The 221533-nt window shown below is 44.6% G+C and overlaps 4 protein-coding genes across 21 annotated transcripts in view; 1 reads left to right on the plus strand and 3 right to left on the minus strand.

Annotated features, from left to right (window-relative positions):
- The window catches only part of myo9aa (myosin IXAa), a 189905-nt gene extending 140410 nt beyond the window's left edge, over positions 1-49495 (minus strand). For 8 of the 11 annotated variants that reach the window (XM_031812866.1, XM_031812865.1, XM_031812859.1 and 5 more), the window contains exons 1-2: positions 49190-49456; positions 8690-9669 (exon numbers count right to left, since the gene is read on the minus strand). In XM_031812866.1, the coding sequence (XP_031668726.1) occupies positions 8690-9583 (894 nt within the window). In that variant the 5' untranslated portion in view covers positions 9584-9669; positions 49190-49456. Of the gene's footprint in view, positions 1-8689; positions 9670-49189 lie in introns of all 11 variants that reach the window. The other 3 variants (XM_031812861.1, XM_031812864.1, XM_031812856.1) reach the window with 1 other exon arrangement.
- A 109-nt stretch (positions 49496-49604) lies between these two features.
- On the plus strand, positions 49605-51912 carry LOC109877988 (SUMO peptidase family member, NEDD8 specific). 2 transcript variants are annotated; one of them, XM_020470226.2, is made up of 2 exons: positions 49605-49765; positions 50275-51912. In XM_020470226.2, exon 2 carries the CDS (start codon positions 50319-50321, stop codon positions 50955-50957), a length of 639 nt encoding a protein of 212 aa, XP_020325815.2. In that variant the 5' UTR covers positions 49605-49765; positions 50275-50318; the 3' UTR covers positions 50958-51912. The 2 variants fall into 2 exon arrangements, with proteins under 2 accessions (XP_020325815.2, XP_020325814.2); XM_020470225.2 differs by having other exon boundaries at positions 49606-49770.
- A 31902-nt stretch (positions 51913-83814) lies between these two features.
- Positions 83815-121522, minus strand: LOC109877985 (GRAM domain-containing protein 2A-like). 5 transcript variants are annotated; one of them, XM_031812846.1, is made up of 12 exons: positions 121236-121522; positions 117071-117184; positions 101113-101164; positions 99651-99723; positions 98126-98229; positions 93805-93903; positions 92842-92913; positions 91462-91521; positions 87625-87802; positions 85796-85889; positions 85448-85552; positions 83815-85204 (listed from the first exon to the last, which is right to left on the minus strand). In XM_031812846.1, exons 1-12 carry the CDS (start codon positions 121352-121354, stop codon positions 85201-85203), a joined length of 1074 nt encoding a protein of 357 aa, XP_031668706.1. In that variant the 5' UTR covers positions 121355-121522; the 3' UTR covers positions 83815-85200. The 5 variants fall into 5 exon arrangements, with proteins under 5 accessions (XP_031668706.1, XP_031668702.1, XP_031668703.1 ...); XM_031812842.1 differs by having other exon boundaries at positions 83815-85093; positions 121236-121521; XM_031812843.1 differs by having other exon boundaries at positions 83815-85033; positions 121236-121520.
- An 845-nt stretch (positions 121523-122367) lies between these two features.
- Positions 122368-216901, minus strand: LOC109877990 (zinc finger protein 609-like). Of its 3 annotated transcripts, none has more exons than XM_031812365.1 (9): positions 216474-216899; positions 193530-194398; positions 155437-155659; positions 135932-136019; positions 130012-132448; positions 129421-129793; positions 128916-129284; positions 128590-128668; positions 122368-126299 (listed from the first exon to the last, which is right to left on the minus strand). In XM_031812365.1, the coding sequence occupies exons 2-8, from the start codon at positions 194274-194276 to the stop codon at positions 128595-128597; spliced, it is 4311 nt and encodes a 1436-aa protein (XP_031668225.1). In that variant the 5' UTR covers positions 194277-194398; positions 216474-216899; the 3' UTR covers positions 122368-126299; positions 128590-128594. The 3 variants fall into 3 exon arrangements, with proteins under 3 accessions (XP_031668225.1, XP_031668226.1, XP_031668227.1); XM_031812366.1 differs by having other exon boundaries at positions 129421-129790; positions 216474-216897; XM_031812367.1 differs by lacking the exon at positions 193530-194398 and having other exon boundaries at positions 216474-216901.
- Between the last annotated feature and the right edge of the window lie 4632 nt (positions 216902-221533).

A 221533-nucleotide genomic window follows, 5' to 3' on the forward strand; every position in this document is an offset into this window, starting at 1 on the left:
CCTACCCTCTAGACTCCCTACCCTCTAGACTCCCTACCCTCTATACTCCCTACCCTCTATACTCCCTACCCTCTATACTCCCTACCCTCTATACTCCCTACCCTCTATACTCCCTACCCTCTATACTCCCTACCCTCTATACTCCCTACCCTCTATACTCCCTACCCTCTATACTCCCTACCCTCTATACTCCCTACCCTCTATACTCCCTACCCTCTATACTCCCTACCCTCTATACTCCCTACCCTCTATACTCCCTACCCTCTATACTCCCTACCCTCTATACTCCCTACCCTCTAGACTCCCTACCCTCTAGACTCCCTACCCTCTAGACTCCCTACCCTCTAGACTCCCTACCCTCTAGACTCCCTACCCTCTAGACTCCCTACCCTCTAGACTCCCTACCCTCTATACTCCCTACCCTCTATACTCCCTACCCTCTATACTCCCTACCCTCTATACTCCCTACCCTCTATACTCCCTACCCTCTATACTCCCTACCCTCTATACTCCCTACCCTCTATACTCCCTACCCTCTATACTCCCTACCCTCTATACTCCCTACCCTCTATACTCCCTACCCTCTATACTCCCTACCCTCTATACTCCCTACCCTCTATACTCCCTACCCTCTATACTCCCTACCCTCTATACTCCCTACCCTCTATACTCCCTACCCTCTATACTCCCTACCCTCTATACTCCCTACCCTCTATACTCCCTACCCTCTATACTCCCTACCCTTCACTGAAGTGACATATTAGCTTTCTTGTTAATCTCAAATTGATGCCATGTTCCCACAGCAGTCTTTTATAATGATGTCTGTTTAATTGCAGGATAAAAACTCATCTTGACCGCAGGCCAATTGTCTTGGACAGGTAGAACAAGTATTCTGTTGGTGAAAATGTTGTAAAACAAAATGTAAATGATCAATGTATCATTGTTGTTGCAGCTTAGTTTATAATGACGTTTGATTAATACTAAACCTGTCTAACTAATACTAAACCTGTCTAACTAATACTAAACATGGTATTAACCGTATTCGGAAAACCACCTCTAAACCAACATCCCAACAACCATGGGTCTAACATATCTTCAACGTGGGGGGGGGGGGGGTCTTTAACAGACACTCCATCTGGATTGGAGTGGTAGTTATGCAGCCAGGAAGGTCTGTCTACAGGCTAGAGCTGAACAAGTCAATGGGCTGTCCTAACTGGCCCATCCTATCTGGCCCTTATCTCTGCAATCTGCCCACCCTTTCCCTCCCAGAGCGCAGGGCCGGGAGCATGAGCTGACCCATCAATCTGTCAAGACTGTTTGCACTCTGCTTGTACATGTCACGTTGACTATAGTGTGTGTGAGGAAAACCACTACGTTGAGCGTTTGACAAACAGGTCAGTTATCTCCAAGACAATACACTGGTTTCCTGAACTGGCCTGTCATTACTGATGAGCAGTAGTTTTGAGGAAGTGGAACAGCTTGGTTGTTCTGAGGTGGATTCCAATGTAGTTCAAGTTGCCAATGCTAAACATCTTGTCCACATAAGGTTCTGCTGTATCTAGGAAAGAAATGTAAACAATGTTCTGAAATTATGGACAGCGGCTAGGTGCCAGATGGCTAGGGGAGGACAGGAGGAGAAAGATGGAACCATTAGAGGAGGACAGGAGGGGAAAGATGGAACCATTAGAGGAGGACAGGAGGGGAAAGATGGAACCATTAGAGGAGGACAGGAGGGGAAAGATGGAACCATTAGAGGAGGACAGGAGGGGAAAGATAGAACCATTAGAGGAGGACAGGAGGGGAAAGATGGAACCATTAGAGGAGGACAGGAGGGGAAAGATGGAACCATTAGAGGAGGACAGGAGGGGAAAGATGGAACCATTAGAGGAGGACATGAGGGGAAAGATGGAACCATTAGAGGAGGACATGAGGGTAAAGATGGAACCATTAGAGGAGGACATGAGGGTAAAGATGGAACCATTAGAGGAGGACATGAGGGGAAAGATGGAACCATTAGAGGAGGACATGAGGGGAAAGATGGAACCATTAGAGGAGGACAGGAGGAGAAAGATGGAACCATTAGAGGAGGACATGAGGGGAAAGATGGCACAATCTACTAGAGGTCGACCGATTATGATTTTTCAACGCCGATACCGATTGTTGGAGGACCCCCAAAAAAAAGCGGATACCGATTAAAATCGGCCGATTTTTAGAAATATATTTGTAATATTGACAATTACAACAATACTGAATGAACACTTATTTTAACTTAATATAATACATCAATAAAATCAATTTAGCCTCAAATAAATAATGAAACCTGTTCAATTTGGTTTAAATAATGCAAAAACAAAGTGTTGGAGAAGAAAGTAAAATGTAAGAAAGCTAACGTTTAAGAACGTTGCTCAGAACATGAGAACATATGAAAGCTGGTGGTTCCTTTTAACATGAGTCTTCAATATTCCCAGGTAAGAGGTTTTAGGTTGTAGTTATTATAGGAATTATAGGACTATTTCTCTCTATACCATTTGTATTTCATTAACCTTTGACTATTGGATGTTCTTATAGGCATTTTAGTATTGCAAGTGTAACAGTATAGCTTCCATCCCTCTCCTCGCTCCTATCTGGGCTCAAACCAGGAACACATCGACGACAGCCACTCTCAAAGCAGCGTTACCCATGCAGAGCAAGGGGAACAACCACCCCAAGGCTCAGAGCGTGTGATGTTTGAAATGCTATTAGCGCACACCCTGCTAACTAGCTAGCCATTTCACATCGGTTACACCAGCCTAATCTCGGCAGTTGATAGGCTTGAAGTCATAAACAGCGCAATGCTTGAAGCATTGCGAAGAGCAGCTGGCAAAACGCACAAAATTGCTGTTTGACTGAATGCTTACGAGCCTGCTGGTGCCTACCACCGCTCAGTCAGACTGCTCTATCAAATCATAGACTTCGTTATAACATAATAACACACGGAAATACGAGCCTTAGGTCATTAATATGGTTGAATCTGGAAACTATCATCTCGAAAACAAGACGTTTATTCTTTCAGTGAAATATGGAACGTTCCAGATTTTATCTAACGGGTGGCATCCATAAGTCTAAATATTCCTGTTACATTGCACAACCTTCAATGTTGTCATAATTACGTACAATTCTGGCAAATTAGGCGGCCCAAACTGTTGCATATACACTGACTCTGCGTGCAATGAACGCAAGAGATATTACACAATTTCACCTGGTTAATATTGCCTGCTAACCTGGATTTATGTGATCTAAATATGCAGGTTTAAAAATATATACTTCTGTGTATTGACTTTAAGAAATGCATTGATGTTTATGGTTAGGTACACATTGGAGCAACGATTCACACTGCATCATTTATATGCAACGCAGGACACGCTAGATAAACTACTAATATCATCAACCATGTGTAGTTAACTAGTGAATATCATTGATTGTTTTTTGTAAGATAAGTTTAATGCTAGCTAGCAACTTACCTTGGCTTACTGCATTCGCGTAACAGGCAGTCTCCTCACGGAGTGCAATATAATCAGGTGGTTAGAGCGTTGGACTAGTTAACTGTAAGGTTGCAAGATTGAATCCCCGAGCTGACAAGGTAAAAATCTGTCATCTGCCCCTGAACGAGGCAGTTAACCCACCGTTCCTAGGCCATCATTGAAAATAAGAATGTGTTCTTAACTGACTTGCCTAGTTAAATAAAGATTAAATAAAAGGTGTCAAAAACATATATTTTTTTATTAAATGTAAAAGAAAAATTCAAATCAGCCATATCGGTGTCCAAAAATTTCCGATTTCCAATTGTTATGAAAACTTGAAATCTGCCCCAATTAATCGGCCATTCCGATTAATCGGTCAACCTCTACAATCTACATCCCACATTCATTGTCATCCTTCAGTGATCCCTACACACTACTCACAGCAGTACGCGACCTAGAAACATGACCGTACCACTCAGTAGTTGCCAGAGACATGCACCTGGCTGATGGCAGCTTGAGTCTCACTATTCATCTCAATCAATCCAAAGCTTGATTAATTTGAGCACTTGAGAGACAGGGCATGTCAGGAGTTAACAGCGAACTGTTGGTGTTGGCAGAGCTCCAAACAGAGTAAAGCCTCTCGTAAGTGATATCTTCCATCAAGCGTTAACATCCTGTCTGTGCCAGTGGCCCCAGGGTGAGCTTCTCAACTGACAGCCATTGGAAAATGAGTGTGTGCTCAGCTTTGGTTTTGCAACAGTAATATAGAAATTCCCAGAAGGAAATATGTTTATTTATTTAACCTTTATTTAACTAGGCAAGTCAGTTAAGAACAAATTCTTATTTACAATGACCTCCTACCCCAGCCAAACCCTAACGACGCTGTGCCAATTGTGCGCCACCCTATGGGACTCCCAATCACGGCCGTTAGTGATACAGCCTGGTATCCTGCTCATCCAACCTTATCCGCTGTCTTTAATAAGCAGTGCGACCACTTCAACAAAGCTCAATGATAAACTATTGAATCGCTTCAACCATTTATGGCCATTAGCAAATGCAGTGCGCTAATGAGCCATTAGCTTAAACAGCCTCCATAACGTTGCAGTTTGTGGTAGGCATTTATTTAGCGCATGAGCTATTTGCTTGAAGGGTGTGTCCCATACTATCTCAAGGCTAGAGCCAAGAGAATACTGTGCCATGATGTTAGTCCATCATAAATCACATCTGTCAGAACAATGCTAGCAGGTATGTTGCTATATTCTCATTATGGATTTCTACGTTCGCAAATGTTGACCTTGAGCCTAGAGTTAACGGAGGTAAACTAGTGGTTTGACAGGTAACACTAATCTATAGTCTCTGTTGTAGGTCCAACTGAATGGCTATGTCACTGGATATATCTACATACTGGCTGCCGGAATAGTGCTTGACAGCTGAACCAAAGGATAGACGTGTGTTAGCTAGCTAGTCAGGGGGCTCTGACATTAGCGTAAAGACCAGTAGCACATTGTTCTCTCAGGAGTGAAATGGTAGCCGACCCAGCCCCCCTCCCCATGTTTGAGTGGGAGTCAAGTCAAGGTAATGTACCATCAAAGGGAGGGAGAGAGGAATGAAAAGACAGGAAGATCTCTATTGCAGACTCCTCGCCTCCTTCTTAAAACTCATTGGATGAGAAAGCCAGAGGTCCCTCCCCTCTGACCTTCTGCTCCAATAGGTTTTGAGAAAGAGGCGAGGAGAGACGAGTATGGAATGGAGACACTCCCAGTGTCGTAATTCAACCTTAACAGCAGTCTTAAAAGCTCTGGTAAGAATATTAGAGGGAAGCAGGATTCTGTTCCACACAACTAGCGCTTAGAAATGCACCTTGGATGAATAGATTCTTGATTTAAACAGAGTTCACACTGCTACTTCCCTATACCTCTTAAAGCCATGGTCCCTTTTTTGAGTGATCCAAGGTTAGACTGTCGGGGTGAGATGTGTTCCATCTCCAAGATTAGACTGTCGGGGTGAGGTGTGTTCCATCTCCAATGTTAGACTGTCGGGGTGAGATGTGTTCCATCTCCAAGGTTAGACTGTCGGGGTGAGGTGTGTTCCATCTCCAAGGTTAGACTGTCGGGTGAGATGTGTTCCATCTCCAAGGTTAGACTGTCGGGGTGAGATGTGTTCCATCTCCAAGGTTGGGGCCAGTTCCATGGTCAGTGATCATGAGCAAAGGAGACGAGGAAAGGAAGACATCAATATTGGTACTAGTCAGCTATAGAGTGGACTGGACTAGGCCCTAGTTCCCCATAGCCCCCTCTCCTAGTTCCCTTAGTCCCCCTCTCCTAGTTCCCTTAGTCCCCCTCTCCTAGTTCCCTTAGTCCCCCTCTCCTAGTTCCCTTAGTCCCCCTCTCCTAGTTCCCTTAGTCCCCCTCTCCTAGTTCCCTTAGTCCCCCTGTCCTGGGCCCTAGCATTACTAATCAGTAAAGAGCAGATACACAATCTCACTGTGCAAACAATTAAATGCTGCACCTCCGCCCTCAAAAACCACTCAATTGTGCCAGCTTGTTAGAGATTAACCCACAGGGCTTACACATTAGCTGTCCAGAGTGGGAGACACACACATTAGCTGTCCAGAGTGGGAGACACACACATTAGCTGTCCAGAGTGGGAGACACACACATTAGCTGTCCAGAGTGGGAGACACACACATTAGCTGTCCAGAGTGGGAGACACACACATTAGCTGTCCAGAGTGGGAGACACACACATTAGCTGTCCAGAGTGGGAGACACACACATTAGCTGTCCAGAGTGGGAGACACACACATTAGCTGTCCAGAGTGGGAGACACACACATTAGCTGTCCAGAGTGGGAGACACACACATTAGCTGTCCAGAGTGGGAGACACACACATTAGCTGTCCAGAGTGGGAGACGCACACATTAGCTGTCCAGAGTGGGAGACACACACATTAGCTGTCCAGAGTGGGAGACGCACACATTAGCTGTCCAGAGTGGGAGACGCACACATTAGCTGTCCAGAGTGGGAGACGCACACATTAGCTGTCCAGAGTGGAGACACACACATTAGCTGTCCAGAGTGGAGACACACACATTAGCTGTCCAGAGTGGAGACACACACATTAGCTGTCCAGAGTGGAGACACACACATTAGCTGTCCAGAGTGGAGACACACACATTAGCTGTCCAGAGTGGAGACACACACATTAGCTGTCCAGAGTGGAGACACACACATTAGCTGTCCAGAGTGGAGACACACACATTAGCTGTCCAGAGTGGAGACACACACATTAGCTGTCCAGAGTGGAGACACACACATTAGCTGTCCAGAGTGGAGACAGGCACATTAGCTGTCCAGAGTGGAGACAGGCACATTAGCTGTCCAGAGTGGAGACACACACATTAGCTGTCCAGAGTGGAGACAGGCACATTAGCTGTCCAGAGTGGAGACAGGCACTGCAAATGGTGTTTCTGAGAGGCAGTAAAAAAAATTGAACCCCTTGATGTTGGTCACGTTCTGTCATTTCATACACTTGGCTTTCAGACACCGGTTTAACAGTACGGCTGGATGAATCTACAGGAATAGTTCTCCCTCAAACACTTGACCTGTAATAGGCCTACAGTATAGGTGTTAATGTTCTCATATAGAGCGAGGCAAGTAAGTACTGTACACCAATCAGGGTCAGGGTCAGGGTTGACCAAAACACCTGCTTGTCCAGTTCTTACAATTAGTTCAGAACACTAAAACTGGACACTTTCCAAAGCCACCGAAAACAATATACTCCTCAGTCACACAGTATGAGTGTGGTGCCACTCTGAAGTCCTCCTCAAGGAATGTCATAAGGAATGTGTACACTCCCACGTTCAATGAAACCCAAGCTACTGTAAACAGACTGTGGTCAGACGGCGAACCACCGAGACGGAAAAAAGACGATAGTTGCCAGGCTGTGTGGCTGTAGTTGCCAGGGTATTCTGGTGAAATAAGGTTCAGGTGTTGTTGTTGTGTGACATACAGATGAACGACAGAGGATGTGGGGAGGGGGGTACTTTCTAGGGCCTGTAAATCCCTCTGGAATGTTCAGAAATAGAGGGTGCCCCAAAATAACCTACAGGGCTTGTTATTCAGACAACCTACGCCTCTGACAAAGGTAGCACAACTCAGTAATAAACAACTCATTTTGAGTTAGTCCTTCTTTCCAAGCTCTGTTGCCACCCATCTTAACAGGTTCAGAATATATTTTGATTGAACTATTATGTATTGACAACCTTGGATGTTGCTTTGCGTTCCAGTCTGGTATCCAAAAACAAGGGGGAAACAGTGAAACAAGAAGGTACAACTGTAGCCATTCAGAAGCTGCTGTGGGCAGAGGAACAAGCTCCTCTGTGTACAATATAATCCCTGCACAGCTGGATGAAAACAGCCATAAAGCCTTCTATAGAGTAGTAGAACTCTGGCCACAGGGACAGCCGGGGCCAGACACTGTTGCATAAGAACACACAGCTCATCCCATCTATTAGGTACAAGCCAACAGAGTCTGCACACAGCTCATCCCGTCTATCAGGTACAAACCAGGTTGATCCTAGAGCAACGGTTTCTTCATTACTGGAAACTGTTTTTATTGCACCATCAACCACAGCTGCTGTACTACTACACTACACATAGTTCATAGACTGATAGGAGGCATTGTAGACTGGCTGACACAAACAGCACTGTAGACTGGCTGACACAAACAGCACTGTAGACTGGCTGACACAAACAGCACTGTAGACTGGCTGACACAAACAGCACTGTAGACTGGCTGACACAAACAGCACTGTAGACTGGCTGACACAAACAGCACTGTAGACTGGCTGACACAAACAGCACTGTAGACTGGCTGACATAAACAGCACTGTAGACTGGCTGACACAAACAGCACTGTAGACTGGCTGACACAAACAGCACTGTAGACTGGCTGACACAAACAGCACTGTAGACTGGCTGACACAAACAGCACTGTAGACTGGCTGACACAAACAGCACTGTAGACTGGCTGACACAAACAGCACTGTAGACTGGCTGACACAAACAGAACAAAAGCATTTTGGCTCATTTTGTATCCATGAGAGGAAAATAGCACCAGAAAACTCAGCAACAAAATAACCATCGCTGTTACAAATTCCAGGATTTTTATTGCACGGGTGTCCTTACCTCCAACACTGGCCCCGCCCCCAGAATGATCTGCTCCACCCCGCTGGCGAATCCCTTCTGGCTGAGGGCGGTCAGGTGGTGAATCAGGAAGTTGGTGCTCTGGGTCTTTCCCGAGCCACTCTCTCCAGAGATGACGATGCACTGGTTCCTCCGCCGCTGTAGCATGGCGTGGTAAGCCACATCCGCCACGGCGTAGATGTGCGGCTCCAGGTCTCCCAGAGCGTGGTTGTCGTACATCTTGACGTACTTAGGGTTATAGATGGGGAGAAACTGGAAGGGGTTAATGACAATGAGGATGCTGCCTACGTAGGTGTAAATCCTCTCCTGGCGGAAGCGCGAGCGTAGGTTGTCCAGCAGCGAGCGCTCGGTGAGCTCCGGCAGGCAGCACAAGTCGGCGTGGTCACCCCTGACCTCCTCCTGTGGCAACAGGCCACGCTCCGTCATGCGCCGGCGCTCCTCGGTCACACGCAGCCACATCTGCAGGCTGCCGCCGTAGTGGATGGAGCCATCCAGATTCTTCTGCCGCAGCAGGAAGCGGTAGTCCTCCCCGCCGCCCGAGCCCGAGCGCTGCTCCAGAGCCCCGCGGGGCCACAGCATCATCCGTTGGACGGGGCAATCGCTGGGGTTCAGGATCCATTCTTCCCCGCCAAATTCCTTGACCTCGGCTAGCACGTAGCAGCGGTCACGGTCCAGACGCAGGCGCTCCAGGCAGCGTTCGATGGCCTCGGCGGCCGTGGTGCTTTTGCGGGCGCTGACGGGGCAGTAAATGGTGCCCTCGGCCAGGGAGCCCGGATAGATGCGCAGGGTGAACTCCGAGTCCTCGTAGCGTCCTCGCCTGCCCAGCGTGCCCACGCCACCGATCCCGCCGCCGTGGCCGCCATCACGAGCACTCATGGTGTCACAGGGGTTCCCATTAGCAGTCACTTGACCTCGCACGTCCTTCACTAGGCCGGATGGGAGACTGCCTCAAGACATCACCGCTGGAGGAGACAGAGAAAGAGAGGGTTGGAGATGACAAGACAACACACAGAGAGGTCAACACCGTAAATCATTCACTGAATCCACCACAAAAAGTGCATTTCATGTTATTATGTAATCTATGAAAAATGTACAAATGAGTTTATAGCTGGCTGGCCAACATAAAGAGACTGGAACATTCAGGGATAACAGCATCTGGACCGACTAGATTACACTGCACAGCAGCAGCAGTCCATCCCCATGCCAAGACTAGCAGCTGCCAGCTTCTTCACTGAACACACAATAACACCATTCAAAACCTTAATATACACCCAAAAGTCATGATGGGGTGACTGGTGTCCACAGAGAGAAGAGAAGAGCATTATGAGAAGGACAGATGTTTTGTCTCTGACTCACTGGGCTGTCCTAAACTCAACAACACTTTGTGACAACTACTTATGTAAAAAGGCTTTATAAAATACATTTGATTGAAGGATGGAACATATAAATGGCCTACAAAATCTGTATAAATGTAGCATTAGTCTTTGTGTGTGTGTGTGTGTGTACAAACCACTAAGCCCTCTATTGTCTGGGCTCCTCTCTCCTGTATACAGCTCATTCCCCTGGAGACTATACTGAAACAGAAACCATCCACAATACCTCACACAGAGTGTACACAACTACAAAGGTAGCATAGACATTCAGGTATTCACTAGTGTTGTGTAATTTGTTTTGCATAAGCCAATGATGAGACCTGGCACAGTGGTCAGAGACCTGGCATTGTGGTGCCAGGATAACAACCTCTCCCTCAACGTGACCAAGACAAAGGAGATGATTGTGGACTACAGGAAAAGGAGGACCGAGTACGCCCCCATTCTCATCAACGGGGCTGTATTGGGGCAGGTTGAGAGCTTCTAGTTCCTTGGTGTCCACATCACCAACAAACTACCATGGTCCAATCGGAATGGGTGATTATTTAGGGCCGATTTCAAGTTTTCATGACAATCGGAAAATCGGTATTTCTTGACACCAATTTGGCTGATTAAAAATTGTATATAAAAGAGCATTGCCTAGTTAAATAAAGATTAAATAAAGGTGTCATATATATATATATATATATATATATATATATATATATATATATATATATATATATATATATATATATATATATGACACCTTTATTTAACTAGGCAATGCAGTTAAGAACACATTCTTATTGTCAATGATGGCCTAGGAACGGTGGGTTAACTGCCTCGTTCAGGGGCAGAACGACAGATTTTTACCTTGTCAGCTCGGGGATTCAATCTTGCAACGTTACAGTTAACTAGTCCAACGCTCTAACCACCTGATTATATTGCACTCCACGAGGAGCCTGCCGGTTACGCGAATGCAGTAAGCCAAGGTAAGTTGCTAGCTAGCATTAAACTTATCTTACAAAAACAATCAATGATATTCACTAGTTAACTACACATGGTTGATGATATTAGTAGTTTATCTAGCATGTCCTGCGTTGCATATAATCGATGCGGTGCGTATCGTTGCTCCAATGTGTACCTAACCATAAAACATCAATGCCTTTCTTAAAATCAATACACACAAGTATATATTTTTTAAATATTTAGCTAAAAGAAATCAAGGTTAGCAGGCAATATTAACCAGGTGAAATTGTGTCACTTCTCTTGCGTTCATTGCACGCAGAGTCAGTGTATATGCAACAGTTTGGGCCGCCTAATTTGCCAGAATGTTACATAATTATGACACAACGTTGAAGGTTGTGCAATGTAACAGGAATATTTAGACTTATGGGTGCCACCTGTTAGATAAAATACGGAACGGTTCCGTATTTCACTGAAAGAATAAACGTCTTGTTTTCGAGATGATAGTTTCCCGATTTGACCATATTATTGACCTACGGCTTGTATTTCTGTGTGTTATTATGTTATAACTAAGATATGATTTGATAGAGCAGTCTGAGCGGTGGTAGGCACCAGCAGGCTCGTAAGCATTAATTCAAACAGCACTTTCGTGCGTTTTGCCAGCAGCTCTTCCCAAGCACAGCGCGGTTTATGACTTCAAGCCTATCAACTGCCGAGAATAGGCTGGTGTAACTGATGTGAAATGGCTAGCTAGTTAGCGGGGTGCGCGCTAATAGCATTTCAAACGTCACTCGCTCTGAGACTTGGAGTGGTTGTTCGCCTTGCTCTGCATGGGTAACGCTGCTTTGAGGGTGGCTGTTGTCGATGTGTTCCTGGTTCAAGCCCAGGTAGGAGCGAGGAGAGGGATGGAAGCTATACTGTTACACTTCCAATACTAAAATGCCTATAACGACATCCAATAGTAAAAGGTTAATGAAATACAAATGGTATAGAGGGAAATAGTCCTATAATTCCTATAATAACTACAACCTAAAACATCTTACCTGGGAATATTGAAGACTCATGTTAAAAGGAACCACCAGCTTTCATATGTTCTCATGTTCTGAGCAACGTTCTTAAACGTTAGCTTTCTTACATTTTACTTTCTTCTCCAACACTTTGTTTTTGCATTATTTAAACCAAATTGAACATGATGTTTCATTATTTATTTGAGGCTAAATTGATTTTATTTATGTATTATATTAAGTTAAAATAAGTGTTCATTCAGTATTGTTGTAATTGTCATTACTACAAATAAATAAATCATTAGAATCGTCTGATTAATCGGTATCAGCTTTTTTTGGTCCTCCAATAAATCGGTATCGGCATTGAAAAATCATAATCGGTTGACCTCTAGTCCAAACACACCAAGACAGCCGTGAAGAGGGCACGACAACGCCTATTCCCCTCAGGAGACTGAAAAGATTTGGCATGGGTCCTCAGATCCTCAAAAATGTCTACAGCTGCAACATCGAGAGCATCCTGGGAGGGCAACTACTCAGCCTCTGACCGCAAGGCACTACAGAGGGTAGTGCGTACGGCCCAGTACATCACTGGGGCCAAACTTCCTGCCATCCAGGACCTCTATACCAGGCGGTGTCAGAGGAAGGCCTGAAAAAAATTGTCAAAGACTCCAGCCACCTTTTCTCTGCTGCGGCACGACAAGGAGGTACCAGTGTCAAGTCTAGGTCCAAAAGGCTTCTTAACAGCCACAAGACTCCTGAACATCTAATCAAATGGCTACCAAGACTATTTGCATTGCCCCCACCCTCATTTTTACACTGCTGCTACTCTCTGTTTATCATACATGCATATCTCTTTTACCTCTACCTACATATTACCTCGACTAACCATTGCCCCCGCACGTTGACTCTGTATGTAGCCTCGCTACTGTTATTTTTGTTGCTCCTTATTTATTTGTTATTTTTCCATTTTTCTTGTAATTTTTTTAAAAGTTTTACTTTTCTTAAAAATGCATTGTTGGTTAAGGGCTTGTAAGTAAGCATTTCACTGTAAGGTCTACACCTGTGGTATTCGGCGCATGTGACAAACATTTGATTTGATGTAATCCTCCTGTATGTCGAACCATTTGAATGTAAACTTTTTGTTGTTAATCAAAATGCATTTTTGGGCAGAAATTCAGTCTGGAACATGTGAACTTTCATGTGCCTTAATAACAAACTTGTATGCCATCTGTAAATACGAATACATGTTTTTAATTACGAGCCTAGTTGGTTTAGCTGCAGAAAAAGCCAGCAACCTTCCCGCTAGTCATGATTGGCTGAGATCATGAGTGGGCTGGACATGCAATGAGAGGAGTTCGGATTGGTCTGCCATATAGCATGCTTCTGTAACATGAACTGGTCGGTATGTGTAGGAAGTCCTTTGTAACGCCGTTTTTATAGAAGATATCATCTAGTAGACTGTATAAGTGTTGCTCTCCACTTTCTGCAGGGCCGAGTTTTGAAGTGGAATTAGAGTATGAGATTCTGGCGTTTGATTGCAAATATGCAGACGGAGTCTGTCTCCGGATTACATATTCAAACGAAGGGCAACCATGGCATCCGACACAGTGAGGGAGAAGCATCCATCCATGTATGGACGCTTTGAATGTAGCTAGCTACATTCAGATATTACACATTTCTAATTTTGTCAGAAAGTCGTTTTCATTTCAAGTGTACTTTTAGCTAGCTAGCTAACATTTGCTCGCTAGCTAATGTTACGTGTGTGATCTGTGTAGTTATATTATTCATATCTCAGAGCCATTTGCATTGCTAGTTATTGTAACGGCGTTCTTCGTTTGTAGAAAGAGAGTCGGACCGAAATGCAGCGTGGTGGTTACTCATGATCTTTAAATGAAGGAAAAGTGACGATACATGAAATAACTAAATAAATACAAAAACAACAAACGGAACGAGAAACCTAATACAGCCTATCTGGTGACACAACACAGAGACAGGAACAATCACCCACGAAATACAAAGCGAACTCAGGCTACCTAAATACGGTTCCCAATCAGAGGCAACGAGAAGCACCTGACTCCTGATTGAGAACCGCCTCAGGCAGCCAAACCTATACAACACCCCTAATCAGCCACGATCCCAAATACTACAAACCCCAATACGAAAATACAATAACATAAACCCATGTCACACCCTGGCCTGAACAAATAATTAAAGAACACACAAAATACTAAGACCAAGGCGTGACAGAACCCCCCCCCCAAGGTGCGGACTCCCGGACGCACCTCAAAACCATAGGGAGGATCCGGGTGGGCGTCTGTCCATGGTGGCGGCTCCGGCTCGGGACGTGGACCCCACTCCATAAATGTCATAGTTCCTCCCCTTCGCGTCCTGGGATAATCCACCCTCGCCGTCGACCATGGCCTAATAGTCCTCACCCAGAACCCCACAGAACTGAGGAGCAGCTCGTGACTGAGGGGCATCTCGGGACTGAGGGACAGCTCGGGACTGAGGGGCAGCCCGGGACTGAGGGGCAGCCCGGAACTGAGGGGCAGCCCGGAACTGAGGGGCAGCCCGGAACTGAGGGGAAGCCCAGTACTGAGAGGAAGCCCAGTACTGAGAGGAAGCCCAGTACTGAGATGAAGCTCAGGTAGGTAGTAGGCTCCGGTAGATCCTGGCTGGCTGGCGGATCTGGAAGATTCAGGTTGACTAGCAGATCTGGAAGATTCTGGTTGACTGGCGGATCTAGCTGCTCTATGCAGACTGACAGCTCTGACTGCTCCATGCAGGCGGACAGCTCCTTGCAGACTGACAGCTCCCTGCAGACTGACAGCTCCCTGCAGACTGACAGCTCTGACTGCTCCATGCAGGCTGACAGCTCCTTGCAGACTGGCAGCTCCTTGCAGACTTGACAGCTCTGGCTGCTTCATGCAGACTGACAGCTCTGACTGCTCCATGCAGGCTGACAGCACCCTGCAGACTGGCAGCTCCTTGCAGACTGGCAGCTCTTTGCAGACTGGCAGCTCTGGCTGCTTCATGCAGACTGACAGCTCCTTGCAGACTGGCAGCTCCCTGCAGACTGGCAGCTCCCTGCAGACTGGCAGCTCCCTGCAGACTGGAAGCTCAGGCTGCTTCAAACAGGCAGGAGGCTCCGGCAGCGCAGGAGAGGAGGAAGGCTCTGGCTGTGCTGAACAGGCGGGAGACTCCGACAGCGCAGGAGGGAAGGAAGGCTCTGGCTGTGCTGAACAGGCGGGAGACTCCGACAGCGCAGGAGGGAAGGAAGGCTCTGGCTGTGCTGAACAGGCGGGAGACTCCGACAGCGCAGGAGGGAAGGAAGGCTCTGGCTGTGCAGAACAGGCAGGAGACTCCGACAGCGCAGGAGAGGCGAGGCGCACTGTAGGCCTGATGCGTGGTGCGGGCACTGGTGATACTGGAGCGAGGACACGCACAGGAAGCCTGGTGCGGGGAGCTGCTACCGGAGGACTGGTGTGTGGAGGTGGCACAGGATGTGCAAGGCTAGGGATGTGCACAGGAGGCCTGGTGCGTGAGGCTGGCACCAACTTCACCAGCCGACTAACACGCACCTCAGGACGAGTATGGAGCGCTAACTCAGGTGCCATCAAATCCCCGACACGATCCGTCGGACGAATATGATATCTATAGCACCAAGCTAGCAACTCCCTCATTACTCTCCACTCCACTTTCCCCATTAACTCCTTCACAGTCTCATCTTCGCTCACCTCTAACACCGGCTCTGGTTCTGGTCTCCTCCTTGGCTCCTCACGATAAACAAGGAGAGTTGGCTCAGGTCCATCTCCTGACTCAGCCACTCTCCCTCTGAGCCCCCCCCAATACATTTTTTGGGGTGACTCTCGGGTTTCGCTCTGCGCCGCCGTGTCTGTTTCTCCAACTCCATTCGCCTATAGCCTTCTTCGCACTGCTTTAGCAAATCCCATGCGGGCTCCTGCACTCTCTCTGGGTCGGCCGCCCACCTGTTGATTTCTTCCCACGTCGTATACTCCATGCCATTGCTGTCCATAACGTCCTCCTTTCGCTTTTCCTGCGGTCGCTGCCTGTAACCACGCCGCTCGGTCCGTATGTGGTGGGTGATTCTGTAACGGCGTTCTTCGTTTGTAGAAAGAGAGTCGGACCGAAATGCAGCGTGGTGGTTACTCATGATCTTTAATGAAGGAAAAGTGACGATACATGAAATAACTAAATAAATACAAAAACAACAAACGGAACGAGAAACCTAATACAGCCTATCTGGTGACACAGAGACAGGAACAATCACCCACGAAATACAAAGCGAACTCAGGCTACCTAAATACGGTTCCCAATCAGAGGCAACGAGAAGCACCTGACTCCTGATTGAGAACCGCCTCAGGCAGCCAAGCCTATACAACACCCCTAATCAGCCGCGATCCCAAATACTACAAACCCCAATACGAAAATACAATAACATAAACCCATGTCACACCCTGGCCTGAACAAATAATTAAAGAAAACACAAAATACTAAGACCAAGGCGTGACAGTTATAGCCTAATGTTAGCTAGCTAACATTGAACCTGGTTGGTTAGCTACCTGTAGACTCATGCAGGGTAGTAACGTTATGAGTTGGGATTATGGTTCATTGTTTAGCTAGCTAGCTACATGTCTACATATGCAAGTAACCATTTCAATAGAATGTTCATGACGTCACTGCGACAACTGTCGATAGACCTAGCTGGAATAAATGAATACACCCGTAGTATAAACCAGCCTTTAGTCACAAAACCTTTGGTTGTTTAGTACATGGCCTCACATGTGAATCCTTAAAGAGCTGGGTGGGGCTAAGTCTTTAGAGGGTGTGAACGATGCTGAATGGGTGTAGACAAAGAATTATTGAATGTCCAATACCAGAGCCAATGAGAACCACTTGCCATATGAACATGATTGTGTTTACCACAATTCCTCTCACAATGTATCAGCTAGAAACATACACAGATGCTGCTTTGTCAGTCCAATATACGGTGTTATTTCTGTTGCTAAGGACAAAACTGTTCCTGCCCATAAAAACCTCTATGTGGGAAAAAAAAAATGAAAACAGGAAATGGAACAGGGAAGCATATAGGTGGCACGCCATCTCCAGCTGGGTCCTAATACAATGCTGCACCCTTCTCTCCAATTTCCTGCCGGCCTACATTCAACCCCCCCCCCCAAACAGGTTGTGAGCAGCCTTGCCTGCATGCGTCCAACACACACACCCCTGCTAACCAGATTGTGTAAGGCTGGGCACACACACACTGGGGGTATTAATGGTGCACTTCGCTGTGTGTGTGTGTGTGTGTGTGTGTGTGTGTGTGTGTGTGTGTGTGTGTATGTGTGTGACGGCCGGGGGGTGGAGCAGATGGCCAGTGCACTGCTTAAAGGATAGGGGTTAATAGATTTAGGGTTGTTCTCCCTCCGTGGCTGACTGGCTGGCCATGCCGAACCATGTTCACCACATCAGGTCAATCAACTAATGCTCTCCTCAAGGGAATCACCAGCCCTTAGCAATCACCGCAACTGTCTGAGTGGGGTCCAGAATCTCATCTCCAGTTTGGATTGGAGATGCACAATCCTTTTATTCACAGCTGAGGTAGAGGGGGGGGGGCTTGTGTCAACCCAAGACTGAAGCTGATTATGGGGTGGAGTGCATAATGTTAGAGGATTGTATGTTTGCAGGGTGGGTGGTATTTCTTAAAGTACTGTGTATTGATTAGTGGTAGTACCGTACATGACAACTGTATATTCAATCAAATACAACATAGTATTCAGGTTAAAAACAGTGTAGAGTAGACAATACTCACTGATGATTACAACCAGCAATCTGTTTTTAAACTGCTATTAAAATTACATAACTATAGGCCCAAGTCAACACATTCCTTCCAGCAGGAAAATTAGGCTATAGTAGTATACTCTAAAGAACAAAGTGGCCAAGACACTCGTAACCCCATAACAACACGTTACACCGTCAACACACACTGATACAGTGTCAATGTGAATCAGTGAACACACCCCGTACGGCCAGGGACAGAATATCCCATTGCTGTTGCCACATTCTGAAACTATTATCCATTTGACTGGCAAACAAAAACTGAACACTCTTGCCTTGCTGAAGCAAATGTCCTGAAACAGAGAGAAGAGAGGGGAGAGGAGAGATATACAGATAGATAGAGAGAGAATGTCTAAGCCATGATGTAATGGTGCCTGAGGACAGTGAGAGCTGCTGCTGTTTGTGGGGACTAATAGAGGTCCCGTGGTGGACCTTTTCTATTGGTGGGTTCAGTGAGACACAGCACACTGAACCCACAGGGACAACAATGTCCCGCAGTGTGTGTGTGTCCCTTTCCAAGTTCCCTCAGTAAGAAGAACTGACTCACTAACAGGGAAACAATGGGAAAGGGGTCACCCACTCGGAGGAGGGTAGAATGTATTAGTGCTGACTGATTAAATGGCTGCCGTTGTGAGAGAAGTGGAGGATGGGTCGGTTTAAGTTATTACATCATGGTTTTGAGAAGCTGTGTGTCATCAACCGCAAACACACCGACAGCTGACCATGTCAGACAACGGGCATTGTTTCCTCTCCTGTACCAGTTTATTAAGAATGTGTGTATGTATGCATTTACATGGCATAGCATATATGTTCTGGACCATGCATCACCTATAGTACTGCATTAGAACCTAAAGGAGAGCCAGACTCCTCCATAATATCTATACTGGTCATGTCCCTCTACAAGGGCTCCAGAGATGTGGGGAAAAAGCCACCAAACACTTAACAAGTCAGAGAAAGGAAATTGCACTTTGGACACAAAACACATTACAACAGTACATTCATACAGCCATAAAGACAAATGCAGAGAACATGGCTTGTGAAAAACAGGCATGAAACACAGAACAGAACAGTCGACTAAGCTCAATGTGCTAAGTGCTTTGGTTTGTCATAACTGGCAAAAACTCTGAGCAGCCAATAGCAAGCCTTAAATTAAAGCTCCTTATGTTTGGCATTATGGATTCTGATAGAATACAGTCAGAGGGGAGAGGTCTTACTTAACCAAGCGACTCAATTCATTTCCAAAATTACGGGGGGGGGGTTCTATTGCTGGCAGTCCTGGGCATTCATCCAGCGGAGGCAGAGAGGATCATGGGATATCTGGCTGAGTGAGAGGGGGTACAGTAAGCAGGGCAAGATCTGGTCACAAGAGCACAGTAATGAGTGTGGTATTTGATGGGAAAAGACAGTTGAAGAGGAGTGACATAACACAGGACTGCTGTGTGTGTGTGTGTGTGTGTGTGTGTGTGTGTGTGTGTGTGTGTGTGTGTGTGTGTGTGTGTGTGCGTGTGCGCACAAGGGGCCCCAAAACCTTTTCCCTTGTGACTCAGCGGCACCATTGTGACTCAGCGGCACTAGTTATGACCTTGTCAACAGGGATGCTACAATTCAGCATGAAGTCAATGACTTCACAGTTCTACTGTTAAGAGAGTATTAGTGAAGCAGTGTTATTGAGCCAAGCACGGAGTCAAAGACTACTGGATTTGAGCCACTTCTACAAGAGGGAGGGCCCGTCTTATAGGCCACTTCTACAAGAGGGAGGGCCCTTCTTGTCGGCCACTTCTACAGGAGGGAGGGCCAGTCTTGTAGGCCACTTCTACAGGAGGGAGGGCCCGTCTTGTAGGCCACTTCTACAGGAGGGAGGGCCCGTCTTGTAGGCCACTTCTACAGGAGGGAGGGCCCGTCTTGTAGGCCACTTCTACAGGAGGGAGGGCCCGTCTTGTAGGCCACTTCTACAGGAGGGCCCGTCTTGTAGGCCACTTCTACAGGAGGGCCCGTCTTGTAGGCCACTTCTACAGGAGGGCCCGTCTTGTAGGCCACTTCTACAGGAGGGCCCGTCTTGTAGGCCACTTCTACAGGAGGGCCCGTCTTGTAGGCCACTTCTACAGGAGGGCCCGTCTTGTAGGCCACTTCTACAGGAGGGCCCGTCTTGTAGGCCACTTCTACAGGAGGGCCCGTCTTGTAGGCCACTTCTACAGGAGGGCCCGTCTTGTAGGCCACTTCTACAGGAGGGCCCGTCTTGTCGGCCACTTCTACAGGAGGGCCCGTCTTGTCGGCCCGGGACATTGCAAAGCAAAACTTTGCCAAAATACAATAGTGACTTAATTCAACCACTCGTTTCTAACCAATTGGTTGACTGCATAGTCATCAGGGGGATGTTTTCCCTTTTGTCTTGCTTGACCTGACGGGAAAGAAAATGTGCAGCTGCTGCCAATGATTCTGTTACAAGTCAGCCGTGCAACCTCCTCTTCAGTCTCCAACTCCTACAGTCTAATCTCACCGGCAGTTACTTATTATGCAAATAATTATAAACAATACACAAGCAACAGTGTGCCAACACGTAGAATGTGGTCTCATCATTTTCCAAGACCTCGTGTTCCCTCAAAAGGTCGACATTTCAAATATCTCTTTTCATACATTGTTCATTCCAACTCCAGAACAAAACACTGAGGTGGGACATAGAACCTAAAGTTCACAGCACATATCCCAGTATCGGCTACAACATTGCGCTTGAACGCCTTCTCCCCAGAGTTTCAAGGACATACCAAACATTCAAATGCCCTCCTCTTTTGACTTGAAGAGGAAAAGCAAGCATGGACGTGTGCCCCAACTACTGAAGCAAACTGAAGTGTCTCTGAACCCAACCAATATACAGTACATACCAGACATCATCAATGTTATGAGTAGGTGGCATTAAGCCACTGAGTCCCTCAAAGTAAAAGAAGAAAAGTTTGGTTTTAAGACAGTTCTCAGTATAAGCAGTCATGTTGTTGCTAAGTGTAGCTCTTTCAGGTCTTTTAAAACAGAGAGTTGGTGTTCAACCAATCTTCCAGTATGTTGAGTGTGTCTCTGTAGTGAATAGTAGAGTAGTGCTTCAGCTGGCTAGCAGATCTCCACAAGTGCAGCAGTGCACTCACACCTCCAGACATTCCATACCGGGAAGGAGTCTGCCACAAACGTTTTGAGTCACACTGACCATATGTGTGCTGTGTGTATGTGTTGTGACTGTCTCCCCCACAGCCCTTATTCTGGCCTCATGACAAGGAAGTGTGTGTCTGTGTGTGTGAGAAAGAGAGACGGAGAGATAACAGAACCTGCCCATAGTCTGTCAGCAGCCTGTCAAAACGCACCACAGCCCTATATAGTGGGCAGTAAGCATGTGCTCTCCTTCGCCCGCTCTTCTTTGTCCTTGCCGGTCTATATCCTCTCAGCTCGTCTTCAATCCAATCCTTTACTATGTTTTATTCCCTTTGCCTTCTTCTCTTTCTTCCCCTGAAATGAGAGCTCAAATCAAATCAAAGTTTGTCACGTGCGCCGAATACAACAGACCTGACAGTGAAACGCTTACTTACAGGTCCTAACCAACAGTGCCATTTTTAAGTACAAAATAGGTATTAGGTGAACAATAGATAAGGAAATAAAAACACAACAGTAAAAAGACCATGAATAATAACAGTAGCGAGGCTATATACAGGTACCGGTTAGTCGGGATAATTGAGGTAGTATGTACAGTTGAAGTCGGAAGTTTACATACACCTTAGCCAAATACATTTAAAAACTCAGTTTTTCACAATTCCTGATATTTAATTCTAGTATAAATTCCCTGTCCTAGGTCAGTTTGTAGATTATTTACAGTCGTAGCGTATTAGTAGTAGAGTATTAGCATTTGGTAGCATTCCCTTTAAATTGTTTAACTTGGGTCAAACGTTTCAGATAGCCTTCCACAAGCTTCCCACAATAAGTTTGTGGGAATTTTGGCCCATTCCTCCTTACAGAGCTGGTGTAACCGAGTCAGGTTTGTAGGCCTCTTTGCTCAAACACACTTTTTCAGTTCTGCCCACACATTTTCTATAGGATTGAGGTCAGGGCTTTGTGATGGCCACTCCAATACCTTGACATTGTTGTCCTTTAGCCATTTTGCAACAACTTTGGAAGTTTGATTGGGGTCATTGTCCATTTGGAAGACCCATTTGCGACCAAGCTTTAACTTCCTGACTGATGTCTTGAGATGTTGCTTCAAAAAAAATCCCAATAATTTTCCTCCCTCATGATTCTATTTTACGAAGTGCACCAGTCCCTCCTCCGCACCAGTCCATTTCTCAAAAAATTACGATCTTTATCCCCATGTGCAGTTGCAAACAGTAGTCTGGCTTCTTTATAGCGGTTTCAGAGCAATGGCTTCTTCCTTGCTGAGCAGCCTATCAGGTTATGTCAATATAGGACTCATTTTACTGTGGATATAGATACTTTTGTACCTGTTTCCTCCATCATCTTCACAAGTTCCTTTGCTGTTGTTCTGGGATTGATTGCACTTTTCGCACCAAAGTACGTTCATCTCTATGAGACAGAACGTGTCTCCTTCCTGATCGGTATGACTGCTGCATGGTCCCATGGTGTTTATAATTGAGTACTATTGTTTGTACAGATGAGCGTGGTACCTTCAGGCGTTTGGAAATTGCTCCCAAGGATGAACCAGACTTGTGGAGGCCCACCATTTTTTTTCTGAGGTCTTGGCTGATTTCTTTTGATTTTCCCATGATGTCAAGCAAAGAGGCACTGAGTTTGAAGGTAGGCCTTGAAATACATCCACAGGTACACCTCCAATTAACTCAAACAATGTCAATTAGCCTATCAGAAGCTTCTAAAGCCATGACATCATTTTCTGGAATTTTCCAAGCTGTTTAAAGGCACAGTCAATTTAGCGTATGTAAACATCTGACCCACTGGAATTGTTGGAAAAATTACTATATTTTGTGAACAAGACATTTGTGAAGTTTTAATGATTCCAACCTAAGTGTATGGAAACTTCCAACTTCAACTGTACATGTAGGTATGGTTAAAGTGTCAATGCATATATGATAAACAAAGTCGTGTAAAAGAGGGGTTGGTGGGTGGTGGGAAACAATGCAGATAGTCCAGGTAGTCAATGTGCGGGGGCACCGGTTAGTCGGGCTAATTTAGGTAGTATGTACATGAATCTATATTGGACTATGTATATATGATAAACAGAGTAGCAGCAGCAGCATAAAAGAGGGGATGGGACACACACAGGGTAGCCATTTGATTTGATTACCTGTTCAGGAGTCTTATGACGTGGGGGTAAAAGCTGTTGAGAAGCATTTTGGTCCTAGACTTGGCACACCGGTACCGCTTGCCATGCGGTAGCAGAGAGAACAATCTATGACTGGGGTGGGTGGGTCTTTGACAGGGCCTTCCTCTTGACACCTCCTGGTATAGAGGTCCTGGATGGCAGGCAGGTTAGCCCCAGTGATGTACTGGGCCGTACGCACTACCCTCCGTAGTGCCTTGCGGTTGGAGGCCGAGCAATTTCCATACCAGGCAGTGATGCAACCAGTCAGGATGCTCTCAACGTTGCAGCTGTAGAACCTTTTGAGGATCTGAGGACCATTCCCAAATGTTTTTAGTTTCCTGAGGGGGAATAGGCTTTGTCGTGCTCTCTTTACGACGGTCTTGGTGTGTTTGGACCATTCTAGTTGGTTGGTGATGTGGACACCAAGGAACTTGAAGCTCTTAACCTGCTCCACTACAGCCCTGTCGATGAGAATGGGGGCGTGCTCGGTCCTCCTTTTCCTGTAGTCCACAATCATCTCCTAGGTCTTGGTTACGTTGAGGGATAGGTTTTTATTCTAGCACCACCCGGCCAGGTCTCTGACCTCCTCCCTATAGGCTGTCTCGTCGTTGTCGTGATTAGGCCTACCACTGTTGTGTCGTCTTCAAACTTAATGATGGTGTTGGAGTCGTACCTGGCCACGCAGTCATGGGTGAACAGGGAGTACCGGAGGGGACTGAGCACGCATCCCTGACGGGCTCCAGTGTTGAGGATCAGCGTGGCAGATGTGTTGTTACCTACCCTCACCACCTGGAGGCGGCCCGTCAGGAAGTCCAGGATCCAGTTGCAGAGGTAGGTGTTTAGTCCCAGGATCCTTAGCTTAGTGATGAGCTTTGAGGGTACTATGGTGTTCAACGCTGAGCTGTAGTCAATGAATAGCATTCTCACATAGGTGTTCCTTTTGGCTAGCAGATCAGGTAGATGCTCTGTTTGCAGAGCAAATAGTCCTCTGTGGTAGTGGGCACAGTGAGACCAGTAGTGGGTGCTTTTGTGGGATAATATCCCCACAACCAAGACATGAGGCTCCTGAATCTCCACACCACGTCTAATTCAAACACGGTCTCTGCCTAGCTCCATCTATTGCTCCCTAGCTAAATGTAAGACAACCCTTTATATGTGGCCGTTTTCACTCAACCTTGTGCTCCATACTTCAAATCAATGTCACACGAACACAAGTCTTTCAATGTTTGTAACAGTCTAAACGCATTGCCAGAACCATTACTGCAATTGAAGTTGAAATCGTCAAGTTTAAGCTGTGAAGTGTTTGACCTACAAGATGTACAAGATCAAAGTCAACTACGTGAACAGACAACTGCTAGTAGCTCGTTAGTGAATCCAAGCAGATTTGAGTTAAGAGAGGGTCTCAAGGGGAGAACAGACGTCCTGCTAGTAGTACACTTCTGATGTGGTGCGCTGGCAACTCTTCTAAAACACCCTTAGTAAATCCAATAGCAGGCTCTAAAAACACAGCTCTCTGAGGTGAAACTCACAGCTAACCAATTCAACACGGGAAGAGATAAACACGCATCAAGACATCAAGTCATTTTTGCTCGTACCTAAATGTTTTTTGTTCCATGACCTTGTTTTAAAGATGTTTATGTCATTGTTTGCTGCCAGATAATCCATTTTACAATGTTAAAGGTTGAAAATGTAGCATACTTGGTGGGCTAGCAGGATATTGCCTCTTCCAGCAAGGGCCTTATTCAATCAAATGTGTTAAGTGAATAAAACAGATAAGCAGTGGAAAACAAAGAAATGATCCATAATTCAGGCACACTCATGCTGGGCTGGAAAGGTGCAGGTTGTATTCAACTTCTGGGTTGAAAAGGCAGGTTCTCCAGACTTTGACGATGTAAGGAAAGTGTCGGACATCGACAGTGAATAAACATGTGGACTCCTTACAGCCACAGAGAAAACAACACAACCATGGCCTCTCAGAACTTTGTTCAGACGTCAACTGATGCTCTGATATAAACACACTATCAAAAGCTCTTGATCAAACGACAGCCAGGAATTATGTGAGAAGAGCCAAAGAGAGATGAAACAGTTATAGTAGCTCTACTTTGATGCAGTCTCTCTGATTCACTGCCAGGACCTTAACACATGGCTTGTCATAAACTATTTGTGTACAGCGTATGAACTGTGAGCTGGAAGGAGACACCTGAGTCAGCAGGCCAGGGTCAGCGAGAGGAGAGGAAACATGGCTGCCCCACGCCTTCAAAGCCAACAGAAACACTGCCACTGTGCCAAGTCACTTAAAGGGCCGCGCCGTCACCGGCTCCTCCTCTGAGTGGGAGCAGAGATCCTTCAGCCTCCCCGACTTGGCCAAGAGGTTAACTCTTTGATGAAGGGGAAACCGGATGAGATTGGTGCCTGTATGTCAAACCTTCACCTATGCCTAATTGAAGTTCCTTCCTCACTAAATATTGGTGCCCTGTTTACAACTTCATAGATAAGATATCACAAATACCTTAGTAATTCAATCACAATGTCTAAAAGAGACAGGCCTAGGCATAGATATTGAGAAATAAAGTCAAGCAGAGTTTGGGCTTACACAAAGTGCAATAACGCTAACCTGTTAACCTAGCAGGGTAGCATGCTAGCATGTGGCTAACCCAACTGACACATACCTTCCAAACTTCACCGTTCTCACTGTAATTACAGCTGACCAAAGGTTCCCTGGGCCTGTGTGCACGACACAGCACAGAGATAATAATGGGTATTCTAAATTAAATACAACTGCCATGCTAACTCCCTCCACATGCCTGCTACAATAGGAACAGGACCACCCCTTACGCTAAGCGCCGACAGGTGTGTGGTGGTGGCACAACTGTGAATTTGCACTCGTACACAAATATGAAGTCGTCTCGCTGAGGAGGCCCGGAGGATCTTGTTTGGTTGGTCAGGGTGACAGTGCCATGTGTCACTGCTAAAATAAGAGCTGAGATTGTACTAATAATAGAACCAGCATGGCCAGAGTACAGTTTGCACAGTGTGTGGTCACAGAACAAGGAGCGCTCGCTCGCTAGACAAAGGGGGAAGATGTACTAGGAATGATCGGATGCTAGACTGTGCTGATCCTGTTCAAAATTGCTCTAATGCCACATTCAAAAAAGAAAACAGAATTATGAGATTACAATAAAATATGTATAGAAATAAACGGCCTGTCGTTAAATGTAAAGGTGGAAAGAAATGTCAAGCCTAAATAGCTTTTTTATAGCCTTGTAAAACTCGCAACTCTTGAAGAGAGACATCCGGGCCTGGCCAGTGACAAGCCAGGACAAACGAAGTCTGTAGCAGGGAGAGCATGTCACTACTTAGCCAAGAATTACTACACCCGTTGTCATGTGTATAGCCATGTTCATTGATTTCTTAATGTTTACTTTATAATGAAAGGACACCATTTCATTTCAGCAGTTAAATGTCAATGTAAACTAGTAGTCCACTGGTCACAAAGACTCCAACTTTGAAAAATAAGGCAGCTTAACCTAAATCAAAGATGGCCACCATAATAGCGTTCTCTAATGAGCAAATCTTTGTAACTCTATCAACATGGCCAGCCTTCAATGGGCAATGCTGTCCCCTCTCTACATACAGTAAGGGGATGGTTCATGGGCCTTTCAGAAAATACTAGTCACTCTGGGCCAAACAATCCAATAGACTGTCATGCCAGTGAACTCAAAGGCAGGTTCCTGAAAGGAACTGCTATTAATACCACTGAAGGGGTTTGCATGGAAAAGAGCACTGGAGACAGGGAGAGTAAACAGGACCACCCCTGCGTGGTCGCAATGGCGAGGCCTACTTCCTTCATCCACTCCCAGGACAATGACCCCGGCATGGGCGAAGCAGGAAGCATGTTTCAGGGGGCTTCTCCACAACAACAACACTGTGACATTGTTACAGCTCCCTTTCCACTTTCTACTGATAGCAACGCATGAACCCCCTTATGAACTTTTAAGTGTCTTGTTTGATGCTACAATGTTCCCAGTTTGAGGAACTTTAACTCTTTGGGGGTCAAATTGATGCCGTATGTCAACGTTTAACATCTAGCTACAAAATCGTAGCCAACAGGGTCTGTTAAATTCCCTGCCCTTTAAGTCAGAAAAGAGAAGATTACACAAAATACTATGACAAAAGATGAAATAAAACATTGATGTGTGCCTCTGAACTACAACAGACAGGAACATGATCAAACAGGACATCCCAACCGGAGAAGGATTCTCACAGCAGACAGCCAACTGTAAGGAGACTGCCAGAGCTTCCTGACAACAGACACTACCTAGAAAATTGTACGGCTGGACAGACTGCCAAACAGGTCCGTGGGTCAGACAGCATGTGAGCTTTTTCTGGAGGACTCTCACCATTCCCACGCTCCTCTGACTGGCCGCAGACAGAGCATCGGCGAAGGCCGTAGATAGGGCTACAGACACCTGTCAGGAACTTGGGAGAATAACACACAGATCTGGCCTTTTCCAAACCTCTCTCGACAAAACTCCACTCTCTAACCCTAACCCAGAAGAACACAACACATAACAGAATTCTTACCCTTTCCAAACCTCTCTCGCTGGTTCTCACTGTCGTCCAGTTGCGCTCTCCCACACCATCAGTCTCCCACTCAGTCTCTCACTCCGTCCCCCTCTCTGTCCATCTCCCCCTCTCTGTCCATCTCCCCCTCTCTGTCCATCTCCCCCTCTCTGTCCATCTCCCCCTCTCTGTCCATCTCCCCCTCTCTGTCCATCTCCCCCTCTCTGTCCATCTCCCCCTCTCTGATTGTGTCTCTGTCACAGCTAAAAGGTGAGAGTTCTATAGTTAGTTATATAGTGTCCATGTGAAATCATTCAGAACTAGACACAGTAAGAGGTGATGATAGAGGGCATTCCAACAGTAAACCATTAAAAGGATGCCAATCATACCATACAACCAAATAAGTATGAGGTAGCCTGATCCAAATGGGCTGCGTTTACACAGGCAGTCCAATTCTGATATTTTGACCAATCACATCAGATCTTTTCACATCAGATATTTTTCAGAGCTGATCTGACTGGTCAAAAGACCAATTAGTGAAACAAATGCAGAATTGGGATACCTGTGTAAACGCAGCCATGGTGTCAGAGATATCAGTATCATCTGGATGAAGACTTGGCAAGAACAACATCTGTGTTTACAAATGGAACTTAATCATTAACAGCATGAATCTGCTACACTGGGATATTAACATACTTTAACATTAGTATAGGGGAGGAGTATGATGTTCCTTTCTCAGGAAAGAGAAATCTGTCAAAATTGCCATTCTCGGTCCGGTGACGCAACTTAGGAAATGGCGGCCTAGTTTTTCGTACTGCACATCGGCTGGGTATTTCCCCCCCTAAATTCAAGTATTTACTCTGAGCATTATAATAACTTACGCAAAATGGAAAAGGGGAAATAGGAAAAGGTCACGGAGCTACAGCCCGTAACAAGACAGCAGAAGATATAATCGTAGATTAACCCAAAATAGCTAATGCTAGCGCAAATAAGATAACAGCAGCAAAAAAAAAACTCATTTCGTGAGGTGATGGAGGAATTGCGCGAGGCGCTCACAGGCTTACGAGAGGAACTTCGAGAAGATGTAAGAAAATAACTAAATTAGTTCAAGAAGGACATTAACCAGAAACTGGAAGAAAACAAATGAGAACTTCACAGCATATCTACAAGAATGGGGGACTCAGAACAGCGTATTGGGGAAATGGACACATGGAACTCAGCAGTCAAGGAAATACTTGAACAGTCACTGAAAAGCCAACACGCACTACAGGCAAAAGTGACAGAACTCGAAGGTTTCTCACGTCGAAACAACATTAGACTTTATAACGTAGTAGAGGGCGCAGAAAAAGACTCTGCCCAACTTCGTGGAGGGTCTATTCAAGGGCATACTTGAAGATGACACCGACCTGGGACTCGAGAGAGCACACCGAGCTCTGGCCTCAAAACCCCCCAGCGGCACCCCACCAAGATCCATAGTAGTACGGTTCCTAAAAGTCTCAGTCAAAGAGAAAGTCTTACATGCAACCTGGAAAAAGCCTGTTAACTTCCAAGGCCAACGAGTGTGTTCTTTGATCATGACTACGAGGGAGAGATACTGAAAAGGAAAGAATACACACCCATTAATAAAGCACTTAAAGAGAAGGGTATTCGCTTCCAAACACCATAACCGGCAAAAATGCGGGTATTTCTGGAAAATGTCCCGGTTACATACGAGCATGCAAACGAGGCGGCTGAGGACCTGAAGTCAAGACTCTTCCCAGTGGAGTATACCGCCAGGAGAAAGGTGACATCACCAGTGGAAAGACTCGAGCAGGCTCTCCCATGGATCATTGTTGACAAGCAGGGTCATGGAGAAAGAGGGAAACCATCTCGGAGAGAGAACGTTCACATCTGAGAGAGACTCATTTCCAACGGGAAGATGTAAGTCTCTGAATCGGATTTAACAGAATAGTTACCGCGAGCTGTTAAGACTTTGGGTTGTTATGGTTGACATTGCAATAGGTAAAATATCTCCCCTATTTTCCCCCAATGCTGAAGAAGGGTGAGTAGCCAAAAGCATGTGTTCTTTACGAACACACTAAGTAGCGTCACGTTAATAACATATATATTAGCTAAGGATCAATGACACATTGACAACGGGGCGACAGAAGGGCGTATCAAGGGGAGGATTCATGATATGCAAGCATGACCGATATAGTTTTCACTTGTAATTAACCGATGTGTATAAGCAACGAAATAGGACTAGGAGGGTAGATTTATACTTGTTAAATGTAAACTGGATAACAAGGAAGTTACATTATTTAATGTATACTCACCCCCAGGGAGTGACACGGTCTTCTACGGGAAGGTGTTTCATTTAAATTGCTACAGAAACAACTGGCACTCTTATCTGTGGAGGAGACTTCAACACAATTCTAAACTCAAAATTGGACAGCACAAACCAAAATAGGAAAATGAGCCTAGTTGTCAAAAAGATCAATAAGATACTGCAGGATCTAGGACTGCTCGATGTATGGCGTGACACCCACAAGACCGAGAAGGAATATACTTTTTACTCAGCCCGCCACACTGAATACTCCAGGTTAGACTACTGTTTTATGTACCGTGCAGATAGACACAGGCTTGAGGATTGTAGGATCGGGCAGAGCGACTTATCAGATCATAATGGAGTTTACCTTACTCTACACCTTGATAGCAAACCAAGAAATACTATATGGAGACTTAATACAAGCATGCTGAATGATCCAGCATTCAAGGAATCAATAAAAGACAGAATTGAACATTATCTGGAGAATAATGATAACGGGGAAGTATCTCCTGCTATATTATGGGATGCAGCTATGGCTGTTATTAGAGGGAAGATCATAGCCACATCATCTCTCAAGAAAAAGATTAAAGCACAGAAACTGCTGAAATGACAGGAAACCCTAAGAAACTTAGAACGATCTCATAGTCAATACAAAGACCCTCTTATATTACAAGAGATTCAAAAAAGGTAAAACAGGAAATTGACCAGATTTATAGAGAAGAAGCAGAGAAAAAGCTTAGGTTCCTGAAACAACGATATTATGAAGCAGGCTCAAAGGCAACCAAATTACTAGCATGGAGACTCCGGAAACAACAAGCACAGAAAACCATTTTCAAAGTAAAGACCCCAAAACAAAAAAGATCATATGCAAATTACATGAAATACAGAATGCATTTGAATCATATTACACAAATCTGTACAAGCAACCAGAGAAGGCAGATGCACAGACAATAGAGTACTTTTTGAACTCACTTGATCTCCCCTCAATTGGGACAGAGCAAAATGATAGACTAACTTTAGAAATATCCACCGAAGAAATTAATAAAGCAATATCTCAACAAAAGGTCCATAAGTCTCCAGGCCCTGATGGCTTCCCTTCAGAATGATTCAAGACCTTCAGAGAACAATTAGCATCTCTACTTAAGGCCTGTTTTAACTGGACTCTGAGGGAGGGGGGTCTCCCACCGTCATGGAGAGGCCATCAATGGAGAACAGAATCCCAGAATTGATTGACGGAGATCAAACTGGTTTCATACAAAATAGGCAGACACAGGACAATATAAGGAGAACACTACATGTCATGGACCACATTACTCAGAATAAGACAAGTGCAATACTAATCAGCCTAGATGCAGAAAAAGCATTTGATTCAGTGGGATGGGATTACCTATTCCAAGTTATGGAAAGATTTGGTTTCAACAAAGAAGTGATACAGTGCATCAAAACACTGTATTCATGTCTGACCGCTAGAATAAAGATAAATGGACATTTGACACGAACGATAAAATTAGAGCGAGGGGCAAGACAAGGCTTTCTTTCACCCACGCTCTTCTCCTTGTACCTCGAACCATTAGCACAGGCAATAAGACAGGACCCAACCTTAGAGGGAATAACAATAAGAGGCAGTGAACATAAGATATGCATGTATGCTGATGCCGTTCTGTTATTCCTTACAGACCCAGGCTCAAGTGTACCCAGATTGATGGATGTTTTACAAACATTTGGAACATATTCAGGGTATGTGCTTAACGTACACAAGACCCAAGCCCTAGTATATAATTATACCCCACAGGAAGAGCTGAAGAGTAGGTATAACTTCACCTGGACCTCCTCATCCATTAAATATCTGGGAGTAAATGTACCAAAAGATACACCCAAACTTTATTGCATGAATTACGATCACATTAACAAGAAAATATTTGATGACCGAGACAGGTGGAATTCACTTCCCTTAGATCTTAGTAGTACAATTGAAACAATCAAAATGAACATCCTGCCAAGGTTACTGTATTTGTTCCAAACACTGCCCATAGAAATCCTGTCTAAACAGTTTAGGAATGGGATAAACGGATATCAAGGTTTATCTGGAACAGTAAGAGACCAAGAACTAGATATACAATATTACAGTTACCAAAAACCTGTGGGGGTATGGCCTTACCAAACCTAAAAGATTATTATGTGTCAGCCCAATTGAGACCTCTGGTGTGTTGGTGCAATTCAGAATACGAATCCAAATAGAAAGACATTGAGACTACTTTGACAGAGATACCTATACAGTCAGTACTGGGAAATAAGGACATGGTCAAATAAATATACAATAGACAAAATCAGTGGATTCATTTCTCTCTGAAGACATGGTTTAGGGTAGTTAAGCAAAATTATTTAGACAGAGAGATCAAACTGCTGAGTTGGCCTGCATACGACCCCAGCTTCAACCCTGCAACTCAGGACAGCAGGTTTAAACAATGGACGCAGAAAGGCATCACATCATTCAGTACAATTATAAGGAATGTGAACCTAGATAACTTCCAGGACCTAAGTAAAAAACATGGCCTGGATAAACAAGATTTTTACAGATACCTACAAGTTCGACACTTTTTCTTAAGGGAGATAAAAGTGACCGACCCTCGAGCACCTCCAAAATTAATCCAAGTATTCACTAACGCATACAACTTGGGGAGTAACAAAAAAACTATTTCAAATCTCTACTTGGATATTCAATCCTCAAAAGAAACATTCTAAACTGAAACTGTATTAAAAAGAAATGGGAGGAGGAACTGAACATTGAAATAACTGATGAAACATGGTTGAACATATTAGAGAGTCAACAAATCTCCACCAACTCAAGGTCATGGAGAGAATTCTGTTGGAAGAATGTTATACGTTTCATCATAACCTAAACTGAAATCAAAACAGACTGGCTCACAACACCCTTGTTGGAGAGAATGTGGTCTATTGAGGGCGGACCACTCTCATATCTTTTGGACTTGCCCCGCAATCGAAACTTACTGGGGAGAAATAAGATCTAACATTGGAAAACTAATGGGATTTGACATAGAACAAACATTCATTTCTTTGTACATGAGTGAAATACCTGATAACAATAGAGAAAGGTACCTCTTAAAGGTCCTACTGGCAGCCAGTAAAAGGCTGTCACTAGGAAATGGATACAAAAAGACCCTCCCACAGAGACACGATGGATAGACATTGTAGAATAAATACAGCGTATGACCTTTGCTTTAAGAACTCAACAGGAGAGAGGTCAAGAATACTGGGAAAAATGGGTTTCGTACTTGGAAAAGGTCTAATTCAAAGATGTCAATGTAACTAATATGATGATGAAGGTATGAAGTGCACCGTAACTGACAGATCTTTTTTTGTTCTTTTATTTGACTTTAGTTGTACTTTCTTTGTGTTCCTACAATAAAAACAAAGTATAAAAATAAAACAAATTGGCCATTCTCTAATCTCCAGACAGTTGTGGATTTCTTTGCCAACACATTTTATAACAAATAAAGACATGGGGGAACTAGCTGGCATGGAATATATAGTCATCACACAGATTTGTTTAAAAACATTTCCTGGTAAAGCCGCTCATCAATTCATACTGGAAAGAAGTTCAGTGTGTGTGTGGCAGGAAGCCCACAGCAACGGAATAAAGAACACCCTTGAGCTCATGTGTAGCTGGATTGTACACCTCTTTAGAAGTTTGCAAAGTCTAACCACTAGAAAGGTATCACCTCAAGCACAAATCTGTCTGGTGGCGAGTTACATGGCAAATGACTGTATGATGCCAAGCAGGGTCGGGGTCAATTCCATTTCAATTCAGAAAGTAAAACCTATTCCATTTCCCTTCAATGAGGAAAATGTACTCTAAAAGAGAACTTCAGTGTACTTCTTGAATTGAAATGGAATTGGCCCCAATCCTGATGCAAACAGCCTCTACTGGGAAAGTTAGGAACCACTCGACTCTAGAGGAGTGAGTGGGGTGATGTCAGAGCATCCACTCCGCCGGTGTTGAAAGCAAGCAGCTGGGGTTGGTCAGAGGGAGAAAAAGCAGCAGAGAGGGAGTGGAGAGGAGGGTGAAGAAGAAGACACAGGGAGGTTACTGTAGGAGGTATCAGTGACCTGGATTACACACACTCCATTACCCTATAAGAATGGTAGCCATTAGGCCACGGCCTGGTTCAGCTCAGCAGGTCCTGGCCTGGGGCAAGGCAGCTTCAAGGCAAGAGGAGGAGGAGCTGGGCACCAGCGGGTGGACTCCTCCAGACACAGTGGCTGGTAAATACACATGCTCACACCGAGTACATTTATATGCACAGTAATAATTTGCTATTTAACTGATTATGGCAGTAGACAGATTATGCAATAGTCATGTAAACACCTTACTCTACGATTAAAAACACATGGTTTTCTGAGAAATGAATCTTAAAAATAGTTCACATACAAACATTATATGTCCGAACTCATAAACAAATATACTTCCCAGAAATAACATGGTCGCTGTGGTAGAATGTTTATTTTGATTGGTGATTTTCTGCATTTATCAGAGTGCCATCAGGTAGCCTGATTTCAGATGGCTCCATGGAAACAGGATTATTATTAGGGAAATCGTTCTTCTTAGAAAGCATGCACAGTGCCTTGCAAAAGTATTCACCTCCCGTGGCATTTTTCCTATTTTGTTCCATTACAACCTGTAATTTAAAAATGTTTTTTTAAATTTGGATTTCATGTAATGGACATACACAAAATAATCCAAATTGGTAAAGGGGATCAAATAAAACAATTGGAAAAGTGGTGCGTGTATATATATACTCACCCCCTTTGCTATGAAGCCCCTAATTAAGATATCGTACAACCCATTACCTTCATGAGGTCACAAAATTAGTTCAATAAAGTCCACCTGTGTGCAAGTGTCACATGATCTCAGTATATATATATATATATATATATATATATATATCTGTTCTGAAAGGCCCCAGTGTCTGCAACACCACTAAGCAAGCGGCACCATGAAGACCAAGGAGCTCTCCAAACAGGTCAGGGACAAAGTTGTGGAGAAGTACAGATCAGGGTTGGGTTACAAAAAAATATCAGAAACTTTGAACATCCCACGGAGCACCATTAAATCCATTATTAAAAAAATGGAAAGAATATGGCATTACAACAAACCTGCCAAGAGAGGGCCGCCCACCAAAACTCACAGACCAGGCATGGAGGGCATTAATCAGAAGCAACAAAGAGACCAAAGATAACCCTGAAGGAGCTGCAAATCTCCACAGTAGAGATTGGAGTATCTGTCCATAGGACCACTTTAAGCTGTACACTCCACAGAGCTGGGCTTTACAGAAGAGTGTCTGTCCATAGGACCACTTTAAGCTGTACACTCCACAGAGCTGGGCTTTACAGAAGAGTGTCTGTCCATAGGACCACTTTAAGCTGTACACTCCACAGAGCTGGGCTTTACAGAAGAGTGTCTGTCCATAGGACCACTTTAAGCTGTACACGCCACAGAGCTGGGCTTTACAGAAGAGTGTCTGTCCATAGGACCACTTTAAGCTGTACACTCCACAGAGCTGGGCTTTACAGAAGAGTGTCTGTCCATAGGACCACTTTAAGCTGTACACTCCACAGAGCTGGGCTTTACAGAAGAGTGTCTGTCCATAGGACCACTTTAAGCTGTACACTCCACAGAGCTGGGCTTTACAGAAGAGTGTCTGTCCATAGGACCACTTTAAGCTGTACACTCCACAGAGCTGGGCTTTACAGAAGAGTGTCTGTCCATAGGACCACTTTAAGCTGTACACTCCACAGAGCTGGGCTTTACAGAAGAGTGTCTGTCCATAGGACCACTTTAAGCTGTACACTCCACAGAGCTGGGCTTTACAGAAGAGTGTCTGTCCATAGGACCACTTTAAGCTGTACACTCCACAGAGCTGGGCTTTACAGAAGAGTGTCTGTCCATAGGACCACTTTAAGCTGTACACTCCACAGAGCTGGGCTTTACAGAAGAGTGTCTGTCCATAGGACCACTTTAAGCTGTACACTCCACAGAGCTGGGCTTTACAGAAGAGTGTCTGTCCATAGGACCACTTTAAGCTGTACACTCCACAGAGCTGGGCTTTACAGAAGAGTGTCTGTCCATAGGACCACTTTAAGCTGTACACGCCACAGAGCTGGGCTTTACAGAAGAGTGTCTGTCCATAGGACCACTTTAAGCTGTACACGCCACAGAGCTGGGCTTTACAGAAGAGTGTCTGTCCATAGGACCACTTTAAGCTGTACACTCCACAGAGCTGGGCTTTACAGAAGAGTGTCTGTCCATAGGACCACTTTAAGCTGTACACTCCACAGAGCTGGGCTTTACAGAAGAGTGTCTGTCCATAGGACCACTTTAAGCTGTACACGCCACAGAGCTGGGCTTTACAGAAGAGTGTCTGTCCATAGGACCACTTTAAGCTGTACACTCCACAGAGCTGGGCTTTACAGAAGAGTGTCTGTCCATTGGACCACTTTAAGCTGTACACGCCACAGAGCTGGGCTTTACAGAAGAGTGTCTGTCCATAGGACCACTTTAAGCTGTACACTCCACAGAGCTGGGCTTTACAGAAGAGTATCTGTCCATAGGACCACTTTAAGCTGTACACTCCACAGAGCTGGGCTTTACAGAAGAGTATCTGTCCATAGGACCACTTTAAGCTGTACACTCCACAGAGCTGGGCTTTACAGAAGAGTGTCTGTCCATAGGACCACTTTAAGCTGTACACTCCACAGAGCTGGGCTTTACAGAAGAGTGTCTGTCCATAGGACCACTTTAAGCTGTACACGCCACAGAGCTGGGCTTTACAGAAGAGTATCTGTCCATAGGACCACTTTAAGCTGTACACTCCACAGAGCTGGGCTTTACAGAAGAGTGTCTGTCCATAGGACCACTTTAAGCTGTACACTCCACAGAGCTGGGCTTTACAGAAGAGTGTCTGTCCATAGGACCACTTTAAGCTGTACACTCCACAGAGCTGGGCTTTACAGAAGAGTGTCTGTCCATAGGACCACTTTAAGCTGTACACTCCACAGAGCTGGGCTTTACAGAAGAGTGTCTGTCCATAGGACCACTTTAAGCTGTACACGCCACAGAGCTGGGCTTTACAGAAGAGTGTCTGTCCATAGGACCACTTTAAGCTGTACACGCCACAGAGCTGGGCTTTACAGAAGAGTGGCCAGAAAAAAAGCCATTACTTAAAGAAAAAAATAAAGCAAACACATTTGGTGTTCACCCAAAGGCTTATGGGAAACTCCCCAAACATATGGAAGAAGGTACTCTGGTTAGATGAGACTAAAACTGAGCTTTTTGGCCATCAAGGAAAACACTATGTCTTGCGCAAACCCAACACCTCATAACCCTGAGAACAACATCCCCACAGTGACGCATGGTGGTGGCAGCATCATGCTGTGGGTATGTTTTTCATCGGCAGGGACTGGGAAACTGTTCAGAATTGAAGAGATGATGGATGGCGCTAAATACAGGGAAATTCTTGAGGAAAACCTGTTTCAGTCTTCCAAGAGATTTGAGACTGGGACGGAGGTTCACCTTCCAGCAGCTAAAGCAACACTTGAGTGGTTTAAGGGGAAACATTTAAATGTATTGGAATTGCCTTGTCAAAGCCCAAACCTCAATCCAATTGAGAATCTGTGGAATGACTTAAAGATTGCTGTACACCAGCAGAACCCATCCAACTTGAAGGAGCTAGAGCAGTTTTGCCTTGAAGAATGGGCAAAACTCCCAGTGCCTAGATGTGCCAAGCTTATAGAGACATACCCCAAGAGACTTGCAGCTGTAATTACTGCAAAAGGTGGCTCTACAAAGTATTGACTTTGGGGTGGTGAACAGTTATGCACGCTCAAGTTTTCATTTTTTTGGTCTTATTTCTTGCTTGTTTCACAAGAAAAAATATTTTGCATCTTCAAAGTGGTAGGCATATTGTAGGAATCAAATGATACAACAACCCCCCCCCCCAAAAATCCATTTTAATTCCAGGTTGTAAGGCAACAAAATAGGAAAATATCCAAGGGGGGTGAATACTTTAGCAAGACACTGTAAATGTTTTAATCAAACTACTATATTAAATCAGATTATCAAATAAAAAACTATTGCATCAACCGTTCTCACTAACACGCAAGCACACACATTCAAATAAAATGTTATTGATCTCATACACGTGATCAGCGGGTGTAGCGAAATGCTTGTGCTTCAAGCTCCGACAAAGCAGTAATATATAACGAATTACACAACATATACCCAATACACACAAATCTAAGTAGGAATGAATTAAGACTATATACATACGGACGAGCGATGTCAGAGCGTAACGGACTAAGATACAGTAGAATAGTATAGAATACTATATATACACATATGAGATGAGTAATGCAAGATATGAACAATGCAAGTTCGAGAGACAGACTGACTGAGCAAACACCAGAACTCATGTCCTGTTTCACAGCTGTCTGCTGAGGACTTCTGCTCCCATTACAGTGCCAGAGATACAACCTGCCTTGAATATTCAGTGCCAACAGATCTGAACTGATAAATGGTCTGTTTCCTGCTCGATGCCTCCATCAGTCGTTGGAATGATGTGGCCATGCAACCAACTGAACACAAACAGTCTTTAGACCTGCAGGGTATGAAGATCTGAATCAAACTAACCATCACAGTCAATTAACTGTGTTGATGTTGATCGAATTATCTGCGGGATGATTCCTTTGTGAGGCATTAATTACATAACCACACTGCAGTTGTCACTTGTGATGTCTTGATTCATAACTGTATCCCATACTATGGACAAATTACAAAAGGACAATTTTGCTTAACGTTTAAAAAAAGACAGTGTACCTTTACAGACAAACAAACATGCCGTAGCTGGGTGCTTTCAATGGGTATATGACTGTGGTAGAGAACTTCATTGCCTGGCTCTTGCGGTCATATAATACGACCATTATTCTGCATTGTAACTTGAGGTGGAATTGTATTATTTTTCTTATCGTAAAAAGAAAGACTACACACATCTAAAGTAAACATTTAAAAACAGCCTTTTTAAAATCAGTTTTCCATTCATTAAAAACGATAAGAAAAATCATAAAATTCGACGTAAATTTTTAAATGCAGAATAATGCTCGTATTATATGACCGCAAGAGCCAAGCAATGAAGTTCTGTACCACAGTCATATACCCCTTGAAAGCACCCAGCTACGGCATGTTTGTTTGTCTGTCTGTAAAGGTACACTAAGGCTTTTTAAAATGCGGACACAAAACCTTCTCTGGACGGGTATTTTACTTGTCTGTAAAGGAATGCAGCTTCTGGGGAGTGACTACCGTCCATCACTAGGCAACCAGAACTGTCAATCAAATAATCTCATTCTACCTGCGCGCAGCCTGCCTGTTTGTTAAATACTGTGATTTAAATCAAGACATTTAGTAGAAAGAAGACATCTTTTGCTAGGAAGCGACTCTTAAGATTTTGGAAAGGAGTAGACTGATTTAGTTTCCAATACTTCCAAGAACACTCGCATCTTTCATATAGAGCTAGCGAGGGACAAAGAGAGGAGAGGAGCACATTACAGGCAGGTCGGTTTTGTCTAGAAGGCATACACTTGGTCAAATTTTACTTTTCGTAGGATTATGGAAATTATGCAGCAAATGAGGAGAATTAACGTAGCAGGTTCGGATCATTTGATAAAGGTTAGGAGGAGTTAGCTGAAATGCAAAAAAATATATACTTTTTACACAAATTTGACAAAAGATGTATGTATCCCTTCTAGACATGACCAGGCACGTTGGCCACCAGGCAGACAGGAGTCAGAAGGCACTAGGCCTATTTATCAGCAATCAAAAACTGTATCTTGCAATGGAATGCTGTATTTCGCAATTTCTTGGCTTGCAATGTCTTGCAACTTCAGTAAAGCAGGGCCTATCATCAATTAATAGGTTAGGATATTTTACAAGCAATAGACCGAAGACTGAACACACACTCGCATCATTAGCGAAGAGCAAGCGAGCCAGCAGCAGTTTTGGTTACTAGTCCAACGCTCTAACCACTAGGCTACCTGCCACCCCACAAAGACTATACCACTTAGCTAAGAATGACGTGAATAATCATGTCAAAAAATGTTGGGTAGTTAGTTAGATAGCATATAGTTAATATACTGGCAAGTTCTATGTATTAGTAGCCAACTAACGTGATGTTAGGTAGCTAGCTAACATACCAGTATACACTGCTGTATGAGGTTCCAGACACCAAACCAATCTTTCCAGGCTTGTTATTCCCTTTCAAAGGCATTTCTATACTAGCCTAACCGATGACAAAGGACATTCACTTGGCCTGACTGGCTTTGACAAGCTAGCTTGTGTACTTTGGCGATGGAATAATGCAAAGTGTAATATATGCTAGGTAGTGGGTCCACTCTAATGACTTTATGATGGATTTTCTACGAACTGAACATGAGCAAAGCACATAATGCTTTTTATCATTCAAACTAACAATTCATTTGGTTTGTTTGCTGCACTGTTGCAACCGTCAACGACTCTAATACCAGCAACGGTTATCAGAGATTTGAAAGCACAACCTAAAAGCATGTTTTGGGATGACCATTGGTTTCCCATGTATAACAAACGGTATAGCTTATGCATTGGCAGCCATGATGGCACTAATGCAATATTCATCATATACAGTACAATGGGAAGGCTATGTCATTAACTGCAGGGCTGAATGTTAAGCACATCTGCTTAGTGCATTAGATACAACATGACCTCTAACTATAGGTTCAGTGTTCAGAAGGCTCTCACAGACTCTTCAACATGACGACGGGCCTGACTGATCGCTGTCAGTCTGCAGCCAGACGACGCTCTTTGAAATATGAGACGAATGGTGCAGTCGGAGCAGCAGTGGATGGAGGGACGCAGAAATCTGAAACAGTGGCCACATTGATCCATGCTTTGTTTGAGATGAACGTATGGAAAGAACCTTGAGAACTTTTGAGCTTCACAATTCTTGTGACAGTCCTAGGTATTACAGAGGCCACATCAAACATTACCTTTGTAATTTTACACAAATATGTTTTTTCCCCCCAAAGCAAAGTATAGATTTAGTGTAAGAATCTGTCCATAAGTCACTATTATACTGAATCGAAGCTCAGCCAGTTTCACATTGATTAATTCAACTAGCATCTTGACCAATTAGCCAGGAACTTGTTTCAGGAAGGGATCTAATACGTCTTCCAAAAGGGACTTATCATCCAAAATAGTGACAGCTCAGGTGGTTTTTTTCTCTGAACAATAGCGTGCTGCCTTGAATAAGATGGTCACAGCAGTCCAGTGATCCTATTGAGAGTCCATTTTCCCAGATTTACATTGGCCCCCCCTCCAGAAACACTGTTAGCCTCTGTTAGCGAATGTTAGCCTCCGTGCCTGTAACTTTCACAGCTCGCCTGGAGTTGTGTGACATGACCAGGGGAAGCATTTTCCGTGCTAAATGGGCGCGCAGTGAGTGAACAAAGGAATGAGAGGTGGAAAAAGACCATGGAACACCAGATAAGGTCTGACTGGAAAGTTAGCATAAAACAGGCCTAGCTTTTACTCCTACAGCCAGAATAAACTGACAATAAGACCATTTTGAGAAAGTTCTAAATAACCTTCAAATGTACATCTATTGTGATAGAATATCAAAGAGTGCTTGTTGTTTACACACCCGCCCCCAAAAGTCATCCTTATATTCAAGAAAACAAGATCCAGCTGTAGGAAATGTTCATCTTTTTTTTGTAAAATTAGCCAGTAGCCTATTGCTGGCAGATGAAGGGTAATATCTCAGGCCCCCATACTCAATAGGCAGACCATGGTTCGAATCTGGACCCAGAACTAATAAAGGGTCCCGACTAATAAAAAAAGTAGAACCAAATAAAAAAAGGTAAATGTTTTAACTCAGTCGGACCCCTTGTATAATATGAACACACATAAGACATTGCAAAATGTGTAGAATTGCAGGAAATAAGCTTTGAAAACTGCAGAATTCTCTCTTTGCCAACAAGAGGGGTGTGAACAGTTTGGGGTCACATGGGTTGCTAGGTTAGGGTTTGTTACTACGCCGATAAATGACAATATGCATTCGGGACCTTTGCCAATTATATAGTAAGGGAGGGCAGGGGGGGGGGGGGGGGTTCATCAATGCAATTGTAAACTCTATAGGTTGGTATAATGTTTTTAGGATTTGGGCTTATTTCATAAAATAGTAGGAAACAACTTTGCCATCATCAACATCATGTTGTCAAATTTACATTAGGACAGATGGCAATGACATTAATTGCAAAGTTCATCAAAAAATAGCTGGCAATGCTAACGTTAGCTCGCTATAATCTGGAGGTCTCACCTCAATCTTAGCTACCTAGTTAAAGTAATACTGCATCTAAAGTCAATCTGGTGACATCAAAATAATAAAAAAGGTTTTCCTAATAATGATTTGCCTTCTTAAGAAATATCATTGTGTTTTCAAACCACAGTAATGCACTTTAGAACAAATATTCATCAGCACCTAATAAGGATGTATTGAGCAGAACGCTCAGTTGGGCATCAGTCCTAACACAAACATTCCAAAACATATTGTCACGCAACATGCAACCAATGAATTCAATTACTAGAGGGACTATGTCATAAACCCTTATAGTTCCATAATGGAGTGAAAATGGCCAGATAAAGGTTATTTGAAAGAAAATAAAACAGGTCTGATTATATAAAGTGATCTATAACAGCAGTAGATGGAAAATATCAGATTTATTTATTTATAAAGCCCTTCTTACTTAATAAATATGATGTCACAAAGTGCTGTACAGAAACCCAGCCTAAAACCTCAAACAGCAAGCAATGCAGGTGTAGAAGCCTGGGAATGAAGTGACTCCCGACACATATGGGGATATCATGGTTTCATTTATTTGACATTCAGAGGCTGAGCTACAACCTTCTATAGCAGAGGAGACAAAAAATACACTTTGCTTGGGAAGTAATCTAATTATTTCACTACCATTTGATTAAGCTATTCACTTTCTGTACAATAGAAGATGTTTAACCTCAGACAGCTTTTAGCGAAACACTTGGGATTAGCCACGGAAGAAGAATAGCCAGAAGTTAAATGTAACATTTTTGGAGAAATATGATAAGATGAACACATATCTCTGTGTCCATTTTATTACATTTTTTATTATATTACCCCTTTTTCTCCCCAATTTTGTGATATCCAATTGGGTAGTTACAGTCTTGTCCCATCGCTGCAACTCCCGTACGGACTCGGGAGAGGCAAATTTCGAGAGCCGTGCACCCTCCGAAACACCAACCCAGCCAAGCTGCACTGCTTCTTGACACAATGCCCGCTTAACCCGTAAGCCAGCCGCACCAACGTGTCGGAGGAAACACCGTACACCTGGCGACCGTGTCAGCGTGTATTGCGCCCACCACAGGAGTCACTAGTGTGCGACGGGAAAAGAACATCCCTGCTGGCCAAACCCTCCCCTAACCCGGAGGACACTAGGCCAATTGTGCGCCCTCTCATCGGTCTCCCAGGCGTGGCCGTCTACGACAGAGCCTGGACTCGAACCAGGATCTCTAGTGCGATGCAGTGGCTTAGACCACTACACCACTCGGGAGGCCCGTCGGTGTCCATTCTTATCCTATAATTTTGGTAATTTGTGTGGTATTAAAAAAAAATATTCTGCTAATGTTTAAAATTATGTAGAGTTTAATGAAATGTTTATAAAAGGCAATATTTTCTTGGGTCTGTAAATATGATGATAGATTCATGCAATGCTTTTACTATAAAGGAGAACTTTCCACTCCTACTCTTGTCCATGGTGGTCTGTGAACCCACAACCTTCTGGCCTGCAGCCCTGTGCAGTGTGCGCTATCAAAATTCCTGCATTGCCATGAAAGGCTTACAGGACAAAGAACTGTTTCTAAAACTGCATATCCAAGGCTCTGGTATGTCCAAGAAGTGAGGTTAAACGGTAATTCCATCTTGGCCTAATCATTTAGTTGACGTAACCATTTAAGCTAAATAATATCTATCGCTTAAATTATGAAATACCTTAGACCTCATTTGCTAAGAGTGATGAAGCAGTAAGTAAAATTAACCAAGGGATTTCTTCCAGAAGCAACTTTCGCTACATGACCTTCAAGTTTCCTGTGATTGTTCTAGCATATTAACTAAATGTCAACAGGGATTTCTCAATAGAGATGAATTAAACAAAGATTTGGCCCCGTCCTCTCTCCACAAGAGACACTCCTTTTTAGAGGAGAACTACAGTAGGAGCGAACTCCGTACTTTTAAAGGGACACTAATAACCAAATAATGAGTAGGCTAGTGACCAAGGCTAGTAACAAGTAGGCTAGTGACCAAGTAGGCTAGTGACCAAGTAGGCTAGTGACCAAGTAACAAGTAGTCTAGTGACCAAGTAACAAGTAGTCTAGTGACCAAGTAGGCTAGTGACCAAGTAGGCTAGTGACCAAGTAGGCTAGTGACCAAGTAACAAGTAGTCTAGTGACCAAGTAACAAGTAGTCTAGTGACCAAGTAGGCTAGTAGCCAAATCATAGGCCTGACCTGCATTTAAACTCAATTTGGTGAAAACAGAACACACCCGGTAATGTTAGGAAAATAAAAACAATTCCTTGTTTTCTATCACTCTTGATAAGCAGAATACCTATGTGAGAATGATGTTCATTGACTACAGCTCAGCGTTCAACACCATTGTCTACTCCAAGCTCGTAACCAAGCGTATGACTTTGGGTATGAACACCTCCCTCTGCAACTGGATCCTGGACTTCCTGATAGTACGACCCCGGGTACATCACCTCAGCCACGCTGACCCTTAACACAGGGGCCCCACAGGGGTGTGTGCTTAGTCCCCTCCTGTACTCCCTGTTCACCCACAACTGTGTGGCCATGAACAACTCAAACATCATTTTCAAGTTTGCTGATGACACAGTGGTGGTAGGCCTGAACACCGGCGACGATGAGTCAGCCTACAGGGAGGTCAGTAACCTGGCAGTGTGGTGCCGGAGCAACAACCTCTCCCTCAACATCGGCAAGACCAAGGAGCTGACCGTGGATGACAGGAAACGGGGGGGCAGCAGGTAGACAGCTTCAAGTTCCTCTGTGTGCAAATCACTAAATACTTCAAATAGTCCAAACACACGCACAGTCGTGAAGAAGGTGCAACAGTGCCTCTTCTCCCTCACGAGGTTGAAAAAGTTTTGCATGGGCCCTAAAATCCTCTGGCTTCATCACTGCTTGTTATGGCAATAGCTCCACCCTCGATTGCATGGCGCTACAGAGGGTTGTGCGGACAGCCTAGTATATCCCTGGGGACGAGCTCCCTGCCATCCAGGACCTCTACAGCTGGCGGTGTGAAAGGAACGCCTGGAAAATCAAAGACTCCAACCACTCAAGCCATAGACTATTTTCTCTGGTGCCGCACGGCAAGAGGTACCAGTGCATCAAGTCTGACACCATCAGGCTCTTGAACAGCTTCTATCCCCAAGCAATACGACTGATAAATAGCTAACAAAATAGCTACACAGACTGAGTTAACCTTTAATTGACCTTTTATTTCAATCTTTGCACTGTCTCTATGCACACTCACAGGGCCCTATGTAACAGATGTGAAACGTCTACCTTAGTTAGCGGTGTTCGCGCTAAATAGCGTTTCAATCGGTGACGTCACTTGCTCTGAGACCTTGAAGTAGTGGTTCCCCTTGCTCTGCAAGGGCTGCGGCTTTTGTGGAGCGATGGGTAACGATGCTTCGTGGGTGACTGTTGTTGATGTGTGCAGAGGGTCCCTGGTTCACACCCGGGTATGGGCAAGGGGACGGTCTAAAGTTATACTGTTACACACACACACTCCATCATTAGGTCACTCACACATAATATGCGCATACATTTATACTGACTCTACACAGCCGCTCACATACAAGCTGCTGCTACTCTGTTTATCTTATATCCTGTTGCCTAGTCTCCTTACCCCTGTACATATCTACCTCCATTACTCCAATATCCCTGCATTTGTAAATATGGTATTGGAACTTACTTATTAAAAATGTCCTATATTTAGTATGCTTACTTACTTAATGTGTATTTTATATTTCTTATTCTTGTGGGGGGTTTTCTAGTAATACATTGTTATTAATCATTGCATTGTTAGGTTTAGAGTTTGCAAGAAAGGCATTTCACTGTACTTGTGCATGTGACATTAAAAGTAGAAACTCTCATTCTGACCAGTCTGAGCACCATGAGTTGTTAACGAGGGGAAATACAAAGCCATGGGGGAAGCCAAGCCTTTGAGGTTCCATAGCCTCCTTCTGTAATGACCACAGAGAATGGGGAGCTTTGTTCAGGGGCAACAGGCATGTTCCACTTTAATGACTTCACTTCATGTGCGTGCCAATCACTTACGCCATACAATCCGGCCATGCGGCCGCACAACACTTTTCATGTGCGGCTGACCAAGTGACTCAGCACGTGACCTACCACCCCACCCCACAGAAGCATGTGGCAATGAGGTCACTCATTTGAGGTCATGTTGGGTTTTAGAATCCTCAAAGGCATTGTGTAGGCCTATATGGGAAAAGCATAGCATGGTCAGAGGAGCAGTTTGTCGCCTCGGTCCACCAGTGACCAAAACAATCTGGATAGAACTGACACAGTCTACATGTTGGCTACAGTCTCTGTGGTTGGGGAGCGATAGCTTTAGGGTGATGCAATAGTTGTAGATTTCTGCAATGGTCTTTTCCATCATGGAGGCTAGCCATCAAAACATTGGAAGAGCTCTGCTACTGCTGTGAAAGCAGCACCCCACAGCTCAGACTTTGGAGCGTCTACAGAGTAGTGTACAATGACTAAATAATGTGCAGCCAAATGGCCATTCACATTGATTTCACTGGTCCACCTCAAAGATAATCGGTTTCTAAAGTATACCACAGCATACCCCACCTAAGAACATACAAGAACAATTTCCAGAGCCCCAGTGTACTGCATCTGCACTGCTTCTACTGCATCTGCACTGCTTCCACAGCATCTACTTCCACTGCATCCGCACTGCTTCCACTGCATCCGCACTGCTTCCACTGCATCCGCACGGCTTCCACTGCATCCGCACGGCTTCTACTGCACCTGCACTGCTTCTACTGCACTGCACCTGCACTGCTTCTACTGCACTGCACCTGCACTGCTTCTACTGCACCTGCACTGCTTCTACTGCACCTGCACTGCTTCTACTGCACCTGCACTGCTTCTACTGCATCAGCACTGCTTCTACTGCATCAGCACTGCTTCTACTGCATCAGCACTGCTTCTACTGCATCAGCACTGCTTCTACTGCATCAGCACTGCTTCTACTGCATCAGCACTGCTTCTACTGCATCAGCACTGCTTCTACTGCATCAGGTGTTAGATCTCTGGCTACAACAGCTGCTGTAGCTACTCTGCTGCGCTAACTATCACTCCCACTTTTGAACCTCTAGGTTAATATCAGCACAATGTGGTTTTTCTCAAGCCTTCATCTCTGATGGCTTGCTTTCCATATCATCCTGTAAGCCTTTAGTTCAACAAGATTAACCCAAACGTCACAATGTATCCAGTTGTGATCAGAAATATCCTGTAGCCTAGTCCTGACCCAGGCTATTACACGTTTCAGGTATACAAGCTCCAGCCATGGACACTCCCCAGAACATCATATCATGACTATTCATTGGATGTTAACCATAGAGTTAACTCTATGGTGCTTTCCCAGCATGCAGCTGTGTCTTCTCAGTCCCAATGCATTCCTCCAGACCCACTCTGATCACCTGTGCAGAGAATGGGCCAAAGTAACAAGCTTTATGGAGAATATAGTTGTAGTACCTGGGAGCTTTATTAGACATATGTACTGGATACACATGGTATACACAGTCCAATGAAGTGGTTACTTGCAGGCTCGACAATGCAACAACAATAAGAAATAAAAGTTAGTGACTAAACATTCGTTATATTTTAGTCATTTCAAAATGTCTTGTTGTTGCTCAGCATTGAGTAATCGCTTCCCATCATACCCATATCAGACTCCAGAGGCTAAACAATATCCAAGCTACAGAAGACATGTATAGAATACAGGCTATAGCCTCTACACTGGCATTACAAACAATAACATTCTACAAAGATCATCTAAACATTCTCAATCAACTCAGTATGAGGATAGGTGAGGTTGAGGGATAAGTAGTGGATAAGGCTATGGAACAAATGTTATGGGCTAAGGAGTGCTGCTCTGGGCAGGCCCCATGATTCAGCAGCTTATTCACCACGTTAGACCTCCTCTACAATCCACTGCTTTGCAGTCTGTACTGCATCCACTGCATTATCAGCTATTCTGGCTGACCTCCACTAAATAATACATGCAAACATTTCCCCGCCCCAGACAGAGAGAGACAACACACCTCTGCTATTGCTCTCAATTGTTGTTCGATTACTTTGTGTCAAAAGAGGGTGGTCTGAGATCACTTGAAGTTGGCGGGACATTGTAACCTTCCTATTTTGCTTGATACATTTGATGGGATACAATGCATCTGCATGGACGTTGACAGATACTGTCTTGATTTGACTTGAATTAATTTGGTTTAAAAACTATAGTGCGTTAGGTTCTAAACTTCCGGTTCCCTTGACATAAACTACAACATCAGTTATCTAACAGCTCATGACAATAACTTACTACTCGAAAGCAATAGACTTTTGTAATAATGGGTGTCCCACTACTGACAGTAGTCAAAATAACTAATTTTGTATGCAAAGATGTGGTTTCTTTAATACACGCACAAAGTGGTCAAGCTTTAATCCAGTCAATAAATTAACACAGCGTTTCAAGTAATGGTAACTACACGCAATAAACTCCCTGTGGCTCAGTGGGAAGGGTAGTTCATCGCGCGATGAATGGAATTCCAAAAATCATATCGTCAATAGCAAAACCTTGCGTATTGGTACCATACCCCAGTGATTGGTACATACATATATATTTATACACACATGAACAGCCTCGTTTTGGACAGTAACAACACTTCTTACCTTACTACATCAATGAACGTTAATCCAAATCTGTTGTGCGCGGAAGCCTTCTCGTTTGGGACAGGGGAATTAGCACACAAATGCAACTCTCAAATCTGATTTTTAATTCCCTGGGTTTCCTTAAACAACTGCGCCTTCGTTCTTCTCTCCAAATAACTTCCCCCGAAAATTATTCAAAATTCAGATCAGTCCCGAACAGTGACGAATATTTGTCCTATTTTCTTCTCTTCTTAAAATGTATTAAAAGCAGCCCTTCCTATCCCAGGTGACGTTCGATGAAACCTCTGCTGCCTTTTCCCTTTGCTAAACAGTGCGCGCTCACGCTACTTGATAGGCGGGGTGAAATAATCAGGGAGGGAGGGAGGGTTTCCCAGAGAGGTTCGAGGGGATTGGATGTACCGACTCATTCAGCGAATCACCCGCATGGACAGAGCGGGTCTCGGAAAGCCCACTTGCCCCGCAGTACTGTCGCAAAATGTTTACAGTAGTGGAGCAGTTTGTACTCGTTTACGTTTCTTACTGCAACGAGGAAGGAAGTTTGCATTTTTTGATGGACCTTTTTAGTGAATGTGTCTGGTAAGGTATGTGAAATAAAATGTTCGTTTGTTTATTAATTTCGTACATCGTAAAACCAACTGCGCATGCCAAACCCATTGGCCTGGGAGTTAACACTAGCTAGCATATTAAAACGCAATGCAGCGCCAGCAACCCTGCCAACTTTGACCAAAATAAAAATGTTTTAGCTATAACTAGCTAACTTAGTGTGTTGTTAGATAGGCTTTATAGCTATAGTACTAATTGTGAGATTGAAGATTATATCCAGTAGAAGTTTTATTTATTTATCCATAGCTAATCAGCCTGCCAACATAGCTACGGTTGGTTAGCTATCTGGAAAGTACTTTCAGCACCTAGGCTATAGCTAACTAGTAGAAAACCTCATTTTTGTGGCTCATACACTCAACTACTGAATTAGCTAACGCTCATTCCTGAAAAATCTGACAAGATGACAGTTTGTGATTGTGTAGAGTAGTGTTGCTTCATCTTTCACTTAATCTCCCCAAAACCGGTTCCTCCATGTTTTCCAGACTGACCCTGTCTACCTGTCCGCCCCCACCCTGCCTTGGAGAGAATGGATCCCGTTGTGTTGAGCTACCAGGACAGCCTCCTGCGGCGCTCTGATGTGGCCTTACTGGAGGGCCCTCACTGGCTCAACGACCAGGTCATCGGCTTTGCCTTCGAGTACTTTGCTGCTGAGCTCTTCAAGGGCCTTGGCGAAGCGGCCATCTTCATCAGCCCCGAGGTCACCCAGTTCATCAAGTGTGCTGCCTGCCCGGAGGAACTAGCCCTGTTTCTGGAGCCGCTGGGGCTAGCTTCCCGGCGCTGGGTCTTCCTGGCTGTCAACGACAACTCCATCCAGACTGCCGGCGGATCTCACTGGAGCCTGCTGCTGTTCTTGCGCGACGGCGGCCATTTTGCCCACTACGACTCGCAGAGTGGTGGCAACTCGCTTCACGCCCGGCGGATCGCCACAAAGCTGGAGCCCTTCCTGGGGTCGGGGAGGAAAGTGCCCTTTGTGGAGGAGCCCTGTCCTGTGCAGCAGAACAGCTATGACTGCGGCATGTATGTGATCTGTAACGCAGAGGCCTTGTGTGAGAGGGCCAGAGTGGAGGGCTCGCCTCGCCTCCCTGTCCAGACCATCACCCCGGCCTACATCACTCAGAAGAGGTTAGAGTGGTGCAGACTGATCCAGAGACTGGACAGAGATTGACCTGGGGAGCTATGTTCTCCTCCTCCTCAGCACTAAGCGTGTCCTCAATGTACTCAGAAGAGGAGAGCCTTCAGGAGTTTTAAGGTCAATGAAGGAATGCACTGGATCTACATTCACAATCACAAAGATATTGCCTTTGAAAGTAAAAGATTGAAGCCTTGTTCCAATATTTCAGGCTTCATACAACAATTGCTGTCATATTTACTCCTTATAAAGCCAGAACAACACATGTGAACACTGCACCTGCATGCCTATACAATATGTTTAATTTATTTTCTATGTATCATATTCAGCACAAGGAGCGGGTTACAAATCAACGTTTATTTGTCGCATGACAGAATACAACAGGCGTAAACCATCCAGCTAAATGTTTCCTCAACAGAGTTCAATATCAGAGGTAGGAAATAGAAAGTCCAGAATAGGATCTTACAAAAAGCACATAAACAACACTAGGTCAGGTATAAAAATAATAATAAACACAGGAGAAATGGACATCTTGAAAAGAACGACACGTTTTCTCTTCACTGTATTTCATTTGATCTTGTAAGAAAATGTTTAAATTGTTTACAATGATTTTTGCTCAGGTTTGCTGTAAATAAATTAGAATTGATATGAAGAATATATCTTAGAATGTTAAATATACAGTAACCTCACAAGGAAGAAATGTTTGGATGCAATTCTACCTGTTGATCATGGTCAAATGATGGTTGTGTGGTGGCACCAGTTCCACGATCCTCTCCGTTTACTAAACCTACAAATAAAACCTAGTCCTCAGTAAACCATTAACATTTACACAGTATCTCCATGATACACTTCCAATAAACCAAGCAAGGAACATGAAAGTGCCATATCTTATATATGAGATTATATGCATATAAATGAGAGAAATTAATTTAATGTTGAAATTGGTACAGTATTTTGGATGATAATAAAGGAATGAATCTGATATCAATAAGCAGCCCAATTTGGTTCCACTTTGTGTCAGTAGCATGCAACCAAATACATGATTCAAAATCAACAAGAGTATGAATAATGAATTGAAGTACTAATGTAGTAATGACATATCAATTATTTATTTATTCATTACTGGCTGAGGCAATGATGAACACCTGAAGAATAGAAAACCCATTCGATCCTGGAATGAATCACAAGGTCCCGGTAATTCCATTCCTTCATTAGTCCCGTTTAAGGCTCTATTCAGTCTGTATCGCTGAAGCGTTACAGGTCATTTCCGATCGAGACGATTTCCAGTCAGAACGCCAAATGTCAGGCAATAGAAGTGTAATTAAAAAGACTGTTTCTAGTGTAATAGTAGTGTAATTAAAATGACTGTTTTTAGTGTAGTGCAATAGTAGTTTAATTATAAAGACTTTTTGTAGTGTATTGTAGTAGTAGTGTAATTAAAAAGACTGTTTCTAGTGTAGTGTAATAGTAGTGTAATTAAAATGACTGTTTTTGGTGTAGTGTAATAGTTGTTTAATTATAAATACTTTTTGTGTATTGTAATAGTAGTGTAATTAAAATGACTCTTTTTAGTGTAGTGTAATAGTAGTGTAATTAAAATTACTGTTTCTAGTGTAGTGTAATTAAAATTACTGTAGTATAGTGTAATTGTAGTGTAATTGAAAGGACTGTTTGTAGTGTAATTATAGTGTAATTAAAGGACTGTTGCCTGACATTTGGCGTTCTGACTGGAAATAGGCCTGTCCCCTTACCCTCTTCACACTTCATGTAGGTCTGAATGAATTGGATAGATAGAAACATAAACATGCATGCTTCAACTTGCCCTCTGATCTACACAGGTGCTTAGGATGAAGTAGGGGGTTGTTTCTGGGAAGATCTAGATTTCCCTCCCAATGGGCAGCCAGTCATCACAAACAGTATTATTACACAACTCCTCAGACTATATCCATCTGGGGATACAATACATAAACTTCCCGACAGGCAGAATTAATCTACAGCGTTGAGAATGGGTGCCTATAGTGATCATTCCTGACCTCCATCTCATTCTGAAAGACTTCACTCAGTCAACACAGATTGTATTTTAAATCCCAAGGCTATGGGAAACAGTCAGGATAAGAACCGGCTTTTCTTTTCCACAAATGTATCAGTCGGCGGTAGAATCTGAACCATCCATATTTATAGGTGGTATCAGTTTTAGACTTTTAGACAGGCTTAGCTTGTCAGCGGGGACGGCCATGATGCAGATAGCCCAGAGATGATCCACTGCAGGCTTGTGGTGGAGTGCACATGGCATTCCACAGACGCCTCACACGTCATAATACGTCCTAATACTCCTATCAACCTATGAAGGCTCTAGATCACGGTCGTCACAGCTATGCCGTTATGCAGTACCATATACAGTGCTTTCAGAAAGTGTTCACACTCCTTGAGATGTGTCACTGGCCTACACACAATACCCCATAATGTCAAAGTGGAATGATGTTTTACACAATTGTTACAAATGAATACAACATGAAAAGCTGAAATGTCAATAAGTATTCAACCCCCTTTGTTATGACAAGCCTAAATCAATTCAGGAGTAAACATTTGCTTAACAAGTCACATAAGTTGCATGGACTCACTGTGTGCAATAATAGTGCTTAACATTATTTTTTTAATGACTACCTCATCTCTGGACCCCACACATACAATTATCTGTAAGGTCCCTCATTGGAGCAGTGAATTTCAAACAGATTCAACCACAAAGACAAGGGAGATTTTTCAATGACTCGCAAAGAAGTGCATCTATTGGTAAAAAAAACAGCAGTAAAAAAACCTAACAGCAAAAAAACAGCACTTTGAATATTTCTTTGAGCATGGAGAAGTTATTTATTACACTTTGTATGGTGTATCAATACAGAGAGTCAATACAAAGATATAGGCGTCCTTCCTAACTCAGTTGCTGTTGAGGAAGGAAACCGCTCAGGGATTTCACCATGAAGCCAATGGTGACCTTAAAATGGTGACCTTAAAACAGTTACTGTGATAGGAGAAAACTGAGGATGGATCAATAAGATTGTAGTTACTCCACAATACTAACCTAAATGACAGAGTGAAAAGAAGGAAGCCTGTAGAGAATAAAAAATCCCCCCAAAATATGCGTCCTGTTTGCAATAACGTGCAAAAGTAATCTGCAAAACAAATGTGGCAAAGAAATGTACTTTATGTCTTGAATACAAAGCGTTATGTTTGGGGCAAATCCTGCACAATGTCACTCTTCATATTTTAAAGCATGGTTGTGGCTGCATCATGTTATGGGTATGCTTGTCATCGCCAAGGACTAGGGATTTTTGGGGGGATAAAAATTAACGGAATAAAGCTAAGCACAGGCAAAATCCTAGAGGAAAACCTGGTTCAGTCTGCTTTCCAACAGACACTGGGAAACAAATTCACCTTTCAGCAGGACAATAACCTAAAACACACAGCCAAATATACACTGGAGTTGCTTACCAAGACGATATAGAATGTACAGTACCTGGGTGGCCTAGTTACAGTTTTGACTTAAATCAAGCAAGACTTGAAAATGGCTGTCTTTTTTATTTATTACATTTTTATTTAAGAAGGCAAGTGAGTTAAGAACTAATTTCTATTTACAATGACGGCCTACCCGGCCCAATAGTGCGCCGCCCTATGGGATTCCCAATCACGGCTGGATGAGATGCAGCCTGGATTCAAACCAGGGACTGCAGTGACACCTCTTGTACTGAGATGCAGGGCCTTAGACCGCTGCACCACTCGGGAACCAATCAGGATTGTCTAGTAATGATCAACAACCAATTTGACAGAGCTTGAAGAATAAAAAAAATAATAATGTGCAAATATTGTACAATCCAGGTGTGCAAAGCCCTTAGAGTCTTACCCAGAAAGACTGACAGTTGTAATCGCTGCCAAAGGTGATTCTAACATTTATTGACTGTTCTAACATTTCTAAAAACATGTTTTCACTGTCATTATGGGGTATTTTGTGTAGATGGGGGAGAAAAAAATCTATTTAATAATTTTTGAATTCAGGCTGTAATACAACAAAATGTGAAATAAATCAAAGGGTATGAAGTCTTTATGAAGGCATTGTATAGTTAAGCAATAAAACCCCAGGGGGTGTGGTAAAGCACGACGCAAAGCGGAGTGCCTGGATACAGCCCTTAGCCGTGGTATATTGGCCATATACCACAAAACCCAGAGGTGTCGTATTGCTATTATAAACTGGTTACCAACATAATTAAGGAAGTAAAATTGTACGTTTTGTCATACGGTCGAACCACCCAGTTTATAGGACAATCCAACACTCAGCAGCTCCAAATGGGCTTTTCAATGGTGACATCATAATGTAGAGCTCTTTTCACTCTGGTAGATTCCACTTACTGGATGTTGTTGATAATCCTTATTGGTTCTCTATAATCAATGCACGTACTGGGACCGCATACTTAATTACACCATATTCCCTATATAGTGAGCTAATTCTGACAAAAAGCTATTCCCTCTAGTGCACTATACTGTACCTGTAACCAGAGACGAATAAGGAATAGGGTGTACTGTATAGGGAATAGGGTGTACTGAATAGGGAATAGGGTGTACTGTATAGGGAATAGGGTGTACTGAATAGGGAATAGGGTGTACTGTATAGGGAATAGGGTGTACTGTTTATGGAATAGGGTGTACTGTATAGGGAATAGGGTGGACTGTTTATGGAATAGGGTGTACTGTATAGGGAACAGGGTGTACTGTATAGGGAACATGGTGTACTGTATAGGGAATAGGGTGTACTGTATAGGGAATAGGGTGTACTGTATAGGGAATAGGGTTTACTGTATAGGGAATAGGGTGTCATTTGAGAGGCAGCCGAACTGTTAAGACCACTGTCTGTTGTGCCATGCACTTGAGAATGGGCGAGAGAGACGGGTACCGTTGGCCGAGGGCCCCGTTGCTCTGAGAGTTACTCCGCTTGGCGCAGTGCCACCATGGAGACTGTCTCGTGCCTCTGGCATCATGTGACCGTTCACACCAGACGGTCATATTTCACCAGGAGTGCCTAGCTGCCTGGACAGACAATCCCATTAAGGTTTACAACTGTCCCCATAAACCACACAAGACTGGGACCACTCGCCACCTTGGCAGGCAAACTCTATTAGAGAAATATCTCCCCCTCTCCTCTCTGAGCTCTGCAGAGTAACACACAATAAAGGAGAGCAGATCTGACCTGTGAATGAATGAGGGATTTTAACCACACATTCATTCTCCTAAAACAGTGAAAGTACCCATCTGAAAGAAAACAGGACAGTTGAAAACAGGACAGAGACATGGTGCCAGCATTACATGGGCAATGCCCTCTGTCATGGCATCGAGTGCATGTTGGCTGTGGAGAATGCCAAGATAAAACACACGGGCAGATGTTTAGAGGCATGGTGCCAGCATTACATGGGCAATGCCCTCTGTCATGGCATCGAGTACATGTTGGCTGTGGAGAATGCCAAGATAAAACACACGGGCAGATGTTTAGAGACATGGTACCAGCATTACATGGTCAATGCCCTCTGTCATGGCATCGAGTGCATGTTGGCTGTGGAGAATGCCAAGATAAAACACACGGGCAGATGTTTAGAGACATGGTGCCAGCATTACATGGGCAATGCCCTCTGTCATGGCATCGAGTGCATGTTGGCTGTGGAGAATGCCAAGATAAAACACACGGGCAGATGTTTAGAGACATGGTGCCAGCATTACATGGGCAATGCCCTCTGTCATGGCATCGAGTACATGTTGGCTATGGAGAATGCCATGATAAAACACACGGGCAGATGTTTAGAGACATGGTGCCAGCATTACATGGGCAATGCCCTCTGTCATGGCATCGAGTGCATGTTGGCTGTGGAGAATGCCAAGATAAAACACACGGGCAGATGTTTTCCCATTCAAAATGATACAGTTCTGTAGACCTGGCTGTGAGTGGTGTGTTCATGAGCCAGGGTTGAATCTGCCCTGCAGGGAGCTCGTCAACACCCTCATCATGAGAACGCTCACCAGACGGTACCAAGCCTGCCTCTCTGCTACGACTAAGGCTTTGTACAGACAACAAACACTCATGTGAGATGTTAAACCTCCCCCCACACACACGCTGTTCCGTTTACAGGGTTAATGGATCTGGTCTGTTGATCAGCGCTGTCTGTTATCATGGCTGTTGGGGAGTTCTTCCTAGGAGCTGAGATTCCCTGTAGCATCTCAGGTGTTTCACATGATCTGTTTTTAGAGGTCTTTCAGGATGGACTCCAAACAGAGTTAACTGCACGCACACACACGTAGGTATGCATGCACTCACACACACACATCTGAAACCAACTACAACAACATGAAACCATTTTAGACCCATTTTCAACAAAATGTGTGACTTTAATTGAGAACAAGCGCCATCCTTTCCTGTGCATGAAAACATTCAGAAAATGAAAGTGGCCAGGTGTGTTCTGTTATTTCTGAAGTTGGTCCCACATCTACAGTTCAAGCAAGACAACGTTTTTACATTTCAAATTAGTTTATAATAATCCATTGAGATGTTTATTCTCTTTATCCTCAACGTACATATTTACGTTATGACATTTTGCAAAGAGAGATTCTGCAAGGTATACAACAACTAGACCCTTTGTCACGATCGTTTAGAGACGGATTGGACCAAGGTGCAGCGTGGTAAGCATACATAATTTTATTAGATGAACACGAAACAAAATTAACAAACTACAACCGAACGTGACACTATATGCAGTGCAGATTGCAACTACATACAAACAAGATCCCACAACTAAAGGTGGAAAAAAGGCTGCCTAAGTATGATCCCCAATCAGAGACAACGATGGACAGCTGCCTCTGATTGGGAACCATACCCGGCCAACAAAGAAATAGAAAAACTAGAATGCCCACCCAAATCACACCCAGACCTAACCAAATAGAGAAATAAAAAGGCTCTCTAAGGTCAGGGTGTGACACCCTTCATCTCTATATTTAACCTGTCGGAGGACACTGTCTCTCCGTTAGCACAGTGGTGGTGTGTCATAGTATGGGACTGTTGGTCATATCATACTGTTACAGAGAGAACATACACACACCAGCTGGCTGTTTGACACAGAGTCACAGTCTAGACATCAACAAGCTGTCTGTGTCATTCTAGACAGCTATGAAGACACATGCTGCTTTTCAACTGTAACACCAGTGTTATACTAGTGTATACACCCTTATGTTACACTAGTGTATCCACCCTTATGTTACACTAGTGTATACACCATTATGTTACACTAGTGTATTCACCATTATGTTACACTAGTGTATCCACCCTTATGTTACACTAGTGTATACACCCTTATGTTACACTAGTGTATACACCCTTATGTTACACTAGTGTATACACCCTTATGTTACACTAGTGTATTCACCATTATGTTACACTAGTGTATACACCCTTATGTTACACTAGTGCGTACACCCTTATGTTACACTAGTGCGTACACCCTTATGTTACACTAGGGAAATTGTGTTTCCATAGCTAGGGTTGACAGTGAGAACTTGTGAAGAGCAGAATCAACAACCTCTGCATCATCAAAACAGTTGCTTTGTGAGGTGTTAAAGCTGAAAGGTACCAGTTGACCGACTTTGGCCCCAAGTGAAAGAAGGTCTTCCAGAGCCACGGGTGCCAGCCTGTGTACGGTAGATGGAAACAGAAAAGTATGAGCCTTTTGGGTAAAACACTGAGGTAAAGCCTGTATGGAAATGCGCTGAGAGTGAGTATGGACTATCCAGTACCAGTCCTTCTGGGTCTGACAGCATAGTGTTGGGTAGGCCAGTCAGTCAGTCAGTGTTCTGGAGAATGAACACCCACCTTAAATGCTCTTTCCCTGTAAACACTCACTAGTATCGCCGTTAGCATCAGGGAGAACATAGAATTAGCACATTTTGGAAGATTGGATGTCCCTCCTTCTCTAGGTATTGGTCTGGATCTGCTCTCAGTAGTACAGAGGCAGGTTTAGGAAGGGACAACTGGTTGTTGTAGTCGAAGGGAAGAGGACACGACGTTCCAGGGATTTTTATCATTCTAAGTTTAATGTTTTAGAGAGGAAAGGATGCTAGGGAATTATATTGAGGTGTTTCTGTGAATTGTAAAAGTTTAATTCAAATGACAATATAAATGAGCGAGAGAGAGAGAGAGAGAGAGAGAGAGAGGGAGAGGGAGAGACAGAGAGAGAGAGAGAGAGAGAGGGCGAGAGAGAGAGACAGAGAGAGAGACAGAGAGAGAGACAGAGAGAGAGAGGGCGAGAGAGAGAGAGAGAGAGAGGACGAGAGAGAGAGAGAGAGGATGAGAGAGAGAGAGAGAGAGAGGGGACGAGAGAGAGAGAGAGAGACAGAGAGAGAGACAGAGAGAGAGAGAGAGAGGGCGAGAGAGAGAGAGAGAGAGAGAGAGAGAGAGAGAGAGAGCGAGAGAGAGAGAGAGAGAGAGAGAGAGAGGACGAGAGAGAGGACGAGAGAGAGAGAGAGAGAGAGAGAGAGTGAGAGAGAGAGAGAGAGGGTTAGTAGAGGAAACGTTAATCCAGCTGTGAAGAACGAGATAGAGCTCCCATTTCCCTTCCACATCAGGGGGTCCAGACTGCCAGAGAGAAATCTGGAGGGACTCAGACCCAAGGACAACCTCTTCATCTGTCAGCCATGGAAATCTCCCCTGGACACTCACCACCTCAAGGTCATGACATCTCACGGCTCACAATATGGCCTACTTTCAACATCACAGGGAACAGGGTGAAATACTGAAATGTTTACAGGTTACACTTCATAATGGGTGAGAGCTAGATGAATGGTTATTGGTTCTATTTGAATGCATCTGTATCAAGGATTATAATATGTTCATTTATTCATTATCAACAGAGGGGCAGGGAAGCAACCCCAATCTCTGCCGTGAAAGGCAAACACCCTATGCATCACACCAATAGGGTTTCCACTTGGTAGAAATGGTTATGTGGCTGACATAGCGAGGATCGCTACACTGCCCCCTCTGAATGGGAAGGCACATCCCCATGCTTCGACTAACCTCAGCCCCCTCACACGTCCGGGCCATGACACCGCCATCCCACTTCTGACACCAATGTCGACAATGGCGGTCCAGGGAAGCAAACCTGTGTCTCTGCGTGATAGGCAAACACCCTACGCATCGTGCCAATAGGGTTAACCCACTTGGTGGGAATTGTGACGTGGCTCACATAGCGAGGATCGCTACCGTATATATTTTAATATTATTAAACCTTTATTTAACTAGGCAAGTCAGTTAAGAACAAATTCTTATTTACAATGACGGCCTACCACATCAGGGGATCCAGTCTGTATGTCACAGGCCTAGCATGCAAAACTTACTCTCTCAATGTGACTAGCTTGGATAGCAAACAATGCTGATGTCATTGCCACCTCAACGAGAAAAAAATACACTTATTGCTTCAGCAAAATCTAAGATGAACGTCTTTATGAACCCATTTGTTTGGCCTTTGCATAGCAAACACAAACAAGAACTGGTGTCATGTCGTATCGCAATGCAGTATAAAACATAAAGCTGGACTGTTACTGTATCTTTGCAGGCAGCTTGCGCACATTGACACAACAAGAGTAAGTAAGGGTCCCCTGAGGAACATTCCAGTACAGACAGTATGGCTCCCAAGAGGAATGGTCTCGGCTGTAGTGTGTCTGGCCATCTGTTTCAGCCTGACCTCTGCCTCTCTCCAGCCCAATACAACTCACTCTCAGAATTTGGGTTCTACATTATGCAACATTGGATTTGTTTATTTTTAATCAAGTGTACTGAAATCTAGGAATGTGGATCTTGTGGATTTCGAACTGTGTCCATTCTGTCTCTTTTCTTTGTATGAAGATTACTTTGTTATGGAGACCTACATCAGTAAGGGAATGGAGGTATGCCTATTGGATCAACAAGAGATTATGCATTGAACAAAAACAACAAAATCTATTGCTAAGGTAATCTGATGTCTGTGCCCAATTTATTTAGATAGAGAAATGTGAATATTTAGAGAGTTGGGTCTATACACGAACAGAGCCACTTAGCTCCAGTGTGGTTTGTTTAGCCTGGCCTATCAACCTTAAAGCCTGTGTGTTCAGTGTCTAGCTTCCCTAGGTAATTAGCTAGGGGAATTCCTGGCATCTCTAGGAGAGAGTCAGAGTCGGGCCTCTTGAACCTCTGAACCAGGTGTCCTTCTGGTCCCGCCCACCAGGCTCTGGGAACTAACCTGTCAAGTGTCAATCACTTGAGGGTTGTCATGGTATCCAGGTGGAGTGGGCTCCTGAAGATCTATCATTTTAGAGAGCATTCTCGCTCTATGATATCAGTAAAAGATATAGTGGATGAAATGTTTGACTGAGTTTATTCTTTGAGAAATGTACTCTCTGGGAGCCCCACAGTGAAGGCGTGATAATACCCATAAAACCTAGCGGTTAAACAGGAAAATGGTTCCAATCGTTTTTCCACCATTCATTTTTTCCATGCAGGGTTTTAGAAACACCAAAGATAAGGTCTGTGTTTCGTTTAGGCTTACCCTGGCGTGGTGTTTTGATAACCATGTACAGTGCATTCAGAAAGAATTCAGACCTCTTGACTTTTTCCACATTTTGTTACGTTACAACCTTATTTTAAAGTGGATTACATTATTCCCTCATCTACACACAATACCACATAATGACAAAGCAAAAACTAGTAAAAAACTGTTTTTTAGAAATGTTTGCTAATGTTTACAAATAAAAAACTGAAATACCAGATTTACATAAGTATTCAGACCCTTTGCTATGACACTTGAAATTGAACTCTGGTATATCCTTTCCATTGATCATCCTTGAGATGTTTCTACAACTTGATTGGAATCCACCTATGGTAAATTCAATTGACTGGACATGATTTGGAAAGGTACACACCTGTCAACATAAGGTCCCACAGTTGACAGTGCATGTCAGAGCAAAAACCAAGCGATGAGGTTGAAGGCATTGTCTGTAGAGATCCGAGACAGGATTTTGTCGAGGCACAGATCTGGCGAAGGGTACAGCATTGAAGTTCCCCAAGTACACATCTTTCTTAAAAGGCCTCCATCCTTCTTAAATGGAAGAAGTTTGGAACCACCAAGACTCTTCCTAGAGCTGGCTGCCCGGCTAAACCGAGCAATCGGGGGAGAAGGGCCTTGGTCAGGAAGTTGACCAAGAACCCGATGGTCGCTCTGACAGAGCTCCAGAGTTCCACTGTGGAGATGGGAGAACCTTGCAGAAAGACAACCATCTCTGCAGCACTCCACCAATCAGGCCTTTATAGTAAAGTGGCCAGACGGAAGCCACTCCTCAGTAAAAGACACATTACAGCCCACTTGGAGTTTGCCAAAAGGCACCTAAAGGACACTCAGACCATGAGAAACAAGATTCATTGGTCTGATGAAACCAAGATGGAATTGTTTTGCCTGAATGCCAAGCGTCACGTCTGGAGGAAACCTGGCACCATCCCTACGGTGATGCATGGTGGTGGCAGCATCATGCTGTAGGGATGTTTTTCAACTGCAGAGACTGGGAGACTAGTCAAAATCGAGGGAAAGGAGAACAGAGCAAAGTACATAAAAATCCTTGATGAAAACCTGCTCCAGAGCGCTCAGGACTTCAGACTGGGGGCGAAGGTTCACCTTCCAACAGGACAATGACCCTAAGCACACAGCCAAGACAATGCAGGAGTGGCTTCGGGACAAATCTCTGAATGTCCTTGAGTGACCCTGCCAGAGCCCGGACTTTAACCCGATGGAACATCTCTGGAGAGACCTGAAAATAGCTGTGCAACGACGCTCCCCATCCAACCTGACAGAGCTTGAGGGGATCTGCAGAGAAAAATGGGAGAAACTCCCCATTTACAGGTGTGCAAAGCTTGTGGTGTCATACCCAAGAAGACTCAAGGCTGTAATCGCTGACAAAGGTGTTTCAACAAAGTGCTGAGTAAAGGGTCTGAATACTTATGGAAACGTGATCAATTATTTATTTTTTACCAGTTTTTGCTTTGTCTTTATGGGATATTATGTGTAGATTACTGAGGGGAGAAAAAAACAGGTTAATCAGTTTTAGAATAAGGATGTAACATAACAAAATGTGGAAAAAGAGGTACCGGAGCGCCAAGTCTAGAACCAAAAGGCCCTCCCAAGCCATAAGACTGCTGAACAATTAATCAAATGGCCACTGGATTGCATTGTGTTACTTTCATAATTTTTTACTTTAGTTTATTTGGTAAATCTTTTCTTAACTCTTCTTGAACTGCACTGTTGGTGAAGGGCTTGTAAGTAAGCATTTCACGGTAAGGTCTACACTTCGGCGCATGTGACAAATAAAGTTTGATTTGATTCGTCAGTCTCGATAGCCACATTAGCAGCTAATTAGCATTTCATTTTGTTTGACCTCTAGGTTTTATGGGTATTATGACATACTTTGTTTGGTACTCTATTGTGTCACAATGGAACTACAAAGTCATCACAACAATCTGACTCTGAGAGGTTAGTTTCAGTACACTCAAGAAAAAGGGTTTCAGCTGTCCCCATAGAAGAACCCTTTTTGGTTCCAGGTAAAAACCCTTTTTGGTTCCAGGTAGAATCCTTTTGAATTCCATGAAGAGTCCTCTTTGGAAAGGGTTCTACATGGAACCCAAAATGGTTATACTTGGAATCAAAAAGGTTCTCTACATGGAACCAGAAAGGGAACTTCACAGGGTTCTCCCATGGGAACAGCCAAAGGACCCTTTTAGGTTCTAGATAGCACCTTTTCTAAGAGTGTAGTTACACAGACATTCTGAACAGTTTAGCTGAAAGAAGCTGATTCAACTGACCACTGATATCCATTATTAAATGGATAAGAGATTTAATGAGAGAGCCTACTCAGTAGTAGAGAGGTTGGTTGTAATGAACATATTCAGTAGTTTCAGACTTTCTAATTGATTAAATGCCTGACATGTCAAGGTTAATAGTGGAGGTCATTAAACAGAGAATTTCCTTAAATCCTCTGTTCTAGTTTGGCAAAACCTATGGAAGATGTTTTACTGTGTAGTAAGGTAGCATATCTATCTGTATTATAACATGCTAATAAGCATTCTATGGTGCGGTAGGATCCCCTCCTACAATATTCCAAATAACCATTTAATAAAGACCTTTTATTTTACTAGAGTTCATTGCGTTGGCCAAAGACACAGATAACGATTTACAACATATAAAATATCACTATTGCGCCATACTGCCATTGCTACTATGACGTCACAGAGTTCACAAGTTTTCTCAATTTAAACTGTCTTTAATCATTATTGCATCATCATTTATCCCATAATGACATCACTCCAGCTCCCCTCCAGCCCTATAAAAGGGAGCACGGCCCGTGTAAAAGTCTTATCCATCAATCACAATGCCCAGAAGACGCAGATCCTCCAGACGACCTGTCCGCAGGCGCCGCCGCCCCAGGGTGTCCCGACGTCGTCGCAGGAGAGGAGGCCGCAGGAGGCGTTAGATAGGACGGGTAGAACCTACCTGACCTATCTGCCCCCTCCGGGTTCTCCCTCCCGACCCCTGGTAGTGTAGAGGTGTTAAAGTCTGCTTAAATAAAAGATGGGCTTTTAACTAAAACTGTTACGACTTTCTTTATATTATAAGATGGTGTTCTTTTTGGCCATACGTTTTAGGCAGTAGAGTTAATCATAGATATTTGAATAACTGTGTCTGTCCCTAACAAATGAATAAATAAATACATTCAAACAATGTTTTTATTTAAAACATATTTCAAACAAAGCTTTTATTTAAAACAGTATTGATAAATGCAGTCTTATCAACCGTCAAGTCAGATGATGCATTGCACTATTATGGTTCAAGTTGCGTTCATTTGCAGCATAAATCTACAGCTATTTAATGATCCAATGGTTAGATTCCAAGCTTTATAAACGGCAAATCATTCATCTTAAGCGTTTCCTATTGCTATCATTGCACAACATTGACAGACAGACAACTAAGGAACCGAATAAACACGAGAATATACATTATTAGATAGGCTTATTAGTTTAAACGTATTTATACCGATTATAGGATAATTTCAAGATGGAACCATTCTAAACGGTAAATGTTCTAGGCTGTATTATAATACCGTAAGCCTCTCCAACGGGGGGAGGGTCTATTCCTACAATTTTGCGCCGATTTTCTTCGTTTTAGGACCAAAAGAAGCGTCCTCTCCAGTTACATGCCACTGACCACTTTATAAACTACGATGTTCTGTATTTTTATTTGTGTATTTTTGTCCCTCCGCTGAATGTAAAAAATGCTGAATTTTGAGATCCCGATGTGGCCCGAGACAAAATTATAGCTCACCATGGGTACAGTATAACAACCCATGGGGAAAAGGAACAATTTGGAAATGACAAATGGTTGGGTTTCAGGTCTGTGCTTCCATCTTGTGATCAGAAAAATAATTGCAGCTTTTTCCAGGCAGAAAGTGGAATTGTGGATTCTACATTTTGTGCTGTTGTCGCTTTATTGCGCTGCTTTCTTTAATCACACTTTATGCGGTAAAAAAAAGAGGAAACCTCAAATCAATATATGGTTGAACCTATTTTATAAAATTGTCAAAGACTCCAGCCACCCAAACCACAGGCTATTCTCTCCACTACCGCAAGGCAAGCGGTACCAAGTCTGGAGCACACACACACACACACACTACGTACAGGCTACACACACATGCATTCTGACGCCACACACACACACACACACACACACACACACACACACACACACACACACACACTTCTTCTACTGTCTATTATCTATCCTGTTCAAAAGGTAGGTGTTTCAGCCTAGCTCAGTGCTTTCGGTGGTTGTGGGGCGAGCCAGCAAAAAAATAGGAGCATTGCGCCGTGATTGGCTCAGTGTTCTGACACGATGTCATCGCAAAGTTTATGTCCTTAGTAAAACATCCAAAATGTCAGCCCTTTGGGTCCTGCCATAGCGCTATATTAGAAGTGCCCTTCCAAGAAGGCTCTAGGTTATTGGCCACAGATAAAATGAAGTCAAATCACGTTATATCTACAGTAGCTTTGATTGGACTGATCATGTCAACGTCTAACTTTCAAACTCTTAGCTAGCAGTCATCATCATGAATTAAGTCGACAATCTACTGGCAAATCCTTTTTAATCCTTGTCATATGAAGAGAAATAATGGAGATAAATGACAGATAAAACGTATATCGGTGCTCATCGGCCATTGTACATAAAGATTACACCAAATTGGAAATCGCAAATTTAACAATGAGTCATTTGGAGGGAATCGGTGGCAAACTGCAAGCAGTGCAAAGCAACCAGTAGCCTGCTATTCAATGGAGTGGCTGTGTGGTTTTTCTGAGTTCCCACCATAAATCCAGAGAATGCCGCGCCACCTTCATGTTAAGTGAGCACATCAAAAGCCAAGGTGAGTCCAAAAATGTCTTGTATGCTGCTGCATAAATGATGTAATATGAAATATGCAAGGGAGATATGTCTACTGTAGCTAAGAAAGTAATACTAAGTGTATGTTGTGTAGTAAACTGTTAGTAAGCCCATGTGCCTCACCCTAATAATTTGGTCTATTTTCACATCTTACAGTTTTTGTTTTTTACAGTATTTCCCAATACTTAGTTAGGTCACATTTTAAAAACTCTTCACACAGTTCTCCTAACCAACTTTCAGCTTGGCACAGCTTTTAATTTCACATCCAAAATGCACTAAAACTACCAAAACTCTTCATACATGTCTCAAATAAACTCATTCTTCCATAACACTAGCAAAGGTTGTCACCTAACAAGCACACTTTGTCACTCATAAAACAATGACCTAAAAAACACTAAACAGGTAGCATTATGCAATGTATTTACAAAACAATAATGGCACCTCTACTGTTTAGAATTCACTGCAGGGTATGTTCCAGGAATGATTCAGACATGATGCAATATGCTTCAATAGGTTTTATGTCATTGTTTTGGGCATTGAGTGATTCCAAAATACAATAATTTGTATATACACCATCTACCGATACAGATACAGTATCAATGCTTGTCAACCCTGTCTTCTGCATTTGGCCACAGGTTCTCATCCACGTCACAACTGATGTCATCTTGGGCAATACACCTAGGAAATCATCTTTTGGCATGCCTGGTCCATCCCTGGCAATCTTCTGCAGATACATTACTGCGCAAAAGTTTTAGGCAGGTGTGAAAAATGCTGTAAAGTAAGAATGCTATCAAAAATAGACATGTTAATAGATTATATTTATCAATTAACTAAATGCAAAGTGAGTGAACAGAAGAAAAATCTAAATCAAATCTATATTTGGTGACCACCCTTTGGCTTCAAAACAGCATCAATTCTTCTAGGTACACTTGCACAAAGTCAGGGATGTTGTAGGTATATAGTCAGGTGTATGATTAGTAGGTATATAGTCAGGTGTATGATTAGTAGGTATATAGTCAGGTGTATGATTAGTAGGTATATAGTCAGGTGTATGATTAGTAGGTATATAGTCAGGTGTATGATGAAACAATCATACCAAACAGGTGCTAATGATCATCAATTCAATATGTAGGTTGAAGCACAATCATTAATTGAAACAGAAACAGCTGTGTAGGAAGAATAAAACTGGGTGAGAAACAGACAAACTCAGCTGACAAGGTGAGGTTACTGAAGACAGTTTACAGTCAAAAGTCATACACAATGTCAAGACTGAGCACAGCAACAAGACACAAGGTAGTTTATACTGTATCAGCAAGGTCTCTCCCAGGCAGACATGTCAAGACTGAGCACAGCAACAAGACACAGGGTAGTTATACTGTATCAGTAAGGTCTCTCCCAGGCAGACATGTCAAGACTGAGCACAGCAACAAGACACAAGGTAGTTTATACTGTATCAGCAAGGTCTCTCCCAGGCAGACATGTCAAGACTGAGCACAGCAACAAGACACACGGTAGTTTATTCTGCATCAGTAAGGTCTCTCCCAGGCAGACATGTCAAGACTGAGCACAGCAACAAGACACAAGGTAGTTATACTGTATCAGTAAGGTCTCTCCCAGGCAGACATGTCAAGACTGAGCACAGCAACAAGACACAAGGTAGTTTATACTGTATCAGCAAGGTCTCTCCCAGGCAGACATGTCAAGACTGAGCACAGCAACAAGACACAAGGCAGTTTATACTGCATCAGTAAGGTCTCTCCCAGGCAGACATGTCAAGACTGAGCACAGCAACAAGACACAAGGTAGTTATACTGTATCAGTAAGGTCTCTCCCAGGCAGACATGTCAAGACTGAGCACAGCAACAAGACACAAGGTACTGTATCAGTAAGGTCTCTCCCAGGCAGACATGTCAAGACTGAGCACAGCAACAAGACACAAGGTAGTTATACTGCATCAGTATGTGTATGTGACAAATACAATTTGATTTGATTTGATTTCTTCCAGGCAGACATGTCAAGACTGAGCACAGCAACAAGACACAGGGTAGTTATACTGTATCAGTAAGGTCTCTCCCAGGCAGAAATGTCAAGGCGTCTCTCCCAGGCAGACATGTCAAGGCAGACAGGGGTTTCCAGATGTCCAAGCTCTTTTGAAGAAGCACAAAGAAACGGGCAACGTTGAGGACCGTAGACACAGTGGTCGGCCAAGGAAACTTACTGCAGCAGATGAAAGACACATCATGCTTACTTCATGCTTACTTTCCCCGAACACCCATCGACTGTCCGGAGAAGTCTGGTCTGAAGTGGCCTTCATGTAAGACTTGCAGCTAAAAAGCCATACCTCCAACCTGGAAACAAAGCCAAGCGACTCAACTATGAACGAAACACAGGAACTGGGGCGCAGAAAAATGGCAGCAGGTGCTCTCGGCTGATGAGTCAAAATTTGAAATATTTGGCTGTAACAGAAGGCAGTTTGTTCGCCGAAGGGCTGGAGAGCGGAATACGAAGGGTTGGAGAGCGGAACACGAAGGGCTGGAGAGCGGAACACGAAGGGTTGGAGAGCGGTACACGAAGGGCTGGAGAGCGGTACACGAAGGGCTGGAGAGCGGAACACGAAGGGCTGGAGAGCGGTACATGAAGGGCTGGAGAGCGGTACACGAAGGGTTGGAGAGCGGAACACGAAGGGCTGGAGAGCGGAACACGAAGGGCTGGAGAGCGGTACACGAAGGGCTGGAGAGCGGTACACGAAGGGCTGGAGAGCAGAACACGAAGGGCTGGAGAGCGGAACACGAAGGGCTGGAGAGCGGTACACGAAGGGCTGGAGAGCGGAACACGAAGGGCTGGAGAGCGGAACACGAAGGGCTGGAGAGCGGAACACGAAGGGCTGGAGAGCGGTACACGAAGGGTTGGAGAGCGGTACACGAAGGGCTGGAGAGCGGTACACGAAGGGCTGGAGAGCGGAACACGAATGAGTGTCTGCCGGAAACAGTGAAGCATGGTGGAGGTTCCTTGCAAGTTTGGGGCTGCATTTCTGCAAATGGAGTTGGGGATTTGGTTAGAATTAATGGTCTCCTCAATGCTAAGAAAGACAGGCAGATACTTATCCATCATACAATACCATCAGGGAGGCATCTGATTGGCCCCAAATTTATTCTGCAGCATGACAATGACCCAAAACATACAGCGAAAGTCATTCAGAACTATCTTCAGTGTAAAGAAGAATAACGAGTCCTGGAAGTGATGGTACGGCCCCCACAGAGCCCTGATCTCAACATCATCGAGTCTGTCTGGGATTACATGAACAGAGATAAGCACCTGAGGCTGCCTAAATCCACAGAAGAACTGTGGTTAGTTCTCCAAAATGTTTGGGCCAACCTACCTGCTGAGTTCCTTCAAAAACTGTGTGCAAATGTACCTAGGAGAATCGATGCTGTTTTGAATTGATGCTGTTTTGAAGGGTGGTCACACCAAACATTTATTTGATGTAGATTTTTCTTTGTTTTACTCGCTTTGCATTTTGTTAATTGATAAATATAATCTATTAACATGTCTATTTTTGAAAGCATTCTTACTTTACAGCATTTTTTCACACCTGCCTAAGACTTTTGCAAAGTACTGTATGTCCAGGCATCCAGCATTCATTGTGTCCAGGATGTGGATGGAGGTCATAAACCTTCCATCTCCATGAGGAAATAATAACAAGGTGGGAGGAAACGTGACGCCGTCCTGGGATGAGCTGCAAACCACTCTGTGACTGGACTGGTGAAATGCCACGGTGTCCATTATAATGTCAAACGTTGGCTGATTTCGCCTCACTGCAACCCTTTCCTCACCTGGCACAACTCTTCCAGAGAGGTCATCCAGGAATGTAATGAGACGCTCAGTGTTGTATGGCACAACCCTTCCAGAGAGGTCATCCAGGAATGTAATCCACCCCTCTGGCCCGGGACATCCACCCCTCTGGTCCGGGACATCCACCCCTCTGGTCCGGGACATCCACCCCTCTGGTCCGGGACATCCACCCTTCTGGTCCGGGACATCCACCCCTCTGGTCCGGGACATCCCCCCCTCTGGCCCGGGACATCCACCCCTCTGGTCCGGGACATCCACCCCTCTGGTCCGGGACATCCCCCCCCTCTGGTCCGGGACATCCACCCCTCTGGTCCGGGACATCTACCCCTCTGGTCCTGGACATCCACTGTGGCTCTTTTCCCAATCACATTCCTTCCTCACCTCTGTGTTTTGGCCAAGTTGAAACCAGCCTCATCTACAAGGATGAATATGTGGGGTGTTTGCTTGGCTTCAACCTCCATGACTCTCTAAAATACATCCACAAGGCAACATAAGAGTTAGGCTATTACGGTAGTTTACATCATACCTAAACAACATGCCATTATGTGCCTCTGCCCTGTTTGGTTTTGTTCAAAACCAGTTCTGTATTTTATGATCATTTTACCTGGACATATTGGTTCCTGAGTTGTTTGACTCGTTCAGAGTTCCTCTCAAAGGGGACAGTGTACAACTGCTTCATTCTGACTTGATGTTTCAGGACTCTAGAAATAGTTGTTATGCTTACATTGTGAATATTTCCAAATGTAATGTTGTCTGCCAAATCTCTGTGAGTTTTATGCCATTGTTTCTGATGACCATATCAACGATTGCAGTTCCCTGCACAGCAGTGAAAATCCTACCTCTCCCGCCTGTGGGAGGTAACCGTTGGGTCCTAAGCAGAAAAACAACAACAATTGCACACAAGTGGGTTTGGAGGCTTTGCTCAATTGACATCTGTAATGTGCAGTTCAGTCAAATGCACATCTTACCTGTTGTTTAGCCGGACATTTCTCACAATAGATGCCACTGTTGAGCGTTGCAGATTTGGCTGCACCAGCCTCTCATTGATAGAACAGGATTTATTACATAATCAATTATAGTAGCTCTAATGTCATCTGAGACTACAGCTCTTGATTTTCCTCTGTCTTCAACCACCACACATATACGTACTCCTCTCCCTCTCCCAGCCACTCTTCTTCCTGTCAGCCACTTCTATATCTCTGGCTGGATCCATGTTTACATTACAGTTCAGCATTATTCCTAAGATGTCCCTTTTTGTATAGATGGTAATGAAATTGAAAGACGTAACACCTGGGTAGGTGTTCAGCTACAATGGGAATCAGCTGTGGTTGGTCTAATTGTTTTGATGGTATTTCTTTTTTTTTTTAGATTTGAAATATATTTCAATACGGTATTACTGTAGAAATGTAGCAAATTGCTGTCTTATTCAATGTTGTGTTATGTTTTGAACTTAAGTTTAACAGTTTTGAAAATAATACAGTTGAAGTCAGAAGTTTACATACACTTAGCTTAGAGTCATTCAAACTCGTTTTTCAACCACTCCACAAATTTCTTCTTAATTTCTTATGGCTGGGGGCACTATTGAGTAGCTTGGATGAATACGATGCCCAGAGGTTCCCAGAGTAAACTGCCTGCTACTAAGTCCCAGTTGCTAATATATGCATAGTATTAGTATATTTGGATACAAAACACTCTGGAGTTTCTAAAAACTGTTTGAATGATGTCTGTGAGTATAACAGAACTCATATGGCAGGCAGAAACATGAGAAAATATCCAACCAGGAAGTGGGAAATCTGAGGTTGGTCGATTTTCAACTCATTCCCTATTGAAGATACAGTGGGATATTGGTCATGTTGCACTTCCTAAGGCTTCCACTAGATGTCAAACTTCTCTAGAAACTTGTTTGAGGCTTCTACTGTAAATAAGGGCTCTTTGAGTCAGTGGTCTGGCAGAGTGCCACAAACTCGTGACGCTCGTTCACGTGAGAGGTAGCTCCCGTTCCATTGTATTTCTGAAGACAAAAGAATTCTCCGGTTGGAACATTATTGAAGATTTATGTTAAAAACATCCTAAAGATTGATTCTATACATTCTGTAATTGATTGATTCTGTACGGACTGTAACTGAACTTTTTGACATTTCGTCTGCTCCTAGTGAACGCGGTTTGTGACTTTGGATTTGTTTACAAAACGCGCTTACAAAAGTAGCTATTTGGACATAAATGATGGACATTATTGAACAACAAACATTTATTGTGGAACTTGGATTCCTGGGAGTGCATTATGATGAAGATCATCAAAGGTAAGGGAATATTTATAATGTTATTTCTGACTTCTGTTGACTGCACATTATGGCATTATAAGAAACTATAGTTTTGGCAAGTCGGTTGGGACATCTACTAAAGTTAAAGCTTGGTCGCAAACGGGTCTTCCAAATGGACAATGACCCCAAGCATACTTCCAAAGTTGTGGCAAAATGGCTTAAGGACAACAAAGTCAAGGTATTGGAGTGGCCATCACAAAGCCCTGACCTCAATCCTATATAAAATGTGTGGGCAGAACTGAAAAAGTGTGTGCGAGCAAGGAGGCCTACAAACCTGACTCAGTTACACCAGCTCTATCAGGAGGAATGGGCCAAAATTCACCCAACTTATTGTGGGAAGCTTGTGGAAGGCTACCCGAAACATTTGACCCAAGTTAAACAATTTAAAGGCAATGCTACCAAATACTAATTGAGTGTATGTAAACTTCTGACCCACTGGGAATGTGATGAAATAAATAAAAGCTGAAGTAAATCATTCTCTCCACTATTATTCGGACATTTCACATTCTTAAAATAACGTGGTGATCTTAACTGACCTAAGACATGGAATTTTTTACTAGGATTAAAATGTCAGGAATTGTGAAAAACTGAGTTTAAATGTATTTGGCTAAGGTGTATGTAAACTTCCGACTTCAACTGTATGTAAACATGAAAATTGGCCTGTAGGTACATTGAGTTTTAGTGGTGGTTGTGTCTGAGTGAGAAAATAATTCATGAAATTTGAAAGATGTAGTCATTGAATGCATTTTGTGCCAAAACAATGAAAAAGGAGACACAGTGTTGCCCACATAGACTGCTGTTGTGTTCATAGTGTGAAGACTTTTGAAATAGTGACCTATGTATTGAGAAATGGGTTCTAGCAATTGTAAAATCAACTGTAATTTTGCCTAATGTTATTGTTCTGACTCGGTGGTGCTGCACTTGTAGCCTGTAACCTGTTTTTGAGAAATGTCATCATCTAATATTGTAAGAGGTTTCATTGTCTGCTTATATGCCCCCTTTATTTATCCAATGGTTCTGACTTGGTGTACAGGGAAAATACTGTAAGAGCAGCCTACTGTCGCTATACATTTCAAAAGTGCTGAACACATAGTTATATTGACTACATCCGTCGTCGTTCGGTCATTAATGTCTTCATCGAAATTATGAAATTCCTCTTATGCGCTCATCATTCCCTTATGCCATAGTTTGTACATCTCAATTGTCTGTAGAAAACACATTTGTTTAAGCAAGTCAACCATATCAGCTATGTTTTGTAAAAAGGCAGTAAACAAGGCTGAATTAATTGTTTTGCTGCCAGACAAGGCTCCACTGATAGCCAGGTGTAGCGGTGGTAAGGATTCACTCCATGGTGCTGAAAAGAAAGCTCTGCTGTTGGTACAGCTTTATGTAGACCCTAACAGTTTGTGGGCAACATTTGTCACCGTTATAGTGAAATTAATATTTTGTTTAGGGTTTTGTTGTGTAGTGTCTTTGCTGGCATGCATCAAAAACAAATGTTGTTGAGTTTGCCCCACTAAGATTTAAATGCTAAAATCGCCACTGATCCTGTTGCCTAGTCACTTTACCCCTACCTATATGTACAGTACATAGCTACCTACCTCAATTACCTCGAACCCCTGCACATTGACTCGGTACTGGTACCCCCTGTATAAAGCCATGTTAGTTTCTACTCCCTATATATAGTCATGTTAGTTTCTACTTCCTAAATATAGCTGTGTTAGTTTCTACTTCCTAAATATAGCCGTGTTAGTTTCTACTTCCTATATATAGTCATGTTAGTTTCTACTTCCTAAATATAGCCATGTTAGTTTCTACTTCCTATATATAGTCATGTTAGTTTCTACTCCCTATATATAGTCATGTTAGTTTCTACTTCCTAAATATAGCCATGTTAGTTTCTACTTCCTAAATATAGCCATGTTAGTTTCTACTTCCTAAATATAGCAGTGTTAGTTTCTACTTCCTAAATATAGCCATGTTAGTTTCTACTTCCTAAATATAGCCATGTTAGTTTCTACTTCCTAAATATAGCCATGTTAGTTTCTACTTCCTAAATATAGCCATGTTAGTTTCTACTTCCTATATATAGCAGTGTTAGTTTCTACTTCCTAAATATAGCCGTGTTAGTTTCTACTTCCTAAATATAGCCATGTTAGTTTCTACTTCCTAAATATAGCCATGTTAGTTTCTACTTCCTGTATTTAGCCATGTGATTCTTACTCGTTATTTTTATTTGTTATTCCCTGTTTATTAGTAACCTTCACAGTTATGTTGTACAGTGTTAGTCTTGTAATGGGTTGTTCAGGGGTGTACAGGGTTCATCTGTTCTCAGAGTCTACAGGGACAGTTTGTTCTTTCACCATTGACTGAAGATCAGTGACCACTATTACGGTGGCTTAGTCACTGGCGTACTGGTGCTTTTCCATGCCGTCCCTAGGAGGGGTGTGTCACTTGAGTGGGTTGAGTCACTGACGTGATCTTCCTGTCTGGGTTGGCGGTCTGTTATATCTGGAGTATTTCTCCTGTCTTATCCGGTATCCTGTGTGAATTTAAGTATGCTCTCCCTAATTCTTTCTTTCTCTCAGAGGACCTGAGCCCTAGGACCATGCCTCAGGACTACATGGCCTGATGACTCCTTGCTGTCCCCAGTCCACCTGGCCGTGCTGCTGCTCCAGTTTCACCTGTTCTGCCTGCGGCTATGGAACGCTGACCTGTTCACCAGACGTGCTACCTGTCCCAGACTTGCTGTTTTCAACTCTCTAGAGACAGCAGGGGCGGTAGAGATACTCTCAATGATCGGTTATGAAAAGCCAACTGACATTTACTCCTGAGGTGCTGACTTGTTGCACCCTCGACAACTACTGTGATTATTATTATTTGACCATGCTGGTCATTTATGAACATTTGAACATCTTGGCCATGTTCTGTTATAATCTCCACCTGGTACAGCCAGAAGAGGACTGGCCACCCCTCATAGCCTGGTTCCTCTCTAGGTTTCTTCCTAGGTTTTGGCCTATCTAGGGAGTTTTTCCTAGCCACCGTGCTTCTACACCAGCATTGCTTGCTGTTTGGGGTTTTAGGCTGGGTTTCTGTACAGCACTTTGAGATATCAGCTGATATAAGAAGGGCTTAATAAATCAATTTGATTTGATAATCAGTGGGGTGTTTTTTTCCCCTAATGCCTCTGTTCAGACATTCTGAGTAAAAGAACTAGAAATCTTTTGCTAGTTTTCTTCCTGGCTGAAATGCAGATTTAACATTCACTAGTAGACAGTATGTCCCAAGAGGAATGGTCTCGGCTGTAGTGTGTCTGGTCATCTGCTTCAGCCTGACCTCTGCCTCTCTCCAGCCCAATACAGCCCCCTCTCAGAATTTGGGTTCTACATTATGCAACATTGGATTTGTTTATTTTTAATCAAGTGTACTGAAATCATGGAATGTGGATCTTGTGGATTTCAAACAGTGTCCATTCTGTCTCTTTTCTTTGTATGAAGATTACTTTGTTATGGAGACCTACATCAGTAAGGGAATGGAGGTATGCCTATAGGATCAACAAGAGGTTATGCATTGAACAAAAACAACTAAATCTATTGCTAAGGTAATCTGATGTCTGTGCCCAATTTATTTAGATAGAGAAATGTGAATATTTAGAGAGTTGGGTCTCTACACGAACAGAGCCACTTAGCTCCAGTGTGGTTTGTTTAGCCTGGCCTATCAACCTTAAAGCCTGTGTGTTCAGTGTCTAGCTTCCCTAGGTAATTAGCTAGGGGAATTCCTGGCATCGCTAGGAGAGAGTCAGAGTAGGGCCTCTTGAACCTCTGAACCAGGTGTCCCTCTGGTCCCGCCCACCAGGCTGTGGGAACTAACCTGTCAACATTCTCTGCTGCCAATGACTGGAACGAACTGCAGAAATCACTGAACCTGGAGACCCATATCTCCCTCACTAGCTTTAAGCACCAGCTGTCAGAGCAGCTCACAGATCACTGCACCTGTACATAGCCCACCTGTAAACAGCCCATCCAACTACCTCATTCCCATACTGTATTTATTTACCTTTGCACCCCAGTATCTCTACTTGCACATTAATCTTCTGCACATCTACCATTCCAGTGTCTAATTTCTATATTGTAATTACTTTACCACCATGGCATATGTATTGCCTTACCTCTCTTATCTTACCTCATTTGCACACACTGTATATAGATTTTTCTTTTTTCTACTGTATTATTGACTGTATGTCTGTTTATTCCATGTGTAACTCTGTGTTGTTGTATGTGTCGAACTGCTGTGCTTTATCTTGGCCAGGTCGCAGTTGTAAATGAGAACTTGTTCTCACCTTGCCTACCTGGTTAAATAAAGGTCAAATAAAAAAGTGTCAATCACTTGAGGGTTGTCATGGTATCCAGGTGGAGTGGGCTCCTGAAGATCCACCATTTTAGAGAGCATTCTCTCTATATGAGATGAAATAAAATATGTAGAGGATGAAATGTTTGACTGAGTTTATTCTTTGGGAAATGACTTTTATATTATATCCCATTCTGATAACAATCTACTGTGTAGATCTACTGTTCTCAACTAGCCTACCTGGTTAAATAAAGGTGTTCTCAACTAGCCTACCTGGTTAAATAAAGGTGAAATAAATAAAATTAAAAAAAGGTAGCAGCATTTGATGAGCATAATATGACTTGCTTTATGCGCAACTAGTTGTGGTGTCATTAAATCACAATGCAGTTTCAGTGACATCACAACAATCTGATTCTGAGAGGCTGGTTGCAGTAGTTACACACACATTCTGAATAGTTTAGCTGAAAGAAGCTGATTCAATTGACTCCTGAGAAATCACATGATAATAGATTTAATGAGAGCGCCTACTCGGTAGTTTAGAGATTGGTTGTAATAAACATATTCAGCAGTTTCAGAATTTCTAATGGATGACATGGCTGACATGTCAAGGGTAATAGTAGAGGTCATTAATAATTACTGCATTGGGCTGAATCAGGGTCACACAGTGTTTCTAGGTAGTCTTAAAACTACTTTGAAACAAACGTATACACCTCGCACACATGGTTATGGGCGTGATGTGTATACAGAAGACACCGTGTACCATGTCAGATATAGAGTTGACATGTATTACATTCTGAGTTTGCATCCCAATATTACGCTTTATATACATCAGAGAAGACTGAAATATAACAAAACCGTTTGACATAGAAACACCGGATTTTCGGCAGCTTTTTAAAAATAATGCTAATTATGAAATGATGAATCATATTAATGTCAATCCACCCATGAGGCTACTAGGTTATTTGACTGCAGGAAATGGATGATTAAATAGACTTAAATCCTCTGTTCTATTTTGGCATAATCAACTGAAGATGTGTTTTACTGATAGCCTATCTGTATTATAATATGCTAAGCATTCTATGCTGCAGTAGGATCTCCTCCTACAACATTCCAAATCACCATGAAATAAAGACCTGGTTGATTATTTCTACCATGGTTCATTGTGTTGGCCAAAGAAACAGATTGTTATGGGTGTAAAATGGCACAGTGCTGCCATCTGTTGGTAAATGTTCATTACTGCAACTCATGTGTTTTACCAGTGTGCTTGAGATACCCGGATGTAATTGTGATGTACTGAACAAGACTGGTTACTCGCATCAATGCTTCTCTCGTCATTTAACATTCACACACAAATCACTATTTAAAATGACAAAATAAAAATATCATTATTACATCATCCTGCCACTGCTACTATGACGTCACAGAATTCAGATGTTTTCTCAATTTAAACTGTCTTTAATACTTATTGCATCATCATTTATCCCATAATGACATCACACCAGCTCCCCTCCAGCCCTATAAAAGGGACCACCGCCTGTCTAAAATGTTTATCCATCAATCACAATGCCCAGAAGACGCAGATCCTCCAGCCGACCTGTCCGCAGGCGCCGCCGCGCCAGGGTGTCCCGACGTCGTCGCAGGAGAGGAGGTCGCAGGAGGCGTTAGATAGGACGGGTAGAACCTACCTGACCTATCTGCCCCCTCCGGGTTCTCCCTCCCGACCCCTGGTAGTGTAGAGGTGTTAAAGTCTGCTTAAATAAAAGATGGGCTTTTAACTAAAACTGTTACGACTTTATATTAGTAGATAGGTTTTTTAGGCTGTAAGAGTTTTTGGCGATAGAGTTAATAATATATTTGAGATAATACAAATAATAGCCTACATATGTTAGTAATATATATAATTAAAACGTTTTAATAATTGTATATGTCCCTAATAAATAAATACATTAAAACAATATATTTATTGAAAACAGTGACACATTCAATCATCAACCGTCAAGTCAGATAATGCTTTGTACCATTATGGTTTAGTTTGCGCTCATTTTCAGCATAAATCTACAGTCATTTCTGGATCCAAACGTTTCCTATAGATATAACAACATTGATCCAAACGTTTCCTATAGTTGTGACATTAGACACGGGAAGATAGGCTTTTAGTTTAAAAGTATAATGTTTATAGGATAATTTCAAGATCGAACCATTCTAAACTCTAAATGATCTAGGTTGCATGTATTATAATACCGTAAACCTCTCAGCTGCGGGAGGGTCTATTCATACAATTTTGCGCGTCGTCATCCACTTTTTAAACCACTGTGTTTTGTATTTTTGTTTATTTACGTTTGTAGGCCAATTTGGAATCTGTAGAATGACGACTACATGAATCATAATGCTAATTGACTGGTCATTCCAAATGACCATGGTAGTTACATTTCTATGTTGAAGGCTAGGAACATGTGAAGGGCCTAAAGGTGTAGGGGCAGTGCCCTTTCAAGTGTGCCAGGTTGCACACAGCCTTTTATGGACACACAGGTGCCAAAGGTGGATTCCAAATGAGTAATCTAACAATTATTTACATGGCCCCAGTTGCTTAGATTTTTTTTCTGTACTAAATCAATAATATGTCAACATAGTGTGACAGTGAGCGGTGACCAAAATAACCATAGATAGGAAGTTGACAATGGCTTATTATTGGCATAAATACCAAGTATTTCTATGGTTGCAGACTTCCAAGATGAAATTGCATTGAATCAAATTAGATGCAACACGGTAGTAATATTTGCTTGAAATTGCAGTTTGAACGTCTAAAACTTGATATAATGTATGTATAAATAATAATGGACATTTTCAAATAACTCTGCTGAATTTCGAAATCCCGATGTGACCCTTGAGACAAAATTATTGCTCACCATTGGTACAGTATAACCAGTGGTGATTTTAGCATGTCAATCTTGGTGGGGCAAACAAACAAAGTGGGATGCATGCCAGCAAAGCCGCTACACAACACAACACTAAACAATACATTAATTGCACTATAATGGTGACAAACGGTGCCCACAAACTGTTAGGGCCGACATAAAGCTGTCCCAACAGCAGAGTCCCAACAACACCTTACCACTGCAAAACCTGGCATTCAGCAGAGTCTTGTCTGGCAGCGAAACAGTTCATTAATGCAGCCTCATTTACTGCATTTAAAAAATAACATAGCTGATATGGCTGACTTGCTTAAACAAATGTGGTTTCTACTGACAATCGAGATGTACAAATTATGGCATAATGGGACGACAAGCTGATGAAAGGCAATCCGTAATTTCGATTAAGACATTAATGAGCCAGCGACGACAGACGTTGTCCATAGAACTATTTGTTCAGCACTTTAGAAATGTACAGCAACAGAACTCAGAACATGGGCTGTTCTTACAGTATTCTCCCTGTACAAGTCAGAAACATAGGATAACTAAAGGGGGCACATAAACAGACAATAACAGCTCTTACAATGTTCAATGATGACATTTCTCTAAAACAGGTTATAGACTATTTGTGCACCACCAAGTTAGAGTTATTTAACTTGTTAGAGTTATTTTCACCTCTTAATTTCACCTACAACAGTAGACGAAATTAAGAGGTGAAAATAGACCAAATTATTAGGGTGAGGCACATTGAATGTTTGGGTCGTTGCGTTTCAAAAAAGATACAATGTCATATAACACTATTTGACGTGTTAAATAAGCTTTTAATTTGACACGTCAAATAATGCAATTGTATTATAGAATGTTGTGTGTGCATATTCATTTTCAGAAAGTTTGCTGCTTCAGTGTCTTTAGATATTTTTGTCAGATGTTACTATGGAATACTGAAGTATAATTACAAGCATTTCATAAGTGTCAAAGGCTTTTATTGACAATTACATGAAGTTGATGCCAATATTTGCAGTGTTGACCCTTCTTTTTCAAGACCTCTGCAATCCACCCTGGCATGCTGTCAATTAACTTCTGGGTCACATCCTGACTGATGGCAGCCCATTATTGCATAATCAATGCATGGAGTTTGTCAGAATTTGTGGGTTTTTGTTTGTCCACTCGCCTCTTGAAGATTGACCACAAGTTCTCAATGGGATTAAGGTCTGGGGAGTTTCCTGGCCATGGACCCAAAAAATGTATGTTTTGTTCCCCGAGCCACTTAGTTATCACTTTTGCCTTATGGCAAGGTGCTCCATCATGCTGGAAAAGGCATTGTTCATCACCAAACTGTTCCTGGATGGTTGGGAGAAGTTGCTCTCGGAGAATGTGTTGGTACCATTCTTTATTCATGGCTGTGTTCTTAGGCAAAATTGTGAGTGAGCCCACTCCCTTGGCTGAGAAGCAACCCCACACATGAATGGTCTCAGGATGCTTTACTGTTGGCATGACACAGGACTGATGGTAGCGCTCACCTTGTCTTCTCCGGACAAGCTTTTTTCCGGATGCCCCAAACAATCGGAAAGGGGGATTCATCAGAGAAAATTACTTTACCCCAGTCCTCAGCAGTCCAATCCCTGTACCTTTTGCAGTATATCAGTATGTCCCTGATGTTTTTCCTGGAGAGAAGTGGCTTCTTTGCTGCCCTTCTGGACACCAGGCCATCCTCCAAAAGTCTTCGCCTCACTGTGCATGCAGATGCACTCACACCTGCCTGCTGCCATTCCTGAGCAAGCTTTGGACTGGTGGTGCCCCGATCCCGCAGCTGAATCAACTTTAGGAGACGGTCCTGGCGCTTGCTGAACTTTCTTGGGCGCCATGAAGCCTTCTTCACAACAATTGAACCGCTCTCCTTGAAGTTCTTGATGATCCGATAAATGGTTGATTTAGGTGCAATCTTACTGGCAGCAATATCCTTGCCTGTGAAGCCCTTTTGTGCAAAGCAATGATGACAGCACGTGTTTCCTTCCAGGTAACCATGGTTGACAGAGGAAGAACAATGATTCCAAGCACCACCCTCCTTTTGAAGCTTCCAGTCTGTTATTCGAACTCAATCAGCATGACAGAGTGATCTCCAGCCTTGTCAACACTCACACCTGTGTTAACGAGAGAATCACTGACATGATGTCAGCTGTTCCTTTTGTGGCAGGGCTGAAATGCAGTGGAACTGTTTTGGGGGGATTAAGTTCATTTGCATGGCAAAGAGGGACTTTGCAATTAATTGCAATTCATCTGATCACTCTTCATAACATTCTGGAGTATATGCAAATTGCCATCATAAAACTAACTTTGTGAAAATTAATATTTGTGTCATTCTCAAAACTTTTGGCCACGACTGTGGAGTTAAGGAAATATATACGAAATAATAAACTAATTAAAAAAAATTACACAATAAAATAACAATAATGATGCTACTACATACAAGGGGTACAGGTACTGAGTCAATGTGCGGGGGTACAGGTTAGTCGAGGTCATTTGTACATGTACACTACCTTTCAAAGGTTTGGGGTCACTTAGAATTGTTCTTGTTTTTGAAAGAAAAAAATAATAATTGTCCATTAAAATAACGTCAAAAGTTCCTCTGTCCAGTGTTTGTGTTCTTTGCTCATCTTACTCTTTTCTTTTTATTGGCCAGTCTGAGATATGGCTTCTTCTTTACAACTCTCCCTAGGAGGCCAGCATCCCGGAGTCGCCTCCTCACTGTTGATGTTGAGACTGGTGTTTTGCGGATACTATTTAATGAAGCTGCCAGTTGAGGACTTGTGAGGAGTCTGTTTCTCAAACTAGACACTCTAATTTACTTGTCCTCTTGCTCAGTTGTGCACCGGGGCCTCCCACTCCTCTTTCTATTCTGGCTAGAGCCAGTTTGCGCTGCTCTGTGAAGGGAGTAGTACACAGCGTTGTACGAGATCTTCAGTTTCTTGCCAATTTCTCACATGGAATAGCCTTCATTTCTTAGAACAAGAATAGACTGACAAGTTTCAAAAGAAAGGTCTTTGTTTCTGGACATTTTAAGCCTGTAATCGAACCCACAAATGCTGATGCTCCAGATACTCAACGAGTCTAAAGAAGTCCAGGATTTTTGCTTCTTTAATCAGAACAACAATTTTCAACTGTGCTAACATAACTGCATTAGGGTTTTCTAATGATCAAATAGCCTTTTAAATGTATAAACTTGGATTAGCTAACACAACATGCCATTGGAACACAGGAGTGATGGTTACTGATAATGGGCCTCTGTACGCCTACGTAGATATTCCATTAAAAACGAATCTGCCGTTTCCAGCTACAATAGTCATTTACAACATTCACAATGTCTACACTGTATTTCTGATCAATGTTATGTTAATGGCCCAAAAATGGGCTTTTCTTTCAAAAACAAGGACATTTCTAAGTGACCCCACACCTTTGAACGGAAGTGTAGGTAAGGGTAAAGTGACTATGCACAGATAATAGCAACGACCTGGGGAAAATGACAGGGGAGATGAATGAGCCAATTGGAAGCTGGGGATGATTAGGTGTCCATGATGGTATGAAGGTCAGATTGGGAATTTAGCCAGGACACTGGGGTTAACACCCCTATTCTTACAATATGGGCTGTGGAATCTTTAGTGACCAGAGTCAGGAAACCGGTTTAACATCCCATCCGAAAAACAGCACCCTACACAGGGCAATGTCCCCAATCACTGCCCTGAGGCATTGGGACATTTTTTTAGACCAGAGAAAAGAGAACCTGCTACTGGCCCTCCAACACCACTTCCAGCAGCATCTGTTCTCCCATCCAGGGACCAACCAGGACCAACCCTGTTTAGCTTCAGAGGCAAGCCAGCAGTGGGATGCAGGGTGGTAATGCTGCTGGCCCCTGTCGGTGAAGACAGGTGACACCATCTCAAGATCAAATGGCTGTTTATTAGTAACCTTCACAGTTATGTTGTACAGTGTTAGTCTTGTAATGGGTTGTTCAGGGGTGCTACAGTGTTCATCTGTACTCAGAGCCTACAGGGACAGTTTGTTCTTTCACCATTGACTGAAGATCAGTGACCACTATTACATAGCTGCAGATGTGTTTAGACGTAAAAACAGACCAGATAAGACATACTAATGGTAATAGTAGTAAAGTATACCCTACATACTGGAGTTCTGTTTCCTCAACAATATTACTGTAATAGTCAATGTGGGGTGTTTGTTCCTAATGCATCTGTTCAGACATTCTGAGTAAAAGGACTATAAATCTTTGGCTAGTTTTCTTCCCGACTGAAATGCAGATTTAACTTTAAAGTTTAGTGTAATAAAGAAAACATACTCTTCTTATTTTTCACTTCAGTCAATGTCTTCATTGTTTACTCATTCAGACGACTGTGTCCAGTATTTAGATAGGAGACTGATCACTCACTGTGACACATTGTGTCTGGCTAAAGGTAGCTTACAATACAAAGCTGACAACTGGCATTTATACAAATTAAAACAAAAGACAAGATGTTATACCAAACAATATTTTTCAGACATGAAAGAGTACCATCCTACCCATTTTGGTAAACATATACCTGTGGTGTCATGATAACACAAACAGAGTTAAAGGACAATATTTCAACATTTAAAAAGTGAGTCTAGGCTGGATACTTTGCATAATTGTATTGCACTGTTTACCAGGAATAACATGCCTGTTAGAATGGCAACATAGTTAGACTTCATTGATGATGATGAACATTTGAAATAGTAGACTGATCCTCATAAGTTCATTTAAAAAAAAAAAATCTGTAAAGCCAACGATATTGGCTTCTTCCACTGTCAGTGTGTTAATGCATCCAAATCCTTTCCTTGAAAGTAACACACACACACACTTTTCTCTGAAGTCCTGTAGTTCATTCCTGGTTAAGTTGACAGGAGGGAAAAAACACAGTTGACTCTAATGTTGGTGAACATGTCCAGAAATCTTCAATAAAAACCATCAGACCAATCCCTCCACCAATCAGAGTCCTTCCCAGTCCTGACTCCCAACCATTTCCACCAATCCCGGGCTTTTCAGTCCATCCACAATTGGTTTGAGTGTAGTTTTCTGGCTCTTCAATCGGCCTGCCCATTGTCTTTCACCTGCCATTGTCTTTGACCTACAACAAAATGGTGGAGTTGGGGGTTTGCCCTCTTCTAGTCTACAGTGAAGTAAAATCCTGAAAAATAAATAGTCTGTTTGCATAGTCTGGAGGTGGTCACAGAGAGGAATGTGTCCGTAAAGGGAGACGGTCAAGTGGTATTGGATCACAGTACAGAGCAGCACTTACCTAGGAGGAAGAGACCAGACAATAGAATTGTCAGTAAAATAGCTTTCCCTCCAAAAATGTGACATTTGAATAACAGTTATGAACAGGATTTTCTGAGGGTGGAATCCTAATTTAATAAACTTAACAGTTTATCATTATTATTATTACTATTATTATTAGCAGTAGTATGAAACAGAATGACAAAACAGTTAAATCAAAAGTTACACACACACTTGGCTAAAGTTAAGTCTGGCCCCATCTCACCTCTCTCGGGGGGGGCGTGTTGGGTTGTTGAGGAAGGACAGCTGGTGCTCCAGGCTGCAGACACGGAAGGCCAGGTAACAGGAAGACAGGATGAGGAGGATGATTCTGAAGTAATGGACAATAAGGTTTATTGGATGTACCAAGTGTGTGTTTACACTAGGTGGAGGTATAACTGGATTTTTTATGTGATCATATCCATTTTATAATATTAAATTAGGCCTTGTTCAGATTTGATTTCACAGATAAAAATCGGGCAAAAAAATGTTGAGCATAATGCTGCCAATGAATGTATATTTATTCAACAACACAAGGTGTTCGAAGCCAGTTGTGGGGCATGGAAATAGTTACAGTATGATGAAGAACTTGAGAAGCTGATATTCCATCGGGCCCAGCTCTGGAACAGGCTCTGTTAGTAGGATCTTCTCTGTCTCTAAGCCCCGGTCTACAACACACGCACACACACACATTAATATAGCCATCTAATAGACTACATAGTAGATAGTGTATTGTTGCTTACAGATGCCATCAATATATTGTGGTAAGTTGCAGGTGCCACATTCTGCTCCATTACACCTCATTGTAAAGTGCAAGGAAGCTAATATATATTTGACCACATCTGGCTGTGCAAAAGTATTGTATGTATGCAAGTGGGTCAAAGTGTTTATTACACTCAGGTTTTCCAACTCTTATGCAACCCCAGACAGTTACGTCATAGTAACCACATAGTAAACACATCTTAAACAGTCCACTAGAGGAGAGGTAGAGGCAGACTGTCCTATATCAGGGATCATCAACTACATTTAGCCGCGGGACCATTTCTTCTTCAGCGGATGGTCAGGGGGCTGGAACATAATGACTAATCATTTGTAGACTGCAAATTGACCCCAAGAAGACCAAACAGATATAATATTAGACTAAAATATAATCATTTCAAACCTTGCTTAAATTAGTTTATATAATAAATCTCTATAATGCGTGGGAATACATTGGAACAGATGTCCCAAATTAAAATCACTTGGAGGTGATTTATGTCATAGTAAAGCCTGCATACAGACGTCACAATTATGAGACAATAGTAGTGTTATGTAGTGTATACATAACTGGGCAGTTTATCCAAGTCTCTTTCAGATCATCTAAATGTAGCCAGCAGTAGGGTACAGTAGTAGGGTACAGTAGTAGGGTACAGTAGTAGGGTACAGCAGTAGGGTACAGCAGTAGGGTACAGTTTGTAGGGTACAGCAGTAGGGTCCAGCAGTAGGGTACAGTTTGTAGGGCACAGCAGTAGGGTACAGTTTGTAAGGTACAGTAGTAGGGTACAGCAGTAGGGCACTGTTTGTAGGGTACAGCAGTAGGGTAGTTTGTAAGGTACAGTAGTAGGGTTCAGTAGGGCACAGTGTATGGGTTCAGTAGGGCACAGTAGTAGGGTTTAGTAGGGCACAGTAGTAGGGTACAGTTTGTAGGGTACAGCAGTAGGGCACCGTTTGTAGGGTACAGTTTGTAAGGTACAGTAGTAGGGTACAATAGGGCACAGTAGTAGGGTACAGTAGTAGGGTTCAGTAGGGCACAGTAGTAGGGTTCAGTAGGGCACAGTAGTAGGGTTCAATGGGGCACAGTAGTAGGATACAGTAGTAGGGTACAGTTGTAGGTTACAGTAGCAGGACACAGTAGTTGGGCAGAACAAGTCCCCACATGCTAAAATCTCCATTTGGTGTTTAATCCTGTACTGCATCAGAGGGTTGTGCCCATCCAAACACAACTCCCTTCCCAGTTCCCCTCCTACACATAATCAGGGATTTGAACATTCCGCAAACATGTGATGGCTCAGCCCCCGCCGGCTAACATCAATGGATAACTCCGGCCAGAAGTGGACAAAGCTGAACACCTCCAATCTCTTAATGCACCAGAAAAAACGCAGCGCTCACCTCATGTGGCATAGCCTCAATAGACATGGCTATTATGATATTATGCAATTCATGAGAAATGCTGTGTTCGCCATTGTATCTGTCAGTTTGTCATCCTTTGTGAAATTAAATACACGAAAAACAGGTTGTCCCTAGCCTGGTCCCAGATCTGCTTTTGTCGTCTTACCAAACCCCTACGGTCATTCTCATGCCAAACAAGAGTTGGCTATAATACAGGGTAAACCAATGTTGGTCCAGGTTGTCCTCCCTTCTCACCTTCCAGAGGCTGGTCTGGCTGGAAGGAGGAGTCCACCGCAGTCAGACTACCGGTTGAGCTACCCAGGAGGTCAGGGAGGGACGAGGACACGGACACCACAGAGGGTTTTCTCCTCCACTTCAGCACCGGAGGATACTCATCCGCCCCCGGGAACTCATCCACCACCGGGAACTCATCCTGGAGGTATAGAAAGGAAAGGAGGATACCTAGTCAGTTGTCCAACTGAATCCACTCAACTGAAATGTGTCCTCCACATTTAATCCAACCCCTCTGAATCAGAGATGTGCGAGGCATTATTGATCTGAATGGACCAAATCTTCAGGAAAGAAAGTGTTCCACTCTCTCAATGCTATACAGTTTATCTACAGTAACAGTCAAAAGTTTGGACACACCTGGTCATTCAAGGTTTTTTATTTTATTTATTTATTTTTATTATTTTCTACATTTTAGAATAATAGTGAAGACATCAAAACTATCAAATGCACATGTAGCAACAAAATAAAATGCTTTAAAAAAATCCAAATATATTTTAGATTCGTCAAAGTAGTCACCCTTTGCCTTAATGGCAGCTTTGCATTCTCTCAACCAGCTTCATGAGGTAGTCACCTGGAATGCTTTTCCAACAGTCTTGAGGGAGTTCCCACATATGCTAAGCACTTGTTGGCTGCTTTTCCTTCAATCTGCGGTCCAACTCATCCCAAACCATCTCAATTGTGTTGAAGTCGGGTGATTGTAGAGGCGAGGTCATCTGATGCAGCACTCCATCGCTCTTTTTCTTGGTCAAATAGCTCTTGTTCAGCCTGGAGGTGTGTCAGGATATTGTCCTGTTGAAAAACAAATGACATTCCCCCTAAGCGCAAACCAGATGGGATGGCGTATCATTGCAGAATGCTGTGATAGCCATGCTGGTTAAGTGTGCTTTGAATTCTAAATAACTCACCAGTGTCACCAGCAAAGCACCATCACACCTCCGTTCACCGTTCACCTGCGTCTCACAAAGACACGGCGGTTGGAACCAAAAATCGCAAATTTGGACTCATCAGACCAAATGACAGATTTCCACCGGTCTAATGTCAATTGCTCATGTTTCTTGGCCCAAGCAAGTCTCTTCTTCTTATTGGTGTCCTTTAGTAGTGGTTTCTTTGCAGCAATTTGACCATGAAGGCCTGATTGACACAGTCACCTCTGAACAGCTGATGTTGAGATGCGTCTGCTACTTGAACTCTGTGAGGTGCAATCTGAGGTGCAGTTAATTGCTGATTTCTGAGGCTGGTAATTAATGAACTTATCCTCTGCAGCAGAGGTAACTCTGGGTCTTCCTTTCCTGTGGCGGTCCTCATGAGAGCCAGTTTCATCATAGCGCTTGATGGTTTTTGCGACTGCACTTGAAGAAACATTCAAAGTTCTTGAAATTTTCCAGATTGACTGACCTTCATGTCTTAAAGTAATGATGGACTGTCTTCCTCTCTGATTATTTGAGATGTTCTTGCCAGAATATGGACTTGATCTTCTGTATACCACCCCTACCTTCTCACAACTCAACTGATTGGCTCAAACGCATTAAGAAGGAAAGAAATTCCACAAATGAACTTTTAGCAAGGCACACCTGTTATTTGAAATACATTCCAGGTGACTACCTCATGAAGCTGGGTGAGAGAATGCCAAGAGTGTGCAAAGCTGTCATCAAGGCAAAGGGTGGCTACTTTGAAGAATCTCAAATATAAAACATATTTTTCATTTATTTAACACTTTTTTGGTTACTACATGATTCCATGTGTTATTTCATAGTTTGATGTCTTTACTATTATTCTACAATGTAGAAAATAGTAAAAATAAAGAAAAACCCTTGAATGAGTAGGCGTTCTAAAGCTTTTGACTAGTACTGAACATACCTATATCCATCCATCCATAATCAACCTATGACATATGAATTAGACATTATTAATACCCATTACACCCATTACATTCAGATGTTACGAAGGTCAACTGTCATACAAGATGGCTGCATCGTGTGGGCCCACTCAGGAGAATAGTCATTGAGACAGAGTAAGAGTCAGATGACAATGGACCAAATATTGATTACTTCCATTTTTTCCCAGGAAGTCATTGATAAGGTCATTGTTGAAGGTCACAGAGGGGCATGGCCATGGCAGACTTGGGTCAGCCTACTCTTACATATCTAGAGACAAGGTTACATATGGATATTGATTCATAACAAATACAATACATAGACTTTAGAAAAACATTCATTATTTATTATGATTATGATTCATCCTTTTTAGACTATAATAGGGTAGCAGTAGGGCACAGCAGTAGGACAGCGGGTGGAACACAGCAGTAGGACAGCGGGTGGAACACAGCAGTAGGACAGCAGGTGGAACACAGCAGTAGGACACACACACATCCTTTCTGTTTTGGTTTTGGTTATTTTCAATGTAACAGCTGCATTCGAATGACTGCAATTACAGACTCAGATTGTAGATGGTACAGGTTTATAGCTTGTAAGTAAGCTTGATATACAGACCAGACATTTCCTTGTTAACCACAACAGACTTCTTATCTTAACCACAGGCTAATAGATGTTATTTCAGTAGAGAATCAATTTGACACAAAGCACAGCACTGCTAATGGTTCTGTGTTTAGTGGAGGAGCAGCAACACAAGGAAAAACAGAATGTCTTATAGCTTATGAGACAGACGTTACCCCAAACATGTCTTATAGGTTATGACACAGACGTTACACCAAACATGTCTTATAGCTTATGAGACAGACGTTACCCCAAACATGTCTTATAGGTTATGACACAGATGTTACACCAAACATGTCTTATAGGTTATGACACAGGCGTTACCTCAAACATGTCTTATAGGTTATGACACAGACGTTACCCCAAATATGTCTTATAGGTTATGACACAGGCGTTACCTCAAACATGTCTTATAGGTTATGACACAGGCATTACCCCAAACATGTCTTATAGCTTATGACACAGGCATTACCCCAAACATGTCTTATAGGTTATGACACAGACGTTACCCCAATAATGGAGATTCTGAAAATATCGTTATCTTTTGAAATACTGTAGTTCCTGCGTTATTCATCACAAGCCATTAACTAAGACGTTAAACTAAGACGTTAACTAAGACCTTAACTAAGACATTAAATAATACATTGACTAAATCCAGAAATCAAGTAGATCAGGGATGGGCAACTTTGATGTGGGTGGGGGCCACATAAAATCTGAATTCCTCATGAAGGGACGCAGTTGCTCCCCGTTGACATAATACATAACATTGTTAGACAATTACAGCTGAAGGATAGAACTACATACAATGATATAATGCATAGCATTAATAGACAGGTACATCTACATCTAAAATAACAATACACACTTTCATATTATTATGCCTTAGCAATTCATGCAACATGTACTCATAATAACATCTATACTGCAGTCATCCATTTTGTTACAGATGCTTACTGTTACAATTGGAAATCCTGATCCTAATCTCGCAGAACCAGTTGTTCTGTAAACATTAGCGAGATTCTTACAACATTAGGAACCACCCGTGTCCTTGGTTCTCCCATTTGACGTCAGTACTATTCAAAATAATAATGTTGTACATTATGGTTGGTCAATATTCTAACCAATAAGAGACAGGGATCAGTCTGGAGTTGACCAATATTCTAACCAATAAGAGACAATGATCAGTCTGGAGTTGGTCAATGCTCTAACCAATAAGAGACATGGATCAGTCTGGAGTTGGTCAATATTCTAACCAATAAGAGACATGGATCAGTCTGGAGTGAGGGGCCAGAGTTCTAAGCTCACTTACCAGAGATAAGGTATGGGGAACCTCCATGTAGTGTTTCAAGCTCAGACTCTTCCCATTGACCTGGAGAGGGAACGATGAGATATGGGAAATATTCAGTACACTATTTTACAGTCTGTACACTTTTAAGGCTTATAGACCTGATGATGTGGGAGTGAGCTGGTTCAGTGGTAGATGTGTGTGTGTGTGTGTGTGTGTGTGTGTGTGTGTGTGTGTGTGTGTGTGTGTGTGTGTGTGTGTGTGTGAGTGTGTGTGTGTGTGTTCTCTGACCTGGATGTGTGTGTGGGTGAGTGTGTGTGTGTTCTCTGACCTGGATGTGTGTGTGTGTAGTGGTAGCCAGTGTGTGTAGTTGTGTGTGTGGGTGAGTGTGAGTGTGAGTGTGAGTGTGTGTGTGTGTGTGTGTGTGTGTGTGTGTGTGTGTGTGTGTGTGTGTGTGAGTGTGTGTGTGTGTGTGTTCTCTGACCTGGATGTGTGTGTGGGTGAGTGTGTGTGTGTGTTCTCTGACCTGGATGTGTGTGTGTGTAGTGGTAGCCAGTGTGTGTGGTTGTGTGTGTGGGTGAGTGTGTGTGTTCTCTGACCTCGATGTTTGTGTGTGTAGTGGTAGCCAGTGTGTGTGGTTGTGTGTGTGGGTGAGTGTGTGTGTGTGTGTGTGTGTGTGTGGGTGAGTGTGTGTGTGTTCTCTGACCTCGATGTTTGTGTGTGTAGTGGTAGCCAGTGTGTGTGGTTGTGTGTGTGGGTGAGTGTGTGTGTGTGTTCTCTGACCTCGATGTTTGTGTGTGTAGTGGTAGCCAGTGTGTGTGGTTGTGTGTGTGGGTGAGTGTGTGTGTGTGTTCTCTGACCTCGATGTTTGTGTGTGTAGTGGTAGCCAGTGTGTGTGGTTGTGTGTGTGGGTGAGTGTGTGTGTGTGTTCTCTGACCTCGATGTTTGTGTGTGTAGTGGTAGCCAGTGTGTGTGGTTGTGTGTGTGGGTGAGTGTGTGTGTGTGTGTTCTCTGACCTGGATGTGTGTGTGTGTAGTGGTAGCCAGTGTGTGTGGTTGTGTGTGTGGGTGAGTGAGTTTGTGTGTTCTCTGACCTGGATGTGTGTGTAGTGGTAGCCAGTGTGTGTGGATGAGTGTGTGTGTTCTCTGACCTGGATGTGTGTGTGTGGTTGTGTGTGTGTGTGGGTGAGTGTGTGCGTGTGTTCTCTGACCTGGATGTGTGTGTGTGGTTGTGTGTGTGTGGGTGAGTGTGTTCTCTGACCTGAAGGTGTGTGTGTGGGTGAGTGTGTTCTCTGACCTGAAGGTGTGTGTGTGGGTGAGTGTGTTCTCTGACCTGAAGGTGTGTGTGTGGGTGAGTGTGTTCTCTGACCTGAAGGTGTGTGTGTGGGTGAGTGTGTTCTCTGACCTGAAGGTGTGTGCAGATCCTCCGGAGCACATCATACACACTGTCCCTGGACAGCAGAGACACAAAGACATACTGCAGGACAGACGGACAGGGGGAGAGAGAGGGAGAGCGAGGGAGAGAGCAAGGGAGAGAAAGAGCATTAGCCAATTCAAATGTGAATGAAAGCATACACACTCACGTATGCTCACACTCATGCATGCACACATGTAAACACGTATTAAGCATTTCATCATGTACTCATAAAACCCGATGTCAGGAACATTTATAAGATCCATTAGGACATCAACTCATTACCAGGAATGCAATTTTCTCTAAATAGATATTGTGAACAGTAACTCAATCTACCACGGATTATATTTGACAGATGAAGGCTTAATCTAGTACACTGACAGAGGATATTTCAATAGTGATATTCCTCTTACATGGTGGCTGTACTGTACCTCTACTGAAAACACCACTCTTTCATAATTCATTTTCAATGAGAGAGTAGGAATCCTTAAATCACTTACCAGACAATAGACAGTCATAAAATATCAGAAATCAAAGATTTGTATTTATTATGGATCCCCATTTGCTGCTACTCTTCCTGGGTTCCAGCAAAATTAAGGCAGTTATACAATTATAAAACATTACAATACATATACAACAGATTCCACAACACATTAAGATTACAGAGTAATAAGAAACCTGCTCCAATGTAAAGGAGCAGGCAGGTGAACCATTCTATCTCCCACACAGTGGAGAGGAACCAAGAAGGGACACTACCAAAATAGACTGTGACCTTGACACCCTTTCAGTGTTACCGAACCATGCGCTGACTTGCACTAGCTTAGCATGTTTGCATGAGGTGTTGTTTATTTTCCATCTACCTGTGCTTGGTGGAAAGAACGTGGTGCAGCACTAATGCCAGTTAGTCATGTTTCCATTCACTGTGCCCAGAGGTGCTAAGAGGCTAACGCTCACCTTCTGACTGGTATCTGTGGTGATGGCTAGGCCGTTGGGCACCAGACCTGCTGTTTTGTGCTTCTTTACCAGCCTCACAGAGACCACGGGGATAGCAACCTATGATGGGGGAAAGAGGTGGGAAAAAAGAGGACACAATATTATACCTTGTAGAGAGGGGGTATAACTGTACCAGACACAGGGGACATACTTGATCAGACACGGGGGGACATACTGGACCAGACACAGGGGACATACTGTACCAGAGAGGGGGTCTAACTGTACCAGACACAGGGGGCATGCTGGACCAGACACGGGGGGACTTACTGTACCAGCCACAGGGGGGCATACTGTACCAGCCACAGGGGGGCATGCTGGACCAGACACGGGGGGACATACTGTACCAGACACGGGGGGACTAACTGTACCAGACACGGGGGACATACTGGACCAGACACGGGGGACTAACTGGAGCAGACACAGGGGACTAACTGGAGCAGACACAGGGGAGCATGCTGGACCAGACACGGGGGGACTTACTGTACCAGACACAGGGGGGCATGCTGGACGAGACACGTGGGGGACTTATTGTACCAGACACGGGGGGACTAACTGTACCAGACACGGGGGGACTAACTGGACCAGACACGGGGGGACTAACTGGACCAGACACGGGGGAGACTTACTGGACCAGCCACAGGGGGGCATGCTGGACCAGACACGGGGGGACTTACTGTACCAGCCACAGGGGGGCATGCTGGACCAGACACGGGGCGACATACTGTACCAGACACGGGGGACTAACTGGAGCAGACACGGGGGACTAACTGGAGCAGACACAGGGGAGCATGCTGGACCAGACACGGGGGGACTTACTGTACCAGACACAGGGGGGCATGCTGGACGAGACACGGGGGGGGCTTACTGTACCAGACACGGGGGGACTAACTGGACCAGACACAGGGGGGGACTTACTGGACCAGACACGGGGGGGCATACTGTACCAGACATGGGGGGGCATACTGTACCAGACACGGGGGACTAACTGGACCAGACACGGGGGACTAACTGGACCAGACACGGGGGACATACTGGACCAGACACGGGGGACATACTGGACCAGACACGGGGGACATACTGGACCAGACACGGGGGACATACTGGACCAGACACGGGGGGACATACTGGACCAGACACGGGGGACTTACTGGACCAGACACGGGGGACTAACTGGACCAGACACGGGGGACTAACTGGACCAGACATGGGGGACTAACTGGAGAGGCAGGTTCGGGACAAAATGGTTTTAAAGTTAAACAGAAGGAGACACGGATGGGGGAATGCCAGAGAGAAAGAGGGAGAGAGAGAGAGAGCGGGGTTGGATTACAGTTGGTTGGAGGAGAGAAGGGGCAGAATAAAGGAGGGGAAAGCCCCTGATGCTGGAGAGAAGGGGCAGAATAAAGTAGGGTAAAGCCCCTGATGCTGGAGAGAAGTGGCAGAATAAAGGAGGGGAAAGCCCCTGATGCTGGAGAGAAGGGGCAGAATAAGGAGGATATGTGTCTAGTTGCAGATAGAATGCTGGGAATGCACTCTGACTAACCAGCTTATTGCAGAGGCCAGAGGCAGGAGAGACAGGTGCCAGGTCTTAATTTGATCACTCTTTTGTTGCTGAGAATTTTCCTGCACTACAGATGAGCTTCATGATTGACATAAATTCCCTGAAAACCTGCACACACACGGAGCTGTTAGTCAGGCAGCTGACGGAGAGGCAGCCGATGGGCTTGATTTGCTCATGGAGAATCAAATCAAAGTGTGTGTGTGTGTGCGTGCGTGTGCATGCGTAAGCACACACACACACACTTTGATTTGATTCTCCATGAGCAAATCAAGCCCATCGGCTGCCTCTCCGTCAGCTGCCTGACTAACAGCTCCGTCGGCTGCCTGACTAACAGCTCCATCAGCTGCCTGACTAACAGCTCTATCAGCTGCCTGACTAACAGCTCCATCAGCTGCCTGACTAACAGCTCCATCAGCTGCCTGACTAACAGCTCTATCAGCTGCCTGACTAACAGCTCCGTCGGCTGCCTGGCTAACAGCTCCATCAGTTGCCTGACTAACAGCTCCGTCGGCTGCCTGGCTAACAGCTCCATCAGTTGCCTGACTAACAGCTCTATCAGCTGCCTGACTAACAGCTCCGTCGGCTGCCTGGCTAACAGCTCCATCAGTTGCCTGACTAACAGCTCTATCAGCTGCCTGGCTAACAGCTCCATCAGTTGCCTGACTAACAGCTCTATCAGCTGCCTGACTAACAGCTCTATCAGCTGCCTGACTAACAGCTCTATCAGCTGCCTGACTAACAGCTCTATCAGCTGCCTGACTAACAGCTCTATCAGCTGCCTGACTAACAGCTCTATCAGCTGCCTGACTAACAGCTCTATCAGCTGCCTGACTAACAGCTCTATCAGCTGCCTGACTAACAGCTCTATCAGCTGCCTGACTAACAGCTCCGTCGGCTGCCTGGCTAACAGCTCCATCAGTTGCCTGACTAACAGCTCCGTCGGCTGCCTGGCTAACAGCTCCATCAGTTGCCTGACTAACAGCTCTATCAGCTGCCTGACTAACAGCTCCGTCGGCTGCCTGGCTAACAGCTCCATCAGTTGCCTGACTAACAGCTCTATCAGCTGCCTGGCTAACAGCTCCATCAGTTGCCTGACTAACAGCTCTATCAGCTGCCTGACTAACAGCTCCGTCGGCTGCCTGGCTAACAGCTCTATCAGCTGCCTGACTAACAGCTCTATCAGCTGCCTGACTAACAGCTCCGTCGGCTGCCTGGCTAACAGCTCTATCAGCTGCCTGACTAACAGCTCTATCAGCTGCCTGGCTAACAGCTCCATCAGTTGCCTGACTAACAGCTCTATCAGCTGCCTGGCTAACAGCTCTATCAGTTGCCTGACTAACAGCTCTATCAGCTGCCTGGCTAACAGCTCCATCAGTTGCCTGACTAACAGCTCTATCAGCTGCCTGACTAACAGCTCCGTCGGCTGCCTGACTAACAGCTCCATCAGCTGCCTGACTAACAGCTCTATCAGCTGCCTGACTAACAGCTCTATCAGCTGCCTGACTAACAGCTCTATCAGCTGCCTGACTAACAGCTCCGTCGGCTGCCTGACTAACAGCTCTATCAGCTGCCTGACTAACAGCTCTATCAGCTGCCTGACTAACAGCTCTATCAGCTGCCTGACTAACAGCTCTATCAGCTGCCTGACTAACAGCTCCGTCGGCTGCCTGGCTAACAGCTCCATCAGTTGCCTGACTAACAGCTCCGTCGGCTGCCTGGCTAACAGCTCCATCAGTTGCCTGACTAACAGCTCTATCAGCTGCCTGACTAACAGCTCCGTCGGCTGCCTGGCTAACAGCTCCATCAGTTGCCTGACTAACAGCTCTATCAGCTGCCTGGCTAACAGCTCCATCAGTTGCCTGACTAACAGCTCTATCAGCTGCCTGACTAACAGCTCCGTCGGCTGCCTGGCTAACAGCTCCATCAGTTGCCTGACTAACAGCTCTATCAGCTGCCTGGCTAACAGCTCCATCAGTTGCCTGACTAACAGCTCTATCAGTTGCCTGACTAACAGCTCCATCAGTTGCCTGACTAACAGCTCTATCAGCTGCCTGACTAACAGCTCCCAGCACATTGTTCTAATTGGAAGTGGGCACGGTTGAAGGTGAGTAGTGACATAGTTGGACTTGGACTACTTCTCTCTGTCCGTCCATCTAGATATCAAGGGTCCTGCGGTCCTGTCTACTTCTCTCTGTCTGTCCATCTAGATATCACAGTCCTGTCTACTTCTCTCTGTACGTCCATCTAGATATCGAGGGTCCTGCGGTCCTGTCTACTTCTCTCTGTCTGTCCATCTAGATATCGAGGGTCCTGTGGTCCTGTCTACTTCTCGATGTCTGTCCATCTAGATATCGAGGGTCCTGTGGTCCTGTCTACTTCTCTATGTCTGTCCATCTAGATATCGAGGGTCCTGTGGTCCTGTCTACTTCTCTATGTCTGTCCATCTAGATATCGCAGTCCTGTCTACTTCTCTTCTCTCTGTCTGTCCATCTAGATATCAAGGGTCCTGCGGTCCTGTCTACTTCTCTCTGTCTGTCCATCTAGATATCGAGGGTCCTGCGGTCCTGTGTGGCTCAGCTGGTATTAGTGTGGTGCTAGCAATGTCAGGGTTGTGGGTTTGTTCCAGCTGGGGTCACACATTCTAAGATGTATGAACTCAGATAAAAGTGTTATATATTATTAATTATTGACGATCTGTCTATTATCTGCCAGGCCTTGACTTACCTTGATGTCCTTGCCAAAGAGGTTGGCATAGAAACACAGCCAGTTCCTGGAGATATAAAGACGGCCTTGCAGCAGGATGTCTCGGAGCAGAGCGCAGGAGTATACTGAGGGAGAGGAGACATAAACAGGTTCAAAATAGCTGCTAACTCAAGACAAGCACATTGCTAACACTGTTTGTTGATTCTCACTAAAAATGTATGCACACATGACTAAGTGGCTTTGCTAAACAGCATATATTATATATAATTATAGCTCATGTATCTTTGACTTGGCCTATAGATGCTTCTAAAATAGGTTCATAGGCATTGAATAAAGTAACTGGTACATCTCCGTTAAACAGATGAAGACTATGTACCATCATCACTTTACCCCTAGTCTCAAATAGAACAGGGCTGTGTCTCACTAAAGCATTTTAGCACTACGATCATCTTAATTCCATTGAATCTAAATGGACGAAAGTTGATCTTAGTGGAACGATGCTTTAAGGAAACCCAACCCTGACCTAATATGCATAACCTGACCTCAAACCATACAACTTCCTGTTCAGGGCCTGAGGACTGGTTACCCTTACCAGAAACAATTACCAGAAATCCTTACCAGAAACCATTACCAGAAATCCTTACCAGAAACCATTACCAGAAACCATTACCAGAAATCCTTCCCAGAAATCCTTCCCAGAAATCCTTCCCAGAAACCATTACCAGAAATCCTTACCAGAAATCCTTACCAGAAATCCTTACCAGAAATCCTTACCAGAAATCCTTACCAGAAATCCTTACCAGAAATCCTTACCAGAAATCCTTACCAGAAATCCTTACCAGAAATCCTTACCAGAAACCATTACCAGAAATCCTTACCAGAAACCATTACCAGAAATCCTTACCAGAAACTCAGAAAGATGGTTTCAAACACACTGATTAGCCAATAGAGTTCCAAAAACAAAAAAGACAAACTCATACACTATGTGGGGACAGAAACATAAGAAACGATATACATATTACAGACAACAACATTTGACAGTGAAAGTACTTCTACCAATAATAGAATTAGGGCTGGGACAATACCAGTAGTGCAATACTCGTAGTATCATGGTAAGGGAACAAAACACAAAGTGGGTTTAACTTCTTTAGGAAAACAGCCCTAATGTTGGAAACAAACATCATTATGTCATCCAGAGTCACATGTATTTATTTTCTATCTGTAGCTCACAATATTTGACATACAACAGGTGTTTAAAGGACCGAAGAGTTAAGTGAGTTTCTTTTTTGTTTTCATTTTTGCCATGGGAAAAAATAGATGCTACCATAGCTAGCAAGTTAGCCAACGGTACATAAACACAGCATATGGAGCTAATAGGGCGATAGCCTGAAGTCAATGCACAGCATATAGACAGTAAGCTACAGACATGCTACAGTCACTAGCATGTGACTGTAGCTAGCACTAGTCACATGTTAACCTAAATAAACATACATCATACAGAGATACTACAACATATGTTAGCATGTAGCATTGTTGTTGACAGTACCTTTCATTAGGATCTCGTCCTTCGGAACGCACTGGAAGAGTTTGTGGTACTGCGAGTTGTACTTGCTGACAGTCTGAGCAGAGGGACAGGGCAGAGTCATGAGCAGTTCCTTGGCTGGCCTCCCTCCCACCGGCACCGGCAAACCGGCGGCCGCCCTCTCTCTCAGAGGACGAGAGCTCTGCTGCACCAGACTCAGCATGCTGGAGCCGCGCACACAGCCGCACACACACACACACACATCGACGGCGTGGCGGACCCCACTGCAAGACACGGACTGTCCTCCAACTAGTCAGATGTCAACCGGTGTCCTTTGTGTAGGTTTGAGGGGGCAGTTCTCCGTTAGACAGACACACACACACACCACTCCGGTCCGACAGTGTGCACCTCAGACCATCACTGAGCCCTTTCCCTCACCTTCAACACTGGTCTGAAACCCGACCACACACACTCTCACACACTGCCCTTCTCAGCCACAGACACAGACACCCTGAGTCCTCCCTTCCTGCCTCTCTCTTGCTGCCTCTCTCGCTCTTGCTGTTTCAACACGACAGTGCACAGTGACTCCCCCCTATGCTCACCCCATGCCAGCCCAACCCATACTGCCGCCTCCTTACCCTCCTATCCTTGTCTTAATAACAGCTTGCTGCCCACAGGCACCACCCCCTCCCTCCCTCCTCTCTCACCAAGCACATGAGACAGTCAGAACTCTCACCCCTGTTAATATCTGCAGCCAGCTGGTGTGACTGTGGGGCTCAGCAGCTCTACTTAATATTCCCCTTCGGGAGACATGGAGATAATAATCTCAGCTACGGTACAGTTCCTTTAATCTGGCCTGATGGCCTGCTGATCTCGCCAAAAGAGAGTGTGTTTGAGTTAATGGATAACCTCCTCACCTATTGAATAACCGTTGAGTTCTGAGCCTGAAGAACACAATCAAATCACCGGTACTACATCTGAATGGCTGGAGATAATCAGTTGTTGGGGCTGGATTAGTGAGGTGGGATACTTCATAGAGTCTCAAGGCTACTATCAAACCTTGATCTGTCTAAGTCTATAGACAGATCTAATACATGTTTGTATTTCAGGATCACAATGCCTCGTTTAAATTGTATCTTAGCCTCGGTCACCCTCAGTCACCCTCAACACTAGGAAACTCCTCAAAGGACCACTCCTAAAGGCAAACAATGACAGGGTTCACTGCCACACAGGTCTTAAAATCACTCAGTGCAGATGAATTGTTCATGAAAAGGTCAAAGGAACTTCAATCCAGAATGTGCAGTACATATGCAGTACAAAGGTCAACCAATATAAAGTGTATCATTTAACTCTTATAGGAAATCGACAATTGACTTGGCCTGCATCCAACTCGGCTGTAATTGGCTTATCTTTGTTAGGCAAGATGCAAAATCAATAAGGTACAGACATGATCTATAATACATTAGAGAGGAAACCTGCTACTCACCGAACCCCTGTAGCATTTCTTCACATCTTCATATGATAGGTCGTCAATCAACCTGTGGAGGAAATGATGAAGGAAATAGTGTGAAAAGGAGACATCTGCTCGTGTTTTAATATATCAGGCCAGTGCCTGTTTGTTTAGAGACATAGACTCAACACTATGGTGAATCTCATGGTGATGAAGCTTTTCCACTGGTCCACAGTGATTTTATTGATCTCATTAACTCCTATTGGATCATTTGTTTGATCTTAATCTTGTTGGAGAATAGTGAGACATTTCAACTATAATCTGATCCAACTGTCATCTGTGAACTCTGACCTCAGCATCAAATCAAACAGTAGTAGTGTATATTTGTCTGCTGTCTATGACAGTAATGTCGGCATGGTTCAGGGTCGGCTACCAGACAAAACATGTGCAGGACTGTAGAGGAAGCAAACGTGACGGCAGACAAATGGTATCTCACTCAAACAGAAACAAACACTACGCGACCACACAAACACGACCACACATAAAGGGAGGTGAATGTGCTTTTATAAAACTGGGCTGACTAGTTACATTAACTCAGTGCCCCCCCTCCTCCCACACACACTCTTTCGTACATCTGACAGGCAAGCATGAGTACAAGCACAAACATGTTTGCAAGCAAACACACACACACACACACACACTGTAAATACAATCCATATTTATGTTGATTTATTTTCCCTTTGTACTTTAACTATTCACACATAATATGGCATTTGAAATGTCTTTATTGTTTAGGAACTTTTGGGAGTGTAATGTTTACTGTCCATTTTTATTGGTTATTTACTTTTGTTTATTATCTACTTCACTTGCGTTGGCAATGTTTACATTTGTTCCCCATGGCAATAAAGCCCTTAAATTGAAATTGAATTAGAGAGAGAGAGAGGCGTCAGCATGCTTCAGTTCGGCTTCCCAAAACAAACCAGTGTGCCCGCGTACTCCCTTAAAAGGCCTTCTCTTGAAAATAATTAATATGGCAAGAGTACTGCTAGTATACACTTCCTCAAAATAGTCCAAATTAATCTAAGATAACTCAAGAAATCTGTCATTAATTTTGACGTTTTGTCAAGGAGATTCTACATCTAAGATGTTTGGTGCACATTGAAGAACCCTACTATTGACCAATCACCAACGAAGGAGCGTAGACTTCGGCTTTGCATCAAGAAATAATGTTGTGCGCCTGAACAGCGAGAAAACCCTTACCCAAGTCCAAAAACGTCATCAAATGTGGTCATAATATACGCACAAACTCAAACTGTTTCTGTTGGGAAGCATGCAGACACCTTTATAATGAAAGAGAGGGGCTCCCAGAAAGGTTGATCACATTGTTCTCTTGGGGGACATTTAGCTAGTTAGCAGGCAACTAATATAGATCTTGTTCTATCAAACCTCTGAGGTAGAAACAGCCCAGAGACTGGTGTATTCATACCAATGACGTATATAAACCCTGGGTTGTTGATGCTATGCATAGACGTGTTAGCTGACAACGTCACGAAAAGGATGCGCACGCTTCAATGGGGCAGAAGTCTGTGTTGTTGTGATTCTGGGTGGCCAGATAACTAGCAACAATGACAAGAAGCTGTCATATGGGGAATCATAGGTGGCTCATTTCAGCTCATTTTATCTTGTTCTTGATACCATGTTTTATTAGGAGGTGTTTTGACTGATGTCACGTCTATGCTAATATGGCTAATATTCGCTAGCTAACCAACAACTGTAACAATATGTGAGAGACAAGTGCTCATAGTGCAAATTTATGAATGTTATCACTAAACATTGGAGACAATATATAGTTTACATGTCAACATCATTCTAGTTGATTCTGCTGGTTCATTCTAGTTGCTTCTGCTGATTCATTCTAGTTGAATCTGCTGGTTCATTCTAGTTGCTTCTGCTGGTTCATTCTAGTTGCTTCTGCTGGTTCATTCTAGTTGCTTCTGCTGGTTCATTCTAGTTGCTTCTGCTGGTTCATTCTAGTTGCTTCTGCTGGTTCATTCTAGTTGCTTCTGCTGGTTCATTCTAGTTGCTTCTGCTGGTTCATTCTAGTTGCTTCTGCTGGTTCATTCTAGTTGCTTCTGCTGGTTCATTCTAGTTGCTTCTGTTGGTTCATTCTAGTTGCTTCTGCTGGTTCATTCTAGTTGCTTCTGCTGGTTCATTCTAGTTGCTTCTGCTGGTTCATTCTGCTGGTTCATTCTAGTTGATTCTGCTGGTTCATTCTAGTTGATTCTGCTGGTTCATTCTAGTTGAGCAGCAGGGAGAGTTGAGAGGTGTTGAGACATCCTGTGGGGTTTGTGAGGAGAGAAAATAGATCCTGCTTGCAGCTGAGCACCACGGCTGTGAGAGGAAAGGGGCCTCATGTCCCCGGGGCCTAGTGAGACCATCGTCTGCTGCAAGATGAAATCAGTAGGCAGTCTGTTGCACAAGTACTGTAGAGAGTATGGATGTGCACTACCCTGGTCAACTGGGCTGCATTGTTGACCGGTTTTGTCTTTGGGATCAGTTTTTGATTTGATCCAATGGAGAGATTTTAATATTCAGTTGCTGACTAGAGACACATACAAATAGCAGATAAAGGTCTCTCTCTCTCTCTCTCTCTCTCTGGAAAGGGTGTTTGAGGAAAAGGCCATGTTTTCATTCTATAAGCATCTGCAGTAAACGGGGGATCAACCCTGTGGAGGATAGCTGGGGGTTTTCATTTCTCCTCTTGGGACAGAGCTCTGCCTCACTCATATAATCCTCTAGTCAACAGAGAATGCCTGTATTTATCTTCCATGGATAACATTTAGCAAGGCTATATCTATTATTTATTACAATGTTGTAATGATTGAATGTTTATAAAAAGGTTCTAAAATGTTTATGGGCCCCAATGAAATAATTAAGACATGACAATAAACATGGGAGTTCTGCTGAATTGATTTCCTCAACGTTTCAGTTTTGGTGGGGACAATCCGGAACGGCTTATTATCCTGTAATATTGTACAGTATAGACAAAGACAATATGTTTACTCCACTCCTCTAGATATTTATTGCCATCAACAGGTGCTAAGAGTAGTGGCAATACATTTATTCCCTTGAACAACAAAGCTGATATCTATAGTGGGTAGGCACCATATTAGAGAGGTGGGTGAGTTGTTGGCTACAGTTTGTCCCTCTGCCTGCCTGCCTGTTGGAGGCTGGCTATAAATAACAGCTGGTCTTGTTCCCAGGTGGAGGGAAGCATGGTTATTGAAAAACACAGGCACTGTGCTCTGTTTCTGTCTCTCCTGTTCTTTTCATCCATCTCCCTGCAGTAAACTACTGGAATACATCCTCTCTCCTATTCTTTTCATCCCTCTACCTGCAGTAAACTACTGGAATACATCCTCTCTCCTGTTCTTTTCATCCATCTCCCTCTCCCTGCAGTAAACTACTGGAATACATCCTCTCTCCTGTTCTTTTCATCCATCTCCATCTCCCTGCAGTAAACTACTGGAATACATCCTCTCTCCTGTTCTTTTCATCCCTCTCCCTGCAGTAAACTACTGGAATACATCCTCTCTCCTGTTCTTTTCATCCATCTCCCTCTCCCTGCAGTAAACTACTGGAATACATCCTCTCTCCTGTTCTTTTCATCCATCTCCCTGCAGTAAACTACTGGAATACATCCTCTCTCCTGTTCTTTTCATCCATCTCCCTCTCCCTGCAGTAAACTACTGGAATACATCCTCTCTCCTGTTCTTTTCATCCATCTCCCTGCAGTAAACTACTGGAATACATCCTCTCTCCTGTTCTTTTCATCCATCTCCCTCTCCCTGCAGTAAACTACTGGAATACATCCTCTCTCCTGTTCTTTTCATCCATCTCCCTCTCCCTGCAGTAAACTACTGGAATACATCCTCTCTCCTGTTCTTTTCATCCATCTCCATCTCCCTGCAGTAAACTACTGGAATACATCCTCTCTCCTGTTCTTTTCATCCCTCTCCCTGCAGTCAACTACTGGAATACATCCTCTCTCCTGTTCTTTTCATCCATCTCCCTGCAGTAAACTACTGGAATACATCCTCTCTCCTGTTCTTTTCATCCATCTCCCTCTCCCTGCAGTAAACTACTGGAATACATCCTCTCTCCTGTTCTTTTCATCCATCTCCCTCTCCCTGCAGTAAACTACTGGAATACATCCTCTCTCCTGTTCTTTTCATCCATCTCCCTGCAGTAAACTACTGGAATACACCCTCTCTCCTGTTCTTTTCATCCATCTACCTGCAGTAAACTACTGGGATACATCCTCTCTCCTGTTCTTTTCATCCATCTCCCTGCAGTCAACTACTGGAATACACCCTCTCTCCTGTTCTTTTCATCCATCTCCCTCTCCCTGCAGTCAACTACTGGAATACACCCTCTATCCTGTTCTTTTCATCCATCTCCCTGCAGTCAACTACTGGAATACATCCTCTCTCCTGTTCTTTTCATCCATCTCCCTGCAGTAAACTACTAGAATACACCCTCTCTCCTGTTCTTTTCATCCATCTCCCTGCAGTAAACTACTGGAATACATCCTCTCTCCTGTTCTTTTCATCCATCTCCCTGCAGTAAACTACCGGAATACATCCTCTCTCCTGTTCTTTTCATCCATCTCCCTGCAGTAAATTACTGGAATACATCCTCTCTCCTGTTCTTTTCATCCATCTCCCTGCAGTAAACTACTGGAATACATCCTCTCTCCTGTTCTTTTCATCCATCTCCCTGCAGTAAACTACTGGAATACACCCTCTCTCCTGTTCTTTTCATCCATCTCCCTCTCCCTGCAGTAAACTACTGGAATACATCCTCTCTCCTGTTCTTTTCATCCATCTCCCTCTCCCTGCAGTAAACTACTGGAATACATCCTCTCTCCTGTTCTTTTCATCCATCTCCATCTCCCTGCAGTAAACTACTGGAATACATCCTCTCTCCTGTTCTTTTCATCCCTCTCCCTGCAGTAAACTACTGGAATACATCCTCTCTCCTGTTCTTTTCATCCATCTCCCTGCAGTAAACTACTGGAATACATCCTCTCTCCTGTTCTTTTCATCCATCTCCCTCTCCCTGCAGTAAACTACTGGAATACATCCTCTCTCCTGTTCTTTTCATCCATCTCCCTCTCCCTGCAGTAAACTACTGGAATACATCCTCTCTCCTGTTCTTTTCATCCATCTCCCTGCAGTAAACTACTGGAATACACCCTCTCTCCTGTTCTTTTCATCCATCTACCTGCAGTAAACTACTGGAATACATCCTCTCTCCTGTTCTTTTCATCCATCTCCCTGCAGTCAACTACTGGAATACACCCTCTCTCCTGTTCTTTTCATCCATCTCCCTCTCCCTGCAGTCAACTACTGGAATACACCCTCTATCCTGTTCTTTTCATCCATCTCCCTGCAGTCAACTACTGGAATACATCCTCTCTCCTGTTCTTTTCATCCATCTCCCTGCAGTAAACTACTAGAATACACCCTCTCTCCTGTTCTTTTCATCCATCTCCCTGCAGTAAACTACTGGAATACATCCTCTCTCCTGTTCTTTTCATCCATCTCCCTGCAGTAAACTACCGGAATACATCCTCTCTCCTGTTCTTTTCATCCATCTCCCTGCAGTAAATTACTGGAATACATCCTCTCTCCTGTTCTTTTCATCCATCTCCCTGCAGTAAACTACTGGAATACATCCTCTCTCCTGTTCTTTTCATCCATCTCCCTGCAGTAAACTACTGGAATACACCCTCTCTCCTGTTCTTTTCATCCATCTCCCTCTCCCTGCAGTCAACTACTGGAATACATCCTCTCTCCTGTTCTTTTCATCCATCTCCCTGCAGTCAACTACTGGAATACATCCTCTCTTCTGTCCTTTTCATCCATCTCCCTCTCCCTGCAGTCAACTACTGGAATACATCCTCTCTCCTGTTCTTTTCATCCATCTCCCTGCAGTAAACTACCGGAATACATCCTCTCTCCTGTTCTTTTCATCCATCTCCCTCTCCCTGCAGTCAACTACTGGAATACATCCTCTCTCCTGTTCTTTTCATCCATCTCCCTGCAGTCAACTACTGGAATACATCCTCTCTTCTGTCCTTTTCATCCATCTCCCTCTCCCTGCAGTCAACTACTGGAATACACCCTCTCTCCTGTTCTTTTCATCCATCTCCATGCAGTAAACTACTGGAATACACCCTCTCTCCTGTTCTTTTCATCCCTCTCCCTGCAGTAAACTACTGGAATACACCCTCTCTCCTGTTCTTTTCATCCATCTCCCTGCAGTAAACTACTGGAATACACCCTCTCTCCTGTTCTTTTCATCCATCTCCCTGCAGTAAAATACTGGAATACATCCTCTCTCCTGTTCTTTTCATCCATCTCCCTGCAGTAAACTACTGGAATACACCCTCTCTTCTGTTCTTTTCATCCATCTCCCTCTCCCTGCAGTAAACTACTGGAATACATCCTCTCTCCTGTTCTTTTCATCCATCTCCCTCTCCCTGCAGTAAACTACTGGAATACACCCTCTCTCCTGTTCTTTTCATCCATCACCCTGCAGTAAACTACTGGAATACATCCTCTCTCCTGTTCTTTTCATCCATCTCCCTGCAGTAAACTACTGGAATACACCCTCTCTCCTGTTCTTTTCATCCCTCTCCCTGCAGTAAACTACTGGAATACACCCTCTCTCCTGTTCTTTTCATCCATCTCCCTGCAGTAAACTACTGGAATACATCCTCTCTCCTGTTCTTTTCATCCATCTCCCTGCAGTAAACTACTGGAATACATCCTCTCTCCTGTTCTTTTCATCCATCTCCCTGCAGTAAACTACTGGAATACACCCTCTCTCCTGTTCTTTTCATCCATCTCCCTGCAGTCAACTACTGGAATACATCCTCTCTCCTGTTCTTTTCATCCATCTCCCTGCAGTAAACTACTGGAATACACCCTCTCTCCTGTTCTTTTCATCCATCTCCCTCTCCCTGCAGTAAACTACTGGAATACACCCTCTCTCCTGTTCTTTTCATCCATCTCCCTCTCCCTGCAGTAAACTACTGGAATACACCCTCTCTCCTGTTCTTTTCATCCCTCTCCCTGCAGTAAACTACTGGAATACACCCTCTCTCCTGTTCTTTTCATCCATCTCCCTCTCCCTGCAGTCAACTACTGGAATACACCCTCTCTCCTGTTCTTTTCATCCATCTCCCTGCAGTAAACTACTGGAATACACCCTCTCTCCTGTTCTTTTCATCTCTCTCCCTGCAGTAAACTACTGGAATACACCCTCTCTCCTGTTCTTTTCATCCATCTCCCTGCAGTAAACTACTGGAATACACCCTCTCTCCTGTTCTTTTCATCCATCTCCCTGCAGTAAAATACTGGAATACATCCTCTCTCCTGTTCTTTTCATCCATCTCCCTGCAGTAAACTACTGGAATACACCCTCTCTTATGTTCTTTTCATCCATCTCCCTCTCCCTGCAGTAAACTACTGGAATACATCCTCTCTCCTGTTCTTTTCATCCATCTCCCTGCAGTAAACTACTGGAATACATCCTCTCTCCTGTTCTTTTCATCCATCTCCCTCTCCCTGCAGTAAACTACTGGAATACACCCTCTCTCCTGTTCTTTTCATCCATCACCCTGCAGTAAACTACTGGAATACATCCTCTCTCCTGTTCTTTTCATCCATCTCCCTGCAGTAAACTACTGGAATACACCCTCTCTCCTGTTCTTTTCATCCCTCTCCCTGCAGTAAACTACTGGAATACACCCTCTCTCCTGTTCTTTTCATCCATCTCCCTGCAGTAAACTACTGGAATACATCCTCTCTCCTGTTCTTTTCATCCATCTCCCTGCAGTAAACTACTGGAATACATCCTCTCTCCTGTTCTTTTCATCCATCTCCCTGCAGTAAACTACTGGAATACACCCTCTCTCCTGTTCTTTTCATCCATCTCCCTGCAGTCAACTACTGGAATACATCCTCTCTCCTGTTCTTTTCATCCATCTCCCTGCAGTAAACTACTGGAATACACCCTCTCTCCTGTTCTTTTCATCCATCTCCCTCTCCCTGCAGTAAACTACTGGAATACACCCTCTCTCCTGTTCTTTTCATCCATCTCCCTCTCCCTGCAGTAAACTACTGGAATACACCCTCTCTCCTGTTCTTTTCATCCATCTCCCTGCAGTAAACTACTGGAATACATCCTCTCTCCTGTTCTTTTCATCCATCTCCCTGCAGTAAACTACTGGAATACACCCTCTCTCCTGTTCTTTTCATCCATCTCCCTGCAGTCAACTACTGGAATACATCCTCTCTCCTGTTCTTTTCATCCATCTCCCTGCAGTAAACTACTGGAATACACCCTCTCTCCTGTTCTTTTCATCCATCTCCCTCTCCCTGCAGTAAACTACTGGAATACACCCTCTCTCCTGTTCTTTTCATCCATCTCCCTCTCCCTGCAGTAAACTACTGGAATACACCCTCTCTCCTGTTCTTTTCATCCCTCTCCCTGCAGTAAACTACTGGAATACACCCTCTCTCCTGTTCTTTTCATCCATCTCCCTGCAGTAAACTACTGGAATACACCCTCTCTCCTGTTCTTTTCATCCATCTCCCTGCAGTCAACTACTGGAATACATCCTCTCTCCTGTTCTTTTCATCCATCTCCCTGCAGTAAACTACTGGAATACATCCTCTCTCCTGTTCTTTTCATCCATCTCCCTCTCCCTGCAGTAAACTACTGGAATACACCCTCTCTCCTGTTCTTTTCATCCATCACCCTGCAGTAAACTACTGGAATACATCCTCTCTCCTGTTCTTTTCATCCATCTCCCTGCAGTAAACTACTGGAATACACCCTCTCTCCTGTTCTTTTCATCCCTCTCCCTGCAGTAAACTACTGGAATACACCCTCTCTCCTGTTCTTTTCATCCATCTCCCTGCAGTAAACTACTGGAATACATCCTCTCTCCTGTTCTTTTCATCCATCTCCCTGCAGTAAACTACTGGAATACATCCTCTCTCCTGTTCTTTTCATCCATCTCCCTGCAGTAAACTACTGGAATACACCCTCTCTCCTGTTCTTTTCATCCATCTCCCTGCAGTCAACTACTGGAATACATCCTCTCTCCTGTTCTTTTCATCCATCTCCCTGCAGTAAACTACTGGAATACACCCTCTCTCCTGTTCTTTTCATCCATCTCCCTCTCCCTGCAGTAAACTACTGGAATACACCCTCTCTCCTGTTCTTTTCATCCATCTCCCTCTCCCTGCAGTAAACTACTGGAATACATCCTCTCTCCTGTTCTTTTCATCCATCTCCCTGCAGTAAACTACTGGAATACATCCTCTCTCCTGTTCTTTTCATCCATCTCCCTGCAGTAAACTACTGGAATACACCCTCTCTCCTGTTATTTTCATCCATCTCCCTGCAGTCAACTACTGGAATACATCCTCTCTCCTTTTCTTTTCATCCATCTCCCTGCAGTAAACTACTGGAATACACCCTCTCTCCTGTTCTTTTCATCCATCTCCCTCTCCCTGCAGTAAACTACTGGAATACACCCTCTCTCCTGTTCTTTTCATCCATCTCCCTCTCCCTGCAGTAAACTACTGGAATACACCCTCTCTCCTGTTCTTTTCATCCCTCTCCCTGCAGTAAACTACTGGAATACACCCTCTCTCCTGTTCTTTTCATCCATCTCCCTGCAGTAAACTACTGGAATACACCCTCTCTCCTGTTCTTTTCATCCATCTCCCTGCAGTAAACTACTGGAATACATCCTCTCTCCTGTTCTTTTCATCCATCTCCCTGCAGTAAACTACTGGAATACATCCTCTCTCCTGTTCTTTTCATCCATCTCCCTCTCCCTGCAGTAAACTACTGGAATACACCCTCTCTCCTGTTCTTTTCATCCATCACCCTGCAGTAAACTACTGGAATACATCCTCTCTCCTGTTCTTTTCATCCATCTCCCTGCAGTAAACTACTGGAATACACCCTCTCTCCTGTTCTTTTCATCCCTCTCCCTGCAGTAAACTACTGGAATACACCCTCTCTCCTGTTCTTTTCATCCATCTCCCTGCAGTAAACTACTGGAATACATCCTCTCTCCTGTTCTTTTCATCCATCTCCCTGCAGTAAACTACTGGAATACATCCTCTCTCCTGTTCTTTTCATCCATCTCCCTGCAGTAAACTACTGGAATACACCCTCTCTCCTGTTCTTTTCATCCATCTCCCTGCAGTCAACTACTGGAATACATCCTCTCTCCTGTTCTTTTCATCCATCTCCCTGCAGTAAACTACTGGAATACACCCTCTCTCCTGTTCTTTTCATCCATCTCCCTCTCCCTGCAGTAAACTACTGGAATACACCCTCTCTCCTGTTCTTTTCATCCATCTCCCTCTCCCTGCAGTAAACTACTGGAATACATCCTCTCTCCTGTTCTTTTCATCCATCTCCCTGCAGTAAACTACTGGAATACATCCTCTCTCCTGTTCTTTTCATCCATCTCCCTGCAGTAAACTACTGGAATACATCCTCTCTCCTGTTCTTTTCATCCACTCCCTGCAGTAAACTACGGGAATACATCCTCTCTCCTGTTCTTTTCATCCATCTCCCTCTCCCTGCAGTAAACTACTGGAATACATCCTCTCTCCTGTTCTTTTCATCCATCTCCCTCTCCCTGCAGTAAACTACTGGAATACATCCTCTCTCCTGTTCTTTTCATCCATCTCCCTGCAGTAAACTACTGGAATACACCCTCTCTCCTGTTCTTTTCATCCATCTCCCTGCAGTAAACTACTGGAATACACCCTCTCTCCTGTTCTTTTCATCCATCTCCCTGCAGTAAACTACTGGAATACACCCTCTCTCCTGTTCTTTTCATCCATCTCCCTGCAGTCAACTACTGGAATACATCCTCTCTCCTGTTCTTTTCATCCATCTCCCTGCAGTAAACTACTGGAATACACCCTCTCTCCTGTTCTTTTCATCCATCTCCCTCTCCCTGCAGTAAACTACTGGAATACACCCTCTCTCCTGTTCTTTTCATCCATCTCCCTCTCCCTGCAGTAAACTACTGGAATACATCCTCTCTCCTGTTCTTTTCATCCATCTCCCTGCAGTAAACTACTGGAATACATCCTCTCTCCTGTTCTTTTCATCCATCTCCCTGCAGTAAACTACTGGAATACATCCTCTCTCCTGTTCTTTTCATCCACTCCCTGCAGTAAACTACGGGAATACATCCTCTCTCCTGTTCTTTTCATCCATCTCCCTCTCCCTGCAGTAAACTACTGGAATACATCCTCTCTCCTGTTCTTTTCATCCATCTCCCTCTCCCTGCAGTAAACTACTGGAATACATCCTCTCTCCTGTTCTTTTCATCCATCTCCCTGCAGTAAACTACTGGAATACACCCTCTCTCCTGTTCTTTTCATCCATCTCCCTGCAGTAAATGACTGGAATACACCCTCTCTCCTGTTCTTTTCATCCATCTCCCTGCAGTAAACTACTGGAATACACCCTCTCTCCTGTTCTTTTCATCCATCTCCCTGCAGTAAACTACTGGAATACACCCTCTCTCCTGTTCTTTTCATCCATCTCCCTGCAGTAAATTACTGGAATACAGCGTTTAGATATTTGAAGACATAAAGATACCAAGACTAATCTGAATAACAATATTCAAGTCCAGCAGAGTCCAACAGTTCAAAATCTATCAAACATATATTTCCCCTGTCTTACCTGAACCTTCGTCATCAGGTTGAAAACAAAACAGGACATTGATTTCTGCAGGAAAGTTGTTTATCTTCCTGTGAGAAGTGGAAGGTGTAACCATGGATACAGTGTGTATATGTGTGTCTCAAAGTGTCCTTGGCTGCGGCGCTGAATGGCATAGCTAATTACAAGCCTGAGGAATGATACATTAGAAAGGGAATACCTCTCTCAGGCAGACAAAGACAGATTCACTGTCAATAATTCAGCTGAAGAAAAGAGAAAATTGGACAAAGAGCACTGAGAGGTCAAAGGTGAGAGGTCAATGCCATAACCTACCTCTGTGTCGTTCTGATATTTACTTAAACAGTCACCTTTCCATTTGTAATTTGGCTGAACTATCACCTTTAGGACAGAAACCTAGCGTCTGCATTCATCTAAAACCATAGGGAAGGTGACGCAATATGGTGGACACTGGCCAGCCATTTTCTTTCCCTTCTCTGTCTTTCACATCAATTCATGAAGGAAACAAAATAAGTAAAATAAATCCACTGTAGGCCAATGAGACGCACCCATGAAAATAAATCCACTGTAGACCAATGAGACGCACCCTGAAAATAAATCCACTGTAGACCAATGAGACGCACCCATGAAAATAAATCCACTGTAGGCCAATGACACACACCCATGAAAATAAATCCACTGTAGACCAACAAGACACACCCATGAAAATAAATCCACTGTAGACCAATGAGACACACCCATGAAAATAAATCCACTGTAAACCAATGAGACACACCCATGAACAACACAGTTCAGAGTTCCCACCCACTAGTCAATGACAGAGAGAACACATCACAGTCACAGCACACTGCAGTAGCCTACCCTGCTAAATCCCATCCCAGGACAGCTTCACCAGGATTAGAATGCCCTTCCTGCCTTAGATCCTGGTTATATAAGCCCCAGCAGCTCCACAGTTAGAGCATCCTATTCCCTATATAGTGTACTCCTTTAGACCAGAGTCCCATAGCAATATAGGGAATAGGGTGTGGCATTTGGGACTATAGAGTACAACCTGTCAACGCCACATGGAGTCAGGTGGCACCACCACCGTGACGTGGAGTCAGGTGGCACCACCACCGTGACGTGGAGTCAGGTGGCACCACCACCGTGACGTGGAGTCAGGTTGCACCACCACCGTGACGTGGAGTCAGGTTGCACCACCACCGTGACGTGGAGTCAGGTGGCACCACCACCGTGACGTGGAGTCAGGTGGCACCACCACCGTGACGTGGAGTCAGGTGGCACCACCACCGTGACGTGGAGTCAGGTTGCACCACCACCGTGACGTGGAGTCAGGTTGCACCACCACCGTGACGTGGAGTCAGGTTGCACCACCACCGTGACGTGGAGTCAGGTTGCACCACCACCGTGACGTGGAGTCAGGATGCACCACCACCGTGACGTGGAGTCAGGTGGCACCACCACCGTGACGTGGAGTCAGGTGGCACCACCACCGTGACGTGGAGTCAGGTGGCACCACCACCGTGACGTGGAGTCAGGTGGCACCACCACCGTGACGTGGAGTCAGGTGGCACCACCACCGTGACGTGGAGTCAGGTGGCACCACCACCGTGACGTGGAGTCAGGTGGCACCACCACCGTGACGTGGAGTCAGGTGGCACCACCACCGTGACGTGGAGTCAGGTGGCACCACCACCGTGACGTGGAGTCAGGTGGCACCACCACCGTGACGTGGAGTCAGGTGGCACCACCACCGTGACGTGGAGTCAGGTGGCACCACCACCGTGACGTGGAGTCAGGTGGCACCACCACCGTGACGTGGAGTCAGGTGGCACCACCACCGTGACGTGGAGTCAGGTTGCACCACCACCGTGACGTGGAGTCAGGTTGCACCACCACCGTGACGTGGAGTCAGGTTGCACCACCACCGTGACGTGGAGTCAGGTTGCACCACCACCGTGACGTGGAGTCAGGTTGCACCACCACCGTGACGTGGAGTCAGGTTGCACCACCACCGTGACGTGGAGTCAGGTTGCCCCACCACCGTGACGTGGAGTCAGGTTGCCCCACCACCGTGACGTGGAGTCAGGTTGCCCCACCACCGTGACGTGGAGTCAGGTTGCACCACCACCGTGACGTGGAGTCAGGTTGCACCACCACCGTGACGTGGAGTCAGGTTGCCCCACCACCGTGACGTGGAGTCAGGTTGCCCCACCACCGTGACGTGGAGTCAGGTTGCACCACCACCGTGACGTGGAGTCAGGATGCACCACCACCGTGACGTGGAGTCAGGATGCACCACCACCGTGACGTGGAGTCAGGTTGCACCACCACCGTGACGTGGAGTCAGGTTGCACCACCACCGTGACGTGGAGTCAGGATGCACCACCACCGTGACGTGGAGTCAGGATGCACCACCACCGTGACGTGGAGTCAGGTTGCACCACCACCGTGACGTGGAGTCAGGTTGCACCACCACCGTGACGTGGAGTCAGGTTACACCACCACCGTGACGTGGAGTCAGGTTACACCACCACCGTGACGTGGAGTCAGGTTACACCACCACCGTGACGTGGAGTCAGGTTACACCACCACCGTGACGTGGAGTCAGGTTACACCACCACCGTGACGTGGAGTCAGGTTGCACCACCGCCGTGACGTGGAGTCAGGTTACACCACCACCGTGACGTGGAGTCAGGTTGCACCACCGCCGTGACGTGGAGTCAGGTTGCACCACCGTGCCCTATCCACCCCCAGACTGCAGCTTTCCTCACGTAGCTGTCTCGTAACCCACCGTAGCAGGAATGTAAGAGACAAAAGCGGATTCAGACAACATTAAGCCTGAAGGGTTGTCTGGCTGATCGTGTGAAATAGTCTATACAGAGGACCTGTCTGTCTGTGTCTAATAGTCTATACAGAGGACCTGTCTGTCTGTGTCTAATAGTCTATACAGAGGACCTGTCTGTCTGTGTCAAATAGTCTATACAGAGGACCTGTCTGTCTGTGTCTAATAGTCTATACAGAGGACCTGTCTGTCTGTGTCTAATAGTCTATACAGAGGACCTGTCTGTCTGTGTCAAATAGTCTATACAGAGGACCTGTCTGTCTGTGTCTAATAGTCTATACAGAGGACCTGTCTGTCTGTGTCTAATAGTCTATACAGAGGACCTGTCTGTCTGTGTCTAATAGTCTATACAGAGGACCTGTCTGTCTGTGTCTAATAGTCTATACAGAGGACCTGTCTGTCTGTGTCTAATAGTCTATACAGAGGACCTGTCTGTCTGTGTGTGATAGTCTATACAGAGGACCTGTCTGTCTGTGTCTAATAGTCTATACAGAGGACCTGTCTGTCTGTGTGTGATAGTCTATACAGAGGACCTGTCTGTCTGTGTCTAATAGTCTATACAGAGGACCTGTCTGTCTGTGTCTAATAGTCTATACAGAGGACCTGTCTGTCTGTGTCTAATAGTCTATACAAAGGACCTGTCTGTCTGTGTCTAATAGTCTATACAGAGGACCTGTCTGTCTGTGTCTAATAGTCTATACAGAGGACCTGTCTGTCTGTGTCTAATAGTCTATACAGAGGACCTGTCTGTCTGTGTGTGATAGTCTATACAGAGGACCTGTCTGTCTGTGTCTAATAGTCTATACAGAGGACCTGTCTGTCTGTGTCTAATAGTCTATACAGAGGACCTGTCTGTCTGTGTCTAATAGTCTATACAGAGGACCTGTCTGTCTGTGTCTAATAGTCTATACAGAGGACCTGTCTGTCTGTGTCTAATAGTCTATACAGAGGACCTGTCTGTCTGTGTCTAATAGTCTATACAGAGGACCTGTCTGTCTGTGTCTAATAGTCTATACAGAGGACCTGTCTGTCTGTGTCTAATAGTCTATACAGAGGACCTGTCTGTCTGTGTCTAATAGTCTATACAGAGGACCTGTCTGTCTGTGTCTAATAGTCTATACAGAGGACCTGTCTGTCTGTGTCTAATAGTCTATACAGAGGACCTGTCTGTCTGTGTCTAATAGTCTATACAGAGGACCTGTCTGTCTGTGTCTAATAGTCTATACAGAGGACCTGTCTGTCTGTGTCTAATAGTCTATACAGAGGACCTGTCTGTCTGTGTCTAATAGTCTATACAGAGGACCTGTCTGTATATAGATAAAGATCCTGTGTGTGTGTGTACATGTTACCTACCTGAACTGTGGATGGCCTCCTTGAGTATCCTGGTGTTTTGAGGTCTCCAGGTCCTGTGTTGAGATGAGGACTCCCTCGTCATTCTGCTCCTGGTGTTCCGTCATGGTGTTGGGCCTGAACACACAGAGTTGAGCTGTCATCAGTTATCCATAGGCTCATGTGTCGTATTCTAACACAGCTCATATTGATGCGTGGACACACCCATTCATGCAAATTCTATATCAATATACAAGCGAATAAACACAGGTTAATGAAGCTGTGCAGAGGACCTGGGTGACTTTCTCATGCTCTTTCATGCACACTGTCGAGCAACCACTTGTGCTCTTCAAAACACACATGTGCACACCATTCCACTAACTCACACACATGTGCACACCATTCCACTAACTCACACACATGTGCACACCATTCCACTAACTCACACACGTGCACACCATTCCACTAACACACACATGTACACACCATTCCACTAAATCACACACATGTGCACACCATTCCACTAACTCACACACATGTACACACCATTCCACTAACTCACACACATGTGCACACCATTCCACTAACTCACACACATGTGCACACCATTCCACTAACTCACACACATGTGCACACCATTCCACTAACTCACACACATGTGCACACCATTCCACTAACTCACACACATGTGCACACCATTCCACTAACTCACACACATGTGCACACCATTCCACTAACTCACACACACGTACACTGGATGACACCGTGACCCTTTTGGGAGAAAGGCAGTAGTTACCACATCCTCTGTATAATCACAGGTGTGACTGACTGATAATAGCTTTGTGTTTTCTAGAAAACCCCTGACTCAGTCTGGCCATTTATCACATGCTGAGTTTCCTGCTTATTATCTCTAATTGGCCTGGTTCATTCCATCTGAACCAATGACTTCTCCTAAAACCTTCACTGGCCGAGAGGGAGCAACTTCAGGGCTGGGTATCATCTTTCCCAGAAAATGTCACCAAATTCTACGACCCGTTGGCGTGGACATTGTTTAGCCATAATACCCTAATAAACCCCTCCATTCCCTGAACAGTCAGAAGACCAAGGGACATTTTATCACGTCTTTGTGTGACTCGTTGTTTTCAATTGGACAAACAGAAAGTCATCAGGACAGCAGAACTGGAGGCCCTGAGTTGTGCAGACTTGGTCTGATTTAACAGTGGGGCAGAGCGGTGGGGGGGGGGGGGGGGGGGGGGAGCCCTTTCCCTTAAGTTGCAGGGAAAGCCAAACCACGGGCAATAAATTATCCATAAGAGCATGTATTAAAAAAAGAACACAGAATGTGATCAACCATTTCTCCTCTCTCATGGTTCACCACAGCTGTGCAAACCAAAGGGCTTGTTCAAGCTGAACGCCTGCAGTCAGGTGGCCTATTAATTACAGTTGAGCTCAGTGAAGGTAAGGGAGGAAGTGGAGTTGGATTTAATAGGGCCCTGAGTACTTTAGCTACCACCTGCATCTGAGAAAGGCATGCTTTGCATAATTGGCTGCAGCTGGGTTATGTCATATTGTGGTCCTGATATGGCCTAATCACCAATACATCTGTAGCCTCCATTATTATTAGTTATGAAGGCTAGTCCATATTTGTACCTGTTGCCTACATATGGACTACAATCAGGCAAATTGTGATGCAGGTAGTTGTCTATGAAACCATAACACAAAGAAGGACTTGGTCTGTGAGATACCGTATCCACACTGCTACACTACAAGCGGAGACTGTAGACTATATAGGCATCCTGGACCGGTTCTCTGGACCTGTTCTCTCCCCACAAGATAAACAAGATGACAATATGAGTGGAGGTTGGTCAATATCCTGTTTGTGAGTTTAACAGTTACTCTACAGAATCAGAGACAGGATGCACTTGTATTGCAAGGCCAGATCCTTTGCAACAGGTTTGACACATCTGCTTGCATGTGTACTGTAGCCTACATGTTTTAATGTTCTATGTTGATGTGTCTTGAACAATTCGTCACAACACAAAGTTCCCTTACAGGAAATAAAAATAATTTGAATTTCAAAAGGAGCTACATTGAGGGCTCCTTTCAAGCAAGCGTGAGTGTGTAGAGAGGGACATCACTTGCGCCCATTCAAATGGCTCTGATTAGGTAGACTACTGTCTACAGCAAACAACCGTCGACTAGTCGTCACTGACGCTTAGATTTAAACCACGTAGTCTAAGATTTCCACAACTAATTAGATATAACCCCCTGGTTTTTGAATAATATGACTCAAATACGCAAATGGCATTAGTATGAATGTCTACCCTTATTTTAACCAAAAAACGTGTTGTAAAAAAAAAGTAGCATACTGTATCTACATTGTTCACAGTTTTGTTGATCCTTTGTCAACAAATGCGAGCTTCAAATAATTTTCAGAAACAAATATATTGTAGGAATGTCACTCATTGAAAAATATATAAAGTATAGAGGCTAAAATGTGATAAATAAAATAAATCTGACCATTTTTATAGTTATATGCCTGTAGGCTGTGATAAAGTATAAGGTACAAAATCATGAGGTTATTGGCGGGACTGCCCCAATTGATTTAGAAACTAGACTAATAACCTGCTTATACAGCCTGCCCTACTTCATACATCTGAGGTACTTACATTAGGGACTAGATTCATTATAAACAACTTATGCGTTTGTCAATAAAAAATAGACGACAAACTCTAGAGATGAGAGAGACTGTCAACTCACGCAATCTTTGCCTTTACGAATAACCTTCCGCAACGTACCGCTGCACAGGTAGGCCAGTCGTCTTATTTTATTCAGCCGAAGTAACTGTCATGTCCTCCACAAGGTTGAATTGGTACCAGCCACAGCTTCACATGGCGTAAAGTAGCTATAGCGAAATGTCCATGGGTTAAAAAGAATTAGAATTGCGAAAAATTACACAATCTGAAGCAAAGAGACATGCGGCGAGACAAGAAGCACTGGCCGCTTGTCAACTTGTTGCGCAGGGAATCCGTGAGGTTGGTTGAGAATACGCCACCGCTGTGTCATTCACGGTTTGGTAAAGCTTTGGTCAACGGACTTAAAATAACCTAATCGTGTGATTACGCTCGCTTGTACTAACCGTAATGATACAACCGAATGCAATTTAAATCTATTTTGTTATATTCCAAGGCAGAACGTAACTGCACCTTTTCACCTTACTGAGTGGTGTAAGCAAATCACATTAGGCCTACCACAGTATCCTTTTCAAGTAAGATGTTTATAATTGTTCATCCATGTCTGAGTTGAATAAATTCTACATCAATAAAATGCCATCATTTTCCTGAGTAGGCCTAAGCCCCCCCAAAATATAGCTGTATTTGGTCTGTTACAGTCCTAAAGTTATTTTCAATAACACAGCATATTGGTGTTATTTAGCTTGTGCAGGGAGGACACTGTGCAAAGATCTGTGGTGCTGAAAACCCTGCTACTAGCATTTCCATCCTCTTAAGGAACGCCATACCATCACAACCATGACTTTCTTTTACTCTCCATCCTGCTAATATTATTTCCTGCACCCGACCAGTTTCATATTGTTACTGTATTCCTTCTATTCAATGTACTCCTACCAGTACTAATAGGCTAACTGACTACCAGAACACATGAGTCTCTGATATCCTTGAACCTTTCTGTTGCCACTGAGGATGCACACACTCACACTCACCCCCTTGAGCTCTATTAATCATGGAACAACGTCAGGGGTGAATAAAGTCAACGTAGAGGACAGACACAGTTTACACTGTGAATACACAACACCTGCCTGCGTGCTGTGAGCATACTAATACACGTAGAGAAGAGGCTAGCATAGACCTTTACTAGTAGTGTAGAAGGTGGATGTTCCACAGGTCTGAGGTTCAAGGGAAAAGTCACATCAGTAAATAGAAGTATCTCAGTTCAAGGAAGTCATTACACAAACCTCCACACTAGGAGAAATCCCACCGTTGTTCCTTATGTTTGGACTGTACAGGACGGTTTCTTCAACCCAAAATATGGCTACTACTGGACTAGAGTGCTTTTTAGTCCAGGAATGATCTTAGTCTGGGTCTGAGAAACCGACCTAAGTATTGCCTCACCAAAGAAAGTGAACAGGTAACAGGGCTGACTGACAGTGCAGGTAACAGGGCTGACTGACCTGGGTGGTATCTTCTGGTTGCAGGGACCATGGGGTCGGTGGTGGTGTCGGTGGTCCCGGCCTGTGGCCTCGTCGCCTGGCAGGGCCTCAGGGCTGGCTGCGTAGATAGTGCATCCCATTAACCCCTGCGCTGTCGGCCACCGCGCCCTTGTCGTCGCAGAGCAAGAGGAGCCTCCACTGCGTACTACCGTGCCGTACCGCGTTCCCACGTCATCCCTGCCAGTGAGTCTCTACCCTGTTCCTCCTACTCCCAGGCGCCTGCTGTAAAAGCCATTGCCTCAGCACATCTCCACCCTCTCTCCTCTAGCTAACCCCGCTCACCCCCCCCCCCCCAGACCTTACACTCTCCCTCCCCCACTGAGAACACAGGGGATAATCAGATTTCACATTTACACTGAACAAAATCATCCTTGCATAATCTCTCCCCCGCTGTTGCAGCAGAATCATCACGTTGTTGCACGCAGAGCACCCCCCCCGGGGAGAAGGGACTTGGGGGTGGGGTGGGGGGGTATTTAGGAAAATATCCTAACTGTTGGCTGGGCTGGTTCAGCAGCCATTAAGACAAACTACACATTTGAAAGGTTTACCAAAAAGGTGCAATGAAGTATGGATGAAGTGGTGATCGATGATGAAAAGGTTCTCAAATGTTATGTTCTTTGTACTAAGCCTCAAATTTTACTTTTAGGTAAGTTTTAGTAAATTGCCTGTTTAGGTCAATGGAGGCTTATGTTACCGGTGTGTATTATGAAATTCTATATAGACAATTTGCATAATAGCCCACTTCTCATAATTATTTGGGAACACCACCCTCTAGTGGTTATTTTAGCTCATTGCTTTAATACATCCCTGTAAGGGACCAATCAGCAATATCCCAGGGGCCGGTGCTGGTCCTGGAACCGGAGGTTGAGAAACAGTGCCAAGTCAACACACTACTGTTGAACCACAGTATCATATCGTCATATATTTTATATTAACAGAAGTTTGTCAATTATTGACATTCAAGTTAATGAACAAGCATTGACATGCATTTGATAAACAAAATAATTTTTCAACATATGCAATAGCTATCATTTCGATTGTCCACTTCCAACTCCTTATGACTGAATAAAGCAAGCCAGTCAGACATGACAGATATGATTGTCTCATAAAAAGATTTATTTTTCGCCCAAATTTATACAGTATTGTATAAAAAAGAACCGTGGTGGTAATGCACACTTTACATAAACTCCTGAAGGGGAGGATGAAGGAGAAGAGGGAGGGAAGGGGTGAGACCACAGGAGACAGGGCTCAACCATAGAAATGAAAACCGTTGTAAACATCCTTGCAAGTACCAGTGACTGATACTTTGAGGGTTTTGAGTGACACGAGAGGGCCCGTGAGGAGGGAGACGAGGGCCCGTGAGGAAGGTGAGGAGGGAGACGAGAGGGCCAGTGAGGAAGGTGAGGAGGGAGACGAGAGGAAGGTGAGGAGGGAGACGAGAGGGCCCGTGAGGAGGGAGACGAGAGGGCCCGTGAGGAGGGAGACGAGAGGGCCCGTGAGGAGGGTGAGGAGAGGGCCCGTGAGGAAGGTGAGAAAAAAGAGTGTCGGAAAGAGTGTCTTTGTTCCCAGGGATAAAGGATGTTTTTATAAGCACCAATTGAGACAACTGAAGCAACTGCCGTTCTGGAGAACAAAAAAACTACTCAATCAAAGAGTAGCTAACAAAGAATGTCCTCCAAAAATAACAAGACAAAATCAAGAGCTTTTTCCTTTAAGTTGCTGGATGCTGGATAGTAAGTACTTTGCTTGTGTGGCTTTATCATACCCCCAAGGCAATACGATTCTTATTCAACCTACTACCAAGTCTAAATCTCTGTCCTTTGGAGCAATGCACTGGTCTCTTCCTCCAGTGGAAAGCCATTCTGCTTGGGACATGTAGAAATGACAATCCACTGAAGCGTCATACAACGTCACAGCGGTCTATATTTCTAGTAGATATTAGTGGTACAGGACATCTCAACACACTGTCACATTCAGATATACAGGTCGCAACACCATTCCATTTATGAACCATGACACTTGTGGACAAGAAACTAGCAACACAATGAGACTAATATGTTAACTGTCCTAGTCCTATAGGACAAGAAACTAGCAACACAATGAGACTAATATGTTAACTGTCCTAGTCCTATAGGACAAGAAACTAGCAACACAATGAGACTAGTATGTTAACTGTCCTAGTCCTATAGGACAAGAAACTAGCAACACAATGAGACTAGTATGTTAACTGTCCTAGTCCTATAGGACAAGAAACTAGCAACACAATGAGACTAATATGTTAACTGTCCTAGTCCTTAACAAGGGGTTACACCACCAAGCTAGCAGGTTCAAGTTAGTGAAATCCAGGTGTATTTATGTACTTCAATACTGAACTAAATGTAAAATTTTAAAAAAGCTACCTGACAATCGTGATAATGTTCTGGCCAGCAGTATGTTGACTTCTGGAACATTCCACAGTTTCTTACAGGGCAGACTGTCAACAAGCCTCGTTTGTATAGCGCAAGTACCCCTCCCTGAAAAAATAAATATACATCTTTGACTTTTAATGACTGGTTTAGCTTCACTCTCAACGACTCCAGCTCACACACCATATGAAGCCTTTTCTATACATTGTATAGCGACTACTTTGTGTGAATAGGAAAGGAGTCTACATTAGTGGAGGGGAGGACATTGTGTTGTGTTTTAAGTGCTGTATCCCACTACGGAGGCATCATTTCATGGCTACTTGCTTAAATGGGCACAAAGGTTAAATTAAGCTTCTCAACTCAAGAGTTCATCCATGCTTCAATCCAGACAACATCCCTAGATCTTCTCCAAAAAGGGTTCTTGAATAAATAAACAGGTAAAGAACAAATCTAAGATCACTGTGACTGTTTTTAAATAACCTTTGATTAACACCCCCTCATCTCCAAAACCCCTAGTGCCCCAAAGGTCTGAGAGATGACACTCCCCCCTCATCTCCAAAACCCCTAGTGCCCCACTGGTCTGAGAGACTACACTCCCCCCTCATCTCCAAAACACCTAGTGCCCCACTGGTCTGAGAGACTACACTCCCCCCTCATCTCCAAAACACCTAGTGCCCCACTGGTCTGAGAGACGACACTCCCCCCCCATCTCCAAAACACCTAGTGCCCCACTGGTCTGAGAGACGACACTCCCCCCCCCTCATCTCCAAAACCCCTAGTGCCCCACTGGTCTGAGAGACTACACTCCCCCCTCATCTCCAAAACCCCTAGTGCCCCACTGGTCTGAGAGACGACACTCCCCCCTCATCTCCAAAACCCCTAGTGCCCCACTGGTCTGAGAGACTACACTCCCCCCTCATCTCCAAAACACCTAGTGCCCCACTGGTCTGAGAGACTACACTCCCCCCTCATCTCCAAAACCCCTACTGCCCCACTGGTCTGACTACACCCCCCCTCATCTCCAAAACCCCTACAAGCCCCACTGGTCTGAGAGAGTGGGAGTTGAATGAGGTGAGTGGCAGAGAGAGGGGGTTGAATGAGGTGACTGGCAGAGAGAGGGGGTTGAATGAGGTGATGTCCCTCTACTGAGGGGAGCCCAGCTGTAATGTGACCATGTAACAGTCTCTGGCAGTTGTCACCTGAAGGGCCACCCAGTGATAGGAGTGCCAGACATTGGCCAGGCTTGGTTGAATCTACTGGGACTCCCCCATTGGCTCAGTGCTGCACTACTGTAACACAGGGGAAGGGTTGCTAAGCCAAGGATATATAGGAGTGAAGCGCTGCCCACACAAGTGGTGTTGCTGACGGGATGGGGTCGCTCTGAGCTAGCAGCTAGATGTGCGTGGTTGGTTGTGTGTTGTCTAGCCGGGCATCGCTCCTCCCTGGTTATGCCTTGACTTTACATTGTGCATCCTTCCTCATCCTCTGCAATCAGTCGTTTGATTCTTCCTCCATGGAAATTGACAGGATAACGAGCTGGTCCATTTGCTGTGCCGATTGAAGGACCAGTAAGGTACTGTAGGCTGACAGGTGAAAATGGCCGACCTCTTCAGTAGATGATCCCCAGTGTTCTGAGGTAACAAACAGCTCTACACTTCTGAACAGAAACCATGGTTACAACTGTCCATCAGTCAGTGCAATATTGATCAGAGTGAGCCACGGTATGCGTGTGATTTGGTTGATTCAGTGTATGGAAAGGGTGAAGTGAGACTGGCGTATCAAAAACACATTAAAGGATGGATTGGGAAGTGGGGAGGAATCAAGTTAACTGAAAGAAAAGTCACTCATGCCGTGAAATGAACAATGCAAATGTCAAGAAAACACAAAACATGAACTGTATTGAGGTGAATGTGTTCCCTTCACACAATAATTATGTCTATCCCTGAAGAGTGAACCAAGAGGTGTTTAGCGAGCAAATGGCTGGTTGAGGGACGAGAAAACAAACCCTTCAACGCCTATAGAAGTCTGAGGAGGTTGAGCCTCTCTCCTCAAGCGTCCTTTCACCACACACAGTAAACCTACTAATGACAATTGTCAGGATATACTGGCACACTGGGTACAACAGGTCAACAACAGCAAGTTCAAACATTTCAACATGATTCACTTGTTTAGTTTTGTCAGTCTTTATTTTAGTTTGACCCCTCCCCCATCATCCCCCCCAGCCACCCAGCCCCGTTCTGCATGGGACTAAAAAAAAACTATGCAGTCAGAACCCCTTTTCAGCTTTTCAGGCAGTCAATTGGTCTATTTTTGCATGTGTTCGTTCATCAACAGTGCAAAGACCAATAGATATCAGCGGAGGTGTGCACATGGGCAGACAGTGATGGCTTTGAACCTTGGATGAGGTCAGTCCCAGTCCACGGTGGGGCAGGAGGGAAACGAGGGAAAAAGATGCTGCTAGGAGAAGAAAAAAATGTATCTGCCGGACATTCAGGCAGAGAACTACAAATATAGAAACACCATTCAACTGATGTCTAAAATGGACTCGGAGCCCAGGGCTTCCTCATGTGAGCCAGTCACATGAATCTTTGCAGGGTGGCGAGGTGTCGGTCACGTCTCCCTGTGGAAATGACACAAGACAGAAAATGGTTGGCTAAATTCAAATTCAAAACTATGTTCAAGACACGTAGATTACCCAATCTAATGACACGTAGATTACCCAATCTAATGACACGTAGATTACCCAATCTAATGACACGTAGATTACCCAATCTAATGACTAGTATCACTACTATTGTAAATTACAATATTACCTCAAAATGTAAAAATGGCAAAAACATTTAAATGCAGCCGTTTTGACCACTGTGACATCTATGTGAGTGACATTTTACACTTGAATACCAAGCTGAGGAAGCAAATCCAACAGAAGACTCTAGATAAGGTATTCCACATCCAGAAACAAGGCAGAGGTCAGCCACTAGAGGTCAGGGCAGCCTGTGATTACGCTGTCTCTATTACAGTATCACGACTGTGATTCACGGCTCTGCTGCTGTTCTACCTGCTTAGGACGAACAACTGAACTGAATGCATAAGAGCTGTTGCTACTGCATACTGAGGCTGCTAGCTAGCACAGTCGGGCCTTTGTTGAAGTCTTTTCCCAGGGAGCTGTGTATCAGACTGTTGTACAGTACAGTAGTAGTAAGTCTTTTCCCAGGGAGCTGTGTATCAGACTGTTGTACAGTACAGCAGTATTAAGTATTTTCCCATGGAGCTGTGTATCAGACTGTTGTACAGTACAGTAGTACTAAGTCTTTTCCCAGGGAGCTGTGTATCAGACTGTTGTACAGTACAGTAGTACTAAGTCTTTTCCCAGGGAGCTGTGTATCAGACTGTTGTACAGTACAGTAGTACTAAGTCTTTTCCCAGGGAGCTGTGTATCAGACTGTTGTACAGTACAGTAGTACTAAGTCTTTTCCCAGGGAGCTGTGTATCAGACTGTTGTACAGTACAGTAGTACTAAGTCTTTTCCCAGGGAGCTGTGTATCAGACTGTTGTACAGTACAGTAGTACTAAGTCTTTTCCCAGAGAGCTGTGTATCAGACTGTTGTCCAGGCCAGTAGTACTAAGTCTTTTCCCAGAGAGCTGTGTATCAGACTGTTGTCCAGGCCAGTAGTACTAAGTCTTTTCCCAGAGAGCTGTGTATCAGACTGTTGTCCAGGCCAGTAGTACTAAGTCTTTTCCCAGAGAGCTGTGTATCAGACTGTTGTCCAGGCCAGTAGTACTAAGTCTTTTCCCAGGGAGCTGTGTATCAGACTGTTGTACAGTACAGTAGTACTAAGTCTTTTCCCAGGGAGCTGTGTATCAGACTGTTGTACAGTACAGTAGTACTAAGTCTTTTCCCAGAGAGCTGTGTATCAGACTGTTGTACAGTACAGTAGTACTAAGTCTTTTCCCAGAGAGCTGTGTATCAGACTGTTGTCCAGGCCAGTAGTACTAAGTCTTTTCCCAGAGAGCTGTGTATCAGACTGTTGTCCAGGCCAGTAGTACTAAGTCTTTTCCCAGAGAGCTGTGTATCAGACTGTTGTCCAGGCCAGTAGTACTAAGTCTTTTCCCAGAGAGCTGTGTATCAGACTGTTGTCCAGGCCAGTAGTACTAAGTCTTTTCCCAGAGAGCTGTGTATCAGACTGTTGTCCAGGCCAGTAGTACTAAGTCTTTTCCCAGAGAGCTGTGTATCAGACTGTTGTCCAGGCCAGTAGTACTAAGTCTTTTCCCAGAGAGCTGTGTATCAGACTGTTGTCCAGGCCAGTAGTACTAAGTCTTTTCCCAGAGAGCTGTGTATCAGACTGTTGTCCAGGCCAGTAGTACTAAGTCAGTGCGATTGTAAAGTAAAGCATAATTTCTCATATGTAATGAGGCATAGAAGCTACAGGTTGTCAAAGTACTGCATGTCTACATCTTTTCCCACCATGCTCTCTGTCCATACGGCCACATCTGACCCCAGTATCTATTTGTCTGGCTAATGAGACCGTGATACTCCCATTGGTGTGACCTATTTGTTATGTGTATGTACTGACGTGTATGTGTAACTGATAGAGGCACACACACACACACACACACACACACACACACACACACACACACACACACACACGTTTTAAAAGTATGTAAATTGTAAAGTATTTAGTGTGTAAAGTCATTGTGGTTGTATGTGTCAGACCCCAGTAAGACTGTCTCCATTGGCGTCGTCTATGACACAGTTTGGTTAGTGTGCACACAGTACCAAGTATTTGGTGTGATACCGTCCATTTGGTTATTGAACTGCACTTTATGTCTGCTGATGTATTTTTCTCTTTTAAGATCCATTTTATTCTGTTTGTGTGCCTGTCCGTCTGTCTGACTAGGGGCCTTACCGTTTTCATCTCCGCGCCGGGGGGTAGAGGGAGGGGGCTGCGGCTTGCTGACTGGCAACAATAGCTGATGACGAGAGACCTGTGCGAGGCGGAAAATGTATGTACATCAGTTGGGGAGGGTGCATCAGTTGGGGAGGGTGCATCAGTTGGGGAGGGTGCATCAGTTGGGGAGGGTGCATCAGTTGGGGAGGGTGCATCAGTTGGGGAGGGTGCATCAGTTGTGGTGGGTACATCCGTTGTGGTGGGTACATCAGTTGTGTATCAGTAAGAGTTTCCGAGAGCCTTGTCAGTCATAATAGTAAAAGTGGTGATTGGCTGCGACTGACCTGTTGTGTAGGACAGATCATACTGGCCCGAGAGCAGCGGGTATCCCAGGTGGTGATGGGAGGGCATGATGCGCTGGGAGGGCGAGGAGCGTGGCCGCTCCATGTCCCTCTCTCGTTCCCTCTCCCCGCCGCTCCTCTCTCCCCTGTCCCTCTCATGGGACGGCTTGTCGCCCACCGTGGGGGACTTGCTCTTGTACTGGCTGGCGTGCTGCTGCAGGATGTCCAGGGCCTTGGAGTCCACCGAAGCTGCCTTGCCGCTCACCGTGGGGCTGGCGCGCGACTTGTCACCTCCCCTCGCCTCCTCCTCACCGCCGGCCATCTTGCCGCCGTAAGGGGAGAACGGATAGCCCGCGGGCAGGTAGGGGGAACCTAACATGGGGGACAGGTCATTGTGTTAATTTCATTCATGGCTTAATATCAAAACATTTGTATAGAGATTTTTTGGGCAAATGCACTTTCACCAAGTGGTTCCTTTCTATACCAATAGTTGATCTGGTGTGGTTACCTGGGTAATTCTGCATCATGACTGTGGGCATGCCTCTGTACCCGGGGTGGCTGGGGTCATAGCCCTGCCCATAAGGGTAACCAGGCATATAGGGCATGTAGCCCTGGTGCTGCGCCAGGGCCGAGGAGAACTGCATGTGGGCATTGGCGCGAGGGTCTTTGCCCATGGCCCGTTGGTCCTCAGCAGAAGACGTTCTGGGGTCTGTGCCCTCTTTCGGACCAGTGCCATCCTCCTCTTTGGGACCGCCACTCTCCTTGGGCCTGTTGGGCCTGTCGTCCTTTCCTTTGCGGTCGCGGTCTCTCTCTCGCTCTCGGTCTCTCTCGTCTTTCCACCGCGGTGGTGGTTGTTGCTGCTCGTCCTCCATCTGGGTCTGCTTGGGGTAGACAGATGGTGTGAATGGGTTAACTCAGGGATACCTCTTTAAAACAACTCCACAGCTCTCTAGAAGGGCTACAAGTGATCCAAACATGATCTAAAATGAGCATCAATCACCACATTACACTGCAATCATTAACATAATAAAATATGTACAAATAATAGAATATAAGAACACACCTAAGTATGAAAAATAATAGGGTATTTTTTTTTTACCTGTCTGTACCACATGGCTTGCTCTATCCCCGCTCTGGAGTCTAGGCTTGGCTTGGAGTCCTCCTTCCCATGGTGCCCCCCTTCACTCAGCTTCATCTTCAGCCCTTCGGCCTGCTGTGACTTAGATACCTCTCCTTTCAGGCCTGTGGCGGAGGCCTTGGAGGGCTCCGATGGAGAGTCTCTGGTCTTACCCTGGTTCTGTTGGGTCTTGTTGGCCAGGCTGTCTGTCTTTCCAGGGGCCTTGGAGAGAGTGGGCGGCCCCAAGGCCTTCTGCTTCCACTCCTCCTTCATGGAGGCCTCGCGTTCCTTCATGGCCGCCGCGTCAGAGCTCTTCTTCTCCGCCACCGCCACCCGGTGCTGCTCAGAGATCACCTGGCGCTGGCGCTCCTCATACTGGTGCCGGTAGGCCGGGTTGGTGTTGAGCAGGTGGTTGTGGTAGGCCTGGTCCGGGTGGTAGGCGTACGGGGGAACGTAGGAGTACTGGTTGTAATAGAGAGGCTGCATGTACATGTTGGAGCGCTGTTGGATGACTGACTGCTGCTGCTGCTGCTGCTGCTGTTGTTGTTGTTGTTGTTGATGATGATGATGATGTTGTTGTTGTTGTTGACTGGAGGCGTTCATCTCGGCTTTGCGATCTTCGTGAGGCTCCACTTTGACCTTGTCTTCCACATTCTCCTGTTCGTCCTCACGCTTCACTTTCAATGCCGGACTTCCGGTGTGCGGCATGCCCGGGTTGGCGGCACCGGGGCTGGGGCAGGTGTAGTTGGGCGAGTAGTAGGCCTCATAGCCGGCATAGTACGGAGACTCCTTGTTGGGCGTCTGGCTGGGAAACAAGGCTTTCTTTGCTCCTTCTCTGATACCTTGGTCCTCCACCTTGACCTTCACCCCTTCCACAAGTCTGCCCTCGCCGTCCTCCCCTGCGTCCGAGATGTCCGAGTACGCCGGGCTGTTGGTCTTGACCGAGGAGTTGTCGGCTCCGCCACCATTCTGGGTGACCACGTGGAGGGGCGTGAGTGGCTGAGGCATTCCCGTGCCCTCTATCCGGCTGGCCACCCCTATGGACAGACTGGGGGCGTTGTCGGTGAAGCTGTAGATCTTATCCGCCTCTGCCTTGATGCTGGCAAGACGGCTCTGGTGGGGGTCCGAGGAGCCGTTAAGTAGCCCGTCACCTTTTCCTGGCTCTGAGGACTCAGAGTAGGGACTCTTGCCCTCTTCTGGTTTCCCCCCTTTCCCCAGAGGCTTAGGGCTCTCTGCCTCCTTCCTGCTGTCTCTCTTCTTCTTCTCCTTCTTCTTCTTTTCTTTTGAGGCACCGGAAGCAGGGTTCAGCGTGACAGGGTTCAGCGCGACAGGGTCTCCCATCACGGCGGGGGGTTTGATGGGCTGGGTGCCCTTCATCTGGGGGCTTTTGGGGATGCCCTGTATCATAGGGGGGATCCCTAGAGAAGCATTGGGGTTCCCCCCGGCAGGGAAAGAGGCAGCCTGTAGGGAGTAGAGCTGCTGGGAAGCTACGCTCCCTGGGGGTACAGGCCGGGACGATGACTTCATGTTCTTCTGAGATAGTTTGTCGGTCTTGGACTTTTTGTGGGACTTGGACTTTTCCATGCCGTCGTTGCTGGCCTCATCGGTGAGACAGGGCCCGTCGTCACAGCCTTCCATCGGTATGCCGCTTGCTTCAGGGTCAGCGTCGCCACCTTTCTTTTTACTCTGTTTGGAACCAAACTTGCCCGGGGAAGGAGACGGACTCTGGCAGTCAAAGCCCCTTCCTTTGGGGGTGACAGACCGTGCGGGAGACAGACAGCCTTTGTGAGAACTGGAGGCCCCGTTGCAGTTCCCCGGCTCAGGGTGAAGCGTGGAGTCCTCCCCGTATTCACTGTCCCCATCCAGGTCCAGCTTGATGTCGTCGTCGTCGTTGTGGGCGCGGGCCTGGTGGTACTTGAGGCCGTTGATGTGCTTGTACTTCTTGTTGCAGCCGGGGTGCGGGCAGTCGATGAGGACCGGCGAGGGACAGTTGCGGTCGAGTGTCGGGGGCTGGGGCTCAGTTTTAATTGAGGGGATGGGGGGAGGGACAGGGGGAAGCGCCCCTCCTCCTCCGCTGTTGGAGTTGGTCCGCATGCGCTTGTTGCCTTTGGTGTCCTCAGAGCTGGAGTTGGGCTCCATGTCTGAGGCAGGTTTGGACTTGCGCTTGCTGGCCGATGAGGGGCTGGCCTTGACATCCTCTGTGTTGCTGTTGGGTGGCGTGCGGCGCTCCGACGACGTCTGGCTGCCCCGCCGACCCTTACTGTTGTTGTTGGCAGCACGTGTCTTGCTGGTGCCGCTGCCCTTGTTGTCCGACGAGTTGCTGTTCTCGTTGACGGGTGTGTTGCTGTTGGGCCTCATCCTCTTGCCCCGGCCCCGGCCATTCCTCATCTCCAAGTCACTGGTGGGAGACTCACAGAACCTGAGGAGACAAGAGGACGTAGACGTTAGCAAATTACATTACGCATGCCAAAAACAAACGTCATTTAAAAAAGGTTGACTGATAAATGTAGGCAGAATACAAATGACACTAAATAGCTAGGTTTCCATCCAATCTGCATAACACAATATGTGCATTTTCCACCAGAGATGGGTTTCCATCAAATGAACTTGTTGTGGATAAAAGGCTGTGTGTGATGACAGTGCACATAAACATATATTTTGTCACAAAACCTGTTAGTTTTAGAGCAGGGGTGCCCACTCTGATCTTGGCACGTGCACTTTACCCAACAGCTGCCAGATACAGTGTGGGTAGGCTACATGCATAATGAGATTATTATGGAGAAGATAAATATTATTTGTATTTGTCAAATGGCAGCAAAGCATCGATCATCATGTCACCAGAATAAGACCCTGGATATTGATTGGAAAGGAGCATCAAGCTCGTTACCGTGCACTTTCACCACCCTGTGAAGTTCATCACCGTGCACTTTCACCACCCTGTGAAGTTCATCACCGTGCACTTTCACCACCCTGTGAAGTTCATCACCGTGCACTTTCACCACCCTGTGAAGTTCATCACCGTGCACTTTCACCACCCTGTGAAGTTCATCACCGTGCACTTTCACCACCCTGTGAAGCTCATCACCGTGCACTTTCACCACCCTGTGAAGTTCATCACCGTGCACTTTCACCACCCTGTGAAGCTCATCACCGTGCACTTTCACCACCCTGTGAAGTTCATCATAACTTATTTCATCTGTAGCCTAATAAACTGCATGCTTTCCTGTGTCATAGTGGGAGGACCACACAACATAAGTGTATTTCAATGATGGTTAATTACATCAATATTTGCGCATAAAAAGGCGTTTCGACCTCCATTTCTCACATAATCAATTTCCCCGACACAAAAAGATCCCAACCATGTTGAACAAACAAATAGTCTGTCACCATTTTAAAAATTGTATCGGCATATCCTGTTTCCATCAGCCCAGCTGTGACTGTTTTCATGCATCAGGTAATTCATTCACATGAAATGGTTGGAAGGAAACCTGGTTAATGATTTGCTGAAATTCTACATTTCTAGATAAGACAGCAATAAACTGGGTCTGTATATCAGCAAGCCTTACACACAACTTATGGGGTGGAATTCCTTTGTCTTTCATTTTGTCCAAATAAAGAGTGAACATTAGTTGCAGAAGGAAGAGGGTGAACATCTACACTACATACACACAAAAGGTATGTGGACACCCCTTCAAATGAGTGGATTCGGCTATTTCCGCCAAACCCGTTGCTGACAGGTGTGTAACATCGAGCACACAGCCATGCAATCTCAGGAAAGCATGCAATCTCCATAGACAAAAATTGGCAGTAGAATGGCCTTACTGAAGAGCTCAGTGACTATCAATGTGGCACCGTCATGGGATGCCACGTTTCCACCAAGTCAGTTCATCAAATTTCTGCCCTGCTAAAGCTACCCCGGTCAACTGTAAGTGCTGTTATTGTGAAGTGGAAACGTTTAGAAGGAACAACGGCTAAGCCGCGAACTGGTAGGCCACACAAGTTCACAGAACAGGACTGCCAAGTGCTGAAGTGCATAAAAAGCATCTGTCCTCTGTTGCAACACTCACTATCAAGTTCCAAACTGCCTCGATGCAACGTCAGCACAAGAACGGTTCGTCGGGAGCTTCATGAAATGGGTTTCCATGGCCGAGCAGCTGCACACAAGCCTAAGATCACCATGCGCAATGGCAACCGTCGGCTGGAGTGGTATAAAGCTTGCCGCCATTGGACTCCGGAGCAATGGAAATGCGCTCTCTGGAGTGATGAATAACGTGTCACCATCTGGCAGTCCGACGGACGAATCTGGGTTTGGCGGATGCCAGGAGAACGCTACCTGTGCCCCAATGCATAGTGCCAACTGTAAAGCAACAGCATACAATGACAGCTTGGGGAAGGCCCTTTTCTGTTTCAGCATGACAATGCTCCAGTGCACAATGCGAGGTCCATACAGAAATGGTTTGTCGATTGGTGTGGAAGAACTTGACTGGCCTACACAGAGCCCTGACCTTAACCCCATCGACCACCTTTGGGATGAATTGGAATGCTACTGCGAGCCAGGCCTAATCGCCCAACATCAGTGCCAGACTTCACTAATGCTTGTGGCTGAATGGAAGCAAGTCCCCGCAGCAATGTTCCAACATCTAGTGGAAAGCTTTAATAGCAGCAACGGGGGGGGGACCAACTCTTAATGCCCATGATTTTGGAATGATATGTTCGACGAGCAGGTGTCCACATACTTTTGGTCATGCAGTGTACCTACCTGCCTGCTAAATCATAAGTAGCATAATTCACATCCCTAAAATAGAGTTGGGCCCCCATGTCTCTATGATAATAATGTAATTATCCCAGCAGTGAAGGTTAACAGTCCGTGACAAAGACACCAGGGCCTGGGATGACTCATAACTTCCCCCTCCAATCACTCCAAACTATTTCACCAGCAGCAGGGGATGAGAGTCAATCCGTAGGCCCTCGGAGATTGAGGAATTCAGACTCATTAGTCATTACTCATCGTGGAGCTGGAGAGCCTGCGGATTTGGTTTCCTGAAAGTTTGTTGAGCTGTTACTTTGCGGAGAGCCTTCAATCAAACTGCCACAGTAAGCCCAGCTACAATGCAATTCTGAAAGCCAGTCTGTCACTGTTTTGAGAGTGACTCAAGTTGGCCGTGGATGTGCAGCGCTTGAGTGGTATGGTCTATCAAAAAATGTAAGCTAAACTCTCTGCGGTAGTTAAATGAGATGGGGACTCCAGGAATGAAGATATCTCGTGTAGGAAAAAAAAGAGCATGAGAAAATGAGCCAGTGCTGAGACAATGCTGCTGATAGGAGGTGTGGTCCCACCACGACAGTGGAGAATGTGATACAGTGTTGGGAAAAGCTATTAGCTCAATAATTGGATCCGGCAATCTGGCTTGTTGGAGGATTCTATTTCTATCACTTCCTCTTGGGACGTCAGCAGTTTGCAGAATGTATCTCCGAGCCCAAGTTAAAAGACTACAGTGGATAGACAAGCACTGCTGGCCCCCTAGAGACAGAGGTGAGGACTAATATCCAACAGCTAGCGTGATATAGATGGCGGATTGGTAGATTCATATCGGAGTTCCCTCTTTATGCAAGGAAATGTGAGAAACCAAGTGCTGGAAGGGTAAATGATTTTTTTTAAATGGAGTATCTGATGTTTGATGGTCCCTGGTAATGCTCTTATTTGACATCAAACACTAACTACATGACTTATGATACTGTGTAAAGATTACGGCCAGCGACCATTTTTCAAATACAATTCAGGAAGCCTAACGTCAATACCTTATTTCAAAATGTTCAGTTGAATCCAGTTAATGAAAGACAAAGTACCAAAATGTGAACCGTCTGGAATAACAGTGGAGATAATGTATGGAGACGCGCTTACCTGGGAGGTGCCCAATCATGTCGAGTACAGTCCAACAGGGTGCCGACGTAGCTCTTGTTCCTCCAGGTCACATTCACCACCAGCATGCCTGTGGGAAAATAACACAATTCTTAATTTGTCATTCATAAGAGTAATGAGACTACCATACATCATCTGGATTAATGATCTCACATTCACACCATAGTGCCAAAACAGAATTTAACAGTTGCTCCATCATTAAGAATGACATCAAGTTGTATTCTTCAATTAACCGGGGCCACCGCATCTAACCGGGGCCACCGCATCTAACCGGGGCCACCTCAATTAACCGGGGCCACCACATCTAACCGGGGCCACCGCAACAGCTCCCATTTAAATAGATCAGACAGGGGTTCCTGGGCATACTCTCAAAGCAGAACCCCTATTATAATGTTGTCGGTTCTACATTACTGCTGTTTATTATAATGTTGTCGGTTCTCCATTACTGCTGTCTATTATACTGTTGTCAGTTCTCCATTACTGCTGTCTATTGTAATGTTGTCAGTTCTCCATTACTGCTGTCTATTATAATGTTGTAGGTTCTATATGACCACTGTCTATTATAATGTTGTCCGTTCTCCATTACTGCTGTCTATTATAATGTTGTCAGGTCTCCATTACTGTTGTCTATTATAATGTTGTCAGTTCTCCATTACTGTTGTCTATTATAATGTTGTCAGTTCTCCATTACTGTTGTCTATTATAATGTTGTCAGTTCTCCATCACTGTTATCTATTATAATGTTGTCGGTTCTACATTACTGCTGTCTATTATAATGTTGTCCGTTCTCCATTACTGCTGTCTATTATAATGTTGTCGGTTCTACATTAGTGTTGTCTATTATGTTGTCAGTTCTCCATTACTGTTGTCTATTATAATGTTGTCGGTTCTATATGACCACTGCAAGATCCTTCGGTAGCACCAATAGTTTTCTTATTTGTATGTAGAATGATTTTCTGTCCTCCTTTTTGACTTTGCTACCAAGCATCAGACTTCCCAGTGAGAAAAAGATTGTGCTATTACAGGGAAAAACACATATGAGGCCTTTGCTTTAGTGATGGCTCTGTAGTTCATATTCAGCCTGAGGGTGTAACGATCCAGCAGAGCTTAATGATTCTGCTAGGAGCCCTTAGTGGAGTGCCAGAGCAAAGATATTGTTAAATTAATGTCTGATGTTCTGGGCATCAGCAGCCACGCTGCAGGAGAGAAGCAAGAAGCCAGTACAGGAATATCCTCAACTTATCTGGTATGTGGCTGACTGCGGCTGACCAGGGGGCTACTGTGTTGTCATTTCACTGGCGTTAAGTTGGCAGCATTCAGAACCACTAGTTTTTCTAGGCATGCATGGCCAGGCTAGGAGATATATAACCTGGCGCGTTAAATCCAACTTTAGCTTGAGGTGAGATCATCCAATGGAATGACCTGGTGTGAGATCATACAATAGCCTATATCTCTCACACACACACACACACACACACACACACGTGGAAATCACAGGTCAGTTTGGAGAATACAAGATTCATCAACACTGATAGGTTAGGAAGTCTGCTACACCTCTCTCCATAACTTTGTTACTCGTCAATGACCACACATAAAATAAAAACATAACTGTTTAATGCTGATCATAATATGATCTAAAGCTGATGAGAATTTATGACAGGTGATCATTTTTTGTTGTTGGCAAACTCAATAATAAAAACACCAACAAAAAAAGCATAGTGTTGCAGACGACAGCAAGTTGTCTCCCGGTTTAAAAACAGCCTAGATGTATTACCCCATAGCCCACCGCCCGGTGACCTCAGCATGCCATCTCAGCACTGCAGTAGAAACTAGAGTCTGCAGTGAAGTAACTTGTCTAATAGCACAAGAATGCTGGCTGGCAGCTTCCATTCCTGCACGTATTTTATTAGCTCAGGAAACCTCCCCCCTCTCCCTTTCCTGTGTCGAACCCTCTCCCCTCCATCTAACCTAGTGCAGGTCTCGTCTGTCTTTCTGCTGCAGGACTGCCTCTGGCACTGAAAGTGGTTGCCGGTTGGTGAGCGTATAAGGCATTTCTACATACGTTTACAGGAACCTGGTGACACTTGGCCACTGGCCCCGTTCCTACTCCAGTCCAGATGGTAAACACGAGTGCTCACCCCCAGCCCTTGCTCTTTCAACTGGCACCAACTGGAAAGCATTGTGATGGGCCGGCCAGGCCATTGAGTTTGGCCTTGCGTGACGTGACGTTAGAGGGCTTATCCAGCACCTTTATCACCCTGCCCCCACCCTCTCGACAGACAAGCTAATGCAAAATGAAACTGGCAGCCAATACTGGCTGAATAGGAAAAAGCAACTGAACAGCTATGTTGTCTTTGGCATTTTGTCAACATTTAACTCACTCAGTGACTGTGCTGTGCTCCAATATTGGCAGAATTTGTATGTGCATGTTAATACGTATTAAAAGCAACAAAAAATGTTGATCGAAATACTATCTGCTAAACTGTACAGCTAATCAGGTTAGGAGAGGGGTTTATTGTAGCCGTGTTGGCGTACATATGTCAACATAACTTAATAATCACCAATGTACTCCTTGCCAAAATCCCAATATCAGGACATAAATGACGGAGATAATTTCAACCGTTCAGAAGGCAGTTAAACTGACAGGCTGAAGGTGTTTGTAGCTGATTATCGGGAAGACGTGTTTGTGATCTCTCAGTGTCGTCTCTGGACTTGTTCGCAGTAAAGGGACCAGACTGGGTCAGTTAAAAAAACAAGGCCAACCCTTTCAAATGCGAGTTCAGTGGGGGAAGCAGGCAGAGACACCAGTGGTCCACCCTCCCCCTTCACCCTCCCCACCTCACTCCCCCCTTTCCATCAACCTCATTAGGGTCGCCTGAGCCAAGTGATTGAAATCAACATTAATGAGAACGATTGGCCTGTATTTCACCTCTCATTTCCACTGAGCAACAAATAGTGTCCGTGTCCCTAAACCCTCCACCACTGGACTCCTTGGTACACTACTAATGAATAAGACTCTAATGGCAGAGAATATCAGTCAGGAGGTTGCTCCTGGATGCATGGATCAGCGGCTCCCAGGTCCCCACTGACACGTTTCATTAGGTTACTGGGAGCTCCATAATCAGCTCCCCTGCAGCTGGTCAAGCCTGCTGGCCACAGGGACACGGCCGACCTTTGAACCTCTCCTACTCAACACGCCTTTAGCCGCTTCTCAGCATTCTCCGTCTCCGACTGCGATTATGAAGGTTTAAAGCTAATCGAAGTCCTTCAGGTACCTCAGATTTCTCCTGCTCCACATGGATCAAAATGGCTTTGGCCTTTACTCTGACCATTCCAATCAAAGGGGCAATCTGATATTTCAACCTCTCCCTGACCGAATCTAATAACTACACGTTTCAAGCAGACCGTCACAGTCCCTGTGACCAAGAAAGCGAAGGTAACATGCCTAAATGACTAAGCACTCACGTCGGTGGCCATGAAGTGCTTCGAAAGGCTGGTCTTGGCTCACAGTACCATCATCCCGGAAACCCTAGACCCGCTCCAATTCACATACCGTCCCAACCGCTCCACAGATGACACAATCTCAAACACACTCCACACTGCCCTTTCCCACCTGGACAAAAGGAACACCTATGTGAGAATGCTGTTCATAGACTACAGCCCAGCGTTCAACACCATAGTGCCCTCAAAGCTCATCACTAAACTAAGGACCCTGGGACTAAACACCTCCCTGGTGGATCTGGATCCTGAACTTCCTGATGGTCCGTCCCCAGTTTTGTAAGGGTAGGCAACACCACATCTGCCACGCTGATCCTCAACATGGGGTGCATGCTTAGTCCCCTCCTGTACTCCCTGCTCACCCACAACTGCGTGGCCAAACACGACTCCAACAACATCATTAAGTTTGCTGACGATAACGGTGGTAGGCCTGATCAGAGACAACGATTAGACAGCCTGTAGGCAGGAGGTCAGAGTCCTGGCAGTGTTTCCAGGACAACAACATCTCGTCTCAATGTGAGCAAGACAAAAGAGCGGATTGTGGACTACAGGAAAAGGAGAGCCAACCAGGCCCCCCATTGACATTGTGGTAGTGCAGAGGGTCGAGAGTTTCAAGTTCCTTGGTGTCCACATCACCAACAAACTATCGTAGTCCAAACACACCAAGACAGTTGTGAAGAGGGCACGACAAAGCCTTTCTCCCCCTCAGGAGACTGAAAAGATTTGGCATTAGTCCCCAGATCTTCAAGAAGTTCAACAGCTGAACCATCGAGAGCATCCTGACTGGTTGCATCCCCGCCTGGTATGGCAACTGCTCGGCATACGACGTAAGACGCTACAGAGGGTAGCCACACAGATTATTTACACTCCCCACCACCTTTATTTTTACAATGCTCCTTCTCGCTGTTTATTATCTATGCATAGTCACTTTTACTAACCTGTACCCTCACAAATTGACTTGGTACCGGTACCCCCTGTATACATTACTGCTGGGGCGGCAGGGTAGCCTAGTGGTTAGAGCATTGGACTAGTGAGCAGAAGGTTGCCAGTTCAAACCCCCGAGCCGACAAGGTACAAATCTGTCGTTCAGCCCCTGAACAGGCAGTTAACCCCACTGTTCCCAGGCCGTCATTGTAAATAATAATGTGTTCTTAACTGACTTGCCTGGTTAAATACAGGTGAAATAAAAATACAGCCTCATTATGGTTATTTTATTGTGTTACTTTTTATTCGTTGTAAATCTTACTTAAGTCTATTTCTTGAACTGCAGGTTAAGGGCTTGTAAGAAAGCATTTCACGTAAGCTCCTCACCGGATGTATTTGGGGCATGTGACAAATCAAATTGGATTTCATCTGATATGCAGTTGAAACAACAAACTGGTCACCCCGCCACTTGTTTAGCCCCTTTAAGGTTCAGAGCTAATATGAGTTTGTTACAATCTCATTAACTGCTACAAATGCAGCTAAGCCAAATTATCGATCACTGCATCATGTCACTGAAATAAGAGAAGGTTGAACACATGTCAATCATTCACCAAACGGTTTTATTTAAAGTTTAGGTTTAGAGAAAAGGTTCTGTAAATTACTTTAATAATCCTGCAAAAAGCACGGAGAAAAAGCTCAATCGTTCATATGCGCCGTACAATCAGCTGAGGTAATTATCACTATGCACACACACAGCGAGCGACTGATGTAAATATGCCTGCTAATAAGGTTTGTAAACCTCTACGTGTCCCTGTGGGGGTTAAAGTACTTTGCTCACACCAGCCATGTTGCCATGACAGCCTGGTTCATCAAGGGACCGTGGAGATAAGAGGGAACTGAGAAAAATGGTGTGGATACACATCAGTTAACTACAGGGGAATGATACAGGCTTTGTGCTAATACTGGAGCTGGCATTAATGGTGTGCAACAAAAAGCTAGCTAGAAAGATTCAATTCATGTGTCATTTGAAATGGTGAAATACTTTCAATGTGCGCAAGATGCATAGCGAACGTAGTAGCATTCAAATTAAAATATGAGTCTCAATTTAAAGAACACATCAGTGGCTTTAGTCATTGTGCTGTCAATATCCGAAAGCATACTAGTAACATTGATTTCCCATCAGCCACCATACATTCAAATCAGAGTGGAAGTTGAAATCCAAGGCTTGTTTCATCATGTATCGTCTCACATTCGGGTGATGAAGGGTTAATAGATACATCCGTTTCTATTGGACGCTGTGTGTGTGTAGCACATCCTCAAACTATGACCTCTGTTCAACATTTGATTAACTTGCCGTAATAACATTTTCACCAGAAAAGCCAAGTCTGAAAAGGTCATATTTTTCCTTGGTTTGGGTGATATCCGGGTTATTTGTATGCATTTCATATGGTTATAATGTTGTTATAGCAGAACAACGTTTTTCTCCTGAAAATGAGCTCCTGTTGGGTGTTATTGTGTGTGCCAGTCACTCTGTATGAATGTGCACTCAACATTGTGAAAGCAACATACAGGAGAGGAGAGGATAAGTTGATAACATTTCTATTGAATGTACATGATAAGTTACTTCTGGAGCGGCACTGAACAAACCAATACTGATGTATTGGTTAAATCTCAACATTTTCCATTTCCATGGTAGTTGTGGTGTGTAACATGGTATCTCTTAATGTGGTCAGGGGCCATCTGGGTCCTCTATTGCTTTTACGTCAAGACTATTGGAGTGGGTTAAGGTTGCGGTCTATTGGAGTGGGTTAAGGTTGCGGTCCATTGGAGTGGGTTAAGGTTGCGGTCCATTGGAGTGGGTTAAGGTTGCGGTCTATTGCAGTGGGTTAAGGTTGCGGTCTATTGGAGTGGGTTAAGGTTGCGGTCCATTGGAGTGGGTTAAGGTTGCGGTCCATTGGAGTGGGTTAAGGTTGCGGTCCATTGGAGTGGGTTAAGGTTGCGGTCTATTGCAGTGGGTTAAGGTTGCGGTCTATTGCAGTGGGTTAAGGTTGCGGTCTATTGCAGTGGGTTAAGGTTGCGGTCTATTGGAGTGGGTTAAGGTTGCGGTCTATTGGAGTGGGTTAAGGTTGCGGTCTATTAGAGTGGGTTAAGGTTGCGGTCTATTGGAGTGGGTTAAGGTTGCGGTCTATTGGAGTGGGTTAAGGTTGCGGTCTATTGGAGTGGGTTAAGGTTGCGGTCTATTGGAGTGGGTTAAGGTTGCGGTCTATTGGAGTGGGTTAAGGTTGCGGTCTATTGGAGTGGGTTAAGGTTGCGGTCTATTGGAGTGGGTTAAGGTTGCGGTCTATTGGAGTGGGTTAAGGTTGCGGTCTATTGGAGTGGGTTAAGGTTGCGGTCTATTGGAGTGGGTTAAGGTTGCGGTCTATTGGAGTGGGTTAAGGTTGCGGTCTATTGGAGTGGGTTAAGGTTGCGGTCTATTGGAGTGGGTTAAGGTTGCGGTCTATTGGAGTGGGTTATGGTTGCGGTCTATTGGAGTGGGTTATGGTTGCGGTCTATTGGAGTGAGTTAAGGTTGCGGTCTATTGGAGTGAGTTAAGGTTGCGGTCCGTTGCAGTGGGTTAAGGTTGCGGTCCGTTGGAGTGGGTTAAGGTTGCGGTCCATTGGAGTGGGTTAAGGTTGCGGTCCATTGGAGTGGGTTAAGGTTGCGGTCCATTGGAGTGGGTTAAGGTTGCGGTCCATTGGAGTGGGTTAAGATTGCGGTCCATTGGAGTGGGTTAAGGTTGCGGTCCATTGGAGTGGGTTAAGGTTGCGGTCCATTGGAGTGGGTTAAGGTTGCGGTCTATTGGAGTGGGTTAAGGTTGCGGTCTATTGGAGTGGGTTAAGGTTGCGGTCTATTGGAGTGGGTTAAGGTTGCGGTCTATTGGAGTGAGTTAAGGTTGCGGTCTATTGGAGTGGGTTAAGGTTGCGGTCTATTGGAGTGGGTTAAGGTTGCGGTCTATTGGAGTGGGTTAAGGTTGCGGTCTATTGCAGTGGGTTAAGGTTGCGGTCTATTGGAGTGAGTTAAGGTTACGGTCTATTGGAGTGTATGGAAGAATGCAGTTGTCAGCCAGAAAGAATGGGCCTGCTCTCTGGACAGCAAGGAATTTCAATTCCAAAAGTGTCTTGTGTGGTGAGCTGCAAGCAGCACTCGGGAAATTGGCCACTTTGACAATTGGACAAAGCCCATTGATATGAAGTGAAGACTACAGAAGGGAAGGAGAGAGGGTGGTGAAGGGAAGGAGAGAGGGTGGTGAAGGGAAGGAGAGAGAGAGAGGGTGGTGAAGGGAAGGAGAGAGAGAGAGGGTGGTGAAGGGAAGGAGAGAGAGGGAGGGTGGTGAAGGGAAGGAGAGAGAGGGAGGGTGGTGAAGGGAAGGAGAGAGAGGGAGGGTGGTGAAGGGAAGGAGAGAGAGGGAGGGTGGTGAAGGGAAGGAGAGAGAGGGAGGGTGGTGAAGGGAAGGAGAGAGAGGGAGGGTGGTGAAGGGAAGGAGAGAGAGGGAGGGTGGTGAAGGGAAGGAGAGAGAGGGAGGGTGGTGAAGGGAAGGAGAGAGAGGGAGGGTGGTGAAGGGAAGGAGAGAGAGGGAGGGTGGTGAAGGGAAGGAGAGAGAGGGAGGGTGGTGAAGGGAAGGAGAGAGAGGGAGGGTGGTGAAGGGAAGGAGAGAGAGGGAGGGTGGTGAAGGGAAGGAGAGAGAGGGAGGGTGGTGAAGGGAAGGAGAGAGAGGGAGGGTGGTGAAGGGAAGGAGAGAGAGGGAGGGTGGTGAAGGGAAGGAGAGAGAGGGAGGGTGGTGAAGGGAAGGAGAGAGAGGGAGGGTGGTGAAGGGAAGGAGAGAGAGGGAGGGTGGTGAAGGGAAGGAGAGAGAGGGAGGGTGGTGAAGGGAAGGAGAGAGGGGGAGGGTGGTGAAGGAAGGAGAGAGGGAGTGTGGTGAAGGGAAGGAGAGAGGGAGTGTGGTGAAGGGAAGGAGAGGGAGAGAGAAAGTGAAGGGAAGGAGAGAGAGAGAGAGAGAGAGAAAGTGAAGGGAAGGAGAGAGAGAGAGAGAGAAAGTGAAGGGAAGGAGAGAGAGAGAGAGAGAGAGAAAGTGAAAGGGAAGGAGAGAGAGAGAGAGAAAGTGAAGGGAAGGAGAGAGAGAGAGAAAGTGAAGGGGAGAGAGAGAGAGAGAGAAAGTGAAGGGAGAGAGAGAGGGAGGGTGGTGAAGGGAAGGAGAGAGAGGGAGGGTGGTGAAGGGAAGGAGAGAGAGGGAGGGTGGTGAAGGGAAGGAGAGAGAGGGAGGGTGGTGAAGGGAAGGAGAGAGAGGGAGGGTGGTGAAGGGAAGGAGAGAGAGGGAGGGTGGTGAAGGGAAGGAGAGAGAGGGAGGGTGGTGAAGGGAAGGAGAGAGAGGGAGGGTGGTGAAGGGAAGGAGAGAGAGGGAGGGTGGTGAAGGGAAGGAGAGAGAGGGAGGGTGAAGGGGGTGGGTGAAGGGAAGGAGAGAGAGGGAGGGTGGTGAAGGGAAGGAGAGAGAGGGAGGGTGGTGAAGGGAAGGAGAGAGAGGGAGGGTGGTGAAGGGAAGGAGAGGGGGAGGGTGGTGAAGGAAGGAGAGAGGGAGGGTGGTGAAGGGAAGGAGAGAGGGAGGGTGGTGAAGGGAAGGAGAGAGGGAGTGTGGTGAAGGGAAGGAGAGAGGGAGTGTGGTGAAGGGAAGGAGAGAGGAGTGTGGTGAAGGGAAGGAGAGAGGGAGTGTGGTGAAGGGAAGGAGAGGGAGAGAGAAAGTGAAGGGGAGAGAGAGAGAGAGAAAGTGAAGGGAAGGAGAGAGAGAGAGAGAGAAAGTGAAGGGAAGGAGAGAGAGAGAGAGAGAGAAAGTGAAGGGAAGGAGAGAGAGAGAGAGAAAGTGAAGGGAAGGAGAGAGAGAGAGAGAAAGTGAAGGGAAGGAGAGAGAGAGAGAGAAAGTGAAGGGAAGGAGAGAGAGAGAGAGAGAAAGTGAAGGGAAGGAGAGAGAGAGAGAAAGTGAAGGGGAGAGAGAGAGAGAAAGTGAAGGCTCAATTGAACATCCATTTAATTATTCCGTTCTTCCTGACATGTCCTCCTCTACTGTTAAAACAAGAGTGATTTTTCCCCTCCCTTTCTTCCTCGCTGGCCAGTGTAGACAGCTACGGGCCTCTTGTCAATGTTGGCTCCAGTACATCAAGGGCACAGCACTGAGCAGCTCAACGAGAGCAAGGTGTCGCCCCTTTAGAAAAACACTTCAATGAAGCCTTTGACAGGTGGTGGTGTTGAAAAGAGTAAGACAGCATGGCGGCAGTGAGCTCCAGAACCCAGAGGACCTTTCATACAACATGCTTCCTCCAAACACTGACAAGAGTCAGAGCTGCTTCAGACTTCTCCAAATGTTTATATGATAATATCAGTTTTGTAGCGACCTCTTTCTGCTCCGACGCCAAATAACTACGGCGGCTAAAGCTAACAGTCTTAATCCTCCAATGATGTAAATGTATAAATAATCCAGGAAACATTTTTCCCAATCAGCTTGTATTATTGATCTATTAAGGCAAGGTGCCTGTGTGACCGCTAGGGGAATAGCCTGCTGTGTGTGGAGAGAGAAAGAGGTTGACAGGGGTAACATAGCTTTGGCGTGGGCTGCAGCGCTGGCTGGGAATCAGCGGTGTTCCCTGGCCTCTCGGAGTGAGAGGCTTTCTGGGCCGTGCTTCAAGAGCAATAAACTTTCCTACGATTTTCATAGCTGACATTTTGGAAGTATCAGCGGCGTGCGAGGCCTGGGAGGGTTGGTCCAGAGGAGACCCTAGCCTGTCACCATATCCACGCTGAGGGATGTGTGTCAGAGGGTTGGTCCAGAGGAGACCCTAGCCTGTCACCATATCCACGCTGAGGGATGTGTGTCAGAGGGTTGGTCCAGAGGAGACCCTAGCCTGTCACCATATCCACGCTGAGGGATGTGTCAGAGGGTTGGTCCAGAGGAGACCCTAGCCTGTCACCATATCCACGCTGAGGGATGTGTGTCAGAGGGTTGGTCCAGAGGAGACCCTAGCCTGTCACCATATCCACGCTGAGGGATGTGTGTCAGAGGGTTGGTCCAGAGGAGACCCTAGCCTGTCACCATATCCACGCTGAGGGATGTGTGTCAGAGGGTTGGTCCAGAGGAGACCCTAGCCTGTCACCATATCCACGCTGAGGGATGTGTGTCAGAGGGTTGGTCCAGAGGAGACCCTAGCCTGTCACCATATCCACGCTGAGGGATGTGTGTCAGAGGGTTGGTCCAGAGGAGACCCTAGCCTGTCACCATATCCACGCTGAGGGATGTGTGTCAGAGGGTTGGTCCAGAGGAGACCCTAGCCTGTCACCATATCCACGCTGAGGGATGTGTGTCAGAGGGTTGGTCCAGAGGAGACCCTAGCCTGTCACCATATCCACGCTGAGGGATGTGTGTCAGAGGGTTGGTCCAGAGGAGACCCTAGCCGGTCACCATATCCACGCTGAGGGATGTGTGTCAGAGGGTTGGTCCAGAGGAGACCCTAGCCTGTCACCATATCCACGCTGAGGGATGTGTCAGAGGGTTGGTCCAGAGGAGACCCTAGCCTGTCACCATATCCACGCTGAGGGATGTGTGTCAGAGGGTTGGTCCAGAGGAGACCCTAGCCTGTCACCATATCCACGCTGAGGGATGTGTCAGAGGGTTGGTCCAGAGGAGACCCTAGCCTGTCACCATATCCACGCTGAGGGATGTGTGTCAGAGGGTTGGTCCAGAGGAGACCCTAGCCTGTCACCATATCCACGCTGAGGGATGTGTGTCAGAGGGTTGGTCCAGAGGAGACCCTAGCCTGTCACCATATCCACGCTGAGGGATGTGTGTCAGAGGGTTGGTCCAGAGGAGACCCTAGCCTGTCACCATATCCACGCTGAGGGATGTGTGTCAGAGGGTTGGTCCAGAGGAGACCCTAGCCTGTCACCATATCCACGCTGAGGGATGTGTGTCAGAGGGTTGGTCCAGAGGAGACCCTAGCCGGTCACCATATCCACGCTGAGGGATGTGTGTCAGAGGGTTGGTCCAGAGGAGACCCTAGCCTGTCACCATATCCACGCTGAGGGATGTGTGTCAGAGGGTTGGTCCAGAGGAGACCCTAGCCTGTCACCATATCCACGCTGAGGGATGTGTGTCGGAGGGTTGGCCCAGGGCACTGCAGAGGAGACCCTAGCCGGTCACCATATCCACGCTGAGGGATGTGTGTCAGAGGGTTGGTCCAGAGGAGACCCTAGCCTGTCACCATATCCACGCTGAGGGATGTGTGTCAGAGGGTTGGCCCAGCGGAGACCCTAGCCTGTCACCATATCCACGCTGAGGGATGTGTGTCAGAGGGTTGGTCCAGAGGAGACCCTAGCCTGTCACCATATCCACGCTGAGGGATGTGTGTCAGAGGGTTGGTCCAGAGGAGACCCTAGCCTGTCACCATATCCACGCTGAGGGATGTGTGTCAGAGGGTTGGTCCAGAGGAGACCCTAGCCTGTCACCATATCCACGCTGAGGGATGCGTGTCAGAGGGTTGGCCCAGCGGAGACCCTAGCCTGTCACCATATCCACGCTGAGGGATGTGTGTCAGAGGGTTGGCCCAGCGGAGACCCTAGCCTGTCACCATATCCACGCTGAGGGATGTGTGTCAGAGGGTTGGTCCAGAGGAGACCCTAGCCGGTCACCATATCCACGCTGAGGGATGTGTGTCAGAGGGTTGGTCCAGAGGAGACCCTAGCCTGTCACCATATCCACGCTGAGGGATGTGTGTCAGAGGGTTGGTCCAGAGGAGACCCTAGCCTGTCACCATATCCACGCTGAGGGATGTGTGTCAGAGGGTTGGTCCAGAGGAGACCCTAGCCTGTCACCATATCCACGCTGAGGGATGTGTGTCAGAGGGTTGGTCCAGAGGAGACCCTAGCCTGTCACCATATCCACGCTGAGGGATGTGTGTCAGAGGGTTGGTCCAGAGGAGACCCTAGCCTGTCACCATATCCACGCTGAGGGATGTGTCAGAGGGTTGGTCCAGAGGAGACCCTAGCCTGTCACCATATCCACGCTGAGGGATGTGTCAGGGGGTTGGCCCAGGGCACTGCAGAGGAGACCCTAGCCTGTCACCATATCCACGCTGAGGGATGTGTGTCAGAGGGTTGGTCCAGAGGAGACCCTAGCCGGTCACCATATCCACGCTGAGGGATGTGTGTCAGAGGGTTGGTCCAGAGGAGACCCTAGCCTGTCACCATATCCACGCTGAGGGATGTGTGTCAGAGGGTTGGTCCAGAGGAGACCCTAGCCTGTCACCATATCCACGCTGAGGGATGTGTGTCAGAGGGTTGGTCCAGAGGAGACCCTAGCCTGTCACCATATCCACGCTGAGGGATGTGTGTCAGAGGGTTGGTCCAGAGGAGACCCTAGCCTGTCACCATATCCACGCTGAGGGATGTGTCAGAGGGTTGGTCCAGAGGAGACCCTAGCCTGTCACCATATCCACGCTGAGGGATGTGTCAGAGGGTTGGCCCAGGGCACTGCAGAGGAGACCCTAGCCTGTCACCATATCCACGCTGAGGGATGTGTGTCAGAGGGTTGGTCCAGAGGAGACCCTAGCCGGTCACCATATCCACGCTGAGGGATGTGTGTCAGAGGGTTGGTCCAGAGGAGACCCTAGCCGGTCACCATATCCACGCTGAGGGATGTGTGTCAGAGGGTTGGTCCAGAGGAGACCCTAGCCTGTCACCATATCCACGCTGAGGGATGTGTGTCAGAGGGTTGGTCCAGAGGAGACCCTAGCCTGTCACCATATCCACGCTGAGGGATGCGTGTCAGAGGGTTGGTCCAGGGCACTGCAGAGGAGACCCTAGCCGGTCACCATATCCACGCTGAGGGATGTGTGTCAGAGGGTTGGTCCAGAGGAGACCCTAGCCGGTCACCATATCCACGCTGAGGGATGTGTCAGAGGGTTGGCCCAGGGCACTGCAGAGGAGACCCTAGCCTGTCACCATATCCACGCTGAGGGATGTGTGTCAGAGGGTTGGCCCAGCGGAGACCCTAGCCTGTCACCATATCCACGCTGAGGGATGTGTCAGAGGGTTGGCCCAGGGCACTGCAGAGGAGACCCTAGCCTGTCACCATATCCACGCTGAGGGATGTGTGTCAGAGGGTTGGCCCAGGGCACTGCAGAGGAGACCCTAGCCTGTCACCATATCCACGCTGAGGGATGTGTGTCAGAGGGTTGGCCCAGCGGAGACCCTAGCCTGTCACCATATCCACGCTGAGGGATGTGTGTCAGAGGGTTGGCCCAGCGGAGACCCTAGCCTGTCACCATATCCACGCTGAGGGATGTGTGTCAGAGGGTTGGTCCAGAGGAGACCCTAGCCTGTCACCATATCCACGCTGAGGGATGTGTGTCAGAGGGTTGGTCCAGAGGAGACCCTAGCCTGTCACCATATCCACGCTGAGGGATGTGTGTCAGAGGGTTGGCCCAGCGGAGACCCTAGCCTGTCACCATATCCACGCTGAGGGATGTGTGTCAGAGGGTTGGCCCAGGGCACTGCAGAGGAGACCCTAGCCGGTCACCATATCCACGCTGAGGGATGTGTGTCAGAGGGTTGGCCCAGCGGAGACCCTAGCCTGTCACCATATCCACGCTGAGGGATGTGTGTCAGAGGGTTGGTCCAGAGGAGACCCTAGCCTGTCACCATATCCACGCTGAGGGATGTGTGTCAGAGGGTTGGTCCAGAGGAGACCCTAGCCTGTCACCATATCCACGCTGAGGGATGTGTGTCAGAGGGTTGGTCCAGAGGAGACCCTAGCCGGTCACCATATCCACGCTGAGGGATGTGTGTCAGAGGGTTGGTCCAGAGGAGACCCTAGCCTGTCACCATATCCACGCTGAGGGATGTGTGTCAGAGGGTTGGTCCAGAGGAGACCCTAGCCTGTCACCATATCCACGCTGAGGGATGTGTGTCAGAGGGTTGGTCCAGCGGAGACCCTAGCCTGTCACCATATCCACGCTGAGGGATGTGTGTCAGAGGGTTGGCCCAGGGCACTGCAGAGGAGACCCTAGCCGGTCACCATATCCACGCTGAGGGATGTGTCAGAGGGTTGGCCCAGGGCACTGCAGAGGAGACCCTAGCCTGTCACCATATCCACGCTGAGGGATGCGTGTCGGATGGGTGGCCCAGGGCACTGCAGAGGAGACCCTAGCCTGTCACCATATCCACGCTGAGGGATGTGTGTCAGAGGGTTGGCCCAGGGCACTGCAACGGAGACCCTAGCCTGTCACCATATCCACGCTGAGGGATGTGTGTCAGAGGGTTGGCCCAGCGGAGACCCTAGCCTGTCACCATATCCACGCTGAGGGATGTGTGTCGGAGGGTTGGCCCAGGGCACTGCAGAGGAGACCCTAGCCTGTCACCATATCCACGCTGAGGGATGTGTGTCAGAGGGTTGGCCCAGCGGAGACCCTAGCCTGTCACCATATCCACGCTGAGGGATGTGTGTCAGAGCTCAGCCTTAAAATACCATTCCTGCTCCTCCCTTGGTCTTCATTTCCTGCACTGCAAGCCATCCGACTCAAACACCTCCATGCCAGACTCTCCTTCTCTCTTTTCGCCTCTCTCATGTTCAGGGTTGAATGTGTCAGAGAGAGTGGAGACTGCACCAGCTCCTTGACATGGGTGAAAAGCTCATTGATTCACATACGGATGCATAACTTACCTTTAAAAGGTGGCCATTTGGAGGTCAAATCTATCTAGGTTGTTACCTTTAAGCGCAAATTATGTAGGATAAATCATTCATGCTGAGACTAGACATAATATCAGAAGCCTGGGGGAAAGGTGAATCCAGCAGGGCATGTTTTTTGGGGACTTTTAGATTCTTATTTTTCCCTTCCCCCACCTCAACCACCATTCCTTCCTCTGGCGCTCTTCATTCCGGCGAGGTGCAGACGTTTAACTGGTGTCTGTTGTTCATTGACTCCCACAAGGGCAAAAGGCAGAGGTGAAAATGCAGCTGTTGTGCGGCATGCTAAACAAGCTACATGCTCGCCACACTGCATGCCTGAGCAGCTCCATGTGAGAGTTGCCATGCAGGAGGCAGAACTGCTTAACATCACGGCTAATCACACTGTTCTCTGATTGGCTCTGGGGCTCTGCGTAGCGTTGCTCTGCTCATGCCTTGGTTTACTCATTTGGTTCCCATGTGTTAAGTTGTCTGTTTTAAAGTCTCTCTCGGGGGAGAAGGGGAACATAGAGCCTTGAAAAGGAACTGAGTTACTTGGGCTCCGATTAAACCCTAGCCAGTAGGTTGTTGTTCAACTGTGGATAAAACTAGCATAGGATAATCTATGCCATTATAAAATAACATTTGTTCTTACCTGTCTTACCTGACTAAATAAAAAGGCAAAAAATAAATAAGAAACACAAAGAAAATGTAGAGATGTGTTACAATGCTATGGGGAGGTGTTTTAAAGTGCTTTTCCCCATGTGACCTCTACCAGAGGACTTGTTTGTTCCACTGTCCACCCACACAGGGTGTCACTGAGATATAGATCTGTCCACTTCAGAGAGACAAAACACTGGCTTCAAAGCGAGGGGATATGCACTCTGGCAACCCCAAATGTTTCTCCAGCACCGGGGACCATAACAGTCTCCACCTGCAGAACAGAGTGCTTCTCCCAATCCCCCTGCTCTGAAACCACTGACCCCATCCCACCTCCTCCCTGCTCTGAAACCTCTGACCTCTTCCCACCTCCCTGCTCTGAAACCACTGACCCCTTCCCACCTGCTCTGAAACCACTGACCCCCTGCAACCTCCTCCCTGAGCCCAGCAGAGTGGAATCCCATTAACACACTGGGTTCTATCAACCACTACCAAACAGCACCCAGGGAGTGGGAACCAAACAGCACCCAGGGAGAGGGAACCAAACAGCACCCAGGGAGAGGGAACCAAACAGCACCCAGGGAGAGGGAACCAAACAGCACCCAGGGAGACCGAGAAAGCTAAGGTAACTGAGCTAAACGACTACAGCCCCGTAGCACTCACATCCGTCATCATGAAGTGCTTTCAAAGACTAGTCAAGGACCATATCACCTCCACCCTACCCGACACCTTAGACCCACGCCCAAATAGGTCCACAGACGACGCAATCTCAACCACACTGCCCTAACCCATCTGGACAAGAGGAATACCTATGTGAGAATGCTGTTCATCGACTACAGCTCAGCATTTAACACTATAGTACCCTCGACCCTGGGTCTCGACCCCGCCCTGTGCAATTGGGTACTGGACTTCCTGACGGGCCGCCGCCAGGTGGTGAGGGTAGGTAACAACATCTCCACCCCACTGATCCTCAACACTGGGGCCCCACAAGGGTGCGTTCTGAGCCCTCTCCTGTACTCCCTGTTCACCCACGACTGCGTGGCCACGCACGCCTCCAACTCAATCATCAGGTTTGTGGACGACACTACAGTGGTAGGCTTGATTACCAACAACGACGAGACGGCCTACAGGGAGGTGAGGCCCCTCGGAGTGTGGTGTCAGGAAAATAACCTCACACTCAACATCAACAAAACAAAGGAGATGATTGTGGACTTCAGGAAACAGCAGAGGGAGCACCTCCCTATCCACATCGACGGGACAGTAGTGGAGAGGGTAGCCAGTTTTAAGTTCCTCGGCGTACACATCACGGACAAACTGAATTGGTCCACCCACACAGACAGCGTTGTGAAGAAGGCGCAGCAGCGCCTCTTCAACATCAGGAGGCTGAAGAAGTTTGGGTTGTCACCAAAAGCACTCACAAACTTCTATAGATGCACAATCGAGAGCATCCTGTCGGGCTGTATCACCGCCTGGTACGGCAACTGCTCCGCCCACAACCGTAAGTCTCTCCAGAGGGTAGTGAGGTCTGCACAACGCATCCCCGGGGGCAAACTACCTGCCCTCCAGGACACCTACACCACCCGATGTCACAGGAAGGCCATAAAGAAAATCAAGGACAACAATCACCCGAGCCACCGCCTGTTCACCCAGCTACCATCCACAAGGCGAGGTCAGTACAGGTGCATCAAAGCAGGGACCGAGAGACTGAAAAACAGCTTCTATCTCAAGGCCATCAGACTGTTAAACAGCCACCACTAACATTGAGTGGCTGCTGCCAACACACTGACTCAACTCCAGCCACTTTAATAATGGGAATTGATGGAAATTATATCACTAGCCACTTTAAACAATGCTACTTAATATAATGTTTACATACCCTACATTACTCATCTCATATATGTATATACTGTACTCTATATCATCTACTGCATATTTATGTAATACATATATCACTAGCCACTTTAAACTATGCCACTTTTTTTTTACATACCCTACATTACTCATCTCATATGTATATACTGTACTCGATACCATCTACTGCATCTTGCCTATGCCGTTCTGTACCATCACTCATTCATATATCTTTATGTACATATTCTTTATCCCTTTACACTTGTGTGTATAAGGTAGTAGTTTTGGAATTGTTAGGTTAGATTACTTGTTGGTTATTACTGCATTGTCAGAACTAGAAGCACAAGCATTTCGCTACACTTGCATTAACATCTTATAACCATGTGTATGTGACAAATACATTTGATTTGAAACAGCACCCAGGGAGAGTGAACTAAACAGCACTCATAGTAGGTGCTGGCTTGCAGCTACAGACATGTCACTAACAGATGTTGTAGCCTTGTCTGGAGCTTCCTCCTCATCTTCCCAACAACCTCCCTGACCCGGCAGTCGCTTTCTCTTCCCTTGCTGGGAGACCGAGTCAGGGGGCAGCTGGCTGTGTGCTCTCCCTGAGGCTGGAGCCGCCATGGAGGACTGGGATGAATAAGACCCAGTGCCCACGTCTGGAGCAGTCATGGAGGACTGGGATGAATAAGACCCAGTGCCCACGGCTGGAGCCGCCATGGAGGACTGGGATGAATAAGACCCAGTGCCCACGGCTGGAGCCGCCATGGAGGACTGGGATGAATAAGACCCAGTGCCCACGGCTGGAGCAGTCATGGAGGACTGGGATGAATAAGACCCAGTGCCCACGGCTGGAGCCGCCATGGAGGACTGGGAATGTTGATGAGGCTGCGGCCTTTATATTCAGTGGCTCAGAACAAGCGCATCGAAGGGCGCACTGACTGTGGCTGTGTGGGCGATTTGTACCCTGCATGCCTACCGAGCGATTGAACATGCACCGCTTTGAAGATTAGGTGTTTGCATTATTTTGCATGTGTGACAGAAGATTAGGGGAAGTTATTCAGGCCCTGTAAACTGGGTCTGCTGGTGATACACATTTCAAATTAAATGAATGTATTGCATGTGTGTGATCAAAGAAGTAGCATTTCACTCAGACCGACGTTGTGGGAGAGTTGCCAATGGCCTACTACCCATCAGGCAGAGTTGAAAAGAAGTCTGGCTTTATGTAGCCAGGGGTTCTGTTGAGTATGGATATTAATAAATCATTAAGGCCATCCAGGAACTGCCCACCTTTCTATCCAGGAAGATCCCATCTACCTGCCAAGTGCCAACTACTGCTAAAATTGGCCGAATTGTGTAACATGGAATGTAAAAGAGGCCAAACCCGCCCACAGTCAGGCCAAACCCGCCCACAGTCAGGCCAAACCCGCCCACAGTCAGGCCAAACCCGCCCACAGTTGTGTGATTTCATTGACTGAAAGCAGCTTCACCAGTCATGGTTTGAGTCAGGAGACCTTCAATAGGTCAGTCTTTGCAGCATAACATGAACCTTTAGGCAAATTTCTGAGAAAGCTAGTGGGACTATAATAACAACAGACCTTGAACTTTGACCTCAGTGGAAGGCTTGAATGAGCCAATGTTAGCGGTGATGCACTTGTTTTACTCTGCCCACGGCTAAAGACGCACAAGTGCTTTCTGTTATCTTCAAGGCCCAGACTGAACAAAACATGTTGAGGCCCAATACAACACAGCTGTTCTGTCTGTTCAAAAGGAACACCAGCTATGCAGTGGCTAATGTCAGCCTACTCACCGTCTTCGGTCTCTTGCCACACAATGCCCTCCAGGTTGACGCTAGTCCCGGGCTCGCAGGGACCAAGGCAATCGGGCTCCGTGGCCAGGGACGCGTCTGATGTGTTGGACGCCACCGAGCGCGTGCGCACCATTATCTGCTCGCACGGGGACGCGATGTTGTCGCCCACGGCGGCCAGGAGGTGGAGGGCGGGAGGGGCCGGTGTGGAGACAGGAGATTCCATCTGCAAGAGAGAAGGGGGAAGGACACACGAGACATCACTTAAAAAGCTCTGTATACAGCAGCAGATACTGTGTGGGAGGGGATGCCACAGAGAGGAAGTGCGTCTCAACGCATGGGAGCCATCCAGGAATGCCAGTAAGGCCTTGATGTAAACTGATGCCTTGATTAGTCAAAGGGTGGTTGTGTGGACTTGGCCCCTCTCTCTCCTTCCTCTCTCTGCTCCACCACCATGATTAGCAGACAGGAAGGCATTGAACTGCTTCAATCCCAACCACTGGCGGTCAGAGAAGGAGCGAGAGACTGGTGTTAAGCACTCTCCCTTCTCTGGTCTCCCTTCTCTGGTCTCCCGCTCTTCTCTTGCCACACAGATCTGACACCACATCATATCATGGACTGATCATCACTCATTCAGCCAGATCTGACACCGCATCATCGCATGGACTGATCATCACTCATTCAGCCAGATCTGACACCACATCATCTCATGGACTGATCGTCAATTCCCTCAATTAAAGACTTGGTTGTGGTGAAGGAACAGGCGGCGAGGGACAGTAATTGATTCCGAGGCACTATGACGGTACAGGGAAAAGAGAGACGGTGTGTGTGCGCTCAATGCATCAGAGAGAGAGATACCGCGCGAGAGCGATACTGGCTGATTTAAGCTCCATGGTGACACTGAGCTCAGTGCTCATTAATTCAAGGCAGTCAACATTAGAGTGCTTCAAAATGATTAGCTCTGATCTGCGTGAGGAACAGGGCACAGCCAAACACTGTGCATTAATTCGGCATAAACCACTCCCTGCTCCAATTTTTTTTTTGCAAATGCAGGATCCAATTAGGCTTGAGTAAATAACAATTGACATGCAGCTTATAGGCCTATTGACCGCATGAATAATGTTTAAATACAACAATTTGCCTGCCACCACTTTTATGCATTTCCATGTAAAAGGACCGATGAGAATCAACATGAGAAGTTCATAGGAGCATATTAAACTGGGTGTAGAATGAAAGCTAAGAGTCTTAGCTTTGGGGAAATTAAGGATAGATACATTTTTCAACCAAACTCCATCACAATTTTTTGGGGTCAGAAGTAAAAGGCTTTGATTTGGCGATAAACATCTACCAGAAAACGTCTTAAGGTATCAGAAATGCATCAAACCACAATAACGTTGACGTAAAACACCACAGCAAACTAATATCACATTTTTAATTGGAGAAATGTTTTACTTTCTGTAATTTAAGAAATATTGCTTTCTGCCTTGTGATTCCGTTACCTACAACCCAGATATCTTTCAGACATTTTTGTCATTTCTCTCATGAGGAGGAAAACTCTACTCAACAAACTGGATGCAGTCTATCACAGTGCCATCCGTTTGGTCACTAAAGCCCCATACACTACCCACCAGTGCGACCTGTTCGCTCTCGTTGGTTGGCCCTCGCTTCATACTCGTCGCCAAACCCACTGGCTACAGGTTATCCAAACCCACTGGCTACAGCCTAAATAAATGCTTCAGAGTTCAAGTAACAGACACATCTCAATAGTAACTGTTCAGAGGAGACTGTGTGAATCAGGCTGCCGAATTGCTGCAGAGAAACCACTACTAAAGTGGAAGAGAAGAAGAAGAAGAGACTTGCTTGGGTCAAGAATCACGAGCAATGGACATTAGACCGGTGGAAATCTGTCCTTTGGTCTGATGAGTCCAAATTCTTTGATTTTTGCTTCCAACCGCTGTGTCTTTGTGAGACGCAGAGAAGGTTAACAGATGATCTCTGCATGTGTGGTTCCCACCGTGAAGCATGGAGGAGGTGTGATGGGGCTTTGCTGGTGACAGTCTGATTTATTTAGAATTCAAGGCACTCAATCAGCATGGCTACCACAGCATACTGCATCAATACACCATCCCATCTGGTTTGTGCTTGTTTTCCACAGGACAATGACCCAAAACACACCTCCAGGCTGTGTAAGGGCTATTTGACCAAGAAGGAGAGTGATGGAGTGCTGCATCAGATGACCTAGCCTCCACAATCACCCGACCTCAAGCCAATTGAGATGGTTTGAGATGAGTTGGACCACAAAGTTAAAGCAGCCAACAAGTGCTCAGCATATGTGGGACCTCCTTCAAGACTTTTGGAAAAGCATTCCTCATGAAGCTGGTTAACCTCACTAGGGTAGGGGGCACCATTTTCACCTCCGGATGAAAAGCGCGCCCAAAGTAAACTGTCTGCTACTCAGGTCCAGAAGCTAAGATATGCATATAATTAGTCGATTTGGATAGAAAACACTCAAGTTTCTAAAACTGTTAAAATAATGTCTATGAGTATAACAGAACTGAAATGGCAGGTGAAATCCTGAGAAAAATCCATCCAGGAAGTGGGATTTTTTAATGTTTGTAGTTTTCCATTGACTGCCTATACAGATTCCATTGACTTAGGACTCAAATTGCACTTCCTATGGCTTCCACTAGATGTCAACAATCTTTAGAAATTGTTTCAGGCTTGTATTCTGAAAAATGAGTGAGTAAGACCACTGAATGAGTGGACACTGCAGTGTCCCAGAGGTTTTTCCATGCGCACGACCGAGTGACTAAAAACAACCTGAGGATTGATTATAAACATCGTTTGACATGCTTCTACGAACTTTACTGATACTTTTAGGATTTTTCGTCTGCCTGTTTTGACTACCTTTGAGCCTGTGGATTACTGAACAAAACTGAGGTTTTTGGATATGAAGAGTGTCACGAGAATTTTTATCCCAATGTTCTAACTGAAATATTTTATAGCTTTGACCAATTCCCAGAGGTTGTAAGGCTCTGGTTAATTAAGAATTAGACAAAGTCCCAGTCTGCAATAGATCAATCCTTTATTCAGAGAGTGCTCTGCCCTCCAAGTGCAGAGTGAACCTTTTTATACACACACAAGTTTCTTATCATAGGCTACTTACTCCCTGCTTAGGCAGGCAGAATTTTTCCCACTATCCCCATACATAGTTCTCGTCTCATAGTTGCTCCCTGCTTGCATAGCTACAAAAGAATACAATGCCATAGTTATAATTCTAACTAGACACATCAGATTATATTCTTATGATTCTAACACATTTCACACAGTTACAGTTTCAGAGTGGAACACTTTAGTCATTATCTTAAAACATACAAATTATTCTATCAAAGAGGGACTTTATCAAACAAAACAAACATTTATTGAGTAAATGGGAGTCTTGTGAGGGCAACCATATGAAGACCAAAGGTTAGTGATACATTTTATTGCTATTTTGACTTGTCTAACTCCTCTACTTGGTTGGTAACCGTTTGTAATGATTTGTCTGCTGGGCGCTGTTCTCAGATAATCGCATGGTATGCTTTCACCGTAAAGCCTTTTTGAAATCTGACAACGGTTGGATTAACAAGAAGTTAATCTTTAAACCGATGTATAACACTAGTATGTTTTGTGAATTTTTATAATGAGTATTTCATATGAATTTGGCGCTCTGCAATTTCACTGGATGTTGGCCAGGTGGGACGCTACCGTCCACCCCCTAGAGAGGTTAAGAGAATGCCAAGAGAGTGCAATTCTGTCATCAAGGCAAAGGGTGGCTACTTTGAAGAAACTCTAATATAAAATATATTTGGATTTGTTTAATACTTTTTTGGTTACTACATGATTCCATATGTGTTATTTCGTAGTTTGGGTCTTCCCTTTTATTCTACAATGTAGAAAATAGTAAAAAAGAAAAACCCTTGAATGAGTAGTTGTCCAAACTTTAACCCGGAAACGTGTGACAGAATGTGGCCGGAACCGTGTGACAGAATGGCGCCCAAATACTCAGAATACCATCATTCCAGTTTGATCTGTAGGTATATTTGTGGGGAGACAATATATGTACATTATTTCTCCTGTAAAATATATGAATCTTTCCAAATGGCTTTTGAAATGCGCTTGAAAGGCCATTTCTCCCTACTAGCCTCCGAAAGGTATTTGTTCACTCCCTAGGAGAGAGGAGCTAGCAAATCAATGTGGCGGCGAGCTGCGGTGAGAGGGGCCTAATGACATCGTAATCACTCAGTGTCAGTTTATGATGCATGACGTGGCCAAACTGTGGCTGCAGTGTGCTGAGTGAATGGGACAGGACAGGTAATCAGCCTGCTGTCAACCTGTTCTGTTCCTGGGCCTTATGGAGACACAGTGAGCCAGCAGACAAGCCTACACAAAGAACCCTATCCTCAAAGTGAGAGCCATGTAAAGACATACGTAAACAGAACAGAACACAACTCTAATGCACTTTGCTTCTCAAACCACGTTTCCAGACAGGCATTACAGAAGTTGGCTAGTCCTGCAACTTTCTGCAGAATAATATTATTTTCTACACTGCAGTCCGCTCATTGCTCATTCTTGATTTCTAGATGGGCTAGATGGAAAGTAAATAAAACAAGCGGGCTACAGAGGGCTAAAATAAACTACCCTGGAGAGAATTGGCCGCTCTTCCTCCAGCATATTTCCTTTGTAAATTGGAGGCAAGTATGATCACAAGTTGGGCTGTGACTCATTTTACGGCCTCCTTTAGATCCCTGGGAAATTAACGAGGCCGTTGTGGTGGCATGGAAACAACATTAGAAACAACAGGGTGAAGATGACAGGTTAAGTGTCCAGGAGGTGTTGAATTAAAAGGATTCCCCAGATGGCAACCACTAAGCATCAGTAGGAGAGGTATTTTGTTCACCACAAGGTCTCAGAGAGCTCCTTTAAGATGGTGGGAGCTGAGGCCTCAACAGAATCTCCTTTAAGACGCTGGGTGCTGGGGCCTCAGAGTCTGTTGGCTGTTGGTGTAAATCATGTCTAAGAAATTCTATAGGGATTTTAATACTGGAGTAAATGTTCTCATGTTCACAGTGGATTAACCTAGCCAACCTCTGAACTGAAGAGTTTAAAGGTCACGAAGCCATTAACATCCTCTGTACTTTGAGCATAGTACAGTAGTAGTGTTCACTTAGGCACAGGGCTGAATGGTGAACAGAACAGACAAGCACATTTTGCATTATTGCTTGTTCCACTCAAGTTCAAGGCAAATCTTAAGTGATCCTCTATGAGAGCAGAGAGGCTGAAGGTATCAACAAGGAAAGCATGGTTGTTTCCTTGTGCGTGGTGAGAGGCTGGAACAGTTGGGTACATCACTAACTTGAGGATCTCTGAGGGTGATAACGATTTAGATACTCTTGAACGATCTTACTGTCTGAATGATACGGGACTGTGAAATTCTATTCACCATGCCTGTCCAAGAATATAAAAAAACCATGATAAATGACCTGATACATTTAGACTACTTTCATTGATAAGTTGCTTCATGTATTGAATGACTAAGGAGAATGAAATGGGAAGGACGTCCTCCTGAACCAGAGGCGCAGGGAAACGACAAGAAATGACCAACTCTATTTCTAGGTTCCCTCATACTCCGCACAAAACAACAAACACTTTCATTCCGTGGCAGGCTGTACACACACACAGTGAAGTGCTTGTCCATTCTGGGGTTCCAAAAGCCGCATGCTGAGGAAAGGACAAAACTGATAGATTAAACAAGTCTCTGCCTCACCACTCAGCCAACACTGAATTGAGTAGCTTTACCCTCCCACAGGATTTACAGTCTGGTTTATAAAAACTCCCCCAAACCACAATGTTTGAGAGGTTTCTGCAGTGTCACGTGAGCCCTCCCTTCAAAAACAGCCCAATGCCAATTTCTTGAGAAAGCCACAATGGCTAAGAAAGATGTTTAGCTGAGTGAAAGGATTTTGAATGGATTGGGGAGTGATGTGGAGCATACCAGGTTGCTGACAGAATGACTAAATGTATTAGATTGAGAGGAAAATCTTTGCATGGATTTTCAGTTCATCTTCTCACAGTAATTTTCCGACTGGGGATGCTGCTGCACTTTTTGCCGAACATAAACCTTGGCTTCAATTTGTTTATTGGAATTGGGATTTAGAAACTGAGCTTATGGCTAGGGCAAGGATTACAAAGGGATTTACGCTGTAAATATCAACACACCTGTCTGGGTTGCTCCTCCCCATTCTATAGGCAGAAACTCAAAACAGGAAGTACCTGTGCTAAAGTCTATTCAAAGCTGGTCTGACCAATCGGAATCCATGCTTCAAGACTATTTTCACGCGGACTGGTACATGTTTTGTGTTGCCTCAGAATAATATTGACGTATACACTGACACAATGAACTTGGTTCATCAGGAAGTGTACAGGGGATGTTGTTCCCACTGTGACAATTAAAACCTATCCAAACCACAAACTGTGGCTAGGTGGCAGTATTCATGCAAAACTGAAAGCGCGAACCACCGCATTTAACCATGACAAGGTGACTGGGAATATGATCGAACACAAAACAGTCCAGCTATGCCCTCCTTAAGGCAATCAAACACGTCAGTACAGCGACAAAGTGGGGTCGCATTTTAACGGCTCAGTCACGAGACTCCAGAGAATCACAGATCATCAAGGGAAAACCAGCTCCCGGACAAGCTTTACTCCTTTTTCTCCCCAATTTCATGTTATTCAATTGGTAGTTACAGTATTGTCCCATCGCTACAATTCCCGTACGGAATCGAGAGAGGCAAAGGTCGAGAGCCATGCGTCCTCCGAAACACGACCCCTGCTTCTTGACACAATGTTTGCTTAACCCGGAAGCCAGCCGCACCAATGTGTCGGAGGAAAAACCGTACAACTGGCGACCGAGTCAACGTGCACTGCGCCCAGCCCGCCACAGGAGTCACTAGAGTGCGATGGGACAAGGACAACTGGGCCGGGCCAAACCCTCCCCTAACCCGGACTACGCTGAGCCAATTGTGCACCACCTTATGGGTCTCCCGGGCACGGCCGGCTGCGACATTCTGGGATCGAACCAGGATCTGTAGTGACACAGCTAGCATTGCGATGCAGTGCCTTAGATCGCTGCACCACTCGGGAGGCCCGTGAGTAAGCGTGCTAACCCTCACAAGGCTGCCGGTCCAGACAGCATCCCTTGCCGCGTCCTCAGAGCATAAGTAGACCAGCTGCCAGACAGCATCCCTAGTCACGTCCTCCAGCTGGCTGGAGTGTTTACGGACCTATTCAATCGCTCCCTATCCCAGTCTGCGGTCCCCACTTGCTTCAAGATGTCCACCATTGTTCCTGTACCCAAGAAAGCGAAGGTAAATGAACTAAATGACTATCGCCCAGTAGCACTCACTTCTGTCATCTGTGACGACCCTCCCACTCTGTCTGCCGAATTCTCACTCTTTGCTCTTGTATTCCTTAGTAGGATGTTAGTGGGCAGAGCCGGGAGGGTCATCAGCGAAATGGGACACACCTGGGCTCGGGTGTGTCCCAGGATAAATGCACCTCTTCCCCATTCATTGGGGAGACTCTCTCCATGCAGACACAGACAGATTTTGGTTGTGTCATTTTTGTGGCTATTTGGCTTTTTTGCGTTGACACCTTTACACACCCCTCATCACATGTATACACGCGACCACTCACTTACACTACTAATTACTGCCCCCACACACACACACACACACACACACACACACACAATTGTTAATTGTATTTACTTTACTTCAGTTAATAAATATCTTTTGTTATTCTTTATCTTCACGTTGTCTCCCTTTTTGTTACGGGCTTTGAGCCGGTTCGTGACACATCATGAAGTACATTTGAGAGGCTAGTTAAGGATCATATCGCCTCCACCTTACCCGACACCCTGCAATTTGCATACCACCCAAACAGATCCACAGATGCAATCGGCATCTCACGGCCCTATCCCATCTTGACAAGAGGAATACCTACGTAAGAATGCTGTTCATTGACTGGAGCTCAGCCATCAATACGCTGCAGTGTGTTGTTACGCTGCAGTGTCATATCAACAATCCCGTCAGGGTTGTTACGCTGCAGTGTCATATCAACACACCCGTCAGGGTTGCTACGCTGCAGTGTCATATCAACACACCCGTCAGGGTTGTTACGCTGCAGTGTCATATCAACACACCCGTCAGGGTTGTTACGCTGCAGTGTCATATCAACACACCCGTCAGGGTTGTTACGCTGCAGTGTCATATCAGTAGATCCACCCCATGACAAAGGTTGAGTAAGTAGGATCCACCCCATGACAAAGGTTGAGTAAGTAGGATACACCAGTACAGAAGAGTAGGCTATGCTTTCTGGAAACAACATAGGCATACTTCTAGATTGACAGGTTGAGATATCCCAGATGGATCAACTGGCTGTAAATTAATTTGAACCCCAAATTGAATCAACTTAGCTACAGTACAAACTCATCCAGAGATACAACAGTGACAAAACACAAAGACAAGACCCAGCTTTGTTTGTCAGAGGGAACAATTAGTGTTTTGGAAAAGGGAGTAGTTAACCTAATCTTTATCTCATTTGGCAAAACCTCAGAGCTTGCCTTGGACCAGATGGGTTCTCTTTTGTGGATCGAATAACCGTATCAGAACGGCAAAATCAGATATTCCTTTCAGAGGACTAACAACGCAAGCTGAATCAAATCAGGCTGTTTGGACTGGAAGGCGAGCTCTGTGTTGGAGCATCCCAGTAACGGAAGGCAAGCTCTGTGTTGGAGCATCCCAGTAACGGAAGGCAAGCTCTGTGTTGGAGCATCCCAGTAACGGAAGGCAAGCTCTGTGTTGGAGCATCCCAGTAACGGAAGGCAAGCTCTGTGTTGGAGCGTCCCAGTAATGGAAGGAAAGCTCTGTCATGGAGCGTCCCAGTAATGAAGGCAAGCTCTGTGTTGGAGCGTCCCAGTAATGAAGGCAAGCTCTGTGTTGGAGCATCCCAGTAATGAAGGCAAGCTCTGTGGAGTGTCCCAGTAATTAGTCATTTGCTTACACTCAGGGACATAAATATTGTGTCTAGTTTTTCTGAATGACTGATCCTACGTAAGTGTACAATAGGATGAAAAAGAATGAAACGGCAAATCCCATAGAGACAGTAACAAGGTTTTGCCATCAATTGTAATGCCTCCTGCCCTGTTGAAACTAAGCAACAAACAACTCCAGACCTCAAACACGGCCCCCTGGCTTATGCAAAACATCAGTTACTACGAGGTATGTTGAGCATTGAACAGTCATCCGTATCCATTTTCAGCGTGGGTGAGGTATGAGGAATTTAATCTTAACACCAGAGAAAGAAAGAACGAAAGCAGAGAAGAGGAAACGTGTGAGTTCTCAGAGGTAAGAGGATATGATTGATAAAGCAGGAAAGAAACTGCCCGTAGTCTTAGATAATTGCCAAACTGCATGTCTCCACTTCAGTTCTACAATTCATTTTGATGCCAGGGAAAGTGCTTTGTGGATCGGTGGCTTCCCTGGAGTCAGGCCATCAGAGGTGACGTCACCCTTCACCTGAATGACTGAGCCGTGAGAGTCCAGAGTCCCCCTCTCTGCATCATCGGCTACCAGTCAAGCACAGTGGTTCATGGAGAACAGCAGCCATGTTAGATTAGTCAGTAAATCTTCATGTTTACTTTAACACACAGTAGCCTAGTTTCCTGGTACAAGACAGTGGATGACAACAGCTGTGCTTGATGTTCTCTTGAAATAAAGCCATCCTGCAATCAAACGCTAATGTGAATATTGCCACACTGATTGTGTCCCTATGCTGTAGTTTCAATGAGGACACTACGTCTCGGGTAAGTCATTTGATCCTCTCAAGCCATGTTAGCCTACTTAGAGATTATCTAGTACTGCATTGATTGCGGTGACTCATATGCAAAAGATAGACTTGGACCGAGTGCACTAATCGCAGTACCTATAGCGAACCAATGAACCTCAGAAAACAAAAAAATGGTTATACCCCTCACATTTGAGGTGACTGAAAGCCTAGTATGACAACCTTGGATGTAGCAAGCTTCCAGACAGCTAGACTGTTTAAGGCTGCTTGACAATATTGCAGACGCTGAAGCTTCCAGACACTGCAAGAGAACTACACAGAGAATACAAACAACCTGAAGTAGACCCATTACCACCAGCTGCTAAACGGGCACTTTCGGTTTCTAGGCAACTCTGTTTCAGCTGCTAACTGTAGGCTTTTAGGACCACACTTGTAACACTCAGAAATAAAACAGAAGAGAAACTAAGCTGTGAATTCAGTCACCCATAACCATGAACAGTAAGCCAGTTGCTCATTTCATGTAAATAACATACACAATAAATATGCTCTATGCCATATGGCTCCTTTGAATGTATAGGCCTGTGCCCAGGTTTCAAGTGGATTTTTTCTCCCGGAGATTAAATGGGCTACATCAAACAAGATGGCTGATATGGTGTTCCGGCTACTAGCCTAGATGTAAAAAAATATATTACAATTCTACTTCTGACAATCTTTACAAGAACATCTCACAAGGCATTTAAAGGAACTAGAATGTAGCCTAGAAGCCAATCAAGACAACCTAGATGAAGAAACTGTGACTAGGTGAGCCAAACAGGGGAATCTGAGATAAGAACACATCTAAAAATAAAAATACGAAACATTTATTTTTTTATTGCCTTTATTCAACTAGGCAAGTCAGTTATAAACAAATTCTTATTTTCAATGACGCTAGGAACAGTGAGTTAACTGCCTGTTCAGGGGCAGAATGACAGATTTTTACCTTGTCAGCTCAGGGATTCAATCTTGCATCCTTTCGGTTACTAGTCTAACGCTCTAACCACTAGGCTACCTGCCACCCTACAAATATGATGTGAATGTACCATGTGGGCTCCCATCAATCTAACAGTCCTTAACAATCGCTTTGGGTTGCAGCTCACCTGTTACTAAGTGGAACGAAACATAGCACTTCCTTGCAAATTAAGGAACTCTTCCTAAGCAAACAAAGTATCAACCTGACACCACCACCTACCCAATGTTGCCCAGAGCTAAAGCACAGAGGCAGGGAAGGTAAACCAGCCAGAGGAGCCACTTGAGGCAGATGTGAAGAGCTTTACCTGAAGAGACACACTGTATTCAGTGATGAAAGAACAGGAGGTGCTTCACATAGAGACACTAGATTCCTCCCTGTCCTACAACAAGTGTGAATGAGAGTGAAGGTGACCGAGGCAGACAGAAGGCCCAAGAAGACAGTGTGTGGATAAGGGAGGTATTTTCATTAGTCATCACACAACATACGGAGACTAGTTTGAGGAATGGAAAAGCCTATCACCTGTCAGTGTGAGAATGTATTTTTTTATTTCACCTTTATTTAACTAGGCAAGTCAGTTAAGAACACATTCTTATTTACAATGACGGCCTAGGAACAGTGGGTTAACTGCCTGTTCAGGGGCAGAATGACAGATTTGTACCTTGTCAGCTCAGGGATTCAATCTAGCAACCTTTCGTTTACTGGCCCAACACTAACCACTAGGCTACCTGCCTCCCCAAAAGGCTGCTACTGGAGTGAAACAGGCTTTTATTAGCCCAGTCATTGCACAACAAATAACCATTCTAAATGCAATCCCATGTTAAACTGTTTTGATGAAACACAACAAAAAAAAAATATGTAAAAAGAGCACATTTTCATTTCTCAATCACCATTGGAGTGTATAGGATATATTGAAGGTTAGGCAGGCATGCTATCTGGGAATCACACATCACTTTATAATGGGAACTTGAGGGCCTAGAATTATTTTCAACCTTCTTTCGTTGTCCAGAAACCAAAGGCACCATCCTAGTCATATTTATTTATTTTACCTATAACTAGGCAAGTCAGTTAAGAACAAATTCTTATTTGGATGGCTGCAAACTTTCTACTATTAAACTCGGACAAAACAGAGATGCTTGTTCTAGGTCCCAAGAAACAAAGAGATCTTCTGTTGAATCTGACAATTAATCTTAATGGTTGTACAGTCGTCTCAAATAAAACTGTGAAGGACCTCGGCGTTACTCTGGACCCTGATCTCTCTTTTGAAGAACATATCAAGACCATTTAGAGGACAGCTTTTTTCCATCTACGTAACATTGCAAAAATCAGAAACTTTCTGTCCAAAAATGATGCAGAAAAATTAATCCATGCTTTTGTCACTTCTAGGTTAGACTACTGCAATGCTCTATTTTCCGGCTACCCGGATAAAGCACTAAATAAACTTCAGTTAGTGCTAAATACGGCTGCTAGAATCCTGACTAGAACCAAAAAATTTGATCATATTACTCCAGTGCTAGCCTCTCTACACTGGCTTCCTGTCAAAGCAAGGGCTGATTTCAAGGTTTTACTGCTAACCTACAAAGCATTACATGGGCTTGCTCCTACCTATCTCTCTGATTTGGTCCTGCCGTACATACCTACACGTACGCTACGGTCACAAGACGCAGGCCTCCTAATTGTCCCTAGAATTTCTAAGCAAACAGCTGGAGGCAGGGCTTTCTCCTATAGAGCTCCATTTTTATGGAACGGTCTGTCTACCCATGTCAGAGACGCAAACTCGGTCTCAACCTTTAAGTCTTTACTGAAGACTCATCTCTTCAGTGGGTCATATGATTGAGTGTAGTCTGGCCCAGGAGTGGGAAGGTGAACGGAAAGGCTCTGGAGCAACGAACCGCCCTTGCTGTCTCTGCCTGGCCGGTTCCCCTCTTTCCACTGGGATTCTCTGCCTCTAACCCTATTACAGGGGCTGAGTCACTGGCTTGCTGGGGCTCTCTCATGCCGTCCCTGGAGGGGGTGCGTCACCTGAGTGGGTTGATTCACTGTTGTGGTCATCCTGTCTGGGTTGGCGCCCCCCCCCTTGGGTTGTGCCGTGGCGGAGATCTTTGTGGGCTATACTCAGCCTTGTCTCAGGATGGTAAGTTGGTGGTTGAAGATATCCCTCTAGTGGTGTGGGGGCTGTGCTTTGGCAAAGTGGGTGGGGTTATATCCTTCCTGTTTGGCCCTGTCCGGGGGTGTCCTCGGATGGGGCCACAGTGTCTCCTGACCCCTCCTGTCTCAGCCTCCAGTATTTATGCTGCAGTAGTTTATGTGTCGGGGGGCTGGGGTCAGTTTGTTATATCTGGAGTACTTCTCCTGTCCTATTCGGTGTCCTGTGTGAATCTAAGTGTGCGTTCTCTAATTCTCTCCTTCTCTCTTTCTTTCTCTCTCTCGGAGGACCTGAGCCCTAGGACCATGCCCCAGGACTACCTGACATGATGACTCCTTGCTGTCCCCAGTCCACCTGGCCATGCAGGACTACCTGACATGATGACTCCTTGCTGTCCCCAGTCCACCTGGCCATGCTGCTGCTCCAGTTTCAACTTCCACCTGACTGTGCTGCTGCTCCAGTTTCAACTGTTCTGCCTTATTATTATTCGACCATGCTGGTCATTTATGAACATTTGAACATCTTGGCCATGTTCTGTTATAATCTCCACCCGGCACAGCCAGAAGAGGACTGGCCACCCCACATAGCCTGGTTCCTCTCTAGGTTTCTTCCTAGGTATTGGCCTTTCCAGGGAGTTTTTCCTAGCCACCGTGCTTCTACACCTGCATTGCTTGCTGTTTGGGGTTTTAGGCTGGGTTTCTGTACAGCACTTTGAGATATCAGCTGATGTACGAAGGGCTATATAAATAAATTTGATTTGATTTGATATTTACAATGACGGCCTACTCCGGCCAAACCCGGACAACGCTGGGCCAAATTGTGCATCGCTCTATGTGACTCAGCCTGGAATGGAACCAGGTACTATCTTGCACTGAGATGCAATGCCTTCGACCGAAGCACCAAATCGGGAGCAACCCATCCTAGTTGTTGCTGTTGAATTCCCCTCATTCTAGGTTTTCATTGCTGTCACATACAGAACCGCTGCACTGTTTCCAACTCCTACAAACTGTATTTTGGCAAATGTTTGAAAATGACTTTTTATTAGCTACTTCATTAGGCTCTGTCAGACGATAGTCTTGCTATTGTTGAATGTTTTCATTAAGTCCAACCCTTATATACATGCATCATATTTTCTGTTGGTTACGGTATTTCATTTTTGGGAGGGGAAAAAACATACCGTTTGTTGACCGGTTAATGAGGGCTGGTTAGTCAGCAGCAGAATGTACTGACATTTACATCCATCATTTCTACCTTTAGTAGCTCTGCGTTCAGACAAACAGATTGTCTGCTCTAATGGAGACAAACTCACACAAAAGCTAATTTAAATCCCTACAAGCCTAACTGACAGGCACATCAAACAAACAATTGAGCCAAAATTCTTGCAAAACATTGAAGGCCCCGAAGTACAACACAGCTCAGCCTAAATCATAAACGGCACTGACGCCTCTGAGGCAGCTAGGTCAGGCAGAAGAGAGGGGGAAATTAGCAACCACTAATTTAGCACTTTCAACATCGACAATGAAAGATTAAACACCCAGTCTAAAAGCGGTGCCTCGTTGGGGCATCCAGACGGGCAGCACATTCCTCAAGCGACTCTACTCCACCCTTATGAAAGTAGAAGAGCTTTTCATTTGTGAGTGAGTGAGTGAGTGAGTGAGTGAGTGAGTGAGTGAGTGAGAGGAGGCTAAGCATCTTATCTGTAGGCGGCACAACAACCAAGATAAGGTGATGGGCTTACAGCTTACCATTCAGATGTAGGCTTCCATCAAAATCAGCCGGGACTGACCATACTGTTCCACAATAAATAACCTCCTTGGGATTGTCAAAGTATTGCAATGGCTCATCGTGAAGGCCATACTACAGCTTCTACTGTGTCCAAGGGTTGAGGAAAAACTAGGCCAGACAAATAGAAAACATTACAAATAAACTGCCATGATAACTACTTCTCCGGAATAGACCTAGTTTGATCACGCCAAGCAAACATCAATTCCAACTACGGAGGTAAAATGTGCTTGACGTTCATATCTCCCTACCTGACTCTAAAGCACCGATCTGTAGCTAAGAGAGCAAGACCTCAGTTCCATGAGGTGACCGTCTTTCTCCCTTAGCCACAACAGCATCCTGGCAATAGACTAACTCGCACCGCTTGGGGAAAGCTCATTCTAATTTGCTAACGTAAACTCATTTTCAGGGAGGTGGACTGCAGCTGTACCTCCTCAGCTCTGAGATGTGTCTGGCTGGCTGGTTGGCTGGCTAGCACCCAGCAGGTGTTTTGGTACACTATTCTCTTGTCAAAGTTAGATCCAGCTTGACCCTGCCCCCCAAACCTCCCACTTTCCCCCGGCGCAGCTGGCTGTGCCTGTGCCTGGTATTGTTTGCTAGCTGTCAGGGTGGGGGGTTGGGCAGGACTGGAGTATGGTAGGCTGGAGTCAGAGGATATATTGTGAAGACTGGAAGCAAAGAAGGCCTCCTTCTTCCCTTAGTAGCAACTATGTACTGCTGCAGAACAAGGTGGTGGATGACTGCGTGGGAAATTGCCTGCAACCATTTACTCCCCCACTGCTATAAGAGAAAGAGGAAGTATTTCCCTTGCCTAGTTCGCAAGCTTGGCAGTGTGGAGTTCCATTCATAGTGCTACTGGTAGTTAAACAACAGAGAACAATGTGATTCTGCTGCTGGGCAGCCTTGGTTATAGGGCCGGGACGATACCAGTATCTCAATACTCCTTAGTATCATGGCAAGGAAACAAAACGCGAAGTGGATTTACTCTATTTAGGGAAACAACCCTGATGCTGAAAACAAACGTAATTATGTTGTCTTCCAGAGTCACATTTATTTTCCAAGCTATAACACACATTTAACATATAGCAGGTTTTAAAAGGACCAAAGTGTTGCTTCGGGTTTTCCTTTTTGCCATGGGAAACATATTGCGATACTAATATCATTACAGCTCTTTTTCATTATCAACTAAATATTTACTGTGAATATCCAATGAATTGAGTCTGGCCTTGTTATAAGAAACACAAATGTCAATACTACCCTGACCTGTTCCAACAAAGTCCCATCTGTGTGGTGGAAAATACTGGATATTCCATCCCCCATGCCCAGCCTCCCACTCTGACAGAAAGTCATTACAAAACAACGGCATCGATTACAATAATAAGCCACATTCTTGTCAAGGTCACCCACTCAAGCTCAGAGAGAGAGAGAGAGAGAGGCTGAGTCTGGGAGCAGAAATCCAGATAAGCTGTGCTGAGCCTGGAAGGATTCTGTCTCCCCGCCCTCTCTATAGTCATAAACCTTCTCACACCAAAGGGAAAAACCTGACAACAAACCAGGAAGCCGCCATCCACTGCTCAGCAGGATGAAATCCCACCCAAACACACCCCTATCATTCCAGGACTACAAAAAGGTGATTGGGATAGCCAATGTGTAGACAAGAAGCTGAAAAACATGCAAACTTTATGGGTAATTTGCTAACGCTAGGCCTAGATTTGTTTACTCATTTGTGCATTATGCAACTATTTCATCTGCAAATAGTATGACATGATAAATCTCTCGTAGGAAATGAGTACAATTCCATAACAGAGAACTGATACAGTTGTTCGTATAGGCTACTCGCTATTTGCTAAGCATAGTCTGCTGTATTCCAGAGGTAATGTTATGAGTTCAGAAATCTCCATTGTCAAAACGCAGACCATCACAAAATCTGCGTTTTAAACATGTTCACCTGCGTTTTATATATAAAGTCAATAGTTTTTTGCTTCAATAGAGTGATCAGGGGAGTGGAACTATAGTTTTCCTGCAACACATTCGGCATAAAATACATACATTTTCTTCAGATGACAACAAAAGTGCAACACAAGTACATGGGATGACAATGAAAAAGCAAGGTCTTTTTTGTTAAAACGATGCATGTCCATCATATTGCTAAATGTTTATTATAGAAAGAATGCAGCCAGCTACATTTACTAATGTTTTGCTTGAAGTTAATCTGGCATTTTACCAGAGAAAGGTAGACTACACTGAGAAAAGTACCAGAGAAAAGTAGACTACACTGAGAAAAGTACCAGAGAAAAGTAGACTACACTGAGAAAAGTAGACTACACTGAGAAAAGTAGACTACACTGAGAAAGGTAGACTACACTGAGAAAAGTACCAGAGAAAAGTAGACTACACTGAGAAAAGTAGACTACACTGAGAAAAGTAGACTACACTGAGAAAAGTACCAGAGAAAAGTAGACTACACTGAGAAAGGTAGACTACACTGAGAAAAGTAGACTACACTGAGAAAAGTACCAGAGAAAAGTAGACTACACTGAGAAAAGTAGACTACACTGAGAAAAGTACCAGAGAAAGGTAGACTACACTGAGAAAAGTACCAGAGAAAAGTAGACTACACTGAGAAAAGTACCAGAGAAAAGTAGACTACACCAGTCAGAGCACTGTCTGCTGATAGAATGCCGTTCTACTGAAGCACAAAATGAGTCTGATTTTACGATAAGCATTTTAGATCTGCATTTATAAAACGCATCCTTTCTTATGCGTTTAATATTTTTTATTATTGTTTATTTATTTGAAAAATGCATTAACGCGACCCCGGTATTTATTCAAATACGAGAACCAAACCCCCAAATTGGTCACGTCACAGTTTCTCCCCCCCCCCCCCCCCCCCCCCATATGTTATTGGAGGCTTTCACACAACACTCAAGCCTGTGAGGTTCTTCTTTGAAGCGAAGACTAAAGGCTAAACGCCTGAAGGGTTTTGTACGGTCAAATTACAACAATAAGCTGTTGGCCTTCAAGTCACTACTGGATGGATCCTACGAGGTAGTGAACTGCTAGAACACAATAGACATTTTACTAGCCCGCATATTAAAACAAGGAAAACAAGTTGTTATGCAGCCTGTGAGATTACACCAGAGACCACAACCACAAAACTATTTAGAGAGATGTTCTGCATTTGCCTGTTTCCTTTGTGCAGATGCTACTCTGTGGGTGGTGCGTCATCCAACCACAGGAACTACAAAACCCTATCCTTCAGTTGAGCATCAATGCTTTCAGAAGTTTGGTTGCATTTCTAGACAACGGTTAAAAATAATTTGCTTTCGAAAATAAATCTGATAACAAAAATGTAATCGCCCATCAACTGAAATTGTAGTCCCATAACCTTACTACATTGTGATGTAAAAATACATGTAGAATTCTGGAGGCTGTTTCAGGAGCCATGGCTACAGCTACAATATTATCCACAGACAATTGTTTGTTGACTGAAAAAAACAAAAAAAGGCAATGGGGTCTTCTACAGGGCAGACAGATGGGCAGATGAGCTGGGAGTGAACTACGACCTTTCGTATGGGGGTTGATCCCTGTCTGCAGACAGGATAGACACACTAACAGTCCCCTGTTCTCTCACACAGACTGCATCCTGTTTCTCTGACGAACCTCTTCTGTTGGGCTTCTCACAACGGTTCTATTGAGCCATGTCTAGGCCTCAAGCTTGATGGATGGTGATGTGCACTATACTGCAAAGAGCAGTTCCTGGGCTATGGCATTACAGGATATAGTAGAAACACACACACACTGCACCAAAGGCCATAGAGCAGTGGTGTCAAACTCATTCCACAATTAAGACCTGGACAACCAGATGATGGGAGTTCCTTACTAATTAGTGACCTTAAAACATCAATCAAGTACAAGGGTGGAGTGAAAACCGGCATACACTCGGCACTCCGTGGAATGCGTTTGACACATGTGCCGTAGAGTAATGAGCAGAATCACAGTAGGTGGTAGTCTGCTGCAAGCATCATTCCATACTGATTAAACAGGCTACTGCCTACTACTAGTACTGTTCTACATGGAGGAGGTAGGGAAGGGGCAGGTGGGTATGAATTCATGTGCCAATAAAGCCAAGCCCAATCTGACAAACCATGTCGCTCCTAAATCTGCTTGTCAAGATTTTTCAGGGAGATGCTATGGACTACAGTGTAACAATAAACGATAAGGGCACAGCTGTGATCCCAGACGGAGGCCCCCCGAAATCCCCAAGACACTTTCTTAATCAGAAGACGTGCAGAGAGACGTGTGGGGCGGCCACTGATAAGGGATCACACTAAACAAATGACACCTACATGCCATTCAAATCATTAAGGAACAGTGGAGTCAGTGGGGGGTGTCAAGGAGAGAAAAATGAAGTAAATTACCCCTGAAAATACAGCTCTAACTCCCCCCTCGACAGTCCCAGAAGTCTGCACAGACATCATAGTTTGATGACCTCGTTAGTTCCAGTGCCTAATCTGCTAATGCTCAGATAAAAAGAAAACGGAGAGGGCAGCTGCCTGCTAGTATTCCCCCCTCTACAGCTGCTGTCCACGGGCACAGCTGATACCGTCACGGACATTGAGGTTACAGCAGGGAGCATGGTCAAACTGCACGAACCAATCTCTCAGTGAGTGAAGGGGTTGGCACCAAGTCCTTACTGGCACAAACCTGCAAAGGGAGGAGCGAGAATTCTGCCTTGAGACCTATATCAACACTTCAACTAAAGACCAGAGTGGGTTGTGCTTCCAGTGTGCATAACAATCAACCCAATCTCTGACGTCAACAACTCCGGTTCTACTCTATTCTATCAGTACAGAGGAGGAGGAAAACAAGCAGAGGCTATTCTCAGAGGTCAAAACCAAGAGCAGATGATCTAGCAGAGCATGAGGAACTGTATTATCAGGTCATCTAGCAGAGCATGAGGAACTGTATTATCAGGTCATCTAGCAGAGAGCATGAGGAACTGTATTATCAGGTCATCTAGCAGAGAGCATGAGGATCTGTATTATCAGGTAATCTAGCAGAGAGCATGAGAACTGTATTATCAGGTCATCTAGCAGAGCATGAGGATCTGTATTATCAGGTCATCTAGCAGAGAGCATGAGGAACTGTATTATCAGGTCATCTAGCAGAGAGCATGAGGAACTGTATTATCAGGTCATCTAGCAGAGAGCATGAGGAACTGTATTATCAGGTCATCTAGCAGAGAGCATGAGGATCTGTATTATCAGGTAATCTAGCAGAGAGCATGAGGATCTGTATTATCAGGTCATCTAGCAGAGAGCATGAGGATCCGTATTATCAGGTCATCTAGCAGAGAGCATGAGGATCTGTATTATCGGGTCATCTAGCAGAGAGCATGAGGATCTGTATTATCAGTTCATCCTATAGGGTGTTTAACACATTCCATGACTTCTCCGCTATTAGCATTAGCTATGTTAATGTTAGGAAAATGCCATAATGATTACATTTGACCCGAGTGACTAGACTTCACAGCAGGCCGTCTCATTCTCTTAAAAGACATAAAGCTAATTGATATGATTAAATACAACTTGGTTCTCCAGATGGGAGAACATAACGGTGTGAGTGAGATCAGCATAATCCAAGGACTGAGCAAGTCTCCCGCCTCTCCAATGAACTCATTCCCTTCTAACTGCACCTTTATTGATCCAGGGGCTTTTCATCATCTCCCGGGCTCTGCAGAAAACACAGCATAGAAGCCATTTTGGGAGCGTTATGACATTAACATTTGAGTCATTAAGCAGACGCTCCAGAGTGTTATTTTCTCATACAGAGGCTTTGTAAATAGAGTGTACCGTTCCTAAATAATGCGGATAAGTAAATGCTTTGTTTGTTTAGAAAAGAACGCCGTCTAGCCCAGCGGCAACACATTCTGGATGGCAGATCAAAGTTGCCACACAGACCACCACAGTCACTCAATTTGATCCTGCACATTGAGTTATCAGAGTACACATTCATGCATTCTCTGCAATGTTGAAACTACGCCAGGTTTAAATTTCTAAATCCCTTCAAATCGAGAAACACCACAGGGAATACTGAGAAACCAAAAATATGTAATTATCACAAATATCCCTGTAGTTTAATTAAAAATGGGCTGCTGCGTCTGTGTGGCAAAGATGAAAGAATTTGGAATGAGTTTGTAGAATCCATTCCTATCGGGTCCTGGATCAGGATCCAGATCTTATGGTCAGGTTGGGGCTGGAAGAAAAAGGCATCAAGGGGAGATGGAGCAAAGAGATAAGAGTGTTTTGACAAGGAGTCTTTTCATGTCCATAACAGACAGTGTAAAGACAGCTTATTCAAGGACACTCCACTGCAGTCTCCACTGAGCACATCAGCATTCATCAGAGAGCTCATCAGAGAGCTCTTCATTGGCTGGGTGACTGACGCATGTGGTACTATCGTCTGAAGAAAATAGCAGTGAGGGGAAAAAACCTTGTCCTTCCCGAGAACATCAAATCTACTTGCACACAACCAAGGTTAGATGAGGAGTAAGCAGGAGATGTGTTTTATATATTTAACCTTTATTTAACTAGGCAAGTCAGTTAACAAATTCTTATTTTCAATGACGGCCTACACCGGCCAAACCCGGACGACGCTGGGACAATTATGAGCTGCCATATGGGACTCCCAATCACGGACGGTTGTGATAGAGCCTGGATTCGAACCAGATGCAGTACCTTAGACTGCTGTCCCACTCGATGAGCTACATTTTCACTGATGGCATTTAGTGCCTTTCAAGTGGTAACTCATTCATAAATATTAAATGTAATTCATACAGAGATCAAGAATCTAGATCACAGGAGGTTGGTGACACCTTCATTTGGGAGGACGGGCTCGTTGTAATGGCTCGAGCGGAATAAGTAGAAGGGTATCAAGTACATCAAACAGGGTTTCCATGGGTTTAATGCCATTCCATTCGCTCTGTTCTGGCCATTTATTATGAGCCGTCCTCCCCTCAGCAGCCTCCTGTGATCTAGGAACGATATGCTGAGGATGTCTTCTGAAAAGCAGACCCGCAAAAGGGTTTCTTCTCACCTCAACTGTAAAGAAATACCATTACTTACAATTTTTCCACTGGCTGCTTCATAGAATCTGCTAATGTAAATGTATCATGAAGTTTAGTATGAGATGTAAATGTCGCTTGACTAGCACTTATGAATAAAGATATATTTAAATAATAATGGCTCCCTTTAATAGTTTCCTCAAACTGTTTGCCTTTCACAGAAAGACAAACATCAAATTGTACGCTGACAGAAACGAGACCACGATTCAGCTGGGCTGTGTAAACATGCTATGGCTCGTGTACGGCAATAAATATCTTGAAACTTAGCGTGCACTCCAAACTCTGTGTTTGACTAGGTTGTTTACAGTCTACGGTGAGTTTATACATCCTCCCTGTCGGCCCCTCGTAACTATATGAGTAGTATGAGGTATCTATAGGCTACTTCTCTTGACATGCCTTGTTCTAATGCATTCAGCCAATTTGGCCATGATGGCAGTGTGTGTGCCAATTGAATAGATGTAAATGTCATGTAAACAGCAACTGACTGGTGGACTGTGCCAAAGCCAATGGCTCCATGTCGCAGGGCTTAGAACAACTTGGCAGCAACCAGTGCTGAACGGAAATAGATTTCAACAGGACTGGGACGTTAATGCTCCAATAACAATCTAATCTGGGAGCATTTGATTTGGGTGAGGATTTAGTGATTCTGTGGTGATGAGGCCTTTGTCCAAAGACCAGGATAGTATGCCCCCCCCCCCCTCCCTCACACACAAGGTCTCTCCATGTTCTTCAACAACAGCTCTACTGTGCTACTCTGAAGACAAGCCTTGTAGCCATGACTACTGTGCAGCTCAGAGCTCAATCAAGCCTGTTCTCCGTCAAAAGAGCTCCCAAGACGATCTCCAATCAAATTAATTCCTTTAAACCAATTAGCAGAGGCTTTAATAAAGGGAGAGCCTTCGTAGTAAGATCATTGGTACCATCTGATAAAAAAGCAAAACACTTTTTGGGGGGCGGTGGGCTCGCTGCACAGATCACACATTTACAAAACAGGCAACTGGAAACAGAACATAACGATTCATTTGTATAACAGTGTAATCTCTTCCATTTCATACTAGCAGGCCAGTGGGTTAATGTTATTACAGTTGGAACAGAGTGGGGGATGGGGTGGTAGCTCAGGTTTCCAATATGAGCAGCAACAGTCTCTCAGAATAAAAATCCCATACTGTGCACTGTGCAAGCTTCCCACAAATAATCATGAGTGTTAGACATTGCTCCCCAAGGACGGCCATGTTCCCTCTTTCATTTCTATCAGCAGCATCATCCCCTTTTGAAAGCCTTTTTAGGGTGAATTAGAAAGGCGCCGTATTCAAAGAGATGAGTGGAGAGAGAAGGGGCTGGTAATAATCCCAAGGCCCTTGTGGTCTACGTGGATTAGAATGGCAAAGAAAATCCTTTCATCTCAGATCCGCACTTCCCAGCTCCCTCGCTCACACACACGTTTTATTGACACATACACACCAGATGGAGAAATGTGTTGTTTTGTGAAATGATCTTCTGTAAAGAAAACAAGTCATTTTTGCCTTGTTTAAATAGATGACAGATGATTAAATTGTGTTTATAACGATAGTTAATCTACTAGATTGAAGACAAACTGATATAAAAGACTTGCTCTATGGACTAACGTTGGTGTGGAGGCGTTTTGACAGGACCGACTCATGGTCATAACAGCACATTATATGGGCGTTATCTGCAACTGAGAAACCAGAGGAAGGAGCAGGTGGGACAAACCAAAGTCTCAAAGTCTAGGCCTAGACTATATCACAACAATGAACCTACAATTCTTTAGGGTTACTACCGAAAAACATAAGTAACCACAATTCCCACAAATTGATAATCCTACATTATGACAGATTATCTACAGTCAAAACATTTACTGTTAAATGTTCTGCATGGTGTAATGAAAGGCCCACGACCATCACTTGTTGGTCTGCGGTTGTTTGTTATCTCATTTTAGAGAGACATATTTCATCTGAGTGTGATTTCTGAGAAGACATTCTTCAAACAATTACAGAAGTGCTGCTTGAGGTAAACATGCTGCTTGCGGAGTGAGTGACTTCTCTACAGGTGTCCGCATGCTTCCCAGCAGAATCATTTCAGAAGAGTTTGTGCATATATTATGATTACATTTTGTGATGTTTTAGTTAGTTTTGGACTTCTGCGAGTTGTTTTTTTGTGGGGGGCACACAGCATTTTTTATGGAGGCAAGCCGAAGTCTACGCCCCTTTGTCCGTGATTGGTCAACGAGAGACGACTCGTTTTCATGCACAGTTTTTCTTCATTGAGAAATACTGCATCAAACATCTTAGATGTAAAATTGTGTGACTAAGATCTCCTCTGCAAAAACTTCAAAATTAATGATAGATTTCTTAGATTTCTTACATTAATTCTGACTATTTTAACCTTTTTGGGATAGGGGGCAGCATTTTCACTTTTGGATGAACAGCGTGCCCAGAGTGAACTGCCTCCTACTCTGTCCCAGATGCTAATATATGCATATTATTATTAGTATTGGATAGAAACTACTGAAATTTCTAAAACGATTTGAATGATGTCGGTGAGTATAACAGAACTCATATGACAGGCGAAAACCTGAGAAAAATCCAACCAGGAAGTGGGACATCTGAGGTTTGTAGTTTTTCAAAGCTTGGCCTACCGAATACACATTGAGATACGGATGAGGTTGCACTTCCTAGGGTTTCCATGTACCAGCAGAATAGAACAGTGGCGTCTGGTAAGACGAGGGGTGGCGGTCTATGAATTTTTCTAAATAACAGCTGGTGCACAATATGTAAGGAAGTCTCGAGCCATTGCTCGCCTGAGGTAGAGTTACTCATGAAAAGCTGCAGACCACATTACCTACAGAGAGAGTTTGTCTATATTCTTTGTAGCTGTTTACATACCACCACAGTCAGACACTGGCACCAAGATAGCATTGAATGTATTCCGCCATAATCAAACAAGAAAACGCTCACCCAGAGGCGGCGCTCATAGTAGCTGGGGACTTTAATGCAGGTGAAACATAAATCAGTTTTACCTCATTTCTATCAACATGTTAAATGTGAAACCAGAGCGAAAACAATTCTAGACCACCTACAAGGAAAAATTAAAGCAGGAAGCACCAGTGACTAGATCAATCAAAAAGTGGTCAGATGAAGCAGATGCTAAGCTACAGGACTGTTTTGCTATCACAGACTGGAATATGTTCCAGGATTCCTCCAATGGCATTGAGGAGTACACCACATCTGTCATTGGCGTCATCAATAAGTGCATCGATGACGTCATCCCCCACAGTGACCGTACGTACATACCCAATCCAAAAACCATGGATTAGAGGCAGCATCCGCACTGAGCTAAAGGTTAGAGCTACCGCTTTCAAGGAGCGGGACTCTAACCCGGAAGCTTATAAGAAATCCCACTATGCCCTCCGATGAACCATCAAACAAGCAATGCATCAATACAGGACTAAGATTGAGTCGTACTACACCGGCTCTGACGCTCATCGGGTGTGGCAGGGCCTGCAGACCATTACAGACTACAAAGGGAAGCGCAGCCTAGAGCTGCCCAGTGACACGAGCCTACGATACGAACTAAATAACTTATATGCTCGCTTCGAAGCAAATAACACTGAAACATGCATGAGAGCTCCAGCTGTACCGGAAGACTGTGTGATCACGCTCTCCGTAGCCGATGTGAGTAAGACCTTTAGACAGGTCAACATTCACAGGGCCAGACGGATTACCAGGATGTGTACTGCGACCAACTAGCAAGTGTCTTCAGACATTTTCAACCTCTCCCTGTCCGAGTCTGTAACACCAACATGTTTCAAGCAGACCACCATAGTGCCTGTGCCCAAGAACACTAAGGTAACCTGCATGAATGACTACCGACCCGTAGCACTCACGTCTGTAGCCATGAAGTGCTTTGAAAGGCTGGTCATGGCTCACAACACCATCATCCGAGAAACCCTAGATCCACTCCAATTTGCATACCACCTCAACAGATCCAGAGATAATGCAGTCTATATTGCACTCCACACTGCCCTTTCCCACCTGGACAAAAGGAATGCCTATGTGAGAATGCTATGCATTGACTACAGCTCAGCATTCAACACCATTGTGCCCTCAAAGCTGATCAATAAGCTAAGGACCCTGGGACTAAACACCTCCCTCTGCAACTGGATCCTGGACTTCCTGGCGGGCCACCCCCAGGTGGTAAGGGTAGGTAACCACACATCCGCCCCGCTGATCCTCAACACAGGGGCCCCTCAGGGGGTGCGTGCTCAGCCCCCTCCTGTACTCCCTGTTCACTCATGACTGCACGGCCAGGCACGACTCCAACACCATCATTACATTGTCGATGACAACAGTGGTAGGCATGATCACCGACAACAACGAGACAGCCTATAGGGAGTTCAGAGACCTGGCCGTGTGGTGCCAGGACAACAACCTCTCCCTCAACGTGATCAAGACAAAGGAGATGATTGTGGACTACAGGAAAAAGAGGACAGAGCACGCCCCCATTCTCATCGACGGGGCTGTAGTGGAGCAGGTTGAGAGCTTCAAGTTCCTTGGTGTCCACATCACCAACAAACTAACATGGTCCAAGCACACCATGACAGTCGTGAAGAGGGCACGACAACGCCTATTCCCCTCAGAAGACTTAAAAGATTTGGCATGGGTCCTCAGATCCTCAAATGGTTCTACAGCTGCACCATCAAGAGCGTTCTGACTGATTGCATCACTGCCTGGTATGGCAACTGCTTGGCCTCCGACCATAAGGCACTACAAAGGGTAGTGTCTATGGCCCAGTACATCACTGGGGCTAAGCTTCCTGCCATCCAGGACCTCTATACCAGGCGGTGTCAGAGGAAGGCTCTAAAAATGGTCAAAGTCTCCAGCCACCCTAGTCATAGACTGTTCTACCTGCTACCACATGGCAAGCGGTACCGGAGCACGAAGTCTAGGTCCAAGAGGCTTCTAAACAGCTTCTACCCCAAAACCATAAGACTCTTGAACATCTAGTCAAAATGGCTACCCAGGCGATTCACATTGCTTGCCTGCCCCAGACTCTGTACCGGCACCCCCCTGTATATATTGTTATTTTTTTACTACTCCTCTTTAATTACTTGTTACTTTTATCCTAAACTGCACTGGTGGTTAGGAGCTCGTAAGTAAGCATTTCACTGTAAGGTCTACCTACACCTGTTGTATTCGGCGCATGAGACTAATACAATTTGTTTTGAAACACGGGTTTATTTGGCATTTCAAAAAGCCCACAGTGACCAACATGTCTAGTAACAATTACACCGACAAAGTATTTTAGAGGATTATGCAGATATAGTCTATAAGGCCTCGATGAAAACAGCAATAATGTGGCTAGACATTGTGGTTGGAGTTAAATAGGGTTTGAGTAATGTGATGGAGTAGTGGTTTAACATAGAAGAAATTGTGGTTGGAGCATGAAGAGTCTGGTGATAAATGACAGCAAGAAAGAGAGGGTCTTCCAAATGCCTACTCATGGTCTGTTTCTAATACAGAACAAGCCTTTATTCCATAGAATTCCAAGGTCAACTAACCTAACCTGAAAATATTGACGAACTTTCACTAGTTGTGACAAGATCAGTGTTATTTCCTTTAGAAACACTTCCATATGATTTTCCCCATTTGTTTCACAAAGTATTATTTGCACATTATTTAGTAGTTTTTTTAATTAGCTCCACCAAATGGCGAATGCTAACGTTAGCCATTTTGCTAAACCACATCTAAATTGTACTTGATCGTCCCTAGTTGGACATGTTTAAAATGTATAGAGCCGGAACCAGCCCAGCCAGACTGAACCCATTAGCCCTGAAATGTAACCCACCTTGCTGACATACACAGTTCCTCAGCAATTTCCTGAAGGTAACAGTAGGACAGTACACTGTAAGTGTACTTTAATTAGTATGTTTGAAAAAGCCTATGGGATAACAAGGCAAACAGTCTCAGTTACAGGGCTAAGTCCATGTTGCAAATATGGAGAATGTCTCGGTCTTCCTCCTATGTTGGTTCACCGGTATTTCAATGTGAAAACAGAATGGTGTATATTGGTAAGAGAGCATTGCTAAGGTACAGTTGCTAAGGTACAGAGGCCCAATGGCAAGAGGAAAAGAAAGGCATTAGGCTAGACTTCACAGCTACCCTTATTGTATTGAGCAGCTGGCATTAACCATGCAGAGTCTAGTTTTTAAACGATGGTAGTGATTTCAGTACCAGGGTGAAATGTGAGGTCCTGACACCTTGCTACCCTGGTTCTTATGAAGCAATGAGACACAGGTTTTGGAATATTCCTAAGAGTGCAGGGTAGAATGGAGCCTCAGTCACCAACAAAATACCAAAGCCTCTCTTTCAAGATGAGCGCAGAACTGGATATTTTGCCTACCTTTATGAAGGTAATCCTATTTGTAACCAGACTCTTTCAATCTGCAGTAAAAATGACTTGCTACAAGGGAAAGGAATGGGGAACGACTCCTCAGGTTGAACAACAGGCTGACCTGTAAACTCCCACTTGCATTTCAAGCCTATAAAAGTAGCTTGAGAAACAGGGTGATAAATAGAAATGAATGCCAGTGTTTCATTCTGACTCACTCGATTTAACTGACTAATTAGGCTAGCCACACGAGCAAATAGCAGGCATGCTTTGGCCACTGGACACAGCACACCCATTAGAATGCAGTATACAGTACGGTATGCAGCAGAGTAGCAGATCCCAGCCAGTCTCAACGAATGCTTAGGATGAGCATTCAATTGACGCAGGAAGCTTTAAGTGGAAATAAGATTTCCAAGGGATTAGGGTATTTTTCAATGAGTGGCCAACATAGGGGCTTTTTATTAAAAAACAACAAGCAGAAACTCGGGTGATTTCCAATGTACTATGTAAGTTCTGAAAACCAAACCAGGCTAAAACTAGCCCTGTAAATTGGCTGTTCAAAGGCAATCCTCTGGTTTATCCATAATGAACCCCTCAGAGTAGAAGTAGAAACCTCTAAAATCATAATTTTTTTAACGTGAAGTGGGAAGGCAAAACGACAAGATTACTAATGGCAGCCGCAGGTTCGCAGCACACAGACATCAATCTCTCTTTTATCTCCCTGTCTTCTAGAAGCTGCCTCTTGTCCTCCATAAAGAGGAACTCAATGGGGGGTTTCACATTCCTACGTTGAAAGCCCTAGCTAAACCTTTTTTGAAGAGTTGCCTCACCAACAACTACAGTATGCACAAATCTACATTTCTTTCAAGCTGAAAATACTTTTTCCATGAGTAGTCGAGTCATGAATGTCTCCTTGTGGAGGAAGCTTGTCCAACAGTGAGTGGTTTCATAATGCAGTTAACCCTTTGAACAAAATGGCAAAGTGCTAAATGAGTTAAGGCCTGGGGAAGACACTTTCATGTATCATACAGCCTAGGTCTAAATTATTGACACACCACAGAATGCACTAAGCCAAACCCTTTGAAAGCAGGCAACAATCCTGAAACACACAGTACAACAAGAGTGACTCTGTAACAGATACTGTGCCAGCTTTCGCTCACAGGCAGAACATTCCAGGCCAGAGGAAAGCCACGTCTGCTCCTCCCCACTGTGTGGGTTTTGTTCTGCTAATCAGACCAAATGCCTAGAGGATTCAAGAACCCTGGAACTGTGTCCGTCTTAATAGAGCAGCCCTTCCAGCCAGCCTCTCCCTGTCATTCCACCAGCCCCATGCAGCTGAAGCTGAGCAGACAAACCATTCAGTGTGTAGGGGGTTAAAGACTTTATCCATTCATAACCTAACATAGCTGGCGTAAAAGAAACACCATCCGGTTATTGGCAACTCCGCTAGTGGTGATCCATTCATAAGGCTGTCCTCCCCTCCCCCTTCCTTAACCCCAGTTGCCCCCCCCCCCCCCCCCCATTTCCCTCACTCCTCTACCCATCATGTGCCCTCTTCCCTCATAACAGCAGAGCCCTTTTTCCTTGAATAGATGGATGGTTTATTACTAGATCGCTGACCCAACTCCACATCCTCCCCACCCCTAAGCAGAGAAAATACATCGACTCCAGACCATCGAAATCTCAAATCTTGGCCTTCTCCCTTTTTCCCCCTCTCATGTTCTTTGTTTGTTTGTTTCCCTCTGCCCCCCCCACCCCCGGCTTTCCTGCTACTCCCGCATTGATAGGCGAAATGAGGCGCGTTGGAAATTTGCTGGCTGACAATGGAAGACAGCTGCTCTCACTGCATAAGTCTTTCATGAGCTGAATTAGCAGTGCGGGTTAGCCTCTCTCCCTTCCCCCCACATGCTTCCCTGACAGCACACTGATCCAGACACACGCACATGCCTAGCCTTGTACAAAGCTTGGGAGAAAGAGGAGGGTGGAGAGAGACAAAACATGAAAGGGTTTTGTTTCTCAGAACTGTGATCACTTTTGCAGGACGAGCCAAAGATGTTTTGCGACCTTGAAGCCATCCTCCCCATACATTTTCTATGAGGATATTGCTGCTAGGTGTACACAGCGAAAGCTCACGTTTTAACTAGAGGTCGGCCGATTATGATTTTTCAACGCCGATACCGATTATTCGAGGACCCAGAAAAAGGTTGATACCAACTAATCTGCCGATTTTTAAAAATATATATATTTGTAATGAAGACAATTACAACAATACTGAATGAACACTTATTTTAACTTAATATAATAGATAAAAATAAACTCAATTTAGTTTCAAATAAATTATGAAACATGTTCAATTTGGTTTAAATAATGCAAAAACAAAGTGTTGGAGAAGAAAGTAAAAGTGCAATATGTGCCATGTAAGAAAGCTAACGTTTATGTTCATTGCTCAGAACATGAGAACATATGAAAGCTGGTGGTTCCTTTTAACATGAGTCTTCAATATTCCCAGTTAAGAAGTTTTAGGTTGTAGTTATTATAGGAATTATAGGACTCTCTCTCTATACCATTTGTATTTCATATACCTTTGACTATTGGATGTTCTTATAGGAACTTCAGTATTGCCATCCTAATCTCGGGAGTTGATAAATAGCGCAATGCTTGAAGCACAGCGATGAGCTGCTGGCAAACGCAGGAAAGTGCTGTTTGAATGAATGCTTATGAGCCTGCTGCTGCCTACCATCACCCTGTCAGACTGCTCTATCAAATCATAGACTTAATAAGAATATAATAAACAAACAGAAATACGAGCCTTAGGTCATTAATATGGTCAAATCCGGAAACTATCATTTCGAACGTTTAATTCTTTCAGTGAACTACGGAACCGTTCCATATATTATCGAACGGGCGGCAACCCTAAGTCTAAATATTGCTGTTACATTGCACAACCTTCAATGTTATGTCATAATAATGTACAATTCTGGCAAATTAATTACGGTCTTTGTTAGGAAGAAATGGTCTTCACACAGTTCGCAATGAGCCAGGCGGCCCAAAAAATTTGCTTGTGTATTGATTTTAAGGCATTGATGTTTATGGGTTTTTTTCGCGAATGCTTGTTAAATCGTCACCCGTTTGGCTAAGTAGGCTGTGATTCAATGAGAAATTAACGGCACCGCATTGATTATATGCACAGGACAAGCTAGATAAACTAGTAATATCATCAACCATGTGTAGTTAACTAGTGATTGTTAAGATTGATTGTTTTTTAAGATAAGTTTAATGCTAGCTAGCAATTTACCTTGGCTCCTTGCTGCACTCATGTAACAGGTGGTCAGCCTGCCACGCAGTCTCCTTGTGGGGTGCAATGTAATCGGCGTCCAAAAATGCTGATTACCGATTGTTATGAAAACTTGAAAATCGGCCCAAATTAAATCAGCCATTCCGATTAATCGGTCGACCTCTAGTTTTAAACACAAATAGCCTATGAGGAAAACATGAGGGCATTCAAAGACTTCCTCAGCAACTCAAACCATATGAACACAGATCAATTCACAGGCTCATTCACGATTATTATAAGCCTAATCGTCCATTTCCTTTGCCATACATTAATCTAATCTACATTCTAGCCTCCGAGGTAATACCCAGTTTATCGCTCATTAGGAAAGTAAATAACTGTATGCTTCTGTTAGATATCAGAACATCATGAATTATGAAAAAATAAAATGTGAAATGATCACAATGGACATTGATAGTGACATTGTTTCAGCATGAAGGCTCAGGCTACAGTGCTGCCATTCCCAGAAAAGTCTCCTTGTTATCCAATAGAGGAGGAACAAAATAGCATGTGGCCTCCCAGCACGGTGCAGCGAGGTTTATAGGCTCCTCCACAAGCTTTGTCAAAGTCAACATTTTATTGCGACACCTTCGGGAGCAAATTAAAAACAGGCACATCCCCCTATTGACAAAGACCCCATATGTTACAAAAGCAATTTTAAAAGTAGGTTACAGAACAGGCACAGGCCGACAGTTATCCATTTTCAAAAGATCCATGATTAAAATGGTTACCATGATTAGGCCAACAATGGTTAACTTAAATAGACTGCTCCAAACCGTTCTAGGTTATGAGCAACAGCAAATAGAAGCCAGAACGTACGGAAGGCCTAACACATTTCAACTCTTCTTTTAGACAATGGTGTTGTCTTTCAGAAATACATCCTAGTCCTTGTGATGACGGTGAGAGTTTGTTTTATTCCATGTAAACCTAGCTGGAAGTAAACGTCTTCTCGTGTACAAAAGCAGATCTTTCAGTGCTCCTAGGAGCCTTCAGAACGGAACAAGAGGGCACAAATCAAGCCCGCGCTTCTCCAGGTCAAGGAGCCTGCTAAATGTCTACAGAGACAGTTTATAACCAGCGAGGACTGGGTTCCAATATTAAATATTTCCACACAAGGGTCTCTCAAGGCTCTTGACAAGGATTTCCTGGAACACTGTCCGACAGCACTATAAACTCAGTGGGCCGCAGCTTTCCCATTCCCTGACGAGGCCTCTGGTCTGACCGTGGGGGATGGGGAGGAACCTTGTTCCTGAGGCAAAACCAGCTCTGGGAATGGCTCTGCTACAACTAGAGTCACTGTTCTGGCGTGGCTTTAATCCCAGCCACAGTAAAGTGACATTTGACACCAGGAATACGACAACCAGACAAAAAATAGCCCTGAGCTAAAGCTCCTTTTGTAATGGTACATTGAGGCCACCGCACAAACATTTGGTGAGACGTTCTTGGCAGTAATGTAAATTATCACACCTTGTACCATTTTGGAAATGGACTAGAGAGAACTGTGCTAGCTGACAGCAAACTGAAACGTTTTTGCAAATTGCTGGATAAATATAGACATCTTGAGGGTAGACATTTGTGACCGACTGTTAATGAATCATTCACGCCATCTAGTCTACAGAACAAAGAAAGGCATTTGTATAGGAGGGACTTTCTAAGCGGGTGACTGTAAAGAGAGAGCCAAAGGCTAAGTGGTGGCTATACAGCAGAATATGCCTTGACAGGATTTCACCCGCTTGCTTGCGGAGTAGGAATCAGTATTTCTCACTTCATCGTGTTGCCTCATCCCCCTACGACAATAGCAACCCCAGATAACAAGGCTTTCTTAAGTGGGGAAAGTTGGAAAGGAAACCAGACCCACTTACCGAAGCAAACTCCTTACTGCAGAGGAGCCAAAAGCAACACTAACACACATTCCAGGTTCAAGGCTGCTTTTTGCTGGCATGCCAAAAATGAATCGAGCTTAATATTGATGTGAATAGATTATGGCAATATCTGCAGCAACTGACAGCCTAAAGATTGTGACAAATGTTTGGGTCTTTTCCTCAGTATTATGAATGCTTGTCTGATCTCAATTTATATAAAACACTGAAAGGAAACATGTTTATTCTTCCCAACAGTTTGAGAAATTCAGAAGAGCCTCGACAAAAGGCCCTTAACAGCTTGCCTGCACATGCTTTGAGGAAACAAAGAGGATAATGAATGTGTCCTTTTCATAAAGAGACAAAAGGGAAACACATTAACCACTGAATTCAACCGCAAACTCAGGCAAACTCTAGCCTAAATGTTTCTGGATCTGAGAGAAAAGTTGTCAGAGATCAGCTTACCCGATCCTTATCTCCTTTAACACCATTAAGGGGTCAAAAGTTAACTGACCTAGCCTCAATAATCCAAGGCTATAGCTTTTTCTAAATAGGTGGGCAAAGTAGATTTGCCGTCACTAACCCTCCCTTGTATTGTGTTTAGCCTCACAGCCTTTTACGTTGTTGTGGAGACAGAGGCTAATGACAGATGTGGGAAACAATTAGTGTGGAGTGTTTTTACTGGAGTAGAGAGGGGGGCTCCCTGTGGGAGAGTTTCTAACAGAAAGAGGCAGCACTACAGGAATCACAGCAGCACTGACTGACTGAGTCCGCTGCTGCAAAATGCCTCCCTTCATCTGTTCCTCACACACACACGTATCTAAACACACATGCAGGTTCTCTCAACAGTAGGTTGTCAAATCAACTGAAAATAGGCATGTAGGGCCAACAAGCTTTGTTTTCAATGAAATTGAAGCCGGGCAACGTTGGAGGCCAAACACAGGGAAAGAGCTAAGGAGAGCCAGGGGATGGAGTGTCTTTTTTCACTTTTCACATTGGATTTTCTATTATGCTAATGAATTATACCACAGACAGATGGCTTTCAGGATCCTAGTGAACAGAATAACACCTTGAGGACAAATCAAGGTTGCTAATAAAAGGAAAAGCCATTCAAGCATGGATAGTTACCAAGGCAAAGGAAATACCACTGATTCAACATAGTAAAACTATGATACACTTTTCCAAGCATTAGGATATTCAATCATTCTTGCCTTCAAAGCATTTAACAAGATAACAATTTCATTGTGCGATTCCCATTACCTACAGAGGCCTCTCACGACAGCCTGAATGGGGGCTCTTCATTTGCTGCAATCACATGGAACATACAAGTCTGCTGATCAAGAGGAATCACTTCTCCGCACTCGCTTGAGGCGACAACAAAGCACTGCGCTGCACACCTCTTTATCGGTTGGTTTCTCTGCTCTGAAATTAGGGCAAAAAAAATCAGCCTCTGTGCACTCCACGGGGCGAAGTGGAGTCATTTAACATTTGACTCATGAGTAGACTTAGGCTGCATTTCATAATGCTCAGTTTGAACCCAGACTGATATTGGTGAGGAAGCAGTTGAAAAGGAACACGTCAAGGCTAGACGCTGAAAAGAATGCTTCGTCATAGTACTAGGGCCAAAACATGATTGAGGCCCTCCCGAATGGCGCAGCGGTCTAAGGGACTTCCTTGGCTCAGTTTACTCTCAAGCTGACTTCGGACGGTGTTTCCTCGGACACATAGGTGCGGCTGGCTTCTGGGTTAAGCGAGCAGTGTCAAGAAGTAGTGCGGCTTGGCAGGTCATGTTTCGCAGGACACATGGCTCTCGACCTTCGCCTCTCCCGAGTCCGTTGGAGAGTTGCAGCGGCGATGAGACAAGATCGTAACCACCAATTGGATATCACAAAATTGGGAAGAAAAGGGTGGTACAATATCTATAAAAAAATAACTGATTGAAATGAACAGGTCGACATGGAGTAGATTTCAGCTACATTTCATAATGCTTTGTTCAGCAGTTCAAAAGGAACACGTCTAGGCTAGACGACTAACAGCTGAAAAGAAAGCACCGTCATGGTGCTTGGGCTGAAACAATGTGTCTTCATGGCAAGGTGCCTCAGCAGGACCAAGCAAGTTAACATTCCTGGTAGGATTTGGCTGAACAGATTGGGGAAATACAGTTTTTCTCCAATCCCTGCTTGCTGTGTCGCCTTGTTTATCCACGCAAAAATGTCAAATGGGAGAATAGCAAGTTCTGTGTTTAGGACTACACATCAAGTCCCTTGTTGGAAACGGGGCTAACCAGCATATATGAACAGGTATGGCCTACCCTCATCTATGCAATTGACACTCCCCTCAAAACCAGTCATCCCTCCCTACTCATTCAGAGTCCTCAAAGCCTTGGTGTTATTTAAAAGGAATGAGCTGTAACACAATAGCACCAGTAAGTCAGAGGCAAGAAAAGGAAATAAAGCTAGTTCTCATGAGACCCCTTTCTCCCCTAACTGCACATCAGCGACTACACAGTGGTGGCCAGGCTCATTCACAGACCCTTTTTTCCTCCTTCCTCTTTTGAACTGACATTGCTAATGTAATTTTCCATAAGAGCTGCTCCATTCGTCAAGGCCAGCATCACGTCGAGGCAGCTGACGAACGCCTGGCCCCTCCAGGCTTGTATAATGAGTGAGCGAGAGAGAGAGCAAGAGAGAGGGGGGGGGGGGGGGTCTGTGCTATAGTTGAGGGAGCAGAGATGATTTATTCCAGAAACAAGAGCCAATGCTTTAGGAGCTCTGTCCTAAGATGGAGACAGTGCGGCCAAAGTCACACACTCAGAGGATAAGAGCATGAGTTAGTAAGTCATCATTACATTTAAAAAAAATAATGTATTTGAGATGATGAATAACAAAATCACACCCAGTTACTGTCAAATGTCTAGAAGGAAGAAAAGTTGCCGTCACGTACAACACCTTTATTAAGCTACAGCTCAGAACCTCTAACAAGATACTAACTGGGAAACATCTGGATGACTTAACACGCTATTCAAATATCTTATTGACTTGTATTATACATACTGTTCACAGTTTGGGCAAATGTGACTTGAACTCTGGAACACCCATGGCATGGAGATGAGACATGTTGGACAACATTGATAAAGATTAGGTTCATTTTAGCATCATAGAAAATGCCATATTTTTGGGGTGGCAGGTAGCCTAGTGGTTAGAGCGTTGGGCAAGTAACCGAAAGGTTTCTAGATTGAATCCCCTGAGCAGACAAGGTAAAAATCTGTCGTTCTTCCCCTGAACAAGGCAGTCATTGTAAATAAGAATTTGTTCTTAACTGGCTTGCCTAGTTAAATAAAAAGGTTTAAAAAATATTTTAAAATGTCATAAAAACAGGGCAGTATACATTGTATTCATCATTAACGTGGTCTAGACGTCCATTGTATTGAGGCCTCAGTTTAAATGTAGGCCTTTAGCTTACGAATCTAGAACGTGGCATGGGACAACTTCCATCGGGTCTCAAGGAATCAGATATGAATTCAGTGAAACACTATCGGCAACCGTTTTCTGGAGACCCTGATGAGTCTAAGAATCCAGTCAGTGCTGAGTCTGACCCTTTGTTCTAGTTCCATGCCGAGCTCATTGGATTGCCCGAGTACTTTCTGATTGCTAAGCCTTTTGTCCTTAGATTTCCTTCCCTGTTTGAGTTATCTGAGGAGACTTCACAGCTTTGCATTCCTGACAGAGGGAAACTTGCTTCTTCGAAGGCCCTTCCCCCCACTTCACTTTCAGAGGAGCAGCGAAAGTGAGGGCGTGCTCTGCCACCCCCTCCCCCACCCACCAGGCATTGCCGGGGCTTGTGGGATTAAGAATGGAACACGACGACAGACAAAACAATCCCCAGCACCTCCCTCTACTGCTGGTACTAACAGAGCATGAAAAGGCTGTTTCTGAGCACACAATAGACACACTGATAGACCAGCTCAATGAGGAGACAGGATAAGTGCTGGTAAATAGTTAAGCAACTGTTCATGAATTTCTTGCATGACAATGTCTATATTTGAAAAGAGGAAAACTAGCGTTCCCATCAGCAATCAACTAGCTAGTCAGCAAGCTAATTGATTCATTTTGAAAAACAAACATCCTGTGTAGAACATGTTATAATATTTATGTAGTTTAATAACCAGACAATTGTAATAATAATGAACTGTAGCCAAGCACTTTAAAGTTATTCCAGGCTTTAAAGGCAGAGGGACAAGATATTTCAGAAAAGCCATCATGACCAGATTGTCCTGACTGATACTCACAACTGATGTGAAATGTGGGCCACGTCTTCAATTAGACAAAACTAAAGTGGCGAGAAACAGCAGGCACATCTCCAACCCCCCGACAAGGCTACATCATGTTCCAATAAAGATTACAAAGTTAAAATTTTGTTCAACCAAAAACCACATCTCAAATGGAAAGACATCTGAACCTACAGCTTGGCAAAGGTTTGGAAATTGGTCTTGCATAGTGATACACATTCAGCTGAAACATTCCAAGCAATAATTTGTTTAATAGCACTCCTACCTTTTCATTTTTCACTTTCTTCAATGTTCTGCATTCTATATTGTCCAGCTCCTGTGGTTCAGTTTTAATTGTCAATGCTGGAACAATCCCAACAGACTCGAGTGCAATATTCCCCAACTGATCGTCCCCTACCAAGTCTGTAGATTGTGTGTTCTCAAAGGGGGCACTACGGTTAACCCCCAAAGCTACTTGAGAAACCACCTCCTTTTCAGTGGCAGCTATTACCACCACTGGCACTCCCTCGCTTTTCTCCTTCTTACTTTTCCCACTTGCCCCTTCCTTGTCTTTTTTACCACTGTTCCGAGAGACTTTGCCACCCTTCTCCATTCCTTTGCCAGTAGTGGAATTGTTGCTAGTGGCTCCTGCAGTAGCACCAGTGTTGGTTGGTTCCCCTTGGGTTCGCGTCTGCCCTTCTTTCTTGGTCCCATCTCCAGCTGAGACCTTGCTACTATTGTCTTTAGAGTTTTTGCTGCGTTTGGATTTAGATTTACTCTCCTTGCCTTGAGGGCCAGGTACAGGACTAACAAATCGGATGTTGTCAGGCAAAGCTGCAACAGCAGTGGGCGGAGCCGTCATACCCCCTCCGTCCTTGGTTCCAGACATCTCAAGTTTGTCCTTTTCTAAGTCAGCGTCAAGGTCGATAATCAGATTTCCTACACCGATGTCCCACTCATCACCGCTGTCGTAAGTGTCCACCGCATTCGAGTCCACACCTTTCCCGCCTGCAGTGCCACTACTTAAGGACATTTTAGTGCCAACGGCCCAGGTTTGCCTCAATGAGGTCCGCCACCTTCTCTGACTGCTGGGGGACTGGGTTGAGAGAATCCTTAGGGTCTAGGTATCCCCTTCCTATTTACCCACATTTTGCCCTGAGGGGGGGAAAAAAGAGAAAAATAGTTACATCTATCCAATACAGCAGGTATCAGCCAACCAATGACATAAAACAAAAAGGGCTGAGCAGCACCACAGAAGAAGACAAAAATTCACAGAAAGTTTGAAGGTGATAAAACCTTTGAACTTCTCACAGCGATGAAGAATAAAGGTTCAAGAGTTGTTTTAATTGCCAATGAAAACAACCTAAAGGCTCAAACTCATTGCACTAATGTGGATCTAGCGATGGTCTCCCAATCGTTCAGCTCGTTGTGTTTAAGGGACCACCTGCCGCAGATGTCTGACTGCTGACATTTTCATGCAACAGGTAAAATTGGTGTGCATTCGATTCGCAAATTACAGCCTCTGTTCAGAGGTACTAAGTTCTCTCGGTCAGCGAAAGCTATTGGTGTGTCTGAGCCCTAAATCTACATTGAAATGACTGAAACCAAACCGAAACAGTGTAGAAATGATAACAGCCCTACAATTTGTAACTTCACTCTGTCCAGCTTGCAAACAACGACTGAAACAGAAGCTACAGAGGGAACATTGGATACATTTTTATTTTTTTAAATGGACAGAGGACTATTGCAAATTCTAATGACGAGAAAATATAACAACATTTCAGTGTAGCCCTCTAGACCTCTATGAAAACTGAGTGTGGACCGCAAGGCAAAACATTTAAGCACATGTCCTCCATTCATGCAACTGACATAGTCCTACAGCTTGTTATTATTTCCCCTTCATTTAACCAGGTAGGCCAGATCACCTTCATTTAACCAGGTAGGCCAGATCACCTTCATTTAACCAGGTAGGCCAGATCACCTTCATTTAACCAGGTAGGCCAGATCACCTTCATTTAACCAGGTAGGCCAGATCACCTTCATTTAACCAGGTAGGCCAGATCACCTTCATTTAACCAGGTAGGCCAGATCACCTTCATTTAACCAGGTAGGCCAGATCACCTTCATTTAACCAGGTAGGCCAGTTGAGAACAAGTTCTCATTTACAACTGCGACCTGGCAAGAAAAAGCAAAGCAGTGTGACAAAAACAGTTACACATAAACAAACATACAGTCAATAACACAATAGAAAAATATACGTACAGTGTGTGAAAATGTAGAAGAGCAGGGAGGAAAGGCGATAAATAGGCCATATAGGCGAAATAATTACAATTTAACATTAACACTGGAGTGATAGATGTGCAGATGATGATGTGCAAGTAGAGATACTAGGGTACAAAAGAACAAGAGGATAAATAACAATATGGGGATGAGGTAGTTGGGTGTGCTATTTACAGATCGGCTGTGTACAGGTACAGTGATCGGTAAGCTGCTCTGACAGCTGATGCTTAAAATTAGAGTTCTGATCTAACACTATTCACAACTGACACAGGCCTACAGCTTGATCTAACACTACTAGAGGTCGACCGATTAATAGGGCCGATTTCAAGATTTCATAACAATCGGAAATCGGTATTTCTGGACACCGATTTGGCCAACATTTTTTTTACACCTTTATTTAATCTTTATTTAACAAGTCAGATAAGAATACATTCTTATTTTCAATGACGACCTAGGAACGGTGGGTTAACTGCCTCGTTCAGGGTCAGAACGACAGATTTTCACCTTGTCATCTCGGGGTATCCAATCTTGCAACCTTAAAGTTAACTAGTCCAACGCTATAACCACCTGCCTCTCGAGACTGCCTGTTACGCGAATGCAGTAAGCCAAGGTAAGTTGCTAGCTAGCATTAAACTTATCTTACAAAAAACAATCAATCATAATCAATAGTTAACTACACATGGTTGATGATATTACTTTATCTAGCGTGTCCTGCGTTGCATATAATCTGACTGAGCGGTGGTAGGCAGCAGCAGGCTCGTAAGCATTCATTCAAACAGCACTTTCCTGCGTTTTGCCAGCAGCTCTTCGTTGTGCGTCAAGCATTGCAGCTGTTTATGACTTCAAGCCTATCAACTCCCAAGATGAGGCTGGTGTAACCGATGTGAAATGGCTAGCTAGTTAGCGGGGTGCACGCTAATAGCGTTTCAAACGTCACTCGCTCTGAGACTTGGAGTGGTTGTTCCCCTTGCTCTGCATGGGTAATGCTGCTTCGAGCCCAGGTAGGAGCGAGGAGAGGGACGGAAGCTATACTGTTACACTGGCAATACTAAAGTGCCAATAAGAACATCCAATACTCAAAGGTTAATGAAATACAAATGGTATAGAGGGAAATAGTCCTATAATTCCTATAATAACTACAACCTGTTAAAAGGAACCACCAGCTTTCCAACATCACTACTCTGGACGGCTCTGACTTAGAATACGTGGACAACTACAAATACTTAGGTGTCTGGTTAGACTGTAAACTCTCCTTCCAGACCCATATCAAACATCTCCAATCCAAAGTTAAATCTAGAATTGGCTTCCTATTTCGCAACAAAGCATCCTTCACTCATGCTGCCAAACATACCCTTGTAAAACTGACCATCCTACCAATCCTCGACTTTGGCGATGTCATTTACAAAATAGCCTCCAATACCCTACTCAACAAATTGGATGCAGTCTATCACAGTGCAATCCGTTTTATCACCAAAGCCCCATATACTTACCCACCATTGCGACCTGTACGCTCTCGTTGGCTGGCCCTCGCTTCATACTCGTCGCCAAACCCACTGGCTCCATGTCATCTACAAGACCCTGCTAGGTAAAGTCCCCCCTTATCTCAGCTCGCTGGTCACCATAGCATCTCCCACCTGTAGCACACGCTCCAGCAGGTATATCTCTCTAGTCACCCCCAAAACCAATTCTTTCTTTGGCCGCCTCTCCTTCCAGTTCTCTGCTGCCAATGACTGGAACGAACTACAAAAATCTCTGAAACTGGAAACACTTATCTCCCTCACTAGCTTTAAGCACCAACTGTCAGAGCAGCTCACAGATTACTGCACCTGTACATAGACCACCTATAATTTAGCCCAAACAACTACCTCTTTCCCAACTGTATTTAATTTTAATTTATTTATTTTGCTCCTTTGCACCCCATTATTTTTATTTCTACTTTGCACATTCTTCCATTGCAAAACTACCATTCCAGTATTTTACTTGCTATATTGTATTTACTTTGCCATCATGGCCTTTTTGCCTTTACCTCCCTTCTCATCTCATTTGCTCACATTGTATATAGACTTGTTTATACTGCATTATTGACTGTATGTTTGTTTTTACTCCATGTGTAACTCGGTGTCGTTTTATCTGTCGAACTGCTTTGCTTTATCTTGGCCAGGTCGCAATTGTAAATGAGAACTTGTTCTCAACTTGCCTACCTGGTTAAATAAAGGTAAAATAAAAAAATAAAAAAATAAAAATATGTTCTCATGTTCTGAGCAAGGAACTTAAATGTTAGCTTTCTTACATGGCACATATTGCACTTTTACTTTCTTCTCCAACACTTAGTTTTTGCATTATTTAAACCAAATGGAACATGTTTCATTATTTATTTGAGGCTAAATTGATTTTGATGCATTATAAGTTAAGTTAAAAATAAGTGTTCATTCAGTATTGTTGTAATTGTCATTATTACAAATACATTTTCAAAAATCGTCCGATTAATCGGTATCAGCTTTTTTGGTCCTCCAATAATCGGTATGGCGTTGAAAAATCATAATCAGTCGACCTCTAAACACTACACACAGCTGACACAGGCCTACAGCTTGATCTAACACTATTCAACTGACATAAGCCTACAGCTTGATCTAACATTATTCGGATCAGGAAGGCTTGTGATGTCTTTACTAGCAAGAAAAAACAACAACATGCCATTACATTGGGACCTATTCAATCAAGCAGGTCGGGGGTAAGGTAAAGAAAGATTCAACTAGTCCTGCAAGTCAGTAAATGTGTCAAATAGGCTTATTTATCCTAGAGCCACAGTTCTCTTTACCCAGTAGTAGAGACATTGTTTTCTTGATTAAATACAACCAAATGCTTGTAGCAAAAGATGCATTTTGTTAACCAAATGTGACAAAACAGGGACAATGATCCATCCTTTAACACTACATTATCTAAAAGCTTCCCAAACTCCACCATAATCCCAAAGGTGCTACAGCGTTGCACAGAAATCCTGATCTCCATAACCATTTCCCACAGTCACCATGGCAACCATGTGAAACGTAAATCCTGATTGACGGCCAACCGTGGCCTCACTGTTCTGAGTGACTGGCTCATTCCACAAGGACTGCTGATAGTGTCACTGGTGACGGATGAAGACCAACTGGCCTCACTACTCACCCTCACAGGGTTAACATAGCCATACTCTGTCAAGTGGACACTGACAACCCCTGCATCAACAGGGCAGCTTAAGAAAACATGAATGATGCCAGAGGAAAGACACAGCCCAACACCATAATGTAGGCTAAATAAAGTGCTGTTAAAAAGGCATGCCTTACACAAACACATTGTGATCATGTTAGCATATAGCCTAGGTCTAGGCCTACCATTTCTTCAAATACAGTCGACTGCACCAGATGTGATAGCTTTCTCCAACATGGCCTCTGTATCTGTAATTCACTTCTAAAATGGATGGATAAGTAAATAAATATATACAGTGGGGAAAACAAGTTTTTGATAACCTGCAAAATCGGCAGTGTTTCCTACTTACAAAGCATATAGAGGTCTGTACATTTTATTATAGGTACACTTCAACTGTGAGAGACGGAATCTAAAAAAAATATACAGAAAATCACATTGTATGATTTTTAAGTGTGTGTTGTGTGTGTGTGTGTGTGTGTATATGTATAGTTGACGTCACTCTTAATTATCCATAATGTCCATCTTATCCAAGAGACATTACGCTCTTAAAACACATGCCTGCTCAGCTCTAACATGCCGACCACACCGCTTGCGTCACAAAATATATATAAACATACATGTTATTCAATCATAGCTTGCGCGATTCAACGAACAACTTCTTTGCCAGACGCTAAAATAGAATTTGGTTCTATTTGTGATGCTCGACGAGCTGCAAGTCCCACCTCTCCCATCTCCTCATTGGTTTTTAGGAGCATATACCCACGTGGGTGATTGAAAGATGAACTGAGGTCCACACTCCAGTCCAGCTGGTTGTGGTAATGCACCTTAAAGTTGGTTGCCAACCGCCATATAAAGCCCAAAGAAGAATCAGCCTGAATTAGGAGAGATTACTAGAAACTAACTCAGTTTACCGTTTTATCTGTGGATTAATTGTCGGAGTAGAGGACCTTACGCATTTCAGGTAAAATAACAACCCAATGTTAATATCCCAGGACAAATTAGCTAGCAACAGCAAGCTAAGCTAGCTAAATTACTATAAATGTTGAATGCTTTCGACGTGTCCCCAAATTAATATAATTGGTTCAGAGTTTCTTTTTGATATTTCAACCTGCGTGTCCTGATCGCGTCTGGTATGGGGGGACAAAATCAAATGTGCGCAATTGCCAGCGGACACGGTCTGGTCAGCATGTAACAGACAATAACTACCTCTAGCCCAAACACGTGGTCTTTTCCACTGACTCCTATAAAAGCTCCACTAGCAGCGGGTTTTTAGCATGTCTGTGCTACTGCTGCCCTTCCAGGAGCTGTAAACAACTTCCAGAAACTCATTTATCATTCTCCTCCATGTTGCTGAGCATCGGGCTGGCTGGGTTGAATGGGAGCAGAGTGGAAGACACTGCCTCCTGTCTGAGCATCGTGACCCCTCAGCCCCTGCAGCATCCCTCCCTCAACACAAACCAGTAAATAATTAACACTCACATCTGCACTGCTCGTCTCCCCCTGTGATAAGGAACGTGCAGGGGGAAATAAACCCAGCACAAAAGACTCTTCAGAGGGGGTCTGTGGAGATGAGATCAATAACGCCTCAGAGGTCTGAATTCTGATGATTCTCTTTGTGCTGCACACTGCCACTGACAAAAAACACCGGGCCAAACAGTGTACACAACAGGACTTCAGCCAACCTGTTTGTGGAGAGAAAAGGCTCCTGCCTCTAATAGCTGGCCAAAACCTTTCATTTTCTAATTCCTCTGTCGCTGAGATGTAATTTAGGATCTGAAATTAAATGAAAAGAATCTGCACCATTTGGAAGGTCATTGCTGTGAAACGTTTGAATTGCTGCTCTCAGAAAGCGTGCTCAGCAGGCTCCTGCTTGTGTGAGGGGAGAGGAAAGCTTCAGCCTTGATACAATCTATTGCATCTTTTCCCCTACTTGAACAGACAAAGCCTTGTGGATCTTCTGATTGGAAACACCTTTTTTTTCTTCAGTTGGCCACTTTCTCCAATGACTTCCGACCAGTGGAGGCTGTTGAGGGGAGGACGGCTCATTATAATGTCTGGAATAGAATGAATGGAATGGCATCAAACACATGGAAACCATTCCACATATTTTGCTCCAACCATTACAATGAGTCCGTCCTCCCCAATTAAGGTGCCACTAACCTCCTGTGCTCCAGACGAACTCTCAGAGTCTGCTTTAGCTGCTCTGACATCAGCTGTTCTGCTTTTGACACAATTGCACTCACAGGCTTGTCCCTGCTGACCTAATGGAGATGGGAGGAAAGGGAGCAGGAGGCATCCACATTATTCAGCTCACAGGCTTGTCCCTGCTGACCTAATGGAGATGGGAGGAAAGGAAGCAGGAGGCATCCACATTATTCAGCTCACAGGCTTGTCCCTGCTGACCTAATGGAGATGGGAGGAAAGGAAGCAGGAGGCATCCACATTATTCAGCTCACAGGCTTGTCCCTGCTGACCTAATGGAGATGGGGAGGAAAGGAAGCAGGAGGCATCCACATTATTCAGCTCTCAGGCTTGTCCCTTCTGACCTAATGGAGATGGGAGGAAAGGAAGCAGGAGGCTTCCACATTATTCAGCTCTCAGGCTTGTCCCTGCTGACCTAATGGAGATGGGAAGAAAGGAAGCAGGAGGCATCCACATTACTCAGCTCTCAGGCTTGTCCCTGCTGACCTAATGGAGATGGGAGGAAAGGAAGCAGGAGGCATCCACATTATTCAGCTCTACTTAACGGTAGACTCCCAAATGGGCGCTTTCATGGTAGCCTAACAATTTAACAGGCTTCAGTAAGGGCCGATTCACAGCAACCGCCACCTGGAAGTGTGGTAAACCTGGTAAACTGCCATTTGATGAGCCTACATGGAAGTGTGGTAAAACTGGTAAACTGCCATATGATGAGCCTACATGGAAGTGTGGTAAAACTGGTAAACTGCCATATGATGAGCCTACATGGAAGTGTGGTAAAACTGGTAAACTGCCATATGATGAGCCTACATGGAAGTGTGGTAAGACTGGTAAACTGCCATTTGATGAGCCTACATGGAAGTGTGGTAAAACTGGTAAACTGCCATATGATGAGCCTACATGGAAGTGTGGTAAAACTGGTAAACTGCCATATGATGAGCCTACATGGAAGTGTGGTAAGACTGGTAAACTGCCATATGATGAGCCTACATGGAAGTGTGGTAAGACTGGTAAACTGCCATATGATGAGCCTACATGGAAGTGTGGTAAGACTGGTAAACTGCCATATGATGAGCCTACATGGAAGTGTGGTAAGACTGGTAAACTGCCATATGATGAGCCTACATGGAGGTGTGGTAAAACTGGTAAACTGCCATATGATGAGCCTACATGGTAGTGTGGTAAAACTGGTTGGGGGGTTGCAGCTGTGGCGTTTGGATGGCTAAACAGTGGTGGGATCTAAATCATCCGACACCTTCATAATAGAGGGGTTGTAGCTCTATTTGCGGTTGACCTACTGTACTGCCCTTCGCCAGAACTGCAGAGCAAGCCTTTTGAAAAGACCCACGGAGGAAACGTCCCAGTGAGCAGTCTGTTGACCGAAGGCATGAGGCTATGTACCTCCCTCGGTGCTTGTCTTTTTCTCAGAGATCCAATTTCCCCCAGCAATCCATCAGACACCCATGTCAGGGTGGGGATGATATCTGGCCTGCACAAAGAGACACCTCTTTACAGAAAGGATTTGTCCACATTCTATTATTTGCACACAGAACGTACCAACTCTACAAGAGTTACCTTTAAAATGAAGTTGTTGTTCTACTTATCCACAAGTTCCTCTGACTCTGGCTATCATTTGATGTCTATGCATGCAGTATGAAGGAAGTTGGAGGTAGTTTCACAAGCCAGTGCTAACTAGCGTCAAAACAATGACTGGAAGTCTATAAGTATGCTAGTGTATTCTACTTTACCTGTTGACTTCCAGTTATTGCGCTAACGCTAGTTAATTGGCGAAACATCCTCTTAACTTCCTTCATAGTGCACATAGACATAAATAGTATCCATAAGTTCCTCGACTCTGGGTAAGTAGAAAATGTAAGTATCCCTTTAATTAAAATGAGCTGATATAGGCTAGTCTCTACATCCTAATGTTAGAGGGTACCATCTGTGCAGACACTAGGGACTAGAACATGTAGCCCAGGCTAATCAGTCATGGATAACCAGACACCAACAGAACCGGAATAGAATCAGTGACAGCAACACTGCTAGACTCATTCAGCCCTTCTCTCCTAACCCTGTCTTACTGGAATGGATCGGATGTTAAAAGCTACACACCCGGTTCTTACTTAGCAGAACACCACTCCCAATTTCAGTGAACAGTTCCAGGGTAAGAGTTTCTCAACAACACATTGGCTGTTTGAGTGCCATGAAATAAAGGGAAGTTTTTCTCACCACACAACACCAGTGTGCAAAAAGTCACAGGGTTACGATGCAGAGAAAGCTGACAGTCGTCAGCAGATTAAAAAGATATTCTGTGGCACCTGCCAAGAGCTTCCCAATAATTTACTGCGGCAGAGTAATAACCCAATAAAACCTCAATTGAATAGTGCAGAACCTGGCACAGGAGCAATTTTTCCCTGACTCCTGGTATAAGACAGGTCCCCGTCCAGAGAGCCAAACAGTAACCTCCATGTAATTGGATTGTGTGCTTGGAGCTGGTTACCAAAATAGAACTGCACAGGGAACTCCAGGTGATGGGAATCAGGAGCCTGCGGGTCAGCCAGCTTCCATATCAGCTAATGTCAACCTGGGGAGAACAAGCTCCCATTCACAGTGGGACTTCCATTTCCTGTGGCATGCAACAGAGCTCATTAAAAAGTTGAGTCTGTCCACTACTGGTTTATGTGTCTGCAAGGCAGCAATGGTTACGGCTATATTGACATACAATACTGCCACTATTAACTTGCTACTGCCTTTCTGCCACGTAGCTGGGAAGCCCTATATCAATACGACAAGAGTAATGCTCAGCTGCCACATCACAATCTGACACATTTTTATCTGATTCAACTGTAGCATGTAGACTAACCAGACTCCCATCTTGTGTGTGAAGTGTCTACAGTGCTTTGAAAACATCCCCATTGCTCAGACGGTGGTGAAGTACACAGTCTAAAACCTAAGCGGTGAAAACACTTCAAGTAGGCTATTTCCTGTATATTTTATCTTGTCCCAGAGTACACATAAACAAAGCAATATCATTTTGTGAGCGATGTTATGAAAAGTAATCTTTTCCATTGCCGGTTCTGTGTCTGTGTGGAAAAAGAACTGAAGCCAGACACCGCTGAACATTATCAAACAATGCAGTGTCTTTTCAGCGGCACATGAGCCAAAAGGGGAGAATCAATATACTGGTTAACAATAGTGTAATGGTTGGTGCCGACCCATGGCCAGCTGCCTCATAATGTAACCCATCACTCACAATCAGATAGCTCCATGATGCTGCATAATAAAGAAGATTCTGTACTTTCATTTTCAATTCTGCCACAATGGCTTGGCTCGGGAGATAATGTACTGCCACTATGGCTGTGCTCAGGAGATAATGTACTGCCACTATGGCTGGGCCCGGGAGATAATGTACTGCCACTATGGCTGGGCTCAGGAGATAATGTACTGCCACTATGGCTGGGCTCGGGAGATAATGTACTGCCACTATGGCTGGGCCCGGGAGATAATGTACTGCCACTATGGCTGGGCCCGGGAGATAATGTACTGCCACTGTGGCTGGGCTCGGGAGATAATGTACTGCCACTGTGGCTGGGCTCGGGAGATAATGTACTGCCACTATGGCTGGGCCCGGGAGATAATGTACTGCCACTATGGCTGGGCTCGGGAGATAATGTACCTGAGTCAAATAACATTTGTCATCACACCTCCAGTCCAAGGGGAAAATGCTTCAGTAAATTGAGCGAAGGCCTTCTGGCTAATGGACCTGAAGAGAAATTGTCTGTGGCCCTCATGTCACTGATCTCTTCCAGGCAGTTGATACAGTATGGTGTGGGGGTGGGGTGGAAGGGAGGGCCCTTCTTCAGAGGCTGACAAGTTGGCAGAAACAAGAGCAACTCCATTAATAGGCTCAGCAGCGCCATTCAGACATGATTCCTCCATAACAGCAGGCAATCTCAGAGAACTCCCCAGACACAGGGAGACATTACTGCACCTCAGCCTTCTGCTTCCCCCGCTCTCCCTTCATATGGTCCCTTCGTTCCCCCTCTCTCTCCTTTCGTATGGTCTCTTCTTTCCTTCCCCCTCTCTCTCCCTTCGTATGGTCCCCTCTTTCCTTCCCCCTCCCTCTCCCTTCGTACGGTCCCTTCTTTCCTTACCTCTGCCTTTCTCAATCTTTCCTTCTGGTCTACATTCAGACAACATTACATTCAAGGAAAACTCCCAGTTGATCTTTGCAGATGGTGTAAGGAATGTAAAGACATACAAGCACGCTGTTGCAGCTGTTAAACGATGTAGGCCAAATGCATCAGCACTAAACCTGCACTGAATCAAACCTAATCAACTTACTTCAGATCCCCAAGTCTGAAGTGTGAGCAGCATGATCAGTGTTTCTCCTATATTTCATTTAGTAAAAGGGCGCACGGCTAAATAATTGTTATCTAAAATCTTGTAAGCTAGGACATTTTTAATTGAATGTACTATTGTTTAAATGTAATTGTGATTTCTGCATAATTCGGTGTTGTCGATAGCGAGCATGAACAAAATCAATCAAATCCAGTAACGCCGGGCTGGTGATGTCATTAAAATCAAGAGATTAAATTCAACTGAGTTTCAAAGGATTTTTGGAGTAGAATGTCCTTTAAAACAGTAACCAGAAGTGACCTTTTCACAGTCATGGACTCTCCCAGTAACACCCCACACACCAATTGTGGAAATGAAGCTTGTTCTGAACTCCACGTCGATGGACAAGTCAACTCATGCTGCTTTTCAAGACCAATTTCTCGCCGTCCCAAACTTTACTGTGAGTTGGCCAACAGAACAAGTTTTCCATCAAAGAGCTTTGGAACTTCAGAAACACTACCGAACCCAAAGAAAAAATAACTGCGTGTAGCAGAAACTCAGACAACTGAATAGTTAGCCTATCACCAGAGTTTCACTGCGCAAGGCCACTTTCTATGAAGAGATGTTAATACACATTGTACGCAGGACATAGGTTAGGGCCTACATGAGATTTTACAGTCTAAGCAAGACTACTTTTCCTAATAAATTGTCATGGCTGAAATAGGCTACACATTGACAAAAATGTAGTGAGGCCAGAACGAACCAATAGGACAACGTACCTTAATATAGTAGCCTAAGTGGAGCAAGTAGTCCTACATCAAGCACCATCTGGTCCTGGAGGACAGCATTACCCTAGACCATTTCACGTTTCCAAACTACAACAAAAACACAGTAAGGAATACCAACTGCTCATAAATGCAATCTCTAGGCCTATTCCATCACATCCACCTGGATGATTCTTCCTGGTGCAAGGTATCTGACCTTCATTTTACACCCAAAGAAACTGCACTTGCCAATGCGGAATTAGAGGAATTCAAGCAAAGAGATCCTTCACTTGGTTGACAGGCCTCCTCATGTTCCATGTGTTAGCATACCTTTTTAACAGCTGGCAAAACAGCTTATCGCTAACAGCTCTAATCATGAGAAGAGAAGACATTTTCATAAAGGGAAACCTCCAATGCAATCTTGGCATGAAAATGAAAAACACATGCCTGCCTGACTACAAGTGCCTGAAAACCAAAAGGCTCTGCGTAATAGGCTACTTGAGGTAGCCAAAGTAAAATATTTACCTAACTCAAATAAAACCCACTTAAACAGAATAACAAGAATTGATCTGATTGGGTTTGAACACAACCAAATGATAGCATGTATGGCTGGGAATTGCCAGGGATCTCGTGGTACAAAATTATCACGATACTTAGGCGCCGATATGGTATTGCGATTCTAAGTATTGTGATTCAATGTTCCAAACCTAATGCTCTGCTGAAGAGGAACAGGAGAGAGTATGAGAATTATTGTTTGATAAGTCATGGATATAAAAGTAATGAAAACACGTTGGCTCACTATTTTTTTTAAAGATGGAGAACAAGCTATAAGATTAAAAATAACAGAGTTTTGGCGCTGGTGCAGCTGTCTGGCGCTAACGCCACCTAGATTTATTTTTGTAGAAATCAATATTTGGAGTCAGAATATTGGTGCAATATTGTCCAAAATAATATTGCGATATGTAGGTACCTGCGCAAAAATTGAACTGTATCGATATACACCCCCCCCCTCCCATTGGGCATCTGTTAATTGTGCTAATTTTATTAGGGTGGCAGGGTAGCCTAGTGGTTAGAGGGTTGGACTAGCAACCCTCTGGTTGCAAGTTCAAATCCCCGAACAGGCAGTTATCCCACTGTTCCTAGGTCGTCATTGAAAATAAGAATTTGTTCTTAACTGACTTGCCTAGTTAAATAAAGATAAAATAGCATTCTGGTAACAGAATTTCCAGGGAGGCCGCTCGCAAAATATGCAAACGAAAATAAACATTTCAAAGACAGGCAATCCAGCTTATAAAGTTATACATGTATAGGTAGGTGCTACAGAATGTCATTTTTGGTGAGTTTGGACACTTACAAGCGAATGTGAACAAGAGATATTGTCCAAATGAACAAAGTTTTGAAGACTGCTCGTCTGCTCTGAGGCAGCATGTACACACACACACACACACACACACACACACACGTCTGGAGTCACAAGGGAAAGGGAATGCCTGCCCTACTCAGAGAAGAGGGAGTGAGGGTCAAACAGGCTGAGAAAGAAGAGGATATCAAGATAATGGCAGCTGTACAGATAACTCCTCCAAAAAGCTTTGACTTCTCAAAGACAGAAAGCTTAAACAATATGATGCACCATCATTAATTAAAGTCACTTATTTAGATAACTAGCTAGTTAAACCTAGGGGGTCTCTAACACAGAATTCTTTATTTTTCATAAAACTCAAAAGAAATCTCGAAGCGTTTTATAAACGCAGATCTAAAATGCTTCTTATTGTAATTTCTGCTGCCATCAGACCCATTTTGTGCTTCAGTAGAATGGCATTCTATCAGCAGACAGCGCTCTGACTGGTGTAGTCTACTTTTCTCTGGTAAAATGCCAGATTAACTTCAAGCAAAACATTAGGAAATGTAGCTGGCTGCATTCTTTCTATAATAAACATTTTGCAATATGATGGACATGCATCGTTTTAGCAAAAAAAAGACCTTGATTTTTCATTGTCAGCTCATTTACTAATTCACTGTGGCTGCCAGCCAAATAGCGTTACGTTCTGTTGTCGTCTGAGGAAAATGAAGCTATTTTCTGCCAAATGTGTTGCACTGATGTATTTTCTGTGAAGGGAAACAGGTTGCACGTCCCTGATCACTATATTTATGCAAAAAAACTAAAACACTTCGCTTACAATAGAAAAGCCGACGCCTGTCAACAGACAGCTTGACTTACCTGCTCCCGCTTACACCATTGTGCTATTTACAAACAAGTGACTGGCTCAACTGTTCTGGGGAACTATGGTAAAAGCCTCATGATGTAAAATAATGTGACAGGTGAAATGAAGAACGTGATCTCCTTTATCTCCCATCATATCGCACAAGTTGACTGCAGGGATTCACTTCAGTAGCTACAAATATAAAATGTATTGAAAAACTTCAAAAGAAATAGTTTCAAAGTATTGATGATGGTATTGAAAAACCATCCCATTTCCAAATACCCTGATATACGTTATATAAAAGACCAAGCCTACCCCATTCAGCATGTTCAACATTTCAAAAGCTCAGATGGGACAAAAGAAAACACCTAGTTTCCTAGATTAATTGGATCAAACCCAGCAGATATCTTGAATAATTCCCATCCAGATTGCATAGTTCAACTTTATTCACAATAGACTTGATGGATTCACTGCATGAACGGGTTTGTGAGTGAGCAGCCAACAAGAGTCCATCTATAGATCTAGACAACAGTGACTCAAATGTGTGTCAATATTCTGAACTGGGCTCTTCACCAAACATAATTCATTTCCAACAGACTTGAGTCTTGACCTATTCAAGGGACATTCCCTGTGTTCAGCATGATAGGGTAGCCTAGTAGTAGCCTAGTGGTTAGAGCGTTGGACTAGGAACCGCAGGGTTGCAAGTTCAAACCCCCGAGCTGACAAGGTACAAATCTGTCGTTCTGCAACTGAACAGGCAGTTTAACCCACTGTTCCTAGGCCGTCATTGAAAATAAGAATTTGTTCTTAACTGACTTGCCTAGTTAAATAAAAGGTCAAATAAAAAAATAGGAGAATTAGACCTAAATATTACATTCATACCAGTATCTAATCAATACCGTACCAACAATTGGATTAAAGGACATGGGCCAAATCCCTCACTGGAAACAGACATTTCATAAGTCTGTATGGGGGACATTGAACATCTCACCTAACAACGAGGCTAACCAGAATGGTAATGTTAACACACTGAATGGAGACTAGACCCTAGTATTTTTGGTATTTTATTAGGATCCTGGGGTTCCTAGGCCTGGACAACAACAGCATCTTCTTGATGTGGGGTGAGTGATTAATGTTGCTATGTAGCTCAGAGCTATAAGAGGGGATTAAAGACCGTTCTAAAAATCCACAGTACCACTCACACACATTTCAAAAGCAATGTGTTGAATGTATTTAATGCAATCAGACAAGCACCTACCTTATTTTAACAGTTTGTCAATAGCCCGACACCTGTCTAAAAACAGGCCAATTAGTCTAACAAGGGGGACAAGGCCATGTCTTCAACACTAGTTATTCTATGAACTGAACGATCTCATCATAAGCAACATCTTTGTTTGCAGTGACCGTACATGGAGGCTAGTCCAAGTCCCATAATGCATCTTTTGCAATGAGAATAAGCTTTCTGTTTGACACAACTGGCATTGCAAATCACTTGCTGTGAATAATGTAAACAAACCGCTAGGAAAAGACAGACAGAACTAAGCCTTATCAAATGTCCTTGTCTTATGCATTTCAGTCAGATGGCTAGATCAAATCAGGCATCAGGTACTAATAGCACAGATAGATATTTCAACTGATGTATAAATATGAAGCATCCGGTTGGCGTTTCCACTCACTACCAAATATGGTAGTGAGAGGAAGCCCAGTGGCCGGCAGTGGGAGAAGATGGATTTAGGCAGACATTCTGGCAATTTACTCATCGATTAAACATTGGATCTCAATACAGTTCTGTTCCCAAAACTACAATCTGTTACGAACAGAGTGGACTAAGTTTAGTAGACTTAACCCTTTCCCAAAGTAAAAAAAAAAGGAGTGCAAAGGCGAATTGAGTTATTGCACACTTCACAGAGTAGGCGTTCCAACAGAAATATGCAAATTAATGCTAGAACGCGCCAATAGGATCTTGCTAGCTCGTGCTTGGCACTGCCCACCTCCTTGCTTGTTCTGCCAACTATGGCTCATCTGTTCCCATTTGAAACAGACAGTGTTGCATCTTGGTTTAGTTATAAAAATCTCTAGTAATAGGCCTAACCAAACCAGAATGAGGTAGGTTGTGTGTGATTATGTCCAACAGAAGTAGCTAGATAACGTTATTATAGAGCTGGTAATTTAGGCCCGGTGCGATTAGCATGAAAACACACTGGAATCCTTTTCCATTTGGCAGGAAGCAGTCTACAGCAAAACATTGCCTCTCTCTCACTTATCCAATTATCTGCAGAGGCCACAATAAACTAGGGGGCAAGTACAGAGACGTGTTGTTGATCCAGACAGTGGCTCACAGTGACCAATGCCTAGAAAACCGCTACAGACTTGACCTTCTGCATTGAGAGGACTCCCTGCTGAGTAAATCAGTACCAATGCAAAGAGGCACAGCCAGAACACTGGGTGAATTGGCCACAAACGGGTATTTTGTAAAGTGAGCTCAATAAGGGAGAAGTAATACAGAAATCTGTGGACAATTGAAAACCTCACTAGCCTGAATGATGAAAAAGGTCCTTCGATAGTCTGACAGATTGGCAATACGCACCAACCAGTTCATTGCTGTCAAATACACTGTACCAAACATTAGAAACACCTTCCTAATATCCACAGGGATGCTGGCCGATGTTGACTCCAATGCATCCCACCGTTGTGTCAAATTGGCTGGATGTCCTTTGGGTGGTGGACCATTCTTGATACACGTGGGAAATGGTTGAGCGTGAATAACCTAGCAGTGTTGCAGTTCTTGACACACTCAAACTGACCACCCTGGCACCTACTACCATACCCCATTCAATAAGCACTTAAATCCTTTGTCTTGCCCATTCACCCTCAATTGTACACATACACATTCCATGTCTCAATTGTCTCAAGGCTTAAAAATCCTTCTTTAACCGGTCTCCTCCCCTTCAACAACAGTGACTGAAGTGAATTTAACAAGGGACATCAATAAGGGATCATAGCTTTCATCTGGTCAGACTATGTCATGGAAAGGTGTGTCCTTAATGTTTTTTTTATACCACAGTATTATTGAAGTCGTTTTTGATTGGCTAGAAGGGCATTCTAGAACGGACATTACAACCAGACATCGGGAAACCTTCAAATCATGACGCAATATGCACCTACACATGCAGTAGAGGTCGACTGATTATGAATTTTCAACGCCGATACTGAATATTGGAGGACCAAAACAAGCCAATAACGAATAAAAATCTGCCTTTTTTTTTTTTTTGTAATAATGACAATTACAACAATACTGAATGAACACTTATTTTAACTTAATATATATAATAATAATAATATAATAACATCAATAAAATTATTTAGCCTAAAGTAAATAAAGAAACATGTTCAATTTGGTTTAAATAATGCAAAAACAAAGTGTTGGAGAAGAAAGTAAAATGCAATATGTTCCATGTAAAAAAGCTAACGTTTAAGTTCCTTGCTCAGAACATGAGAACATATGAAAGCTGGTGGTTCCTTTTAACATGAGTCTTCAATATTCCCAGGTAAGAGGTTTTAGTTTGTAGTTATAGGACTATTTCTCACTATACGATTGGTATTTCATATACCTTTGACTATTGGATGTTCTTATAGGCACTTTAGTATTGCCAGTGTAACAGTATACCTTCCGTCCCTCTCCTCGCTCCTACCTGGGCTCGAACCAGGAACACATCGACGACAGCCACTCTCGAAGCAGCGTTACCCATGCAGAGCAAGGGGAACAACTACTGCAAGTCTCAGAAGCGAGTGACATTTGATACGCTATTAGCGTGCACCCCGCTAACTAGCTAGCCATTTCACATTGGTTACACCAGCCTAATCTCGGGAGTTGATAGGCTTGAAGTCATAAACAGCTCAATGCTTGAAGCACAGCGATGAGCTGCTGGGAAACGCAGGAAAGTGCTGTTTGAATGAATGCTTACGAGCCTGCTGGTGCCTACCATCGCTCAGTCAGACTGCTCTATCAAATCATATCTTAGTTATAACATAATAACACACAGAAATACGAGCTTTAGGTCATTAATATCGTCAAATCCGCAAACTATGACCTCGAAAACAAGACGTTTATTCTTTCAGTGAAATACGGAACCGTTCCGTATTTTATCTAACGGGTGGCATCCATAAGTCTAAATATTCCTGTTACATTGCACAACCTTCAATGTTGTCATAAGTACGTAAAATTCTGGCAAATTAGGCGGCCCAAACTGTTGCATATACATATACTTTTGTTAAATCATCCCCCTGCGTTGCAGGTCGATTATATGCAATGCAGGACACGCTAGATAAACTAGTAATATCATCAACCATGTGTAGTTAACTAGTGATTATGATTGATTGTTTTTTATAAGATAAGGTTAATGCTAGCCAGCACCTTACCGTGGCTTCTTACTGCATTCGCGTAACAGGCAGGCTCCTCGTGGAGTGCAATGTAATCAGGTGGTTAGAGCGTTGGACTAGTTAACTGTAAGGTTGCAAGATTGAATCCCCGAGCGGACAAGGTAAAAATCTGCCGTTCTGCCCCTGAACAAGGCAGTTAACCCACCGTTCCTAGGCCGCCATTGAAAATAAGAATGTGTTCTTATCTGACTTGCCAAGTTAAATAAAGGTGTAAAAAAAAAATGTTAGTATTATTTTTATTTTTTAATTGTCCGAATTGCTGTCCAAAAATACCGGTTTCCCGATTGTTATGAAAACTTGAAATCGGCCCTAATTAATCGACCATTCCGATTAATCGGTCGACCTCTAACATGCAGACTACTTGCTACACAGTTACAGAAAGCTAAACCAACAATCACACAAACTGAAAATGGATACAATGTAAACGCAGGTCCACCGAGGAAAAGACGTAGCTAGCTAGCATTGATTTGTTTTTACAGAGACATTTGAGCATCTGACCTAACGTGGTGAGTGATTCACATGAATTTCTCCTGTCCCCTCCCCCACTCAAGCTGTCAAATCCTCCCATGTTTGACCAGCTGTTTTCAGCAACGGATTTTTTTTAATTCGGTTGTCATATTGGCAGTTTTGCTAGCAACAAACTATTTAGCTAACATCTAGTCTAGTGTTTGATATGCAAAGCGATCTCCTCGTAATTCACCGTCAGTGTTTTGTGTCCTGCCTTGAAGGCAAACTCTTCTAGCTATGCCAGGCATTATCAGGCATTATCAGCACGTGGATGTATCCAAATGAATGTCAACAGAAAACAGTGCATTTGCTCTTTCTGTCTGCAGAGGTCGTGACTGTGTAGCCATAGCTAGTTGGCTAAGTGTCAGCAAGCAAGAATAAGAACATTGCCACTGAGCATGAGCATGGCAATGGAACAAAGAACGAACGACTGGGTCACATCTCTAGCAACCAAAAGATGAGAAAGTATAAATTTGCATTGAAAAATATCAATGAAGGTTTTTCTACCAGTGTGCTTTTATATTGTTTTCTTTAGCACCTTTGGTATAAGTGGGATAAATGCCTCCGTTCCGTACATTACCTTGGAAAAATGAACTCTGCAAAGGGACTCGGCATCTTCCCGCTGCGTCGTCCATTAATTCCAAGGTAACATACAGAACGTTGGCGTTTATCCCGTACGTATACTCAGTGCATGTGAGTAGTGTGTCCAATAACAGCTTACAACACAGACTGATAAAAGTAGACAAACCAGGCGCATCCTTGACATAAGACTTCAGAAAGGCTTAAAGTTCAGTTACAAAATGTAATGCAGCTAAGCCTACTGAATATAAATTGAGGTTCTCACAAAACTCAATCTCACCACACGCTTTCTGCTATTCAATCATATTGAGCTGTTAATGATACTTAAAGCAAAGCAATTAAACAGGACAAGCTTCAAGAACATAAAAATCCATAAATGGATCAACTTTAACAAATCTGGATAAAGATCACAACATTTGCACAGAGTCTATTGGAGTTTTAACAAGACCTTCACCCTGTGGTCAATAGTCTTTGAAGAGGTATACCTGGAACTTTTGTTAGGGGAGAGGAGCGCTGTGTGTGTTGGCCAGTGGGAATCTGTGTATTTATAAGAGATGCTGATGTACAGTAAAGAAGCTGTGTTACTCATGACATGTCGATAACGGTACAGCCCGCTGGACTGAAAGCTTTGTCAAACTGTAATAGGAAGTGGCAGGGGAGCTGAAAAATGTGTACAAACGACTTCAAGTAAGGCTGTAGGCTAGGTCAGAAATACATGTCATTGAATAAGGCTAAGCAAACACAATTCAATCATAAATCAGCATCAATTGGAACCCTCCTTTTAGCATCATTTCAATTCCAGCCAACCTCTGAGAATTGGCTTTGTTCAAATGACTGTTAGTGATTTCCCTGAGGTTTCAAATTGCCAGCTACCTTTCAGGATGTAAATCCTCTCTAGTTTGTCATCAGCTGATGTTACCATCAGATGACTGGAGCCACACTGACCTACTCCCTTTCCTGAAATAAAACTAATCAGATGCTTCAGGACTCTAAACAAACAGGCTGAAAAATCATTGTTCAGTGTAGTTTAATGCTCTACTGTAGTTTAATGCTCTACTGTTCCTGGTTCTCAAAGTGACATCATAGGTGATTGGCTGATCCAAGACAGGTAAGATGAAAACATGTTTGTTTCTGAGACATACCATTTGTCCCATGAAACATAGTCACTGTAGAATTCACTCCTTCCGTGGGTCCACACTCCAGATCAAAGTCCTGCTAGCAAGCGTGATTTCTCCATCGTCAGAATAGAGTAGACTACAAATCACTGATTCACCCATGTGGGCCAGTCCAAGGTAATGGAATTACGCTGAAACGCCGGTTTCACACTTTAAAATCTATGTCAAACAAAAACCATTGATTTTCGAGTTTAATAAACCATACAGCTCTATGAACAATGACTACTTTGAACAATTACACAGTTAAATAAAACACATTTACTGGAAAAACTGTGCAAAGCTGGGTCACAGAAGTACGTTTTTTTTAAATCTATGGTTTTTGGTTGGTTTACATTTTAAAGTGAACAATCTGAGTCTCAGCGTAAATCCATTACCATGGAATTGCCCACATGCATGGAACCTGTAGCCTTTACAATGTGTTGACTCACTAGGGATATCTAGCAGTACTATGGAATACACACAGACAACTATTGGGAAAGTACTGTCTACTATGTATTCGGGAAGGTAATGATAAGTAACCAAGATAAGTGTGGTTCACAATAAACAATGTTTTTCCACATCTGGTTTGATTTGTTAGTAGTGGAAATGTTTAAAAGCGCCAACATGGGCCGAATCCCCATCAGACTTCCAAGGCATTCAGCCAAAGTCTTGTTGTTTTCCTAATTAATTTCAAGTACTAGAACAACTTCATACTATGTTGACATTGTACTTTCATCATTTTACTAGGCCCTACTAGTGTTCTCAAAGCCTAGCCTATACCAGTATTGGCTGCTGAAACCCATAGCCATGTCCAAACTAGATAAATCATCTGTCAGTCTCTAGCATGTGGTACTTACTGTAATAATAGCAGATATGCTTGAGATTGGGAAATGGTATGAGATTTTAATACACCGTTTAGCTAGCAAGCTTACACATGTAGAGCCAAGGAGAGTTGTATTGGCATGCAATGTTCTGTTGGCCGACAAGCTCCACTACAGGCAATCCCTGCAATGCATGTGGCTGAGCAATCAAATAATGTCACAGCGTGCATGAGGTGTTAATCTCAGCCCTGACATTGCTGCTCGAGTTGACCTTAGGTTACTGGTTAGCATAGAACCAAAATATGAACCCCAATCACCTCACAGTTTATAAATGTACAGAATGCCAATATGGCTAACTAGCAACTTCCAAAGACTGTTATTACCCTGTCGCATATTGTGAAATAAGCGTGTCAAGCTAGCTTGCTAACTAACGTTAGCTAGGCTAATTGGCTTTTAGTTGCACGATTTGATACCTAGATTCAGAATATTGTTCTGTGTTCGTGGCAAAGGGGCTTCGTATAAAATACATATTGGTTAGCTAGTTCCTTAATTCCGTAGCTAGCATTAAACGGTATCCATGTCAAATAACGTTGCTTTCTGTGACAAACTTGTTGCTAGTTAGCTAGGTCTCTCAAACAATGAGTTCTCAGGGCACAGCTAGTTAGCTAACGTTAGCTAGCTTCATTGCTAGCTGGCTAGCAGTCTCTCCCAGTCCCACCACATATCAAAATACAAGATAATTATATTTAGGCGACACTTACCCCGTGTGAAAACCCCAGTACAACGACGGATTACGTACACTCCATAGATAGAAAGAGTAAAAGTAATTGACGAGAATGACAACAAAAATCTGTCAAAATAACCACAGACCAATGCACTCCCCAAGAAATCCAACGGCAAGGAAAAGGAGAGGCCAGCAATTCACTGGACTGCTGCCATCACACTTTGAGATCCCGTTCCAAATCGAAAATACCGGCTCGGGCGGTCATTTTTAGGTTAAATCTCGAACCATTCAAGGATTTAATATTTCCCTTTGGTCTCCTGTACAGTAAATCCAACATTGAACAGATTTCCTCCCTGGGTTAATTCCTCTGCTTTCTATGTATCTGTATCTTGCTGGTTGTTAGTACCCTCCTATACTGGAGATTGATACAACGTAACCAACAAGCAGAACGAGCTGCTAGGAAATCCAGGACAAACGTTCCATTCGGATTGAACTATCTTGCAGGAGGGGTGCGCTTGAGTAAAAAGAGACATATCTGGGATTTGAATGGATTATATTGTCGTTTTCACCAAATGTTTGCTAAAATGTAATGAAATCTGCACACATCTCCAAGTAATACATTCATAATACATAAACTATATGGCAAAAAAAACATTGTCTTGATAAATTAATGTTGTGTCCTCCTGCATTATGAGTGACAATTTATCATAACATTTGACAAAAATTGCTAACACAATAAGAGCATTTAATAAAACATGCATGGCCTATTTATTTCCTAAAGGAAATTGTATTTTATAGAGTGCCTCCTTCAATTAGGGATAATAAAAACAATTTGACACCATGTACTCAGAACTGTATATTTGGAGAGCAGAATACATTTCCCATGTGGATGCCATGACATATTTCAGGGTAGAATATATCTGTCAGCTATTGGTTTTGAGGAGATGAGAGGAAATATTTTATTGGCTAAAAATGTAACAAGAGAATGATACTACCAGCAATACTGTTATTTCTTGACTCATGAGTTGTTCTGTTCTTTATTGTCTTTAAACAGGTCCAGTCCAGAAACAACCCTTAGACCCCACACCCTGTGTAGGCACTTTGTATATCTGAATGAATTGGATAGCTAACAGTGGAGGCTGCTGACAGGAGGATGAATCATAATAATGACTGGAATGGAGTGAAAGGAATGGTATCAAACACATGAAGAAAACAATTATAACATGTGGTTGATACCATTCCATATACTCCATTCTGGCCATTATTTTGAGCCATCCTCCTCTCAGCAGCCTCCACTGATAGCTAAGTATAAGCAATATAGTAGCTCCACATGTTCCCCATGTTGCTTATACTTATTCAAGCCCTTTTCAGAAGTGCCTAGGAGACATTCCTGGACCAGGTCAGTGTGGCTCTTCATTTATGGCCTGGGACCTCAATGGTATAGTGTGGCTTACACTAGATTGATGAATCTCCAAGAGTTTTCACTGCAGGGTTGATGGTTTTGATTGCACACAGCAAGGTTACATTACACAATTACACAACAATTGACACAGGAAGAAATTTCAGTGAGGTGAAAGCAAAAATGTTTGATCCTCACTCCTTTTTTGGATTGAACTATTTGAAGTGCAGGTCAGTTGAAGATTTTAAATAAGCCTAACTTTGATGGAATGAGCTGTCTGAAGGCCTCACAAGATTCACTCACAGTACCTAAATTCCATTGTTCAGAAAGACTTACATCTCAACCAAGATATTTTATGTTGTATCATTTTAGGAAGCAGGCAGAAGAATTACAGTACAGGAAGGAGACACAAGGAAAAAATGTGTCTGTCATGTTGCCATTTCTCATAAAGCGCCACAGATAACCTTTCATGTTTACCCGCTTCAAACGGCTTAAAGAGATCCTCGCCCTCTCTCTGGCTGCTGCACGGTTTCCCCGGCAACAAGAATATGATAATGTTCCCTTTGACGTGACAGAAGGAATCATCTCACTAACAAACAGAGACAACAGGCACAGGGAGGCCTGGGGGGAAACTGAATTAATGGGCTCATTTTCACACAGAGCCAAAGCAGCAGTCAGCCACCGTCCTCCATCTTCCCATGCGTTCCCCGCTGGCAGGCACACTCATCCTCCCCCAAGGAGCAGCCAGTCTCCATTGGAAAGATAAATAACAGTCAGTGAATGAGCACAGTGGGGAGAGAGAGATCACTGATGACTCGCCCTTCAAGTCGCAGGCATTAGACCAGGCCCCTCTCTGTCTGTCTGCCTGACGTGCCAGCCAGAAACCCAAATGAACAAGCTGTGTCGACAGTGTAATATTTTTTCCCTTGCTGAAAAATGGCAAATCAATCAGTCATTTGGAATAACAGAGGCACCGGTTTCATTTGTGGAGTCTGATCTTCCATTACCACATTAAAGAGACACTGTGAGCCTTGAAGCTCACCCAGGGATGATAAACACTCTTTTAATTTAGGCATTGTTCTTACACAAATTATGAATAATTTGAGCCAACAGCAAAAAAAAAATATTCAAATAATGCACCTTTCTTTTTTGTCCACAACACTGCTTGTCACAACAATGGGATTGGTGATAAACATGAATTAATTTAGAAAGTAGAAAGAAAGGATAGATGATGGCTCAAATTCAGTCTGGCAAAGGAGAACGTGTTACTATGATAGATAGATGATAGATTAAAGAGAAACAAGCATGGGATCATGTACAGCATACACTGAAGATGAACAAGGCAGGGTTGGGATCAATTCCATTTAAATTCCAGTCATTTCAGGAAGTACACTAACATTCCAATTCTCTTCAATGCTTTTCAATGAGGAAACATTAGAATTTGAATTGGAGTTTGGTTCACTTTTTGAATTGAAATGGAATTGACCCCAACCCCTGGAACAAGATGTTCCAGATAGGAGTGAGAAGGTAATCCGCATACCTTGGTAATAAACATGTACTTAATGACAGTTGAGCTGGACTACACCACCGTATCTGATTACAGGATGTCCTCACTGCGGTTGCTGTCTAAAAGGCATTGAGTGTGTCTCTAACCAAACCATGTAAATACTGTTTACTCCTGTCCTGGCCACATTAATCATACATTAAAGTACTATAATGGAGGGCTCAGAGGAGAATGTTACCTCTTCAGACTGGCACGATGTGTCTAAGATGGATGGAAACACTACACATGAATCCAAGAGTGAGAATGCAGAAACCATGTGGCAGGTAGGCAAGGGCATTTTATCACAACAGCCACACATTGATTCCAGTACAGTCACGAGGAGACAACTGTGTATTCAATTTGATCTCCCTGACTAGTGTTGAAAAACACTTCAGAAGACGTCAACTACAGTTTTGGGATGGAGATGGCAGGGTGTTTCCTGTCCACCTCCGCTGTGGCTCTTTCTTTCCTTCTGTCTCTCCGCTGGCAAATTGCACCAATTATGCCATCTATCATTCCATCACAGGTTTTGAGGTTGAGTAAATGAATGAGAAAACGACCGTCTCTAGCTCCTGAAGTAAACAACAGCAGTGCTTTGCTTTCCCATCATGTTGCGATGATATGCTGATAGTCTCCTATAAATACATAGAGTGTAATACATACTTGACTAAGAACCCATCCCTGAGGCTTGAAAGATGGATCGCTACGTTTTTTCCCCTTTACAGTGCTTACAGAGAGTCTGGCTGTTCGCTAGACCAACCCATGTGACCCGATTTAGTTCTGATGACAGATTAGGTCCCAAATTGGAGTGACTCGTCTGGACGGACATCTCTGCAGCTGACAGTAATACAATACAGTTCTATAAAGCTCCATAAAAAGTCCCAATAGGAAGCTTAGTGTGGAGAATAGAAATGTCCAGGTATGATAATGGCGTTGATGTCCATATAGTATATCCTGCATATCTGCCTTGTATCTCTGCAAGTGGTTTAGATTCATTTTCAGGCAAAGAAGCGCTGCTTCGGCTATTGCATGCATAAAGGGGATACTATGCCTGTACCATTTTGAGTAATCCCCATAGAATTTGACAATTGTTGCAGCTACTATCTTAGTTGGTCAGGTCAAAAGGGGCCAAGACAAATTGGGCCAGTTGAATTTGCCTGGTGATAAAGCCAATTTGTAATGGACACGTCCATAAGGTATAGATCAATGCTTCTGCACAGCTGTCGGATGTTCGGAAACCAATACCCATGATCAAGCGGAGCCGGAGGAGTTGTTCACTTGGGTTGGTGCACAGATTCACTTATCTTTGCCTGGCATGTACGTCTTTATACCCTGTTGTTTGGAGGTTTGGCTGCGGACGGTGACTAGCTCAGGCCCGCCCTGGAGGTCAATCAGGTCGGCTCTCCAGCTGCATTCTCCATAACAGGAGAATGTCAGATATAAAAATGCTCTCCCTCTCCATCTTACACACTGACTTGCCTTTGGGGAGCCAGCCAGGCAGTTCGTTGAAAGGTTCATGTGCTTCACTTCCTCTGACTGGGCCTGCCTGCGACCTCCTGACTAACTGAAGCTGACGAGCCATGAGCCCCAATGCGGAGTGGGGCAGATGAACACTGGAGCTGGCAGGCCACGGCTGCAGACAGGACTTCTGCTCTACTTAACAGCTTTATCAGCCAGTCTTACATCAAGGAATCCGTGGCATGCCGAACACACAGGCAATCAAGGGTGTGATGAGGAAATGATGCATTCCACACACAAGACCTTGGGAGGAGGGATTGGATGAGACAGAGAGCAGACAGTAACTGACAATCTGTGGTGGGTTTCACAAGTGGTGAACAAGTTTTGTTTTTTACTATGTAAAAAAAATCTTAGGTTTGTTTAGATGTTGGCAGCTTGAGAACAAATTTCAGCCAATTTCAAGGTGATTCAAAATACCATTCTCAACCATTTTGAAGACTATGAAGAATTTTAATTGAAGGTACATTTTTCCAAAATAGGGGGGGTGGTTGACAACAGAGTAATGGATGACGCGCCACAAGCCGTTCCTGTGTTGCATTGTTCCCCAGTCGCCTCCTACAATTCCTCATGCCACATCCAAGCCTAGGGGGGAGGGATTTCCCCCAATCCCCTTCCCAATCACCCTTCAGCCATCAAC

Source organism: Oncorhynchus kisutch, unplaced genomic scaffold, assembly GCF_002021735.2.
Source record: "Oncorhynchus kisutch isolate 150728-3 unplaced genomic scaffold, Okis_V2 Okis03b-Okis08b_hom, whole genome shotgun sequence".
Taxonomy (NCBI): domain Eukaryota; kingdom Metazoa; phylum Chordata; class Actinopteri; order Salmoniformes; family Salmonidae; genus Oncorhynchus; species Oncorhynchus kisutch.

Excerpts from the sequence above, each read along its gene's own strand:
- LOC109877988 (XM_020470226.2), top strand. The coding sequence starts at position 50,319 with ATGGATCCCGTTGTGTTGAGCTACCAGGACAGCCTCCTGCGGCGCTCT.
- LOC109877990 (XM_031812365.1), bottom strand. The coding sequence starts at position 194,276 with ATGTCCTTAAGTAGTGGCACTGCAGGCGGGAAAGGTGTGGACTCGAAT. Across the intron at positions 136,020-155,436 it reads GTGGCAAGAGACCGAAGACG|GCATGCTGGTGGTGAATGTG; the intron begins GTGAGTAGGCTG and ends ATTTTCCCACAG. Across the intron at positions 129,794-130,011 it reads AAGCCATGTGGTACAGACAG|CAGACCCAGATGGAGGACGA; the intron begins GTAAAAAAAAAA and ends GTCTACCCCAAG.
- LOC109877985 (XM_031812842.1), bottom strand. The coding sequence starts at position 121,354 with ATGGGATGCACTATCTACGCAGCCAGCCCTGAGGCCCTGCCAGGCGAC. Across the intron at positions 98,230-99,650 it reads GGACGAGATCCTAATGAAAG|TATACTCCTGCGCTCTGCTC; the intron begins GTACTGTCAACA and ends CCTCTCCCTCAG. Across the intron at positions 87,803-91,461 it reads TTCCCCATACCTTATCTCTG|GATGAGTTCCCGGTGGTGGA; the intron begins GTAAGTGAGCTT and ends CTATACCTCCAG.